Source organism: Geotrypetes seraphini, chromosome 14, assembly GCF_902459505.1.
Source record: "Geotrypetes seraphini chromosome 14, aGeoSer1.1, whole genome shotgun sequence".
Classification (NCBI taxonomy): Eukaryota; Metazoa; Chordata; class Amphibia; order Gymnophiona; family Dermophiidae; genus Geotrypetes; species Geotrypetes seraphini.
Window position 1 is genome coordinate 6,638,774 of NC_047097.1, and position 243,793 is coordinate 6,882,566.

Below are 243,793 nucleotides of genomic sequence, written 5' to 3' on the forward strand. Positions count from 1 at the left end.
GTCTGACTGTTAGAAGAATGTGATGACGTGGATTGTAGAACACTGCTTCACTGGCAATAGCAGGAGGGTTCCTTGAAGACATGCGATCACCTATCAGAAAGTATGTTTTGAGATAATAGAAAGGAAATCTTCCGTTTTAACCAGAAAGAAAAATCGAAAAGCTCTATGCTAATGATTTTCATGAGATTCTTTTATTTCTGCACGTAGAGAGAATATGGCTCACAGAGGGGAGCTGGGTAAAATCTTGTGCTTCTTTTCCCCTTTCTCCTAGTTTTCCCTCTCTCTTCCACCTTTCAGTAGTCCTCCCCTTCCTCTATATTCCCCTGATATTATATGATCATTGTATCATATGATCTGGAGAAATTATTATGTACATATCTGATCCATATACATTGATATTCTGCTTTCTCTGTCCCTACTTTTGGATTTTTGCTTTGATTTTCCTTTTGTATTGTGATAAAAATTTTTAATAAAATTTCATGGGAAATAAATAAAATCTTGGGCTTACGTACAGTCCAACTACACTGTGGGATGTGCAAACCTACTTCTGTTAACGGAGGAAGAAATAGTTCCCAGAGCCAAAACTAATAGGATAAGTTGTATTATAAGAACATAAGAATTGCCACTGCTGGGTCAGACCTGTGGTCCATCGTGCCTAGCAGTTCGCTCACGCAGCGGCCCTCTGGTCAAAGACCAGCACCCTAGCTGAGACTAGCCCTACCTGTGTACGTTCTGGTTCAGCAGGAACTTGTCTAACTTTGTCTTGAATCCCTGGAGGGTGTTTTCCCCTATGACAGACTCCGGAAGAGTGTTCCAGTTTTCTACCACTCTCTGGGTGAAGAAGAACTTCCTTACGTTTGTACAAAATATATCCCCTTTTAACTTTAGAGAGTGCCCTCTCGTTCTTCCTACCTTGGAGAGGGTGGACAACCTGTCCTTATCTACTAAATCTATTCCCTTCAGTACCTTGAATTTTTCGATCATGTCCTCTCTCAATCTCCTCTGTTCGAGGGAGAAGAGGCCCAGTTTCTCTAATCTGTGGCTGAACGGCAACTCCTCCAGCCCCTTAACCATCTTAGTCACTCTTCTCTGGACCCTTTCGAGTAGTACGGTGTCCTTCTTCATGTACAGCGACCAGTGCTGGATGCAGTATTCCAGGTGAGGGCGCACCATGGCCCAGTACAGCGGCATGATAACCCTCTCCGATCTGTTTGTGATCCCCTTCTTAATCATTCCTAGCATTCTGTTCACCCTTTTTGCTGCCGCCGCACATTGCGTGGACGGCTTCATCGACTTGTCGATCATAACTCCCAAGTCTCTTTCCTGGGAGGTCTCTCCAAGTACCGCCCTGGACATCCTGTATTCGTGCGTGAGATTTTTGTTATCTACATGCATCACTTTACACTTATCCACGTTGAACCTCATCTGCCATGTTGATGCCCATTCCTCAAGCCTAATTATGTCACGTTTATAGAAAAGCATTAGTGTCATCTATCCCTCCCTTTTACTAAGCCACTGTAAAAGTTTCTACCATGGCCTGGAGCGCTAAATGCTCTGATACTCATAGAACTCCTCTACCATGGCTCAGTAAAAGAGGGCTGTACATTTGGCATCTAATAGATAGTCCTTCTCAGAAGAGCTTACAATCTAACTTGGACAGACAGACATGACATATAGGGCTGGGGATGCAGAGTCCAAGGTGAGAGGAGTTAGGAGTTAAAAGCAGTCTTGAAGAGGTGGGTTTTTAACTTAGACTTGAACACTGCTAGAGACGGAACCTGCCGTAGGGATTCAGGCACTTTGTTCCAGGCATACGGCACAGCAAGATAGAAGGGATGGAGTCTAGAGCTGGCAGAGGAGGAGAAGGGCACAGATAGGAGGGACGTAACAGTTGAGCGGAGCTCGTGGCGGGGGGACATAGGGGGGAGATAAGTGAAGAGAGGTAGTGAGGGGCAGCCGAGGTCAGTACGAGGAGTTTGAATTGCATCTGGAAATGGATGATAATCCTATGAAGTGACTTTAGCCGAGGGGTGAGTATATTGACTCTCACGGAATATGAGTCAGATTGAAAGGGAGAAAGATGGCTGCGTGGAAGACCTGAGAGTAGCGAGTTATCTAACATAAGAATAACCTTGCTGGTTCAGTCCAGTGGTCCATCTAGTTCAGTATCCCATCTCCACGGCGGCTAATCCAGGTCACAAGCACCCTCTCTTTTAGTATGTATTATATCTCTCTTATTTGAATATCAATGCTGTTAATTATATTTTTGAAAGTGTTTCATGGTAGTCCTATTAAATTTCAATGTACTGATTTTGAGTTTCCCTCATTCATTGTACAGTGGTGCCTCACACAACGAACTTAATTGGTTCCAGGAGCAAGTTTGTTATGCGAAAAGTTCGTTATGTGAAACGCGTTTTCCCATAACAATACATGTTAAAAAAAATAATTCGTTCTGTAGCATAAAATATGCTAAGATGACATAAAAAAGATAAATTTTTTGTTATTATTTTTATTTAGATACATCTAAAAACATAATTGTTTTTTAAAACAACACATCACCTTTCACCTGCCTGTCCTTAATCCAAATTGCTAATAGCCTCTCCATTTCCTCGTGGATTGAAGACCTATGTTTTTCATGAAATAGTTTTGATACTCCTTTGGCTACTTTGGCTGATTTTATTGCATCCTTATTTGTCAAAATGGTGGTTTTGCTGAGGCCAAACTCTTTGACGAGGTCACACTGTTTTACCCCACATTCACTCCTTCTAATTATTTCCCATTTAATTTCAACAGAAATCACCTTCCTGCTTTTTTTAGAAGCCATGATATACTGTATAAACAATAATTTTACAGTGAGAGAGGGCAGAGTCTCAGCAGCAAAAACTGGGACTTAACTGTTCATTTATTTTTTTTTTCTAGCATCGGGGAAGCGGCGAGAGTAGCTCCGCCCCCCCCCAACGCATCAGCAGTAGGCGCCGGGCCCCTGCGAGCCGACGGTCCGCCACTGCACAGGGAGCCAGGCGGAGAGAGGGCAGTTAAGCGCAGTGCCTGCGCGGAAGGATGCAGCTCGGGGCGACTTCGTTGTGTGAAACGAAGTTCGTTGTAGGAAGCAAGACATGAAGTTCGTTGTGCGCAGCGTTCGCTGTGCGAGGCGTTCGTTATGCGAGGCACCACTGTATTTATATTCGGTCTTTCTACTACTGTTATGCTGTTAACAAAATTGTAAGTTTCATGTTGAATTATACCTGCTATACTCCACCTTGGGTGAATCTGTTCATAAAGGCGGTTAATAAATCCCAATCAATAAAATAATGAAACGCTACCATGAAATGATATGAAAATAGATCTTTATGAGTGGGCATCAGAGAATGAGGTTGTGGGTTCAAACCCCGTGCTGCTCCATGTGACCCTGGGCAAGACACTCAGTCCTCCATAGCCCCAGGTACATTAGATAGATTGTGAGCCCACCGGGATAGACAGGGGAAATGCTTGAGTACCTGATTGTAAACCACTTAGATAACCTTGATAGGCGGTATTTATGTTTAAATCTATTTTATTAAGCAACAGTAAGTACAACAGCAATAATAACCATGGAATGCATTTTCATCAAACACCCGCGGGTCGGGAAGAACGAGCCAAACGGGCTTCCCAACCCATAAGTTCATGGAGGCGATTCCTCCAATACCAGAATGAAGGTGGTTCAGAAGACAGCCAGCAACACAAGATACATTTCTTCCCCAAAATAAAACATTTACTAAGAAATAATTTTTCATAAGAATTGTACATATACAAGAAGGAAAATTGGGCAAACAGCATAGACTGCACGGAGACTGGCACAGGGGTCCGCAACAAGCCCTGTAAAAAGGAGGCCATCTCCGTCCAGAATACCTAAATAAAGAAATACACAATTTCCAGTAGATACACCTGCTGCACCATCTCTTTGGTTGGTGGGGCTTCAGCATCCCCACCAGCTATTAAATGGATGCTGCGGTTTTGGGGGGTGCTCAAGCCCTCCTCTCTACGGCTATGACACTGCTGTATACCTGGAGGAATACTGAGAAAGAGCAAGAACCTAGATTGATAGCAGAGATTCATGCATAGCTTTTTGTAAATTATGCTACTACTAGAGTTCACCCAGTTCACCAAAAGATATCAGTTCATTTCTGGTTTTGCCGTACTGCATGCAGATGCAGCCCTTCTATTTGGGGGGGGAAATCAGAGCTCTTTATCTAAATCCATGCAGTACAGCAAAATTAAAACTGGAACAGCATCTTTAGATTGAATGGACTGAGACGGCAACCCAATAATGGGCAAATATTTCTATGTGTTATGTAACAGTCAATCTTTCAATCTCTAGGATGTATTTTCAAGCGTATCTCCAGTAGCATGTTATCATACTTAGGCAAATTTATAAGCCATGGAGCTGCATCCTTTCTGTCTTGTTCCTCATAGCCACGCTATCGGTATGATCTAATAATACCTGATTCTGCACTTGGGATGTGTAGGGGATGTTCCTGACAAGGCTAACACCATCCTAGATTCCCCCAGTATATTATTACAGGTAAAGTTCTGTTCTTGAGGCCACACCTTAGTCCAGTGTCAGAGCTGTGTGTGGGGACTACAGCAGGGATCTCAAAGTCCCTCCTTCAGGGCCGCAATCCAGTCGGGTTTTCAGGATTTCCCTAATGAATATGCATTGAAAGCAGTGCATGCACATAGATCTCATGCATATTCATTGGGGAAATCCTGAAAACCCGATTGGATTCCTGCCCTCGAGGACCGGAGTTGCCCATGTCTGCTCTAGCCCCACATTCTTCAAGGGAAAGGGAAGAGGGATGGGATTTGAGATATCGCCTTTCTGTGGTTATAATCACAGAAGTTTGCATACTATATACCAGGGATCTCAAAGTCTCTCCTTGAGGGCCGCAATCCAGTCGGGTTTTCAGGATTCCCCCAATGAATATGCATTGAAAGCAGTGCATGCACATAGATCTCATGCATATTCATTGGAGAAATCCTGAAAACCCGACTGGATTGCGGCCCTCAAGGAGGGACTTTGAGACCCCTGGACTACAGGCAGTCCTTGGGTTAAGAACGAGTTATGTTTTTAAAGCTGTTCTTAAGTTGAATTTGTATGTAACTCAGAACTTGCTGCTTACTTCTTCTCCCAGCCGACAAAAGGGCCAACTGTCCCTACCAGTGTTCCCTCTAAGGCACAGCACACACAACCACACACTGTTCTTATTGTGGCCATGCATCATTCCTGAATCTGCTGCAGGAGGAGTGTAGGAGTCTATGCCACTGGAAATACTACTCAGTGAAATCAAACGAAGCCACAACTGCGTTCTTAAGTACGAGTCATACTTAAATCGGACATCTGTAACTCGGGGACTGCCTGTATTCCTAAGGAACTACATAAGAACATAAGAATAGTCTTACTGGGTCAGACCAATGGTCTATCAAGCCCAGGGCATATCATTCATCTGCTGCACCCTGAGTTCTTTACACTTTCCCTCCTTTCACACATTCATGCCTTCTTCCCTTTGACACTAACCCAGTTTAATCTCCTCTCTTCTGCCATTTCCTAATGATCTCTTCTGCCCCACTCTGTTCTCTATGCCAGGGGCGGAAGAGCAGTGCTTCATACTTGTGTCATCCTGCCTCAGCCTGAGAGATGCGGGTGAATCTCATGAGACTGAAGCCCTGAGCAGTCTATAGACTTCAGCGTGAAGGTGGCAGAAGCTGAAGGCAGGTCCACGTAAGCTCTGCTCTTGCATGTGGGAGAGACGAAGGGGGAGACAATCATATTGCCAGTGGAGGTGGAAGTGCAATATTTCGGGGGAGAATTGTGACTTAGGAGGGAGGTGGGTCACAGTATGGATTCTCCTAGAATGCCTCAATTCACTTTTTCCTATAGGCGGACCTGGCTTTATGCTTCTATGTGGCAAATCAGGGTTCAGTTCCTCAGTCTGGTTTTGGTTTCTTGATATTCAACACATACAACCTTAGATAGAAAAATTATTCCCATTTAGGACCTCAGCGGTGCAAGCTGTGAGAGCATTTCATTCACAGAATTGTTTGCACTAAAGTCTTCATCGGTCTCGATATTTTTATATATTTTTTATATTTTTCTTATTTAAATACTTCATTTACTAAATAGATTAGAAAGGTACTCATCTCTTTAGAAAAGCATAGCAGGGGCTCTTCACCAACATAGGCTATGTTTCGCCCAGGGGGCTTTATCAAGGTATTTTCCCCTGACAAAAAGAAAAAAGAGAGTCACCATAAAACTCTTCAATCATACCACTTTCTTTTATATTTTTCAACTAACCCATACAGACATATCTTCAAGCCCATATCAGTAGTCAAAACAGTTTTAGTAAAAAAAACTCAAAAATATCTTAACGCATACCTTTATTATGCCGGTTCCATGAATACTGTACTCCATCCGAATCAAACAGGATTCCGTACAAACCATTCCACAGAGTATTCATTACTCGGTCTTACTACATCTATAAATTACTATTTGGATCATCATAAATCTGTTTTACTAATTTCCTTAGATCTTGCTGCTGCGTTTGATACCATAGATCATCATCTCTTATTGCAACGTCTTTCTTCTATAGGAGTAGCTGATCAAGCTCTTGAATGGTTTCGTTCCTACTTTTCTGACAGAACTTCAACAGTACATTTTAATAATTCAGAATCCAAACCCTATCATTCCAAATTCGGCATACCACAAGGTTCTATCTTATCTCCCTTATTATTTAATATCTATTTGGCCCCTCTTTTGACCCTCTGTCAATCAATAGGATTTACGGTTTACGCTTATGCCGATGATCTACAATTACTGCACCCCCTTGATCCAAATAACCAAACTGAGATTCAGGCAATAAATCATAAATTAAGTTCATGACTGGTTAAATATAAACAAGCTTTCTTTAAATATTTTAAAAACAAATACTCTTCTCTTCTCAGGTAAAGAGGGAGCACAATTAAAATCTCCAGTCATTATTGAAAACATTCCACTTCCATTAATTACAACTACTAAAATTTTAGGTGTATTAATTGACAATAAGCTAACATTTCGTCCTCAAATAAGCGCAATAGTAAAAAGTTGTTATTACAAATTAAGAATGATTAGATCATTGGCCCCTCTTCTAGATATTGGTTCCCTTAACATTCTGATCCATTCACTTGTAATTTCAAAAATGGACTACTGTAACTCTTTATTAAATGGTATCTATCACAAAGATTTAAAACGCTTGCAGCTTATTCAAAATACGGCCATTAAGATAATCTCAGGCGCAAAAAAATACGATCATGTTACCCCTTTGCTCCAAGACGCCCATTGGTTGCCAACCTCACACCGAGTAACTTATAAAATTGCCCTTCTGACATTTAAAACAATGCTGAGCAACACACCAGCTTTCATAGATAGACTTTTGATTCCTTACGACCCCCCAAGATCTCTAAGATCTATCTCTCAATATAACCTTAATATTCCCTCTTTAAAAATCATTGGCATGCGTCGCACCTCCACGTTTTCTGTAACAGCCCCTACAATCTGGAACGCTCTCCCTTTATATCTAAAAATGGAAAAAACCTAAAAAATTTTTAAAGCAATTTAAAATGCTTAGTTTAACTATTCATTTTATATTGTTTCCCAGTCCTTAAGTGTTTTTCCTTAAATGTTACTCACTTTTTCTATTACAATTGTATTTCTCCCCCCTTTCCACATGTATCTATGGCCTATGGGTCAATATTTATCTAGTTCTGTACGGTCAGTAGTCCTGTAGATTTTATAGAAAAGTACGTCCAATTGTTTTGTTTGTTTAAATTGTTAATGTTTTTACTTTGTACAACGCTTTGAAGAATCGATAAAGCGTTTAATCAAAAACTGAATAAACTATAAACTATACTGCCGATAGTGTTTAAAGCAGAAACATGGCAGCGGCTTTTTTTTTATCCAAGGGGTAAACGTGATGATCTCATATACACGTACCCAATCAGAGTCACAAGAAAGCATGGAGAAATTCAAACTAATGTCATCCATTCTACTTCAGAATTCAGGCCATTTGGTTTAACAGTATTCAATGAAAAAATCAGTTTTTGTTCTTTAAAGTTTAAACGTTCCACATGGTTACCACCCTCCCACCCTATCTCAATGCAATCGATTATTCTCCATTTTAGATCTACTATTTTATGCCTCATGGCCTGCCAGTGTTGAACAAGAGGCGCTTCTAAGTTTCCAGTGTTAATTTTAGATTTATGCTCCGTCAACCTAACCATAATTTTCCTACTAGTTCTTCCAATATAGACCAGGTCACATGGGCATTGTATCGCATATACAACATGGGTACTATTGCATGAAGTATTTATCCTAGATTTATTTCTTGAGCCAGTTGGGTTTGATATTAGGTAGAATTTGCAGCTTCTGGGGGCAAAGACCTCAGATATTACACAACAATCCCAGACTCTGCAAGCATGCCTACCAGATTGTTGATGGATATCTGCGGCCTCAGGAGGGGGAGTGTACAAAAATGTTAGAAAATGCCCTACATAGATCCAAATGAAGGTTCATGGCTTTTCCTGATTAAATTTGGAAGTCCAGGAGCAGAAGGAAAAGGCTGGGCAAAAAAATAAAAATTCCTGGCATTAATATTGAGCAATGAATTAGACTATGTACCATAGATTCAAATATTAAAAATATTCTATCAGAAAGCCTTTATGACCCAATGTTTATTCTAATCTCCTTCCTTTTGCAGTCTTGCAACACTTGTAAATACTTGTTCACATAGTTGCCTCCCCTCCTGAATGCAGGGAAGGAAGCTGTTTGGAGGCTAAGTAGTAAATGTAGGGCAGGGCAGACAAGACGTGAATCATTTTATGCTTGGGTAGACACAGCATTTTCTATTGTGGGCACAGAGGCCTTGGTCGCACTGAATTCTGGAACTGAGCATATGTGCTCAGAGACATCCACAAATGTGACAAGTAGGATTACTTTATTTTTAGGAAGAAAAGATCAGCTGCGTATTTTGTCTTCCTTGATCGCAATGGCATGTGGTTAGGATTCTCCTACGCAATGAATCTCACGAACGCTCAACTTGCGCAATATGTTCTGAGGGCCATCTTTAGGTCAATGCAATTATACTGGGCACAACGCACAGACCAGAAGATGGACGTGCAGTGGGTGAAAGAACCATGTGTGCAGAAGCTGGCAAAAGCAGTACAGAACTGGCTTGTATAGGGTCGGGGACCAGCGGAAAAGCTGAGAAAGGAAGGGAAGGAGAGAGATTAGGACAGGACCAGCATAGGGGGGTCAGTGTCCTCTCAGAAAAAATGTGATTTGCCCTTTGAAAACTGCTTCCATCTGCCTGCTCGTGGGTGATGTATGTAAGAGCAGTTGGTGCCAGGCAAAATGTCTGGTGTGGAAAAGGGAGAGGAGATGTTTCTATTAGAGAATGACAAATTTTTCCTTGTCCCCGCAGGAACTCATTTTCTTGTCCCACTGAGTTCTTTTCCTGTCCCTGCCCCATTCCTGCAAGCTCCGTCCTCATCTGCACAAGCCTCAAACACTTTAAAATCCTAAGCAGCAACATTCTAGAGCTCAGATTGTGATGTCATAATACCCCATTCCACCAATGCCAAAGCTCCGTCCTCATCTGCACAAGCCTCAAACACTTTAAAATCCTAAGTAGCAACATTCTAGAGCTCAGATTGTGATGTCATAATGCCTCATTCCACCAATGCCTAAGCTCCGTCCTCATCTGCACAAGCCTCAAACACTTTAAAATCCTAAGCAGCAACATTCTAGAGCTCAGATTGTGATGTCATAATACCCCATTCCACCAATGCCAAAGCTCCGTCCTCATCTGCACAAGCCTCAAACACTTTAAAATCCTAAGTAGCAACATTCTAGAGCTCAGATTGTGATGTCATAATGCCTCATTCCACCAATGCCTAAGCTCCGTCCTCATCTGCACAAGCCTCAAACACTTTAAAATCCTAAGCAGCAACATTCTAGAGCTCAGATTGTGATGTCATAATGCCTCATTCCATCAATGCCTAAGCTCCGTCCTCATCTGCACAAGCCTCAAACAATTTAAAATCCTAAGTAGCAACATTCTAGAGCTCAGACTGTGATGTCATAATGCCTCATTCCACCAATGCCAAAGCTCCGTCCTCATCTGCACAAGCCTCAAACACTTTAAAATCCTAAGCAGCAACATTCTAGAGCTCAGATTGTGATGTCATAATACCCCATTCCACCAATGCCAAAGCTCCGTCCTCATCTGCACAAGCCTCAAACACTTTAAAATCCTAAGCAGCAACATTCTAGAGCTCAGATTGTGATGTCTTAATACCCCATTCCACCAATGCCAAAGCTCCGTCCTCATCTGCACAAGCCTCAAACACTTTAAAATCCTAAGCAGCAACATTCTAGAGCTCAGATTGTGATGTCATAATGCCTCATTCCACCAATGCCAAAGCTCCGTCCTCATCTGCACAAGCCTCAAACACTTTAAAATCCTAAGCAGCAACATTCTAGAGCTCAGACTGTGATGTCATAATGCCTCATTCCACCAATGCCAAAGCTCCGTCCTCATCTGCACAAGCCTCAAACACTTTAAAATCCTAAGCAGCAACATTCTAGAGCTCAGATTGTGATGTCATAATACCCCATTCCACCAATGCCAAAGCTCCGTCCTCATCTGCACAAGCCTCAAACACTTTAAAATCCTAAGCAGCAACATTCTAGAGCTCAGATTGTGATGTCATAATACCCCATTCCACCAATGCCAAAGCTCCGTCCTCATCTGCACAAGCCTCAAACACTTTAAAATCCTAAGCAGCAACATTCTAGAGCTCAGACTGTGATGTCATAATGCCTCATTCCTCCAATGCCAAAGCTCCGTCCTCATCTGCACAAGTCTCAAGCACTTTAAAATTATGTGTTCAAAGTTTGTGCGGTTAAGATAGAGCTTACAGGAATGGGGCAGGGACAGCGACAAAACTCATTGGGACGGGGGGGGGGGGGAGGGGGGGAAAACTGAGTTGCTGCGGGGACAAATTTGGCCCCATGTCATTCTCTAGTTTCTACCTGCATTTATTTATTTATTCAATTCTCTAAACCGTTCTCCCAAGGGAGCTCAGAACGGTTTACATTAATTTATTCAGGTACTCAATCATTTTTCCCTCTCTGTCCCGGTGGGCTCACAATCTTTCTAATGTACCTGAGGCAACCGGGGTGGGGGGGGGTGGGGGAGGGATTAAGTGACTTGCCCAGGTTCACAAGGAGCAGCGTGGGTTTGAACCCACAACCTCAGGGTGCTGAGGCAGTGGTTTTAACCACTGCGCCACTCTAGAAATCAAAATGTAGTAAAAATGAGCCAAGTCTAGTACAATCAAGCCATTGTGACATCACTGATAAAGTTGGCTCTTTTAGGATTTGGTGGAATGAGGCATTATGATGTCACAATACAGCTCTGGTTGTTAGAGGCTGAAAATTTCCACACTATATTTATTCATTCAATTTTCTATACCATTCTCCCAGGGGAGCTCAGAATGGTTTACATGAATTTATTCAGGTACGTAAGCATTTTTCCCTGTTTGTCCTGGCAGACTCACAATCTATCTAATGTACCTGAGGCAATGGGGGGATTAAGTGACTTGCCTGGGGTCACAAGGAGCAACATGGGTTTGAACCCACAACCTCAGGGTACTGAGGCTGTAGCTTTTAGTCACTGCACCACACTCTTCTACCTTCTGGGGTTCACTGACTCACTGTTCTAAGGAGTACTATTGAACCATGGCAGGTGGGAGAAGAAACAGCATAGCAAAGGTAAAATTATGTCCTTACCTGATAATTTTCTTTCCTTTAGTCACAGCAGATGAATCCAGAGACAAGTGGGATTATGTCCATCATCCAGTAGGTGGAGATAGAGAGCACCGAGTTGCCCTCAGGTATATCTTGGATGCACAGCCTCCTGGCCAACCAGTATAGGTCTTCTCAAAGCATAAAAGACGTGAAACATATGAGACATATGAAACTTTCCCTCACATGCACTTCCTGAACCATTGATGCATGAGAATGCAATTTTATCTGTAAAAAGCATGCCCAAACCACGCCTGAGAGCGGGTGGGGCTCTGGATTCATCTGCTATCAGGTAAGGACATAATTTTACCTTCTTTGTCATTAACAACAGATGAATCCAGAGACTAGTGGGATGTACCAAAGCAGTCCCAAACATAGGGAGGGAAATAAACAAGTGAACTTGAAATCCGCCGTCCCCAAATCCTGCACTGCAGCACACGTCCAAGGAAATACAAAATTCCAGAGGGTATGTATCCTATGATCATACAGAGGCTAATCCCCATAGCACATATAAGCAGGAGCAATCCTCGCCTGAGAACACCCCGCTGCGGAATTCACAGCTACAGTACCCCTTCACGAATAGAATGCGTGCAATGCAGCCTCCTATCGTGACCACCAGGGCCCCAAATAACCTCCTGTGGAATGAAACCATCATGTCTGGCAATGGTCCTTAGCTGATGGCAAAACCCATGAGCACTGCTGCAGACCAGACCCTCTCTCCTCGCAAGGTTCTAGGGCAGTGGTTCTCAACCCTGTCCTGGGGAACCCCCAGCCAGTTGGGTTTTCAAGATATCCCTAATGAATATGCATAAGACATATTTGCATGCCCGTCTCCTACATTATATGCAAATCTCTCTCATGCATATTCATTAGGGATATCTTGAAAACCCAACTAGCTGGGGGTCCCCTAGGATAGGGGTGAGAACCACTGTTCTAGGGCATCAAACCTGGAAACATGACAAGTGAAGACTCCCCTTCTAACTGCAGCCCTCTCAAAGCACAAAGTCCACAAGGCTCCCATAGGAGGCAAACTACTGACCAAAGTCAAGAAGAATGCCACGAAGTGACAAGTGTTTTCCCCAGAGTTCCAAGGAGATACGGTGGCAACCTCAGGAACTGAGGTAGCTGATCCAACTTCCAATCCACATGTATGAACCAAGAAGGAGTGGAAAGAATAAGAACATAAGAATAGCCTTACTGGGTCAGACCAATGGTCCATCAAGTCCAGTAGCCTGTTCTCACGGTGGCCAATCCAGGTCACTAGTACCTGGCCAAAACCTAAAGAGTAGAAACATTCCATACTACCAATACAGTGCAAACAGTGGCTTCTCCCATGTCTTTCTCAATAACAAAATAAACTCTGATCAAGAGAGAAAGAGCTGTAAACTAACCTGCAACTAGCCTAGCCACAGCTAACTGTCAGCCAGCCATGCTAAGCAAGGTACACTAGGCTGTAAGCGAACTGGCACCTCGCCCAAGGCCAACCCCCCCACCCGTGCAGTGGTGACTGGGGCTGGCCGGTCAGTGGTGGCAAAGGCAGCACTGCCGGAGGCGTCATTCCTCCAAGAGGAGAAAGACTGATGAAGGTGGTGACAGCAGCTGCAGCTGCGGTGATGCCCCTCCCCCAAGCCGCAGTGGGAGGGAAGGGCCTCGGCCGACCGCCCTCAGGGCCTCCTACCACCCGCTGCTGCTCGACCTAGCTGCAACCACTGGACTCAGGCAAAGCACAGCCACCATGACACCACACTCACCCATACCATCACGGCCAACCTGGACCAGCGCTGGAAGCAGGAAGCAGCAAGTCTGGCTTAAAATCCACCACAAAGTCCAGGAGCTGTGAGGAACCCATCCATCAGCCTGCTGGAGATAGAGTATACTGGTTGGCCAGGAGGCTGTGCATCCAAGATATACCTGAGGGCAACTCAGTGCTCGCTATCTCCACCTGCTGGTTGATGGACGTAATTCCACTAGTGTCTGGATTCGTCTGCTGTTGATGACAAGGAAACATAATTCTCACCACTGCAAATTATCCATTTAAATGACTATTCTTAAATATGGATATGCACAGACTTTTTCTTTTCTAAATTTCAGACTTTCATGTCTATTTTGTTGGTTGTCTTTTTCTTTATAATGATAAAAAAGAAAGAAAGACATTAGAACAAAATGAAACAAGACAGGTCTCCACTGTCCCTTCCCACCCCTCACAGGCAGGGCCAGTGAACACACTAAGTAAGCTAGTCAACCAACTAGAGTGCCACAGTTTTGGGGTTGGCATCAGTGGCAGGACCTATTTATGCTCACATCTACTTAGTCCTTAGAGGGAACATTCATTTGTTGGGGAGTAATAAATCTTCAGGGGTAAGAGATGCATTAAGTATGAAGCAGACCTCATTCAGTGAAAGGGGGTAATCTCAAGAAATATTTCTTTATGGAAAGAGTGGTGGATGCATACAACATCCTCCTAGTGGAGTTGGTGAGACGAGGACAGTATTTGAATTCAGGAAAGCAGGATAAAAGCACAAAGGATTTATGAGGGAGAGGAAGAGATTATAGTGTTAAGCGGTTGGTATGGGTGAGCCAACTGGTTATGCCATATGGTCCTTATGTATTATCATTTTCTATGGTTTTATGTTTGTATGTACTCACTTTGTTCTATTCTCACTTAACCCAACCTTCAAGCCTACATAGAGGCAAAACTGGACAAAACAACAAAAAATTAAAATGAAACAGCACAAAATATATATTCATCTTATAGTGAAATCATATCCCCCACCCCAGTCACCTTCTTAACCATAAAACCCCTCTCCCTCATTGAGGAGTCAGAATGGATGAATGAATATTTAGTCTAGATCTGTGTTCTTAAACCTGTCCTGGGGGACCTCCCAGCCAGTGGCGTACCTAGGGTATGTGGCACCCGGGGCCCATCATTTTTTGACACCCCCCATGTAAAAAAATATTTTTTGTAATAACCATGAAACTGAATAAATGGTCATAATAGAAACAGGCAGTGAAAATTGTATTTTATTGAACCTCATATATGTAACCATTATTCCAAACATACCATAACATAGCATAAATTATGTCTGAATTGTCATGACATCAGAAGTACATATGGAGTAGTTGCAGGTGATGCTTGGGACAGTTCTGATTGTGTTAGTTCGGTTTTATGTGTTTTTTGAATAGAAGGGTTTTTATTTCTTTTTTGAAGGTTTTGTATTTTGTGGTCGAGGTCAATAGGTTGTAGAGTTGGGGGTCGAGTGTTGCAGCTCGAATGGCTAGGAGGTTGTCGAACTGTTTTTTTCTTTTGACGTTTTTGGTTGGAGGGTGTGTGAATGTTGCGTGAGTTCTCCTATGTCTGGTTGAGGTGGATTGAATTATTTAGCTGAAGAAATTAGTTATCCCCCCATTCCAAACACATTAATTCTCTTCCATTTTTGTTCCCATTATAAAAAACACTGATAAGTTCTCAGAAAAACAATACATTAAAATAAGAAGTGAAAACAAAGGCTCCTACAGATGAGAACATAACATAAGAATAGCCTAACTGGGTCAGACCAATGGTCCATCATGCCCAGTAACCCATTCTCATGGAAGCCAATCCAGGTCACTAGTACCTGGTCAAAACCCAAAGAGTAGCAACATTCCATGCTACCGATCCAGGGCAAGCAGATGTTTCCCACATGAGCCAGGAGGATGTTCTCAGGCAGATAGACAAGCTAAAGAGTGACAAGTCGCCAGGTCCGGACGGCATTCACCCAAGGGTGCTCAAGGAATTAAGGAATGAAATAGCAGAGACACTTAAGCAAATATGCAACCTATCCCTAAAAACTGGAGAGATCCCGGAGGACTGGAAAATAGCTAATGTCACACCCATCTTCAAGAAGAGTTCAAGGGGCGACCCGGGAAACTATAGGCCGGTAAGCCTCACATCGGTCCCGGGAAAGATGATGGAGGCGCTGATTAAGGACAGCATCTGTGATCATATCGAAAAAAATGGACAGCTAAGGTCAAGCCAGCATGGGTTCTGCAAGGGTAGGTCGTGCCTCACAAACTTGTTGTACTTCTTTGAGGGGGTAAATAACCAGGTGGACAAAGGTGAACCCATAGATATAATTTACCTAGACTTCCAGAAAGCCTTCGATAAGGTACCACATGAGCGGTTGCTCAGGAAGCTATGGAATCACGGGGTGCGAGGGGAGGTCCACCGATGGATCAAAAACTGGCTGGCAGACAGGAAGCAGAGGGTTGGTGTAAAGGGCCACTATTCGGACTGGCAAGGGGTCACAAGCGGGGTTCCTCAAGGGTCAGTGCTGGGACCGCTCCTGTTTGACATATTCATTGACGACCTGGAGGCGGGAACAAAATGTGAGGTCATCAAATTTGCAGATGACACCAAACTATTCAGCAAGGTTGAAACCACGGTAGATTGCGAGGATCTCCAAAGGGATCTTACGACACTGGAAGAATGGGCGAAAAAGTGGCAAATGAGCTTCAATGTAGGGAAATGCAAGGTCATGCATATAGGGAGAAGGAACCCGATGTTCACTTACAAAATGGGGGGATCAATGCTAGGGGTCAGTAAGCTGGAAAGAGACCTGGGAGTGATGGTAGACACGACATTGAAGGCGTCGGCACAGTGCGCCACAGCCTCGAGGAAAGCAAACCAAATGTTAGGTATCATTAAGAAGGGTATCTCGACCAGAACGAAGGAAGTCATCCTGCCACTGTACCGGGCTATGGTGCGCCCGCATCTGGAATACTGTGTACAGTACTGGTCACCGTACCTCAAAAAGGACATGGCAATGCTTGAGGGAGTCCAGAGAAGAGCAACTAAACTGATTAAGGGTATGGAAAACCTTACATACACTGACAGACTGAAGAAGCTGGGGCTGTTCTCCCTGGAAAAGCGGAGACTCAGAGGAGATATGATAGAGACCTTCAAGATCCTGAGGGGCATCGAAAAGGTTGACAAGGACAGATTTTTCAATTTGAAAGAAACCACAAGAACAAGGGGTCACTCGATGAAATTGAAGGGGGACAGGTTTAGAACAAACACAAGGAAATTCTTCTTCACACAGAGGGTGGTGGACACATGGAACACCCTTCCGGAGGCCGTGATAAGAAATAGCACAGTACAGGGTTTCAAGGAAGACCTGGATAGGTTCCTGGAGGACAAAGGGATTGAGGGGTACAGATAAGAGCAGTGGAAGGTTTAGAGATAAGTGTAGAGGTAGGTATAAAATTAGTCAGGGACCGCTGCTCAGGCAATATACCTGATGGGCCGCCGCGTGAGCGGACCGCTGGGCTGGATGGACCTCTGGTCTGCCCCGGCGGAGGCGACTACTTATGTACTTATGTACTTATGTCTTAATAACAGACTATGGACTTTTCCTCCAGGAATTTGTCCAAACCTTTCTTAAAACCAGCTACGCTATCTGCTTTTACCATAACTTCTGGCCACTTCATTTTTAAGCTGAGATCTTTCCTTTCAAACAGAGACTTTGCTAGATGTCAAATACAGCACAAGGTAACTTCACACGGACTTAGCTATGCAGGAAATGTGAATCTCCTCATACACCCACCATATAGTGCAAAAATGTGCAAAGGTCTGGTTTTTTCTTTCGATCACTACATAGACTAATGCCACACAAGCAGCGCTGTTACACACATATTCTGTAGGTCAGTGCTAAGGTTAACAAAAGTTTCCTTCCTTGGACCAGAAGGAGATACTGACAAACCACTGGAAGAGATCCCAAAACAACCACCCAGGAACAACACCCAAAGACCCACTCAGTGTGTGAACCAGTTGAGTGGAGTGGACTAACTGGGGGGTGGAAATGGGCCCGGAGTTTGCTCAGCAGAATTTCCCAGATCACATCTTCCTCTCAACACATTGACACGCTGCCACCACCACCACTAGGAACACCTCACCGGGTAGGCCAGCAATGCTATAAACTTTATAAAACACATTATTATATTTTCTTATAAAGCACATATTTTAACTGAACTCTCTGATATCCTCAGCCTTTCCATTCACAAAAATAGAAGGAAGAAAAGTTTCCATTTCCTGCTGTCTCATGTCCCCGGCCTATACAATATTTTTCTACTGCAGACCCTTCAAAAATCTGACCAAATCCTCGTTTCACTTGCATTATAAAGTACTGAGGATGCCATCTCTCCCCAATCCCAGGTCCTAAAGTCTAAGACAGTAGCACAAACTAGTGCTGCCAGATGCAGGAAAAAAAATTTCGATTCGATTCAGCCTATTGAATTGGTTTATCGATTTGATTTTCCTGCCCAATTGGGTGTTTTTTTCAAACATCCTGGTAGGTTTATTTTATAGCTTTTTCACCCCCCTTTGGCTTCTCCTAACCACACTGGCGCTGTGGTATAAATAAAATAAAGAAACAAAAAGGACTTTTCCTCTCTCTGTTAAATCCTAGCTCACGTTTGTGGTCTAACACCAGCTCTGGCAGGATACACATTTCAAATCTGACATATTGTAATCACAAAACAGAAAATAAAATTAGTTTTTCTACCTTTTGTTGTCTGGTTATTTTTCAAATCTTGTTGGTCCAAGGCTCTGGTTGTCTTCTGATAACTTGCTTGCCAGGGTCTCCTTCTTTCTTCTTTCTCCGTGCTAACCATCCATCTGCCATCTCTGTCCTCCCCTTCCGTTTCCCTTCCCTCCCCCGGATGTCTGGCATCTTTCCTTTTTTTTGTCTCCCTCCACAGATCCACCTTTTCTTAACTACCCTTTCATCCAGCAGCTCTCCCTCCTTCCCCACCACCCCAGGGTCCACCATCTCTCCCTTTCTTTTCTCAACTACTCTCCTAACCAGTATCTCTATCCCCCCTCCACACCATCCCTTGTGTCCAACTTCTCTCCCTTTCTGTTCCTTCCCTCCCTAAAACCCATGTCCATCATCTCTCTCTCTCTCCACTATTTTCAGACCCATTATTTCTTCCCACCCAAAGTCCGGCATATACACGTCTCTTTGAACCCCTCCCCCTTCCCTCCGTGTATTTCTACACCAGGGCCCCCCCTCCCCTGAAGGCCTGTCCCCCCTTAAAGGTCTGCATCCCATTCCTGAAGGTCTGTCCCCCCTTTGAAGGCCTGCCTACCTGCCTGCTCCCCTTGAAGGCCTGCCCCCCTGAAGGCCTGCCCCCCCTTGAAGGCCTGCCCCCCCCTTGAAGGCCTGCACCCCCCCGAAGGCCTACACCCCCCTCGAAAGCCTACACCCCCCTTGAAGGCTTGCCTGCCTGTTCCCCTTGAAGGCCTGTCCCCCCCTTGAAGGCCTGTGCTCTCCCTTGAAGGCCTGTCCCCCCCCGAAGGCCTGCACCCCCCCCCCGACGGCCTGTCACCCCCGTCGAAGGCCTGCCTGTCCCCCTTGAAGGCCTTCCCCCCCGAAGGCTTGTCCCCCCTTTGAAGGCTTGCCTGCCTGTTCTCCATGAAGGCCTGTCCCCCTGAAGGCCTGTCTCCCCCCCTCCACAAGGTCTGCCTGCCCGTCCCAACCTGAAGGACTGCTGCCCCCCCACTACCTCGAAGGACCGCTCGGCCCCACCACCACCATCACCACCACCACGAAGCACTGCTCATTTTCCCGGCCTCCCTGCTTTATTTCCCTGGGCAAACAGCCTGCAGCAAGATCGTGCGATGCCAGCGATCTTTGCCTGCTTCGGCTGTTTCCTCCGTTGCGGTCCCGCCCCTCCTCTGATGTCAGAGGAGGGGTGGGACCGTGGCGGAGGAAACAGCCGAAGCAGGCAAAGATCGCTGGCATCGCGATCTTGCTGCAGGCTGTTTCCAGACGCGACACCCGGCGCAGGGGGGGGGGGAACCAAACTGGACCGGGAGCACCCCCTCAGGGCTTGGCACCCGGGGTGGATCTCCCCCCCCTTGGTAAGCCACTGCTCCCAGCTAGTTGGATTTTCAATATATCCCTAATGAATGAGTGAGATATGCCTATAAAGTAGATAGTAGGCATGGTTTAAGAACCACTGGTCTAATCACTTAAATGGGAATTTTTTTTTTTTTAAATATATCTGTGATCTCAGACACCTTTCTTCAAACCTATATCACAGAGTCTCTTTAAATAAATCAATAAATTAACTTAACTATAGGGTATAGCACGTAGAAATACACTCATTTTAGGCAAGGAATCACAGCAAAGACCGCCTCACAGATTCAGCATACAAAATAAGTAACGCTTTTCAAGTGATAATTAATACAACATAAGATGCAAGATTGAGGCGGCATGACCTGATGGCGCTATGATGGTCCCGTGACAACCCGTGCTGGTGAACTTTATGTTTCACGTTATTTTCGAGGTTTTGGGTCCGAACACGCCATCGCTTTCATGTAATAAGTAATTTATACAAACTATAGTTAAGTTAATTTATTGATTTATTTAAAGAGACTCTGTGATATAGGTTTGAAGATACATAAAACTGTGACCATTTGCACCCGTTGTCTGCATGGCAGATTCTTAATTGTTTAGGCAAGAGAGTGACGTGCTGCCTGTGCCTTCGCTAAGTGTGGCCACCTCTGTGATAAGATATCTTTAGCAGCAGGAAAACAAGAAATGTTCTTTTTGACTGTGATTCAGCTGATAGCTTCTGTCACCGTAGTGCAATGAATCATTGGCACGCATCCATAGAACACACCTGTGTTCCATTGAATAAGTTCTCATTAAAAAAAACTTTGACATTATTGCAGTATTAATACTCACAACAGGAAGGATAGAAACTAATTTCCAGAGCAGGGTTGGATAAACCTTTGTACAGGGTCGCACTAGTGACTCTCATGTACAGCAGAAGCTGGGGGAATCCCCTTGGAGATTCTTAGGGTGATGGGGGAAGGGGGGGTTGGACATACTATTTCTTCCATTCATGACAGGTGATGTGTGTTGTAGGGTGGGACCACAATATGTGTGTATGGCTTGGTATGTGCATGTCTGTGGCAGGGGATTGAAGGATTATAAAGTATGAGGGGGAGGAGAATTGGCCCTTAGTGTAGATATTAATGGTGCCTGAGTTGGGGCACCATTTGCTGAATCTGGCTCTTTGTTGACTCTAACCCCTGTCCCCTCACCCCACTTCTATATCTCTAATAGTCACTACTCTGGGGCCTGACTTTCAGCAACTGCAGCTGTTGGAGAAAGAACACACAATTCAGGGTAGCAATTTCAGAAATGCTCCCCCATTCCAGGCACAGGACCCCAGAGGCAGGCAGAGCTCTGGTAAGAAGGCTTTAGATTTCTTAGGCAATGAGTAACATTTTGGGGAAGGGGGAGACTATTTGGAAAAGATGTGCTCCATCTAACCAAGGTGGAACACCAACTACCGGCACCAAGGCTTATAAAGGAGGTAGAGTCACTCTTAACCTAGAACCTAGAAAATTGATTTCTAAATCATAGCAAGTCAGGTTTTCAGGATATCCACAATGAAATTCATTGATTTGCATACTAAGGAGCCAGTGTACGCAAATCACTCATGCATATTCTTTGTTGATATTCTGAAAACCTGACTTTTGTGCCAGTAGCTACGGTCAGTTCCTCCTTAATAAGATAGACCTCATCTTCTCTGAATTGTCTCCCCCTTCCCCAAAATGTTGTACAGTTCCTAGGAAGCCTAAAGACCTCTTAACATTATTGCATCCATGCACTGAAACTTCAGGTTTAGGAATCACTGACAGAGGAAAGCTAACAGTTGATAGGATTGCACGGTTCAGAGTAGAGAGTTGCATGGGGGCAGAAATCCCACCCATCCCCGCCCGGATCCTCCTCATCCCCACCCATTCCCGCCAGGATCCTCTCCATCCCCACCCATACCCGCATGGAATTACCTCCATCCCTGCTCGTCCCCATAAAAAGCAGCAATTACTTCTGACAGGATCATCAATTCCACAGTTTCTTTTGCTGTTTTCCTTGTGGAATCTCTGTGGTGGAACCCTTTTTTTGTTTTCTGTTCAGGTAATTAACTTATAAACCCCCTCTTTTACTAAGGCTGACATGTCCATTATATTATATGGACGAACTCTGCTTCCAAAGCCTTCCATCCCCGTGGGAATCCCGTTGGCTAGAGGGGGGTCTCTGTGGGAAGTCCCATGGGCCACAGAGGGGTCCCCGTGGGAGTCCCGTGGGTTAGGGGGGATTCCCGCGATCCCCATTCCCATGCAGACCTCTAGTTCAGAGTGAGATGTCTTAAAGGAAACTAACAGAGAGGTTGGAATAAAGACACACACATACACCTTAGCTTTTCTGGGTGCTTCCCCCCCCCCTTCCATCTATTCAAACCCCACAGGGCAGGAATGAGTGAATTTTGAGCAGACACTTTAAAGTTTGTAAATCTTAAGAAGCAGACTAAGCAGAAACATGCTATTAGCTTGTCTCTGCACTGCAGTCCTCCCAAATACACAAGCCTCTAAGCACTGAGATTAAGGTGACTTTGGATAATTATATTGAGGTCATTCTACTGAATAGAAAGATGATGTCATGGAGGATTGTGTAAGTGAATGATGTGGTCTAGACTAGAGCAAGGGTCTAGAAGGGCCATGTGGAACAATTCAAATCACCATAAGGGCTGGATGAAAATATCAGGGATCACCCTCTACCCCCCACCTCCAAGATCCACCAAACCTCTTCTGTCTCTTGTTTTCTAAGGGGAAAACATGGCAAGCCACAGAGCACAAAATAAAAATCTAACTGTAAGCTTAAGCAGGGTGTAAAAAAATAATTTTAGTCAATTAAAAATGCATATAAAATGTGAATTTACACATTCAAATTACTACCCAAAATAAAATTAATGGGTGTAATACTACTGCAGCCTGAATAACTGGCTTATAAACTGCTCAGTCACAGGCTGAACTAACCCCATGCTCTTCTGTGTCTGTATACCATCTTCATATAGCATCTCCTCATTGCGCTGTCTCCACGCCCCCCCTCCCCCCAATGCCAAGTTTATTAAAACTTTTATATACCACCTATCAGCAATACCATCTAGACCAGGGGTGTCCAACCTGCGGCCCCGTGAAGTATTTTGTGCAGCTCCAGTCGAGGGCAATGCAGTGTTTTCCTCTGCTGCCCCCGGGTGTTTACCGTCTTGCCGGCTGCCTCCTCTGTCTTGCTGCAGCGTTTGCGCAGCCCCAGAAACATTTTTTTTTGGTCAGTGCGGCCCAGGTCTAGACCAATGGTCTCTCAAACTCAAACCCTTTGTAGGGCCACATTTTGGATTTGTAGGTACTTGGAGGGCCTCAGAAAAAAATAGTTAGTCTTATTACAGAAATTAGTATTTAAGCCCATTAAATTAACGGGTGCTAGAATAGATGTCTGTCTGACTTTCTTTCTTTCTGTCTTTATCTCCTGCTGTATTTCTCTCTCCCTGGCCCCCTTTCTCTATCTGTCTTTCTGTCCCTCTTCCTGCCCCTGTGTCTTTCTTCCTCCCTCCTGCTGTCTGTCTGTCTGTCTTTCTTTCTATCTGTCTCTCTCCCTGCTCCCTATGTAACATTCCCTCCCCCTCCATTTCCCTGTGCAGCAGCATTTCCCCCACCCCACTTTCCTGTGCAGCAGCAGCACTCCCTCCCTCTACATTTCCCTGTGCAGCAGCATTTCCCTCCCCCACTCCACTTCCCTGTGCAGCTGCAACAGCATTTCCCTCCCCCCACTTACCCTGTGCAGCAGCCGCAGCAGCATTCCCTCCCCCTCCATTTCCCTCCTCCGACCCCACTTCCCTGTGCAGCAATAGCAGCAGTATTTCCCTCCCCGTCCACTTCTCTGAGCATCAGCAGCAGCGGTATTTACCTTCCATTCCTCTAGGTCCCTGTGGATCCCTGGCCTTCTGGACTGATTTACAAATGTAAACATAGAAACAGAGAAATATGATGGTAGATAAAGGCCAAATGGTCCATCCAGTCTGCCCATCCACTATCTCCTCCTCTCCCTAAGAGTTCTCACATGCCTGTTCCACACCTTTCTCATCTAAGGTATTATACCGTATATGCATTTCTATTTCTGCAACTTTTCTTACTAGAAAAGCCAGGGCACCTAATTAAACCCTGCTTAAATGGACAATACACGTTAAGTACCACATTGCCTCAAGGCAGCAGTACTAGTTAAATAACAAAATTCATCAGGTTAACCTTCATGGCTAGCAGAATGAACATTTTGCTGCCAAATAAGCTCATTAAAGAGTCGGTAGGAAAGCTGGTCTAAAGAGTTTGCACTGCAGTCTTGCATGTTAGTCAGAGGAAAGTGTCCAAAACCCCATTTCCACATCTGCACCCTGAGAAGTAAAGTGATCATTAACCCTTTCAGGACCATAAGGATCGTAGGCCAATTTTTGTGGTTTTGACGACATTTTTATGGTAAAAAGGGCTTGCAGATGCCAAAAAATTAATTTTTTTTGTGAAATATCATTATTTTTATTTAAAAAATCAAACTTCTGGCTTATGGACAGTGTGGCAAGTGAATCTTCTCGTCAATCTGGCAACGACGCTAATGAATGAATGTCGGAACCAGTTTGTTTACATAAAGGCAGTATCCTATGGAATCCGTACATATCAAATTTAGAACTGTAGACTATCCCAATCAAAATTTATAGGATTTTAAAGTTATGGGACAAATATGTCCCTTGGTCCTGAAAGGGTTAAAGCTAGAGCCTCAGCACCCTGGAGTTATGGGTTCAAACCCACTGCTGATCCTTGTGACCCTGGGCAAGTCACTTAACCCTTTCAGGACCATAAGGATCGTAGGCCAATTTTTGTGGTTTTGACGACATTTTTATGGTAAAAAGGGCTTGCAGATGCCAAAAAATTGATTTTTTTTTGTGAAATATCATTATTTTTATTTAAAAAATCAAACTTCTGGCTTATGGACAGTGTGGCAAGTGAATCTTCTCGTCAATCTGGCAACGACGCTAATGAATGAATGTCGGAACCAGTTTGTTTACATAAAGGCAGTATCATATGGAATCCGTACATATCAAATTTAGAACTGTAGACTATCCCAATCAAAATTGATAGGATTTTAAAGTTATGGGACAAATATGTCCCTTGGTCCTGAAAGGGTTAAGGGTTAACCTGAATTCGAGGGGGAGGAGCTGTTCATTTTGGTAACGCTAACCTCTGCCCGCTTTCAGGGTAGCGCACGAAAACATGGAGAAATGAAAGTCACTCTAAAGCTGGGAACTGATAATAAGACGGGCCACACGAGCCCCGGTGAAGGCCGCAAAGCGGCGCTTAAAGTCACTTCCTGTAAATTAACCGCTGCCTTTGGGAAAGGCGATCTGGAGCAGAAGGAATCGCTCCCTGCCGCTGAGTGCGCTAGGCTAACAGGATCCAGGATCCGCATTTGACCCTCCTCCTGAGCTTACGCAATCCTCCGTCCCCCCCCCCCCCCTGTCCTGTTGCATGCAAACAGTGTCGCTGTGTCAGGGCCTCCCCTGGTCTCAACTAGGAAGCCCCTTCCCTGCCTCCCTGCTTTCATTAGTGGCTCAGCGGGGAGAGAGGAGGAGGGCTGGTCGCGGCCTTTGAAACCAAATACTAAACCCCCGGACAGGCAGAAAGAGGAGGATGGCCCAGCTGGATAACCTGGCCGTGGTGGTGCACGGCATCAACGACCTCCGCCTGGTAAATCCCCTTCCCCGATAACACGCTTTGTACAAGTTATATGCAAGCACTTTTTGCATCTGGACCAATGGAGGGTTCGATGGGCCACTGCACTGACCATTGGGTGGCTCCTGCAAGCCCTTGGACCATCTGCAGCCTTGTAGCCCCCCATTCCCGAGTTCTCTTCTATAACCTTTCCTGGTACTTTTGTCTTCTCTGTCTCCCCAGTGCAGTCCTTTTCACTTTCTCCTCCAGAAGTCCAGATACCCCCAGCCCCAGTCTCAGACATTCTCCTCCAACTCAGGACAGGTTCAAGGCATGAGCCCAGGTGAGACACCCAAAGCCTACCTCACTGATTCAGCCTTCCTCAGGATTGAGAATATATTTTTTCTCTCACCACTGTGCTGTCTGCATGGCCAGTGGCAATATGGCAGGTTTAAATGCGAGCATAGACATTTCCTTTTCAAGTCAAGTTTCAAGTTTAATTTTATTTGATGTATCGCTTATTACAAACTAAGCGATTAACAAAGTATAACAATCATCGTTAAATTATATAATATTGAACACTAAAGGGGTAAAATGACAGTATTATAATATTTCTTTAACTAAAGGGAATTTGACACACAAAACAGTATTGACAGACTATGACACATATGGAATGAACATAAGGATTTAAAGTTACAAAAATATTTTCCCTAAAAAGGGAGAAAGAGAGGTCTGAAATGGGAGGGAAAAAACAATGGGGAGGGATTGAAAGTTCTCTGATAGAAATTGGCAATGAAGGGAGTTTAGAGATCAAAAGAAATTTTAAAAAGAAATGTTTTTAAATTAGTTTTGAATTGGTTTAAATTCTTATTTTTCCTGATATATAAAGGAAGAGAATTCCAAGTAAGAGGAGCCACTACAGAGAAAATATCGTGGCGTTTTGTCCCTACTATTTTTAGAGAGGGAACCATTAATAATTCTTGGGATTCGGAACGTAAAGAGCGATTTGAAGAATGGGGTATTAATAAACGATCTATGAATTGTGGTTCATTAGTATTTAGTGTTTTGAAAATCAGTAGAGCTATTTTATAAGTTATTCGGTTATTTATGGGCAGCCAATGTGATTTGATTAGCAGAGGTGTTACGTGGTCATATTTTTTACCATTGTGAATTATTTTGATTGCTATGTTCTGTATGATTTGTAAACGTTTTTTTTCTTTTTGAGTAATATTTTCATGTGTTTACAGCTGGGGTGGTGCTGGCACCTGAGCATGGATGAAAGCAAAGTGACACGCTGTCACCATCGGCAAAAATGTGGCACATCAGGGAGGACATAGATGCCAGAAAGGGGGAACGGTGTGGAGAGGCCAGTATAGTGGATGGGGGTTTGCACCAGAATAGCTGTTGGCTCAGGGGTCTAAAGACTCATCACAGCTGGCATGGAACCTTGAGCATCTGCACATCAACTGAAGGCCTGACAGAGTCTGCCTCCTCTGAAACAGGAAATTTGGAGGGGCTGGTACTTTGCAGCCTTAAACATGTACACATGCTCAAGTCCCTAGGCCGGTTGTGAGGAGTCTTCTGTAAGACATTGTGGCTGCCACATCAGTGCCATCCTAGGTGAATGCCTAGTATATCTAGTGGTTGGGCTGTCTGTCCTGAATCCCTACTCTCTCCCTCCTCTTGCAGTACAGTCACATCCCCTTTTCCTCCCTCCCTCCCTCTTCCACCTAGTCTACAAGTCTCCGTATTTTCCTATTCTCCAACTCCTGAGGCTACGGTCACCTTAAACCCCCCCTTCCCATTCCTTTAACATCAGATTGATAAAACTCCGCAGTTTAGCGGTTACAGATGTTCCAGAACTTTCTCGTCTGCTGGAAGAATCCTGTCAGAATAGATTCCTTTCAGAGGGAGACTATGGTCTGACTGGGTGATGAAACTAAACAGATATAGTAAAGTATGTGCAGGATTAGAAAAGTGGATGAGTAACTACAACCAAGTGAGCTGCTGAATGAAATCAGGCGTTGGTGTTGCCGGGTGCCAAAAATGATTTGGCTAGCTCTAGCCATATCTGGAATTTAAATGTGTCTGTAAAGGTTAAGAAGGCATTGCCTGAGAATGTAATCTTGGGATTGTAAAAGTGCAAAATATATCTGTTCAGTTTACTGTTGAAATCATGTTTGTGTTCAGTTTGCTACACTGGTAATGGCAAACGACGCTCAGGATGTCGTCTCTCTGGGGCCAATCCCATATAGCTTTGTCATTTCATTTGATTGATAATTTCAATGATTGAAACAGTGCTCGTTCTGGGGAACATAATCTCTGTTTGATTACTGCTTACAGAGCAAGATTAATGCTTTGGTGAGTTTTAAGCAAACTATTGTATTGCCTTGACCCCTCCTCCACCCCAAAGTGAACTCTTAAGACATTGCTTCAAAAATGACATAAGGAAAAAAAATATCCTGAACAAGATGAATGTTCCCGGAAATGACACAAAATGAACATTTTCTTGCTGCACACTCCTACTATCTGCTGCCCCTCAATATCTCTCCTTGCTTCTCTCTCCTTGCTTCTCTCTCCTTATACACCTCCCAGAGAACTCTGTTCCTCAGATAAGTCACTCTTAACATTACCCTTCTCCTCCATTGCCAATTCCAGACTTTGTACCTTTCACCTAGATGCCCCCTATGCCTGAAATAAGTTACCCGAGTTTGTCCATCAAGCCCCTTCCCTTCCCTTGTTTAAAAGCAGACTGAAAACCCACCTTTTTGATATAGGTTTCAATCCTTAACCCTACTCCTCTGCTATCCAACCCAGCCAGCTGATTAACCGTTCCCCTTAACTGTATCCATGACATCCTCCAAACTTACTATCATACCTCGAAGCCTTAACATACAAGATCTTAGACCCACAATCCACACATGAGAAAAGTCACCAACTTGACATCGCAGCCTTCATGACCCAACAGCCCATTCAACCAGAGATTCAAACCTCAAATGGAAAATGGTCCCGATCCACATACTCCTTCAATATCAACTGGGCCAAAAGCAAACGCTCAAAGAACAACCTACAACTCACGTAACTACATTGACCCTTCCAAATTCTGGAATAAAACACACAATAATCCACGATTGTAACCCCCAAGGACTTCATCTCACAATGGTGCAGTCTTAAGTACAGCTACCCTGGATGAGCTAGACCCAATACAAACCAGAATCAGCAGACGATCAGACAAGTGGTTCGACAACAAACTACTCCTACTCAAAAGACAATGCAGACGACTAGAAAGAAAATGGAGAAAAAGTAATCAAGAGCCCACAAAAACAGCATGGAGAAAACTAAACCAAAAAGGGACTGGATGATTTCCTGGAAGCAAAGGGAATAACAGGGTACAGATAGAGGTTTACCTTACAGGACATTGAGCGAATAGGGTATGGATATTTTAGGTTAGGTAGGGAACACTTTCAGGTCATGGACCTGGGGGGCCGCCGCGGGAGCGGACTGCCGGGCACGATGGACCCCTGGTCTGACCCGGCAGAGGCAACGCTTATGTTCTTATGTTCTTAATACAAACTAAAACTGAAAGAAAAAAGAAAGACACACTACTCTAACCAAATAGGCAGATTCCCAAGACACTAAAAAACTATTCCAATTACTAAAAGAACTCACAGACACCAAACCCTACGTGGCCAATAATGACACCCCTCCACCCTCAGCCACCCTTTTTGCTGAATACTTCAAAAACAAAATCACAACTGCCAGGACTACCTTCACTGGAACCCCTACTCACCTAGAAGAGATCACATTCTCCCTCCCCCCACAGAAAAAGAATCAGTTGCAGCAGACAAAACCTAATCCCACTTCTCCACTATACAATGGTCAGACCTTAACAAACTATAAAAAATACAGCCACGCAGCCTGTGACCTCAACCATGGCCCACCATACCTGTTAAAAACTTTATTCTGCTCCCTCCTCTTAACAATGGATACAAACCTTCCTCAAAGACGGCCTTTTCCTGCAAGACCTCAGTGAAATCATCGTCACCCTGATCCTAAAAGACCCCAAAAGAGCAACAGATCAACTACAGACCCATAGCCTCAATACCACTTTATGTCAAGCTAATGGAAGGCCTTGTAGCTAAACTCCTCACCAACTACCTAGAAAACCACAACTTACTCCACACTACACAGTCTGGTTTCAGAATCAATTACAGCACAGAGACACTACTGGGATCCCTCCTGGACACAGCTAGACAATACCTCAGCACGGGCAGGAAAATGCTGATTATACAACTAGATCTCACCGCTGCTTTTGACCTGGTAGACCATGACATTCTACTACAAATACTAGATTCAGTAGGAATCACAGGTAAGGTACACACATGGCTTCAAAGATTCCTACAATCCAGGACTTACAGAGTAAAGTCAAATAAAGAAAAATCAAAACCATGGTCCAACCCCTTCGGTGTACCCCAAGGATCACCTTTATCTCCCACACTCACCTCCTATAGCTATGCAGACGATATCACCATTCTCTTTCCTTTTGATCAACCAGCGCCCTTCATGACAGACACACTACACAGAACTCTAGAAACAGTAGCAACATGGATGAAAGAGCACAAACTGAAACTGAATCCTGATAAAACAAAATTCCTCCTCCTCGAAAATAACAAAACCCCAACCATAACAAACCTAGTAATAAACTCAATCACATACCCCATTCAACCCACTCTAAAACTTCTGGGCATGCTGATAAACGGAGGCTGTACCATGCAGCCACAAATCAATAAAACAATACAGAAATCATTCGCAGTCGGGAGAAACCTAAGGCATGTTTGAAAATTCTTTGACAGAAAACAATTCCAGCTCATGGTCCAGTCCCTAGTCCTGGGTCTTCTAGACTATTGTAACATCCTTTATCTCCCCTGCCCTGCAACCATGATAAAATAACTACAAACAGTACAAAACACAGCTCACTGAAGAAACACGACAACATCACAGCAGCTTATCTCGATTCATACTGGCTCCCAATACAAGCAAGAATACTATTCAAATTTTACTGTCTACTGTTTAGGACCATAAATAGAGACTGCCCAGCCTACTTGAACAACCGACTAATCCAAACAACCACAACCATACATAGGAGAACCCATTCACGCACCCTCCAATCAGAAACGTCAAACAAAAAAAAATGTACGATGGCCTCCAATGATGACTACTCATTCTCCAATCTACTGATCACGACCCCAGACTACTAAACCTTCAGAAAAGAAATAAAAACCCTGCTATTCAAGAAATCCTTAAAGACAAACTAACACAGCAAGAATCATCTCAATCCCCAATAGCAACCTGCTCCACTCCATAATACCACAGGAAATGTCCAGATAATTACTTATATATTCCTAAATGTCCAAATAACTCCTTATGTAATCTGCCTTGAACCGCAAGGTAATGGCGGAATAGAAATCACTAATGTAATGTAATGTAATCCTGTTTGTCTGTCTTGCCTGTTTAGCTTGTAAGCTCTTTTGAGCAGGGACTGTTTTCTTACTCTTTGTGACTCTACAGCGCTGCATGCGTCTGGTAGTGCTATAGAAATAATTAATAATAGTAGTAGTAGTATTTACAAACTTTCCAGGAGTTTGGGGGTAGGAGTAAGAACAATAAAATACTGAAGCAAACCACTCTCCTCATTTACTAACGCATAGCGCAGGTTTTAGCACTGGCAGCGGTGTTTACTGCTCTGACGCTCATAGGAATTCCAGTGTGTGTCAATGATATCCATCCCACCAACCCAACCTTAACCCTTTCAGGACCAAGGGACATATTTGTCCCATAACTTTAAAATCCTATAAATTTTGATTGGGATAGTCTACAGTTCTAAATTTGATATGTACGGATTCCATATGATACTGCCTTTATGCAAACAAACTGGTTCCGACATTCATTCATTAGTGTCGTTGCCAGATTGACGAGAAGATTCACTTGCCACACTGTCCATAAGCCAGAAGTGTGATTTTTTTTTAAAAAAAATAATGATATTTCACAAAAAAAATCAATTTTTTGGCATCTGCAAGCCCTTTTTACCATAAAAATGTCGTCAAAACCACAAAAATTGGCCTACGATCCTTATGGTCCTGAAAGGGTTAAACTGTCTATTGGAGTATCCTCATGGGGGTGGGCATTTCCACCTAATTGTACATCCTAAATTTTATAGCCACATAGAATTTCACGGTCCTGTCTTCTAAATACCCGGGCAACTAATTTTCAACCTAATTGTACATCCTACTTTTTTGTAAACCGCATAGAACTTCACGGTCCTGCAGTATATAAGTTGATTGTTATGTTCCGTTATGTCATTCTTTTCACCTATTGAAAAATGCCTTGTCCTTTAAGCATGTGGTACGCCCTCCCATCCACTTCTTCTTTTCTGTCATGAACTTAGAGAGGAAAAAAGCCAGAATGATGATGAGGGCCGCCCCAGAAGTCTCCAAGGACCACAATTGACCCCCTGGGCCTTGCATTGAAGAACAAGGGGGCACTCAGAGAAATTGAAAGGGGACAGGTTTAGAACCAATGCTAGGAAATTCTTTTTCACTCAGAGGGTGGTGGACACCTGGAATGCGCTTCCGGAGGTTGTGATAGGACAGAGTAGCCTACTGGGCTTCAAGGAAGGATTGGATAAATTCCTGAAGGACACGGGGATTGAGGGATACAGATAGAGGCAGAGACAGGTTATGAAAGGGCTTAGGAAGAAGGATAAGGGGGATTAAAGGGTTTAGACAATGATCACCTTACAGGTCATGGACCTGATGGGCCGCCGCGGGAGTGGACTGCTGGGCGTGATGGACCTCTGGTCTGACCCAGTGGCCGCAACTTCTTATGTTCTTATGTTAACAATGCTTTATATCGGTGGTCTTCACTAATTTTTAAGTCAGGGCTACTTTGTATCCAAACAAGCTAAAAGAGAGCCACCAAATATGTCTTAATGAGATCCACCCCAGCAGCCCAACTTCAAATTTTTATTTTGTGAATCGTCAAGGATGTGGGCATTTCCAATACGTTCTATTTGCCTATTGAGAAATGCCATGCCCTTCAAGCATGTGGCTCTTCCTCATTTTTGTCATAAGCTTGGGTAAAGAGGCAGATAGTAGAAGGAGAAAAAAAAAAGCCAGAATGATAATGAGGGTCCCCCCCCCGAAGTCTCCAGGGGCCTCAACTGACACCTGGGCTTTGCATTGAAAAACACTGCTTTAGAAGCTTATAGAGTCTGAAATTAACATCTTTTGCAGTGTGTTCCATGCTTTTGTTCAATCACTTGGCCTCATTAAGGATTCTAAATTAATACAAGAAAAGATTGTACAGAATAAAATGTAGCCAAAGATATTGAAGTACTCAGGACTGTGAAATTATCTGAAACCTCACAAAGAACAGAGAAGAGAACATCTGGATTTCTTGGCAAATTTGCTGGGTCTGCTATGAATTACAAGGATCACAGTAAATACAAATTTGTGAGGATTTAAGGAGGATACGTTTTCTTTTTCCATGGAGCTACACTGGGATCTGCAAAAGTACAGCAAAAGTACCAAAATATGTCCATGTTGGGTCTTTTATTGTAGTTATGTTCCTTAATTTGTTTTCTGATCCTGGGCCTTTCGATCTTGGTGATTTGTGGAGATGATCTTTCTCTCTTTATTTATTTTTTAAATTTTATTTTGTTCTTTTGATGATCTTCAAAATTTGTGGTGGTAAAAAGACACAGTGTGGCTCTCCAGGCTCTGTTGTTTGAGCATTTCTGCTGTAGGGCCTTGCAGGATTTGTTATGCTATTGATTATAAATGGGTTTTTTCCCCATTAAACTCAGACTTTGATCAGAAAGTAATATGCAATAGTTGAATTTTGTGAATCATTCACTGTGAACAGACTTTAGCACTTCCCTTTCCTTGTTCAGACTAAACAAATGTGTTCTTGTGCTACAGTTTCCATTCGGTATATTATTTATTTTAATTTTGGTAGTTAATGGTTATAAGACTTTTTCAAACAATTAATGGTTATCTGTGCCAGAATGTTGATAGTGAAACAGCAGAGATTCCAGTTTTTATTTGCGATCCTTCATTTTTTAAGCAAAAAATTAACTTATTTCATAATCTGCATACTTAGGGTACCCTTTTCTATGGGCGCATTAGCTTTTAGCGTGCACTAAATCGTCTATCACACCTTAATAAAAGAGGGGGTTAGTTTGCAAATAGTGCAGCTTCTAGAATTATAAAAATGCACAAACCACTACAATGAATATCTGTTCCTGCAGTACCAGTGCTCTTATACTAAACCTCTCCTTCCCCTCCTGATGTTCCTTTTCTCAGCAGCCAATCCCAGCCTACCAGCATTGACTAAAAAATCAACAGTTTTGCCAGCCAGTTATCCCAAACCCTCCCTATATCCCCCTTCCTCTCCCATTACCCCTGATGCATTCAGGACCAGTACCAGCACCTGGTTAATAATGACTGGGTCCATCTCTTGACTTAAAGTAGCACGTGGAGCCGTCTTTGCAAATCCTGAGTTCTTTTCATACCAATGAGATAAGTACTGAGCGGATTTTTGATTCTTTCTGGCATTTGAGTGACTGTGAAATTTTGCTATGGCGTGGATTACGGATGCTGGTTATGTGTTCTATTATAGAGCAACAGCAATTGAGTCTCACTTTTGATTTTGCACTAAGTTGTGTGCACTGTTGGATTTTTTGATTTCACTACGGGAGTGGCCCGGGGCTGTTTCACAAACTATTACCTTTGTGGGTTCGATAAAATAAAAGCTCTTTTTGATTGGAGGGAAGTTTATCTGGTTCCCCCAACTAAGAGTTGTGAAGACTGAGGACCCTCCCTTTATATACAAAAATTTAATGTTTTTTGGCTTTATTTGGTGTACTACATTGGGCTCTCCTGTTGTTCCTGTATTCTAGAAAGAAGGAATTATTATATTTTTTTGGCTGATTTTTTTTCATCTTTTTCTGTTGGGTTTATTTGATTATAAAATTCTCTTGACACAGGCATCTGGTACCTGGGCTTCATGATCCTCCCCCAAAACTCAAACCCTTTAACTTCACCCCTCCCTCATTACCCTGGTGTGATCTCAAAACTCAATAACCAAGTATAAAGAACACATGAGACCCCAGTCACTCTTGTCTCTGACGGTTCTTTAGCCAAAATGGACTGCCAGGACTTCCTGTAGCAGCCTCATGAGACTGCTATGGGAGGTCCAGGTGACTATCTTGAGAAAGGAAGCAGCATAAGCAGGAACAATCTCCAGTTGCTCCCTATACCAAAATGGCTGAGGAACCTGCAGGGACAAGAATGACTGGGAATTGTAATTGCCCTGAAGAAGCCACTTGACCACCAGGCCATTTATTTATTTATTTATTTAAAACATTTCTAATCCGCCTTTATCCAAGGCGGCTCACAGTATCACTTACACACTTTAGGTTTAAACATCTTTAAAAAATCGCATACCTGTACATCAGTAAAAATAATCAGATTATACCATCTTAACCTATAGATTCTATCTCAGCTATTCATCTACTACCATCACAATAAAGCAGAACAGATCTGATAACCTGCAGAAGGAGATAATAATAATAATTTTATTTATTATATACCGCCAAAGCCATGGTAGTTCGAGGCGGTTTACAATAAGAGGAGCTGGACAGTCAGCGATATAATTACAATATAGAAGCAATGGATTAGTATACAGAAAATGAGAGATAATGAACAGAAGATAAAATATTAACTTAAAAAGGCAGGATATTAGCTTAGAAAAGCCTGAACAAACAGCTTTCTAAATTGCAATAGATTTCTACAAAACCGTAAGGTACCAGACAATGCATTCAACATAAATGGTCCAGCTGTAGAGAAACATGAATTTTTGGTCCGGCCATATTGTAAAATATCCCCTTTTGTTGTGTCTAACAACCAACGATTCTGTGACCTCAGCATCCTTGGCGGCGTATATAGCGTTAGGCATTTTGCCAAATAATTTGGCAGAATGTCATAAACACCTTGTTGGACAAATTTTAAAACTTTGAATTGGATGCGAAACAATATTGGTAACCAATGCAATCTTTTTAAAATAGGTGTAATGTGTTTGTATCGAGATACTCCAACCAATAGCCGGGCAGCTGAATTTTGTACCATTTGTAACGCTTTAATAGGTACTTGAGGCAAACCTAGGTAGATACCATTACAATAATCTATCTGAGATAGTACTAGCGCTTGAAGTACCTGTCTCAAATCCCAATTTGACAAGATATTCTTCAAATGAGACAATTTCCACATGGTGAAGTAAGCAGACTTCACTACTTTTAAGCTTTAAAAGATAGATGAGCATCTACCATCATGCCAAGTACTCTAATTTCTTCACAGATCTTAATCAAGTGCTCACAAACATTCATTTCTTTAGGCCAAAGGTGTTCGTTTACTTCACCAACCATCAGAATCTCTGTTTTTCCAATATTCAGCTCAAAGCCTTTACCGTTCATCCAAAGCAGCGGTCTCAAACATGCGGGCCGCATGCGGCCCCCCAGGGACTATTTTGCGGCCCACGATCTGTCCTCACCTAAAGCAGGGGTACCCAATCTGCTTCCTTTCCCACTGCCCTCCCACAAGCCACCGCAATTGGGGAACAGGCTGCCGCTGCCACAATCAGGCCTGGCTGGTCCTGAAGTTCCTCCCCGACTTTGGAATTAATGTCGGGTGGCGTGAATTGGTTGGCCCCGCGCTGGGGAAGATAAGCAGGGAGAGTTAAGACCTCGGCGCTGGCCTGTTCCCCGATTGTGGCGGTGGCGGCCTGTTCCCTAATGGTGGTGGCTTGGGGGAGGGCAGGGAGAAGTAAAGAAAGAAAGGGGGGACAGGGAGACAGAAAGAAAGAAGGGAAACGGGACACAGACAGAAAGGGGCATGGAGAGAGAAAGACAGAAAGAAAGGGTGGGCATGGAGAAAGAAAAAAAGAAAGAAAGGGGGCACGGAGAGAGAGAGAAAGACAGACATATAGAAAGAATGGGGGCATGGATAGAGAGAGAAAGAAAGAAGGGGGCAGGGTGAAAGAACTAAAAATTGGGGGAGGGAAGGAGACAGATGCCAGACCAGGGGCAAGGAAGGAAGGAGGGAGGGAGAGAAAGGAAAGAAAGAGATGTCAGACCATGGAAATAGGGACAGAAGAAAAGAGAGATAGAAGGGAAGGTAAGACATGGAAATATAGATTTTGAAAAGAAAGCAGAAAAATTGAATATTAAGTTAATGCCAAAGATGGATGCAAGGCAGAAAGTGAAGACGGAGAGAAAACTAGTCAAAGGACAAGAAGACCCTGGAAACATAGTTAAATGCACAGAAAAATAAAGTCACCAGACAACAAAGGTAGGGAAAATGATTTTATTTTCAATATAGTGATTGAAATGTGTCAGTTTTGAGAAAGGAAAGATATTAAACTTTAAATGTGAGGGCTGCAGAAAAAATAGGGTACTTGGAGGGCCGCAGAAAATAGTTAATGACAATTTTGCATAAGGTAAAACTCTTTATAGTTTATAAATCTTTCCTTTAACTGTTAAAGGAAAGATTTATAAACTATATAGAGTTTTACCTCATGCAAAGTTGTCATTTTTTTAATAAGACATTAACTATTTTTTCTGCGGCCCTCCAAGTACCTACAAATCCAAAATGTGGCCCCACTAAGGGTTTGAGTTTGAGACCACTGATCCAAAGGTAGGCCAGAGGAGGGTCTTCGGGTGTTGGGAGGGCAGAAGGCAGAGGGGTTGGGGGTCAGATGGCTGGCTGGTTCAGAAAGACCCACCCTTTTCTAAGCAGGGAGGTTGAAGTGGAGAGTGATCCTGGGAGAAGGAGGGTGGAGAGGTTCGGTTAGAACTGAAAATTCACAAGCAGGTACCCATTCCTCTTCTTTTCTTCTTTTTTTCTACCTCTAATTATCAGCTGGGTGCTCCTGAAATACATGATTTCTTAGTTTAAAAACAGGTGCTTGATCTAATGAGCCCTAAAGTTCTCATCTTTCTTAGTGTACTCAATGATGGAAAATGAATCTTGGGCTTGAGTAGAGTGCATTGCTACATTAATAGAAACTCGGACTATTAAAAAGGAGGAAAACCCCCCACTCCAAGTCATTCTTCTTTATTTTCTTCTACTTTTCCCTCCAAGTTAAAGTAAGTGATTCCTAGAGATATGGGACTACTATGAGTATCAGTTTGGCAATTTCCACATCACAGACTTTGGAAGCTAAATGAAGGTAATGCATACCATTTTTATGCTGTTTAAGACTTGGTTGCAAGGAAGAAACAGTAGCTGTAGGCATAGAATGGAATGCAACTTTAAATACCTAAAATTCAGTTCAAATCCAGATATTATGCCTACTTCCTATGTACCAGTCACACAGCTTCAGTAGTAAAATATTTGATTAGATTGTTCATGCAATAAACCCAAAACACTGTTTTCATAAAAATACGTATATGCATCTGTTTTTTTTTTTATTTTTTTTAGGAAAAGCGCCCTGTACCTGAACCAGGCCCAAATGGTAAGGCTTTATAATGTGTCTGTCTTCTTTTAGCTATCTGTTTGATCTCTAATTCATTCTCCAGGAGGGAAAATTTCAATGGGTAAATTAGCTGGTTGAACATTTGCTCTCCCTCACTCTGGCTAAAAGTATGCTCTGGGTTGCAGTTGAATGAGTTTTGAAAATAATTCATATAAATTTAATCTTGTTTTCCAACCAAATGTCTGCAGGCGCAGGCTACCTGTGGCAATTTTGAAAAGGAAAGTTTGTGCATCCTTGTCTGTTTGAAATTTGGTGCAATATTTCTGAGAGCCACAGGGGAACCTTGGATCATTTTTGCTAGAAGGGTAGATGTGGTTACAGATATTGCCTTCTTAATTATAATCTGTTGGCTTCTTGGGGAATTTTTGGTATAGGGAAGGAACTGGGACTAGTACAGAAGTCTCTTTTAGAGTGTTGAATGATGTATGGGGGGAGGGGAGAGGAAGTGGTAATATGCTTAGGGGCCCAAATGGTACTTCTGCTTGAAAGGTTATATGTCTTTTGGGCATATGGTTGGGTAAAGTGTGGAGAAGGTATTATCACTCCTTTCAGATTGTGAGCAAAAAATGCACATTACCATGGCCAGCTATGCAAGTACATTTCCAGCCATACAATGCAGAATCCCTGCATGAACATAAGTTAGTAAATGTCCCATGAACTGGTTTATGTTAATTGTGAATTAGTATATAAACCTCTTAATTATTTAGAGGGCAGCGCTGGAATTCTATGAGGGAATGGAAGAGTAGTTCTGGAAGATGTACTGAGCCAAATTGACAAGTTAAAAAGTGATAAATCACCTGGACTAGATGGTATGCATCCCAGGGTACTGATAGAACTCATACATGAAATTGCTGACTTGTTGTTAGTGATCTGTAACTTGTTGCTAAAATCGTCTGTAGTACCCAAACATTGGAGGGTGACCATTGTTACATCTATTTTTTAAAAGGATTCCAGGGGAGGTACAGGAAATTACAAACCGGTATGCTTGACTTCAGTGCTGGGCAAAATAGTGGAAACAAGAATAAAAAATAAAATTGTGGAACATGTAGACAAGCATGATTTAAACAAACAAGATGCTAGGAATTATTTTAAAAAAAAAGGATGGTTAACAAGGCTAAGAATGTTATAATGCCTCTGTATTGCTCCATGGTGTGACCTCACCTTGAGTATTGCATTCAGTTCTGGTTGCTTTATCTCAAGAAAGATATAGCAGAACTAAAAAAGGTTCAAAGAAGAGTAACCAAGATGATAAAGGGGTTGAAACTCCTCTCATATGAGAAAAGACTAAGGGGTCCTTTTATCAAGGTGTGGTAGAGGGGTTTAACGCGCGGAATACCGCACGTTAAACCACCTGCCGCGCTAGTTGCTAACGCCTCCATTGACTGGGAATTAGTTTTTTTGCTTGCCGTGGGGGTTAGCGCGTGATTAAATGTCCGATGCGCTAACCCCGCTAGCGCGGCTTGATAAAAGGACCCCTAAAAGGTTAGGGCTCTTCAGCTTGGAAAAGAAACAGCTGAGGGGAGATATGATTGAAGTCTACAAAATCCCGCCCATCTTTAAAAAAGGATCGAGAGGTGACCCGGGGAGCTACAGACCAGTAAGTTTGACTTCGGTTCTGGGGAAGATGGCAGAAGCGCTGATAAAAGACAGCATCGAAGAGCATCTAGAAAGGAATAAACTGATGAAAACAAGCCAACATGGCTTCTGCAAGGGAAGATCGTGCCTAACGAACTTATTGCACTTCTTCGAAGGAATTAACAGACGGATGGACAAAGGGGACCCCATAGACATCGTATACTTAGATTTCCAAAAAGCCTTTGACAAGGTAACCCATGAACGCCTACTACGGAAACTGAAGAACCATGGGGTGGAAGGAGACGTACATAGATAGATCAAGAATTGGTTGGCGGGTAGGAGTGAAGGACCACTACTTGGACTGGAGGAGGGTCACGAGTGGTGTTCCGCAGGGTTCGGTATTCGGACCGCTGCTGTTCAATGTATTTATAAATGATCTAGAAACAGGGACGAAGTGCGAAGTAATAAAAATTTGCAGAAAACACCAAACTATTTAGTGGAGTTGGGACTAAAGAGGACTGTGAAGATTTACAAAGGGACCTGAACAAACTAGAAGAGTGGGTGATGAGATGACAGATGAAGTTTAATGTAGAGAAATGTAAAGTCTTGCATGTAGGAAACAGAAACCCGAAGTACAGCTATACGATGGAAGGGATGGTAATGGGTGAAAGTACCGAAGAAAAGGACTTGGGGCAAATAGAATGCTGGGTACTATCAAGAAAGGTATTACAACCAGAATGAAAGAAGTTATCCTGCCGTTGTATCGGGCGATGGTGCGCCCGCATCTGGAGTACTGCATCCAATATTGGTCACTGTACCTTAAGAAGGATATGGCGATACTCGAGAGGGTTTAGAAAAGAGCAACACGATTGATAAAAGGTATGGAAAACCTTTCATATTCTGAAAGATTAGAGAAACTGGGGCTCTTTTCCCTTGATAAGCGGAGACTTAGAGGGGACATGATAGAGACTTACAAGATCATGAAGAGCATGGAGAAAGTGGAGAGGGACAGATTCTTCAAACGTTCGAAAACTACAAGAAAGATAGGGCATTCAGAAAAATTAAGAGGGGACAGATTCAGAACCAATGCTAGGAAGTTCTTATTCACCCAAAGGGTGGTGGACACCTGGAATGCGCTTCCACAGGGTGTGATAGGACAGAGTACGGTTTTGGGGTTCAAGAAGGGATTAGATAATTTCCTGAAGGAAAAGGGGATAGAAGGGTATAGATCGGGGTGGCCAACCTTTTGGCTTCCCTGGGCCACATTGGCCGAAAAAAAATTTTCTGGGGCCACACAAACGTGCAAACGCTGCAGCAAGACAGAGGAGGGAGCCGGCAAGACGGTAAACACCTGGGGGCAGCAGAGGAAAACACTGCATTGCCCTCAACCGGGGTTGCACAAAATACTTCACGGGGCCGCAAGCGGCCCTCGGGCTGCAGGTTGGACACCCCTGGTATAGATAGAGGATTACTATATAGGTCCTGGACCTGATGGGCCGCCGTGTGAGCGGACTGCTGGGCATGATGGACCTCTGGTCTGACCCAGCAGAGGCACTGCTTATGTTCTTATAGAATGGGTACAAGTGGATTGATTTTTTTTTTTTTTTTCATTTTGTCAAAAATTAGAAAGACTAGGGCAGGGGTGCCTACACTTTTTTGGCTTGCGAGCTACTTTTAAAATGACCAAGTCAAAATGATCTACCAACAATAAAATTTTTAAAAAAACCAAACACAAAGCATACTGTATGCAGAGAACATATTATTATTTGTATTCGGGGTTTTTTCAGAGGTCAAGGCAGATGACTTTAAAATATGCAATGTCACCTCAGTAACATCTTTACAAAAATAGACAAATACACCCCCTCCCCTTTTACTAAATCACAATAGCAGTTTTTAGAGCAGGGAGCTGCATTGAATGCCCCTCGCAGCTCCTGACACTCATAGACTCCCTGCGCTAAAAACCACTATTGCGGTTTAGTAAAAGGGGGCCATAGTGCAAAATTTAGATAGCAGATATAAATTCTCAAAATGGACACATTTTGATCACTAAATTGAAAAAAAATTATTTTCCTACCTTTTTGTCTGGTGATTTCATGAGTCTCTGGTTGCACTTCCTTCTTCTGTAAATCCAATATTTCTTTCTTTCTGCCCCCTCCCCTTTTCTTTCTGTTTCTCTTTCTTTCTCTCTCCCCCTGCCCCCCTCTTTATTTCTGTCTTTCTCTCTCCCCCTGCCTGCCTGTCTTTCTTTCTCTCTCCCCCTGCCCCCCCCAAGCCATTGTGCCAATTCCTCCACTTCCCCGATTCTTTCTCTCTCCCTGCCCCCCCCAAGCCACCATGCTGATTTCTCCCTTCTTCCCCGAGCCAGGCCTAGTGCGTACAAGTGCGAGGCCCACAAGCCTTCCCCCCCAACTTCAAAATTGACGTCATAGAAACATAGAAACATAGAAGATGATGGCAGAAAAGGGCTACAGCTTGTGGGTCCGGCACTTGTAAGTACCTGGCCTGTCTCAGGAAGGCAGGAAGAACAAGATCACAAAGGCAATGCAATTGACTCGCGTTGCCTTTGCAATCTACTGGTCGATCACGATCGACCATTTGGGCACCCCTGGACTAGGGATACTCAATGAAGTCACAGGGAAATACTTTTAAAACCAATAAGAGGAAATATTTTTTTTACTCAGAGAATAGTTAAGCTTTGAAATGTGTTGTCAGAGGTTGTGGTAGAGCAGTTAATATAGCTGGTTTTAAGAAAGGTTTGGACAATTTCCTGGAGGAAAAGTCCATAGTCTGTTATTGAGACAGACATGGGTGAAGCCATTGCTTGCCCTAGATGGACTGTTGCAACTATTTGGATTTTTTCTGGGTACTTGTGAATTGGATTAGTCACCATGAAGATGGGCTACTGGGCTAGATGGACCATTGGTCTGACCCAGTAAGGCTATTCTTATGTTCCTAAGATGGGAAGTAGAGATTGAGACGGTGAGAAAATCCATCACTGTTCTCGTCCCTGTGGATAACTGTGGGAAACAATCCCATGTTATTCTCTAGTGTCTATCTCAACCTCAGTCCTTCTACACCAGCATTCTTCAATGCTTGTGCCCATTGATACTCTGATTCCTCTCTCCTTAAAAAAGGATAATTGGGATGGTTTCCCGCAATCATCTGCGGGGCGGGAACATGAAACATATAAACTAGCCACTCCCAAACATGTGAATGAAACATATAAACTAGCCACACCCACCCACCCAAACGTGTGAATGAAACATATAAACTAGCCACACACAGACCCCCAAACGTGTGAATGAAACATATAAACTAGCCACACACACACCCCCAAACGTGTGAATAAAACATATAAACTAGCAACACACAGACCCCCAAACGTGTGAATGAAACATATAAACTAGCCACACCCACCCACCCAAACGTGTGAATGAAACATATAAACTAGCCACACACAGACCCCCAAACGTGTGAATGAAACATATAAACTAGCCACACACACACCCCCAAACATGTGAATGAAACATATAAACTAGCAACACACAGACCCCCAAACGTGTGAATGAAACATATAAACTAGCCACACACAGACCCCCAAACGTGTGAATGAAACATATAAACTAGCGACACACACACCCCCAAACGTGTGAATGAAACATATAAACTAGCAACACACACACTCCCAAACGTGTGAATGAAACATATAAACTAGCCACACACACACTCCCAAACGTGTGAATGAAACATATAAACTAGCCACACACACATCCCCAAACGTGTGAATGAAACATATAAACTAGCCACACACACATCCCCAAACGTGTGAATGAAACATATAAACTAGCCACACATACACTCCCAAACGTGTGAATGAAACATATAAACTAGCCACACACACACCTCCAAACATGTGAATGAAACATATAAACTAGCCACACACACACCTCCAAACGTGTGAATGAAACATATAAACTAGCCACACACACATCCCCAAACGTGTGAATGAAACATATAAACTAGCCACACACACATCCCCAAACGTGTGAATGAAACATATAAACTAGCCACACACACATCCCCAAACGTGTGAATGAAACATATAAACTAGCCACACACACATCCCCAAACGTGTGAATGAAACATATAAACTAGCCACACATACACTCCCAAACGTGTGAATGAAACATATAAACTAGCCACACACACACCTCCAAACATGTGAATGAAACATATAAACTAGCCACACACACACCTCCAAACGTGTGAATGAAACATATAAACTAGCCACACACACACTCCCAAACGTGTGAATGAAACATATAAACTTGCCACACACACACTCCCAAACGTGTGAATGAAACATATAAACTAGCCATCCCCCCCCAAAAGTGTGAATGAAACATATAAACTAGCCACACACCCCCAAACGTGTGAATGAAACATATAAACTAGCAACACACACACTCCCAAACGTGTGAATGAAACATATAAACTAGCCACACACACACCTCCAAACGTGTGAATGAAACATATAAACTAGCCACACACACACCCCCAAACGTGAATGAAACATATAAACTAGTCTGTATGACAGCCTCAGATGTTAATGGCCAGTCCTATTAGAGCAGCAAATTGCTTATCCAAGTGATATACAAAGTCATTAAAAATAGGGGATAATTAAAATTAGACATACTGACGTACTAAAAAAGAGACTTCCCCTCCCCCCTCCCAATAGATCAAACAAACTTAATGGATAACAAAAGGAAAAATGGGAAGAACTACATCAATTACAGTTGGGTACAGTAGGTTCAGGGTGAGATTTGAAGGACTCACCATACAATGTAAGGGGTTATGGTGAGATGTGTACCTGGAACCTTTTATGCAAAGTTCACTGCATTGCACCCTAGGGTGCCCCATTGCTCTATTGGATTGTCTATGTGACCAATTTGCTAAAAATACTGCCATCTCCTATGTCCCAATGGCTGTTTTTTGCGTATTTTTCATTTGGACTTTTTTTTTTAATGGTTCAAAAAGATAGATGCACTGAGGACAAACACATCTAGGAAATGGCCATTTTTGAAACAAAAAGATAGATGTTTTCTGGTTTGATAATGGCCATTTTGTCTTCTAGATTTTTGGACGTATTTCCCAAAATGTCCAACATCGGATTTAGATGTCATATTGAACATGCCCCCCTCCATGTGCGTTAAACATTTATTTATTGTTTTCTCAGAGGTGCTTCTCAAGATGCACTCTGTTGGAATCTGTGGTTCTGATGTTCATTACTGGCAACATGGACGCATTGGAGATTTTATTGTGAAAAAACCAATGGTGCTTGGTCACGAAGCAGCTGGAACCGTTGTCAAAGTGGGCTCATCTGTCACTCATCTCAAACCAGGTGAGAGCAGCTTCCACAGCTGTATGGTAAGGAATTCATTGGTTCCATTTCCCCAGCATCCATGAGTGTGAAAGGAAAGAGAGAGCTGATTCTTGGGATGCCTGAGGGAGCTTTTTTTTCCCCTGTAGCTCTCAGCTTTCAATAGTGCGAGGAAGTAGCAAATGTGAGGTGAAAAAGTGAGTAAATCAAAATAAAAGAACCTTTCCCCGCTCCCCTTTCTTATCAAGATCCCTAAAACTGCATAGTTTACATGGTAAACTTCAGTCTTATTCTCTTCCATATGTTTGCTATAGAAATGGTATAGCAGAATAATCTGGGTCCTATTTTCTACCCCAGGGCCCAGTTATTGTTCTTAGTACTTTCATGTAGCAGCTGTACAATTGTATAAACATAGAACATGATGGCAAATAAGGGCCATGAGGCCCAATTTTAATCTGCATAATTTACTTCCTTTTTGATTGTTGCACTTATCTGGGTCTTGCTGCATCTTGGTAGGTAGAACTGATATTTCAGCCTCTAGAGCAGTGGTCTCAAACTTGCGGCCTGGGGGCCACATGCGGCCCGCCAGGTACTATTTTGAGGCCCTCGGTATGTTTATCATAATCATAAAAGCAAAATAAAACAGTTTCTTGATTATATGTCTCTTTAGCTATAGATTACAATATTATTATTAAGATTTAGCTAAAAGGAAAGAATTATAAACTATACAGAGTTTTACCTCATGCAAAATTGTCAATTCTTTAATAAGACATTAAATATTTTTTTCTGAGGCCCTCCAAGTACCTACAAATCCAAAATGTGGCCCTGCAAAGGGTTTGAGTTTGAGACCACTGCTCTAGAGCAGTGTTTTTCAACCGCTGTTCTGCGGCACACTAGTGTGCCGCGAGATGTTGCCTGGTGTGCCGTACGGTCAGGGCCACCATCAGAGCAGTACCACCAGTCCTGCATTCAGGGGCCCGGAGCTGACAGGGGGCGCGGGCTCCCCCAGGGTCCTAGGCCACAATCTAGGGAGAGGGGCGGTCCGCCCCACGTGGACAGGAGAGAGCTGGACGGGGGACCCGCGGAGTTCAATACATCTCGAGCCGCGAGGCTCGTTTTCTGTTCCTGCCTGCCCTGCAGCTAACATATAGCCGATCGCAAGCGTTCCCCGATGTCAGCGCTGACGTCGGAGGGAGGGCTTAAGCAAAGCCTGCCCTCCGACGTCAGCGCTGACGTCAGAGAATACTTCCGTTCGGCTATTTGTGCGCGGCAGGGCAGGCAGGAAGCAGAAGACAAGCCTCGCGGCTTGAGCTTCGTTTTGCTGAGAAAGTTGCAAAGATGGGTTGGGAGGCAAACACGGAACACAAAAGGGGGGAGGGAGTGCGTTTTGGACACAAGGCATGAACTTGGGAGAGAGGAAGGGAGGGAAAGAGATGCTGAGGTGGGGGAGGGAATGCGTGTTTGGACACAGAAGAAATGGACTTGGGAGAGAGGAAGGGAGGGAAAGAGATGCTGAGGTGGGGGAGGGAATGAGTGTTTGGACACAGAAGGCATGGACTTTGGAGAGAGGAAGGGAGGGAAAGAGATGGTTGTGTACACGGGGAATAGAAGAAAGGAGAATTTTTGGTCATAGGGAGGGAGTGAGGTACAGATAGTGGCATACCAGGGTGGGGGGGGCGGTCTTCCCCACCCCGGGTTTACGTCCCAAGGGGGTGCACAGCTGGCCACCCTCCAGTGTTGTCCCTAGGCCGGCAAACTGCGGCTCTTTAGCCACTTGAGTGCCACCGCCGCCATCGGGAACAGGCCGGCGCCAAGTTCTCCCTGCTTTTCCCTGTGGGGCCAGCCAACTCTCGCCACTCGCGTCAATTCTGACGTCGGAGAGGACGTTCTGGGCCAGCCAATCGCTGCCTGGCTGGCCTAGAACGTCCTCTCAGACGTTAGAATTGACGACGGGTGGCGAGAGTTGGTCGGCCCCGCGGGGAAGAGAAGCAGGGAGAACTTGGCGCCGGCCTGTTCCCGATGGCGGCGGTGGCACTCAAGTGAATTACTTTATATATAGTCAATATAGGCACAGAGTTAAATTTTTTAACATTTTCTAATGGTGGTGTGCCTCGTGATTTTTTTCATGAAACAAGTGTGCCTTTGCCCAAAAAAGGTTGAAAAACACTGCTCTAGAGGAACCACTATATATAAAAGCAAACTGCAGACCTCATAGAATACCCTGAAGAAAGCCACTGCATGAAGGCTGAAACGTCGGTTCTACCTACCCTGACGTGACGAGACCCAGCCAAATGCAACATTCATGACACCAGCCATGGAAGCCTAAGAGGACTTCCTTTTTTTTAAAATATGTTTTTATTGATAGTGGTAAGGAATATACAAATACATAATAGTCATAAAAAGAATTCAATACAACACCGTAAATCTTTGTGTCGAGCAAAATCGCATTTGATAATCAGGTTATCATACAAAACTTCATTGGTTTCCTCTGAGAATGCTCCACAATGAGGTAATCCACCAAAAAGGGGAGAAGTAAGATGTTATAAACCATCAGATATCCAATCAGTCATTGTAGATTTCACCATTCCTAACTCACTGATTTTTGTAATATAGTCACATTTATTCTCGCTATCTCCACTCTTACATGTTCCAAACTCCCAGGGGTATAGCTAACAACCTTACTAAAGAGACATTCTCACATTTAACCACATACTTATGTATACATTCATAATCAGACTGTCTTCCCCAATTCCCTCCCCCCATCCCCTAGAGCCCATTACAACGTGTGCATGTGTGGTGATGTGGTGTGATATTTCAATGTGTACTACTTGTATGTATCTCAAGAAATTATTTCCATAACATGCGATAACATCTGTCGGGATGATATTGCGATAACATCTTCTGTCGGGATGATATTGCGATAACATCTTCTGTCGGGATGATATTGCGATAACATCTTCTGTCGGGATGATATTGCGATAACATCTTCTGTCGGGATGATATTGCGATAACATCTTCTGTCGGGATGATATTGCGATAACATCTTCTGTCGGGATGTAAGGAAGACCTGCATATCTGGATCTCAAAGTTAGCCAGCTCTTTCAGGAAGACAAGATTATTTTTTAAAGCATTAACAGGGAATTATAAAGATATCTATGGTATGGCATTACGCACCCATCAAAAAAACATATGAACAGTCTGTCATGTGTTGGGGCCAAAGCACACAAGAACCATATTCCAAAGGCTTATTCCCAGCACCTGGTTGGGTGTATGGCAGTTCCTCACCTTCCAAAACATAAGCCCGCAGTGGTACATGTTCCCATCAGCAGGTCCATCAGATAAAACTCCCACCATTTCATAACTCCTCATAAACCCCCCCAATCAACAACAGACCAAAAAAGTCCTTAGATAAGCACTCTGTCCGTATCTGTTAAAATAAACCCCTTAGCGCGCATGCGCACTTCAATCTCTGTGCGCTGTGATCCATGCCGCGCATGCGCAATGCCTGCCTCAGCTGATTTCCTGCCCTGATCTCTGACACCGGCTGACTTTCTGCCTTCTGACTACGCTGCCGGATGCCTCTTCTTCTCACCCCCGGACCAGCAGCGGTAGCAGCCGTGGTTTCATCAAGCAGTCGCGGGGCATTTGCTAGGCCGGCCCACTTCGATAATGCAAGGCGAGCCTAGCAAAAGCCCCGAGGCTGCCCAGGCTAGCGGATGCTGGACAGGGGGAGCAGGGAAGAGAGAAGAGGTACTACTGGACAGGGGGGAGGTAAAAGTAAGGGAGAAGGGCTACTGCTGGATATGGGGAGCAGTGAAGGGGTGCTGCTGGACAGGGGGAAGAGACAAAAAGAAAGACAGACAGCGGGCAGGGAGAGAGACAGAAAAAAAGAAAGACAGACAGGCAGGGAGCAGGGAGAGAGACAGAAAGAAAGACATACAGGGGGCCAGGGACAGAGAAAGAAAGAAAGGGGGCAGGGAGAGAGAAAGAGAAAGAAAGACAGACATTCAGAAAGAAAGAAAGAAATGCTTACGTCTACACATCTATTCTAGCACCCGTTAATGTAAATTCGTGGTTACTCCTATCGTTTGTCTAGTCAATCTGGGCTCATGAAGTTCTCAATTGGTGAGGTAAAAGCCAAAAATAATTGATTTCCTAGGGGTTTTTGGAGCTCCATACTCCCACGTCTTTCTAGTTAAGCCGCATCATGTGAACCCTTCACAATTTACTTTCTGCGTCACTGGAAGGTCATTCTGTGGATCCACCAGCTTTTCCATGACACACTTTTTTTAACGTGGAACCTCATTTCATGTTCTTTGGTTTTCAAATGTCTTTTTACTGAGAAAGGTTTGCTTTTTCTACATTTATATATATCTCTGAGGTCATTGAATGTCTCTATTAGATTTCATTTTATAAAGATTTTGGTATCAACCTATACCACACAGATATCAGAAGCACAGTGAAGCAAATAGTGGAACACAATCCTGACTAGTAGGTGCCAACAATGACAGATTATCAAAAGAACTTTTATTCACAAAAATATAAAATACAACAGGGGTGTAACTGGACACCCTATTTTGGGTGGGCCTGACCCAAAGTGAGTGAGCACAAGAACTCCTTTTCCTGCTCAGGATCTCTCCATCCCACCTCTCAGGTGAGCAGCTGTCTCTGAACTCTGCCTTCCCACCTGCCCTTCTGTACCTTTTAAAGCCTTCAGTTCTTTTTGCCAGAAGTGAGCAGTGACTTATACCCACTGTTCACGCAAGCCCCGAGCCTTCCCTCTGATCTGGTCTGCCTATGTGAAAACAGAAAGTTGCATCAGAGGGAAGGCTCAGGGCTGGAGTGAGCAGTGGGTATAAGTCACTGCCCATCGCTAGCAAAAAGATATGAAGGCTTTCAGAGGTATTGGGAGGAGGGGGCAGTTGGGGGCAACAGATCACCTAGGGGGGGGGGAGGGAGAGATGCCAGGAGTCTTCAGCTGGCAGGACTTGGAGAGCCCTGCTAGGCATATCAGATGCGCCACTGCTGGGTGGCCCTGAGCCCAAAGTGAGTGGGCCTATGGCTACATCACTGAAACCATTTGCAGCTAGATAATGCAAAGGCCACAGTGAAATCACCTTAGTTGTCAGCTCCTCCCAATTCTGTCCTCAGAATGCCTGTCTCCTGCACATTCTGTAAATGGCTGGCTAGTATATTCTGTGGCATTGACAGTTAAGTGCTGCTGAATATCACTGGCCAGTCTTGAGAATATGATATAAGTGGCAGGAGCCTCTTTTGCCCGCTTAAATCACCTCAGATATCAACCCATTATACGAGTATTCAGCTTTACTGTGAAATTCAAGGTGGATTTCAAAAGTGCATAGCAAGAATACAGTACATCCTCATACCAAATAAATACATCCTCAAGTGCACAGCAAGAGTACCTGCAAAAATAAAATGTACTGGAATACACCAAAAGAAAATAACAAATAAGCAGACAGAAATAGCATAGCTAAATAAGCAAATAAGAATGGAGTAGCCACATTTTAAGGTGTTGCTGAAACTGTCCACAAGGTGTCGTACTATGCAGTTTTTCAGGCAAGAAATTCCATAGTTTGGCACCCTTTTCCCCAAACAGTTTTTTTTTCTGGTTTCCTGCAAATAAAATCACTATGCAGATGGCTTTGTCTGCTAAACATAACCTGTGATACATAGAGTAATACAATGCACACAAATAATCTGGTGCCAGGCAGTGCAAGATGTTAAAATACAAATAGCAAAAGTTTAAATAGGACCTGTGCCCGCACACGAAGCTCAAATAGAGTGTAGTCTTGAGTGTAACCCTGTCCTACTTGGACTTCTTCCCGGCCCGCCCCCAACTGGTATCAGCTCAGCCCCAGATATTGTAGTACCTATAGCCTGCATAGTCCAAGTGGGTGAGGGAGAGAGACTGCAGAGTCATCTGTAGATATCCCTCTTCAAGGTATACCCTAGTCTTACATTGTAAAAAAAGTTTCCTCATGAGAGCAGCTACCTGATAACTCCATAGTGAGTCTAAAATCCATAAACATGCCAAGTATTTTTGACTCACAACTTAGAGGATTATTAACTCCTGGGGGAATTTTGTATAGCTGGACTTTCCCATTTCTTTTCCTCCTGCCCCAACATGGCAAGAGGAGGAAGAAGTGCAAAGTACATTGGGCTATGTCCTCCTCCTCCTCTACCATCGTAGGCCCAACTGCTTATCGTGATTTGAATCGTGATTTGTGCCCGATAGTATGACGCAGGACCTACTCCTGCTGGAGCATTGGTCAAAGACTTGGCAACTAAGTTTCAATGCCAAAAAATGCAAGGTCATGTACCTTGGCGGCAAAAATCCATGCAGGACTTACACCCTAAATGGTGAGATCCTAACAAGGACTGTAGCAGAACGTGACTTGGGGGTGATCATTAGCGAAGACATGAAGACTGCCAATCAAGTGAAGAAAGCTTCATCCAAGGCCAGATAAATCATGGGTTGTATCTGTAAAAGCTTAGTCAGCCGTAAGCCCGAGGTCATAATGCCGTTGTACAGATCCATGGTGAGACCCCATCTGGAATATTGTGTACAATTCTGGAGGCCACATTATCAAAAAGACGTGCTGAGAGTTGACTCGGTTCAGCGAATGGTCACCAGGATGGTCTCGGGACTCAAGGATCTCCCGTATGAAGAACGGCTGGGTAAGTTGCAGCTATACTCACTCGAGGAATGCAGAGAGAGGGGAGACATGATAGAGACGTTCAAATATGTCACGGGTCGTATCGAGGTGGAAGAAGATCTCTTTTTTCTTAAAGGACCCACGGCAACAAGAGGGCATCCGTTGAAAATCAGGGGTGGGAAATTTCATGGCGACACCAGAAAATATTTCTTCACTGAAAGGGTGGTTGATCGCTGGAATAATCTTCCACTACAGGTAATTGAGGCCAGCAGCGTGCCAGATTTTAAGAAAAGATGGGATTGGCATGCGGGATCTCTTCATCGAGGAAGTTACGGGGTTGGTCATTAGTGTGGGCAGACTAGATGGGCCGTGGCAGTTTTATGCCGTCATTTTCTATATTTCTATGTAATAGTGTGCTAGAAGCAACTGAAAAATAACTTACAGGTTGGGTTTTTTTTTTTAGGAATTAAAGGCTCAAAAGACTGCTGCCACAATGAGTCATTTGAGTCTTTATGTTTTAAGCTTTATTCTTGATATGCTGCCTTTCTATGGTACAACTATAGTGGTTTACATATTAGATACAGACTGTTTTTCTGTCCCTGAAAGGATTCGGTACTGAATTAGAAGGAATCTTCTCAAAAATGTACCTCACACCTCCCAGTCAAGGATTATCCTTTAAATACTGTGGTCTATATGTTGATGGTTGTGTTCTTGGGGAAGAATGCAAGTAAATCCCATTGTCATATCTCGCCTAAAGTAAGGCTGACAAGTGGATCCAGATTCACAGGGCAGAGTTGATCCAGTCCTGGGCTTTACCTTGTTGCATGCAGGGACTTGTAGTTCTGGTTTCCCCATTGCATTCCCTAAGAAAAGCAAGGCACCGCTGGCGTTATTCCTGGATATTCAATGCCAGGTTTTAGCATTGAATGTCCATTTTTTAAAAATTTGAGCTGGCTAACACAATATTCAGTCCTTGACTGTATTCTTAAAATATAGGACTGTTCTTTTTGTGGCTCAATTTTAAGCAATTTACTTATGTGATGAGGGGCTGAATATTGGCACTTAACCCAGCTCCACCCCTGGAATGTGCACGTTAGATGCTTTTGAATTCGGTGCTAACCAGCTGTTTTCAGCAAAGATAACACATGCCAACACTCATTTGGTGCCTCTGGGTGTATTCTGGATATATTTGGTGTTTCTGGGTATATTTGACCTTCTGATTTCAAAAATGGCATCAGTTTTCTCCTATCAGCTCTAGGTTTTGAGATTCAGAACATGTGCCATATACCACTCCTCACTCAGCTCGTCCTTTTAAAAAAATCAGGATTTTTTTTTTTGTTCAATAAATTTTTATTGTTTTTTTCTTAAGAAATAGAACAACCATAATACATTGTGAGTATAAGTGAACATAATGCAGAATAAAGGAGAATGATAACACCAAATGTATTTTAAACGTAAGTATGGATGTGCTACCTGGATGGTAAATTATGAGAAGACAGTTATTATTTCACCAAATGTTAGTAGGGTATGATAGACTCCTCCAGTAATAAATTCCAATAATTTTGAAAAATATCAGGATATTTTAATGTAGTGTTTAAATTAATATCTTTTTTGCATGAAGGAACCATATAAAAAATTAAAAGAAAAGTGTATAACATGAAAATCTACTTATTTCATACCAAAAGCACAAGTTTATAATACAAACTTTCCAGTCATTCGACACACAAGAAACTTCTTTTGTAAGACTTCCAAGAGTGGGATTCTATCTTGTGCTACCAAAGGTTCGTTGATTACATTTTGTCCTCCAATCACCATATATTCCCTCGGAGGCCAATCTTTTTTTACTCAGTGTTCATGTTTGGCTCTACTATCCCATAACCATATCTAAGAAACTAGAGCTGATATGGTCTATCCAATGCAATTTTCTGAATCAGCACCCCAAATAACACCAGGAACAGGTCAAAAACCTAAGGCACCAAGAAAAAAATTCTTTTTTGATGGCCTGTGTAATTAATAACTGCGAACAAGTGATATGACCGGTGAGTGGCCTTTTCCGGCCATTTAAATTGTTTTAAATATCTGTTGGATGATTTAAGATTTAACTCGCTCCTTTTCAGTGGTAGTTCAGGGCAAGTTCCATTCAAGGTTTAATTTATCTTAATAACAGCCAGGAGATATTTGGCCCTAAAAATACAACCTCAGCTTTCTAGTCTGATCCTTTCTTAGGTAGGGGAGAGGAGAGAAAGGGAAAAGGGTTGCTCGAAGTAAAAGAATGGCTTTGTTAGGTTGCATGCTTTCCCATTTCAGGTGACAGAGTTGCTGTTGAGCCTGGTGTCCCTCGAGAAATTGATGAATTCTGCAAAATCGGTCGCTACAACTTGTCCCCTACCATTTTCTTCTGTGCCACTCCACCTGATGATGGCAACCTGTGCAGATACTACACACATAATGCCAACTTTTGCTATAAGTATGTTGTGGTAATTACTTAGTTTTGAAAAAAAAAATAGTTCTTTTGGTGGTTAGAACTTCAGCTCAATAGCATATTAAAGAAGAAATTCCCAGTTTTGATCATAGCCATCAGCTGATCATGGCAAGGGCATCTCCTTGTGATCAGCAGAGTGGTGTGGCAGGGGATCCCCCTCAAGTCCCATCAAAATTGGCAGGAGGGATGCATACTCCCTTCTGCCACCGAACCTCTGGGCCCCCCCCCCTCCGAAGCAGTTGGGCAGGAGGGATGCCCACTCCCTCCTGCCCATGAACCACCCCCCATTGAAGCAACCGAGCAGGAGGGATGGCCACTCCCTCCTGCTGCCTCCTGAACCCCCTCGTGGCACATCCAATACCCTGTGAATCAGATCCTCCCCAACACCCCCACTCCCTTACCTTGTAGTTGAAAGTCCAGCTGGAGGGATGCTTATACCCTAAGGCAGGCCTGCCACTCCAAAATGGTGGGCCCTCCCCTTCCTGGTGCATTCTGGAATGCACTGGGGAGGGGCCTAAGGTTCTGATTGGCTCAGATGCCTAAGGCCCCTCCCTGGTACATCCTAGAATGCACTGGGAAGGTGAAGGCCTATCATTTTGGAGTGGTGGGCCTGCCGGCCAGAGGGTGTAAGCATCCCTCAGGCTGAACTTCTGCAAAGATATGGGGAGTGTGTGGTGGGGCATCTACAGGTGTTGTGGGGGTGTCTGGAAGGGGGTGTTGCTGGTTGGGGAGGTTGGGAAGTTCCGGGGAGGGGGTGGTGGCAGGAGGGAGTGGGCATCCCTCCTGCCAGGATACTTTGGAGGGGGGAGGCAGGATTTTGGGAGAAGGAAGGAATGGGCATTCCTTCTGCCAAGGTGCCTCGTGTTTTGTTGGGTTTTTTTTAAACGTGCATCCCGATAGGCTGCTAGAAAGAGGTAGGACGCCTACCGCTGCCTACAATTGGGACGCCCGTTTATAGAATAATTAATGCTAATTATTGTCGATACCAATTATAATTGGTTGTTAATGCCAATTAGCATCTAATATTAAATTAAGTTACCTGCATAACTGACCCTGTTCTATAATTTCCATGTACAACTTTTCATTCTAAGTAAAAAATTGTATGCACAAGTTTATAGATTTAGGGGGATGGAGCCTTATTGTATAGATTTGTGAGGAAGTTTAATTTTATATTACTGTTTAATTTGGTTAGATAGCCTATTGCCATTCCTTAGTGAGAGTAGGGGAGGGTCAGATTATATTCAGAGTTTTTATGTTGATGCATTATGTATTTATATTGTTTATGGTGTATTTGATTTCTTATTGTTAAACATAATCAGAATATCTCAGTTTTTTCTTTCTCATCTGCCATTTAGTTGAAATGAGATATGTATAATCTTAGCCCTGTTGTGACACTTATGGGCATTATGCACTGGAAGGTATGTACAAACTGATATTACATACATATATTTTTATCCAGGCTTCCTGACAATGTAAGTTTTGAAGAAGGTGCGTTAGTGGAACCACTCTCTGTTGGAATCCATGCTTGTGGAAGAGCAGGCGTTACTCTGGGTAGCAAGGTTTTCATTTGTGGCGCAGGTATGAGCAAGTTTGTGAGCACCGTGTAAAATGTTAAGTAACACTAAGTTTGTGTCTGGTTAAATGACTCTTGTATGTACAAAATGTGACAGCATACAGTTTGTCAGCGTTTTGAGTGGCAGAAAGGAACACAATTGGGAAAACATATGCATTTCTGAAGTACATTTTCTGCTTTATTATTGATTTTGGTTAACATGAGGTATCCTTGCACAAATCTAGATGTTGAAACTTGGGTCAGGAAGAGCCCTTTACTTTGTTGCAGTAGTGCATTACCATTAAAATGTTTTATGTAGCCTTTTTGGAACATAGCAATTTTTTTTATTTCTCTCGCTGCTGGACTCTCACATACACATTCATGGTGGATATTATATCTTGCACTGCGCACAGCATTCAAATGTTGTACATTTTGCAATGATAAGTTATGAACATGCTGGGACAGACCGAAGGTCCTTCAAGCCCATGACCCTGTATCCAGCAGTGGCCAACCCAGGTCCCAAGTACCTGGCAGAGACCAAGAGAATAGCAGCATTCCAGAGCTGAGATTGTGATGTCATAACGCCTCATTCCACCAATGCCTAAGAGCCAAACTCATCGGTGATGTCACAATGGCTTGATTGTCCTATACTTGGCTCACATAAGAACTGCCATACTGGAACAGACCGAAGGTCCTTCAAGCCCAATATCCTGTTTCTAACAGTGGCCAACCCAGGTCCCAAGTAGCAAAGATCTCAAGTAGCAAAACAGATTTTATGCTCATTGTCCTCTCTCTTTTCTAGGGCCTATTGGCTTGGTTTCTTTGTTGGTGGCTAAGATGATGGGTGCTTCACAGGTAGTAATAAGTGGTAAGACTGTTAAATCTGTTTGAATTAAAATTAGTTTGATCCTGAAGAAAACTGGTTTCCTATGAGACCAAAATGAGAAACCAAAAGATGATGTATGCTGTCTGAGCTTTTTAATCTTCACACATCATTACATTACATTACAGATTTCTATTCCGCCATTACCTTTCGGTTCAAAGCGGATTACAAAAAGAGTTATGGAAGAAGGGTTACAACGTTAGATCAGAGAAGGTTTCCAAGAGAGGTAAAAGTAGGGTCTGGGGTTAGGGAGGGGATGGTAAAAGTGGGGTTAAGCTTTATCATGGTATTAAGCTTTATTAAGGGATTTCTTGAAGAGTATAGTTTTTATTTCCTTTCTGAAAAAGAATCTAGAAAAATCATGGGCAGAAGTATTTTGGGGTCATTCTTGTGTTGATCTAATAAAAGATTTCACCAACCTCAGTATATTCTCCTTTGAGAATACGCTCTGTTGTCACTAGCTTCTGTCATTTTTCTCAAGACTTGTCCACTTCCCGTTTGGAGAAGGCCAAAGAACTGGGGGCAGACTTCACTCTCCAGACCAGCAAGGTGCGCCCTGAGGAGATTGCTCAGAAAGTGGAAGGATTGCTTGGTTGCATGCCAGAAATTAGCATCGAGTGCACTGGTGTGGAGTCATGTATCCAGGCTGGCATATATGTGAGTATTATTGTTACACATTATCAGAACATCTCAGTAATTTTTCTCTCTCATCTGCCATTTAGTTGAAATGAGATATGTTTTCCTGTGAAATTATAGGAGTAATATAAACATTCTTAAGGCACTGTTTATTCTAAAGAAAAGCTTTTGCACTTAATATATTTACCTGTTTTGTTTTCAACGTGTTGCACTAAGAGCTCCTTTTACTAAGGTACGCTAGCGGTTTTAGCGCGCGCTACAGTACCGCATGTGCTAAACGCTAACACCTCCATAGAGTTTGCGTTAGTTTTTTTTTGTTTAGCTTGTGGTTAGTGCGCACCTTAGTAAAAGGAGCCCTAAGTTTTCTCCTAAGTGCAAAGTTGCTCTAAATTCAGTGGTTGCAAAACTAAGCCTCATTTAGCCAAGTTGGAACGTTCAGAATTTCCTAGGTATAATTCAAAAAGCTTACTGAACATGGTACTTTCTGTAAAGTACTTATAAGGACATGCAAGAGTACATATACAGTATATTTATCGGCAGAGATAATCCATATTACAAAAAGCACACTCAGCTAAAAAAGAGCAGCTTTACTTGAGATATTCCATGTGCAAGCACCAATTTTTTTTTTTTATAACTTACTGGCAAAGCACTGACAAATATAGGCGATAAGTGCTGGAATATGTAAAATTATAGACATAAGAGGAACCAGTTAAAGATCTGAATTCCAAACTGCAACGGTTTGGCTTTTTGGGGTGATTTGGCAGGCAACTTGTTAAAGCAATACAGAGTCATAATCTATCATGTTAAAAAAAGAAAATCACATTCCTATCAGAAGCAAAACAAATTCTTAATGGATATAACTCCTTCCTAGACCTTAATTTAGAGGAACGATCTGAATTACAGGGAGATAATGAAAGTAAAATTGCAAAATATATGAAAAAGCAAAGGTTTAATATGTCTACCCCCCGGATTTTAATTTTTAGAGCTAGACTCTCCACCTCTGATTAACCCCTTACGGTCCAAAAAGGATTTTAGATGATCAGGTGCATAAAAAAACATATTTTAAGCCCATATACTTAATTATGCACTTACAAGGATAAGATAAAGTAAAAGTAGCTCCCAACTTCTTTGTATCTTCTCGCATTGTTAGAAGTAGCTTACGTCTGTCAGCCTAGAGGCCTCTGGGAGATTATATCGATCTAACTCTGGCATGGGAATGCAGATAGACTCTGTGTGCAGGGAAACTGTTTTAAGTAGCCCTGATTGCCCTGATTGAATCATGGCTAGCTAAAAGGTGTTAATGCCTGATTAAGAGGGTGCTTAGGATAATGGTGCACAGATCAAGCCAGAGACTTAATCCCATCAGGTTTCGCACCCTCCTTTGTCTATTAAATTGACCATTGTCTCAAACTGTTTGAGACAATGGTCAATTTAATAGACAAAGGAGGGTGCGAAACCTGATGGGATTAAGTCTCTGGCTTGATCTGTGCACCATTATCCTAAGCACCCTCTTAATCAGGCATTAACACCTTTTAGCTAGCCATGATTCAATCAGGGCAATCAGGGCTACTTAAAACAGTTTCCCTGCACACAGAGTCTATCTGCATTCCCATGCCAGAGTTAGATCGATATAATCTCCCAGAGGCCTCTAGGCTGACAACGTCTTTCTTGTGTTGGTTTTGTAACATCATGGTGTAGGCCATATACGTTGACCACAGAAAGTCATATATATTTTCTTAAAAGAATAACCTCATAATTGAATTGAGATCTTGCTCAAATATAAAATTTACAATTAACGTAGCTCTATCCTTTAATTCCGTTAAAGAATTTTCCAAAACTGTCGTTACATTTTGAAAGTCAATATCAACTGGTAGATTTTCAGAAACAGGTAAATTTTCAGTAACAAGTAATTCTTCTGAGCCACTATTTCTTTTTGATGTTGGTAGGTAATAAGCCTTATTTATAGGTGGTAATTGATCTGGTGAAAAAGACAAATTCTCCACCAGAATTTTTTTTGAAGACCTCAATTGGCGATATAGAAAAAATTTTAGGACAGCTCAGTACTCTCAAGTTGAGACAACGATTATAATTTTCAATCATTTCTATCTTGCGTGAAATAATTGTTTGGTCTCTAATTATAGTAGTAATGGAGTTTTTCAAAGGAATAGTCTCAGAGTCTAACTTCTCTAAACATTCCTGTTTCACTTTTTCAGTGCTTGAAGTAAAGGAGTCTACTTTAGTTATCAATACTTGAACATCTGAAGCGGTTTTCCCCACCTTCTCTTCCATTCTCCTCATGGCCTCCAGAAGGATATCCAGGGTGTTAGCAGGGGTTTTTGCTGAGGCTTCAGCTCCCTCAGAGTTCTTCCTTCCCTGCTCTCCAGCTGAGAGTGTAGCTCCACCTGCTACCTGCTCCTGGACAACTCCCTCCTCCCCTCTGAAGAATGAGTCATTGCTCTGCCCGCCCGCTGGACAGAGCGGTGCAGAGATCGTAAGCGGTGACAAAGATGTCTCCAGTTCCAATGGCTCGAGTGCTCCCTCACTCAGAGCCGACACGGAAGTCAGCCATCACTGGGAAGTTTGAGGGTCAGATGTGTTCCATGGCTCAAAGAAATGCTGAAGCGTCTCTTGCGTCGGTGAGGAGGTGAGGGCCGCGGGTTGAGATACACTCATGGCCCCTTTCCTCATAGTATGAGGCATGTTAGTAACGTCTTTAGGAAGCAAAAGGCAATATATTTTTTGAAGTAAAAAGAACAGCTGGGACGCCATCGCTACCCATCCGCCATCTTGGATCGCTCAGTCCACTGACATTCTTGGCCCCATCTTTTCTTTTCCCTCTCTTTTATATTTTACGCAGTTATCGGGCACTAATAAGATGCGCCTTCAACATATGTGCTCACAATGTGCATATAGCACACGTACACGTCCCTGCTATCGTAAAAACTGTATTTATGGTATAAATGTTATAAATATTATATTAATTTCAGGGCTGAACTATCAGTAAAACACGTAAGCGACTGGTCTTGACCAGTTGCTTTTTATGGATCGCTAAAAGTGATCGCTTTTTTTTGTGCATTACAACATGATGTTAGAGCATCAATTGCTCGGTTAGTTTACATGGCATTTAAATATTAAAGACCTTATTTGCATACCGGATCGGAGCATGAGCGATTGTGCAGAAAACCATGCGGTGAGCTGTTTTCTGCATCGGGTCGGTAAATGCGATCGTTGCTAAACCAGTCAAAAACCGGTTTAGCAACGACCATTAGACGATCGCTGACTTTAGTGCTTCTAGCTCAGTGAGCCATCATCATACCCACCGTGCACACTTTGAAATTGGTACATGCTGTAACTTTTCTTGCCCATGTATGCTCATTTACATATTTAATGCCTTCTGACTCTTCTAAAATGATAACCTGTACTGATATTTTTAATTCTTCAATTTCATTATTTTGTGATTTAAGCCTTTAAGGAGGGAATTCATCAAGCAGTGTGGCTTCTTAGCATTTAGCAGGCTTTAAATCCCTTATATCCATACAAAAGACCTAATGCCGCTTGATGAACCCCTCCCCCGCAACTCTCCTGTTGTATTATCCTGTGATTTACTTTGGGCTCCTTTTACAAAGGTGCGTTAGGGCCTTAATGCGCGGAATAGCGCATGCTAAAATGCCGCTACTGCCTCCTCTTGAGCAGGCAGTTTTTCGGCTAGTGCACGCTAATCCGGTGCGTATGCTAAAAATGCTAGCACACCTTTGTAAAAGGAGCTCTTTGTCTTACAGTATGTTACTATTTTCATTGGTTCTGTGGTCCCCATTTTATTTATTGTTAAGTACTTTGATATGGATTAAGAAAGGTGATATAAGTTCTACAGTAACCATAAGCATTTCGTATGCAATGAAATAAGTAGATGTTTCGAGGCATTCTTAAACCGTCTGATTAGCCTAGCCTTATTAGACATGTTTAAGTTTTGATTATGAGCTCCATGGTGGGGTTTTTTTTTTAATTTTAATCATTCTGCTAAAATAGATGTTGAGTTAAATGGAGACGAGGGGAGGGGGAGGATCTTTTGTGACCTGCAGGGATTCACTCTTGTGCATAATTTTTTTGCCCACCAAAATGCTGCTATTCTGTGAAATTCTAACTTTTATATTTGGACCTTTCATAGAGTGTAGGATATATATTTTGTGAATGAACTATCAGATTTTTGAGACTTTGGGCTCCTTTTACTAAGGCGCGTTACGGCCTTAACGTGCGGAATAGCGCACGTTAAATTGCCCCGCGCGCTAGACCTTAACGCCAGCATTGATCTGGCGTTATTCTAGAAGCGTAACGCGCTGTGTAGCGCGCGGTAATTTTGTGCTTGCGCTAAAAACGCTAGCGCGCCTTAGTAAGAGGAGCCCTTTGTGAACAATGATTTTCAGTGCAGGTTTTAGGCTATCAGCTTTAAACAATACATTTGGAACTAATCCCCTCTTTTACTAAGGTGCGCTAACCGATTAGCGTGCACTAATTGAATTAGTACAGTCTAACGCATCCATAGACTAACATGCATGTATTAGCGTTTAGCGTGCGCCAAATCGATTAGCGCACCTTAGTAAAAGAGGGCCTAAGTTTTTTGGATAGTAACATTCAATAACTTGCAAAGATTTGAGATAAATTTCAGCAAGGTTTCTCACTAATCCTGTCACACATTGGTACAAACCATTTTAGACGGAACCAATCGGGTGAAAAAGAGCTCAAAAATAATCGATAAGCCATCGGAAGGAGTAGGTGAGACAGGCCCTGAATGTAACCACATCTGTATTTTGTATTCTGGGAAAGCTTGCAATGTCTAGGTTCTTTGATTAATGCCAACACTGTTAATGCTTTGGCAGCTCTTGACTGGCTTTTCAGCAATATTTTGAGTTGATTGCCTAAAGAATCAGAGCAGAAGGATGATTTCTTAGCTCAGATTTCAGTTTCAGAAGCATGTGTATATTGTCCAAATCTTGCACTGATATTGAAAGAAACGAACTTCTGATAACCAGCCAACATGGTTTCTGCAAGGGGAGATCGTGCCTAACTAATTTATTGCACTTCTTCAAAGGAATTAACAAATGGATGGACAGAGGAGACCCCATAGGCATCATATACTTAGATTTCCAAAAAGCCTTTGACAAGGTGCCTCATGAACGTCTACTCCGGAAACTGAAAAACCATGGGGTGGAAGGAGACATACATAGATGGATCAGAAACAGGTTGGCGGGTAGGAAACAGAGGGTAGGGGTGAAGGGCCACTACTCGGACTGGAGGAGGGTCATGAGTGGTGTTCCGCAGGGCTCGGTGCTCGGGCCACTGCTATTTAATACAGTCATAAATGACCTAGAAACAGGGATGAAGTGTGAGATAATAAAATTTGCAGACGACACCAAACTATTTAGTGAAGCTCGGACTAAAGAGGACTGCAAAGAATTGCAAAGAAACTTGAACAAACTAGGGGAATGGGCGACGAGATGGCAGATGAAGTTCAACATTGAGAAATGTAAAGTACTACATGTGGGAAGCAAAAACCCGAGGTACAGCTATACGATGGGAGGGATGTTATTGAAGGAGAGTACCCAAGAAAGGGACTTGGGAGTAATGGTGGACATGACAATGAAAACGATGGCACAGTGCGCTAAGAGAGCGAATAGAATGCTAGGTATAATCAAGAAGAGTATTACAACCAGAATGAAAGAAGTTATCCTGCCGTTGTATCGGGCGATGGTGCGTCCGCATCTGGAGTACTGCATCCAATATTGGTCGCCATACCTTAAGAAGGATATGTCGTTATTCGAGAGGGTTCAGAGGAGAGCGACATGTCTAATAAAAGGGATGGAAAACCTTTCATACGCTGAGAGATTGGAGAAACTGGGTCTCTTTTCCCTGGAGAAGAGGAGACTTAGAGGGGATATGATAGAGACTTACAAGATCATGAAGGGCATAGAGAGGGACAGATTCTTCAAACTTTCAAAAAATAAAAGAACAAGAGAGCATTCGGAAAAGTTGAAAGGGGACAGATTCAAAACGAATGCTAGGAAGTTCTTCTTTACCCAACCTGTGGTGGACACCTGGAATGCGCTTCCAGAGGACATAATAGGGCAGAGTATGGTACTGGGGTTTAAGAAAGGATTGGACAATTTCCTGCTGGAAAAGGGGATAGAGGGGTATACACAGAGGATTACTGCACAGGTCCTGGACCTGTTGGGCCGCCATGTGAGCGGACAGCTGGGCACGATGGACCTCAGGTCTGACCCAGTGGAGGCATTGCTTATGTTCTTATGACACGGGGACAAATTTCCCTGTCTCCATTCCCGTGAGTTCTGTCCCGGCCCCATCCCTGCAAGCTCTGTTCTCATCTGCTCAAGCCTTGAACAAGCCTTGAGGCTTGTTCAGATGAAGACGGAGCTTGCAGGGACGGGGATGGAGATAGATCCTGTGAGGACTGGGACAAATTTGTCCCTGTGTCATTTTCTACCCGCTAGATGTGCTTGGCCTTTCAGATGGTAAAGAAAAAGTTGTGAAAATATTACAACAGTTGTTGCACTTAGTAGTGTAACTTTTGTACCTGATTGTAACTTGCTGCCACAAGCTCTGATTTGGGTAAGAGCCAGTAAATAAATTGAAGAAAAAAAAAAAAATCTAATCTTTCTACACTATATGCAGTAATCCAGTGCAGGAAATAACAGTGTGCAATTAAGGAGGATATACTGGTCGTCTGTGAAAAATTTCAAAACATGTACCCTGGAATTTTTATAACTACAGCCATGCTCTCCTTTTATGCTCTCGGTACTGTCAACAACCTTGTAACCCACGTATAATACAGAATTTCCTATTAACAAACTGGAAAAATTACTTAAACTGTGTGCAGTGACGCACTTCTTTGGTGCCCCAGTTTTAAGAGATTATATTGGTAATTCTCTATAATTGACATAAGGGTTAGAACGGTTTAGTCAATACTGCTGCAGCTTGATAACAGCTATTTAAAAAACCAAATACAAACAAATTGCCTTTTAACAAATAATTAGCCAGGAGCTAGGTATAGTATGTTTTTTTCTAACGACTTGTTTATCATAGAGGAATTTTTCTCATGCTAACGCTGCCAAGTGAAGTGCAGTTCATTATGTTGGCTGCTATAAAAGGTGTTACAATATAGCGTGTAATTCTGGCTGCACCGTTTAAGTCTCTTATCAGTTGCTATATTTTAAAAAAATATTCCGTGTTTATGTTGGAGCACTTGAGATTTTCTTTTGGCTTTCTGAAAGTATCACCATTTACAAAGATGCCTATGACGAAAGGAGGGCTGATATGCCGCATGGAATTCTGAGAACTGTATCTTCCCCCCAAAAGAGTCGCTCTGTCCTTGAAAATTCCAAGTGTTTGTTGTCTTGGTTTGCCCAGGATTCTGCAGGGTTACATAGCAGCAAAGCAGATGATGGCAGATTAAGAATTAAAAGGCTGAGCAAAGAAATCAGGGTTATATCTTCCAGTCAATGAAGGTTACTCTCATATTTTCATTTAGGGTTATATCACTCTAATCTAATCTAATCCTTAGGTTTGTATACCGCATCACCTCCACGTTCGTAGAGCTCGACGCGGTTTACAGTAGGAGAAATAGGAAGGAACTACAACAGAGGGTTAGAGGTAGAAGTGGGAAGAAAATTTACAGGACTTGGGATGGCAAGATATAAGAGTTTCCTTGATTCCTAAGTCGGAGGGAGACTCTGTGGGCCCAGTGCAGTAAGCCCGTGATAGTTATGTGCTAAAATTCAGTATAGAGCTTTTAATGTAAGCATTAAAGAAATGTTGCTTCCCAATGCAGTAAGCAAATACTATGCAAATAGGCCAAGTGTAAAAAAATAATGTGCACTAACATGGGAGAGCACTCCAGACCCAGGTATGCATGAGCCAGTGTTAGTAGCAGCTATATCTGGTGAACAAAAAACTGGAGTTACGTGCTCATAAATCCGATGTTTAAACCCTGACTGCCGAGATCTGAATATGACCTTCATCAGTTTCTGGACTTTAATTTGGTCTCCTTTTGCCTTTAAAATAAAAACTACACAGGGTCTCGAGAAAAGCCCAGCAAATTTCAAGAATAAATCCTTGGCAATTTGTAAATATTCCTAGACCACAGGGACCAAGAACCAATCATTTATTTGCAACCCTACTGTAGGGAAACTGCGTGATGGCCAAAATCAACTAAATGCCAAGTTTGGTTTTCATTTTCTTACTATTCCATTTTCTTTTCCTAAATTGTGTCTTTTGTGTTTTAGAAAGCCAAAAAAAAAAGGGGGGGGGAGAGGCAATAGGGGACAGACACTTTAAGCTCACCTTGACATGTGTTAGAGAGAGGGGAATTTTGCTGGGTGTAGAAGGAAATAAGATAGTATTTAACTATGACACGAGGAAGTCATTCTCCAAAAAGTTTTTAAAGTAGTAGCAGTTGGCAAATCAGTATGTATTTACTCACAGTTAAAGAATTACCAGCATTACCCCATATCAGAATGTGGCAAGAACAAGAATCGTGTTGATTACCGTCAGAAATAGAATTAATAGCTTCAGTAAGTGAAGGAGGGTCAGGTTTCAAAAGGTTTGATAACACTGGACAACAAAACTTTTGCTGCTTCAACACTTTTGGATGTATCTTACAGATTTTTGGCTGCTTATCATGAAAATTAAATCTAATATTATGTATCACGACCCTTTTTAACAAAAAAATACATTTTTACACTTTCAGGCTAATGCAATTAATTCTTAGCCTAATTCGTAATATATGTTATACCTTGCAAGATATAGTGTGGCCATGTCCAGGCGTACTTGTACGTGCATGATGGATGCTGCCTGAAAAGGCTATATAAAAGCATATGAAAACATGGAACTTCTGTTAAAGCATATCCAGTACACAAAGTACAACTGGAACATCTATGGTGATCTTAAAGTAGTAGCTCTATTACTTGGAATGCAACTTGGATATACCAAGTACTGTTGTTTTATTTGTGAATGGGACAGCCATGCTAAGGAGTTGCATTACATTCAAAAGAAATGGCCGCTCCATAAGAATTTGTTTCTAGGACAGAAAAATGTGGTATATGAACCACTTGTTGACTCGACAAATATATTTTTGCCTCTTCTTCACATAAAACTTGGACTGATTGAAAAAATTCATAAAAGCGATGAACAAGGAAAGCAAAGGTTTTCTTTAAAGACAGGTGTTTACAAGAATAACTGATGCCAAGATTACAGAAGGCATTTTTGTTGGTCCACAGATTAGACACATCTAAATGACAAGAGATTTGAAGGTCTGTTAGGCCAGAGAAACATGGTTATACCACTATGATCCTGAGACAAAACAACAATCCTTGCAATGGTAGCACTCAGGATCTGTAAGGTTAAGGAAATTAAAGACCCATCTTTTCAGTTACTGCCCCCTCTCTGTGGAATGCCCTTCCACTAGATGTTCGATTAGAGAACTCACTCGGAAAATTTAAAGCCAAACTTAAAACTTTCCTCTTTAAAGATGCTTTTACTCTTTAGTATTAGCCTCCGCCTCTTAATTCCCTGATTCATGTGAAGCTTTGAAACATCTAATACTTCTTTTGAAGTGATTCCCATCCTAAAGTTTTTCCCACTCCCCATTTACTATCGTTTTTTAAAATTAATTTTACTTCGATGTATTTTAAACAACCTTTCCCCCTCCCTACTTTCCTTTCATTTCATGTATGTTAATCTGAATTTGTCCAGTATTTTAAATATTTGATAAATTATTGTTTTTATTTACCTATTTTAATTGTTTCCTATAATCTTTTTTATAATGTACACCGTCTAGACATGTGTTTTGATAGACGGTATATCAAAAATAAAGAAACTTGAAACTAGGCAGGAAAGATCATGGCTACAGTGGTTTGGGATCAGGAAAGTGTTGTAATGACTATCTTACTTGCTGTGCTGATTAAAAGAGGCATTGGGTATGCTGCCTCATATGATATTCCAGTGTCCACACCTTAAATTGTATTGGGATAGAGTTTGGAACACCATTTCTTCTATATTGAACATTCATGAACCTTTACACCTCAAAATTATTATTCTAAGACTAAAGAGCCTTAAGTATTCCCTATCTGAACATAATGCATGCTTACTCAACATCTTACTATTTTTGGCCATTAAAAACATTTTGCACTGTTGAAAGGACTTATCAAAAATGGAATATATGGTATGGTGGAACACAGTTTGTATAACCAACAAATTTGAAAGCACCATAACGGAAAAACATAATTCTACTAATTCATTTCTCAAAATATGGAGGCCTGTTCAAACTTACTGTACTTTAGACTGTAGACATACAGTGGAACCTCGGTTTGCGAGTAATCCGTTTTGCGAGTGTTTTGCAAGATGAGCATAACTCAGCAAACTTTTGCCTCACAAACCGAGCATGTTCTGGTGTACGAGCACCTCCCCCCCCCTCCGCTCTAACCGGCATCGCACCCCCCGGAACCGGCATCGCAACCACCACTCCCCTGCACGAACGCTCCCCCGCGAGAACCGCAAAGCACCCCCGTGCTAAAAGCGGCATCCGCCCGCCCTTCCTCCCAAGCATGGTCCTTACCCCTTCTGCTCGTTGTAAGGGTGAATGCGAGCTCCCGCCTCTTGCCTGGGCTGGGCCTTGAACATCTGCGCATGCTCAAGGCCTTCTGGCTCTCGTTCTCTCGGAGATCTCGTTCTCTCCGAGAGAACGAGAGCCAGAAGGCCTTGAGCATGCGCAGATGCTCAAGGCCCAGCCCAGGCAAGAGGCGGGAGCTCGCATTCACCCTTACAACGAGCAGAAGGGGTAAGGACCGTGCTTGGGAGGAAGGGCGGGCGGATGCCGCTTTCAGCACGGGGGTGCTGTACGGTTCTCGCGGGGGTGGGGGGGTGGTTGTGATGCCAGTTCGGGGGGGTGCGATGCCGGTTAGAGCGGGGGAGGGGGTGATGGAGCAGCGCCGGTAGCCTCGGGGGGGGGGGTGGGGGTTGGTGGAACGAATTGTTCCAAGTTTCCATTATCTTCTATGGGGAAAGTTGCTTTGATATACGAGTGTTTTGGTTTAAGAGCATGCTTCTGGAACGAATTATGCTCTTAAACAAGGTACCACTGTATTGTATATTAGATCGTTTAATCTATGCTATGCTGTGATGCTCATTGAGAACTTCTTCCATGCTTCGCATGTGCATCGTCAAATGAAATATGTGTACTGAACTGTTATAATTGTTTGACATGGAGTACATAGTTATATTGTATTACCTTGTTCACGTTATTCTTCTCATATATTCCGTATGGCTTGTACAACTGGAATGTATCATGTCCTAATTAATACTTGTATACTTGGGGTTCCAAACCTTAAAAAGAGTTTGAAAGGGCAACAGAGCAGTATTTCAGTGACCAGAGTATTTTTTTTGGAAGGGTTATAGAAACTTCAGACACGATGTGCCAAGTGTGTTGAATTTAGGGGTGAATATGTGGAATAATTTGTAAATTTCACGGCTCCACATCACAACTTCCTTCTTGATTGGGCTGAGAACTTTTCAGCACCCCCTCGTACTAAACGTTTTCTGAAATGTATCCCCAGCTGCTGTTGTGACCCACTTTTTAGTATTATTGTATTTTTTGTTTTTATTTCTTGTATCATTGCCAAGGCCACTCGCTCTGGTGGGACCCTGGTTCTGGTTGGATTGGGTCCTGCATTGGTGAACGTTCCCATTGTGAATGCTGCAGTTCGAGAGGTGGATATCCGAGGAATATTTAGATATTGCAACACGTAAGTACTATGCCTTTCAGTGTTTTTTGAGGCAGGAGCAGCAGAGCTTTGTCTATTGTATTACATAATTTAACGTAATAGTTTTCTTTATCACAGTGTTCAAGGTACCGGGTGGGGGGAGGGGGGAAGGGAGCAATGGCGGCCCCTGGAGAACTGTGGGGTAGCGCCCAGCATCATTCTGGAATTTTCTGTTACTTTTTCCCTCTCTATCCAAGCTCATGACTGAAAGGGAGACGTCGATGAAAGGAAAAGCTGCATGTTTGAAGGAGAAAGCATTTCTCAATAGATGAAGAGAAAGCGTTTGGAAATGCCTACCTTCTTGAGGATACTCTAAATAAAGTCTGAAGGTGGGCTGGTTGGGCAGATATCATCGATACACACTGATCAGTAGTGTCATGGTTTCACATGGGAAGATATTTTATGGTTGTCCTTCAGCTTATTTGGATCCAAGTTTGCTTCAACTTAAAAATTAGTGAAGACCACTGCTTTAGCATATTATGTCTTTTTATACATGTGCACAAAGCGCATTACAATCGTTAAAACACTAGTTTGAAGCTGTGAACATTTACACCTGCAAGGAAGTCAGGGAATATATCCATGCATAAAATACATGCATGTGGGATTTGGAGTCTTTATGATTTCACACACCAATTGATATAATTTATTTCTGTAGAAACAACTAGAGACCCACCCCTCTCTCTTCCCTCTATCCATCCAACACCGCCTCCCCCCACTCCCCTTACACACACTTTTCAATCCACCTATGGGAAGCTGTAATATTAATGTAGTAGATGTATTCTGTCCCAATCTGTCTTATACAAAACTTTATGTTCTTGGGGAAAGAGCTTGTAAATAATTGTCTCAAACCATTAAGAACTAACACCAATAAACCATGAAACTTTTTCCTCCAGTGATTAAGAATGCACATAAATTAACCTTGTCCCCCTTTCAGGGATACCTCCATCACCTTTTCAATCTGGTGACAGAATCCCTCCAAAATCTATCTCTAGCAAGGTCCAATATTAATAGGGCTTAGAAGCTGTCTGCATACATATTTGATGTTCTTTTAGATATTTCTATTTGAGATTCTACATTGCCTGCTCTGCAAGCCCTGTTAGAAAAGTTTAAGATCAAAAAGTGTACAACTGAAACATTCCCTCTAAATGTGCATGTGAATATAGACCAGGTCCAATCATACAACTTAGTTTGTGCTCCATAGATGTAAAATACCTCAGGATTACCTTCTGCACTAATGTAAACTTCACTTTGGCCCAAAATGTGGAAAAGAGTTTTCTAATGTTTAAGGATACGCTCTCTGGTTGTTGTGGTGGGAAAGGCTGGAATCAATTAAAAAAAAAAAAAAAGGTATTAACCTCAAAGATTACGATAATTACATTCTTAGCATGATTCTTGTACTCATCAGACCTGAACTCTGTAAGTCCTCTGACTCCTTGCTATCTAAATTCTTATAGACAAGGAAAAACTCTGAAAATAGCACTTAGGAAATTGAAACACCCCAAAAAACCTGGCAGGAGTAGCAATCCCTAGTTTTGATATCTCTGGAATGACCTTACTATCCCGCTGCGGAACCTGAGCTCCCTCCATTTATTCCGCAAGCAACTAAAAACCTGGCTCTTCTCTAACATGTAATTTCTTTTTTCCCTTACTTTTCCACTCTATTTATAAACTTATGTAAACCTTTTCCTATCCTTTCTCATTTTTAAGTTCTTGTAAACCGTGCCGAGCTCTACTTCCGTGGAGATGATGCGGTATATAAACTTAAGGTTTAGTTTAGTTTAGTTTAAAGTCTTTATTTTATGTCAAAGATTTATGCGAGTTTGCCCACACAGGTTACAAACTGGGTTGGTTGGAAATTGAAGAGAAAATGAAAGGACTTAAATGTCTGCAGTCTATAGTCTTCCCAGTATGTTAAAGGGCAATCCACACTCTTCACTACATATAAATATTTAATTGACTTTGATCAAAGTCTTGATATCCCTTGGCAAGTAATGGCACAAAGTCCACTATAGCTTCTGTTTTCTATGATCAGTTGAAATTTGAAAAATATTTGCCCAGTACACCACCTGATGAAGGATAATAACTTTTTTTCATTTCATCCATGCTTATGCTCACTTACATGCTATGTAAGTTACATGCAGCCTTACAGAATAGCATTTAGGCGCCATGTTGGTATTTTTGTGGGCAAGTACACACTTAACACACTAACCAATACATTTACAGATGGGGGTACTTAGATTATGGGTTCATAGACAAAACCGCCGAAGACAAAGGCGCGCGCCGACAACTGAGCGCAAGACGGAAGCGTGCGCCGAAGTAAAAGAGTGTTTTAGGGGCTCCGACGGGGGGTTTTGTTGGGGAACCCCCCACTTTACTTAATACAGATCGCGGCGGCATTGTGGGGGCTTTGGGAGGTTGTAACCCCCCTCATTATACTGGAAACTTAACTGTTTCCCTGTTTTTTAGGGAAAAAGTGAAGTTTTCAGTAAAATGTGTGTGTGGGGGGGGTTACAACCCCCCAAACCCCCACAACGCCCCCACAACGCGGCACGATGTGTATAAAGTAAAGTGGGGGGGTTCCCCCCCCACACCCCCGTCGGAGCCCTTTAAAACAGTCATTTTCTTCGGTGTGCGGCTCCGCGTTGCGCTCAGTTGTCTGTGCGCGCCTTTGTCCCAGCGCGCTTTTGACCTGACACCAGATTATGTACTTGTAACAGGCTCAGAATCTCTTCATTTGGGAGGGGAACAGTCGCCCTGGTGAGATCCCTCCTGTCCCTTTCTTGAGGTGAGTAGTCCCCTCACCAATTAAGAACATAAGAACATAAGCAGTGCCTCCGCCGGGTCAGACCATAGGTCCATCCTGCCCAGCAGTCCGCTCCCGCGGCGGCCCAAACAGGTCACGACCTGTCTGAATCACCAGAAGGGGCTCCCTTGCCACCTTGGTTTCTCATTGAAGTCCTATCTTCCCATCGAAGTCCTAACCCTCCGGTCTTGCACATGCACGACCTGGTTGGGTTTCTATACTTATTACCTGGTTAGCTTTCTATACTTGTATTACATCCCAGCACCTCTCTCAGTATCCCACGATCCCTTTATCCCTCAGAAATCCGTCCAATCCCTGTTTGAATCCCTGTACCGTACTCTGCCTGATCACTTCCTCCGGTAGCGCATTCCAAGTGTCCACGACCCTTTGGGTGAAAAAAAACTTATAGAATTATCCTTCACATTCTTTTCATAGTTGATGTAGTCTTCTGTGAATTTTTTTTTTTTTTAAGATACATGGCCTACAAAACAAAATGAAATGGCAATTCCTCTTAGTTTTGCACAGGTTTTTCTGATCACTCATTTAGGCCTCTTTGTATTCTCTAAAGTTAAACAGTTTTACTATTTCCATGGAGGGAAAGGGATTGAGACTTGTATACCGCCTTTTTGTAGTTTTCCAACCACACTCAAAGCAGTTTACATACAGGTACTTCAAGCATTTTCCCTATCTGTCCTGGTGGGCTCACAATCTATCTAATGTACCTGGAGGTCAGATAAAAACTTACAATGTAAGAGCTGAACATTCATATCCTGTCATGCAGTAATAGGGCTTAGCACACAGACACCTGCCAGTGTTCCACAGCTATAAAGACTGCTGACTACAAAGATGACATGAGAGAATAGTGATCTGTGTGGAATCTCCTGCATGACAACATATCCCACTCACTGCGGAAACATCAGATTAACGTGCATTAGCAGGATAATTATAATAACCTACCCGGCATGGGGCATTAGCCCGCTTATCTCTAGTATTGGCAGAATGCCAGTGTTAAGTCTAATGTCTACAAAGCCATTCCACAATATAACTTAGAAATCTATCAGCCGACCTGAAGAGATAAACAGGTATATATTAAGGAGTGAATTTTAGAAGCCTGGCCTTAAGCACCATTTCAACATCTCAAAATCAGATTTATATGTGTAAATCAGTATGTTTTAGAAAGGCACTCCTCATCCCTATGTTGATGCAGTGTTATAAAGATTTTTATTATGCATTTTACAATTAGACAAGGCCTTTTTATGATTATCCCTTTTTTAAGCACATATATTGTAAGAATGTGCAGTGACATGTCTGTATCAGGACCAGTACAATGTTAATTTTTTTTTTTTTTTTAATTTAGGGAACTTTTATCACATACATTTAGAGAAATGCATGAACAGTAAATTGAAATAAGATCAAATTTATTAAAGATGAAAAGGACATGTTATACATTATACTTTAGCCCACAATTGCAAGTCAAGATTATACAAGAATAAAGGAACAAGATTGATTTTCAGTTAACTTCAGGCTTCTTGGTGCTCTTCCCCCAGCACTGATAATTAAAATCAGGATCACCCCAAAAATATCCCTTCCAGAACAGTCCTATAAAAATGCATCATTGGACCTCACACTTTTAAATTTTCCAAAACGCCATTTATCAATGTAAATTTATATGTGGTTGGTTGGCTCCATTTCTCAAAAATAGGCAATAAATAGGAATAAAGCAGAGCATAGAAAAGAAAATAAGATGATACCTTTTTATTGGACTTACCCTGTCTTTTAGAAAGCCCAATAATGCTAGCTGCTGTGGTAACTTCCCCGAAGCCCATAGGGATTTAAAGGGCTTCTTGGCTTTTGCTGCATGGTTATGTAAAAAGGGAGTTAATATTTTGTTGATCAGCTTTTAAAGGCAATACCTTCTTCAGATCTGATGGTGCTTTTCATTTTTGTGGAGGGTGGGGAGAGATGAATGGAGGCTAAAAAAAATGTCACTGCCTCTAAGGGAGTAATTTTATTTAGCTTTTTCCACAAGTAAAGCCAGTTTTACACAGAGAATGACTTTTCTAAAATTGTGTGCTGCACAGTTTTAGTTAAAATTGCTACAATGTCTGAGGATTTGCAGAAGGACCTTGGGAGGAGACTGGGCATCTGAGTGGCAGGTGAATTTTAATGTGGGAAAGGGCAAAGGGATGCACACAGGGGAAAAATAGTTCCAGCTACTAGTGCAAAATTCTGGCTTCTGAGTTTTGAGTCTCCACCCGTGAAAAAAGATCTTGAAGTCATTGTGAATAATACACACATTTTCAGCCCAGTGAGCTGCGACTGACAAAAAAGCAACTAGTTTCAAGTTATTATTAAAATCTGTAATAATAAAACCCTAGAGCGCACATGCGCTCTTGAAAATTCGTGATTCCTGGCGCCGTGAGGTGTGCTTCTGTGGCAGTATTCTATTTGACACTTCACGGCGCTTGCAGGGGCTGGAGGTGCGCGACTGTGCTTTCTCCAAACCTCCCGGCTCTAGCGGCGTAGGCAGCACCAGTGGCAGCAACTGAGTGGTGGACAGCAGCTCCGCTCCAGCCGTTGACACTCCGCAAACTTCCCGGCTCCAGCGGCATAGGCAGCACTATAAACACGCTGCTTCACACCCTTCTACTGCCAATTTCCTCTGCCGCGTCTCTGATGACATCATCGGAGACAGACGCGGCAGAGGAAATCGGTAGTAGAAGGCCGCGAAGCAGCGTGTTTAAAGTGCTGCCTACGCGGCTGGAGCCCGGAGGTTTGTCGGCGGTAGGAGGGTCAGGAGCAGGCCAGATTGAGCAGGACAACGGCAGTAAAAGAAGGGGGAGGGGCTGAACAGAGCAGGGAAGGGTAAGGGAAGAGAAGGGAAAAGGGGGTGGGGGAAAATGCTGCTACTGCTACACAGGGACTTGGAGAGGAAGGGAAATACCGCTACTGCTTCTGCACAGGAAAGGGGGGGGATAGGAGGGAAATGCTGCTGCACAGGGAAATGGGGAAAAATGACAGACAGACAGCGGGAGGGAGGGAGGGAGACAGAAAGAAAGACACAGGGGCAGAGAGAGGGACAGAAAGACAGACAGAGAAAGAGGGCCAGGGAGAGAGAGAGAGTCAGCGGGAGAGGGAAAGGGGGCTGCTTTGGGGGGGAGGTGTGCTGGGGACAGACAGCTTTGTTCTGGGGGGAAGACAGAAAGGGGCCATGGAGAGACAGGAAGAGGGAAAGGGGGCTGCTTTGGGGGGAGGGGTGTGCTTGGGGCAAACAGCTTTGCTCTGGAGGGAAGACAGAAGGGGCCATGGAGAGACAGGGAGAGGGAAAGGGGGTTGCTTTGGGGGGAGGGGTGTGCTGGGGGGAGACAGAAGGGGCCATGGAGAGATAGGGAGAGGAAAAGGGGGCTGCTTTGGTGGGAGGTGTGCTGGGGACAGACAGCTTTGCTCTAGGGGGGAAGACAGAAGAGGGCCATGGAGAAACATTTGGGGGGGAGGTGTGTGCTGGGGGCAGACAGCTTTGCTCGGAGGGGAGGGGGAGACAGAAGGATACAGACAGCGGCCAAGGAGAGAGAGATAAAGAAACACAGACAGACAGACACATCTATTCTAGCACCCGTTAATGTAACGGGCTTAAAGACTTGTTTGATATAATCGCTTATTTTGTTTTGCTAAGCGAAATACAGTAATAAAAGTCATTAAAACGTACACATATACTATTACAGTTTATGGACTAACTATAAAATGGGGTAAACAACTTGACATACAGACCAACTGATACAGAAGGGTAGGGGGGTAGAACTACAGTTTGATTTTTAAAGTTCAAAGGAGACACATGTATGGAAATAACGATAGGGCAGGGATTCAAAAAGAAGGAAAGAAAAAAAAAAAGGTACAGCAGAAGAGAGATGAAAGATGATGTGATCGCGTGAGGGTAAAAAGATATTTTGGGCTCCTTTTATTAAGGTGCGCTAGCGTTTTTAGCGCACACAGGAAATTACCGCACGCTACACTGTGCGCTACATGGAAAAACTAACGCCAGCTCAATGCTGGCATTAAGGTCTAGTGTGCGTGGCAATGTAGCATGCGCTATTCTGTGTGTTAAAGCCCTAACGCAGCTTAGTTAAAGGAGCCCTTTGTGTACGGACAGAAAAGAGGTTAAAGGTTGAAAGCATCTTTGAATAAGAAGCTTTTCAGATTACTTTTAAAGCGGGTCAGATTAACTTCGATAAATTGTGGTTCATTTGAATGATAAAAGTAGAATTTTGAAGGTGATTCGATGGGTGATCGGAAGCCAGTGAGATTTAAGAAATAGGGGCATTGCATGATCATATTTTTTGGCATTATGGATCAGTTTGACAGCTGGGGTGGAGACTTAGAGGAGACATGATAGAAACTTTTAAGATCCTGAAAGGTATAGATAAGATAGACAGGGATAGATTCTTCAGACTGTGGGGAACAACAAGTACAAGGGGGCACTCGGAGAAACTGAAAGGGGACAGGTTCAGATCCAATGCCAGGAAGTTCTTCTTCACCCAGAGAGTGGTAGACACATGGAACGCACTCCCGGAGGTTGTGATTGGTCAGAACACAATACAGGGATTCAAAGCGGGTTTGGATAAATTCCTGAAGGATAAAGGGATTGAGGGGTACAGATAGAAGTAGTAATGGGTTATAGGATGAGTTCAGGGACCACTTGACAGGTCATGGACCTGATGGGCCGCCGTGGGTGCGGACTGCTGGGCGTGATGGACCTCTGGTCTGATCCAGCGGAGGCAACTTCTTATGTTCTTATTTGTAGACTTTTTTTTTTTTTCTTTTTTTGTAATTAGCAAGGAATTACAGTAGTCAAGTTTTGCAATGATTAAAGAATGGATTAGTATATTTAGTGATTTTGGCTCAAGAAATTTAAGAATAGAACAGATCATACGTAGCCTACAGAAACAAGATTTTACTATACTGCTTATATACCAGTGATAAGAAAGCTTATCATCGATGATGACTCCGCAAATTTTTAGTGAAGTTACTATTTCCAATTGTATGTTGTTAAGGATAAAAGGGACACTTAGGTTTATTCCACTGTTCCATGGGAGAACTAGAATTTTATCCAAAAAGGGATGGAGAATAGAGAATGATACGGTGACAAAATTCATCACCGTCCCCGTCCCCGCGGATAACCGCGGGAAATAATCTCATGTCATTTTCTAGTGTCTATTTCAACCTCGGTCCTTCTACACCAGCATTCTTCAAAGCAAAGCTTGCGGGTCAGTGGTTGTGGCCAATTATACTCTGAATCTTCCCTCTCTCCTTAAAGATTGACATGAAGATGGTTTCCCGCGGTTATCCGCGGGGACGGGAACGGTGATGAATTTTGTCACCGTGTCATTCTCTAATGGAGAACAAAACTGAGCATATGATTATGCCTCTGCATAGGTCCCCGATGCTTCAGTACTCTGAGTACAATCCTGGTCTCCCCATTTCAAAAAGGACATAGCAGAATTAGAAAAAGTTTGGAGAAGGGCAGCAAAAATGATAAAGAGGGTGGAGCGCCTCTTATAAAGGGATGTTAATTGGTTAGGGCTTTGCAGCTTGAAGAAAAAAATTGCCAAGAAGTTTTTGCAGAACTGGCATTCAAAATGTTGAGCGTCCAAAGTACCCTCTGTATATCGCATATCTAGAAGTGAACTTATGTGATGTGTGCTATTACTGAAGGGTTTGAAGTGGCTGAAATATTTATCTACTGTATATCTATCTGCCTGTCTACTTGTATATTTTTTTCTCACCATTTTAGTAGTAGTTTGAGGCATTTTACGAAAGCAGAACATTTTATCTAATCTGGTATTTATGAGTCGTGCTATGCCTAAACAGGTTCAAGGCGACTTACAGTATTTTGAAATACCGAATTAAAAAGCTACTTTATCGTAGCTTGAGGAGGTCAGAATTATGGGCTCCTTCTACAGAGGTGCGTTAGGGCCTTAACGTGCGGAATAGCGTGCGCTAAATTGCCGCTCGCGCTAGCCGCTACCGCCTCCTTTTAAGCAGGCGGTAATTTTTCAGCTAGCACGCGCTATAGCGCGCACTAATCTTGTGCGTGCGCTAAAAACGCTAGCACACCTTAGTAAAAGGAGCCCTATGGTTTGGATAATAGAGAATAGAATGGAGATTCTTACATTATATTGGCATAGTGTTTGAGTAAAGTGAGCGATTGAGTTAGTTGTCTACGGTGTGTACACTTTCAAAGAAGAGAGTTTGAAATTGTTTTTGGAATCTGTTATGGAATGTTTCCATCCTGATGTTTGTTGGGGAGGGGTTATTGCTCCAGAACATATCCAGATCTACATACCTGTCATAGTAATACTAGCAGAGGGAAGAAGATCTTTGCATCTTTGTAAAAATGTTGAATCTTTCTTTCAGATGGCCCATGGCAATTGCAATGCTTGCTTCAAAGAGGCTCAATGTGGCACCATTGGTTACACACCGCTTCCCACTGGAGCAGGCTCTCGAGGCCTTTGAGACAACCAAGAAAGGGCTGGGGGTGAAAGTGATGCTGAAGTGCGATGAGAATGACCAGAACCCATGAAATAAGACATAATGGCTGAGATATGTCACATCGCTGATAGATTTGGTCCCTAGCAATCATTACTGATTCTCATAATTACTCTCTCTACTGTAAAGATGTTATCAAATAGAGCAATAAACAAAATAGAGAAGCTAATATTGGTCAAGACTGAATTAATTTGCAAAGCTGTGGTCTGGAAGAACCCTGTAGAACGTAGGTTCTCAAACCTGTCCTGAGAAACAAGTCGGGTTTTCAGGATATTCTTAATGAATAGACATGAGAGAGATTTGTTTATTTCGGCGGTAGTAGGCACACAAATGTCTCTCATGCATATTCATTGGGGCTCTCCCAAAAACCCAACTGGCTGGTCATCCCCCAGGATAAGTTTGAGAATCACTGGCTCAATGCCTCCAAGCTTTTGTGCCAGCCTTTCAGTAGCAACTTGAAAATCCAGTGTGGGGTTGACCAGCCCTTCTACGCTTATGTTCTCTCTGGCATCCCTCTCTTTCCTGCATTGGTTTCAGGTTACCATGGAAACCATGCAAAAGGCAAGGTACCTGTGGGGCCTGTCTGCACATGGGAGTTAGTAGGTCCAGTCCTGAATCAAAATGTTGTACATGTTTAACCACGCACTTCTATCCACAATGGGCCCCTATTGCTCTCTGACACACCAATCGACTTAAAGAGGGCAATTTTATAATAATAATACAAAGTCATTGAATACAAGCTTACAGAATGGAAGAAGTGAAAAACTATAAAATTCTTAGGTTACAAATCGATTAAACAAATTCGTTTTTACTGATTTTCTAAATGAAGTAGGATGAGGAATGTATGATAATGTTACCCAGCCAATCGTTCCATTTACCTGCCTGGAAGGCAAGAGTTCTGTCCAGGAATCTTTTGTAGCAGCAGGCCTTTATTGTCGGATAGGTGAATATATGAATTCTAAGTGTGGGCCTAATAGAAATATCCAGATTAAATTGAGAAACCAAGTACATTAGGGGCCAGACCAAATATTGATTTATAAGTCATTTGAGTGTGTATGTGACTTTTTATGAAATTTCTACTCACACAGAAGTATCCTTATTGACATGGTGATGCATATTTTACCAGTAGGTAGACATGATTTCTGCCACTTAAACTAGTATTTTATAAAGCCATCTAGGAGCCTATTTCTCATTATAGATAGTATCTAAGAAGGCACTTACTTTCCCTCTTAATCGAGGTATTCCCTTATAAAATTACCCTCTACATGACTAGGCACCTCTGGCTTCAGTCAACCATATTCGTTCCAGACTCCCAAATCTGTGATTTCTAATAATTATTTGTGCTTTTATTACATTTCTGCTTTGAGCATTTTGGGGAATATTCTTCAGATGGTGCTGAAACTTAGCACCAGCAGGCACCCTACTGGTGCCTAAGTTAACTGAGAAACATTGTTTAAAATGGCACCCCCCCCCCCAGTAAAAATAAAGTGCCTCCCGCCTTAAATAAAAGGTGCCAAAATTTTTCCTACATAGGTGCTTTACTGTGTTTAATGCCACTATGGGCATGGCTTTGGCGCTTTAAAGCGCCTATGTAGGAATGATTCATGACATAGGTACTGGAAATGGAGGCCTGGAAAACCCTGGTCTATGTTTCCGGTGCCTATCTGTCCCAGATGCATGATTTTCTCTATGGCACTGTCGGGTGACTGATATGCAATCGGTGGCTGCTTTTTAGGCATTGTACAGAGAATTCGGGCCTCTTTTTGCAATTTGTGCATGGTAGATTGGATAGATATGGAGGTTATCACATGAACATTTGTTGCAGGACTTCCCCAACCTGTTTGGAGACCCCCATGGCCATTCAAGTTTTCGGGATATTCACCATGAATATCCACAAAGCAATTTTGCATCCACTGGGTCTCCTGTGATATACATTTATCTCATGTATATTTGTTGTGGATATTCTGGAAGCCCAGCTGACCATGAGATCGCCAGAACTGGTTGGGAAGTTTTGATTCATAGCAGTGCAATTTCTACCCTTTGTTTTTCCTTGTATCATACCATATTTCTATATCCTTGATGACTATCTATGGTGCTCTCTTATCAGTTCAAATTGCCAGTAGAATGAAAGGGGATAAGCATGTAAGCTAATGCCTGAATGTCTTTGTTTATTTGTTTTGTCTTTGTTATTACTTCTATTCAAAATTGCATTCCTGAAGATTTATGATTTTAAACTCGCTATTACAATGTTTGACTTGCCATAATGTATGTGTGTGTAAATGGCATTCCCCATGAGTATGCTGTGGTGTACTACAGACCATTGGTATTGTCACTACAAATTGGAAGGAAATTGATATGATTTAGGCAGGTTCTGTGGTCAATGCTGCATCCTTTCTGGCCAGATTTATGCACAACAGTTCAGCACGTTTGCAACTTCTGTCTGTGGAAAGAAGTAGGGGTGCATTGACATTTTGGCAACAGGGAAAGACATATCCCAGCAACCAGTTTTTATCTGCTTAAAGTGACTGGTTAAGCTTCATGGTCTCAGCTGGAATAATAAGTGTTGTTCCATCAAGTAATTTAGCAGAATTATTAAAAGCTCTCCTAGAACATCAATAAATCCACTCCCTCCATTGCACTTAAGTCTCCGATGCGCCGGAGAGGCTGTAAAGTGCAAAGAGTGAGCTATGCAATGAGCTTACAGTTTAAAGTGTGATCCCTCCACCAAGATTATCTTTAATCATCCTTCCGATTTCTGTCAGCACTGTCTTAGGTGTTCCTCACATACCCTCTTTAAGAATCATTTCTTAGATGACAATAGAGAATGACATGGGGACAATTTTTTCCCCCGTCTCCATAAGAACTACAATTTCCCATCCCATCCCTGCAAGTTTTGTCGCTGTCTCTGTCCCTGCCCCATGCCTGTATGCTTTGCCTTAACCACACAAACCTCAAACACTTATGATTTTATGTTCAAATCTTTTTTTTTATTGTGAAGGCCAATCAACAGACACCAAGGAATAGAACAAAATCAAAAGAACCAGCATCAAACGATACAACCTTTGTGGTTAGGTGATAAAACAAAAGCAGCAATCCCCCCCACCCCCCCATCTCCCCAACCCTACCCAACCTACAAAGACCCCAAACACAAACTCCTCTCCCCCCTCCCAGATAAACACACAGAAGATGACCAAGAGGTCACTAAGATCCCAAAGGTCCATACTCTTGTGGCCCTTGGTAGCTGCTGTAAGAAGTCCCCCCCCCCAAAAAAAAAAAAGGGTGCCTGCAGTGACCGATCCCGGTAGCTACTATGCTGCACAGCAACAAAGCTAAGAAAGAGGGTTCAAAAGGAGACTACGTCCTCTAGGAGATAGGGAAGCCAAATAGACCCCCCAGACCAGCAAAAAACTACATCTGCGGCAAGGGCGACCAACCGCCTTTTGAGCCTCCCAGGTTGCCAAATTATGTACCAAAGATCTCCAGGTCCAGAAAGAGGGAGGCTCAGAAGCAGTCCAGCTTTGCAAAATGCATTTGCGAGCAAGAAGACACACCTTATGACACCAGAGGGTTACCCCCCTTAGGAAGGCCCCGGAAGGCCCCCGGCAGGTCTAAAACCAATTGCGCTACAATCCGCAATGGGACTCAGAAATAAGCCCTGTAAGTACTGGACTATAGACTGCCAATAAACTTGGACCGTCCAACAATCCCAAAAGGAATGAACAAAGGTATTGGGATCCCGGCCACATTTCAGACAGAGAGGTGAGTCAATACCCCCAATTTTGTGCAATTGCACCTGAGTATAATAGGCCCTATATATCACTCGCACATAACGCTCTCGAAACAGCGCTCCTGTGATCAAGCGAGGAATTCCCCACAGGGCACGTAAAATACCCCAACGGCTAAGATCCATATGAAGGTCCCAACCCCAGTTCTCTTGTATTCGTGATACATCTTTGGGCCCAGTAAATTCCAAAAGAGCCCTATATAATGCCAACACGGAAGTGGATTGGATCGCTACCCCTTCAAAGAAAACCCTAAGGCGCTCCCCCATCGGCTGCACAATCCGGTCCTGAGGGAGTGAGAGAACATAGTGTTTAACCTGACAATAGGCGAAAGTATCACCCCAGCTCCCACCCAAGCGATCCCCAAAAGCTGTTAGGGGTAAAAGACCTCCCTCCTCAGTCAACAAGTGTTCCAGAAGACTAATTCCATGATCAGCCCAACTAAGAAAAGCAGGGTTATCACGTCCTAGTGGAAAGGCCACGTTCCCACAAAGGGGCAACTGATTCGTCACTGGGGGGTCCCCTCCCAATTCGCCTATCAAGCTCCCCCATACAGCCCGCAAAGATTTCAAAAGAACGCAGGCGCAAACCGCACTGGGAATCTCCCTAGCAGGCAAGTGCAAGAGACTTGCCAAAGAATGAGGTGTATAAATAGCCCGTTCAAAATCCAAAGGAGTAAATTGGTGTTCATCTTGCAACCAATCTTTCAAATGCCGGAGTAAACAGGCTTCATTGTAAATGCTGTGATCGGGGAGACTGAGGCCCCCCCCCCCAAGTCCAGCCACCCACCAAATAATGAAAGCGAATGCGCGGCTTACGAGAGTTCTAACAGAAACGCGATAGTAGGCAGTTCAAACGCACAAGGTCTTTCCTCAACAACCGAAGGGGCAGAGTTTGCAGCACATAGAGTCAGCGTGGGAAAATCACCATACGTATCAGGGCTGTACGGCCCATCAGTGTCAAAGGGAGGTCAGCCCAGGCTTCAAGTGGGACCCTGGTATCAGCTAGCAGCTTAGTAACATTGAGCGAATAAAGTGGTGCTGTAGAGGTCGCAAGATACACCCCAAGATACCGGAAGTGGCCCGTAGCCCAACGTAAAGGGAAGAAGGCACCCCATTGAGCCTGCAAGGCCAAGGAAGATGGCAGAGCCTCAGATTTGGCTAAGTTTAAACGGAAGCCAACGTAATCACCATATTCTCTAATAGTCTCCAAAAGGGCCTGCAAAGAAGGAAGGGTCCGTGAGAAGAGCCAAGAGATCATCTGCAAAGGCAGCGACTTTAAAACTGTGATTTCCCAGAAGAACTCCCTTGATGTCCAAATTCGAGTGAATATCACGGAGGAGCAGGCGAAGGGCCAATGCAAATAATAAAGGGGACAAGAGGACACCCTTAAAGTGTGCATCAATGTATCTCAAATAAAGACAATCTACAACCATTAACCCACATGTGGCCTGGGGAGTAGAATAGAATGTACGTATCACTGAAACAAAGTGGCCCTGAAAGCCATATATAGTCAAAGTAGCATATAGATAATCCCAACGAACACGGTCAAAAGCCTTCTCAGCATCAAAGCTGATAAGCCAAACACTTATGATTTTAAAGTGTTTGTGCAGATGAAGACAAGCTTGCAGGAATGGGACAGGACAAGAAAAGAACTTACTGGGATGGGGTGGGAAAATGAGTTGCCGCGGGGACGAAGAAAAATTTATCTCCGTGTCATTCTCTAAATGGCAACTCTTGTAATACATTTTCTGAGGGTCCAAATTTCTCACAGCTATTTTGCTTTCAGCTATAGGAGTACTTATGAAGAGTTTCTGACCTTTCACCTTAAAACTGGTTTCTTATATAATCTAAAATCCTATGGCACGTTTTAAGTATATTTTATTGGACCTAGTCAATTCCAAAGCACAAACACCAGATTTTGTAAAGGTTTTCTTATTCTGTTCTTTTGCTAAAAATCTTTTGAAAATATAGCAGTAAAAGTGGAACAGGCTGTATGTAGCAAAGTTTATGGAAATAATAATTATGCAGCCCTGAACATACTATTCTTACATAGTTTTACAAGAAGGAATCTCTAATATAGCAGAGAGAAAGCATACTGGAATACATGTCAGGCCTATGATGAGTCCACAGACTGAAAAAGCATATTGAAGAGGAAGAAGAAAGGCTTGATTTTATTTTTCACAGATAAATGGCTTTTCTGTTTCAGTCACTAGTCAAGTATCTAGCTTTTGTATGGGTTGGCATGTTAGAATCGACAGTATACTGAACATTATATCTTCAGTATTAACATATGATAGAGGATACTTACTAGAAATACTGAAGTGATACTGCTAAGGTCCGTTACTTCCAGAAGCACAATGTCATAAGAACATAAGAAGTGCCTCTGCTGGGTCAGACCAGAGGTCCATCATGCCCAGCAGTCCGCTCATGCGGGGGCCCACCAGGTCCAGGACCTGTATAGTAACCCTCTATCTATACCCCTCTATCCCCTTTTCCTTCAGAAAATTGTCCAAATCCTTCTTGAACTCCAATACTCCTCTTACTCCCATTGCATGTATGTTGTTGTAAACCTCTCTTATTCTCATTGCATATAGCTTCTTGTAAACTGCTCTGAACTCATGTATCTTGTTGTAAACCGCTCTGAACTTATGTATCATGTTGTAAACATATATTTCTTGTTGCAAACATCTCTTACTCTCATTGCATGTATCTTCTTGCAAACCGCTCTGAACTTATGTATCTTGTTGTAAACATATGTTTCTTGTTGTAAACATCGCATACTCTCATTGCATGTATCTTGTTGTAAACCGCTTTGAACTTATGGTATAGCGGTATATAAGAAATAAAATTATTATTATTATTATTATTAATACTGTACCTTGTCCTATCACGCCCTCTGGAAGCGCATTCCAGGTGTCCACCACCCGTTGGATGAAGAAGAACTTCCTAGCATTGGTTCTGAATCTGTCCCCTCTTAATTTTTCCGAATGGCCTCTCATTCTTGTAGTTTTCGAAAGTTTGAAGAATCTGTCCCTCTCCATTTTCTCTATGCCCTTCATGATCTTGTAAGTCTCTATCATGTCCCCTCTAAGTCTTCGCTTCTCCAGGGAAAAGAGCCCCCGTTTCTATAATCTTTCAGCATATGAAAAGCTTTCCATACCTTTTATCAAACGTGTCGCTCTCTTCTGAATCCTCTCGAGTATCGCCATATCCTTCTTTAGGTATGGCGACCAATATTGGACTCAGTACTCCAGATGCGGGCGCACCATCGCCCGATACAACGGCAGGATAACTTCTTTCGTTCTGGTTGTAATACCCTTCTTGATTATACCTAACATTCTATTTGCTTTCTTAGTGGCCGCTGCGCACTGCGCCAACGGCTTCATTGTCTTGTCCACTATTACCCCCAAGTCCTTTTCTTGGGTACTCTCACTCAATAACAGCCCTCCTATCGTGTAGCTGTATCTCGGGTTTCTGTTCTCTACGTGCAAGACTTTACATTTCTCTACATTGAACTTCATCTGCCATCTCATCACCCACTCCCCTAGTTTGTTCAGGTCCCTTTGTAAGCCTTCGCAGTCCTCTATAGTCCTAGCCCCACTAAATAGTTTGGTGTTGTCTGCACTTCACCCTGTTTCTAGATAATTTATGAATACCTTGAATAGCAGTGGTCCGAGCTCCGACCCCTGCGGAATACCACTCGTGACCTTCCTCCAGTCTGAATAGTGGCCCTTCACTCCTACCCTCTGTTTCCTACCTGCCAACCAATTCTTGATCCACCTATGTATGTCTCCTTCTACCCCATGGTTCTTCAGTTTCCGAAGTAGGCGTTGATTGAGTACCTTGTCAAAGGCTTTTTGGAAGTCTAAGTATACGAAGTCAATGGGGTCCCCTTTGTCCATCCGTTTGTTAATTCCTTCGAAGAAGTGCAATAAATTCGTCAGGCATGACCTTCCCTTGCAGAAGCCTTGTTTTCATAAGTTTATTCCTTTCTAGATGCTCCTCGTTAGTATCTTTTTTCAGTGCTTCTGCCATTTTCCCCGGAACTGAGGTCAGACTTACCGGTCTTTAGTTCCCCGGGTCACCTCTTGATCCCTTTTTAAAGATGGGTGTAACGTTGGCTATCTTCCAATCCTCCGGGATTACGCCTGTTTTCAGGGATAGATTACAAACTTGCTGTAGTAGTTCTGCTATTTCCTCCTTAAGCTCTTTCAGCACCCTAGGGTGGATTCCGTCTGAGCCTGGTGATTTCTCAGTTTTTAATTTTTCTAACTGCCTGTGTACGTCTTCAAGGTTTACTTCCATGGATGTTAATTTTTCTTCTTGTTCTCCTTTGAAGAATTGTTCAGGTTCCAGTATGTTGGATGTGTCCTCATTTGTAAATACTGATGAAAAGAACGTGTTTAGTCTTTCTGCCACTTCTTTCTCCTCCTTCACCACACCCTTCATATCTCCATCATCCAACGGTCCCACCTCATTCCTAGCCGGCTGCTTCCCTTTAACGTACCTAAAGAACGGTTTGAAATTTTGTGCTTCCCTGGTTAGCCTCTCTTCATATTCTCTTTTTGCTTTTCTAACCACGAGGTGGTATAAAGTATGAAAACTAGTGCAACGCCAGCAGAATATTTGTTAATAGAATATCTTAGATAAAGAGGTCAACTGGGATTGAGCAGTTCTTTATATCACTTCCTGACACTGTATTCCTACCATTAGCCTTTGATAACAATCATATTGCTCTCTTATCCTACCATCACCTCATTTCCTTTGTTTCATAACCATTAATGCTGTTAAGACTTTAATGTATTTCCTGAGGAAATCCATGGTCAGATAACCCTGAGCAAGGAAAATCCATCCAATGTTGAAGACAAGAAATGTTGCAACTACTCAAAAACAAAAAAGAGAGAGAGTTAAAGAATTTGTATGGAATACTAAATGTTGCTTCTCAACCCAGGATATCCATAATGAATATGCATGATAGATTTGCATGCACTGCTCTTTGCGTCCAAATGGCTGTTGCAAGTTCCTGTGGCAACATTGCAAGACTGCTGCAAGTTCCTGTGGCAATTGCGTGGGACTGCTGTTGAAACTTGGGGCAGCCATTTTCAGGAGCATAGGACGATTGCTATTGCTCCATCTCACTACTGGATCACCAGGGCTGTAAGGTAGGCCCAGGGAAGGCATAGACATAGTAAAAGGGAGGGGGGGGGGGCAGTCTGCCCTAGGCACTGTCTTGGTGGGGGTGCTGGCATTCATCCTCTCTGCTCCCCGCTTCTCCCCCCTCCTCTGCACACGCGCCCCTTTCCTTCCTTCGTACTTCTTTAATGTTCACAGTGCGAGCAGCAACCCCAACCTGCTCTCAAGCATGTGTAGAACGTTGCCTTCAACCTAGGCGCTATTGCTGCTGGATTTGTGCTAGTATTTTATAAAATTGCATAGTCACCCCTATGTTTTTATATTGGATTCTGCAGAGACAGAGAAAGAGGGAAAAACAGCTTGAAGTTGAGTGAGTTGGGCTAGGCAAAGATATAAGTTATACCTTTCCTGAAGTTTAGAAGGCCCTAAAGGGATCTGATGTGTGAAGGTAGCTATTCCAAAGGTTTGGTGGGACATGGGAATAGGATCGTTTTCGGGCAGTTTGGAGCTGGAGGGCATGGCCAGGGGGTATGTGAAGGTATATTTCTTCTTGGGAATGTGGTCTTTTAGGGGTATAGGGTGGAAGTTTGTGTGAGAAGAAGCTGAGTACCATGTTGTGGAAGGATTTGTATGCTAGCAATAGTTCTTTGAAGATATGGAGGGGCATAATCGAAAGGGACGTCTAAGTCCATTGTCGTCTAAGTCGCAAGTCGTCCAAAGTAAAAAAACAGCCTAGGACACGTTTTTGAAAAATACGTCAAAAATTTTTTTTGTTTCGAAAATCGTCTAACTATACGTCCTGCCGATCTGATCGTCCAAGTCGCTAAATTGTCCATCTTTATACCACATTTTTGTCCAACTTTTCGTCCAAGTCAAAAATGCCTAGAACAAGCCCTGTTGGATGTGGGAGGGGTCTGCAAAGTGATGGACTGAACACCCAGACATGGCACCTAAATAGTGGGGCACTGCTGTGAACTTCACAAAAAGGGTGCCATGTCTTCTGCTCACTACAGCTCCCTTATAGGTCATGATGAGCTCCCAAACCACCTCCAGAATCCCCTAGACCCACTTATTTACCACCCTAATAGCCCTTATGGCTGCAGGAGCCACTTATATGCCAGTAAAAAAGGGGATTGCACATGTTTCAGTATCAATGCAGTGATTACAGGGGCTTATGGGCATGGGTCCTCCTCTCCATGAGTTCCTAACCCACCCTCAAGATGGCTTAAGCTGCCTCTGTGCTGGACGACTAGGCTTTCCTATGCCAGGCTGCCAGGTGATGATGGTCTGGAGGTTGAATTTTAAAGGTGTGATTAATATTTTTATGGGGGGGGGTCGGTGATCACTGGGGTAGTGTGTGGGGGTCTGTTTTATGTGTTTGCAGTGCATATCTGGTGACTTTAGGTGGGTTTTTGTGACTTAGACCATGTTTTACATGGTCTAAGTCACAACGTCCAAGTTCCGTCGATCCTGGGCTGTATAACGTTATACATGCTGTACGACTTAAGTCTAAACCTGCCCATGTCCCGTCCAGCTCCCGCCCTCGACACTCCTCCTGAAACGCCCCGTTTAGCTTTGGACGTTCAGCGGCACTATGAAGGCCTAGGTCGTTTAGAAATACATCCAAAACCCGTTTTTATTATTGGCACTTGGACGTATTTGGTTATGAGTGGCCAGTGAGCCATGGTCAGTGCTGGGGAGACAGGGTCAAGGACTTGAAGGTTTTTCAGTAGATGGATTGCTGCATTTTGAATTCGCTGGAGTCGATGAACGTTTTTCACCATTAGACCATTGAATAATGCATTGCAGTAATCCAAGCAAGTGAGGACGATGGCATAGAACAGTTGGAAGAAGTCTTTTTCAGTGAAGTACGAGTCATTTCATAAATAATGCACACTATTTTTTTAAATTTACATGTTTTTTTTCAAGTATTTGTTTACAATCCTCCAATACAGTCTCCCTGCTTTGTAATGACCAAGTCCCAACGTCCAGGAAGCTTTAATTTTCTATACCACCAACACCCAAAAGGTTCTAGGCGGTTCACAGAATAAAGAGGACTGGACATTCCAGTGATGATACAAAGCACACAGAAAAGCAGTACAATATTTCAATAGTGAAAAATACAATAAGAAACTATGACATAGTCATCAATCAAGTAACAAATTTTTTGAACAAATAGGTCTTAACCAATTTTCTAAAGGTGCAATAAAATGTAGATTGTTGAATCAGGTCATCTAACCATACTTGAACTTTACCTGCTTGATAAACCAAAGATCAATCAAAATATTTTTTATAAAGGCAATTTTTGGGATTAGGAAAAGTAAATAAACCAGTACGCCGAGTAGGCCTAGTTGAACAGTACCATTCAAAATGAGAGAGGAGATATAGCGGAGTTAATCCAAATAACATAGCAAATACAAGCAAATTGAAAAGTACTCTTGCTTCTATTGGCAACCAGTGCAGCTGATGGGCTGACATGTTCCTGTTTTTATAATCCGAAAATTAAATGGACCGCTGTATTTTGGATTAGCCTTAATCTTCCTAAAATGGTTTTATAAGCTCCCAAATAGATTATATTGCAATAGTCAAGAATAGATAAAATTAATGCTTGAACTAGTAATCTGAAAGAAGTAGGGTCAAAGTATATTTTGATGGAATGCAACTTCCATAACGCAAAGAAATATTTCTTTACAAGCATATCAGTATGCTCCCCAGGTTTAAATGGCGGTCGAGTATGACTCCTAAAAGAGATGAGGCTATTGGATATTCTTGTCCTCATAAACAAAGAGTTTTATCCATAATTTTATCGTTGGGACTAGCCAAAAATTATCTGTTTTTTTCAGTGTTTAATTTCAATTGAAATTCAATGGTCCATTGTTCAATCTGATTTAGGATAAAAGTAATCTGATTTTTTATTTCAGTGGTAAAAGAAATGATTGGCATCAGTATTGTGATGTCATCAGCATAAATGTAAAAGATTACATTTAAGCTTTGTAAAAAATTGGCCAAGGAAGCAATATAGATGTTGAACAACAACAAGGTGATAATGGTGAACCTTGAGGTACCCGTCAAGGGTTACTCCAAGAATTGGAGTACTCACCATTGCTAAAGACTTGATACGATCTTTTTTCCAAGAAACGCTGAAACCAGTCTCAAACTTTCCAGAAATTCCCATAGCATCCAAACAACCCAATAGACCCTCGTGGTTTCTTATCTTCTGGAGCTGGTAGAGATAGTAGAATAAGGAGGAGATCATGTGTGAGATGTGGTTGGAGAGTGATAGATTTGAGTCAAGTAAGCTCCATACTTGGTCCTTTGCAGACAGAGTGATTGATTCCCAGTTTAAAGAGCGGTGGTTGTAGGTCCATTTTTCTTTCCTGATCCAAAGTAGTTCTGTTTTTGAGGCATTTAGTTGGAGTTTAATACTCATCCAGTTTTTTGGTTTCAGATAGGCAGTTATTTACTTATTTTAAACATTTCTATACCGTTTTATTCCAAAACAGTTTACGATAAAATTACATACATAAAATATTGAAAGAGATCAGAGCAGATAAAACCAAAAGCAGAAAGATTCAATCCTTGCAATAGGTCAAATGCTCAAAGAAATGAAGAGTTATTATCTGAGTGTCGTGATTTATGCCTAGTGGTAGGTTTAGTTGAATGACATCAGTGAAGGAGTGGATTTTTATTTGGTATTTTGGGGCTATGTCTAGGACCAGTCTGATTTAAAGAATGAAGAGTAAAGGGGATAGTAAGGCCCCCTGTGGTACTCCATATTAGGTTGGTGCCAAGTAATATGATTTGGGATATTTGATTCAGGAAGGAACGGAACCTGCATAATGCTGTTTCGCAGATACTACTAATCTGTGAGTCTAGGCAGGAGGAGAGAATGGTCAGTGGTATCAAAGGCTGCACTGAAGTCAAGCAGAACAAGCAGGATGTCCTTGTCTTAAGAGAGTTCACTAAGAGCTTTCCAGCTTGTATTTATAAAACATAGTGACATAAAAAATGAAATCAGATGAAGACCACTTCCATAAATAGACTCAGGAGTATTCTAAGGAAACAGTTATCTCATTTCAACTTTATGCTCACTCATTCTAGAGCTTCCTTTCAATGAAAAGAGGCATTCCTAATATTGAGTAACTGTATTTTGTACTTGGCCCCATTTTTAAGACCAGTTTGTTAGCTTCTACTGACTTAGGCAAATGAGGCCCCCCACAATGCATCTCTATACATGGCCCTACGTCCCTCTGCATTCTATGCATTTATGCCACAGATATTCGTATTTGAACATCTCATTCATAGCTCCCTTCTCTTGTGTTTCTTCCACAGTAGACATATTGAGATCTTTAAGTCTGTCCCAATATGCTTTATGAGGAAGACCAATGACAAGTCTAGTAGCCTCCTTCTGGACTGACTCTACCCTGTTGATATTTTTGAATGTGCATGCTCTAGAATTATACACAGTACAATACTCTAAATGAGGTCTCACCAGAGACTTCTAAAGCGACATTATCACCTCCTGGTTTTTCTCCTGGCCATTCCTTCTGGCTTTTGCCATTACCTTTTTTGCCTGTTTGGACACCTTAAGATAATCAGATATGGCTATTCCCAAGTCCTGCACTTATTTTGTTTATAGAAATCTTTCCTCCCCCTCCCCCATTCACAGTACTGCTCTCTTGAGTTTTATTTGCAACACAAATGCATTGCCCTGCATTTTTTAGCATTAAATCTTAGCTGCCAAATTCTACATCATTTTATTTTCAAATTTTGCTTAAATCCCTTCTCATCTTATCCACACCTTCAGAAGTGTCTACCATTTTGAAGACTTTATTATCGTCTACAGAGAGGCAAGCCTTGGCTTACAATACTTCTGCAATATCACAAAAATGTTAAAATAAATCAGAGCAAGGACTGATCCATAACCCCCTGCTACCTGGATAAGCGCCAGTGAAGGATATTTAGTGACACTAAATGGATAGTGTTGTTGAAATATCCTCTGATCACTTTGGCACTATCCAGGCAATGCCAGGGTGGTCCACGAATAGAGCTGGAGGTTATCCAATTATTAGCTGTATTCAGGCTGTTAACCCAATAACAATCTGGATGAAATCAAGACAGCAAAATGCCGCCTATCTCCACTAACCAGATAGCACTTCAGCGCTTTATCTAGATATTAGCACCAAATGGTATCTGGGTATCAGTGCCGAATATCTGGTTTCATTTTAGCCATGGTGGCTGGTGGTGAAATATTGCACTCCTAGATTACAGCTGCTCATTTAACATTTCAATTACCTTTGTCCTCGTATTTTTTCCCAGCAGCGGCATTTCTTATGTTCTTATTATGTGCATCTGCCCACATCTTGGCACCTCTGACTCTAAAAGATCTTTGTCTCTTCTATTTTTCCTGTGAACAGCAGCAGAGATTACTTAACTATATAATATCGACTTGGCTGCCTCCCCAAATACCATGGTATCTACTTCATTGTTATCATTTATTGTTTTGTAGTCGTGCCATGCCTTCCTCAGAAACATAATAAACTCCTTATAAAACCACGTTGGATGCAATTTCTATATACATTCTTTGCCTTCATGAAGCAATTTCAGATTTATGCTAGTGAGAGAGGGATCATACATCACGAACATTTCTATTTTTGACTCTTGTAAGTTAGTAAACAACATTTCAGGGAGCACTTATTGTATGGACATTGGCATAGAATATGTTGTCTCTCTTTACAGGATTTTGCTTTCTCCATACAGCTAGTAGCTCTAATTCTTTCATTAGAAAGTTTATCCCTTTTACCCTATAGACCTTTAGGGGCTCTCCTTGGAGGTTTGCAATCTATTTCTGGGTTTCCTTTTACATTACATTTGTCACCCATGATTTCACTATATGAGCTCACTCCTGCTCACCAATGATAGAAGATGAGAGAACTTGTGGTTATAGATACTGGGTGTACATACATTGCAAAGCAATTACTCATAAGTGTTCATGAGGCCCATTATAATGCTATACCTCCCTTCTGCTCCTGTATGAATCTCAAAGGAGGTTCTTCTTAGGCAGTGTCTCTTAAACTGTGTGCCCTAAAGAGATTCCAGGTGTGCCATGAGAGATACCAGAATTTTATTTTTTAAAATTCTCTTCATAAGTATACACTGGAATAGATGACTTTACCTTCTAATCCTTTGACATTGCTTTAGAAATGCTCTGATTTTGATTTTTGTTTTAGAAAAACACCCTCCAGCCTGAACCATTGACTTATAATTTGGCTTTGTGTATGTAGTGCAGTTTAGCTGAACCTGGGAGGTGAACACTAAACCAATTTTCTGTGGATTTATGCAAAACACTGTACCATGCTTGCTGCTTCTTCTTTAGAATACAATCAGGAAGAGACGATATAAGGAATCGATGCATAAAACTTAGACTATGCCCTAGATATTTGATTTATAATGTGATAATTTGTATTTGATCAAACACAAGCTAGGCAGTAAGAGAGACGTTCTCTAAGTTTTAGAAAAACACCCTCCAGCCTGAATCATTGACTTAACCCTGATAAGACAAAGTTTTTTGTTGTGACTCCACATGAGATTATTCACGAGCCATCGATTAGCATATATTCTACCTTACATAAAATTCAACCAACAATTAAAATATTGGGAGTTATTTTGGACCAGCATCTAACCATGAAAAAACAAATAGATGCTGTGGTATGTAAGGTTTATTACACACTATGGAAGCTGTGTACCATTAAACCTTTTTTTGAGTTTTCTGCTTTTAAACTTCTGGTACAATCTTTATTATTAAGTCTTTTGGATTATTGTAATATTGTGTATTTAACAATTCTCAAGAAAGACATGGTCTGACTCATACTGATTCAGAATTCAGCGGTTAGAATGATCTACGGTCTTTAAAAATATGATCATGTGACTCCATTTCATTGTGCATTGCATTGGCTGCCAATGGAGGCACATGTTTTGTTTAAGTTGGGTTGCTTTTGCTATAAGGTTATGTATGGTACCGCTCTGTCTTATATGGTTAATAGATTCTCTCTAGCATCGTATAAAAATAGAAGAAAGTCTCATGCCTTATTCACCTTCCCATCAGTACAGGGCTGTAAAAGTAAGAAATTTCTGGACCATTCTTTAGCATTCCAAGCAGCTTCACACGACAGAATTTCAATTTTTATTGCTTGGAGCATGCTCTTATAAATATTTCAGAACTCAACTGAAAACTTATCTCTTTTCAAAATACTTGGTCAAATAATTTCTATATATAATTCTTAAATTGTTTTTAGTTTATAATCTTTTGTAAACCGCGTAGAACTCATGGTTATGCGGTTAAGAAGTATGATGTTATGTTATGTTAGTTGCAGGTTAGCTGAAGCTGGGAGGTGAATACTATACCAGTTTTCTGTGGATTTATGTAAAACACTGTACCATGCTTCTGCCTCCTCTATGAAATCAAGAGGGACCTTGGTGGTTTGCCTGTCATGCAGTTTGACACAATTTGACCCCCCTCCCCATTGGCTAAGAGATTTTTTTTTTATTAAATGTTTGCACTAAACTGAAAAAATTAATGATTTCATTTTGTGAACGAACAGCTTATGGGCCTCATTTAAGAGCTGTTCCTCTTCAAAACAGCTTGCAAATTAGTTTGGTGAATTTGTAAAAAAAAGATTGTGGTTTAAATTTAGTAACATAGTAAATGACAGCAGATAAAGACCATCCAGTCTTCCCAACGGTCACTTTCATTATTAAGGCAATGTTGAACGAACAATTCTGTATATTATTACATTTTACTGGCTGGAAAATTTTTCACCAAAAAATACAATGGGGAGTCCTTGAATTCTCTAATCAGTGCCACATTTGAGCAGGATTCATCTGATTTGCGGTTTCCACAGCGATTAGGTTCATTGTGAATTTCTGGCGCTTAACTTAATCCGGCTGGTGGCTTCACAATTAGTCTTTCATCCCCTAGTGGCATAGCCAGATGGAAAATTTTAAATGGTCTATTCTAATAGATAGAATGTATGGGCAAGGAAAAAAAATGGTAACTTCTATGAGAAGCAAACAGAATTGCTGACATTGACAGAAATAAAATATATAAAAGGAGAAGGAACAAGCCAATTTAACATAAATAATCCTTCAATATAACCACCCCAAAGGCCAGATCTCTAACACAACTGACAGTCAGACACAAAAATTAGTTCTATAGTCCAGAGACATAGCCAGACATCCAGTTTTGAGTGGGCATGAAACCCCACTCCATGCCCAGCATCAACTTATGTCCCATCCATTGGTTTCCCTTGCTGGCAGGAGTGCACTGGGGCACTCCGCATGGGGTGCATTTTTTTGGCTTGTGACATTCCTTATGTGCCACAGATTAGTGATTGCTGTGGTAGATTTAGTTATAGCAAAATGTGCTAATTTGCTGAAGCGTAGTGATTACTCTTCATAATGAGAAAGTCAAGGGGATACACTAGCCAGGTGGGTTCTTTCAAGTTATTTTTTAAGGAGCTGTCACCAGCTGCATTCCATTTGGACTCCTTGTTTTCACAAACAACTTAACCCTCCACAGATTTTCTCCATACAACAAAAATATAATAATACGTACAATATAGGGAATATACAATAATTTAGAATTGAAAATCATATAATGACAGGAGTTTTAGAAGAAGACAAACTTTTATTAGATCAGCTTAAGACCTATTTAAAAATATTGTGCACACATCTTTAAACCCAAATAGTTGCTGAGCGTGCAGTTAAAAATCCTCAGGAGATACACAAAGCCGCTATAATTTGAGAAATTGTCCAGCCGGAATATCATACTTTATAGAATATGAACTATGAAGGTGTGCATGTAATGCAAATTGTTGTCAATTAATGATAGTAATTGGTTGTTAGTAGCTAATTATTGATGCTAATTGGCTCATTCATTTACCTCCCTTTTATCAAGCTGCGCTGTTGAGCAGTGTGAGCTAAATGCCAACCACAAAAATCCCACTATAGGGAATTCTCAAGAGAATGGAGGATAATGGGTCTCGGAAACCAACCTGGCTAAGAAATTACATCCAACACCAAGTTTCAATGGTTCAAAGTTTCCATCACTGACCCTCTGGCCTCCTCCTCCTATTTTTATATGTTTTTTCAATCAATACTATTGTATTTTTGTATTATCAGTCAAAAATTACTTATCTTATAAAAGCAGAGTTGCTGACAAGCCCGATGGGGACCTGTTTCGCCATTTACGTGGCTTTTTCAAGGGTTCTTATGCATCCCGCCTTTCTTAGGGCCAGTATTCTGCTAAATGCCAACTACCCATTCTAATCCTTGGCATTTAGCTCGCACTACTCAATAGCATGGCTTGCTAAAAAAAAAAAAGGAGGGGGTAAATTGCACACACAATTTGGGCACGTCTCCTGATTGCATGTGCAATTTAGAGCCCTATGTATAGACTTTGGGGGAAAGTGTATGTAAATGTAAGTGCCCACTATACAATTACCTCCCACACTTATATTCATGCTGAAAATATATATATTAAGCACCTAAATTAATACAATTGGCACAAATGCTGAATGTTGACTCTGGTGATTGTAGGTATAGCGATGAAAACCCAGACTTTGGTAAATAGCACTGATTAAGGTTTGGACACTATAGCTTTATTTATATACTAGTTTTTTAGCCTGTTACATTAACAGGTACTAGAATAGATGTGTAGACTTAGGCATTTCTTTCTTTCTCTTTCTTTCTGTTTGTCTGTCTTTCTTTCTCTCTGCCTGGCCCCCTCTCTGTCTGCCTTTCTTTCTGTCTCTCTCCCTAACCGCTATCTGTCTGTCTTTTTTTCTTTCTCTCCCCCCGGTCCAGCAGCACCCCTTCCCTGCGCCCCCTGTCCAGCAGTAGCCCTTCTCCCTTCCTTTTACCTCCCCCCCTGTCCAGCAGCGCCCCCTTCCCTGCTCCCCCTCTCCAGCAATAGCCCTTCTCCCTTATTTTTACCTCCCCCTGTCCAGTAGTACCCCTTCTCCCTTCCCTGCTCCCTGTCCAGCATCTGCTAGGCCGGATAGCCTCGGGGCTTTCTGTCTCTCTCAGGCAAGATGTCCGATTGCAGCTCTCTTCCCTTTTACCTCTGGCTCCTTGTGTGTGTGCCTGGCAGTGGTGCTTTGACCCCTAGATGCCTGGACATTTGCCGTTCGTCGAGGCGCAGGCTGGCTGGGGTGTGGGAGGGGGGAAATCATTGCCGTGCATGCGCATGAGGCCGGAGGCCGATGGAGAAACCGCCACAGGCTCCTACTGCGCATGTGGCGACACGGATCATGAAGCACGGCCGCACGGAGTTTCAACTGCGCATGTGCGCTAAGAGTTTTATTATAGCGGATGACTGGATTAATTTAGCTTTATAAACATATTAATTTCCAGTTCCACATCTCGATAGGACTAAGGTCTTAAAATAACGTAGAGTTTGCTTTACTAGAAACCTGCCTGCTTTCAGGTTGTTCACTTAAAAAATCCTGTAAACTCTGTAGATTTCTCTATTGCTACACTGACAAATCTTGCTGATACCTTGAGCTGTTCTAGGCTCTAATATTAAACTAGCCACTGACCTGCAGTATTACTATAGTCTACCCTTTATAAAGCTACCTAAAATCAGCAACAAAAAAAAAAACTTGTTATAACAGGTCTAGACAATAATTATAGGTCTATTCACCAAGCATCCTCTAGGACTAGATGGTTTTTCCTCATTTCATAATCAAGTTTATCTAATCATTTTTATAATAACTTAAACCCATGTTGGATCAGGCCCTCCTTAGTCAGCAATTCTAATCAGCTGGAATCAACTAACATAGCAAAACACAGTAGAGGTGAGCAATCTGTGATCAATGATATGAGGGTTTGCTAATATGGATGGGAGGATTAGTCTTACTGCAGATCACTTTTCAGGATGTGAGGCTGAAGCCTCCCACATTTCTAAAGTTGTGGACTCATTCTAAAACTTCCAGAAGGAAGGTTTTGGTGGGCTCATATTTTCCACCATAAATGTTCTTAGAGTGGCTTATGGGTGTAGCTCCTCCTCTCTATAGTTTACTAGCTTCTCCTCTTTATGGTGTACTGGCTGCAGTTTATAGGCTATACTACAGGGGTGTCCAACCTGCGGCCCCGTGAAGCATTTTGTGCGGTCCCGGTCGAGGGCGATGCAGTCTTTTCCTCTGCTGCCTCCGGGTGATTACCATCTTACCAGCTCCCTCCTATGTCTTGCTCCACCATTTGAGTGTTTGGGCAGCCCCAGAAAAAATGTTTTGGGCCAATGCGGCCCAGGGAAGCCAAAAGGTTGGACACCCCTGCTATACTACATATTTCTAATGAACCCCTTGAATTGATCAGATATTCAACATTTCTTTACTCAGGAACATACAAGTACAACCCCCTTTCAACTGTATTAAATAATCTATTGTAGAGAGCATTTATATCAGAATTATATTCTTTCCTCTGAGTTATATGATATACAAATACAGTATAATCTCGTTATAACGGAATATCGTTTATAGCGGACGAGGACCGCTCAATGGCGTACCAAGGGGGGGGCGTGGGGGGCGGTCCGCCCCGGGTGCCAAGCCCTGAGAGGGTGCTCCCGGTCCGGTCCGGTTCCCCCCCCCTGCGCCGGGTGTCGCGTCTGGAAACAGCCTGCAGCAAGATCGCGATGCCAGTGATCTTTGTCTGCTTCGGCTGTTTCCTCCGTCACGGTCCCGCCCCTCCTCTGACGTCAGAGGAGGGGCGGGACCGCGGCGGAGGAAACAGCCGAAGCAAGCAAAGATAGCTAACATCGCGCGATCTTGCTACAGGCTGTTTCCCCAGGGAAATGAAGCGGGGAGGCCGGGGGAATGAGCAGTGCTTCGTGGTGGTGGTGGTGGGACCGAGCAATCCTTCGAGGTAGTGGGGGGGGGGCAGCAGGCCTTCAGGGTGGGGCGGGCAGGCAGACCTTGTGGAGGGGGGGGAGACAAGCCTTCAGGGGGACAGGCAGACCTTCGTGGGGGGGTGACAGGCCGTCGGGGGGGGTTCAGGCCTTCGGGGGGGGACAGGCCTTCAAGGGAGGACACAGGCCTTCAAGGGAGGACACAGGCCTTCAAGGGGGGGGACAGGCCTTCGAGGGGGGTGTAGGTCTTCAAGGGGGTGCAGGCCTTCGGGGGGGCAGGCCTTCGAGGGGGGTGTAGGACTTTGGTGGGGTGCAGGCCTTCTGGGGGGGAAAGGCCTTCAGGGGGGGCAGGCCTTCAAGGGGAACAGGCAGGCCTTCAAGGGGGGCAGGCCTTCAGGGGGGGCAGGCCTTCGAGTGGGGTGTAGGCCTTTGGGAGGGTGCAGGCCTTCGGGGGGTGCAGGCCTTCAAGGGGGGACAGGCCTTCGAGGGGGGTGTAGGTCTTCGGGGGGTGCAGGCCTTTGGGGGGGTGCAGGCCTTCAATGGGAGGGTGGGCCTTCAGGGGGGGGCAGGCCAACGAGAGGGGTGTAGGCCTTCGGGGGGATGCAAGCCTTCGGGGGGGTGCAGGCCTTCAAGGGGGGGACAGGCCTTCAGGGGGGCAGGCCTTCAAGGGGAACAGGCAGGCAGGCCTTCAAGGGGGGGACAGGCCTTCGGGGGGGGTGCAGGCCTTCAGGGTGGGTGCAGGCCTTCAAGGGGAGCAGGCAGGCAGGCCTTCAAGGGGGGGACAGGCCTTCAGGGGTGGGATGCAGACCTTTAAGGGGGGGACAGGCCTTCAGGAGAGGGGGGGCCCTTGTGTAGAAGTACACGGAGGGAAGGGGGAAGGGTTCAAAGAGACGTGCATATGCCGGACTTTGGGTGGTAAGAAATAATGGGTCTGAAAATAGAGGAGAGAGAGAGAGGTGATGGACATGAGTTTTAGGGAGGGAAGGAATAGAAAGGGAGAGAAGTTGGACACAAGGGATGGTGTGGAGGGGGGGATAGAGATACTGGTTAGGAGGGTAGTTGGGAAAAGAAAGGGAGAGATGGTGGATCCTGGGGTTGTCGGGAAGGAGGGAGAGCTGCTGGATGAAAGGGTAGTTAAGAAAAGATGGATCTGTGGAGGGAGACAAAAAAAGGAAAGATGCCAGACATCCGGGGGAGGGAAGGGAAATGGAAGGGGAGGACAGAGATGGCAGATGGATGTTTAGCACGGACTAAGAAGAAAGAAGGAGACCCTGGCAAGCAAGTTATCAGAAGACAACCAGAGCCTTGGACCAACAAGATTTGAAAAATAACCAGACAACAAAAAGGTAGAAAAACTAATTTTATTTTCTGTTTTGTGATTACAATATGTCAGATTTGAAATGTGTATCCTGCCAGAGTTGGTGTTAGACCGCAAACGTGAGCTAGGATTTAACAGAGAGAGGAAAAGTCCTTTTTGTTTCTTTATTTTATTTACACCACAGCGCCAGTGTGGTTAGGAGAAGCCAAAGGGGGGTGAAAAAGCTATAAAATAAACACACCAGGATGTTTGAAAAAAAAAAAAACCCAATAGGGCAGGAAAATCGAATCGATAAACCAATTCAAAGGCTGAATCGAATCGAAATTTTTTTTTCCTGAATCTGGCAGCACTAGTTTGCGCTACTGTCTTAGACTTTAGGACCTGGGATTGGGGAGAGATGGCATCCTCAGTACTTTATAATGCAAGTGAAATGAGGATTTGGTCAGATTTTTGAAGGGTCTGCACTCTGCAGAAGAAAAATATTGTATAGGCCGGAGACATGAGACAGCAGGAAATGGGAACTTTTCTTCCTTCTATTTTTGTGAATGGCAAGGCTGAGGATGTCAGAGAGTTCAGTTAAAATATGTGCTTTATAAGAAAATATAATAATGTGTTTTATAAAGTTTATAACATTGCTGGCCTACCAGGTGAGGTGTTCCTAGTGGTGGTGGTGGCAGCGTGTCAATGTGTTGAGAGGAAGAGGTGATCTGGGAAATTCTGCTGAGCAAACTCCGGGCCCATTTCCACCCCCCAGTTAGTCCACTCCACTCAACTGGTTCACACACTGAGTGGGTCTTTGGGTGTTGTTCCTGGGTAGTTGTTTTGGGATCTCTTCCAGTGGTTTGTCAGAATCTCCTTCTGGTTCAAGGAAGGAAACTTTGTTAACCTTAGCACTGACCTACAGAATATGTTTGTAACAGCGCTGCTTGTGTGGCATTAGTCTATGTAGTGATCAAAAGAAAAAACCAGACCTTTGCACATTTTTGCACTATATGGTGGGTGTATGAGGAGATTCACATTTCCTGCACAGCTAAGTCCATGTGAAGTTACCTTGTGCTGTATTTGACATCTAGCAAGGTCTCTGTTTGAAAGGAAAGATCTAAACTTAAAAATGAAGTGGCCAGAAGTTATGGTAAAAGCAGATAGTGTAGCTGGTTTTAAGAAAGATTTGGACAAATTCCTGGAGGAAAAGTCCATAATCTGTTATTAAGACATGGGGGAAGTGTCTGCTTGCCCTGGATCGGTAGCATGGAATGTTGCTACTCTTTGGGTTTTGACCAGGTATTAGTGTCCTGGATTGGCTACCATGAGAATGGGCTACTGGGCATGATGGACCATTGGTCTGACCCAGTTAGGCTATTCTTATGTTATGTTCTCATCTGTAGGTCCTTTGTTTTCACTTCTTATTTTAATGTATTTTTTTTCTGAGAACTTATCAGTGTTTTTTATAATGGGAACAAAAATGGAAGAGAATTAATGTGTGTGGAATGGGGGTAACTAATTTCTTCAGCTAAATAATTCAATCCACCTCAACCAGACATAGGAGAACTCACGCACCATTCACACACCCTCCAACCAAAAACGTCAAAAGAATAAAACAGTTCGACATTCGAACCATTCTAGCCATTCGAGCTGCAACACTCGACCCCCAACTCTACAACCTATTGACCTCGACCACAAACTACAAAATCTTCAAAAAAGAAATAAAAACCCTTCTATTCAAAAACACATAAAACCGAAATAACACAATCAGAACTGTCCCAAGCATCACCTGCAACTACTCCATATGTACTTCTGATGTCATGACAATTCAGACATAATTTATGTTATGTTATGGTATGTTTGGAATAATGGTTACATATGAGGTTCAATAAAAGAAAATTTTCACTGCCTGTTTCTATTATGACCATTTATTCAGTTTCATGGTTATTACAAAAAATATTTTTTTACATGGGGGGGGGGTGTCAAAAAATGATGGGCCCCGGGTGCCACATACCCTAGGTACGCCACTGGGTCCGCTGATCCCGGCCGTACGCCTTTATGAACATGCAGAAAATCACTGCATATAGCGGACTCGCATATAATGGACTTTCGCATATAATGGTCAAACAATTTGGTCCCCAGAGTCACTTTTAGTTTTGTTCAGCTATATTGGATATGCAGGCTCTGCCTACAAGGTGCATGGCGTGCCGGTGATATAGTATCAAAATGCAGCCCAGAAGAAAATTACATTATTTTTCTTTCCAGTACAGTATGACATAATGCTTTAGAACATCTTTTAATGTTCTGGTTTTGCAATCATTTCGTGCCATACCAATGTTTTGCTGAGTTTTGTTATTGATGTTGCTGATTTGCTTGTGCAGCAACTGTTGTTCATTGATTGCACGTTGTTTCAAATTGACCTAAATAAAGTTTTTAAAAAATGCAACTCTGGATATAACGGACGCTGGATATAAAGGATTGTTTTTCTAGGTCCCTTGAAGTCCGTTTGTACTGTATTTTAAAACACCTGCTCCCTGCTAAACAGCACAGCTTTATAAATGTATGTTGAATTATTACAGCATTGCTGTCTATTTCACAATCCTTTCAAGAGCCCCTTTTTTCCCCCCATGCATTGCATTTATTCACAATCAACCCGACATGTGGCTTATTAAATAAATTACAAGGGTTAAGTAATACTTTCTATTCTTAATCCTAAGAACATAAGAAGTTGCCCCCGCTGAGTCAGACCAGAGGTCCATCCTGCTCAGCGGTCCGCTCCCGCGGTGGCCCATCAGGCCTAGTGCCTGAACAGTGGTCCCTGATTAATTTTGTAATTTACCTCTAATCCCATCCCTATAATCTACCTCTACTCTTATCTGTACCCCTCAATCCCTTTGTCTTCGAAGTACCTATCCAAAGCTTCTTTGAACCCATGTAGCGTGCTCCTGTTTATCACATCCTCTGGTAGCGCGTTCCATGTATCCACCACCCTCTGTGTGAAAAAGAACTTCCTGGCGTTTGTTCTAAACCTCTCCCCTTTCAGTTTCTCTGAGTACCGCCTTGTACTTGTTGATCCCCTTAATTTGAAAAATCTGTCCCTGTCTATTTTTTCTATGCCCTTCATGATCTTGAAGGTTTCTATCATGTCTCCTCTAAGTCTCCGCTTTTCCAGGGAGAAAAGCCCTAGCTTTTTCAGTCTGTCAGTATATGAGAGGTCCTCCATGCCCTTTATTAGCTTAGTTGCTCTTCTCTGGACCCTCTCAAGTACCTCCATGTCCTTCTTGAGGCAATGATTGCCCTTGTTTATCCTTCAGATTCTTGGTTCATGGATGGAAATATATTTCTGCTGTCTGTCTCCACAGATTTTACTATGAGAGGTGTTTCAGATATGAAGGTTATTCAAATTAACCCCATCCCCCCCCCTTTTACTAAACCGTGGTAGAGGTTTTTACCACAGCCCGGAGCACAAAATGCTCTGGCGCTGCTCTGACGCTCATAGAATTCTCACGAGTGTCGAAGCAGCGCCGAGCATTCAGTGCACCAGCGGCTGCTAAAAAAACCTCTTGTGCGGTTTTGTAAACGGGGGGTCTCATACCTGGATACCTCGTGGATTCCTTTACTTTTGTTAATGTAAAAACATTCAAGATGATTAGATACTCTTAAGAAATATCACCAATGCCTTTTAGCTTACCAAGCAGCCTCCTTGGACAAAGACTTGAATTCCCTGATTTTGAATGCTAGTACGTATCAAGTTTAGGGCACATCAAAAAAAAATATCTGTTTGCTAGATTTCTGGTATCAAACAATACAAAGGCAAAAAACAACCCCACGGGCAAACTATAGAAACAAGAAAAGGAAATGGGGAAGGGAGAATTTGAGCTACAAAGAGCGCCTTAGGAAATTGGGATTGTTTACCCTCGAGCAGAGAAGACTGAGAGGGGATTTAATAGAGACTTTTAAAATAATAAAGGGATTTGATAAAATCGACCAAGAAGAAGCATTGCTAACTTTTTTGGATGTGACACGGACAAGAGGTCACAGACTGAAACTGAGCGGCAGCAGGTTCAGGACGAATGTCAGGAAGTTCTTTTTTACGCAGCGCGTGCTGGAAATTTTGAATGCTCTCCCGGAGGATGTTGTGACAGAGATTACTGTTCTGGGATTCAAGCGCAAGTTGGATGCACACCTTCTTGCAAATTGTATTGAGGGCTATGGTATATCTGGGTCTCCAATCAGGAGTACCTAAATGGGCCGCCGCGTGTGCGGATCACCGGACTGGATGGACCTCGGTCTGATCCGATGAGGGCTTTTCTTATGATCTTATGACATTGGTCAGCCCACTGTGTGAACAAATACGTTTATTTTTCCGTTAAAATTTGCACAAGCATACATATAAATAAAAAAACATAGCAGGAATGTAAAAGTCCAGTATATACTCTATTACAAAGGACTTTGGGGCCCAGTTTATGCTCTATTAAGAACATAAGAACATAAGAAATGCCTCCGCTGGGTCAGACCCGAGGTCCATCGCGCCCAGCAGTCCGCTCACGCGGCGGCCCAACAGGTCCAGGACCTGTGCAGTAAATTTCTATCTATACCCCTCTATCCCCTTTTCCAGCAGGAATTTGTCCAAACCTTTCTTAAACCCCAGTACTGTACTCTGCCCTATAACTTCCTCTGGAATTGTATTCCAGGTGTCCACCACACGTTGTGTAAAGAAGAACTTCCTAACATTAGTTTTGAATTTGCCTCCTTTCAACTTTTCCGAATGCCCTCTTGTTTTTTTATTTTCTGAAAGTTTGAAGAATCTGTCCCTCTCTACTCTCTCTATGCCCTTCATGATCTTGTAAGTCTCTATCATATCCCCTCTTAATCTTCTCTTTTCTAGGGAAAAGAGTCCCAGTTTTTCCAATCTCTCAGCGTATGAAAGACTTTCCATCCTCTTAATCAGTCGTGTCGCTCTCCTCTGAACTCTCTCGAGCAATGCCATATCCTTCTTAAGGTACGGTGACCAATACTGGACGCAGTACTCAAGATGTGGACGCACCATTGCCCGATACAGCGGCAGGATAACTTCTTTTGTTCTGGTTGTAATACCTTTCTTGATTATACCTAGCATTCTATTCGCTCTCTTAGCGGCAGCTGCGCACTGTGCTGTCGGCTTCATTGTCATGTCCACCATCACCCCCAAGTCCCTTTCTTGGGTACTCTCATTCAAAAACATCCCTCCCATCGCATAATTATACCTCAAGTTTTTGCTTCCCACATGCAATACTTTACACTTCCCAACATTGAATTTCATCTGCCATCTCTCTGCCCATTCCCCTAGTTTGTCCAAGTCTCTTTGCAATTCTTCGCAGTCCTCCTTTGTCCGAGCTCTACTAAATAGTTTGGTGTCGTCCGCAAATTTTATTATCTCACACTTCGTCCCTGTTTCTAGATCATTTATGAATATGTTAAAAAGCAGTGGCCCGAGCACCGAGCCCTGCGGAACACCACTCGTGACCTTTCTCCAGTCCGAGTAGTGGCCCATCACCCCTACCCTCTGTTTCCTACCTTCTAACCAGTTTCTGATCCATCTATGCACGTCTCCGTCCACCCCATGGTTCTTCAGTTTCCGGAGTAGACGTTCATGAGGCACCTTGTCAAAGGCTTTCTGGAAATCTAGGTATATGATGTCTATGGGGTCTCCTCTGTCCATTTGTTTGTTAATTCCTTCGAAGAAGTGCAGTAAGTTAGTCAGGCACGATCTTCCCCTGCAGAAACCATGTTGGCTGGTTTTCAGAAGTTCGTTTCTTTCAAAATGTTCATCGATGTTTTTTTTTATCAGTGCTTCCGCCATTTTCCCCGGAACCGAGGTCAGACTCACCGGTCTGTAGTTTCCCGGGTCCCCTCTTGATCCCTTTTTAAAGATGGGCGTAACGTTGGCTATCTTCCAATCCTCCGGAATCACACCTGTTTTCAGAGATAGGTTGCAAATTTGCTGCAGTAGTTCCGCTATTTCCTCCTTTAGTTCCTTCAGAACCCTTGGATGGATTCCATCCGGACCCGGCGATTTGTCAGTTTTTAGTTTTTCTATCTGCCTGCGCACCTCATCAAGGCTCACTTCCATGGATGTTAACTTTTGTGCTTGATTTCCCTTGAAGATTTGTTCAGGTTCCGGTATGTTGGTTGTGTCTTCGCTTGTAAATACCGATGAAAAGAACATGTTAAGTCTTTCTGCGACCTCTTTCTCTTCCTTCACCGCTCCCTTCCGGTCTCCGTCGTCCAGTGGTCCCACCTCCTCCCTAGCTGGCTGTTTCCCTTTAATATATCTAAAGAACTCATCAAGTTTGTAAAATACATCAAGCTGTTAGCTGTGAGCGCTTGAGTTCCCTATAGTTCCCTGTATAAATTCCATTTTGGGATTACTTTGTTGTCTTGTGACTTGCCTTTGTAAGGGATTTAGTTTATTTATATGTATGCCTGTGCAAATTTTATCAGAAAATTATATCTTTTACATATACGTATTACATATAAATAAAACAAAATGTGGCGGGCATGTAAAAGTCCTTTGTAATAGAGCACTTTTACATGCCCGCCACGTTTTGTTTTATTTATATGTATGCCTGTGCAAATTTTAATGGAAAATTTTATATCTTTTAAATAAACGTATTTGTTCACACAGTGGTCTGACCAATGTCCCTTCTCCACTTCCTTTTCTTGTTTCTACTAGATTTCTGGGTAATTTATATGTTCCTCTTGATTGTCTCATTCTTTTGTAAACTGCATGGATCCTCATGTGTCAGGAAATAACAATAAAGTCTGCTTTTAATCTCATACTTGAAAGAAATTCCAAATTTAAGTACTTTCCCCTTGAAGTACAGGTTTATCTAGAAGAAACATTTCTAACAGAAAAAGATCAACAAAGTTGAATGTAGTGTTCCCATAGGTCAGGGGTAGGCAATTCTGGTTCTCGAGAACCACAGGCAGGTCAGGTTTTAGAATATCCACAATGAATACTGTATATATGAGATGGATTTGCATGCACTGCCCCTTTGAGATGCAAATCTATCTCATGCATATTTTAAGTGGATATCCTGAAAACCTGACCTGCCTGTTGCTCTTGAGGACTGGAATTGCCTATCCCTGCCATAGGTGACCTGACATATGCAAGGAAACTTAAGGAAGAATGTAACTCCAATAACTAAAGTTTTAAGCTTCAGCTTAAGGAACTGCCTCCTCCGAAACTGGATCTGTATAGCTACATCTGGGAATATATAAATCTGTTGTCCGCAAAAAGGAATATGTCTTAGCAAAATATAATTTCAAAATTGCATTTTTATCCAGTTCAGAAAAAATTTAACCAGTAGGGTATTTCTTTTAGAAATGATGTCTAAAAACTGAGACAGCTAGACTGTCTACTGATGCAATCTGATCCACTTCTCCCTCCTCTTTAGTCTGCTTTGAGCTTCTTAAAACATAAAATATATTCTCAACCAACAAGAAGTCAGCTTGAGAATATTGTAATATAGTTTTAAATACTTTTTCAAAAGCTCCAAATGAGACAAATAACGAGTCACTGGAAAATGGAAAAATGAACTTGCAGAGCTATTGTTAGCAATTAGTAATTTTTCTTTAAAATCCAGCATGGTACACGAAAACTGGAGGGTAGCCAATGTAATGCCAATTTTTAAAAAGAGTTCCAGAGGTGATCCAGGAAATTATAGACCAATGAGTCTTACATCATGGCTGGGCAGATTGGTGGAGATAGAACATATACATAAGCATGGATTAATGAGACAAAGTCAACATGGATTTAGTCAAGGCACTCTTGCCTCACCAAACTACTACATTTCTTCAAAGGGGTGAATAAACATGTGGATGAAGGTGAACCGGTCAATATTGTGCATTTGGATTTTCAAAAGGCATTTGACAAAGTACCTCATGAAAGACTTCTGAGGAAATTAGAAAGTCATGGGATAGGAGGTAATATCCTATTATGGATTAAGAACTGGTTAAAAGAAAAAGGAAAGTAGACTGATATGGTCAATATTCTCAATGGAGAAGGGTGAATAGTGGAGTTCCCCAAGAGTCTATGCTGAGACCGCTAATTTTTAACATATTTGTCAATGATCTAGAGATGGGAATAACTAGTGAGTTAATTAAATTTGCTGATGACGTAAAGTTCTTAAATTGCAAGAGGATTGTGAAAAATTACAAGAGGATCTTGCGAGACTGGGATACTGGACATTAAAATGGCAGATGACATTTAATGTGAGCAAGTACAAAGTGATGCATGTGGGAAAGAGGACCCTGAACTATAGCTATGTGATGCAGGGTTCTATGTTATGAGTCATCACCCAGGAAAAAGATTTGGGTGTTATCGTTGAGGATACGTCGAAACCTTCGGTTCAGTGTGGAGCGGCAGCTAAGAAAGCAAATAGAATGTTAGGAATTATCAGGAAAGGAATGGGAAATAAAGATGAGAATGTTATAATGTTCTTGTATTGCTCCTGGTGTGACTACCTTGAATATTGTGTGCAATTCTGGTTGCTGTATCTCAAAAAAGGATGTACTGAAATTAGAAAAGTTACAGAGAAGGGTGATGAAAATGATAAAAGGGATAGGATGACTTCCCTATGAGGAAAGGCTAAAGCAGCTAGAGTTCACCATATTGGAGAAGAGATAGCTCAGGGGAGATATGATAAAGTTTTACAAAATACTTAGTAGAGTGGAACAGGTAGAAGTGAGTCGCTTGATTGCTCTTTCCAAAAACACTAGGACTAGGGGGCATGCAATTAAGCTACTAAGTAGTAAATTTAAAACAAAACCACAGAAAATATTTCTTCACTCAACTCAACTGGAATTTGTTGCTGGAGAATATGGTGAAAGCATTTAGCTTTAGAGGGTTTAAAAAAGATTTGGATAACTTCCTAAAAAAGAAGTCTAAAAGCAATTATTGAGATGGTTTAAGGAAATCCACTGTTTATTCCTAGGATAAGAGCACAAAATCTGTTTTACTACTTGGACTCCTGCCAGGCATTTGTGACCTGGATTAATCAGTGTTGGAAACAGGACATTGTACCTGATGAAGCTTTGGTCTGTTCCAATATGGCAAAAGATTATCAATCCATTGTCTATTCCCCCATCAATTCCAGCTGGGAGTTAATTAAAGTACTGTAGTGATCAGAGGATTGCAAAGTAGCAAGAGAGGACTGAATTTTCTGCAAATGGTTCTCAACTTCCTGTAGTTTCTTATCTTGTTCAGAAAATTTAGCTGAACCTTCTTGCAAAAATTTACATCATAAAGTAATTGTTCCCTGCCAAGACTGTTCAATCTTTGTGATTACTCACCAAATATCTTGATTCAATGTTCCTTCCTGAGCAAAATTAGAGGGAACTTGAACAGTCTTTGAGTTAGGGACACTAGAAACTTCCTGCCAATCAAAGGGGAATCAGCAACTTCTGTTGGAGTGATAGTTCTCAATAGCATAGTTAAAGCAGGTTGAGGAAGCAGAGTTTGCTCAGGGGAGGAGAGGGAAACGCCAGTTGAGAAAAGAGCACTCATTGTTACCGTTGACCCAGGAGAGTTGAAATGGGTCTTTCATGTTGATCCATAGAGCCACAAAGTGATGGAAATCCAGTCTTACTTGTACTCATGCTTTGTCCTTTTCTCTTTCTAACCATAGTGCTGATGATAATTCCTAGATCTTGCTCCTCTGGTCTTCAAATGGGGCCTACCCCTTTAGAACAAATTAATCAATATGGGAGATCAAACCTAAGATTTCCTTGGAAGCTCAAATGATAAGACTTTGCATGATATGTCTAAAATATGAAAACCAGAGAAAGATCATGAGAAAAAGACATCATGCATGGTAAGGTTGAAAGTCAACACAAAAGAAAAAGATTCACAATGCAATAAATCAATACAATAACAATAGCTAAAAATGCCACTCTGACAAACAACAGAGGGTACTGGTAAATGGAAATTGCTTTCAGGAAAATGATATTACTTGTGGTGTGCCTCAAGGTTCTGTTCTTAGGCCTGTTCTTTTTACCATTTTTGTAAGCAATATCGCAGAAAGGCGGTTGGGCAAGATTTACTTCTTTGCAGATGATACCAAAACCTGCAATAGAGTAGACACCCTCTGATGATGTCAACCTAGCAAAGCTTGAAGAATAGTCTGAAATTTGGCAGCTAAGATTTAATGCTAAGAAATGCAAGGTCACACATTTGGGCTGCAAGAATCCAAGGGAACGGTGCAGTTTAGGGGGTGAAGAACCTTTCTGCATGAACGAGGAACAGGACTTGGATGTGATAGTATGTGATGATCTTAAGGTGGTCATACAGGTTGAAAAGGCGATGGCAAAAGCTAGAAGGATGCTAGGGTGCATAGGGAGTTGTAAGGCCACTAGGATAAAGGTGATATTGATGCCCCTGTATAAAACTCTGGTGAGACCTTATTTAGAATATTGTGTACAATTCTGAAGATTGCACCTTCAAAAAGATAGAAACAGGATGGAGTCTGTTCAAAGGAAAGCTACTAAAATGACTAGTGATCTTCATCATAAGGCATATGGGGACAAACTTAAGATCTCAATATATACACTTTGGAGGAAAGGTGGGAGAAGGGAGATATGATAGAGATGTTTAAATACCTATATGGCATAAATGTGCATGAGGCATCTCTTTCATTTGAAAGAAAGCTCTGGAATGAGAAAGCATAGGATGAAGTTAGGAGGTGATAGGCTCAAGAGTAATCTAAGGAAATACGTTTTTTACAGAAAGGGTGGTAGATGCATGGAATAGTCTCTCGTTAGAGGTGGTAGAGACAAAGATTGTGTCTGAATTCAAGAAAGCGTGGGACATACACGTGGGATCTCATAGGGAGAGGAGGAGATAATTAGATTGTAAGCTCTTTTGAGCAGGGACCTTCTCTTGCATGTTTAATGTTCAGCGCTACATACATCTGGTAGCACTATAGAAATAATAAATAGTAGTAGTAATAGTAGTATTATAGTGGATGCTACGGATGCCATCATGTTTCTATGAAACTAGCAACCTGACCGAAGATCGAACTCAGCTCAGGGCAACTATCCAGCGGGTTGCCATGAGTCAACACCAACTTGATACTTAAACAACAGCCTCCTTATCTTGTAAGAGCACAAAAGAAATCAAAACTGTATTTCTAATATAGACCTCCCAATCTGATTTCTCCAAGACATCATTGTAGCAGAAGCTTCCAATTCTGACTTCATTATTTGAGGCAAGTAATAAATCCAATGTAATGGAGGAAAAATAGTTTCTGCATCTTTAAGATGCTTCTTTAGAAATCTATGGAATAAATCCTTGGCTGAAATAATTTTAGGCTGAGGAAAATAGTATCACTCTATGTATGATTTGTTTTAGCTATCAGTGACTATTATTTGTATATGTCTTATGATTTTATGGTTTTGTTTTTAATATTTATGCATTTTATTATGTATGATTTTATTATTATCTGCCTAGAATGGCAGACAGCCTGCACAATACATTTTTAAATAAGTAAACGGAAATAAATGAGGAGCAGGTCTCATGCATGGATTCCAGCACTGATCACATTAACTCTATCATGACCATCATTGGTCTATCGCTAGCCAGTGGCTGCAGGGGAACTAGCCCTGGCAATTAAGTCTTCAAACAATGATCCCCTTTCTCCATCAGTTGCATTGTCTCAAATGGTGGAACCCACACTGACAGCCTCTAAGTTCTGCTCTGAACTTCTGATGTCACTGCTTGCATCATCTCGGCAATCAGCAGCTGTGAAACATGCATTGCAGACTTGAAGGCACTCTTGGCTCCATCTCCCTGTTGCAGAGCCACATCTGCCTAGCTACCCAGGTCTTAGAAACACATCTAGCCCAATTGGGCCACCCTCCACCTCAGGACTCTTTCCAGACCCTACAAAGGAGATGTCCAAGAGTGAAGGTATTGTATAGTTAGTAATTATTGTCTGGCATGGCCCACCGGAGGCTAGGCCTATAGCTGAGGGAAGGGACCCGTAAGCCTATCCTTCCACTTAAGCATAAGAAAGAAGGAATAAAATCTATTAAATAAATTGGTTGTTATATGTAGAAAGCTGCACAACTGTTTCCTACTCCGAAGCCAGCTTTGACATTTGCCTTCTTAATGCATATACTGCATTAAACAAAATGCACCACCTCAGCTATAGGCCTAGGCCAGTCCAAGAAGTAAGAGTGTGGGCCATAGTAGCATAGTACATGACAACAGATAAAGACCAATATGACCCATCCAGTTTGTCCAGTTAAGCGGTTATGGTTGTAGCTGCTACTTAGTGCAGGTCACCTCTCACCTTCCCCCATGCCTTTTATGAAGTGTAAAAATGCCATTTAACTTTTGAGTTGATTGATTTCCATTCGTCTGCCATAGAGGGATCCTTTGTCCCAGTCTTCCCATTTGACAGTGAAGATTGCTAACCACTGAACCACCATCCAAGGTTTAGTTTATGGATTTATAGCCTGCCCTTATCCAGGAAATACATTGGGGTTTCCTGTTTGAAAACATCCAAAGTAAAAATAATTACATTACATTACATTAGAGATTTCTATTCCATAATTAATAGTAGTACTGAGTTTCCCCGAAAATAAGACACTGTCTTATATTATTTTTGGGCCCCAAAAATGCACTAGGTCTTATTTTCGGGGAAACTGCCCAATCACAAACCCACAGCATCTTTCTATCCCCCCCTGCCACGCAGTCGAACCCTCACCGACCCTTCCATCCCTCCCTCCCCACGCCGACAGCAAGATTGCCATAGCATTACCTATTTCCAAAAGGCAGCATCGCGGCAGCAATCTAAATGTGCTGCTTCGGGTCTTCTCACATCGGGACATTCCTCTGCAGTGATGCAGCAGAGGAACGCCATGACGTGAGAAGGCCCAAAGCAGCCCGTTTAGATTGCTGCTGTGACTCTGCCTTTTGGAAGTAGGTAATGATGTAATGTAATTTATTTCTTATATACCGCTAAACTCCGTTAGGATTCTAAGCGGTTTACAGAAAAATAGACAATAGGGTGCATTAAAATTATAAGTAAAATAGGTACTTAGAAATTCCCTTACTGTCCCGAAGGCTCACAATCTAACTAATGATATGTCAGTCTCACGGTCAGCATGGGGAGGGAGAGATGGAAGGGTCTGCTGCAGCATTTAGGAAGATCCCGGTACCAGCAGTGGACTTTTATTTTGCTTTCCCCTACCTCAAAAATAAGCACTTCAGCTAGGGCTTATTTTCGGTTTAGGACTTATTTTCGGGGAAACAAAAATAAACAGCCATTTTACAAACTGAAATGTTCAAATTATAAATGCCAAATATCCAGGGACAAAGACAGCATTTGTACAGAAGTGGCCATACAGACATCCTTGCAAAAACATAAGGGCTGCCTAATGTAAACCGCCTAGGTGGTAGGTGGATAATAAATATCTGAAAGAAAGAAATAATGGTCGGTGCAGGTTCATCTTTCTCTCCAGCTCTTATTTTAAATACTGAGCCCTTCAGAAACAGGGAAATACTGTACTTGACTGAACACCACCTCAGTAGCCTTCAGGCTTGCAGATGGCATCAATATTTAGGTAGAGTAGGTATATTGCCGTTTCTGGAGGACTCATAAGAACTGCCATACTGGAACAGACCAAAGGTCCATCAAACCCAGTATCCTGTTTCCAACAGTGGCCAAACCAGGTCCCAAATACCTAGCTAAATCCCAAGTAGTAAAACAGATTTTATGCTGCTTATCCTAGGAATAAGCAGTGGGTTTCCCCAAGCCATCTCAATAATGGCCTATGGACTTCTTTTTTAGGAAATTATCCAAACCTTTTTAAAACCCCGCTATGCTAACTGGTTTCACTACATTCTCCAGCAACAAATTCCAGAGTGAAGAAATATTTTCTCCAGTGTGCTCCCCTAAGGAACAGGGGAGAGCCGACAGTCGACAACCAGTCGATGGCCCGGACCAGTGCGGGAGATCCCAAAGAAGGAACTACAAATAACTGCTTAGATATAGGGCAAGAGCATGTCGAAAGAGACAGAGGAGTACAAATAGATACAACGAGGGCTGCACGAACCAAAAAGTCCAAGAAGATACCACACAAGGAGCTCAAATATATGTATGCGAATGCCAGAAGCTTGAGAAACAAAATGGGGGAACTGGAAGCACTAGCGAGACGAGAAAAACTTGATATCATTGGAATAACAGAAACATGGTGGAATGATGAAAATGAATGGGACACAGTACTGCAAGGATACAAATTATACAGAAGAGATAGAATAGGGCAAAAAGGGGGAGGTATTGCCCTGTATGTCCAAGAAGGAATAGAGTCTATCGGAGAAGGGAAGACGGAAGGAAAAGAAAAACTGGAGTCCCTCTGGATAAAGATCCCTAGACGTAACGAAGCAGACACAAAAATTGGCCTCTATTATCGACCCCCAGCACAGACGGAGGAAGCAGATGCAGAAATGATAAAGGAAATCACCCATGAAATAAGAACAGGTAATGTAACAATCATGGGAGACTTCAACTTTCCGGGGATAAACTGGAACCTAGGAACCTCAAACTGTGGAAGGGAAGCAAAGTTTCTGAAAATAATAGGAGACTGCTTCCTAGAGCAAATGGTGGAAGAACCGACAAGAGGGACCGCAACCTTGGACTTAGTCCTTAATGGCATAACTGGAAGAACAACAGGCGTGGAAGTCACGGTCCCCCTGGGAATGAGCGATCATAACATGATCAAATTTAAAATTGGCATCGGGAAGGAAAAAAGAACCAAGACCCAAACCAAAACCTTTAACTTCAAAAAAGGAAATTACGACAGCATGAGAGTCATGGTTAAAAAACGGCTCAGGAAAAGGACAGCCGAAATAAAAATGGTTGATCAAGCATGGTCTCTACTAAGAAATACCATCACCGAAGCGCAGAATCTCTACATTCCGCGGATATCCAAAGGAAGGCAAAATAAGTACAAAGGAGAACCAGCTTGGTTAACTAAAGGGGTGAAGGATGCGGTAAGGGAAAAGAGGAACTCGTTCAAAAAATGGAAACGCGAACAAACAACGGAGGCCTGGAACAGTCATAAGGTCAACCAAAAGAATTGTCACAAGGCGGTAAGAGACGCCAAAAAGGTTTATGAGAAAAAGTTAGCACAAGAAGCCAAAAATTTCAAACCCTTCTTTAGATACATAAAAGGGAAAAAACCAGCTAAGGAGGCAGTGGGCCCTCTAGATGACCAAGGAAGAAAAGGGTGCATTAAGGAAGATAAACAGATTGCTGATAGGCTAAATTCATTCTTCGCGTCTGTCTTTACCAAGGAGGACACTTCATTACTGCCCGAAGCAGAGAAAGTATTTAAGGGAGAAGATGAGGATAGCCTTACCACAGTGAATGTGGACTTGGACATGATATACAATCAGATCGACAAACTAAAAAGTGACAAATCCCCTGGACCGGATGGAATTCACCCAAGAGTCCTAAAAGAACTTAAGGTAGAAATAGGAGAGTTATTACAATCCCTTGCAAATTTGACAATCAGAACAGGTCAAATACCAGACGACTGGAGGATAGCAAATGTCATCCCAATCTTCAAAAAAGGATCGAGAGGTGAACCAGGCAACTATAGACCTGTGAGTCTTACGTCGGTTCCTGGGAAGATTGTAGAAGCACTAATCAAGGATAGTATAGTGCAACATTTGGATAATCATGATCTGATGAGAACCAGTCAACACGGCTTCAGAAAGGGAAAGTCATGTCTGACGAACTTGCTACAATTTTTTGAGAAGGTGAACAAACACATCGATAGAGGAGACCCGGTGGACATAATATACTTGGACTTTCAGAAAGCATTCGACAAGGTCCCACATGCGAGGCTTATGAGAAAACTAGAATGTCATGGAATAAAGGGGTTGGAAGATTGGCTTAAGTTCTTCAACTTTGTATAAGGTGAAATCACAGAACTTTTGTTAACTTAAGGTGGTGTTGTAAATCACCTTAATTACCTTATACCGACACTGCTTTCACTCTCTCAGCCCTCAGAGATGCCACCAGGGGATCAAATGATCATATCCTCTGGCTTTATGCACCTAATCTTCATAGGGTTGATACTATATTTTTAGGTATGTTTTTAATTTTATGATTTTATTATTTTTTACTATTATTAACTCTTATTGATAATTTTTAAAACAATAAATATACTAAAGAGTATTGATACTTAGCTTTGTACGGAGTGGTTGTTGGAAAGGGATAGACAAGCCAACATGTTTCACCCGTAAAGGGGGTTTCCTCAGGGCTATTACCCCTTGTTTATTCGTTGTTCACGACGTGACCACCCGATCTAAGTTTTGAAGATCTTCAAAACTTAGATCGGGTGGTCACGTCGTGAACAACGAATAAACAAGGGGTAATAGCCCTGAGGAAACCCCCTTTACGGGTGAAACATGTTGGCTTGTCTATCCCTTTCCAACAACCACTCCGTACAAAGCTAAGTATCAATACTCTTTAGTATATTTATTGTTTTAAAAATTATCAATAAGAGTTAATAATAGTAAAAAATAATAAAATCATAAAATTAAAAACATACCTAAAAATATAGTATCAACCCTATGAAGATTAGGTGCATAAAGCCAGAGGATATGATCATTTGATCCCCTGGTGGCATCTCTGAGGGCTGAGAGAGTGAAAGCAGTGTCGGTATAAGGTAATTAAGGTGATTTACAACACCACATGGAATAAAGGGGGACATCCTAAGATGGATAGGTAGATGGCTGGAAAACAGATTGCAGAGGGTAAGCATAAATGGGAAGTTCTCGGACTGGGAAAAAGTGACAAGCGGTGTGCCCCAGGGCTCGGTTCTTGGGCCCATTTTGTTCAATATCTTCATAAATGACCTGGAAGAGAAAACAACGAGTAATATAATCAAGTTTGCAGATGACACGAAACTATGCCGGACAGTAGGGTCACTAATGGACATTGAAGAACTCCAAAGAGATTTGAACCAGCTAGGGAAATGGGCGGAAAAGTGGCAGATGAAGTTTAATGTAGAGAAATGCAAAGTGATGCACCTGGGAAGAAAAAAGAAGGAACATGAATATAAAATGTTAGGTGTGACATTGGGCAAGAGCGAACAAGAAAGGGATCTGGGGATACTGATTGACAAGACCCTGAAGCCGTCGGCGCAGTGCGCATCGGCGGCGAAGAAGGCAAACAGGATGTTGGGCATGATAAAGAAGGGAATCACGAGTAGATCGGCGGACGTCATAATGCCGCTTTACAGAGCAATGGTCAGACCACACCTGGAGTACTGTGTCCAGCACTGATCTCCCTACCTAAAGAAGGATATGACCCTGCTGGAGAGGGTGCAGAGGCGAGCTACGAAGCTAGTATTAGGTATGGAAAATTTGAGCTACAAAGAACGCCTCGGGAAACTGGGCTTATTTACCCTTGAGAAGAGAAGACTGCGAGGGGATATGATAGAGAATTATAAGATAATAAAAGGATTCGACAAAATAAAGCAAGAAGCATCGTTATTCACATTGTCAAATGTGAATCAGACAAGAGGTCATGGATTGAAGTTGAGAGGCGACAGGTTCAGGACAAATACCAGGAAGTTCTGTTTCACGCAGCGAGTGGTGGACGCTTGGAATGCTCTCCCGGAGGAGGTTGTGACGGAGACCACCATTCTGGGTTTCAAGGGCAAGTTAGATGCACACCTTCTTGCAAATCACATCGATGGATACGGGTAAACAGGTTTCATCGGGGAACACCTGGCTTGGCCTCCGCGTGTGCGGGTCACCGGACTGGATGGACCAAAAAGGTCCGATTCGGTGAAGGCGTTTCTTATGTTCTTAAATCTACGACTTAGCAGTTTCATCGCACGCCCCCTAGTCCTAGTGTTTATGGAAAGAGTAAACAAATGATTCACATCTACCGGACTGCTGGGCACAATGGACCACTGGTCTGACCTCTATTATATTCCCCCCTGAGCCATCTCTTCTTCAAGCTGAAGAGCCCTAGCCGCTTTAGCCTTTCAAGTTTCAAGTTTATTTGATGGCTTGATTAACCGCTTAAACCAAGTTTCTAAGCGGTGTACATTTTAAAAACTACATATGTTGGGTAACAAAACAGTCAATACAATTAATAAATAAGCTTAATGTGCTAAAAATTAACATTGTTAAACACAAGGTAAGAAGGGATGAAATACAATTTGTAAAGAAAAGAGGAGACATCAAAGGAAAATACAAAAGGATAATAAGACAATTGGGGGAAATAAAATAAACAAAGCAATAAGATAAAAGATTAACTTGCAAATGCATCTCTAAAAAGGAAAGTTTTTAATTCATTTTTAAATTTAGCAAATTCTTTCTCCTCCCGTAAAAACATAGGGAGGGCGTTCCATGTCTGCGGTGCTGTACAAGAGAAGATAAATTGTCTCCTTGTATTAATAATTTTAAGAGAGGGAATAGATAAAAGACTTTGTTCTCTAGATCGTAAAGTTCTCTTTGCAGAATAAGGGATAAGTAATCTGAATAAAAATGCTGGGGTTTTATTATATAAAGTTTTAAAAATAACTGTACATAATTTATGAGTAATTCTATGTATAACAGGAAGCCAATGAGCCTTTTTAAGGAGTGGTGTTACATGATCAAACTTTTTGGATTTAGTTATTAATTTAATTGATGCATTCTGAATAATTTGGAGTCGTTTTATTTCTTGTAATGCAATTCCTCATAGGGAAGTCATCCCATCCCTTATATCATTTTTGTCGCCCTTCTCTGTACCTTTTCTAATTCTGCTATATTTTTTTTGAGATATGGTGAGCAGAACTGCACACAGTATTTGAGGAAAAAAAAAGAGCTGACCACTAGGCTACTCCTCAGAACTGCTGTCTGCTTTGTTCAGAATGCCTATAATTCCTGATGCTGTCATATAGCCTGGTATTCCTTTCTGGTTTTCCTTTCAGGGGGAGAGGAATAGGCACAGCAACCACTGGGGGATTCATGAAGGGCCATGTCTTAATCCCTGCAGTAGTCAGCTGCTCAATCAGAGAACCTTTTTGTACCCTAGGCATGACTGAAACAGATCTAAATAAAAACATCCTTAATTTAAGGCTTGGACATAAGAACATAACAATAGCCATACTGGGACAAACCAAAGGTCCATCAAGCCCAGTATTCTGTTTCCAGCTGTGGCCAATCCAGGTCACAAGTACCTGGCAAGATTGTTGTTAGATGTCCAGGTTTCAGGCCCTCCCCAGTTCCACCAAAAACACACCCAGTTGCTATTTGGACAAACTGCAGTGTATGACGTCCAAATTCTGCCATGCCAAATCTGCAATTTGGACATTTTGGGCAGATAAACTTCCCCCCCTCCCACTGAGACGTCTTATGTTCTTTACAAAAGAGTACTGTATATAACAATAGACAATCAAACAGTATTAAATGCTCATGTACACATGCATTGGGTTAACTAACTCAATTAAAATTAATAACAGGTATCTCAAGGGAAGCATTCATGGGATTCTGGATTGGTTTTTTTTTTCATGTATTTGAAGGTTCACAGAGATATTATTTACTTTTATAACATATATACCCTAAACTGTTTACATTGAATGGTGATCGGGTACTTCTAAGTGTTTTTCCCTATCTGTCCTGGTAGACTCACAATGGTATGTGGAGCAACGAAGGGTTAAGTGACTTGCTCAGGATCACAAGGAATGGCACTGGGATTGAGCCTGCAAGCTCAGGCTGCGGAGGGAGCAGCTCTAACCACTAGGCCACTCCTCCATAACATTACATGTAGGAACTAACTCAGAAAAATGGTCAATGCTTTATGAATACACCTGTGGTGAAAGTAGTTTTTTTTTTTACTCAATTGCATTTTATTTAGCTTGGCTTCCCTAAATATTTGTATGATAAGCAAGAACGGGAACCTAAAGTGCAAATACAACTGCTGTCCTGAGAAAAGGAGGGCCTACGCCTTGCTTGAAAAGATAAAAGATAATAGTATATAGATGAACTAGTATTTTAGCCCGTTACATTAACGGGTGCTAGAATATATGTATGTCTGTCTTTCTTTCTGTCTGTGCTTCTCCCTGCCCCTGTCTCTTTCTTTTTTTTATTTCTGTCTCTCTCCTTCCCGCTATCTTTCTTTATTTCTATCTCTCTCCCTCCCACTGTTTGTCTTTCTTTCTTTCTGTCTCTCTTCCTGTCTGCTGTCTTTCTATCTTTCTGTGGCCCCTTGCCTGCCTGCCTTTCTTTGTCTTTTTCTATGGCCCCCTTCTTTATCCTCCCCAAAGCAATCCACGATTGCTCCCTGGCCCCCCCCCCAGCACAACCCTCTCCCCAAAGCAAAACACGTTTTCTCCCTGGCCCCCTTTGTCTCCCCCCCCCCCCGTGCAGCAGCATGTCCTCCAACTTCACTTCCTTGTGAAGCAACATTTATCTACCCCCCACCCCACTTCCCTGTGCAGCAGCATTCCCTCCCCCTTTATTAAAGGCATAGTCGGCCTGGAGGAGCCGGTCGGGGCAGTGCTCCCGTGCGCAGTGGGTGATCGGCCGTTTTTGCAGTGTCGGATCCTTTAGTTTGGGTGGCTGACTTAGGCCCGAGCGCAGCGTCGGCCTGGAGGAGGCGGGCGGGGCGGGGCTCCCGTGCGCAATTCCATGGTTAGCTGCATGGGAGTTTAGAGCAATGCCGACAGCCGTGGTGGCGCCTCAAGCCGCCTTAGCGCTGTCACGGCAACCCGCCGCCGAGTTGTCTTTCCTTCTCTGCCGACATGGACCGCCGGGGGCTGGGTGTGGCAGGGAAGGAGGGTCTTGCCTGGCCGTGTCCAGTCAAATCCTGGGCCTGCTCTCCTTCCCTTAAGTTCCGGCCCCTCACTCTGGTGGGGGGGTGGGGGGGAGGAAGAAGACCGTAAGCTGCGCATGCGCACTTCCTAGCTACAGCTCACGGAAAACGGACGCACGCATAGGAACTGCGCATGCGCAGCTTACCGTTTATTATATTAGATACGTCTTTTTCTTCCGTTATCTTACCCTGTGAAGATACTGAACCTCAGAGGTTGTCGGCATCCTTGGTAAAAGTTCCAAAAGTAGAGGACCAAAAACTTGGATGACGGACTTTAAACATATTTTAGAATATTTTATTGAAACAATAATGATGAAACAGCCTACAAACAGATAACTGAAAATCTATTGTTAGACTCCCACTATACAATAAGCCTACATCACTGCATTAGCAGTGGTTCCAAAACAGGCTTGTCTTTATTTACAACATGTACGTACATTTACAAGTTCTGTCCACATGAAATATTCACAGTAAATGCATCAGATATTCCTGCTTTGAGCCAGTTGTATAAGCAATATTCAGACTCTCCACTCTACATAGGCATGTAACCACTGTCATATAAAATGGTAGACTCATGAGTGTCTCAGAAGTAACCATAGCACTGGATGAGTCCTTGCTTCCATGAGCTGATTAAATTAGTCGCAAATTAGTAAGGCATCCCAGCAAAGTTACAAATCACAACTAACGGGTCCTCCTGATTCCTGCTTAGTCCCCAGTATGAGAAAAGATTACAAGATGCAGTCTATGAAAGTTGGTAACAGAAGTGGTTCCTAGAAGGAGGAGGATGCACTGGCTCTACTGTAGTAATTTCCAGAAGCATCAAGCAAACCAGTAAGGTATATGGATGAAATTCTCCATAATTGTTCTGAAGCTGGCTTGGTGAGATGCATACTCATTTTGTGGCTTCCTTGAATTGCCTGATCTCTCTGTTTGAATGTCACTATTTTTCATATATGGGCTACATTGGCAAACAAAAATAAAATCTTCAATGTGGCAGCTAAAATGATATCTGCTTCATCACACTCTCTTCCTCCTCCCTTCAGCCATGTTTTCTCAATATATTCTCTATCCCCAATCCTTCGTTTGCCCATACACTCTCCCAAACCAATACCAGCCAGTCTCACATCTTTCCTATCAGCCAGCCTCCTCCATCTTGTTTCTATCCCCAACAACCTTTTCTGGAAGGTTGCTGCTGGCATGCCTCTGTAATAGAGAATGACATGGGGGACAAATTTTCCCCATCCACTCGGGAACTCCTTTTCCCGTCCCGGTGAGTTCTTTTCCTGTCCCTGCCCCATTCCTGCAAGTTCTGTCCTCATCTGCACAAGCCTCAAACACTTTAAAATCCTAAGTTTGCGGTGCAGTGGTTAAAGCTACAGCCTCAGCACCCTGGGGTTGTAGGTTCAAACCCAACCTGCTCCTTATGACCCTGGGCAAGTCACTTAATCCCCCCCATTGTCCCAGGTACATTAGATAAATTGTGAGCTCATTGGGACAGGGAAAACTGCTTGAGTGCCAGAATAAATTCATGTAAACCATTCTGAGCTCCCTTGGGAGAACGGTATAGAAAATTGAATAAATAAATAAATATATAAGTGTTCGAGGCTTGTGCAGTTAAGGCAGGGCTTACAGGAATGGGGCAGGGCCAGGGACAGTGACAAAACTTGCGGAGATGGCAAGGGGAAATTGAGTTCCTGCGAGGACAGGGACATATTTGTCCCCGTGTCAGTCTCTACTCTGTAACAGCTATTCTGAGTCTGAGGTGCATGGTGTCCAAACACAGCCTCCTAAGTATAGTGCAGCAGTTCATGACTCAAACTCACTAAGAACTGTGTGGCACAGGAAGAAAACAGAAGTTCCAGAGGCAGTACTTACTGTAAACCTTCAGACAAGAAGGGGGAGAGGGGGTACTGGGAATCCCTCAGGAAACTGGACTTAAGGCAAATAGGAGCTGTCACTGACTTCTGTACCTTACAGGGAATAATACAGCTGTATATATTCTTGAACCCATTTGGAGAGATTGATACAGACCCAGGAAGTTAAATCATCTGAGTGACATTAGAGATATAATTTTATTTTGTTAAGACGATGATTAAGTAAATTAGTATAAAGCAGGGTTAGTATAGCATAGAAGAGGGGCTAATTTTGCACTTCTTTCTTTTATTTCCTCCTTTGCTTCTTTTCAAATTTAGGTTTCTTGTAGTTAATGTAAAAGAGATCTCTCCACCCACAAGGCAAATAAATGTTTGATCTCGGTGAGCTATTACAATACTCCCCTAAAATTTGCGGGGGTTCCGTTCTAGGAACCCCCGCGAATTTTAAAAAACCACGAATGTGGTTTTCCGCCTGTCAAAAGGCAGGGGAGGCAGGAGAGGGCAGCTGGAGAGGCAGGAGAGGGCAGCTGGAGCGCTGGCGGGTGAAAAAAAATCACTCGCGGTCTGCTCTGACCACCTCTTCCTGTATAAAGTCGGGCTACACCAATCAGGAACTCCTTTGACACACAGCTCCTGAATGGTGTAGCCCCGACTTTACTACACTGCATTTTTATAGTATTTTCTATTTTGAACTGTATTTCAAAATTAAAAAAAAAAAATCAACACTGCTTTATACAGTTCCTACACATACATATATGCCTTGGGCTTCTGGGCCTGGTGTACAGAGGCCTCCACATAGAAAGGGTTCTCCAAACTATAATGCCAGTCATTTAAGTGCTGAATTACACAGGATTCCTTTTACAGCAAACAAGGGTCTTCTAGAATATTATGAAGCACTTGGAGCTACATATAGGATGGTTAAGATTTTCTAGTATTGGAATGGGGGTGATTGTTCCTTAATAAAGTTGATTTGGCAGTTTTAAGATGCATGAAATGGTTATTTCCTATATAATCTGCATTGTCTGCATCTTCCCTGTCCACAGGGTATATACCCTGACATTTGCAGTATAGTGTGAGTATCGGCCTTCATACTGCTCAGCTCTGCAGCTCTAAAACATTCTGGAATCTTTTCCATTCTCTGATGCTGTTCATGTTTCTCTCTGGCACACATTTTCTACAACATATTGCCGTCATAGAATGGGAAAATCAGTGAGAAGTACTGTCCTAAATTTCTTGCGGGATGAAGCAAGATCTTTGGCCGTAGGTTAGAAGTTCTCGTAGTGATGCATAAAGTGTGCCTGATCCCGCTTGTTGAGCTGTTGACAAGCTTTCTCTACATTCTTTGTCATCCCGGGGGGTCCACAGCTGAACACTCCAATTTTCCGCACCTTGAAAAAAGCAATTAAACATATCAGATAACACCCAGACCCATAAGCCACTCTAACCACTACATTCATGGTGGAAAATGTGAGCCCACCAAAAACCCTATTGCACTGCCATATAGGTGCTACCTGCAGCCATAAGGGTTATTGGGGTTGTAGACAGGTGGGCATGGTGTGTTTGGGGTGGGGGGTTGGAGGGCTCACCATAACCTATAAGGGAGTTTTGGTAAGATGTTTATGTGGTACACGTTTTGTGAAGTTCACAGCAGTGCCCTGTAAGGTGCCCCTCTGTTCTGTTGCTATGTCTGGGTGGCCAGTCGATCACAATGCTGTCGTCCCCCCCCCCCCCTGTCCAAAAGGTCTTGTTCTGGGCGTTTGAGACTTGGATGAATTTTTGGTCGAGAATGTGGTATAAAGATATACGTAGTGGCGGTCTGGACGATCAAACGTTTGGACATACATATATTTTAGATGTACTTTTCGAGAATGGACATTTTGCTGCTGCCGACTTTGGGTGACTAGCGTCCTACGTCCAAATCGGTCTTAGACTTTTTTTTTAATTGTGCCCCTCCACAAGGTCAGTTTTGAAAATGCCCACTTGGACATTTTGACTAGTAAGATGTCCAAGTTCCGATTTATGCCAACTTTTGGATGTCTATCTTTTTTGAAAATGAGCCCCATAGTGCATTGGTGCAGAACTCCCCCAGGAGTAATATTTCCCAGAGGGTGATTTGTTGAATAGTCTCTCTGAAGAAGTACTTGAAAAGAACATGATAGTTTGCTGGACGTGACTTGGATTTGACACCAATACAGAACTGACCTCAGGGTGAACCTCCTGCAGCGAGTTGAAAAATGGAACAAAGGGTGGCCTCCCAAAATGTGTGATGGAGCGCAGTCCTGTGAATAGGCTCCGGTTCAGCACCTTCTGGAAATGGCGCTCACAGATGTACTGAAACAATCAAAGGTAAATGAGTCAGAAGCGGTTCAGGCATGGAGAGAAGACAACTGGCAGGAACTCCTCTTCCAACTTTTTCCTTTGATCTAGAAAATACTGTCCAACACACCCTAAAGAAGCCCATTGTGGTGAGGAAGTCATGTGATTCAGACTCTGCCAGAAATCGCCACGCACTTTGACCCTAATAGTGAGTCAGAATGGATTGAGCATTCAAGCACTACCATTCAACTCAAGGCAAAAAAGGCATTTATCTTGGTGCTCTAATGCTGTTTCCTCCATGGATTTACAATGCTTGTACATTTTGGCCCTGATTCTCCAAAGTGCATCCCGATTTTAGGCAGCTGTAGGCGTCCTACAGCTGTCTAATCAGCCAATCGGGATGCACGTTTTTTAAAATCAAAATGCCCCCCAGGCAGGCCTGAAGGCGCCTCCGGGAGCCTAGGGAGACCCGCAAGATGCCTAAGCTCGTCTAAGGGCCTTAGGCGGGCCTTAGGCTGAACCTAGGCGGCCCTACGCGTCTCCCTAGTAGAGGAGAAGCTTAAAATGTAGGCCAGCAAAATGCTGGTCTACATTGTAAGTAGACGCGGCTGCTATACTTATCGCGGCAAGGGATCTCTCTGCCGCTATAAGTATAGCGGGCCGCGGCCTGTCCGATCGCTGGCAGGAGGGTGCCCAGTCCCTCCTGCCCGAAGACACACCCTCCCGACACTACCCGACCGCCCCCCCCCCCCCCCCGACACTACCGACCGCCCCCCCCCGACATTACCGATCTCCCCTTCCCCCGACAATATCGATCGCTGGCAGGAGGGTGCCCAATCCCTCCTGCCCGAAGACGCACCCCCCCCGGCGCTAACAACCCCCAAACCTCCACTCCACCAAACCTGTTCTTACGGCGAGATGGGTCTTGCACGTCCAGCCGGCAGGCACGCCTGGTCGAAATGAAGCGGGCCGCCCCTTCCTGGCCCATCCCGCCGAATCCTAAGGCCTGATTGGCCCAGGCTCTAGAAGCCTGGACCAATCAGGCCTTAGGCATAGCGGGTCTGCCCATCCCCACTAAGTCTAAGGTCTGATTGGCCAATAAGTATAGCGGGCCGTGTCTAATCTAACCCGATTCTCTAACCCGCATCTGTAACATGGATGCCGGTTACAGAATCGGGGTTTAGTTTAGGCCGATTCTGAATAGGACGCCTCTCTTGGGCGTCCTATACAGAATCAGGGCTTAGGTGTCTTGCGGGCCTCGCCTTCAATATAGGCGGCCTACCTGGGGAGCATTTTTTTAAAAAAACGTGCACCCCGATTGGCTGATTAGACAGCTGTAGGACGCCTACAGCTGCCTAAAATCGGGACAGCACTTTTTAGAATCAGGGCCTTTATGTGTACCAATGCCTAAACCAGTGTCTTGCCAATTTTTTCAAGCCATGGAACACTAAACTTGGAGCTGCAGCTGGAGGGCCTCTGGGCATGCACAGATTTTGACAGCCATACATGCTCGGAGGCCCTCCAGATGGGACCCTGAGCTTGCTAAACCTGAAAATGGTACTCCAGTGGGGGTGGGGGTGCAGAGAAGAGGAGAGGAGAGGGCGCTGGCGAGGAAGAGATGTGCCAGCGCTGGCTGACTGCATACAGGACACGCCTCTCGCCATGACAGGCATGTCCTGTAGGTAGTCAGCCAGTGCCAATGCTTCTCCTCCACACCCGGAACCTTGCCTTGGCATTTTTAGCGCATGCAGCATTTTAGCGCACGCTAAACCCGCTCTATGCGGCTAGAGCTAACGCCAGCTCAATGCTGACGTTAGCGTCTAGCGTGCGGGGCAATTTTTTTGCGCATTAATGCCCTAACGTGGCTTAGTAAAAGGAGCCCATAGTTTGCAATACACGGGTGTAAACAAAGTTCAGATGACTGCAAAAAAAATTTTTTTTTTAAAAACTAGGATAAACTGCTACAAGAGGAGAGGAAACATTGTTCGGGGAAAGCTGAACTAAACATTCCAGTTTTGGCACATACTTTCCTCGAGCAACATCTAATTACTGCATTATGCACAAGTTAATATATCCATCTTCAGCACTTCTTTGGTAAATCCCCTCTCATCTGATATGTTTTCTGAAAAATCACTGCACAATCACACCACACCAGGATAATGTCAGAAGCTATAGACTGACGTGTAATAAGCATGGTTGATAACCAATTACGAGTATATTTCACTTCAGTTTTGTTTACCTTTTTGCCCCTGTTTTCTTGTCCCCTCTCTCTTGGCCCTTTAATGCATGCTCAATTTTGCAACATTTCAGTTACCATGAAGAAGACTTAGGGGGGATTTATCAAAGATTTGATCTAGTGCAAGGAGTCTTTCCTGATGTATTGGGGAAGATATCCTAATCTTTTAAATGAGAAAAACACTGAAGCATGAATAAATTTGATAAATTTCTCTCTATGGGTCTGAATAAATAGTAGATCAATAGATCGTAGATATCTTCTTTAGAATTACAATAACATATCTCTAGTCAAAGGATTTTTCTGAGCCCTCCACAAAAGTATGCTTATAATCTTTTTTAATATTTATAGACCACACCCACTGACCAATTTTATTGATTCTAATTGAATGGTTTTTTTCCTTTACTTATGGTTATATTTTACATATCCAGGGAAGGGGGATGGGTAGGAGGGAGAAGATTAGTGTATAGGTACTGGTTTATTAATGTTTTGTAAGTATTAATGTATGATTATTTTGAATATATTGAAATCAGGGGGGAGGGGGTGAAAATGATTCTTAAGTATTTTATTGTTGGATGTAAGTGCTGTTTTTCAAATAATTTGAAAATGAATTATTGTATGCACTATTTTTGGTTTGACAATGAATAAAGATATATTAAAAATATATATATAGACCACTATTTGATACATCATCATAGTGGTTTGCATAGTACTAAACAAAAAAAGAAAATAACTCCATAAAGAATAGAAAAGTAAAATACAAATAAAATAATAAACTACAAAGTAAATTCAAATTAAAATAGAAAATTAAAAAAAAAAGATGATAGAACATGAAAAGCAGCAAGTTGAGTGAATATCCCAAGAGGGGTAAATTGAACTTGGATTATATGTCTCATGGTCTGCAGCACTACTTTTGGGGGTCTCAGGCTGTCTCTCCCATCCTTCTGTGTCTTACAGACTATTGCAAGGGTCTCAGCTCTGTTCTCGAGGGCCATTGGCCAATTGATATTTTCAAGATATCACCTATGAATATGCAAAGGATCTGCATACAGTGGACGAAGTGGGAATGCAGATCCATCTCATACATATTAATAAGGAATATCGTGATAACTCATGTGGTTTATGGCCCTGGAGGACTGGAGTGTGAGTCCCCTGAACTAATGCCTTCAAGTTCGTACTTTCAGCTCTTTATAGAAAACATTAACCCCCCCCCTTTTTACAAAACCACACAAGAGGTTTTTAGCGCTGGCCGGTGCGCTGAATGAGCATTGGAGCAGCACAGAGAATTCGGTGTGCCGGACAGTGCTAAAAACCTCTTGTGCGGTTTTGTAAAATTGGGAGGGGTGTGTGTGTGTGTGTGTGGGAGGGGGTGGGGGGTAAGAACTGAGTAATCCACAATGGAGAAACAGATAAATTCCAAGTTCTTTCTCTTGTAAATTCTGTTACATTTAACAGTCAATCGTGACAACCATTTTTCCAAAGCAGTTTCTTAATTTGACATAAAGAAATTTGGCCTCAATCAGCTTACCAACATTGTTGTGCGGAGGTCAAACTTCTCTGCCAGCTGGGTAATGTAGATATGAACGGACACCAGGTTGTTCTTGTCGTTCTCCTCCACTTCTCGGATGATATCTGCCAGCCACTCAAACTGCCGCTGCGTCCGAGTCACCCAGATAAAATAAATCTGGCAAAGCAGAGCATTTGGTTATTACTTTTTTTTTTCTTTACCGTCTGATTTTCAAAGATCACCGGGTGAGGACTAATACCTTAGGCCAGTGTCTCTCGAACTTTTTAAGCAACGACACACTAAGCAGAGCAAGGAGTCCTTTTACAAAGGCGCGGTAGCGGTTTAACGCACGGAATACCGCGCGTTAAACCGCCTGCCGCGCTAGTACCTAACGCCTCCATTGACGGGGCATTAGGATTTTAGGCTGCCGCGGGGGTTAGCGCGTGATGAAATGTCCGACGCGCTAACCCCCGTAGCGCGCCTTGATAAAAGGAGCCCCAAATGTTTTTCACAGCACATTAAAACTGAAATTATAAAATTGCAAAACCACACAAAAAATTACCCCTTCCCCCTTTTACTAAGCTGCGGTAAAGGTTTCTATCGTGGCCCGGAGTGCTAAATGCTCTGACGCTCATAAATTCCTCTACCATGGCTTAGTAAAAGAGGGCCTAAAATTGAGAGTTATTTATTTAAAGTTCTATAAGCTATGTATGGGGAAATTGTAACAATGATGGATGTGATATTTCTGAGTACAAATTAAATCAAAATGCGGCTCAGTCTCTTTTTTTTTTTCCAATTTAATTTCTGTCAGAGCTGAAAATCTAAGGCAGGGCCGCCCTCGAGATCGACTGGCAGGCCAGGTTTTCAGGATACCCACAATGAATACGCACGAGAGAGATTTGCCTGCACTGCCTTCTTGGTATGCAAATCCCTCTCATGCATGTTCGTTGTGGGTCTCCTGAAAACCTGGCCTGCCAGTCGATCTCGAGGACCCGGACTTGGGCAGCCCTGATCTAAATGCCCCGCGCGCTAGCCGCTACCGCCTCCTCTTGAGCAGGCGGTAGTTTTTCGGCTAGCTAATCCGCTAGCGCACCTTTGCAAAAGGAACCCTAAGTTTGCAAAGAAAAGAAGATCCAAACGGTACCAAAAAGCCTTGATTGCTTTGTTGCTCACGTTAGGATAACTAATGTAATGTAATGTAATTTATTTCTTATATACCGCTACATCCGTTAGGTTCTAAGCGGTTTACAGAAAATATACATTAAGATTAGAAATAAGAAAGGTACTTGAAAAATTCCCTTACTGTCCCGAAGGCTCACAATCTAACTAAAGTACCTGGAGGGTAATAGAGAAGTGAAAAGTAGAGTTAGAGGAAAAATAAAAATAAAATAAACATTTTAACAAGACAGCATTGATCTAAATATTTTGGAAGGTAGAAGAGAGGAGAGAAAGGAATAGAAGCAGAAGGGGGAGCCGTTGAACAGTAGAATTCTGGAGAAATTTAAATGATAGAAATAGAACAAAACAAAGACAAAAGGCAAAACAATAGATAAGATTAAAGATAAATCATAAGCTGGAAAGAAAAATGCATAAAAAATAAAATTAAAATTACTTGCCGTTATTTTTCAAGAGCAATCGCGTCAATTTCAAGATGTGTGGGAGCCAATAACAAAATATTGCAATGATTAAATGATTCTTTTCCCTTGATTTACAGGTTCAATTACGAGGAGGGAGGGGGGATAATTTTATTATTTTATTAGTGTATATTGTACATTGTATTTGATTATATAATAGGAAGGGCTGGGGAGGGTGGGGGTTAATAGCATTGTATGTGTACTCTTGACTATTAAGTGATATATTTATGATCTATTTGTTATATTATATTGATGCACTTATTGTATGTTTAAAAATGAATAAAGAATTTTTTTTTTTTTTTTAAAAGAGCAATCACGTCAAAGAATGATGCTTGTCTGGGCAGTTGTATCCTTACACACACAGTCGCTCATAACATTGACAGACTCTTGGGTATGCAACATATATGTCATCTATTCTAGTGTATACTTATGAAGGCCATTAAAAAAAAAAAAAAAAGTAAATTTCTGGAATCTCTCGCTGCACACCCGGAATCTCTTTGGGGTACACCACTGTGCCTTGGCACACAGTTTGAGAGACACTTTCTTAGGCAATGCATGACAGAATGGTAATCTCACCTTCTTACACAGTATTTTGGAATTGACAGATGATTTGAAGACAAGATCTTTGAGAATGGATGCAAAGGGTGTTACCCCTATACCTCCTCCCACCAGCACAGATACTTCAAATTTGTTCCATTCTTGATGGCCCTCACCGAAAGGTCCATCCAGATATATCTAAAAGTAAACAGCAAGTCATTTGCAAACTGAGTTCCCTTCTCAACAGATACAAGCAAAAGCCGGTACGAGCTGTAGAGTAACATGATACACTTCTCCCTCCGTATTCGCGGTTTCAGCATTCGCAGTTTCGATTATTCACGGTTTTTAACTTGCTGGCTCCTCCCCCCCCAAATTACATCAGCTTGCATAGAGAAATCACCGATTCCAAGCGTTTAACAGAGAAAAATGCTGATTCCCAGCACTTTGTTCACCGTGTTTTGCCTCTCCTTCAGAAACAGGCCATGTTATTCGCGGTTTCACCATATTCAAAATGATTTTTAATAGAAAACAGCAAATAACATAAAAAAGTTACTCGCGGTTTTTCAGTATTTGCGGTTCTGTTTACCCCCCTATCACAGCGAATACAGAGGGAGAAGTGTCGATTCTTTTTATAATACAATTGCCATCATTAGCCACTCACTAGTGTGTTTTATGGAGGTGTCTGTTAAACTCCTTGACAGAGTCAGAGCCTGAAGGTCATACAGCTGTGCCAGATGGGCAGTTTTCAGATGAGGATATGAAAATTATGGCATCTAATCTTTCAAATTCCAGAGTACAATTATTATATGCAATTTTTAAGAGATGTGAGCAAACATGAAAAAAAGAATGTGAGTTACAGATAATTTTGTAAAGTGGTAATACGCTGGCCATTAGGAGAAGAATGTCACTGCCATTTAAAATAGCTTTAAAAAAAATATTTAGGCTCTCCCTCCTCTCCAAATTTTAGTAGGAAAAGACTTTTCCAAGTACGATACAATAAGAATAATACCGTGGTAAAATGTTTTAATGATTTAGCTACGAGGGGGTGCTTAAAAGTTGCCATCCCAACCAACCAACTTCCTAAATTCTGAGCGTTATTTTACCACTGTAGCTGAATAAAAAAAAGTGCTACCTTATTTCACTAACTCCCTCTTTTACCAAGGTGCGCTAACCAATTTTAGCGCACGCAAACTGATGTAGCGCGTGCTAGATGCTAACGCATCCATAGACTATAATGAGCACGTTATTATTTAGTGCGCGCTAAATCAGTTTGTAGTAAAAGGACCCTTAAGCGCCAACGTGCAGAAACAAAATTCTATGTTTTGACATTGTTTCAGATCACTGATTGAACCATATCCACGTCATTCTTTTTTTTTGTGGGACTGAGAACTTTTCGGTACCTTCTCAAATTGCTATAGGCCATGGATTCTTACTGCAGTATTCTGGACATAAGAACATAAGAACTGCCATCTCCGGATCAGACCTACGGTCCATCGAGTCCGGTGATCCGCACACGCAGAGGCCCAGTCAGGTGTTCTTCCATCAGCTGCCTCCCGACTCGGGCTCTTTATCCAGCTTTCTTTTCTTGTCAATAATGTATCTTATCTTCCAATCTTGTCCCTTTCTCCCTATTTATTTTAAGTTTTGGGTTTTGTTTTTTTTTTTTTAATTAAAGAAATGTATTGTATTGTAAACTGCTGAGATGGTATTCCAGTTGGTGGTATATCAAATTTTAATATGCCTGAAATGCAATGATTTCTGTTGATTGTATCTTACTTTTCAAGGAACGAGAAAGGCACTTCTTTGTTTTACTACTGTCCACATGTCAAGTAGTAGGAACCTGATCTATTAAAGGAAAGTTCGCACCTGCTGTCCCTTATAGAATACAAGCATAACAAGAGATATACAGATATGGCATTTAGGCATAACCACTCAGAGCGGCCATAGAGCTGGTGTGAGAGTACCTATGTGTGGAAGATACCTGTCTGTTAGTTACACATGTAAGTGGGAGCCCCGCCCTTGCTCCACCCCTATGTAAGCTCCCCTTGCAAATATGTGCTATGCAAATGAGTATTTGCAGAACAGCACTTAGGCAGCATGCTGGCACTTGCACCCATAAACGCATATACGCACGCTTATCTGCCATTGCTCTAAACATGTATATGTGGAATGCACACATAAAAAGGAGTACCTAGTTACAGAATTACTCCCATAATGTTGAAACTAAAAATAAATAAGTCATACTATACATGCTCAGGGAACTGATGGAGATTTCGTCTTCTCAAAGTTTTGTATGAAATTCTTAGTAGCTTGGAAATGAGCGTGGAAACCAAAAGCCGCACTGTTAGTATGTTCAAGCTGGAGCTCTAGCTAACAAGAAGCTACTGGACAGAATAAAATGGACAAAGATACTCCTTAGCAGTACTATTTTCAAAATGCCCACATTGGGACAAAGGCCATGTGTACTGTTTGGTCATAGGTTTTGCATCAGTTTTCAGAGGACACTTTCCTTTTGAATGTTACCATGAGTACCGTCCAGGGACCACGTGCAACCATTTCTGTTTTTGTATGTCCGATGATTTGAAAATGACATCTAGGCCTCTAACATATATAAGCATATCTCCAGGAAATTCTCCTGTTAATATAGCTAAAAGTCTAGGCTTATTCAACAATATGTGCACTTTTTGCCCCCTTGAGGGAGGGCAATTTTCAGAGAACTAATTAACACAGGCAATTTGTTCTCCCCCCCTGCTCTCCCATCACTTTGAAAATTGACTCCATTACCTTAGGATATCCATTAAGCTCACCCACGCATTCTGGTGAGTACAATTCTCGAAGCCGGGTTGTCCATGGACCTGCCGCTCTGATATGAAGACTCAGTGTTTCCTCGTGAGGGGCTGAGGTCAGTGTGAAAGGATGGTATTCATTCGTCCCCAGAGACAGGCAGGCAATTCGTACCCACTGTCCAGACTTGTAATCAAAATCCTGGGGCCGCTGAAATTTCAGATGAGTAACACCTAAGAAAGGAAAGAAATATTCCGTTAGTACCGTCTGTGAGGACAGCCAATTTGTTTTGTGTGAGTGTATTATAATAAAGAATAGAGTAGTTTAGTTTATTCAGATTCTTTCTATATCACTTTCATAATGGTACAACAAAGCGGTTCTCTCTCTTGAAATGACTCTGGCTTAGCTATCATCATTAATTGTGTGCACGTGTGAATGTCACTTATAGAAAACTGTATCTCCACTTCCATTTTATACTTACTGTACATTCACTCGTCTCAATGACTTTGGGAAGCTGACAGTACATTTACTGAATTTTAGGAACACAATGAAATAAAATTAACCCCATTTTAACAGACAATTCAATCCATATTGAACTGAAGTGATCAACATTTAAGTAAACTGTCAGTGGTTTTGGTTAAGATGAAGCTGGATATTCAGTGCTAGCACCTGGATATTGGTCGGTGCTGAATATCTGGTTTCAACATCATTCTGGAAATTCTATGCCTTTTTACTGTCCTAACTCCCTCTCCCTCCCCCCCCCCCCACCACACCACTTTTACGCTCCAACGCTTATAGAATTCCTTTGAGCATTGGAGCATTTAGCGCTTCAGGCCACAACAGAAAGCTCTACTGCGGCTTAGTAACAGAGGGTCTTTATCCTGTTTGTTATATGGTCTGAATATGGCTGCTAACTGGATAACCTCTGGCTCCACCTAAGCTCCACCCATAGACTACCAGGGTTAGAGGGAAAATCCAATCCTGGTAGAGTCACTGATTATCCTTCTTTGTTGCCACTTATCTGGTTAGCGGCATCTGGTAACTGGATAAGTGACTTTTAGGTAATGGCCCCAATATTACTTCCTCTAAATACCCTGTATTATATGTGGTCCTCTGCTGCAAAGCTGCGGTGCTGAAATGCAATACCTCAACCTGTGTACCGCTTTCAAGTTCTATTTTCGCACTGCACTTTACAGACTGGCCGTAGAACAGTGTGAAAATCCATTCACCAAACCCGAGATTGAACAATGAGTTAAAAATGTTTATTTAAACTCTATGAGAACATTTTTTTCTTCTCTTCCTGTTGAATTTTACACGGTTTCTATTCAGCAAACAATCTCAGCATTATCTAACCAACGGATTCAAAATATGAAAAGAGGCCTTTGGAAGAGTCTGGCGAAAGCACGGAAACTGGAGCTGAGCAGTGAGCAGTCCTTGGCTGACTAAAAAGTTATTTCAATCAGACATACCTGAGGGGAGCAGCTCAGCTTTAACGACACTTAGCTCTGTCTTCTTTCTGCTCAAACTCATCAGCTTGTCTCCCAGATAGAAGATCGCAGGCACTATCAAATATATATAAAACCGAGGCTGCTGGATTAATGCAAAGCTGCCGTGGATGATGGTCTGTGAAACGCAGGAGAGTTATCATTAGGCAGATAATTTTATAACAGGGCATCTAGGCTGTGAAGACACGTCTGGGATGGAAAGAGGGTTTGAATTTAGCTCACACCTTGCTTATGTTATAGGTCAAGGTGAGTTACATTCAGCTACAGCAAGTATTTCCCTGTCCTTGGAGAATTTACAGTCTAAAAAATTCTTTTACGAGGGTGCACTAAGCAATTTAGAACGCACTAGCAATTAGCATGTGCTAAATGCTAAGATGCCCATAGGAATATAATGGTTATCTTAGCATTCCCCCACCCCCTTTTAGAAAGCCGTGTCAGCAGTTGCCACTGCTGAAACTGCCTCCAAACCCATAGAGATTTAAAGGGTTTCGAGGCTTTTGCTACACGGCAGCTGCTAGCACGGCTTAGTAAAAGGACTCCTAAGTTTGTATTGGAGGTTATAGGTGCTTATTTATCCTTTTGAATCAATTTGTTAATTGCTTCCAGAAAAACCTCGAACTGATTTGCAAAACAGCTTCAAAGCACATACAATCAAAAAAGCCACACACAACATGCAAATAAAATAAACAAAAAAAAAATGTATAATAACCCCAATGTATAAATACCCCACTGTATCTATTTTAGAAAGCAACAAATGTGCCATATGACTTTATAAATCAGGCTCCCAAACGTTCCTGTAAAAGCTACTTGATCCAAGCCAGGAGCAGCTTTTCCTCCTAAGTTTGCACAGATGCAAGCATACTTTATATCATATCCCATATTATGGAATTCCATCTCAACCTTCATTCCTGGGAGTATAGCACATAACAGTATGTGCCATGTGTATTTTTAAGTATCTGTAACGTTACACCCAAAATGACAAAGGGTGTTCTTAAACACACCTGCCACAACAAGATTAAACCCCCCCCAAACTCTGGAATGAGATCCCAAAAGACTTTCTAACAGCATGCAAGTCTTGATTCTCTTAAACATTTCTCATACAACAAAATTATGATGGTTTAGAAAGAAGCTAATTTTCTCCTTGTCTTTTGGTAGGCAGCTTGTGCTTGATTCTGCACCAGACATCCTACTGCTATCTCTCAGCCAATCGGGATGCATGTAAACAAAAAAAGTGTGTGTGTGTGTGTGTGGGGAAAGGATGCCTACATTGTAGGCATGTGTCACACGTGTACAGAGACATGTAGACACACGTGTACAGAGACACGCCTAAGGCGAGACATGGACATGGCTTTGCCCAGCAGTGGCCTTGGGCGTGCTTAAGCGTCCCAACACATCAACACATCTCCACAGACATGCGACAGACGCCTTAAAGGTAGGCCTGAAAAATACTGACCTACATTTAAACCTAAACCATACGCTCTATTGTGTTACTCATTCCAACTGTAAATGCAACTGCTGATATACCTTCCTGCTGGATCTTCAGAATGCCAGTGAAGTAGCTTAACTTCTGCTAGCTGGAGTTGTCATTGATCTGTGCAGTGAAGTGAACCAACTTTTACCCCTATTTTTCTTCTTTGTTTGCTGTAAACTTTTTTCTTAGATTTCTTAAATTTTCTACATAATAAACTAATTAATAGGGAAATAAATTTCAGTATCCTGTGATGAAGATCTTCTACAATTATAATTATCACAGCTCTACTTGAATTCTAAACTTTATGATAAAATACTTTTCAAATTAAAGTGAAGTGCTCAGACCTTATAACCAGTGCTTTAGTGAACCAGTGTCCTGAATTCGGAGGTTCAGTTCTCCCAACACTTTGGATCAGTCCTGTCCTAGAGAGCCAACAATAGATATGAGAATGTATTGATTTAATTTGGTATAAGAATTACGTTTAAATGGAATTAGATACACTATATGACATCCAGGCTTTTAATGTCATTTGAGTTAATAAACATTTGTTTTTATTTATTTTTAGTATTAATGTCCCTCCCTGATGAAGAGATGAAACTCGGGTCGGGGGGACAGGGACTATAGAAAGAATGGCTTACAACGGCTTATTTTAACTCACCAGCGCAAGTTTTAGGCACTCTATCATCATTGAGGAATAACATTATACAATCAACCACCCGACAAAGATAAGTACAACACAGGATATAACAACGCACGTGGAGTGCCTTGTGTATATATTAAGGGTGGTTAGGGGACAGTGAAAGCGATGATGGTCCCCTTGTTAACCTCAATTTAGTGACATCACTAAAGCACTGGTTATAAGGTCTGAGCACTTCACTTTAATTAGAAAAATATTTTATCATAAAGTTTAGAATTCAAGTAGAGCTGTGATAATTATAATTGTGTGTTAAATTTTCTACACCCATGTGTTACATTTTTTTCATTAATTTAAATCTTCTTATACTTGTTCGACTGATTTTTGGCTTAAAAAAATGGAAGCATATTACTCCATATTATCAGAAACTTCATTGGTTGCCAAATGAGGCCAGAGTTTTGTTTAAGTTTGCTTTCAATCTTTGGCTTGTCACCCGGCTACCTTGTTTCCCATTTTTCTTTGAACCACTCAAATAAGTTTCCACGTAGAGTTTGTTGGTCTACATTCCCTTCTGTTAAATTATGTTGCTATAAAAGGTTTCTTGAGAGAACTCTTTCTTTTCAGGCTTCTAAATTAAATGTCTGGTTTGGAAAAATCATGCTAGGAGCTTCCTCCTATCTTGATTTTAGAAAATTATTGAAGGCCCAATTATTTGATAAAGTTGTATCCTAATGCATTCTGTTGTCTTTTAAAATTTTATGCATTTCTTATATTTTTACTACTTGATGTATTTCCATTTTTAAATTGTATTTTGCTGTATGTTCAGTTTTTACTTAATGTGAACTGCCTAGAACCATTCCTGGTTAGGCGGTATATAAAATATAAAATTATTATTATTATTGTTTTGCAACATTTAATTAATGTAATGCCGATATTTAAGACATTTGTTCAGCGATGCAGATGCGATTCTCTGAAGGACGCCGATGCGTTGTAAAGAGAATCAGGCCCATGATCGTTGTCCTAAAGTAATCAGGCCCTTTGAGTCCTTCATAGCTGCAAACAAGTCTAACTTTCTAGATGGTTCCATTGAATATTCATGATTTGGCAACTTGTACAAACATATCTGATGAATATTCAGTATAGATGCCCTTAAAACTGAGTTTGTTTGTAGCTGGAATTCTCTCCCATTGTTCTGGAATATGTGTAAGTTGCCGAGTTTCAAGTTGATTAAAATTTGATATTCCGCCTTATCAGTATTCAAAGCGGTTTCACAAAAATTATAAAAAATTACATGAAAGCATCAAATGGGGGAAAGAGCACAACCAAGAACGAAAAACATAAAATCGAGACATACAAAAAGGACCTTGACTAACTGGCACAGGAGGAAGCGGGAAGAAGTACAAAAATTGTATAGGAAAGGAAAAAAAAAAAAAAAAAGGAAAACAACGGAAGGAAGGGAAAACACAGAGGTCAGCCAGAATGGCTGGACCAGTGTAGGCTTAAAACATCCTTAAAAGGACGATCCTGCAGCAAAAGCGTCTTTAAAAAGAAATGTATGTTTTTAGGACTGTATTTTCTTCGATAGCTCAGCTGGTAGAGTGGAGGGGAGGATTATAGAGAAGATGAAGAAATCCTTAGGTCTTAGGTCACTAATTCAATTCCAGCTCAAAGGATGCTGCAGATAGGCAGACTTGATGGGCTATTTGGCCTTTATCTGAAATTATGTTTCTATGTTATTTTTGCCTCTGAAGTTACTTTTTTTTTTTCCAATTGTGATTTTTCAACATATTTTTAAAGGTCGCCCTCCAATCAGTTCATTGATACAGACATGCAGTAGTTAGGTCTTGATGATGACTTTTCCCTGTATAGAAACATAGAAACATAGAAATTGACGGCAGAAAAGGGCCATAGCCCATCGAGTCTGCCCATACCAATGACCCACTCTCTGACTTTTACTCCCCTATAGATCCCACGTGAATATCCCATTTTCTCTTAAAATCTGACACGCTGTTGGCCTCAATCACCTGCTGAGGCAGCTCGTTCCAATGATCGACCACCCTTTTGGTGAAGAAGTACTTCCTAGCATCACCTTGAAATTTCCCTCCCCTGATTTTCAGCGAATGTCCTCTGGTTACCGAGGGCCCTGTAAGACTGAAGATATCATCTTTCACCTCTATACGCCCCGTGATATACTTAAAGGTCTCAATCATGTCCCCCCTCTCTCTTCGCTCCTCCAGTGAGTACATACGGGTATCTGTGTGTCTGTCTGTCTCTTCCCCTTTACATAGATGTAATCTGGTTTTCCTGCATTCCTTGGTCATATATCATTGACTGTTGCAGAACACCATGACTTGTAAAACACTTTCAGATGTAGAGGATGAGAAAGACAGGCTAATTGCTTTGTTTTCCTCTCCTCTTGGTGTTCTTCAAACTCTTTCACCTGACTATGTGAAAGCTCTCCCTTTCAGACTTGTCCTTGCTTTTCCAGTTTAGTCTCTCTTTAGCAGGTCCTAAGGACACTTTCCAAGCCAAAGGGTTTTTTCTCATTTGTGTCTATGGCAAAAATGTTTAGTACATAGGCTCCTAATAGTATGTATGGAGGCCGTTTGATATTCACAGATTTGGGAACAGCAAACTTAACCATGACTGAGGGCATAGTCAATCTATCTTAATTATTTGCTAGAAGCTTGAGAAACAAAATCCAAATACTATATATTTGTGAGGGCTTCCAAGCCACCTGGCTCACAATGACAACAGTCTGGCAAAGGTTGAAATTATACTCTACTGACTCTGATAACAATGATTTATCATGACTATGCATGAAAGGAAAGTAGGGCGGGAAGGGGTAAAACGCGGAGCTGACGGACATCGCGGATCTAAACCCGTATGGCCTTAAAAATCTGAGGTCCGTGTCCGTGGCGCTTGTAGTTTCTGTCGCTGACAGACTTCGATGAGATTTTAGCACTGACGGATCCTAACACTTTTCCCTCCCTATGCTGAGACGGATCCGTCAGTGCTAAAATCTCATTAAGGTCTGTCAGCGACAGAAACTACAAGCGCCATGGACACGGACCTCAGATTTTTAAGGCCATACGGGTTTAGATCTGCGAGGTCTGTCAGGTCCTTGAGGTCCGCGTTTTACCCCTTCCCAAGTAGGGCTGCTCAAAGCCATTTCTGTGTTTACGGAAGTAGCACAAACGACATAAAAGTGTAGGCTGCCTTACCAAAACGTACAGCAACACATAGAGGTGATGAGTTATCCAGAATCCGCGGAAACTGATGCGCCGGAAATGGCGGGAAGCAAAAATGTACATAATGGCCAAAACCACAAGAAGCAGAACGCCGGTCATCCCTAGAACATAGATATGAGATGAGAGGAAGAGAGCTGAACCGGGTGCTTGCCCCTTTGCATTCCTAGTGACACTGAAATGATAAAAGAAATATCCCCCAGAATTGTACAGATTCTCTGCTTTTTTCATCAAACCATATGGACTGATGTCTAAAGATAAAGGGGTGGATGAGGCCTGTTAAGATCTGTTCCAAGCGCCCAGTGGCATAGTAAGGGGGCTGTGGTGGGTGCAAGGGGTATGGTCTTCCTAAGGGTAGCACCACTCTTCCTCTCCGACCCCCTTTCGCGCACCCGCCCAGCTGTCTGCTTGCTCCCTGCTCCTCTCTGTGCTGTGTGCACCCCTTGCCTTCCCCCACGCCTTTTTGGTGCTCTCTCTGACGTCACTTCCGGGACCCCTGCCTAGGAAATGACATCAAAGGGAAGGGGGTGCGCACATGGCGAGAGGCAGGGAAGAGGGCGGGAAGGGGCACCACCACCCTGGGTGCCGCTCACCCTTACTATGCCAATGCAAGCGTCAATTCTTTAAAGGTCACTTAGCGCTAAGCAACCTTTATAGAACAGAGTTTAATGCTGGTTCCTATACCCAACTTTGGGCCTGAGGACATACGCTTGCTGAATCTGGTGTAAATGCTGATGCAACCAATTACAATTGAGTGCGTAAAGGGTCTTATTCTATAACACTGTGTCTAAATTTTGGGATTGTCCCTAATCCACCTTGGCCATGCCCCGTTTGAATTCCACACAAGATAATTTACTTGCGCAATAGATTCAGAACAAACCGGAGAAAATATTTCTTCTCACGACGTGTAATTAAACTCTATTTGTTGCTGGAGAATGTGGTGAAATCAGTTAGCTTAGCAGGTTTAAAAAAGGTTTGGATAATTTTCTAAAAGAGAAGTCCATAGGCCGTTATTGAGATGGCTTGGAGAAATCCACTGCTTATTCCTAGGATAAGCAGCATAAAATCTGTTTTACTTCATGGGATCTAGCTAGGTACTTGCACATGCATTTTGATTACATATCTAAAGGTTTATTACCTATATGCTTTAACAGGAGAGTGTGGCGTAGTGATTAGAGCTACAGCCTCAGCACTCTGTGGATGTGGGTTCAAATCCTGTGCTGCTCCTTATGACCCTGGGCAAGTCACAATCCTCCACTGCCCTAGGTACATTAGATACATTGTGAGCCCACCGGGACAGAGAAGAAAAATGCTTGAACTACTTGTATGTAAACTGCTTTGAGTGTGGTTGCAAAACCACACAAAAGGCAATACACAAGTCCCAATCCGTTTCCTTATTTGGATCTAATAGAAATTCATGAATAAAAATCCCAAATTTACTGTGCTAAAGGGTTTCTCGTCTGAATTTCATTATTGTCTTGACATGCAGGTGGACTCTATTAGACTCAAGCAAGTAACTGAAATGAATCATTTGCTCAGAAAAATTGGTCAATGAGGAAAATTGTTCTTACCTGGCACCGTCTCAAAAAACCACCAATAGTATTTCTGAGGTATATCTGACCTAAAATGTTTAAAAAATATATCAGATAAAGAAATTTGTTCTAAAGGGTTACACAATATTTACATGTATAAATCAAAGTTTACATGTGTAAATGGCCCTACCTTTCTCAAATAGCAATTTTAGAACATCATTACTGATGTGTACATCTGAGCATGTGCAGTTTTGAAGAGGGTGGGGTCTGGGGGATGTTATGGACAGGCCTGAAAAGTGTGCATTTCAGTGGTGAAGCCAGTCAATTTTGTGCGGGCCTCTCTTTCCCTCCCTTGCCACTCCCAGCCTGTGCAGCCTCTCCTTTCTCTCCCTTGCCAACCCCCCCCCCCCTCCCAGCCCATGTAGCCTCACTTTCCCAAACCCCACAACCCATGCCGTCTCTCTCTTTCCTCTTCAGGTCACTGGCAATGGGTCCTATATGCTGCTGGCAGCTGACCTGGAAACCTTCCCTCTGATGCAATGCAAACGTATCAGAGGAAAGGCTTCCAGGTCATCCGCCAGCAGCATGCAGGCCAACAGGTTTCACCTTTACGGTTTCCTCAAGGCAATAATCCCTTACTGCTTACAGCCATTAATTTTTTGACCACAACTTGGATGGTAAAGGAACATAGATGTTCCTTTACAGAGTAGGCTCTTATCATTTGCCCTATTACAGAATTGCCCTCCACATGTATAACTTGTAAAATCAGTGGCTTGCACATATAAGGGTCTAGGATTATACATTGTGGCCATTTAAGAGCCGCCGTCATTGCAGGACTGTTCAGTGCTGCGCTTTCATCATGGGACTGTTCAGTGCGACCCAACAATACCCCCCCGTCAGCACCCCCCGATGCAGCATGTTGTGAATGTGGTGGGAAGGCGATGCCCCCCACACCACCCGATCCAGCATATCTCATGGTGCATGTGGGGGAAGGGGGAAATGCCCTTAACAGCCCTCCATTAGCACTCATCTGTGATACATGTGGCGGTGAGGCAATGCCCCTCCCCACCCCACCCCCATCCAGCATTCCACCTTGATCTAGCAATACCCCCACCCACACCTCATGATCCAACAATGCCTCCCCACCCCCCACCCCCGATCCAGCACTTCACCTCGATCCAACAATGCCCCTGCACATATCAGCACTCCAAACCTCGATCCAGCATGAAGGGTGGTGCTGAGCAGTCCCGTGCTCTTAAAGGGCCACACTGAATGGTCCCATTCTGCACATATAAGACATTGAAATCCTTGAGAGCTACTGTTCTTTATTTTTTTAAGAGTTCTTTGTAAAATGGCTGTTCCCACTGTGTATGCCACCAACTACATGTGGATTTCTAGAGGACCTATCTAAGAAGCCTTTTGTAAAATAGTCATCAAATTGTGAATGTCCTGATTGGGACATTCCTTTCCCTACCTAGATGCAAAATTAGTAGGTGATTAGAGTGAACTTAGAGATCTCAAATCAGTAGCTTTATGAAGTATTTAGTGTTTCTCCCATGAAGCATGTAGCGTATACCCTGGCATCACAAAGCAGGCATATAGGATTATTTTTATTGGAGAAGAGACATTTTATTTTTTGAACTTACCCATCATCGATGAACACTGTGGAGAACACGCAGGACAAGATGCTGAGCGGACTGACTGAGAATATGTAAACATTGACCACATGACCAGCTGTGTGTAGAACTACAATATTCAGGAGAAGAAACACACAAAAACAATGAATATTTGCAGTGCTTTCATACAAGAAAAGGACATAGTCTAAGAACAAATGCAAACTCTGTATGCACAGAATGTCGAATCACTCCAATTTATTGGTGAATGAGCCTTCTACGGTTTGTCTGTGGTATTTAATCTAGACCAATGATTCTTAAACCTTTCCTGGGGGACCTCCAGCCAGTCAGGTTTTCAAGCTAATCCTAATGAATATGCATGAGGCAGATTTGCATGCCTGCCACATCTATTATATGCAAATCTGTCTCATACATATTCATTAGGAATATCATGAAAACCTGACTGGCTGGGGGTCGCCCAGGACAGGTTTAAGAACCACTGGTCTAAAGGGAAAATCTCATAAAGAAAATACAGGGAGGGAGGTCATTTACTAACATGTGAGCTAATGTCATTAATGCATATTATTTGCCACAGGGCCTATTTTATGCAACGGGCCCTGTGGAAACTAGTGTGCATTTTTGGAGATAACAACCATTGTGCTTGTAAATGACCTTAAGAGGTAGTCATTGCATCATGCCAACTAGGCCTAGAACATGGTAAAGAGATGGGGAGGAAAGAAGATGGATAATATGGTAGAGAGCTTGTCAATATTATAAAAGAAGGATAGCTCATACCACTGAGTTGGCCATTGACTCATGGCAACATACACAGTGAGGAATCCACCCTGTGATGCTTCATGGCAGAGGACAGGAGTAGTTTGCCATTGCCTTCTCCTGCACAGTGTGTGGCTCCACTGTATCACTGTTGCCCAGCATAGGGCACCTCAAGTGGTCTCCCATCCAGGTACTAGCCAGGCCTGACCCTGCTTAGCTTCCAACAGTAAGAGTGGGCCTATTCAAGGAAGCCAAGCTTATCCAAATAAAGCCAATTCTGACATTAAGCATGAAGAAGTGTTAATCCTAAATACATGACTGAATTGCACAGAGAGGCTAATAGTCAAATGGAAAGAAACCAGCAACTCACTTGAAAAGACAACAGCAGCCATTGCAATCCAGCGGTGGAAATCCACAGCAGCGTCAAAGGGGATGTAACGATTCAGGAAAGTTTCTCGCAAAAATGTGATGAGATTGCGGCACATTGTGAGCAAGATGTAAGAGTACATTAAGGAGATGGTAGCTGCTGCACCCCGGGAGATGATGATACCAACAAAGGTGATTTGTGCAATTCCAGACTTCGGTGATGCATAAGCGTAATCTGCTCAAAGCCAAAAGGTAAGACTGTAAAATCTGTTTCCCGTACTGGCAAATTCTGCTTCGGGACAATGAGCAAAAATAGTTTTTGTATCCTTTTTAACGCATGCATGTTTTCCTCTCCTTAAACACCAGCTGTATTTCCTTTAATGTCACCTACAACAGATTCTAGAGTAACATCAATACCTTTTTGATGGGCATTTTCATAGTTTGATGATACATATTACATACATATACAGGAATGCAATTTTCAAAGGGAAGGACATACAGTAAAACCTCAGATTGCAAGTAACTTGGTTTGCAAGTGTTTTGCAAGACTAGCAAAACATTTGATTAAATTTTAACTTGATATACAAGCAAAGTCTTGCAATACAAGTACATACAGTATACACGCATCACATCATCACAGCTGAGCCAGTGGTTCTCTCTCTGACACTGCAGGAGTGTAGTGATTGTTCTAAACAAGCAAAGTCTTGCAATACGAGTACATACAGCATACACGCGTCACATCATCACAACTGAGCCAATGGTTATCTCTCTGACACTGCAGGAGTTTAGTGATTGTTCTAAATGAGCGAGGTCTTTTAATACAAGTACGTGTAATATTTTGTATTAAAGTTTTGGGGATGTGGAACGAATCATCTGAGTTTCCAAGCATGCTTCTGGAACGAATTATGCTCGCAAACCAAGGTTTTACTGTATTTACTTTGAAAATTGCTGTGACAATAAAGTACCTGCAAACTTCACATCTTTCCAAGTCATTGCCAAGTCTAATGTGGAGAACGCACACAAAAAAAATAAAAACACAAACATAATCATATAGTACAACAATAATCAATACAAAGGAATAATGAAAATAAAATACATGTTAAAGATGTCTTAGGGGTTGTTTTACTTAAAGGCACACAGGGTTAACACTCAAGAACAAGCTATCGCAAAATATATTAGATCAGTGGTTCTTAATCCTGTCCTGGGGGACTCCCAGTCAGTTAGGTTTTCAAGATATCTCTAATGAATATGCATGAGGCAGATTTGCATGCCTGTCACCTTTGTTATATGCAAATCTGACTTATGCATATTCATTAGGGATGTCTTGAAACCCGACTGGCTGGGGGGACCCCAGGACAGGTTTAAGAACCACTGCATTAGAGCAGTGGCGTCCAATCTCAGCCTTTGCCAGGTCAGGTTTTTAGGATTTCCCCAATGAATATGCATGAGATCTGTTTGCATACAGTGAGAGCAGTGCATGCAAAGAGATCTCATGCAAATTCGTTGGTGAAATCCTGAAAACCCGACTGGATTGCAGTTCTCGAGGACTGACGATAGACAATCCTGCATTAGCATGCAGGATAGTTGCCTATTAGCATGCAATTTACCCCCTCTTTTACTAAGGTGCGCTATACTTTTTAGAGCGTGATAAATATTATCATGCGCTAAATGCTAACGCATGCATGTTATCCTATGGACGCGTAAGAAGTTAGCGCATGCGTTGATTTAACGCCCGCTAAACACATGCTAAAACGCTTAGCGCACCTTGGGAAAAGAAGGCCTAAGTTTTAAAAATTATTTTTTGGCAGAAGGGGTATCATGGGTGGAGAGTGGATCTTCCCATGTTATCCAGTTAGCATGTGATGATTGTCGTGCTCTAACTGGATAACGTAGAATTAACATGGAAACACCTAGGCCAGGATTCTGTAAATGGCGCCTAAATCGTCCGGCACCTAGACAAACGGCGCTGGTCTCATGTCAATCACACTTAGGCACTATCTATTATTCCATTGAGAGAATACTATCATAGACCATTGGATATGCTAATTTTACTATTTCAGTTTCTTCTATTCGGTGGTGGAAGAACCTCAGACTCAAAGCGAGTCCAACATCAGGTGTTAGTATCCAGCTGTTTGGATGCTCTTATTTGTAATCAATGGCTTCCAACCACGAGCCTCCCTTCTTATTTCTATTTCTATTCTATTTTTTTTTTATATTTTAGTTTTTTATTCTTTTTCCTTTTTTTCATTTATTAATAATATTTTCTTCACACCTTCTTACTAACTTATAAAACCATAAATATTTTAAATACTTGAAATCTTTCAACTTTTCTCCTTTGTTTCTTTAGAGGCCACACTGTTTCTTAACTAGTAAAGTGTGCTTCTCTATCTCAGGTGCTAGCATGCATACAGTTCATTTTCGGGTCTTATGAAAGTAGGTCCGTAAAACACTCGCTGTGGAAAACTCTTGTTGTAAAGAATGCAGTTCTAGTTTTCATGCGCTCATCTTATTTCAAACATTCAGTACTTATCGTGTGCTAATCAACTTTTAAGACGCGACAATTTCAGCCGCTTCTTTTTTTAATATTCTTCATTCATTTTGAAAACTTATAATAAGTGTGTCAGCAAATAACAACATTTTTAACTTAAATACAACACTTAATATTCAGCCGCTTCTAATCACAAGATATCTTTCACGCTGTGGATAGCCACCTCACTGAACACCAACGCGGCCAGTGTTTCGCAGTTAACCTTTTCATTAGAACCACTGCTTCAGGGTTTTTCACTTAGAACAGATATCTTTCTCCAATGCAGACTAACAGTCCTTTCTGCCATTAGGCGCCATTAACAGAATCGTGGCTACCGGTGCCTAAAAATAACTTAGGCGCCAGTCATGTAGGCCAGGATTTTAAAAGCCTACATTTCTAGTGCTTAAGGTTTTGGGAGAATCGCGCCTGGTGGCGTCTAGTGATACCTAAGGTCATCTTCGCCTCTATCCATGCCTGCTTTGGCCTTAGGCACCATGCTTTATGTGAGATTCCAGTACTTACCTAATTTTTTGTATAATGTATTTTTAATCGGTTTTAAATGGTGCGTTCAATTGCCATGCCAATTAAAGCCAATTAAGTTAAGCATTGGTAGGCACAATCTAGGCGCCTATTGGCGCTTAACATTTTGCGCCATTTGCAAAATAAGGCCCCTAGAGCTTCATAATTAGAAGCTCCCTAGTTAACTGTATACAGTAGCCATGCCCAAATGACAATATTAGTGCACAACCTGCATTAAAAAAAATTTTAAAAATCCACCCATAAGTGCCATGTTAAATCTGGGCTTAGCTTGCTGGAAAGTCCCAAATTAAGATCTGTTAAGCTCCGATTTCAAAACATCCAAATGGCACAAAAAGGTTCCACAAAGGAAATGAAGCAGCAAAACAACACAGAGACTGTGGAACAAAAGATTGGATGTACCAGTTTGTAGTTTAATAAGTGTCCAAATAACTTAAAAACAATAATCTTAAAAACAATCCACAGAAGATGTATATAGTCGCAAGTGAACCCACAGTATAGAAACCAAATCATGTATACAATAAAAATGACCCAACACGGGCCATGTTTCGGCAAAATAAAAATGCCTTCCTCAGGGGTCTTACAACTTGAGACCCTGGCCATCATTGAAAAAATAGTTAGGGGCAGGTCCTCAAATCTAATCTATTCTCGCTAGACAGAGAACTATTTTTGCTGTGAGGGACAATTTTTCAACAAATAAAGGGCACAGCCAAGCTCACATATGTGCATAACTTTAAGTGCCATCGGTGGCGTAGTAAGGGTAGGAGGCACCTGGGGCGGTGGTGCCCTCCCCACTCCTTCCCGCCCCCATTCCACACTCGTGCTCTCCCTCCCCCGCTTACCTCTTAATCTTCGTCAGCGCGACTGGCTTCTGCATGTATGCTCCTCGTGCAGTGTTGGATTCCCTCTGATGTCACTTCCTGGCCCTGTGAACCAGAAGTGATTCAGAGGGGGAACCAGGCTGACATGAGCAACAGGTAAAAGTTGCTCATGCTAGCAAAGATAATACGGAGGTACTGGGTGGGGGAGAGGGATGGCGCGAGGGTGGCAGGGTCGAGCGGATATCTTCCAGCGCCCCCACTGACTTGGCGCCTGGGGAGGTTCGCACCCCCCACCCCCCCTTACTACGCCACTAGGTGTCATATATAGAATATGGACCTAACTGCATATCCTGTTATGGGAAAGGAATTGGGTAGGTTATGGGCATGGACCATGCAGGGCAGATAGTACATGGTAACATTCTATATATCCACACTGACAATATAACTTGCTGTGCAGTAGAATTTTATTTTCTCTGTGAAGCAATTTATCTTCTTAAGATAACATTCTTTAACATTCTTAAGAGCTACCAAACAGGTTTGGCACTTAGGCCCCGATTGTATAAACGAGGCCTAAAACGTAGGCACGAAGGAATGTGGCGCACAGTACCTGTTAATCTTCAGTTAGGTACCATTTATAGAATCGTACCTAGTGGCGTCTAAAGTGGACTTAGGCACCCTATATTTATGCCAGGGTTTTCTTGGCCTAAATACCGGTGCCTAAGTCCACTTTAGGCGCTTACATGTGAAACACACCCAAGATCCACCCTTAACCATGCCTACTTTCTGGTAGGTGCTTTTGACTAAGCACTTATCTGAAAGTCGTAGACGCCTACCAAGTTAGATGCCTTCCATCCAATTAATTTTAATTTTTTCCAATTAAGAACTGCTAATTGCTTATTATCAGCATTAATTAAGCTTATTAAATAATTAAGCTAGGCATCTAGATGAGCTATATGCGCCAATCTAGGTGCCTAATTTTATGAGTCTTTTATAGAATCAGGGCTTCGCTTTAGTAAAAAGAGCCCCGAAAAGTTGCATTTCTTAGTCAATGCGGAGCCAGGAGCAGGGTACTCACAGAATGCTCTCTCTGCGAACACGCCGGCAGAGATGGCAGAAAAGATGACCACGCACACAATGTGGCGCCGATAGTTTTCAATGAAGCGCTTGAACTGCTGAACCTTTTGTTGAACTTTGCTCTTATGATATTTCTCTCTCCTCGCTTCCGTATACAAATGTGGCTGATAACTGGCTTTCCTAAAAAATTAAAAAAAAGAAAAATTAAAAAATGCATTTTAAAGAAGACGCATGCATACATAACTCCAGCATCTTCATAGTAAAGACAGAGCTAATAAAGTTCATGTTTTAGTACAATTCTAGTTGAAACACTTGAGTCTTATATACAGTAAATGAGGTTAATTAATGTCCTTCCAAGATTGCAATTGCCACATATATTTAATAACTAGTATATGCATTAGCTAATTTATAACATGCTTCCTAACTTGTGCAGCAAGTATACACACAAAATCCACAACATTTCTAAGAAAAACTCTGTGCATTCTGGTTAATAGACAGTAACGCGGAAGACAAAGGCGCGCGCCGACAACTGAGCGCAAGACGGAGGCGCGCGCCGAAGAAAAAGACTGTTTTTAGGGGCTGCGACGGGGGGTTTGTTGGGGAGCCCCCCCCCCCCACTTTACTTAATACAGATCACGGCGGCATTGTGGGGGGTTTGGGGGGTTGTAACCCCCCACATTTTAGTGAAAACATAACTTTTTCCCTGAAAACAGGGAAAAAGTTAAGTTTTCAGTAAAATGTGGGAGATTACAACCCCCCCAAACCCTCCACAACGCCCCCACAACGCGGCACGATCTGTATAAAGTAAAGTGGGGGGGCTCCCCAACAAACCCCCCGTCGCAGCCCCTAAAAACAGTCTTTTTCTTTGGCGCGCACCTCCGTCTTGCGCTCAGTTGTCGGCGCGCGCGCCTTTGTCTCGGCACGCCTTTGACCTGACACCATGCATTCTTTCCCTTTAAAAATTACCAATTTATTTTATGTGTAAACATGAATATTTTAAGATTACAATGCCTCCACTCAAGTCACATATAATCTGGGCATCTTTTAAATAAAAAAAAGCCTAGTTCTGCACTTAAAAATTAGTTCTATCCTGTGGAAATGTCTTTTAACATTTCCAAATCTTGTATTCTGGCTTCTCTTTTTCTTTGCAGCTGTAATAGGGGATTTCCCTGTAACCTAGCAACTTTCTGATTGACAGCTCCCTCTACGAATGAAAAGGCTGTACTTTTAAGCTGCCTCCTTTTCTGGAGGTAAAATCCCTGATGACAAGTTTGAAAGCTACTTAAGTCCCTACATAGATAACAATATCAAAGATACATACTTTTTGCCAATCCTCTTTCTCACTTCCTGTCCTTCTTGTTCCACATTGTACACCATGTGCTGTGGTACAGGACTGTCGCTGTATGTGTATTCACTGTTGAAAAAATGTATTTTCATAATAAAATTTAAGAGACATCACTTTTCATTTGATATACCACCTTTCAAAATACACACATGCATTTCACAACAAACTGGCCTCCATAACTGGAATAACCACTACTAACACAGTATATAAAATGAATCAAAATCCATGTAAAATATAATATACTGAAATAATCTTCTACATATATTCAAAAGAAATGTAAGCTAAAGGGTAGAAGGCGACAAAGTCCCTAATGGAATAAAGCCATCAACAGGTCAGGACAATTGCTTTGTTCAAATATGATTATAGGTAATGCTAGTAAGGTTTCACAATCACTATCGCTTAATTTTTTATTTATTTAAAAATTCCTATACCGTTTATTTAAGTTTCAAGTTTCAAGTTTATTAGTGTTTTTGATTAATCGCTTAATCACAATTCAAAGCGATGAACATAAATGATAAACAATAAAATTACAGTAATAAGGAATAATACAATACTTAACATAAACTTAAAAGCAAACAGGACTATTAACAAATTATACAGACAAGAACAAGGGGAAAAAAAGGGGATTGAACTACAAAATATTAAAAATAGAATAGTCAGGGAAAAAACACAAGGTAGGGGATGTAAAATTCAATAATCATAATCAACTCAATAACTAAATCCAAGAGGGAAAACTATCAATCAAAACTAAACAATTCAGAGTTACATACATAATTTAAAAACAAAATCATCATTACATACAAATAATCCTAAAAAATCATGTTAAAAACATTATTAAAAACTAAAACCATAATAAGAATGATCGTGACCAGTTCATCAGCTTTACCAAAAAAGGCAATTATTAACTAGAAGAAAGCATCTACAAATAGCTGTGTCTTGAGTAATTTCCTGAACATGCCCTTTACAAGGCAGTTTCGTATTTGGCCTACAAGGGAGTTCCATTTTTTTAACTCCTGCACAGCAAAAAGTCTCAACAAGCCTTGGGTTTACATTCGTCTTCAGTAAAGCTAAATTTTCAGAACTTAATGATCTGTTTGGTGTGTAGCTGGACATATTAGTTTTAAACAATTCTGGGATGTCTCCATACAAGAACTGATGGCAGATCATTACTGTTTTATATAGTATTCTGATGACAAAAGGATGGAAATTAAGTATTATGGAGTGGTGGGTTCCGTTCCAGCAAGAGTAGTAACCTGCATAGAGCAGCAACTGCAACCCAAATGGAATGCATGGGGTAATCTGGGTACATCACTGGACAGATGGAAGGGTCTTTATCTGCCATTGTGGCAGTGTGTGGTGCAGTGGTTAGAGCTATAGCCTTGGTACCCTGAGGTCATGGGTTCGTATCCCCCACTCCTCCTTGTGATCCTAGACAAGTCACTTATTCCCCATTGCCCCAAGTACATTAGATAGAGTGGGAGCCTGCTGGGACAGTTAGAGAAAAATGCTTGAGTACCTGAATAATTTGTAAAATGCATAGAATTGTAGGATATGTGGAATATATATACAGTGGAACCTCGGTTTGCGAGTAACGCGCTTTGTGAGTGTTTTGCAAAACTAGAAAAACACTCCCGCAAACCTTAACTCGCAAAACGAGCATGTCCCGATAAATGAGCACCCCCCCCCCTGCTCTAACCGGCATCGCACCCCCGTGCTGGAAGCTGCATCCGCCCTCCCTCCCAAACAAGCTACATACCCCATCTGCTGCTTGCCGGTGCCAGTTAAGGAAAGATCCCCTCTCTTGCCTGGGCTGGGCCTTGAGCATGCTCAAGGCCTTCTGGCTCTCGTTCTCTCCGAGATCTCGGAGATCTCCAGTAAGCAGCAGATGGGGTAAGGAGCTTGTTGGGGAGGGCGGGCAGGCGGATGCCGCTTCCAGCAAGGGGGTACGATGCGGTTCTCGGGGGGGGGGGGCGCGTTTGCGGGCAGGGGATGCGATGCTAGTTTGAGCGGGGGGGGGGGGGTGAGGAAGCAGTGCTGGTAGCCTCGGGGGTGGGGGGGGAGGAGGAGGTGGAACGTATCAAGCAAGTTTCCCTTACTTCCTGTGGGGAAACTCACTTTGATATACGAGCAATTTGGTTTACGAGCATGCTTCTGGAACCAATTATGCTCGTAAACCAAGGTTCCACTGTATGTATATATATATTTCCATTGTATATAAGCAGGACATGTCCGTGGAAATCCGGACGTCTGGTAAACCTATGCCCGAGTGCATTTGTATACTGTATTTAGTCACAGAAGAGAGTTTATTCCTTACCCGTTGGTGAGCTTTTGGTGGTTCTTGCATATGAAAGAGACTCTGTTGTTTAAGTTTTGCTTGAAAGGCCCAGGGACATCAACCCCTTTAATAAAAAAAATAAGAGGGAAAAGATACAGAATTTTCTTTCTAATACAAGTATGTTAACCGTTCTACAGTAACATTGCAGATATTCGGGCAAGACCATGTGCAGAGCATTTAGATCTGAAAAACTAGCTTTTCAAAATGAATTAGGGTGGAGCCTAAGCCTAATGGAATTGACTTCTTGCTGGACACAGTCAAGGAGTTTGCTCAATATTGGAGGTGCAACATAAATGGCACCTATGATTTAATTAGTGGTTCCCAACCCTGTCCTGGAGGACTCCCAGGTCAGTCAGATTTTCAGGATAGTCCTAATGAATATGCATGGAGCAGATTTGCATGCCTGGTACCTCCATTATATGCAGATCTCTCTCTTGCATATTCATTAGGGCTATCTTGAAAACCCAACTGGCCTGTGGGTCCAATCCAAATGTGCCTAAGTCTCTTGCAATCGACAATCCTATGTACTGTATATCATGCTGGGCCGACTGCAGAACTGGAAACATAAGTGAATATTTGACTCAAGTAGATACCTAAAAATGTAAAGTGCACACGAAATGCTTGTGTACACCTTGCCTATAAATTAAGCAGTGCGTTGCAAACTGTGTGCCGCAGCGAGATTCCAAGTGAGCTGTGAAGGAAACGCACGGCCCCTCTCCTCTCTGCCCCCACAGCGATGAAGGGATTTCCAAAACCTGGCAGTTTGTCCAGCTTTTGGAAGGCTCCCTGAGCTCAGGGCCTCATCTGCACAGTATAGACTGACCTTTAATGCAAAGTGTAGTTGATTGCAGGACGTTGTCATGATCCTTTAGTAAAAAGTGGAAGTCCTCCCAGGTGAGCTCTTCTTTATCCTGAAATCCCGCCTCCTGGAACATGGACTCAATGACTTGCTGAGTCAGATCTTTCGAGAGGCAGTTATTGGAGATTTCAATGAAAGACCTTAAAAAGAGCAAATCCAGAAACCAAGAGAAGCCAGTGAAAATGGTAATGTGCCACATTTGCCACTCATCTCCCATTGCATATATTGAATATATAGAGAGCTCATTTAAAATGTACCAAGTCAAAGCAGAAGCAGGCATACCTCAGCATTCTGAAGAACTCATCCTTTGACAGATAACCATTTGCATCAATATCATACATTGTAAACATGAGCTTAGATTTCTCTTCCGGGGAACCTATTAAATTACAGGGTAGAAGATGCTTAGTAGAATAACCGAAGCAATAAATAATTTATTTTTGAATATAGTCCATCCGTTTTCATTGGTAAATCAAGGCAAATTCAAGGGCCCCTTAGCTTAATAAGCTCTCCAGGGACAATAGTATTTTCTTGTCCTTGGAGGGCTTAGAAGCTAAGGGGCCCTTTTACTCATACTATACTGCAGTAGAAAGTAGCCTTACTTGGGGGGGGTGGGGGGGGGTTTCTGTAAGCTACGGCTGGATTTTACCACAGGGGTAAAATGGCTTCATTTCAGATTTTTCCTTTAATAGCCAGAACATGCTAATTTTTCCAGTAGTGCATGGCCATTAGCAAATGAACCTATATTGTCACATATTTTGTAGATGGTAGAGACTCATGTGCTGCTCCCTGTGACTCTGGGCAAGGCCCTTAATCCTCCACTGCCCCGGGTACATTAGATAGTGAACCCACCGGGCCAGATAGGGAAAATGCTTGAAGTACCTGAGTATGGTTGTAATACTACAAAAAGGTGGTATGGAAGACCCAATCCCTTTCCCTGATCTCAAAATGCCTCATTCCACCAATAAGAGCCAACCTCATCGGTGATGTCACAATGGCTTGGTTGTCCTATACTTGGCTCACTTTTACTACATTTTGATTTCTAGAGTGGCGCAGTGGTTAAAGGTACAGCCTCAGCACCCTGAAGTAGTGGGTTCAAACCCACACTGCTCCCTGTGATTCTGGGCAAGTCCCTTAATCCTCCACTGCCCCCGGGTACATTAGATAGTGAACCCACCGGGCCAGATAGGGAAAATGCTTGAAGTACCTGCATGTAAACTGCTTTGAGTGTACTTGTATAACTACAAAAAGGTTCTATACAAGTCCTAATCCCTTTCCCTAATCAGTTAGCATGCAATAATGCCAATGTGCAAACCAGTTTACATAAAAGTGCTTACTTTCCGCCCCCAGACATGCCCCCTCCAAGTAAAAATATTTTAGCATGTGTTTTGCCCATGCCCATGCACAAATTACCAGGGGACATCTCAACACACTCTGTGGTATGATGTTTTAAGCTGTGGCAAGCATGCACTTGTTCTAACCACAGCTTTGTATAAGAGCCGCAGTGTTATAGGGTGAGGTATTTTGCCTAAGGTCACCAAAAGACATCACTGAAATTTGAACCCTGTAATCCTGGGATATCAGCCCACTGCCCTAATCACCTTCTCCACTCTTCCAGATAGCCTCTTATAACAGAAAGTCAAAAATACATCTTTTTTTGGGTGGTCAAAGCTTCCATATCGCTCAGGGTCAGTGCTTATCAAATCTTTTTATGGCTGTGACTCCGTGATCATGGTCAAAACATTTCTGTGGCCCCATTTCCCTTGAGCTGCAGAATAATGATGCACCTATGGAAAGCCCACCCAGGATGTGACCCCCAAATGCGAGGAGTTGTGACCCCATTTGGGGTTCCAACCCATACTTTGGGAAACTGCTCAAAAGATTTGTACTGTATATTGCTGTATTGAAGTGAGTTGGCCACGTCTCCTAGATAACATATTGTTCTCACCTTTCATGAAGATCACCATGATATCCAGGAACTCCCTGAAGGACAGGTATCCATTGCCATCTTTGTCGGCCAGAGAGAACATTGATTCCACGAAGAGAGCCTGAGGTTTCAATCCCAGAGATTCAGCAAACTCGGCTCGGCTTAGCTCACATTTAAGAGCTTCTCTGACTTTTTGAGATGCCTCGTAGGTAAAATCTCCAGCATCCGATTTGTCAATTTCAAGCACCTGTGGTTACAGAAACATGTATTAGGATAGGATCCGGAAATGATCAGTGTGCTTCAACCATGCAAAGTTACACTGAGAAAATCCGTCTGATCTTTTTCAGCCATATCTCCTGTTTCCTACCTGCGCCAGGGTATGTCTGAAGAAAGTCTCCAGGATTTGGCTTCTTTGCTGCTTTGTGACAGCTTTTTTAAGCAGTTGCTGCTCCTTCATCTCAGACAGGTTGAGGGCAAGATCATTCCTCTCAAAGAACACCTTCAGATTTCGGATGAAACTGCTCCTGTCTTCTTCCCCGTTAAAGAAAAGCACCTGGTAGCACCGAAAGTCAAAGAGCAGCGGGAAGCAATTTGACCCCAGAAAAGATGGGAGAACTCAGTTACTGGGTTTTTATTTTTTAAATCAAGGAAAAACGCCTTCATTCATCGATAAACTATCTCATACCATATTCACCACACCGCCCACTTAGGGCTCCTTTTACTAAGGTGCGCTAGGGTTTTCAGCGCACGCTAACCACGCGCTAAATGAAAAATACTAATGCAAGCTCTATGGAGGCGTTAGCGTTTAGCACGCACGGTATTGTAGCGTGCGCTAAAACCGCTAGCGCACCTTATTAAAAGGAGCCCTTAGATCCTCTGGCCAAAACCTATGAACATCATTGAAAACAATCAGCACAAGGCGTAACAACATTTTTTTCAGTCTGTGCCCCTCAAATTTGGAATGCTTCTAATTTAAGAATGCCTTCACATTATAATAAGTTATTTTTCAACTGATCTTTTTTCTCTACGAACCTTTTTTATTTATCCCCTAATTTGTTTTGTTCCTTAATTGTTTTCTATCCTATGACGGCGCCTTCAATTTGGAACTCACTTCCTTTATACATAAGAGCAGAACAGAGTTTGGATAAATTTAAGAGTAGTTTAAAATGCTTTCTTTTTAAAGATGCATACAATTGATTTATCCTATGCCTTTTAATTTATTTTATTCCTAAAACTAAATTTTTTCCCATCTTATCCTTTTGGTTTTATGCTTATGTTTTATTATTTTAAGAATTGTAATTTTTCCCTTCTATCCTTTTGTTGTTACCCTCTTCCTCTCCACCCCCACATGTTAGTCTGTCCTGTATGGTATATGTTTATTTTTCGTTGTTTGTTTCAATTTTAGATTTTATTGTACAACGCTTTGAAATTTTATATTTAGCGTTTAATCAAATTTTAATAAACTATAAACTATGTTTCTGTCTCTCCTTTACTTTTGTACCAGTTAGTCTGTACAATGTCAATTGTGATGGTTTTTTTAACCTCAAGTTGTATTTTTATGTACCCAGTTTTTTATTTTCTGTATTTCACTTAGAAATCTTGATAAGCGTCTAGCTCAAATTTTTAATAAACTTGAACTTGAAACTTGAACTTATATTCTGTCTTTATATAAAGCAGATTACAACAATACATTCATAATTAAAACAACAACTTAACACTCATAATACCACATACATCACAATAAAACATCATCATTGCATAACATAACAAAAGTTTTCTTTATAATTGCCTGAGAGGATCATCAAATCCAGTCTTTCTGACAAGTAAGTACTTCGGTACGCATATTTCATCTGGCAAAATAAATGATGTTTTAAAAGTTCCTTAAATTGAAACAAATCATGTGACTGTCAGAAATATGCCGGAAGCTTCTTCCATTCTGTTGGTCCTGCGTGTGAAAATGTGCTTTTCCTTGAAGTTGAAAAACTTTGGGAATGATCTAATTCAAGGGACTGATTGAGAAGCTTTAACAACAACAACAAAAAACACCAACTGCAAGTAATACAAGAAGAATTTTGAGCAATCTTTTTAAAACACTGCTCTGTGAAAGTGTTATTTGTGTGGCTTTTGAAAGAAAAATGCTGTGAGCATTGTTTGAGCATTATTTTTTATTCTTGTTCAAGCACCAGAAGGGAGGTTTTTATGCCAGTGAATGAGATAGGGAGTTTGGAGGGATCTTTGTGTTTCTCTGTATTACTCCCATGTACAATCTGAGGCTTTTCTTACCCTCTGGTTTGCTTTAATGAAATGGTATAGTTCATAATATATGTTTATAGAAGTAGTTAAATGTGTGATATGTATATATGCCTTTTTTTTGGGGGGGGGGGGCTTCCTTTGGTAGGCAAAATCTATTTTGGCTATTCTGGCCAAAAATAGACCAGACATTCAATGCTGGTGGCCAAATACAACACCGGCATTGAATTTCTGGTACCTCCACAGACCGCGGGAGATCGCCAGTGATCTCCCATGTGCTGAATATAAACCTTCCTATTTGCCACCTAACTATCCTTGATGAAGGGTTAGAAAGACAGGCATCCTGGGTTAACTGACGTCTTTAGCTGGCGGGTAATATTGCAATCAATCCCTAAAATATTCTAGAATTTTGGACTGGAAGATTTTTCAGCCTTCAAGGAGCAGGGATTGTCTACTACATGTCTGTAAAGCACTCCATATATCTGGTAGCACTACACAAATAACAATGGTAACATCCCACCTGGATTATTGTAACATGTTTAGCTATTTTACCCTAGAAAACTAACTGCGTAGGCTATACCAAATGTAAGAGCCAAGTACCAAATGTAGGAGTCAAGTTGGTATTTGGGGGGAGGGGGAGGGGGAGGCACAGGGAGTAGGGCTAAAACAACTTGATAAAAAATTACATTAGCTTCCAGTTAGGAGGAGAATTATTTTACATTGCTATTTATGATGGTTGAGATTAGGTTTAACCCAGGAATATTTAAATCACTTGGCCCATTGGTATAAAATAAGATGTCCAACAATTAGCATGTGCTATGCTTTCATAAAAGGGTCCCTTTGTAAGCTGTTATGTGTCATTTGTCAATTACAATCAGAAAATGAGATTCGACTAGCACCGCTTAGGGTACTATACATATCTTAAATTGCAGAGTAGAAAAAATAGAACCGTGGTAGGCAGTAGACCAATACTGTGAAATTCCCTATAGGACACAGTCAGGGAGATAAATTCTTATAGGGAATTCAGACATGCTTGAAAAACTTGACTCTTTTGTCAACATTGTTTTGGGTTGATTTGTGTTTTCATTCATATTTTAATTCAGTAATTGGAATAACTGATGAACATAAGAACATAAGAAGTTGCCTCCGCTGAGGCAGACCAGAGGTCCATCTCGCCCAGCGGTCCGCTCCCGCGGCGGCCCATCAGGTCTCTGACTAATTTTATAATTTACCTCTAATCCTGTCCCTATAACCTTACCTCTACTCCTATCTGTTCCCCTCAATCCCTTTGTCCTCCAGGTACCTGTCCAGACCTTCTTTGAAGCCCTGTAGCGTACTTCTGCCTATCACATCCTCCGGCAGCGCGTTCCATGTATCCACCACCCTCTGGGTGAAAAAGAACTTCCTGGCGTTTGTTTTAAACCTTTCCCCCTTCAATTTCTCTGAGTGCCCCCTTGTACTTGTGGTTCCCCTTAGTTTGAAAAATCTGTCCCTGTCCACTTTTTCTATGCCCTTCATGATCTTGAAGGTTTCTATCATGTCTCCCCTGAGTCGTCGCTTTTCCAGGGAGAAAAGCCCCAGCTTTTTCAGTCTGTCAACTACCCTTTATTAGCTTAGTTGCTCTTCTCTGGACTCTCTCAAGTACCGCCATGTCTTTCTTGAGGTACGGCGACCAGTACTGAATGATGAGTGTAACAATTTAAAAACTGTTGTTTGATAGATGATAATTCAGACTACTTGTTATGTACAAAGAAGTGCTGAAAAGCTCTCAGCCCGACCAAGAAGAGAATGATGTGGATATGGTTCAGTCAATGATCTGAAACAATGACAAAACATAGAATTTCATTTCTGCAAATTGGCACTTAATAAAATAAGATGATGCTCTTTTCAGCTACAGTGGCAAAATAACACTCAGAATTTAGGAAGTTGGTTGGTTGGGCTGAGACCTTTTCAGCACCCCTTGAATGTAATAAAAGTGAGCAAAGTGTAGGACATTCAAGCCATTGTGACATCACTGATGAGGTTGGCTCTTATTGGTGGAATGAGACATTATGACATCACAATCTCTGCTCTGGTTACCTAAGACTGAAACTCTTCACACTACCAGGGGATGCTGAAAAGTTCCCAGCCCAGCCAAGAAGAGAATGACGTGGATATGGTTCAATCAATGATCTGAAACAATCTCAAAACATAGAATTCCTTTTCTGTAAATTGACACTTAACGAAATAAGATAACACTCTTGTCAGCTACAATGGCAATTTAACGCTCAGAATTTAGGAAGTTGGTTGGTTGGCTGAGAACCTTTCAGTACCCCCTCGTAATCCACCTTGAATTAAACCGTTAAAATGAACTATATATTAGAGAATGACACGGAGACATAATTCATCACCGTCCCCGTCCCCGCGGATAACCACGGGAAACCATCTTCATGTCATTCTTTAAGGAGAGAGGGAAGAATCAGAGTATGAATGGCCACAACCACTGACCCGCAAGCTTTGCTTTGAAGAATGCTGGTGTAGAAGGACTGAGGTTGAAACAGACACTACAGAATGACAGTCTCTGGTATCCAGAGCAGATATTGTGATGTCATAATGCCTCATTCCACCAGTGCCTAAGAGCCAATCACATCGGTGATGTCACAATGGCTTCATTATCCTTGGCTCACATAAGAATCAGAGTATGAATGGCCACAACCACTGACCCACAAGCTTTGCTTTGAAGAATGCTGGTGTAGAAGGACTGAGGTTGAAATAGACACTAGAAAATGACATGGGATTATTTCCCGCGGTTATCCGCGGGGATGGGAACGGTGATGAATTTTGTCACCATGTCATTCTCTACTATATATATCCAAGTTAAATTAAATTATATTAAGTTACATACATAAAGAATGCATAATGGATATTGATCAGTTATTGTTTTAATTTCATACCAGATCGTACTCCTTGGGGATCTTCAGAAGCAAAGCTTTGTGACCTTTATTATTGGACTGAATCAGATCCACCTCATTCTGGTGTTGTAGATTGATACTTCGGATGGCGGTGCATCTGCTGTCCAGTACTTTGATCGAGTGATTGGCCTGGAACTGAAGATAAACCTGGTGACTGGTTTCCTTTGAGCCGCACCATTCAGTAGCTAAGAGGGTGAACAGAAAGACAGCCATTTGGTGTCATTAAAGGGACTCACTACTTACAAGTCACTCCATAATATAGTACAGCAATCAGGTGCTCAATTTTGTCACCTGCAACAGTGCTTCTAAACCCGGTCAAGATCCCATGTGCCTGTCCCACTATGCTTTCTTGAATTCAGACACAGTCCTTGCCTCCACCACCTCCACTGGTTTGCCCTTTGAATGTTTCCTATTCTGGATATTATCTTTTCTAAGGCAGATTGATGAGATGGTTTTCCAACACACTTCAAGGATATTTATAAAAGTCATTACTTTATCATTCAGAAAAATAATGTCAGAAGTACTGTACCTTCCATGCCTTCGGAAAATGTCTGCTTCTCTGTGCAGGGGTTTTTCCTTTTCTGTAGTCTTTTGAAGTCTCTCTTCCGAGTATGAGCCACTATCCAGGCAATTAGTAAACTCGCTGAACAACATAGAGCAAGAATGAAATCAAGAGAATGATCTCACCTCAGTCTTTCCTATTAGTACACTGATCACTCTGTTTATGTTTAAATAATTTTTATTAGAGCCAACAATAAATCACAGGTACAGTGGTTCAGCCAGAAAAACAGGGCTCCAGAAAACAAGTTTTACAAAAACACCCCCCCCCCCCCTGCGAACCCACTCCTCACCCACCCCCCTCCCACAGTCCGGAATCACTCTGTTTATAAATGGCTTTCCCTAATTTGCTTTTGTAGGAAATATCCTGAGGCAACCTGGCAAAATAGCCAAACCTAAAATAACTAAAAAGCTGGAGAATTAATTTACCAGCCAGCAATAATTGCACAGACTACCAGATTATCTTTGTAAAAATCTGCAGTTGACAGATCTGATATGAAATGCTTTACTATCCAACACAATGGAAGGCTTCAGAGCTAAACTCTAACAGAAGTTATAAATGATATATGAATCAGGTATAAACATTATCATGATCTCGTTTTGAAAGAAAGGCAAATTGACAAGATTCCACTAATAATCTCATTACAACTTTTGGCTTGTTTATGCTTTATTATCCCTATGTAAAGCAAAGGTGGTGTTTCTTGTCATCTCATTCCATACCACCATACCCTTTGTAGGACTACTGATGAGTATTGAAATAAACTTGCAGATAAACAAGAAGTGCATTGAAACAAAATATGCCTTAGGTTTTCAGCTTCCCAAACTGTGGGTGGTGACCCCCAAAAGATAGCATAACCTACTTTTGGGGTCATGACCTGAGCTGGTTAAGTGCTGAAGCTGGCACTTAACCGGCCATGTGCTAAATCTGCCCAGGAACGCCATCACAAAATCTGGCTTTCACTTAGGTGCTAACTGCTCATTTTCAGCATCAATAACCAGTTAAAGGCCACTGCAAATTAGCGGATAGCCCCAAACAAGTATCAGTAGCCATTTCTGACCAGTTAAATCATATTGAATATCATCCAGTATGTTTTTACCTGTAAACTGCTTAGATATCTTTTTTGATGATTGGTACATCAATTAAAACTGAATTATGAACTGTGAACAAAGTAGGGTATTCACAATTGTTCCTATCATAGGGAGCTATTTCTTTCTCAAATGATGGGAGCCTGTTATTTGATCTGTCACACAAAATGCAATTGCCAACCTTTTATTTTCAGGAACCAGCTACTAACTCAACGTGAAGTAGAAAGATCAAGAATTACAAGAGTTGTATATTGAACAAGTAGGAAAGACAGCAGAACTGAAACTTCTCAGACCTAGTGGAAAACAGCAGATTGCAACGATCAGAATCCCAAATCCAGCCGCACTGCCCTGGAAGTAGTCCGTTACAACAAGGGGTGTGCAGTTAGCTAGAACCTCCTCTGTAATTTGCTGGGGTTGAGAACATGGATCCCCTGTGGGAAAAAGAGCCAAGATGCAGACATGTGAGACTGAATAATTAAAAAAAAAAAAGAAACTTTTTTCATTCCTTCAGAGGCAATAGGTAACATATGAGGCCCACAAAAAATAATTGCAGATACTATGCAAACTTCTTTCAAACCAGAGTATATGATTCTCCACACATCTCTTCCGATTCATGTCATTCTTCTTATTCTCTAAGAATCCCTACTATACTGATTCCACTTCTGGGCCACTATAAACCAACAGATATACGTCATTCCTACTTTATAGAAACTAGACTTTTCAAGTACTATACCTCCACAGGCCAATGCACATGCATCTAATCTATATAAGAAACCTGAATTTTATTTTCCTTAATGCAGAAAATACCACTACAGTGTAAGAATAAGATTGTGTACCTAAATGCTCATCTGCTTCTCCTCTGAGAGAAAGTGACCGAATTTGCAAATCCCTTTCCTTTTCCATCTTTTAAAACCTTAATCAATCAAATCCAGCCTGAAATCAAGCTTAGCACACACTGGATTGTAGGACCATTTAGGAGACAACCCAGACTTCTCCAGCTATTTTCCATGCTCACTTATTGATTCCTAAGCTAACACGTTGTTACAAGATGTGCAATACACTGACATAAATAATCATCTCAGCAAATGTAAATGCTGACAGGAGCCAAACCAATAGTGCGTGATTTATAAGTCATTATAGAATTGCTAATGTTAGGGAAAATTACTAATGACAATAAATCATATGACCGTTGAACCAAATATGGACCTAGTGGCAAAATGCAGTCATATGCAATTGGATCTTAATGAAATACTTATAATGTAACTGGAAGATGTACAAACTTACGTATGAATAATAATAAATGAAATGCCATGAAGCTAATAAAATGGGCTCAGGGAGACTCTTAGTTCAGATTCTGCCAGATAGCAGATCACTAAGAGGTCCATACAGTCTTATTTTTTAATGTGAATTTGTCTGGTTGTTATTCTAAAAGAAAACAATGCAAAATGCAGGATTAAGAAGATGGGACCGAGAGGTCATTTATATATAAAGCAAATAGCCACCTAGAATTCCATGCACTGGTCCTGAAAAGCTTAAAACAGAAGTTCAAACAACTCAATTGGCTTTCAGCAGTACACACAATGTTTGGTTAAGTGCCATAGGACATTTTTTGACAAGATCTTCTGCTCGACTTACACATTTCTGCTTTGCTTATGGAAAGGTTTGGCTATGAATGGATATGAAAACATAACACAATGAATCTCGAAACAGGAAATGCTCTCACCGGCAGTCCACGTGAAGACATTCAGCTGGAGATCTATGGGATTTGCAGAGGTAACAGCAACCAGGACATCACGAAGTGTGGTGTGTCTAATCTGTTCTATTTCTTCTTTAGTGAACAAGCTACAAGAAGAAATAATAGAGCTTTTCAGCCCAGTAAGGAAAATGCAGCATGTGACAGTTCACCACACTAGGATCACTACTTCCCCTATCTTCTTTCTTACTTATTGATAATAAATTAGCAGTGTCTGTTCTCTACCATCTTACTGTAGCATCCACATAGCTCAAGTATGCTGAATTCCAATCCACAGAGTTTTGTATTTAAATTGTATCTCATATACCATATAATGGATGCCATGTCATTCTTCTAATTCAATCCAATGCAATTTACATCCAGGGTTTGTACTCTGCTTTCAGTTTTAATGGCGTTCAGGCCGCCGCTAGACTGTTAGAACCACTTTGCTTTAGAACTGGGTGATTTGTTCTCTTCAACTTTAACTCAATGATCTTCTGGTATGTTGACCATATGTGTGCAATTCTGGAGGCCGCATTATCGTAAGGATGTGCTGAGACTGGAGTCGGTCCAGAGAATGGCCACCCGGATGGTCTCGGGACTCAAGGATCTCCCGTACGAGGAACGGCTGGATAAGTTGCAGCTGTACTCACTCGAGGAACGCAGAGAGAGGGGTGACATGATCGAGACATTCAAGTATCTCACGGGCCGCATCGAGGTGGAAGAAGATATCTTCTTTTTCAAGGGTCCCGCGGCAACAAGGGGGCATCCGTGGAAAAGGCGGGAAACTGCACGGGGACACCAGGAAATTCTTTTTCACTGAAAGGGTGGTTGATCGCTGGAATAATCTTCCACTTCAGGTTACTGAGGCCAGCAGCGTGCCTGATTTTAAGGCCAAATGGGATAGACACGTGGGATCTATTCACAGAGAAAGGTAGGGGAGGGTCATTGGGGTGGGCAGACTAGATGGGCCGTGGCCCTTATCTGCCGTCTATTTCTACGTTTCTATGTTTCTATGACCCCTGATGAAGGCTCTATGTAGCTGAAACACGACCCATGTCAGTTCACATTTATTAAAGAGTTATTGTAATCAAGTTTTAAAACAAGAAGAACAAAACTTTGGAAAACACTGTATCAATCGGCTTTGTATAGACTCTTAGTACTCTGGACTACCACGATTGGAACACCTTTGAGACTCCGCTTTGTGTTTGTTTCTATTTGTAGTCTATGTGGACATCCTTGTTTTTTGCTTGGATTCATTACTTATTGGTAATAAATTAGCAGGGTCTGTTCTCTACCATCTTATTGTAGTATTCACATGTCCTGTTGCATCCTTTTGATATTATATTCTGCTATCCTTCAAACCTGTCTAAATACAGACAGTTTGGTGGATTCTTACTATACAAGTTACTAACACTAGAACCAGGGAGCCTTGATTTTTAAACACAACATCTCTTCTAATGACACCAGAAAACAGGCGTTTTCTCCTGGCCCACTTATGAGTAATTTTTAGCAATGCACATGGAAAGCAGTTTTTATTCATTTTTGGATTTTTATTCAATTTGTATCAGACATTTGTGTTAATTACAATGTGTTAAAATGGTTTGGCATCCACGTATTTAAGGTGTCCAAAGATACCAAATGGGCCAATGAGAGCATGTCACAAGTAATTTTATATCTTCTTAGCTGCATTTCCTAGCCTCTAGGGCACTCAAATTTGCTCATCTTGGTCATTCTATACAGAGTCATCTAGATTTAGGTGGCATGTCTACAAGTAAATGTCAGTATTCTAGTCATTTCTGCATGTATTTGAACATACACAAGCATAACTAAGCTCTGCATGCTACTCTGTATGTCTTAGATAGTGAGTACTCTGCAGGCTGGTGTTCACGTGGGCAGAATGTGGGTGGGGCACATACATATATGCATAAATTATGTATACATCTCCCCCAATCCAGACAGGCATTTATATCAGATCTATGGCTGGCATAAGCAACCATCCCTCAGGTACCCAGTTATACTAGTATCCTATAATGGAAAGCAGGTGCCTGTTAGATGAATCTACTGTATGAAATGCCATAACACCACGCGTGGCTGATCACCAAGCCCTTTAGAAAGAAAAGATGCCCTGGATATCTTTCATACAAGTATTCTTTCATTTCAAAACCACAAAATTCTAAGGATAAGAATTAATCCTTTCATGCCCCTTATCAGGGGAATTCTATAAATGACATGCACAAAATTGCACACTATTCTGAAATGCACGTGTTACTAAATTGGCTAACAGGTCACTTAGTACTAATAATTGGGCACTAATAATCAAAAGTCCATAGTCTTCCTATTGAGACAGACAACTTGGGGAAAGCCACTGCTTGCCCTGGGATCAGTATCATGGAATGTTGCTACAATTTGGGATTCTGCCACTTGTAGCCTGGATTGACCACTGTGGAAACAAGATACTGGACTAGCTGGGCCATTGGTCTGTCCCAGAATAGTTATTCTTAGCTCTTATTGGCATGAATTGGCAACAACTTGGATTTGTCCGTACATCTTGCCATGTGCTATTCTATAAAGATCCATGTGCAAATCTTAGAGCACACAACTCAATAAGGGCATGGAAGTAGGAGGGGCATGGGTGGGTCAGAGGTATTCACTAAAGATGCACACAGTATTACTATAATTCAGGGGATCGGTACCTACATACCATGATTTATACCAGGTTTCAGTTGGTGTAAATCCTTGTGTTCATCTTTGGGCATGGACCCTGGCATTACATGCTATCTCATAGAGGTGCCCAACTTGGACCATCATTTGTAGAATTGTGCTCAGTGCACATTTGTCTCAGCATATAAATTTGGTTTACTGAATCTAGTCCTATATGTGTAAGTCCTATAGGGCAACAAGGACGTGAAAGGGTTATACACAAAACCGCCCGGAATGTTAATACAAATGATTAGAACCAATATTACTTCCCATTTTAGTAAAAGAATAGGCAAAATTCCCTGATCACATCAAAGCAGGCTGGTTAAGTACAAAATGTAACATATTTACCCATTCTTTTCATTTTCAAACCAAAACCTGTCCCCGTCTCGCAGACGTTCAAACTGGTTTAGGAAGATTGTCCTTAAGAGTTCCCCAGAGCCACCATTCAACATTATTCCGGGTATGAATTCCAGCTTTGAAATGTCATTACCATACAGTGCTGCTAGACCCTTGATGACCTGTATGACAGTCGGAAACAGAATGGAGAAAATGTCTACTGTGATTCATCATAACTGTGCTATAGCATTAACCAATTCACGATCAAAGAGCTAGCCTTGGATGGATGTCATAACACGCCTCTAAAAAGAAGGCGGTGAGCATTGTTCCTATTAAACTAATCAAATGAGGTTTCATCAAGGTCAGTAAGCTGCTTGTAGAAAAAGAATTCAAGCCTGGGAGTTCTTGATGCTTACTCCTCAATAGAGCTGGCAAGATGAAGAAATGACTGAATACCAAAGCCCACACCCAGGTATACATCCAGTTATTAGTAAGGCTGCATATTGGATACACATTTTTAATTGAGATTTATTGCATGATTAAAGGCAGAGGTGTAGCCAGCAGTACTTTTTTTTGGGGGGGGGATCCAGGGATGGACTGGGGGGGTGGGTCCACATTTCCTTTCCCTCCTCCTCCCTTGCCACATTAGATATCATACTTTTGCTGGCAGGGATGTCTTAGTCCCGCAAGTCATAGAAACCCAATGCCTGAGCCAAGACCCCCCCCCCCCCTCATGCTGCCTCTGGAGTGAAGAAGTCAGCAGTGTGCCTCCAGCCACTGATATGTCGGCACTCACTGAGCATGCTCAGTTCCAGACTGAATGGCATTTAAGGAATTACTGATTGCAAAATGTGTTCAGCTCTGTATAACTTATACAGTTAAGTGGTGGCAGCCAAGTAAAAAGTATAACTTTGCATGGAGAATAGTGGCCCTTGTAAATTTACTGCCATTGAATAATCCTTTAAGTCTGTAATTCCACTATATATCTCTCACAATGTGGATATAGTACAAAAGTTGCCTGCTCACAGAATCATCTTGTGTTTTGGATAACCAGTAGGGATTTTTTGAGATGGCATTAAGGGGTACTGAGTTCCGGCACCTTTTCCCTTGCTTGATAAAAATGAACCATGGTCCCCAAGTATTAATAAAAGAGCTCTGGTTCTGCATACTCAGTGCTGCCTTTTCATTAATTCTATGAATGGTTGCAGGGAGCCTGGCTACTGTGGGAGGAGCCCCTCAGTGATCACCCCACTCCTAAAGAATGACTTGGTATTTGAGTAATTGCGCCTTTTTTGCTAGAAAAAAAATGCATGCATAATCAACATTCAAAGACAGGTTAAGTAAGAAATGAAACATGGGGACATGTCATTTAACCCTTTATGTCTGTTTGGATACAAGTAAACATGAAGTGAAAGGATCAGTGTTATGGGCTGAGAACCAGGGAAGCTAGGGTTCAAATCCCGCTGATGCTTTGCTTAATTATGGACAAGTTACTTACTCAACTCTCAATTGCTTCAGGTAAACCATCTGGGGATGGGGAAATGCCTACTGTCCCTAAATTCAATGTGTCTTGAGCTACTATTGAAAAGGAGTGAGTTCAATCCCCCCAAAACTCCCTTTGCTACTTTAAAAAGGCTAAAATCATCTCACATAGATCACCCTAAAAACACTTAGTCAAAGGCTGGAAGGGCTATAAGCTGTGCTCCTCTGACCTCCGTATTATTCCATGGACTGAGTTTTTCCCAGGTCTGAATAGGTTCCAGGCCGAAGAATTCCCGTACGTTGTTATAGGTGGAGAGCCCCATATCACGTCCTCGCTGGATAGTCAGAGCCATGAAGTCTGTCCGAGAATACTTCATAGACCCAAACCAATAATCTGTTAAGAACAAATTAGAAAAGCAACAATCAGATTTAGAATTGACCCAGACGTCTTTAATAGGATTTCATTGTTAAGATTCAGGGGAACAATATCTCATATATGAGTTTTGTTATGTTTTAACTGTAATTCTGTTGATTTTAATTATGTATGGTTACTTTGCAAGCTGCCTAGGATTCTGGCGGAGATAAATGTGTATATAAATAAATAAACAAAATAAAAACCACCCCAGGACTTTATTTCTGGGGGCACTGTCTGCCATGCAGTTCTGCCATTTCTTTCCAGATTCCAGATCAACATGCTTATGCTATTCTTGCCCCTCTCTTCCAGGATGGTCATAGAGGCTAAACCTGCTCCTAATTCAGCCCTGCACGCTTCTCCTGCACCTGGTCCACTCACCCCCTTCCCTGGCTCCACAGTTCCACATCCCTTTTTTCTAAAAAATATATATCTCTAGCATTTACGGCAAACTTCCTTGTAGGCCGATTCTCAAAACTCCCGTGGCAAAGCCAATAAGGCACACCCCATACTACCAGAATAGCACAGAAAAATAGCTCTCCGATGCTCAAAGGAAATGATATTCAAATTATATGCTGGCTGTAAAAGTGAAAGGAAGGGGGGAGGAACGTGTTGATGCATGCGTAGAAGAGTTTCGCAGTAAGTGCATCTCTTGTGTGCATGTACTAGGAAAACCCGACAGTGAAGCACATCGGTGCTAACCTTCTGCGCCTTTAAATATAACTTTTTCAATTTGTGTTTTACTTGGAAGACTTACATTTAAGCACAGAAAACTCATTTCACATAAAGCATTTCACTCCATGGCTCACTGATCTCATCATCAGTCTTAGTATTCTTTTGTTATTACATATAATAAAAAGCTAGCCGCGCATGCGCACTCAGACCTGCGTGACCTGTCATCCCTGATCCGTAGGTCCGTGGCCAGAGTGCGTATGCGGCGGACAGATCGGGAAAGCACAGCACAGCCGGCAACTTCCCCCCTCCCGCCCTCACTCACTGCCAAAACCACCACCTCCTCCTTCTCGCCGGCTCACCCGCTTTTAAAAATAAAGAGAAAAGCGCTGCACTGCGCTAACGCTGGCTTTGCTGTCTTCTGTCCACTGCGGCCTGCCCTCTCTGACTACTTCCTGTTTCCGCTAGGGTTGGCCGCAGTGGATAGAAGACGCCGAAGCCAGCGGCTGTAGCCGCAGATCTCCGTTCCTCCGGGAGGGGGGGGGGTGTCTGGGAGGAGAGGGTTCGCGGCCACTCAGCGCCCCCACCGAGGAACCCTGCAACTTTCCGCTGCCCAGGACCAGAGTCATTTGCCGCCCCCCCCCTCTTCCCTTACCGCAGGCCCGACTGGCGATTTAAGCAGCGTGTCAGCAGTCTTCACACGCTGCTTCGGGCCCTTCTACTGCCCTGATTTGCTCAGGACGTGCCAGCGTAAATCAGGGCAGTAGAAGGACCCGAAGCAGTGTGTGAAGACTGCTGACACGCTGCTTAAATTGCCAGTTGGGCCCGTGGTAAGGGAAGGGAAGGGGGGGCCGCAAAGGACTCGGGCCGCATTTGTAGTCGCGACTGTGGGAAGGGAAAGGGGGGTAGAGGAAACGCTACAAGAAGAAAGACACAGGGGAAGGTGCACAGGGAACTGGTGTGGGGGGAGGGAAATGGAGGGGGAGGGAATGCTGCTTCGGACAGACAGAGGGAGGAAGGGACACAGAAAGAAAAGAAGAAAGACACAGGGGAAGGTGCACAGGGAACTGGTGTGGGGGGAGGGAAATGGAGGGGGAAGGAATGCTGCTTTGGACAGACAGACAGAGGGAGGAAGGGAGACAGAAAGACAAGAAGAAAGACACAGGGGCAGGTGTACAGGGAACTGGTGTGGGGGGAGGGAACTGGTGTGGGGGGAGGGAAATGGAGGGGGAGGGAATGCTGCTTCGGACAGACAGAGGGAGGAAGGGACACAGAAAGAAAAGAAGAAAGACACAGTGGCAGGAAGATACACAGAAAGACAAACAGACAAAGGGGGCCAGGGACAGAGACAGACAGAAAGAAAGACAGCGGGAGTCGCGTCAGGAGGGGTGCGGGATGCCGCAGAGGGAACTTTTCCAATGGGTGCAACTGGGTGGCTGTCGGGAACCTCTGATCAGGGGAAGAGCAAGGTAAGTGTATCATAGGGATAAGAAGGAGGAGGGGGGGAGAAAAAGGAAGGGACGCCTACTGCTGGACAGGGGGAGAAGGAAAGAGGTGCTGATGGACAGGGGGTGGGGTGAAGAAAAAGGAACAGAGGCCTAATGTTGGACAGGGGGAGAAGGAAGGTGCTGCTGGACAGGGGGGAGGTAAAACAAAGGGAGAAGGGCTGCTGCTGCATAAGGAGAGCTGTGAAGGGGTGGTGGTGGACACAGGGGAGGTAAAAGGAAGGGAGAATGGACAGGGGGAGCAGGCAAGGGGTGGTGATGGACAGCCAAGGTTAAAGAAAGACAGAAAGAAAGAAAGCGGCTAAGGAGAGAGAGAGAAAGAAATAGAGAGACACACACACATATATTCTAGCACCCGTTAATGTAACGGGCTATAAGACTAGTATGTGATATAATTGGAAAACTTGGGATAGGCTAAACTATAATTTTTGGTGGGAGTCTTTATGCCATATTTTTAAAATGGAACGGATGTTGGCTGTACAGCAGGGAAATTATATGACATTTTCAAAGGTTTGGGAACCATTGATGACTTATTGTAAATATTGATCTTATTAATGTTCATTTTATTATACACATCCAGGGCGGGAGGGTGGGGTGGGGAAGTCATAACACTATTGATAGTCTTTGAAGAATTAAGTTTAATTAAAGTATTAATTAAAGGGGTGGGAAGGTTAAAATGTTTATTTAGGTATACTTGTTAGTGTAAAGTGCTTTTATTGTATTATTTTATATATGTTTATTTGTTAATGCACTATGATTGTTTTTAAAATGAATAAAGTTTTGTTTTTTAAAAAAAAAATTGCTTTAACTTTTTAATATGAAAATTAGTACTCAAAAGTCCAAATGGCTATTTCATAGAATTGAAAACAATTTAACTTAGCTTTCAAACAATTCAAGCACCATAAGAAAACTTCATTTGGTCCCAATGCCAACAATGACCATGTTTCGTGTCGTTCCGATGCTGCAACAGGGCTAGGACCTAGGTTCTCAACACTATCAATTCATTTTCTCAAATCAAAGATGGCCCAGGTCCTGGCCCTGATGCAGCGTAGGAATGATGATGAGATCAGTGAGCCATGGAGTGAGACACTTCATGTGAAACGAGTCACTGCTGAGGTCTTGAGCTTGAATAGAATCAGAGTTGATATTTGATATAGCACTGGGTGTTTTTGAGCTAGTATAATTTTTTCCCCGCTACCGACCCTGTTTATTTCTTATTGGAAGCACTCAAATATACACATTTTACTGTACAAAATCTTTGAATCCTCCCTGGGAACAGAACATCCCTTTTCCAAGATTCTCCTGTGAAGAACAATGCTGAAATAAAGGAGAAATGTGGTGTAGGAGTAACAGCGTGTGAATGAGTTTACCTCTTACATCTTCAACTACAATGTTATCCTCCTTTTCTGCTATTTGGGAAGACATCCCCAGTAACAGGTCATCTATGTCCGTGGAATGCCTTAGGTTTGGGTTCTGAAATGAAACATCGCAATTGTAATCAAATGACAGGAGCACTCTCAAAAATGTTAGTGAACACATTCTGAATCAGTGATCTGTCTGTAGAATCTGCCATTTGCTAAAGTTGGTAAACCTCCATAAGATATTTGTAATCTCTTATCACAAATTCCTCCCAGTAACAGGGCAAAGACCATCTTCAGAAGCAGGAACGCAGGAAAACTCTTGATACAACCCTGGAATGAGGATTCTGCATGGTGGGGAGAGTATGATGCTCCTAGATCCAAGGAGATCATGCAGAAATCACCTTGCCATTATTCTTTTTCCAAAACCAAACATTTAGTGAAAAAAACAAACATGAAAGTATGGGACCAACAATTTGAAAATCCTTTTCCAGAACTTGAGTCTTTCCACAGCATAAACAAAACAAGGGGGAAAGTACAGAGTAAGAAAAAGAGGAATGCATTGATACAGGGCAACACATTAAGGCAAAGGTCTTCACACTCAATCATTGAGGACCATCAACGGATCAGGTTTCAGGATATCCTCAATAAAAATGCATGAGAAACATTTGCATACAACCTGGGTGGTAGGTATATTGGGAATATCCTTAAAACCTGAGCTCCTGGTGACCCTCCAGGACGGAGAGTGAAGGCCATTGCATGAAGACGCTGAAATAACACAAGTATGAAACTTGGGAGCATGAATGCCAATTATCAGGGCTTCAACAGAACAGTAATTTAAGTCCTGGGTGCCGTTTCTGGCCTTCAAGACCTTCCCAGCATTAGTTGGGATTCCTTCTCATCCCTCTGAAATAGTTCTGCTTTCCTTTTGTTCAGCTAGATGCTCTCTAAAAGGTCACACCCACAGAGAGTTTATCTACTTCCCTCTTACAAAAACTAGATACAGTTCAAAGCTGAGGATCTCTAGCACTTGTTGATAATCAGTGGTCATCAACAAGTTATGCAAAGAGTTGAGCTTTCCTTCTTTTGTGAGGAAAAGCTTCCCCATTTCCACAAAACAGAAGACATGGGAAATAGGGTCGCCATGTCAATGTGAAAAGACAAATAGTCCTCTCACTATTTAAAAGTGTGACAAGTAGGAGAAGACTATACCAGGAACAGGCCAGCAGCCCTGCTGCCCCTAACAACTCTCCTGGATGTCAACTTCCTCTAGTGCAGGGGTTTTTAACCTGGGGTCCGTAGATGGGTTTCAGGGGGTCCGTGAGGGCAAGATAAAAATTAACAATTATATTCACTATACAGTCTGGTACTGTTGATTTTTCTTGCAGATAACGAGAGAGTAGATGTAGTTGTAGTAGAAAACGTAGTAGCAGTAAATCTGTTTTAATTTGCACAAGAGGATTGTATTTCATAATTATAATGAGTGGCCAATTACTTTTTGCATAATAAAGGACTGGTTGTTTGTTTTTTTAGATCGTTTACTTTGAAGTTTAATACTTTGTGTATGGCATATATGCATGAGAATCAAATCTCGATAAGTAAAGTACATTATATTCATTACATGCAAAGTTGTGTTTATGTGAAACTTTCTGGGGAAGGAGGTCCGTAGCTTTCATCAGATTCTTAAAGGGGCCCATGACTCAAAAAAGAATCAGTGCTCTACTGGAGACACCTATAAAGAGTAACAGGAAAAGGACCCTTCCTGGAGGAATGGTCAGGTCAATCATTTTGTTATATTAACTCTACCCTCACCACTGGAAATGTCTACATTATATCCTTTGGTGGAGTCCTAGTATATCTTACAAACAAAATTGGGCCTATATTGCAGATTCTTGTATACAATCTGTGGGTATTAATGCTGCCTTTTCCTATGTACATGCTTGGGTGACGTGTGGAAAAATCATGTTTTTCATACAGATGGGGGGGATGGTGTCAAAAAATGATGGGTCCTGGGTATCACATATATGTGAAGAAGTCATTTAAAATTGTTTTATACTTATATAAACCGGCCCTGCCTACCTACTGTACCTGAATGCAACTTATCTCAAACTACTACTGAAAAGACATTAGCTGAATAGAATTTTGTAATCATACAAATTCACACCTGCAATAGCAAACACCAGGCTATTTCATTACCTCACGGTTCCAGTAACTATTGCACAAGCGTAATGCTGGATAAAGGTTATTATTGTTAATGTCCGTCACGTTCCGATAGATACAGTTCTTATTCCTGAAAGAGAAAGGAAAAAAAAAAAAAAATATTACACCTGTTGTACATATATTTCTACCAAAAGTTTACACATGGCAGGAAAAAAACACTGTGGCCATTTTAGAGTTGGTGCAATACATCTGAGGAGGGAGAAACACAGAATTTGCCTCACCAACATTCCTTTTAAAGGGGCTGAATTTTTGGTACTGAAAGCAGCAGGCAATATGGTCTTCTTAAAACAGGGCTTGTTTTTAAACTCAGAGCCGTGACTTGTATAAATGTGTCCCTCAAGTTACAGGTCACAGCCACAGTTTTTAAGCAGAAGCCACCAGGGGCAGGAGTGAGTGGGGTTCGCTCCTGCCCTTTTTAGCCACTGGACCACCACAAAGTTAAGTTAGGCCACAGCAGGGGGGGGGGGGGGTCCAATGGGATTTGAAGGGACTCGGAGAGAGGTCAGGAGTCTGGGATGGGGGCTTTTTGATGTTTGGGGAGGGGCCATAGGGGGGATTAGATTCAGGGGAGGGATCCTGCCCCTCACTAACCACATAGTGACACACCAGTCAGAGGAGATTTTCGGTTGCACTGTACAGTTATCAAAGGGACAGCCCACAGATTGGGGATTAAGCAGTCAGGTCTCTTGCTCACTGAAACCCCTTAACAAATCTATGCCAATAACTTTTTTTTTTGCAGGCGGGAAAAGGTTTTCTATGTACCTCATGTAAACTCCTGGAGGCAGCATGCTGGCGATTAACTGTATTGCTGTTGCTTGAAATTCGGGTGAAATTCCAGGATCTACATATTGCTTGTAGCCTGAGAAAAGAAAGGTACGTTTAATCTCTTGTAGCCTTCATTCGTCAGTTACCTTCCTGGCAATTCATCTTGCATCTTAACCAGGAATATCACAACGCAAAAAGGCATTCCATCTCGATTTGTCAGCGCAGAATGTAAAATGCAACGCACCATTTTCTTGTCAATGCTTAGAAACTACATTGCGCAGGCGCAAATTCGGGAGATATTATTGGAATTCGTTATGCAGATAAACATGGGACACTGCATACCACATTTAGGTCCCACCACCATCTTAATTAACAATAACAATGCGGTAATTGACCGCTTCGTTTAAAACCAATTAAAAACGAATTTTTTTTTATATATAAATCTTTATTCATATTTTTAAAACTCACAATAAGTATAACACAACATACAATCATTTTATACTTTAACATTACTTATATCATCAAATTATAGCTTTCATCAAATATCCCTCCTCCCTTATATACAACAATTAATCATAAACAAAAGAAATCATAAAATATTTCCACTCCACCCCCACCCCACCTTGGACGTGTATGAACAAAAGGGAATTAATATTTAATCTATACAATAATTTCAATCTTTACAGTATCTTGTTAATGGCTCCCAAATAACCTTAATTTTTTTTAAATTTCCCTGCTGTATAGCAATTATCCTTTCCATTTTGAATATGTGGCATAAAGAGTTCTACCAAAAGCTGTAATTCAGCCTCTTCCAATTTTTCCAATTATTCGTAATCTGTCATATGGCAACCCCTGTCATAATGAGCAGAAGCCTGTTGTTATTAGAGGATATTTGGCTTTTAGCCCTCATTGACATGCCACACAATACGGTGTCATAGGATAATGCCACTGGATTTTCTAACAAATTATTTATTTAACCCCATATTGATTTCCAAAAAGCAAGAATGAATGGATGATAGAATAACAAAAGATCTAATGTCCCAGCTTCAAGATTAAAAACTAATTATAAAAAATGTAGGCGCCTACAGAACAGGCCGCCGATGTCCCATCCACAGAGGTGCCTACAGGTGACTAGCCTACAGTCAAAGTGGGCATAGATTGCACCGGAAGAGACTTTAGGCACCAACAGGAGTCCCTGCGGACGTGATTCTTGTGCTAAGTAGGCACCGGAAATGTAGGTCAGTCAAATCCTGGCCTACATTTCTGGTGTCTATTTTACATGTGGCCATGATTCTGCAAACGGTGCCAGTATATGATTGGCATGCGACCAGTGCCGGTTTTGGAGGTGCCGGCCGATACTGGCTTTGTAATTTTTCCGGCATGTAGACTGATTTTTTAAAAAAAATATGTTTATTTAAAACAAAAATTATTTGTTGTATACACTATTTAAACATCTTTTGATTTTAGTTTGAATGGTATGAAGAACTAGATCAGTGGTCTCGAACTCGCAGCCCGCCAGGTACTATTTTGAAGCCCTCGGTATGTTTATCATAATCACAAAAGTAAAATAAAACCGTTTCTTGATCATATGTCTCTTTAGCTATAAATTACAATATTATGATTAAGACTTAGCCAAAAGGAAAGATTTATAATCTATAGAGTTTTACCTCATGCAAAATTGTCATTTCTTTAATAACACATTAACTATTTTTTTCTGAGGCCCTCCAAGTATCTACAAATCCCAAATGTGGCCCTGCAAAGGGTTGGAGTTTGAGACCACTGAACTAGATGATACTTAAATCTGAAACGTAGTCCTCCCTGATGCAGCCTAGAGTACGTGAAACATAGGCTATAGCATGGTTCAGAGATACAAGATTTTCTGGTGTGCAGTGCTTATATTGAAGCTCATTTGATATGTGGGGGGGGGGACTTAGGGCCATATTCTATATAAGGTGCTTGAAAAATCAACACTGACTAGAACGATACTTGACGTGATTGTACAAGTACAAATACCTTTTATGGAATCGTGCTTAGCACCTGTGTGTTTTCCATAGCTTAGGCACCCCATTTAGGCCAACTAAAACGAGGCCTAAATTTTTGCGCCCAAGTTGTGTGCGAATTGGACGTGTTCTATAACAACGCGCATAACTTTTAGGAACACCCACGATCCGCTCCTGGCCACACCCCCTTTTCAAATTCATTGGCTGCAACTGGTGCATACTCTTTATAACATTGCAGTTTACAAGTTGAGCGTGTAACTTTTAAATAAGCCAGCATCAATTATGCAGTGCTAACTCCCAATTTTTTTTACTCGCTGCATCCTGCAATTCTGAGCGAGTTACAAAAAAAAACAAAACCCCATTCATAATTTAAAACATATAGATCACAGTAGCATCTTAATAAACAATCAAAACACTATCTAATAACAGATAGACTTAAGATCAGTTTCATGCAGTGAAACTATAATTATATGCACTGCGTCAAGCTCACCCTTCCCATTTGCATAAGTAATATCGCTCAAACAATACTGTTTTAATCAATTTCCTTAAGTTTAATCAATTTGGAGCCCCTTTGATTTCAAGCTCCAACCTGCTGCTCGCACCAGCCCCACCTTCCCCTCTGATTTTACTTCCGGGTCCCTCGACTAGGAAATGACATCAAGGGAGAGCCAACTCTGGTGCCGGCAGTAAGTTGGAGATTCTGCTCATGCTGCGGAAGCTAAACATTGGAATGGAAGGGAGGTGCGTGTGTGGCGGGGGGGGGGGGGAAGGGTGGAGAAGAGGGTTGAGCGGGTGCCTCCCATCCTCACTATGCCAATGATTTATCTTCATTTACTATGTAAATGAAACAGCAATTCTTATAAGTGGCATGGGAAATGACACAAAATGAATTTTTTTTCTAGCTGCCCATTCCTCATCTGAAATTTGCACTAAAATGTATTTATTTGTAAGATATGGCATTCATTGTAAAAATTCTTATGTTGGCTAGAATTCTTGAAATTAATAACTTTTGGAACTCACCTCATCAGTTATCCTGGAATTTACAATCTATTCAAGACAGAACATACTAGGAAAACCAACTATATTTGCTTACCAGTGTACACAGAGGCGTTTCCTTGGGCGAAAACAGGCAGCCACTCATAGAATGCAATATTCTAACAAGAAAAAGAAAACAAGACTAAAATGATAAGTTTTCTCACATCAGAATCTAGACAGTAACTAGACAGAATCTAGACAATAATTTTCAAGTAATCTAATGGATCTATAAGTAGGGTTACCAGACATCCAGAAAAATCCGAACATGTCCTCTTTTTAGAGGACTGTCTAGGCTCCTGGACTGACTTTTGTCTGGGTTTTGGAAAGCCCTGACAAGCTCTGACTGCATCTAGAGGGCATAGGTGTCGGAATGGGGGGAGGGCCACAGGGGCCATAGCCTCCCCCAAAACTGCCCATCCTGTAGGTCAGGGGGTACGTGGGCTGACCGCCGCCCACAGCCGCTGCTGCTCCCTGCTCACCGCCATAACTACAAGAAGGGAAGGACCAGGAGTGTGCAGCAAATGCACACCACTGGCCCACAAGCCTCCCCCCGATGTCAATTCTGGCCCAGACCTTCTCGCTGACATCAGAATTGATGCCGGGTGAAGGCTTGTGGACCGGTGCTGCTGCACGTGCCTGGCTCTTCACTTCTTGGATTTTCTGCAGCAGCGGGCAGCAAGTGGTGGTGGACCATGGAGAGGGGGGAGGAAGAATCGGCGGCGGATAGGCCAGGCTTTAGTGCAGCAGGGAGGGAGGGAGGCAGACTGGCTTCAGAAGCGGACTGGGGGGAAGGAAGAATCAGTGGCGGGTAGACCAGGCTTTGGTGCAGGAGGGAGGCAGGCAGACTGGCTTCGGGGGAGGGGGTGGGACAAAGGCTGGAAGGCAGTGAGGGGGACATAGGAAGGAGGGCGGGAGGAAGGAAGGAGAGAGAGAGAGAGGCAGAGAAAGACTGGGGGGGGGTTGTAAGCAGAAGAAAGACAGAGAGAGAGAAAGGCCTGGATCAAAGGGGGAAGACAGGAGGTAGATGCTGGACTATGGGAGGTGCAGACAGAGGGGGAGAGACCCTGAGGAAGAAGAGAGAGATGGAAGATCATAACAGAGGAGGGAGAGAGAGGGAGACCTGGAACAAAGGTGGTGGTAGGTAGTTTTCTGACACTGGATCTGGGGAAGGTAAGCAGAGGAAAAAGAGATAGAGGCCTGGACCCAAAGGGGATGGGGCTGGATTGTGAAAGAAATGTTGGATGCAAAAGAAAGAAAGAAAGAAATATTGGATGCACAGTCAGAAGGAAGTGAAACCAGAGACTCATGAAATCACCAGACAACAAAGGTAGGAAAAATGGTTTTATTTTCAATTTAGTGATCAAAATGTGTCTGCTTTGAGAATTTATATCTGCTGTCTATATTTTGAACTATATTTGCCTATTTTTCTATAGTTGTTACTGAGGTGACATTACATATTTTAAAGTCTTGACCTCTTTGAAAAACCCCCGAATATAAATGATAATTAACATTTTCTCTGCATATAGTGTGCTTTTGTTTTTTTTAATTTTGTGGTTACCATTATGTATTAATAAGATTATATTGTGTGTATATAAAAAATGGATAGAAGAAATTGCATTACAATTAGTATTATTATTATGGGGGTGGAGTCAGGAGCGGAGTTTGGGTGGGTCTGAGAGCTTTTGGGCCCCTCCAAACAAAAAAGCATTCCGCTGCCTATGTGCAGGGCCCCTGAGCATGCGCGGATGATATCATACAGTTGGTCAGAAATTTGAGTTCCGTCATGAAAGTCCATAGAATGGGAAAAGTCTCCTACCAAAATTCAAATTGGTGGACTGCCCTGTTCCCAATTAGTTCAGTGAACCCACTATTTACAAAGTCACACTGCAGAGTTCAGAGCATACCCTGAAGAAAACTACAGCACGGTGGCTGAAATGTCGATTTCTATCTGTCAAAGTCGCAGCAAGTCCCGGAAACCTGCAATAAGCAAAATGCCAGCTGTGGAAACCCTGAGAGAACATCTAACCCAGCTCCACAGGGATCCTGCTTTTGCAGAAACAGGAAGTAGGCAGGACCGGCAGAGAGGAAGGCCCAATGCCAGCAAGAGGAGCCAGTGGTGAAGGCTGTGCTACCAATGGGGTGGGGTGTGACAAAGAAAGAGAGAGGGTACCCATCGGGGGAGAGGGGAGGAGGAGAGAAATGCTGCACTCAATTGGGAGAGAGAGGCCAGAAAGATGCCAGACCATGGAAAAAGGGAAGGGGAAAGGAAGAAGAGGTGATGCCATAGCATGGGAGGGAAGGGAAGGAGACAAGAGATGCCAGACCATGGAGTGGGAAGGAAGGAAAGGAGAAGAGAGAAATGCCAGAGCATGGGGAAGGGGGTGGACAGAGAGAGAGAGAAAAATGGAGAAGAGTGAAGCTGTAATAAATCATATAAGGAGAGAAGGGGTAGAGGATAGACAGTTTATGGAAGGGGCATAGAAAGAGGGAAAGTACCATATGGGAGGGGGAGAGGGCAGCCACCAGATGGAAGTGAGAAAGTGGACAGTGGATGGAAGGGGCAGAGGGAGAGAAGGTAGATGCTGCATGGAAGGGAGAGAAGGGACAGGTGCTGGATGGAAAGAAGAGAGTGAAGATGATTAAAGCAGAAACAACAAAAGGTAGAGAAAAGATTAATACAGATTGATCCTACAGTCAATGATAACAGAAAACCATGTCCTTTTCATACACAAAGAACACAGATACACCCTCGCCCAGTATGGAATAAATAATCATAAACTAAAATAAAAATATGTATACAAAAGTTAAACTGAACTGCCAGAAAGCCAGATTTTGCATGCAATGCAACACTACACTACAGAAACAGTGACACATCCCCTAATACTGTGCAAAATATGAAGCTAGCAGATGTAAATTTGAAAAAAAGCAAAACCTGACAAATAGCAATCAATGCTACAAATTAACAAATAGAAATAAAACAAAAATATGGAAAATAAGAAAATACCATTTTATTGGACATTTTAAAATTAGTATTCAGAGGCTAAAATCTCCTTCTTCAGATCAGTACAGTAGACTGCTGTTACAGTATTCTGTCCTGACCTGAGGAAGGGGGTTTTGGTCTCCGTAAGATAGTAGCCCGATAAAAAAAATGACCTTATTTTCATTTTCTTTTTATAAACATTAATCAACACAGCTACAATGCCATTATACTTTTACTTAGCAAGTTCCAATTATCCAAATGCATGCATTCATATTTTATTGTTACCTGGTAGGTAGCGATGACCCATTTCCGGCTATGCTGAAACAGGTCTTCATCAGACCAGAGGGGATGTTCTGCTGCAAACTTAGTTGCCAAATAATTGTGGTAGCGAAACCAAATAATACTCTCAGCCTGGAGGAAAGGGTTCTCATTAGCTCGGGAACTTCCAAAGCCTGCAAAGAGAGTACTGACGTGTAAAAGTCTCTTGGATCTCCGCCAAACCATTAACCATTCACCACACTCTTTATTGCTCATCAACTAAAACCTCAGGGATGCTTCCACTTTGTTTGTTTTTTTAAACTCAGTCTTTCTGCTAAAGTATAAAATGTAGAATAAATGTTTCTGGCATTGTCTACACAACTTTAGGACCAAGATAGGTTGTAGCATTGCAGTTCTGACCATGCTCATTAATTAAAGGAATGGAATGGAGAACAAAGTAGAGAATATTATAATGCCTTTGTATCACTCCATTTGGTGCAATTGCACCTCAAACATTGTGGCGTGTCAAAGCTGCTCCTGATTGGTAAGGCCCGACTTTAGTACAGGAAGAGGCTGTCGGAGCATACAGCGAGTGATTTGTTTTTGTTTCACTTGCCGGCGCTCCAACTGCCCTCTCCTGCCTCTCCAGCTGCCCTCTCATGCCCAGTCATTCATGGTCAGAAAATACCGCGAATGACCGGGGCCGCAAATCGCTGACCGCAAATTTGCGGGGGAGCACTGTAATGGAATTTGAAAAAGATATAGAGAAGGGTGATGAAAATGATAAATGGGATGGGATGACTTCCCTATGAGAAAGGCTAAAGAGGCTAAGGCTCTTCAGTTAGGAGAGAAGGCTGAGGAGAGATATGATAGAGGTCTATAAAATACTGAATGGAGTGGAACGGTAAGTGTGAAACACTTGTTTACTGAGTCCAGAAATACAAGGACTAGGGGGCATGCAATGAAGTATATCTAAAACAAATCAAAAGAAAATATTTCTTCACTCAACATATAACTGGGCTCTGGAATTTGTTGCTAGCGAATGTGGTAAAAGCAGTTAGTGTAGCAGGATTTAAAAAAGGTTTGGACAAGTTTCTAGAAGAACGCATAAGCCATTGACAAGCTGATTTGGGAAAAATCCACTGCTTATTTGTAGGATAAGCAGCATAAAATCTCTTTAAAATTTTTGGGATATACCAGGTACTTGTGACCTGGATTGGCTACTGTTAGAAATAGGATACTGGGCTTGATAGACTTTCAGTCTGTCTTTTGTTAATCTAATTGTAACAAAATTATAATAGAGCATGCTGTAAAAAAACTGAGCTCAGCAGACTTGTGTAAAAACAAACAAAAAGGCAATCAGATTTTCAATGTCAGGGAGAAGTTCTTTGAAGATTATCTGGGAAAGCATTTGAGGCCTACAGGAATAGTGAGGAGCATGTTCTTTGCACCCTAGTATTACCATAAATCCCTTTGGAGCCATGCTGTTGAGTTGAGACATCTTTTGCTTTCCACATAAAAAGCTTCCCTTCCGCAGTCTTAGGAAAGAGTCTGTTAGGTCCAGCAGCCAGCTTCCCTCCAGAGAAACTCCTCAAAGCATCACTCCAAGAGTTAGAGCAACCATAAATGGAGCTTCCATCGATCCAGGCTGTCACTGAGTTTACCTGTTAGAAGAACCACAGGCACAGTGCTGAATCTGACATTAGGTGACATTGTCCAAAGCAGAAACGTTCATTTGGTTCCAGAAAAGAAAGATGAGCTAGAAAAGACTTACTGTTGGAACTGCTTTTCTCAAAACTCAATACGCATATACTGTATCTAGATTTGCTTGGTCTGAAGGGGAGAAGAAGCTTGCCCTGTGGCGGAGGCTTTTTTTTTTTTTTTTTTAAGGCTGATTCTTTAGTGAGGATTTCACCCCCTGCCAGAAAAACTGCAGATTCAGATTTGATCCAGCTCCATCTACATTAAACTTTAGAATTTGGACAGTATCTGGGGCGGAATATAATTTAGACTGGTTTCTGAACCCAAGCTCTGGCGCTTGCTTACTTCTTATCCTAGGTGCCTGGTTCTAGAATTGCCCACCATACGTTTTGCAGTCAAACAATATGGAAAGGCAACTCCGTGCTAGAAATGGGAAAATATCTTCCTCTCAGAGGACTTTTGGTCTGTTGTACAAGTGATTGGAATCTGTTGTCTACACCATACCAGAACAATTCTAGATCATTTTAGAAGGAATCATAAAGGGCTCCTTTTACAAAGCCGCGCTAGGGCCTTATCGCACAGAATAGCGCGTGCTAAATTTCCCCGCGCGCTAGCCGCTACCGCCTCCTTTTGAGCAGGTGGTAGATTTTCGGCTAGCGCACACTATAGCACGCGCTAATCCAATGCGTGCATTAAAAACGCTAGCACATCTTTGTAAAAGAAACCCAAAATATTGGAGCCTGATAGGATCAGATCTTCCAAAACTGAAATCTTCCATTATTTACACAAGTCTTCAAAAATGGCCCAAGATACATCAGAACCAGCTCATGGAAACTGAAGACATGATTCCAACTGCTCAAAGTGTGGAGGTGTATTACTTTTAACATTCTTAAGTAAAACCTCCAAAGTGGGAGAGTGGAGAAAGGGCTAAGGAACAAGGGGGAAAGACTTCCAGGATGTGGTAGCTTTTTTAACAGAACTAGGTTTTGTTGCTTCTTATAAATGAGATAGCTCCAAATCTGGGAAAATAAAATGGGTTGAAAATTAACTCAAACCTCGGTAGCCTCTAATGAGGTCTGAGAACTGGCTCGGCTTTGACATATGGATCAAAGTCTGGACACAAACATGAATGCAGGTCCCATACAGTGCCAACAACCTATGACTTACCTCCCTCCCCCATGTAAAATCAGAAAGAACCTAGAAGAGGTCACGAGAAGGCGTTATAAGAAAACAAAGACAAAAGAAGTAAGGGATAGCATTTACCTGTTGTCTTGGATTACTGGGACTCTGTCCTGTTTCTGGAGAGCACTGAGTTCTGTGGTATAGAAGAACCGCATTCCCGGAATCTGTGGGATCAAACATAGGATCTCCAGCAGGAACTGGAATGTTCAGGAACTCTGCAGGGCAGCCATACTTATCGGGCCCTATAATCTCTGAGAGCACATGGAAACCTAAAACAAGCCAATAACAAGACTGAGAAAACAAGGACAACTGTGTGTGCATACCTGCATCTGGAGCGGGGTTGCTCTGAGTTTCGGTTCATAGACAACCCCGCGAAATACAAAGGCGCGCGCCGACAACTGAGCGCAAGACGGAGGTGCGCGCTGAAGAAAATTACAGTTTTTAGGGGCTCCAACGGGGGGTTTTGTTGGGGAGCCCCCCCAGTTTACTTAATAGAGATCGCGCCGGCATTGTGGGGGGTTTGGGGGGTTGTAACACTCGATACAAAATTACTCCCTGATAGTTTTGCAACAAACTTAGCCGTGCCTCAGAGACCGTATCATCCAGCAAAATAATACTGATAATTTATTGCAAGTCAACGGTCTGGATCTCAATCATTGGCAACAGGCTGTATAAATTATAAAGTGTTTTTTAACTTTTTTTTTAATCTTTTATAGGCATTAATGAGATAGTGCATAACTTCAAAAGCACTTATCTGTTAGGAGCACTGTGAATCCCAACGGGGCCACCGTTTCACCCGCTGTGGCTTCGTCAGGGGATCAACGACAGTGCCTGAAACATAATATATTAGTTAGCTTTAAAGTATTATAACATTCTGTAATATACAGCGATTTGTAAAGCAAAATCAATTTAGCAACTTACGATACACTTTTAACTTGGCTCCTCACATTTGTTCTGCTGATTGCATATGGCGGCGACCCGTGGGAACGCCAAGAATTTAAACTCGTTTGAGTAGCCTATCGGAAATCACGTGTTTTGCGTGAACCACGCAAAAAACGTGCTGAATATACACCTTTAAAGGGGACCAGGTGATACAATGAAAAACAACAAAAAAAAATTTTTGTCTTCAGCCAGAAAAGGCCGAATTACAAGAAAGGACATTAAAGTATGCTCAATAGAATAACCGAAAATATGTTCTAAGCAAAATAGCAAAATAATAAAATAAAATAATAGAATAATGTAATAAATCTTCACCAAGGATCAATAATAGCTTGACCACTCAATTTTGTCGTTTAACCCATTGGGTTGTACAGTTTGTAAAGTGAAAATCCAGAATGTTTCGCGTCTTTTCAAAATCAAGTTTCTGTCACCTCCTCTGCTGTTTTTCTTAATGACATCAATGACAAGTCGTTTTAATTGATCAAAAGTATGCTTGAATTCTAAGCAATGTTGTACCATCGGTTCTTTTATTTGGCTTCTTTTAATGTTGGATTTATGTTCAATAGTAATTGTACTCAGGATACCTCATACACTCCAATGGGAATTCAGATTCCACTGTTCTCAGAACAAGTCAGTGGTGTTGGAATTCTTCACCATTCCCCTTACATGGAGAGTATTAAATATCTTTTATGGAGATGTATATTTTTTTTTGTTCTTTTTGCATCCTTATATGTTATATATTCTACACCCAAATAACTTAATAATGCTTAAATAGCTTATAAATCGAAAAGGAATTAAAAGTGTATCACTTAGCTTAAGTTCCTTATCGGTTCCCCGTCCCGACGCGTTTCGGAGTTCTTTTTCAAGGTCGGGGGAACAAAAGATAAGGGTAGTCCTCAACCGTACATTTTCTGCCACTGGCTATCCGACCAATGTACGGTTGAGGACTACCCTTATCTTTTGTTCCCCCGACCTTGAAAAAGAACTCCGAAACGCGTCGGGACGGGGAACCGATAAGGAGCTTAAGCTAAGTGATACACTTTTAATTCCTTTTCGATTTATAAGCTATTTAAGCATTATTAAGTTATTTGGGTGTAGAATATATAACATATAAGGATGCAAAAAGAACAAAAAGAAAAAAATATACATCTCCATAAAAGATATTTAATACTCTCCATGTAAGGGGAATGGTGAAGAATTCCAACACCACTGACTTGTTCTGAGAACAGTGGAATCTGAATTCCCATTGGAGTGTATGAGGTATCCTGAGTACAATTACTATTGAGGCTACTATTGTTTTACATTTTGAAGTGAGTCATAACAGTTTGGTGGATTTATGTTCAGCCAGACGGGTTTTGAATGGTCTGGTAGTCATTCCGACATATAACTTTTTGCAAGGACACATTATGATGTACACTGCATGATCTGTTGTGCATGTACTGAAATGATTAATTTTGTATGTAATAGAGCTATTCGGATTAAAGAAGGACTTAGTTTGAATGGATGTGTTACAAAAACTACAATGACCACATTTAAAATGGCCTATGCAGGGTGGAAAAGTACCTCTATCTTGCTCTTGGTTTGAGCTGAAAAATTCTTTTAAGTTTTTTCCCCTTGCAAAAGCAAACCATAATTTCTGGTTTTCAAATTCCGGTAATGCTTGAATGATGGGCCAATGTTTTCTGATATTCTTTTTTACCTGTGTACTGGAAATGGAGTGTTTAAGAACACATGTCGAAACCACTTCCATAGATGAGTCAGATTGAGATTTCAACTTGGATTCATCTAATAATAAATTTCTGTTATTGTACTTAGCTCTTCTGTATGCATTTTTTATAACATGAAGTGGATAACCTCTGGCCTGAAGTTTTTTACTCAGAGATTTGGCTTGAATTTTAAATTCATTTAGCTGTGAACAGTTCCTTCTTAATCGAAGCATCTGGGAAAAAGGCAGACTGTTTTTTAGAAGTCTTGGATGGCAACTGCCATATTCCAGAAAGGTGTTTTTTGCAGTCGGTTTCTCATAGGTGCGTGTTTGGAATTGTTGTTGATAAACTGAGATTTCAATGTCCAGATAATGTATGCGCACAGTAGAAAAAACAAAAGTAAATTGTATATGTGCGCTACAGGTGTTTAACCAAGTCACAAACATTTGTAATTGATGTTCAGATCCTCTCCACAACATAAATACATCGTCAATATAACGCCACCATGAAATTATAAGATGTTCAAGCGGTGAGGATTCTATCCATGTGTTCTCAAATGTAATCATAAAAAGGTTGGCGACCGAGGGGGCAAATGTGGCCCCCATCGCCACACCTTGTGTTTGTTTGTAAAGTGTGCCATCAAACGTAAAGTAATTTTCACATATGGCTAAAGTAGCAAGAGACAGTATGAATTCAGTAGGTATCAGTTGAGGCTTTGGTTGATTTTCAAGTGTATTTTTTATAACTTCTAAAGCAACTGGAATACTACTTTTGGATTCAATAGTGAACAAGCAGAATCCATTTTGAACATCCCTTCTCAATTTGAAATTAATCCTATTGGAAATGAAAATTCAACCACTGACTGGAATCTCTTCTTTAATCAAAATAAAAAAATCATCAAAACCGAGCTAAATAGTGGCATTCTTGTAGAATATTGTAGGAATGAAAGAATTCCCAGAGGTCTAAGAATGAATAAAGAACCACAAAATTTTAAGGATGATAAAGAATTCTTGAACAAATGGAACATGATTTTAAATAAATGTTCCTTTGATCTTATGTTGTTAATAATAGAAAGAAGCAGACAACAGGTAGAAGAATTCAAACAAGATGTAGATAAAACTTTAACAACGCTTAAAGCCACACTTTCTCCAGAACTTTTTCAAAACCAACTAACAACAACCAATGACAACTTACAGAAGTTTAAAGAAAATATTAAAAAATTTAAATTAAAAAAGTTCTATAGGGACGAGAAAGACTACCAAAACAATAAAGTCTACCATTGGATGCAAACTAAGGATAATCAGAATGTAGTGGCGACAACCAACAACGTTGATTCTTCCACGTCCTCAGGCAGCTTGAGCTCTTCAGGAAGTTCTTCCTCAGGTAAACCTTTTTTAGGATCACGAGAAGGATTTCAAGCCCGAAAAAACAGACGAGGCCGCAACAGCAGCCGAAGCAGACCGTGGACCAGATCACAACAAAAGAATCAATAACTACTGTCAATCTTTCACAATATGAACTTAATTCAGGAGACATCGATTTATTAAATCATGGACTATCATTCGTCCCGACGGTGCCAAGCAATGAATTCCAGTTCCATATAGATTTTGAAAGATTTATCAGATTGTTGGAAATTAAGCTTTTCTTTGCCACAAAAAAAGATTTAGCTGATAGAACAACGATTGCTCCAAAATCTACTTGGAAACCTTCTGGTCCCATGAATGTCAATGTAAAAGTTTTCAAAGACTTGGTCTATAAAGACTGTAAAAACATCTTCAGTCAAACTCGTAAACAAAAATTTAAATCGAATTTGACATATCAAGAGCATTCCGCCTTAATGGATCTCCAACACAACAAAAACATCATCATTAAATCAGCCGACAAGGGTGGAGGAATTGTAATACAAGATACTGAAACCTATACAAGAAAAGCAATTCAACATTTACAAGATCCAATAGCTTACCAGGTATTAAAACTTGATCCAACAAAAAAGTTGCAAAATAGAATACGCAAATTAACAGACATAACTTTAAAAACAGGTTTTATTACCAACAGAGACTATCGGTTTTTGAATGTTAATCATCCAATTATTGCCAACATATACTTCCTACCAAAGATACACAAAAATTCAGATGATCCTCCATTCAGACCAATTACATCCACCAAGGGTTCAGTACTTGAACCATTATCTAGATTTGTTGATCAATTTATCAAACATGAAGTTTTCAAATGTAAATCATTTGTTAGAGACTCTAAGCATTTTTTAAATAAATTGCATGCAGTAGATGTGAAAGGAGATCCTTTTATTATGGTCACACTCGATGTAAAAGCTTTATATACATCTATTCCACAATTGGATGCTTTAGAAGTTATAAAAAATACACTTGAAAATCAACCAAAGCCTCAACTGATACCTACTGAATTCATACTGTCTCTTGCTACTTTAGCCATATGTGAAAATTACTTTACGTTTGATGGCACACTTTACAAACAAACACAAGGTGTGGCGATGGGGGCCACATTTGCCCCCTCGGTCGCCAACCTTTTTATGATTACATTTGAGAACACATGGATAGAATCCTCACCGTTTGAACATCTTATAATTTCATGGTGGCGTTATATTGACGACGTATTTATGTTGTGGAGAGGATCTGAACATCAATTACAAATGTTTGTGACTTGGTTAAACACCTGTAGCGCACATATACAATTTACTTTTGTTTTTTCTACTGTGCGCATACATTATCTGGACATTGAAATCTCAGTTTATCAACAACAATTCCAAACACGCACCTATGAGAAACCGACTGCAAAAAACACCTTTCTGGAATATGGCAGTTGCCATCCAAGGCTTCTAAAAAACAGTCTGCCTTTTTCCCAGATGCTTCGATTAAGAAGGAACTGTTCACAGCTAAATGAATTTAAAATTCAAGCCAAATCTCTGAGTAAAAAACTTCAGGCCAGAGGTTATCCACTTCATGTTATAAAAAATGCATACAGAAGAGCTAAGTACAATAACAGAAATTTATTATTAGATGAATCCAAGTTGAAATCTCAATCTGACTCATCTACGGAAGTGGTTTCGACATGTGTTCTTAAACACTCCATTTCCAGTACACAGGTAAAAAAGAATATCAGAAAACATTGGCCCATCATTCAAGCATTACCGGAATTTGAAAACCAGAAATTATGGTTTGCTTTTGCAAGGGGAAAAAACTTAAAAGAATTTTTCAGCTCAAACCAAGAGCAAGATAGAGGTACTTTTCCACCCTGCATAGGCCATTTTAAATGTGGTCATTGTAGTTTTTGTAACACATCCATTCAAACTAAGTCCTTCTTTAATCCGAATAGCTCTATTACATACAAAATTAATCATTTCAGTACATGCACAACAGATCATGCAGTGTACATCATAATGTGTCCTTGCAAAAAGTTATATGTCGGAATGACTACCAGACCATTCAAAACCCGTCTGGCTGAACATAAATCCAACATTAAAAGAAGCCAAATAAAAGAACCGATGGTACAACATTGCTTAGAATTCAAGCATACTTTTGATCAATTAAAAGGACTTGTCATTGATGTCATTAAGAAAAACAGCAGAGGAGGTGACAGAAACTTGATTTTGAAAAGACGCGAAACATTCTGGATTTTCACTTTACAAACTGTACAACCCAATGGGTTAAACGACAAAATTGAGTGGTCAAGCTATTATTGATCCTTGGTGAAGATTTATTACATTATTCTATTATTTTATTTTATTATTTTGCTATTTTGCTTAGAACATATTTTCGGTTATTCTATTGAGCATACTTTAATGTCCTTTCTTGTAATTCGGCCTTTTCTGGCTGAAGACAAAAAATTTTTTTTGTTGTTTTTCATTGTATCACCTGGTCCCCTTTAAAGGTGTATATTCAGCACGTGTTTTGCGTGGTTCACGCAAAACACGTGATTTCCGATAGGCTACTCAAACGAGTTTAAATTCTTGGCGTTTCCACGGGTCGCCGCCATATGCAATCAGCAGAACAAATGTGAGGAGCCAAGTTAAAAGTGTATCGTAAGTTGCTAAATTGATTTTGCTTTACAAATCGCTGTATATTACAGAATGTTATAATACTTTAAAGCTAACTAATATATTATGTTTCAGGCACTGTCGTTGATCCCCTGACGAAGCCACAGCGGGTGAAACGGTGGCCCCGTTGGGATTCACAGTGCTCCTAACAGATAAGTGCTTTTGAAGTTATGCACTATCTCATTAATGCCTATTTGTATAAAAACATTAGATAAAAAGATAAAAGATTTAAAAAAAAGTTAAAAAACACAAAAAACACTTTATAATTTATACAGCCTGTTGCCAATGATTGAGATCCAGACCGTTGACTTGCAATAAATTATCAGTATTATTTTGCTGGATGATACGGTCTCTGAGGCACGGCTAAGTTTGTTGCAAAACTATCAGGGAGTAATTTTGTATCTAGTGAATTTATTTGATACTTCCAGCAGTACTTGTTTGTGGGTTGTAACCCTCCACATTTTACTGTAAACTTAACTTTTTCCCTAAAAACAGGGAAAAAGTGAAGTTTTCAGTAAAATGTGGGGGGTTACAACCCCCCACACCCCCAACACCCCCACAACGTGGCGCGATCTCTATTAAGTATAGTGGGGGGTTCCCCACCCCACCCCCGTCATAAAAACTGTAATTTTCTGCGGCGCGCACCTCCGCGCTGTGCTCAATTGTCTGCACGCGCCTTTGTCCCGGCGCGCTTTTGACCTGACACCCTGAGTTTCAGCCACACACGTCTGTTTGGTTTCTAAGCTAACAATAGTCTCATCGTAATAGATTAATGCACTTTGAAAGAGAAATGTGCAATGCATTGGCCAAGGTCTTGATTGCTGTGAAAATGTCACCATTGCGACAGTTGTGTTTGGGAACTGCTCCCTGACTGGCCAAACCGTGGCAGATGTTAGGACGAGGAGAAGGCAGAAATAAAATAAATTGGGAAAAATCTTTCTTAATTATGCTCCGGTGTATTGCTTTTTTTCACTATGCACAAGTCTTAGTAATATTAATAACCTGGCCGACATTCAAAGGGCTCCTTTTACAAAGGTGCGCTAGCGGGTTTAGCGTGCGCTAGCCGCTACCACCTCCTTTTAAGCAGGCGGTAGTTTTTCGGCTAGCGCGTGCGCTTAAAACGTTAGCGCACCTTCGTAAAAGGAGCCCAAAATGATTTAACCAGCCAGAAATGGCCACTGACCAGTCAAATTGCTTGTTCAGGGTTATTTGCTAAATTTTCAGCAGCAATTAACTTGGTAATGCCGCTGAAAATGAGCGGTTAGCACCTAAGTGAAAGTCGGCCATTTGGGGAGCATTCCAAGGGCAGAGTTGGCACTTTGGCCAGATCCAATATTCAGCACTTAGCCAGCCAGCATTAATGGGACCAAATAAAGCACAGTCCTATCTTTATGTGGCAACACATGACCGGTTAAGTTCTGAATATTGACTTAACTGGCCATGTGTTAGCCAGCACCGCATAAACCAGATAGCCAATAGCAAAGCACAGACGTGGCCTGGCATTGAATATCTGGGAATAACGCCGGCGGCAGTCAGCAAAACGCTCACTGCTGCTGGCTGAACATTGACCTCAGCATAAATGACTGCTGACTCATCTTTAATCCTTTAAAAGCGGCAGCCTTGAAATGGCCAAGCTCATGTATGCAGGAAGAAACAAACACTTTAATCGCCAGCTCCATGAAGAAGACAAGGCTTGGGTTACCTGGTTGAAGATGCCAGAAACACAATTGCTGATCTTACCAAAGAAAACTCCCAGCACCGTTCTGTTCTTGGCAGAAGGAAGGCCAGATTTGCCCTGCATGGCCACGTTACTGATGCTGCGGGCGCTGGGGACATACGGTTCCAAAAAAGCTTGGTACACTCCATCGGCATAATGAGCTGGGAGAAACCGTGGATGGCTGGAGCCTAGTGACATAGAATGAGTGTATCACCTACAGTGCTTAAAGCAGACTGGAGATAAGTCAGAATGGACTGGGGCACAGGTTACATAAGAATAACCATACTGGGTCAGACCGATGGTCCTTCTAGTCCAGTAACTTGTTTCCAACAGTGGCCAATCCAGGTCATAAGTGCCTGGCAGAAACCCAAATAGTAGCAACCTTCCATGCTACCAATCCCATGCAATAAGTAGTTTCCCCCATGTCTGTCTCAATAGCAGAGTATGAACTTTTCCTCCAGGAACTTGTCCAAACCTTTTATAAACTCAGATATGCTAACTGCTGTTCTCTGGCAATGAGGTCCAGAACCTACTACTCCAGAGCCGAGTGAATTAAATATTTCTTCCTATTTGTTTTAAAGGTACTTCCATTTAACTTCATTGAGAGTCCCCTAGTCCTTGTAATTTTTGAAAGAGTAAAAAATTCATTCATTTTTGCCCATTCTACACCACTCAGGATTTTGTAGATCTCAATCATATCCCCGCTCAGCTGTTTCTTTTCCAAGCTGTAGAGCCCTAACCTCTCTAGCCTTTCCCCTTATGAGTTCTATTCCCTTTATCATTTTGGCCTCTTTTCTATGAACCTTAATTTTATCAACTAGTGAAGACTCTATTGGGCCAATATCCAAACCCTGAGGTCAACAAGTTGTTTTGTGTGTGTGTGTGTGTGTGTGTGTGTGGAGGGGGGGGAGGAGGGGGGTTACTGTCGGCCACAGCTTTAAATACAGTAGTTTACTTTTATTCAATGCCACTAGCCACAGCTTTATTTTTTGCCAATAGAATTATGAATCAGATATAAATATCTTTTTAATTCATTTTTTTAAATCCAACCTGTTGACGGCAACAGGCGACTTCAAAACTTTTCGAAAAGAAATCAAAACCCTACTTTTCAAAAAATTTATCCAGATATCTTAACCCAACCCTTCCCCCTCCTCCTAGATAAATTCTCCCCCAAAACCTCCACTTAAATAATCTCTTCCTCCCCAAAACACCAACCAAGTATTCAGATCCCTGAAATGTAACGTAATCTTATTTGAACTCTAACTGTAATCTATTTGTTATATCACACAGTAACATACAGTCAATTTAATATCCAATTTGCAAGTTCTTCCAGAATTAATCCAGGTACCTCTCCTCCCTTGTAACAAAAAAAACAACAAGAAAACCCCCAAACTGTTGTAACTTCACTGGTAATGTCCAGTTAGCTCTTTTGTAATCCGCCTTGAACTGCAAGGTATAGGCGGAATAGAAGTCCCTAATGTACTACTCGGGCTGGAGGAAAGTCACGAGCGGAGTTCCGCAGGGGTCTGTACTTGGACCGCTGCTGTTCAATATATTTATAAATGACCTGGAAACGGGGACGAAATGTGAAGTTATAAAATTTGCGGACGACACTAAACTCTGTAGAAGGGTTAGAACTACGGAAGAGTGTGAGGACCTACAAAGGGACCTAAACAAACGGGAGGAGTGGGCGAATAAATGGCAGATGAAATTCAATGTAGGGAAATGCAAAGTCATGCATATAGGGAGAAAAAACCCGATGTTCAGCTACCAAATGGGGGGATTAGTATTAGAGGGAAGTAACCTTGAAAGAGATTTGGGTGTATTGGTGGATACAACAATGAAGTCAACGGCGCAATGCGCAGCAGCCGCGAAGAAGGCAAACAGAATGTTGGGTATTATTAAAAATGGTATTATGACCAGAACAAAAGAAGTCATCCTGCCGTTGTATCGGGCAATGGTGCGCCCGCACCTGGAGTACTGTGTTCAGTATTGGTCACCGTACCTCAAGAAGGATATGGCAATACTTGAGAGGGTCCAGAGAAGAGCGACACGAATGATTAAGGGCATGGAAAACCTTTCATACACTGAAAGACTGGAGAGGCTAGAGCTCTTCTCCTTGGAAAAGCGGAGACTCAGAGGAGACATGATAGAAACCTACAAGATCATGAAGGGCATAGAGAAAGTAGAGAGAGATAGATTCTTCAAATTTTCAAAACATAAAAGAACAAGAGGGCACTCGGAAAAATTAGAAGGGGATAGATTCAAGACAAATGCTAGGAAGTTTTTCTTTACTCAGCGGGTGGTGGATACCTGGAATGCGCTTCCAGAGGACGTAATAGGGCAGAGTATGGTAATGGGGTTTAAGAAAGGATTGGACAATTTTCTGTTGAAAAAGGGGATAGAGGGGTATAGATAGAGGATTGCTGCACAGGTCCTGGACCTGTTGGGCCGCCGCGTGAGCGGACTGCTGGGCGCGATGGACCTCGGGTCTGACCCGGCAGAGGCATTGCTTATGTTCTTATGTTCTTAATAATATTAATATTATTAATAATAATAAGTTATAGTTTACTGATGCGTGATATACCACCATTCAGAAAGCAATCAAGGCAGTGTGCAAATCAATAACAGTCAAAACAGAAAGAAACTCCATCAGTCAAGAAGGAAAGTAAAGAAAACAGGACGCAGGAATGAGACACAAATTTAAAAGTTGTCCTGCAGTCCATGGCAGGTACCCATTAGCCAAGGGACATTGGTGGTAAAGGAGTTTTGCAGCGAGCTGTAATGATATTTAATAATGGGGTAGTTGGTTTTGTGGTGTTTGTTTTCTTTAAATTTTACTGTGCATGATTTTTTTGCCTAAACGTTTAGATAGTCCAAAATTAAATTAAGCGGAGGAGTCGGCCTAATGGTTAGTCCAGTGGTCTGAGAACCAGGGAAACTGGGTTCAGTTCCCACTGCAGCTCCTTGAGATTACGGGCAGGTCGCTTAACCCTTCTTTGTCCTAGGCACAAAAAAAACTTAGAATGTGAGCCCACTAGGGACAGAGAAAGGCCTGCATATAATGTGGACAGTGCTGCGTACCTCTAGTAGCACTATAGAAATGATTATTATTAGTAGTAAATTAAATATATGTGAACAGCAGGGACCACTGTCAGTTCTACAGGCAGCAGTGATATTCTGCTGCTGTCCATATAGCTCTGTGGCGTAAGTTAGGACAGCCTTCTTGCTCACCTAAATTGAACCACATACATTTCAGGATCGTGGCTGAATGTTGCTTGTTATTCACAGATTTGGTGAAATGCCTATTCCTGACCTTTACTCTGCCTCAGCACTGCCTGGATGGTGTGTAAGGATTTTTGGCAACTCTGCTGAAAATTTGCAAATAGGGGGTTCATACATTTAACCCCCCCCCCCTCCCTCCTTTTATGAAGCCGCATTAGGCTTTTTTTTTAATCGCTGGCCGCGGTGGTATTAGCTCTGACGCTAATCGGAGTGAATATTGCAACAGCCTGCGATAAAAAAAGCCTAACGTGGCTTCATAAAAGAGGGGGGGGGGGGTAGGGGCTACCATTAAACGCAAAAACCCTTTGGAATATGTGGCCCAGTTTTTATCATCACAGTCAAACCTGGACTAGACCTAAACATGTTTGGGTGAGTGAGAACAGAATGAAAGTGCCGGCCGCCATGTAAAGCGTTCCACCAAAAGTCTTCCTCCCCTGCATCCTTCAAAAGCCTAGAACACAGGTGTCAAACTCAAGGCCCGTGGGGGCGAATCTGGCCCACTTGGCCGTTTTATGCGGCCCGCAGTCCAATGCCCGGATGTTATCTTGTGGCTGGCTCCCTCCTCCTCACAGCGGCAGTGTGCACGAAGCCGTGTGCAGCGGCTCCTCGCGCGTCCCGCGCCTCATCCAGAAGCCTTCCCTCTGACGTTGCGACGTCAGTGAGAAGGCTTCTGGTTCAGGCACAGAACGCGCGAGGAGCCGCTTCGTGCACACTGCTACTGTGAGGAGGAGGGAGCCGGCTACAAGATAGCACCAGGGGCATTGGACCGCGGGCCGCATAAAACGGCCAGAAGGTAAGACACCCACTGGAGGGAGGCACAGCATGGAGGGAGGGAAACAACAAAGGTAGGGGGAATGATTTTATTTTCAATTTAGTGTTTGAATTTTAATCTGCTGTCTATCTTTTGCACTGCTCAGGAAGAAATATATTTGTTTCTTTTTTCTCTGGGGGTTGTACTGCATGCAGAGTCTTGAATCTTAGGGTTTCTTTTTTGTATATTAGTACTTTTAGTTTTTGGTTAGTATTTGCATAGGGGTTATCTGTATTCTGGTAAGAATGAATGTTGCAAAGCATACAGTGAGCTTTGTGTAGTTTAATTTTGTGGTTAACCATTATGTGTTAAGATTATATTGTGTGTGTATATATGAAAAATGAATGAAAAAATGGTGTCATAATTAGTACTATTATGGGGGCGGGGTCTGGCCCACGACTTAGCCTGTCGATTTTGGCCCCTTAATGTGATTGAGTTTGACAACCCTGGCCTAGAAGGTAAAACAAAAAGTGGTTTCTCCCCTCACACCCCACAGACACCCAAAACACTCCATCTCACAAAAGTGCCCAAAGGGTTGGAATTCATGTATATATAATGTGCTTTCCTTTTGATGTACTTGGGCCACATATATTTTTAATGATATTCTAATCATGGAGAAATGCAGATGATTACATTTTCAGGCTTAATCCAAATAAGATGAAATTTACGCAGACAGAAAAACACTTTTCCCCGAAAGCCTTCTTTCAGGTTATTTATTTAACACCCCCCCCCCCTTTTTTTTACAAAACCGTAGTGTGGTTTGTAGCGCTGGCCGTGGCGGTAACAGCTCCAATGCTCAAAGGAATTCTATGAGCGCTGGAGCTGTTACCGCCATGGCCAGCGCTAAAAATTGTGTTATGGCTTTCTAAAAGGGGGAGGTTATTTATTTAAAATATTTATAACTCAGCTATTAATAGCATTTCTAAGTAGGGGCGCAAGATTACAATTAAGAACATAAGAGTTGTCATACTGGGACAGACCGAAGGTCCATCAAGCCCATTACCCTGTTTCCAACAGCGGCCAACCCAGGTCCCAAGCAGTAAAACAGATCCCAAGGAGTAAAACAGATCCCAAGGAGTAAAACAGATTTCAGGCTGCTTATCTTACTTTAAAAAGTAACATTGTTTAGTTCACAATAATATCTCATATTTTTAAAAGCATGGGATTGATTGAGTTTTGCCAAAGCACTGAAACCCAGGTTAACATACTGTGTGCCCTTGCAAAGACTCCTAGACATACCCACAGATCCTCGGCTGTGGTCTGCTAGATTATTATACCAGCCATCATAGCGCTGAACCTCCCAAGAGATGGCACTCTGTGCACCTGTTGAAAAAACAAGCACAGAAAGTAAACATTTACCAGAGTAGTAAAATCCATATAGCACAAGCACATTGCTTCAGGAAGTTAGGGTGCGGCCATATTACCTCAGGGCATACATATAGGCCTCTATTTTTTAAAAACATTTTCATGCGTAAATAGTGGAATTTTCTCATGTAGATGCCACACACATAGAGATCGATAGGATGCAAAATTTCAAGGGGGTGTAACTTCGGTGTGGTTTGGACATGGCCAAAATTCTCCCACATATTCCCCATTTTATATAGGGCATAGATATTTTTCCGACAGAATGAAAAAAGTGGAAAATCGCTGGACTAAGCGTACGGCCCTCAGTGGAGACTCGGTTGGTTGGGCTGAGAACTTTTCAGTGGCCCCTCGTGACTGGCACTATTCTATTACTTGCATGCACAACTTTGGGCACTATGGAGCAAATTCTATATATGTCACCCCCCAAAAAAATCAGTGACGATAAATAGCTTAGTGCCTCTGCAATGTTGTTACTCTTTGGGTTTCTGCCAGGTACTTGTGACTTGGATTGGCCACTGTGGAAACAGGACATGGGGCTAGATCAGTGGTCTCAAACTCGAACCCTTTGCAGGGCCACATTTTGGATTTGTAGGTACTTGGAGGGCCTCAGAAAAAAGAGTTAATGTCTTATTAAAGAAATGACAATTTTGCATGAGGTAAAACTCTTTATAGTTTATAAATCTTTCCTTTTGGCTAAGTTTAATAATAATATTGTAATTTATAGCTAAAGAGACATGTGATCAAGAAACTGTTTTATTTTACTTCTGTGATTATGATAAACATACCAAGGGCCTCAAAATAGTACCTGGCCCACATGTGGCCCCCCAGGCCGCGAGTTTGAGGCCACTGGGCTAGACGGACCGTTGGTCTGACCCAGTACGGCTATTCTTCTGTGTTTATGAGTTAGACATTTATAGAATACGTGTAGCGCTGCTCCGTGTGACTAACATTTAGGCATGGCCATTCATGCTAATGAAAACCAGGAAATGATTATTGCACAGAATGAGTTAATTCTATGACAGTGTACCTAACTTTTAAGAATGCCCATGACCCGTCCGTGCCTCTGCCCTGGCCATGCCCCCTTTTTGAGATCCACACAGAAGCATTTATGCACACCACTTCATAAAATACTCTTAGAAAGTTATGTGTGTAAATTCTAATTAGCGCCAATTGGCCATCGTCAACAACGATTGCTGTATTAACCAATTAAGTTGTGCACGCAAATCAGCAAGGTGCACAGATTTGCGCACACAGCTTTGGTCGCAGTATATAGAATCTGGGGGTAAGTGTGAAATTATGTATTTACGTTTATAGAATTAGGAGAGTAGGACCGGCTATACATGCACATGTCAGCAGTTACGTGTGGAAGTTGCCAGATATTGTAGGTGCCAATAGGCACCCAAGCTCAGTAGAAAAAAACACCATTTAAATGACGCTTTTAACTGAGTTTCTTTTATGCATATTTGTTGTAGATATCCTGAAAACCTGACTGGCAAGGGGGTACTCCAGGACTGAGTTGAGAAACACTGCTTTAGGCCGCCTAACACCACTGTAGGCGTGGCTAATGCCAAAGGTGGCGTTAGGTGGCCTAAAGAGCCTACAGAAGTGCAATTCACATCAAATGTAGGCCTGGAAAACCCTGGCCTACGTTTCCAGTGCCTACCTTTGCTGGAGGCGTGATTCTTTACCCTGCACCATTGTGTGATTGACGTACGATCAGGGGCCGCTTTTAAGGCAGCCACCGACAATGGCAACAGTTACAGGATCTGGGCCAAAATTCACATTTGCACGTGTCAGCCCTTACAGGTGAATTTAAATCTCAAAAACCATTGATAGAAGTCAAAATGAGCTGCAGAAATTTTTTTTTATTAATATTCTTAATTGTTACTGAAAAACCAGGAACAAGCCTCAGACTATAGAGTAATTTTCCCATTCGGGGATTTCTTCCAAGAGAAAGAAGACTTCTTTTCTCTTACTCCTGATTACATCACTGGCTTGAACCCATTCCCCCTACCAAAACTAAAAGTTCATTATTAATTATTTATTGTTTATTAATTTAGTATTTATTCCTTAAGTTAATACATCTCATTACCTAATCTTAATTAATTCATTTAAATAAATTTAATATAGAAATCTAAAAATTCATTACTCTTTCATGGTTAGGGATTTTTCATTAAAGAACTACAATTCATTTTTGAGATTTTATATTTAATGAATAGATAACCATTTAGCTTTCTTTAGCCCTTACAGGTGAAAATTACTACGTTGATGCTGCTCTATTTTTTTTTCCTTTTAATTCTTTATTTCTAATTCTGTTTCAACAAAGTAAAAGCAGAGCAATTTTCTTATTATAATAATCACATCACAATAAGTAAATCATACACTATTTCAAGTCCACATCAATGAGAGCACATGGAGTAACAAAACAAAGAAAGAACCCCCCCCCCCAATAAGAAAACAGTAAATACATGAAGTATTTCACTTATTGCTGCAATAAATCAATTTATCATACACTGATGCTCTTATTATGCACATACGTATTTGTAAACTGGTTTTCTCCAGCACATGCAAGTGAACTTCTGCATTTTCCTGTACAAATTTTGCAAACGGCTTCACTTTTGGCAGAGCCTTTTGTAAAACACTGCCAGAACTGAAAAGGTTCCAACCCGAGTGTCTCAATTCCAGTCTCAATGTTCTATATAAAATGGCTCTTATAGTTTCAGGGAGTTGCAGCATTGTGTGTGCACGAGGACTATCGTATTTTCATGTAGATAACGTGCACCCGTGTAAAACGCGCACACGGGTATAGCGCGCGGAAAACACAAATTTATGTACAGAAATTTTTATATACCGTGCACACCCGTATACCGCGCATGCTGCCCGACTCTCCTTTCGCCCGCCCCGACTCTCCTTTCCCCCTTGAAGTCCTGTCCCTACCCTGAAAGCCTGATGCCCCCCCCCCCCGACGTCCAATTTACCCTCCCGCAGGACCGCTCGCACCCCCACCCCGAAGGAGCGCTCGCAGTCCCACCCCGAAGGACCGCTCGCACCCCACCCCGAAGGACCGCTCGCACCCCCACAGCCTCCCCCCCTCCCCCATGGAGAAGCTGTCTACCTTGTTTCCGGATGCCAGCGAGCCCAGCTGTTTCCTCTGCCGGCAGTCCCGCCCCTTCTCTGAGCCCTGCTGCGCTGCTTCCTCTTCCGGCGGTCCCGCCCTTTCTCTGATGTCAGAGAAAGGGCGGCACCGCCTGAAGAGGAAGCAGCGCAGCACAGGGCTCTGAGAAGGGGCAGGACCGCCGGCAGAGGAAGCAGCTGGGCTGGCATCCGGAAACAAGGTAGACAGCTTCTCCATGGGGGAGGGGGGAGGCTGTGGGGGTGCGAGCGGTCCTTTGGGTGGGGGTGCGAGCGGTCCTTCGGGGTGGGAGTGCGAGCGCTCCTTCCGGGTGATGAATCGGGTGTCGGGGGGGGAACTATGTAAAAAAAATTTTGTACAACGTGCTTATGCGTATAACGCACAAGGTTATGCGCGGTTTGTAAAAACCACGTATAACGCGCGTGTTATATGCGTGAAATATGCGTGAATATCCCTTTAATATGCCACACATTATGGAGTTGGACGCCTACACGATATTTCACCACCTGTAATGGACGCTGTGAGAATTCCATATGTGCCAGAGAGACTGAGATACGGACTATTTTTCATACAATATATTAGTGAGCATGGGATATCTGTGATGGCAGTAAGTCAGTTGTCCATGGTGCTGGAAATGGGAAGGAACTTGTTTTCTCTGTGGAGAGCTGGCATGATGGCATGTGGTGAGTTGTGGTGTGCAGTACCGTAGATAAGGTTGGCCTTTGTGACCTGATGACCTAAGTGGATGATGGAAGGAGTAACCTAGTGGTTAGAACTGCTGTCTCAGCAACCTGAGGGTTTTGAGTTTGAGCCCAGCCTACTCCTTGTGACTCTGGGCAAGTCACTTCATCTTCCATTACCCCAGTTATCACAATTCAATTGTGAGCCTGCCGGGACAGATAGGGAAAATGCTTGAGAACCCGACTACTACTCAATATATTGTAAACCGCTTTGGGTGAATTTATAGGGAATGACACGGGGACAAATTTTCCCCCGTCCCCACAGGAACTCAATTTCCCCGTCCCGTCCCCGCGACTTTTGTTGCTTTCCCTGCCCCATTCCTATAAGCTCTGCCTTAACCACACAAGCCTCGGACACTTAGGATTTTAAAATGTTTGAGGCTTATGCAGATGAGGACGGAGTTTAGGCATTGGTGGAATGAGGCATTATGACATCACAATCTGAGCTCTAGAATGTTGCTACTTATGATTTTAATGTGTTTGAGGCTTGTGCAGATGAGGACGGAGTTTAGGCATTGGTGGAATGAGGCTTTATGACATCACAGTCTGAGCTCTAGAATGATTTTAAAGTGTTTGAGGCTTGTACAGATGAGGACAGAGCTTGCAGGAACGGAGCAGGGACAGGAAAAGAACTCACGGGGACGGGACGGGAAAATGAGTTCCCGCGGGGACAGGGAAAAATTTGTGCCCGTGTCATTCTCTAGGGTGAATCTCTTCATGAAATAGGTGGTTAATAAATCCCAATAAATTTAAGAAAAAAAAATAAAAAAGGAGAGGGTTGAGGGGGAGTGCATTTATGCAATGCAGCAGGATCACTTAGACATCTGGCACAGCCCATTCTGGGCTCTTTGGGGAGGACAGGATATAAATCGAATTAATTAAATAAATAAATAAATATATAAGCAGACATGGGAGTCAGGCCCATGTAGTCTGCCCAACTGGTGTAATGTCTCAGGTCATCTTTTGCTTTCCCATCACAAGAAATCTTGAAAAAGCCGCAGAGACCCAGTATTCTGATTTATAGACAGGGGTCTTTTTATGCGGAAACCGTGCTTGAGTGCTGATTGAATCTCTAATCTGATATGATAGGCAGCAGCCTTGAAAACCACTCTTCATCAAGTCACAAGGACTCGAACGCAAGTCGATGGCACCTAACCAACTAATGTTCTATAAGAGCTGAGTCAATTTGCGGTCACAGCAGCAGCCCTACTGTGTAGCACAACCCATCAGTCAGCAGTGGGCTAGCGTCACACGTCCTGCAGGGATATCAACCTCTGGTTCAGCGCCAGGGGGAGGCGTGGAGAGCTAATGAGGAATTTCTGAAGTACGGCACAAAACACTTACAGATGGAGCTCCAGGTCCCTGCCAAAACCAACCCCAAAACTGCCAGCATGCCAGGCTTATTGCAGGTCATTGTGAGCTCGCTTCCCAGGAGATCATACAGTGAGTCACTAAAGAGACATAAACAGAGGAAGATCAGTGTCAAAGCCACAAGAGGCCTTTTCAAGCTTCAAGGATTAAAATCAGTGGGAGTCGCAGCTTACCCACATTAATAATACAAGTTACTATATCAGTTTAAGAAGCGAGAGAAACCTGTGCCAGTCTTTGGCGTATGTTAATGCTGAGCACTTGAAAGGGACTAATTCCAGCAGTCACTCAGCTCTGCACACTGAAGAGCTCCTTCCAACCCTCTGGCACTTAACTTATTAAGGGGCTCATTTTCAAAGCAGAAAAACATCTAAGGAAACGTCATAAAGCGGAAGAAAGATGTGTATCCTGCAAAAATTGTCTAAGTTGCAATTTTTTTAACTTGGATTTAAGACCTTCCCCCCCCCCCCCTGTATTTCCAAATTTCAAGAGGCCATGTTGGGGGGCAGGGTTACCATATGGCTCCAGAAGACGGATTGAGATAACCGGGTTTCACTTCCAATGAAAGAAATGGAAGTAAAACCCGAATGTCTCAATCTGTCCTCTCTTTTTCTGGAGCCATATGGTAACCCTATGTTGGGGGTATGTTTTGGGTAGGACTTGGGTGATGTTTATCATTAGAAAAATTTAAAAGCACATTAAAATGCTACCTGTACAAAGACGCATTTGAGCATAGATAGGATAATTTATCTATCATAAATCCCAGGCTCAAATACCTAATTTTAACCAGACCTTATGTATAAGTCACAACCTCCCCCATCCTCTTTTTTGGCTTAGCCATATTTGTAAAACATTCTTTATTACCCTCCTGATGTTGTTTTTTCCTTAAATATATTTTTAATTTCCTTAAAGATTGTAGTTTACATCTCTTCCCTTATGTATCGCTAATTACTTGTGTACATACAGGCCCTGATTCTCCAAAGTGCCGTCCCAATTTTAGGCAGCTGTAGGCGTCCTACAGCTGTCTAATCAGCCAATCGGGATGCACGTTTTTTTAAAAAAATGCTCCCCAGGCAGGCCTGAAGGCGCCTCCGGGAGCCTAGGGAGACCCGCAAGATGCCTAAGCTCGCCTAAGGGCCTTAGGTGGGCCTTAGGCGAACCTAGGCAGCCCTACGCGTCTCCCTAGTAGAGGAGAAGCTTAAAATGTAGGCCAGCAAAATGCTGGTCTACATTGTAAGTAGACGCGGCCGCTATACTTATCGTGGCAAGGGATCTCTCTGCCGCGATAAGTATAGCGGGCCGCGGCCTGTCCGATCGCTGGCAGGAAGGGTGCCCAATTCCTCCTGCCCGAAGATGCACCCCTCCCCCCCCCCCGACAATATCGATCGCTGGCAGGAAGGGTGCCCCAATCCCTCCTGCCCGAAGACACACCCTCCCCCCCGGCGCTAACAACCCCCAAACCTCCACCCCACCAAACTAACCTGTTCTTACGGCTAGATGGGTCTTGCCCGTCCAGCCGGTAGGCACGCCTGGTCCTAGGCATCGTCATAGACTCCTCTCTCTCCTTCAATGATCACCTCAACTCTTTGATTAAAAAAATGCTTCTTTTGCCTTCATATGTTGAGGAAGGTGAGATCCTGCTTTCATCATTCTCACTTTACTGTCCTCGTTCAATCTACTATCCTCTCTAGACTGGATTACTGCAATTCCATCTATATAAGCCTAACTAAGAAAACCTCCATAGACTTCAGCTAATTCAGAACGCCGCGGCTAAGCTTATTTTCGCAAAAGGCAAGTTCGATCATGTCTCCCCACTCCTCTCCAAGCTTCACTGGCTCCCAGTATACTCCAGAGTCCTCTTTAAATGTACCTGCTTAGCCTTCAAGATCCTACATGGCGTCCTTCCTCACGTTATCCCACTCTTTTGGAATTCCTCAAAACCACACTCCACCAGACCCTCCCAAAAACTGAAACTATCATTCCCCTCTATAAAAGGTATATCTCGCGCAGGAAAACTTGGAACATCTCTCCCCTTTAGAACCACAGAACTCTGGAACAACCTCTCATCCCCACTCAGAAACTCAAGCTCCTTCCAATCCTTCCGCAAACACTTGAAAACTTGGCTCTTTGCAAAAATCTAATCACCTCCCATTCTCCAGTATTCTGTCCCTCTCTTTCCTCTTAGTCCCTCTCCTTTATCCCTTATTGTAGTTCCTTTCCTCTTAACTCTGTAAACCGTGCCGAGCTCTGCGCTTGCGGAGATGGCGCGGTATACAAACTTAAGGTTTAGTTTAGTTTAGTTTAGAAATGAGGCGGGCCCGTCCCTTCCCGGCCCATCCCGCCGAAGTCTAAGGCCTGATTGGCCCAGGCTCTAGAAGCCTGGACCAATCAGGCCTTAGGCATAGCGGGTCCGCCCATCCCCACTTAATCTAAGGCCTGATTAAGAGAGATCCCTTGCCGCGATAAGTGTAGTGGGCCGTGTCTAATCTAACCCGATTCCCTAACCAGCGTCTGTAACATGGACGCCGGTTACAGAATCGGGGTTTAGTGTAGGCCGATTCTGAATAGGACGCCTCTCCCGGGCGTCCTATACAGAATCAGGGCCTAGGTGTCTTGCGGGCCTCGCCTTCAATATAGGCGGCCTGCCTGGGGAGCATTTTTTTTAAAAAACGTGCATCCTGATTGGCTGATTAGACAGCTGTAGGACGCCTACAGCTGCCTAAAATCGGGACGCACTTTTGGAGAATCAGGGCCACATTGTATGTTTACTTGTACAAATTGTTTTATTTTGTCTCCCAATTTTTTATTGTCATACTCATTGAAGTATTTGATATTGCGTGTAAAACAAACTTTTAATAAACTTGAAACTTGATCTGCCATAATGGAACAAAACCAAAATGTCTTGGACAAAAATTGAACGCTACACTACTCCAAATGACCTGCCACTGAAACTTAAAAAGATACTGACAAAAAGGAAGAAATAGTCAAAAGGTAACTTGATGACAAAAAACCTCTGTGAATACCGGCTCATAGTCAATTGCGCTCAAAGTTTTATTATTATACCCTCGTATTGTCTTGCGCTGAGTTATTGTTGTGTAGCACGCATCTTATATAGCTTGCAAAAGCAGCGACATAAAAATATACAGTCTGCGTGCGCGTGAACCGAAAATATAAACATACTGAAAACTATAAACATACCTGTAAATGAAGAAATCTGAAATGTGGAAGTACGTTCGCTCTCACCAGAGGCGAGAAAAATCTGCGCAAGACAAATATTCGTTATAGATGAAGTACTAGCAAAACCAGATCTTTACCTATAACGGACACGGTCAGGCAGCGAAAGGAAGGCAGCCTGTTCGGAGCACATATATAAAGAGGAAACGTAACCATAGTAACGAAAATGCATTCATGTGACTTATATTCAAAATGCAAAGAGGCAAAGGAACCATACTGATAACTGGTGACGTGATGACGTGTTAACGTGCGCGTGCCCTTCGTTCGCCAGGCGCCATCTTGAGGCACGCTGAATTGTCATTGCGCTGAGTTATCGTTGCGCTCAATTGCCTTGCGCTGAGTTATGGTTGCGCGCTACTGTCTTTGCGCTGAGTTGTCTTCGTGTTTTTGTCGGCGCGCTATTGTCTTGCGCGCATTTGTCACCGTGAATATCAACACAACTTCAAAATAAGATAATCTAATAAATATTAGTGAAATTGGGTCACCTCAGTGTCAGGGGTCAGCGAAAGGAGAAATTCTCCGGCGCTTCACACAACAAGGCAGAGGCGACCATACCCCTGCCTACACACCAGCATCATCAGTGATGGTGTGTAGGCAGGGATATGGTCGCCTCTGCCTTGTTGTGTGAAGCGCCGGAGAATTTCTCCTTTCGCTGACCCCTGACACTGAGGTTACCCAATTTCACTAATATTTATTATATTATCTTATTTTGAAGTTGTGTTGGTATTCACAGAGGTTTTTTGTCACCAAGTTACCACTCTCAGAACCTTTTGACGATTTCTGCCTTTTTGTCGGTATCTTTTTGGACAAAAATTGAGACATTTTGGTCTAGACCTGATTCAAATCACAACTCAAGTACAAAAAGGGGCCCTAAATGGAGGGGTTAAGGCATGACCACTGGAGGGTTTAAGGCATGACCATTTTCCCAGTGTTCACTGACTCCACCCCCCCTCCCCCACATAAACACCTCCTTAAGATGTGAAAATGACAGTACATTCCGGACTCTATTACAGCTTCAGATATGATGTCCATTTCTATTACTACAGCAATCAGGCCCTAGGAGTAGGCTAATGATCAGTGCACTGGACTGTAGAAGAAGGGGACCTAGGGCCATATCCCATTCTAAGTACAGTTGTGGTAGAAAGTGTGAGCCCTCCAAAAACCTCTAAATACTTGCTGTGCCTACATATAGGTGACAGCTGCAGGCATGAGGAGTATTGTAGATGTGCACAGTGAGGTATATTTTTTTTCCTAGAGGGCTCACAATACAATATAAGGGGATTTTAGTGAGAGTTGTATCTGGGACCATTTATCTGAAGTGTACTGCAGTGCCCCCTAGGCTCTCCCACTGCTTTGCTGAGATCTCTGTTTGGCCACTCTACTGAGAATGCTGACCGCAAGATGTCCCAATGACTTGTTTTTATGCATTTTTCCCTAGAATATTTTTTTCCCCCAAAAAATAGTACCTAAAGAAAGATGCATTGAGCACAAAGATATTTAGAAAATGGTGATTTTTGAAACACAAAGATAGTCATTTCCTGGTTCAAAAATTACCAGGTTTGCCACTCGATTTTTGGGATGTTTCTCAGAAAATATCCTAAATCGAAAATGCCAACACCCCCCAACGTGTCGTCATCCTCTTTAACCAAAGACATGTGATGATCAATCTCAGAATTTTGTAATATGAAAAGTGGTTGCCACACTGCTGCCAGCTGCTGTTCTCAAAATGAAATCTCCTGCTTTTTGGAATATACGACAGGAAGGTCCATGCACAAATTTACACATATGCACATACTTTTGAAGCTTGGAAAATATTCATTTTTGCCGCTAGTCCTATATGGAACAGTTTGACCATCCTATTGATACAGTAGGGCAAATGAGGATTAACAGCTTGCCCCATGACAGAAACACTTTGCAATAAAACAGAAGCTGACAAAATTCATTCAGTACTAGTCGTTAAAAGTTAGAATTAGTGTAACAAAGCAGCATTAGCCAACTGCCACCATCAAAGCTCACATTACAGCTACCAGACTGTTTTATTTTTATCCTGTTACTCAATAAGATTCCGTGGAGGAAATTGGCATTTCAATAATGTGCTGCATTCATTCCTGGAGTCTAATTCCTCCTCAAAGTTGAACACTGCAATTGAAACATACTTTAGAAAGAAAGGAGGAAAGCAACTATGAAATTAATCCCTGCAAGCAGGTCTGGTCGCTGAATGGGGCAAAGGCGGAAGCTGAAACGATCACAATCCAACACTTCCAGTAGAGGGAATTAAGTCAGCCCCAACCTCGTTTACGCCTGAGTCCCGGTGTTTCCTTTCTAGCATAGGAAGTAATAAGAAAAAAAAAAAAAAAAAAAAATCTCCGGTTTGTTCTTTCAATCTTTTCCTCATTGCAAGTCGACGCACTTTTCTTTTACCGCCATTTTTCTCAAAGAGCTTCTGCGTCTTAGTTATCTCGGGTTACACCATAATCACCTTATAAAAATCTTATAAAGACCTTATCTGCGATCAGAATGATTCCAAGATAAATAATTGCACAATTACCTAAGTGGAATTTGACCTGCTCACCCAATGAGTTTTTTAATTTATATTAAGAGGTTGGTTTTTTTAAAACAATCTTTATTAAATTTTCAAACTACAATTATGCATGTAAATAATTCATGCACATATAATATTACAAGAAAAGCACAATAAACTTACAGATATTAATAAGCAATTATTTCCCCCCACCCTCCCACGTAATAATCAAGAAAATAAATACCCACAAGAAACTACCTAAAAAATCCCCGAATCAATTCCAAACCCTCATCTTAATATTGTATGGGTGGGGAGTGGTATACCACAGCCTGGTATTTCATGGATTGAAATTGAGCTCATAATAGGTCATAACTGAACATGTAATCAGGTGTCTCACTTGTCCCTTTGCACATCTGTGCTACTATTTCAGGCTTTGGAAGATGATTACACTTCTCCCTCGTTATTCGCGGGGGATAGGGACAGAGCCGGACCGCGAATGGTGAAAAACCGAGAATATCGGGCTCTGACCCACCCCCGCCTCCCTTCTGCCTTCCCCTGGCATCCCGGCCTTACCTGGTGGTCTAGCTGGTTTTTGGGGCAGGAGCGATCTTCCTACGCTCCTGCCCCATGAAGATAGCCATTAAGAAATGGCTGTGGGGAGTTCCCGTAGTCTCTTGAGACCCCGAAAACCAGCTAGACCACCAAGTAAGGCCAGGATGCCGGGGGGAAGACAAAAATATGGGGGGGGGGGTCCCTCCTCCTCCCCCCCCAAAAAAAATAACGATTATGTGAAATTGCGAGTAGGGAAACCGCGAATGGGGAGGGGAAAGTTGTATTCGATGATTTTTATATTCAGCAGTGCTGATATTAGTCCATATGTTGTAATAGCCGCAGTAATAGTTACTCTGAAATAATCCACCTTGCCGGGACTTGCTCAGGTCCCTTCCAGGCGCTAACCCTGTGTTACTGCCCTATGATGCGTAGCTGGAGCAGAACTTTTTACCCTAACCCAGGGGTAGGCAATTCCGGTCCTCGAGAGCAGGATCCAGGTCAGGTTTTCAGGATATCCACAATAAATATGCCTGAATAGATTTGCCTCTCAAGGAGGCAGTGCATGCAAATCCATCTCATGCATATTCATTGTGGATATCCTGAAAACCTGACTTGGTTCCAGCTCTCCAAGACCGGGATTGCCTACCCCTGCCCTAACCAGTCCGAAAGGTCAGGACTTTTCTCTGCAGAAAATGAAAAGACATCTCCCCCCCCCCCCCCCCCGTTTCGCATTTGTAACAAGGGGTTCATTTCTGACCTCAGCTACAGTGATCAGCAGTTTTGCCCCACAATCGGACTCCCTGTAGCTCTTTCCAGGTTTTAGATCCGCGGGGTCCGGGTTTTACCCCTACTCACACTTGCCTATTCGCCCTGAGCAAGGAATCACTTTCTCTGAAGGCAGTCGAGCTGAGCGGGGCTTAGCCTTGGCTGAATGCTCAGTCGGTTGGCGAAGGATGGAGAATCGCAGTCGGGGAACCGAACCGAACCGGTCAGCCCAAGCCATGCTTCTCTTATACAGTCGTTGGATCCGGTCAAGATGGATCATCTTTTCTCGGCTGCCTTTCGAGCAACCCTATCACACTAGGCGCCCATCCATCCCGCAAAATGCTGGAAAGCCCCGGGGAGCGCGGCGAATGCCCAGCCGGACGGGCCCCTCCATTCGGTCCCCCCCCAAAAAAGCCGCGTTTTACCCCAACTAGCTAAAGGGCCTTTTTGAGCTGAAATTGCTTTCAATTTATTCTATATGTAGGATCAGCTCTCGAACCCGATCCGATGGCGTTGCTAGTGCGTTTAGGACGATTTCCTTCATTAGAAACTTAGAAGAAGCTGCTGTGTTAAATCGGAGCTTGCTTTACAAGAGAATCCCACCAGACCCCGGGGTGCTCCTCTGACAGTTGCGGCAAGGGTTGACCCTGAGCCCGAGAGCTGCAAGAAACGACGAGCAAGCCTTTCTTACTCCTAGACTACCATGGACCGAAACAGCGCTTCCTTTGAGCGTAACCTAATACGCTACTTTTTGTAGCAGTTAGTACTTGGCAGGAAACCTGAATTTTATATCAGTAAAGCCACTGATTTGATGCGATCTCTAGTGACTTCCGCCATCAGAAGTCTTACACCGCCCTCTATCGGCCGCACACTACTTTGCAAACCGGTTCACGAACTCATTCAAACTCATTCATCCTGCTAGAAATCCGAAGATGCTCATGACTTAGCTGTACTTTTGGCAGTCTTTTGGCACTCTCTCTACTCTCCTTCCCCCACCTAGACCCAGAAAAAAAAAGAGGATCATTTTTGAAAAATGAATAGGAATAAAAGTTTCCTGGGTGCTCATCTAGATTTCTACCTGTAAGTTATTTCCAAGCACACTTTGAAGGGAATCTCTAATAGCTTTCCAATCCACTCACCGGGCAGCTAAGAGGAGTTAGGACTGACCTTGACAGTTTGTTCCATGCGTCTTAGGTCTGGCTTTGTAAGTGCTGTCCTGCTCCCTGCCTTCCAAGTGCAGTAGGTGAGCCCAGAACCTGAAATCAGAGGAGGAAAGAGCTGCACAGGTATAAGAAGCTGGGCAGGGCAGGACTTATTTACATACCTATCTTTGCAATCTCAACCATTTTGGGGAGGCGTGCTTCTTATCAGTAGACGATTCAAATTATATTAGGTGACGTCTGGGGCTTGGCCAAGCTCCCATTTAGCAGATATGTATAAAAGGGAAAGAGAGGGGGAAACCACTTAAAAACGCCATCAAATCCTACTGAACTCATTGGACCTTGAAAGAAGTCTTTGCCAGCTCCACAAGCCTTCCTGAAGCCACAGGGTAAGTTTAGCTTTTCTCTTTGCTAAAAAAAAAATTCAAAAAGCAGAACTTTTGGGGTTCATCATTCTTTTCTCCCTATTTTGCCCAGGTGCAAAATAAAATCTCCCATGCCCATTCAAGCAAGTGGGTGCACTTTGCCATGCAATTTCATAAGTATTGAACGACAGATTACACAAATGGCTTCTCCCTGTGTAACGCTATAGGTGCAGATCGGTTCCTCTTTGAAACCGAATAAAGGCAGCTGTAAAGACTATTTAATAGAAGCTGCATTTTGTAACTTTTTGATGGCTATATTTCCACAATATTTTTTTTTTTTTACACTGAAACAATTTAACAAGGGATTTAATTGCATTTCTATTCTTTGTCTTTTGTATACACTGCTTTGATTTCTGATGTGGATGAAAGTAAAAGCACTTATTACAATACGCTTGAATCCAATTATCTAAAAGAAAGAATAAAAAGAGACTCAAGTGGCTTCCTTTGTTTGCCCACCAGTTGTGTTTGACAGAGATTATGATTTTATATGAATATGTACACATTGGCTTGTATTATTATAATTCTTAAGTATGCTATTTCTTTGTAAGCAGTTTAATTATAAGCAGGTTATAAATTTATAAAATAAATAGACCTAGGAATAAGACGACTACGCTTGCAGATACCCCCCTCCATCCAAAAATGCGCACTTTCATAGTTTTCTGAAAACGTTCAGCTTAAATTTTGCGAAAATTTCCCCCGACATCTCTTTAAAGCTAAGTAAACAATGGAGAAAGACTGAACCGTGATAAAATGCGAACTGGCAGAACAGAAGGTGCGAACATATGGAGAAGGAAGATGCACGACAGCTATTTGGCAATCCAGCTTCAAACTAGAGAATGACACGGTGACAAAATTCATCACCTTTCCCGTCCCCACGGATAACCACGGGAAATAATCCCATGTCATTTTCTAGTGTCTATCTCAACCTCAGTCCTTCTTCAGAGCAAAGCTTGCGGGTCAGTGGTTGTGGCCATTCATACTCTGATTCTTATGTGAGCCAAGGATAATGAAGCCATTGTGACATCACTGATGTGATTGGCTCTTAGGCACTGGTGGAATAAGGCATTATGACATCACAATATCTGCTCTGGATACCAGAGACTGTCATTCTGTAGTGTCTGTTTCAACCTCAGTCCTTCTACACCAGTATTCTTCAAAGCAAAGCTTGCGGGTCAGTGGTTGTGGCCATTCATACTCTGATTCTTCCCTCTCTCCTTAAAGAATGACATGAAGATGGTTTCCCGCGGTTATCCGCGGGGACGGGGACGGTGATGAATTTTGTCACCGTGTTATTCTCTACTTCAAACTTGACGCCAATCCTTTTCAAAGATTCCCCCTTTCTAGAGCTGCATTCTAGAGTCAGGGATGCTGGAACTGATTGTTTATACACAATCGCATCCAAGTTTAGTAAATTTGGAAAGTGAAGCTACATTTGGATAGTATCCCCTCTTCGTTGGCCACACTGTGCCCGCGATGCTGAGGGTTAGGCTCGTGCGTGGATGTCATCATTGAAGGATTTGGGGTGGTGGGTGTGAGGTCACTGTGGATGAGGCATTATGTGATGTCATTGGTGGCTTTGTGAGGGCTGAGTTTCCTCAGCGAGTCGAGTCCTATTGCATGAGAACCAGAACATCACAGCAGTGGCAAAAATGTACCCATAGCCGGGCAGCAGTTTTCTGCAATTTTAAAGAAAATGATTTTGCAGACTTCCTATTTTCCGGGAGGAGTCATGGTTTCCAATTACATGCGTTTTCTTTCTGTCCACATTATGTTTGCCTAAAAGCTCAAAATAGAGTATATAGCAAAGAAAACTATAAGCAACACAATGGCGCAGTGTAGATAATTGATATCTTTAGCATTAGAAGAGCCGGGAGCCTGTCCCGCCTCATCCCAAGGCATGCTGCCGGCACAAAAGACTTTGCAGAGCTGCGCTGCAGGAGGGGAAGGGTTAAGGACGAGCACCAATAGATTAGTGGCTGAGATGCTTCAGGTTCCGGGACCTGGCCACAGCGGCTGATAATGGTTTGTGATCTGTGACAGCATTGCCTTTCATGCATGTCTTCTTTTGCCATGGGAATATCTCAGTTATTTGTCCCTATGACAATGGGGCCTTTAAAGATACGGGGAAATGTTCTGCACCCCCCTCCCCCCCCCCCAACATAACAGAGTACCCCTTCTTGGGCACAGTGAAGGAGCTTGCTCAATATTGGAAGGGCTGCGCACTGCATCCACAGAGCCTTTTACATTTATTAAATGTAGGTACTTTGGGTTAGATTCACCAAGCAAATCAATTGTGTACCAGTCGGTTTGCGACCTCTTTGCAACCCAATTTTCCTCCGACCTGATTCCCTAACCTCTGTCCCGATCATCCTCCGATTTGCATATGCAAATGACGGGGAATGGCATTCAAATGTAGGCAGGCAGCAATTCACTAAAAAAAAAAAAATGAGGGACACCGACTTGGCTGACCGATCCAAAAATAAGCGACTGCTGAGGACCTGTCGCTCGGGTCCTTTCTGACTGCCCTGCCTTCTGCTGTCCTGCTCGGTGTCAGGTCAAAAGCGTGCCGGGACAAAGGCGCGCCCAGACAATTGAGCGCAGCGTGAAGGCGTGCGCCGCTCAAACTTACTGTTTTTAGGGCTCCGACGGGGGGGGCGTGGGGGTGGAACCCCCCCACTTTACTTAATAGACATCGCGCCACGTTGTGGGGGCGTTGTGGGGGGTTTGGGGGGTTGTAACCCCCCACATTTTACTGAAAACTTCACTTTTTCCCTGTTTTTAGGGAAAAAGTTAAGTTTACAGTAAAATGTGGAGGGTTACAACCCCCCAAACCCCCCATAACGCTGGCGCAATGTCTATTAAGTAAAGTGGGGGGGTTCCCCAACAAAACCCCCCGTCGGAGCCCCTAAAAACAGTAAGTTTGAGCAGTGCGCGCCTCCGCACTGCGCTCAATTGTCTGGGCGCGCCTTTGTCTTTCGCGCCGTTGTCTATGAACCGTCCTGCTCTCTGCCCCGACTCCCCTGCCTTTCCCTGCAGTGCATGGTTTTAACCTGCGGGTTTAAAGCGGGTTAAAACCACGGGCTCGAAAGTGAAATTAAAAGAAAAATAAAACTGCTGCTTTTGTAAGCATGCTCAGACCATCTACAGGCAAAGAAGATGATCTGCGCATGCTTCAGGATCGCTCACTAGCGATCTGTGTGGTCGGAGGGGGGCGTTCCTTCGATCGCCCCCATTTAAATACTGACCCGTTGTGGATCAGTTGGTCTGCCGCGGATCGGCCATGGATCGGGCATGATCGGCAGGTTAGTGAATCTAGCCCTCTGTCCCCGGTGTTTCTGGGTCATGTGCTTTTGCTAAAGGAAACCGCAATAAAAGCAAGGATCGTTGAGATTAGATAAAAGAGGTTTTTCAAAGCTAGAGATTTCATTTATTTATTTATTTTGATTTCTAGCCCGTCCTCCCATAAGCTCAGGACGGGCTACATAAGGACATTCACAATGCAGAGATTTCACAAAAACTAAGGACATGACTGGTCATAAGGTAATGGGGTACAAAGGGGGAGATAATTGCCAAAATTTCACAAAGGCTAAGGTCCAGATAGGTCATAAAATAATGGGGTACATACGAGGGTTACAGAAAAGGAGGAGTCTGTTTAGCTGTTGTCCAAACTCCGGGGCCGGATGCTCTAAAATCGCCATTAAAATCCCGTGGGTCGCTGCGCTGCTGGTAAATTGTCCAATTTGAAAACAGCGATCGATGTTCAAACAATTTTGCATGCAAATGAGTTTTGCGGAGGTCCACCGTAATCCCATCCGATCAGTCTGAGAAGAAAGTATCTGATACATGCGCAGAATAGCTATGTCGCAGTAATGCACAAGTGTGAATCGTAGGTGTGCCTTTTTGTAGTGCCTCATTGGTGCATGTCTTAAGAGGGGGAGGTGCAGAGAGCTAACAACAAACCGTGCAAATGCGAAAATGCAAGATATATCTGCTTTTTAACTACACTGCTTCAGTGGGGCAGATGCAATCGGCAGCTCCAGACCTGTCAGTATATGCTTTTAATACAAGCGCATGAGACATGCCTTTAACATAGGTACATGAGATGTGCCTTTAACACACGCAAATATTTTATGGTCCCCAGTCCCGTAAAAAGTATTTTTTATGAACTTTCACATGCAATCAGCGGCCAAGGCCTGCTGGAATACGCTTCTAATACAGTGCTACCAGTACAACAAAGAAAAATGGGGAGACCCAATGATCCACAGTGAAAACAATCCACCGATGAAAACAAAAACAAAAAACTGTGGATACAGATGTTCTGGAGATAATTTATTATACACTGACATATAAAAACATGAAAATTCAATTTAAAAAGTACAATGATAAAAAATATAGTGGTAAAAATCCAACCGGACCCTACACGGTCCGTGTTTCAGCGAAAACGCCTTCCTCAGGGGTCCAATGGTTTGCAAACTCACATATAAGAATTGGACTGAAAACATTCTATTGTCTTGAAACCTGTGAGCAGACATAGTGTTTTTTTTGCTACATCAGCTTGTCTGCGGTGTTCTTTGCTCATCGATGCTAAACAGGTTAAAACTGGTTTAGTGTTGATCCTTAAAGGCACGGTGACTTTTGAGCATATGGGCATGGATCGCTAAGGATACAAAATTATATTAAGAGAGGAAAAAAGAATCTCAGCAACCTGCTCCGAGTCTGACTGGTTCCAGATCTCAATCATGGATACAAAAAAAAAGTGTCAAACTTAAATTCTACTTGTGATAATATTTCACATATCACCATAACAATGACTACTGTGTAACTTATATGCAACAGTGTCAAACTCAAGCGTGTTGATTATACAGGAATAGCTAGCCTATATCTTAAAAAGATAATAGTTCTCAACAATGTAACAGGAGAATGAAAAAAAATATGATGTTGAGAAACTCTTGAAATAAAGACTTTTGAAAAATAGAGAATTTAAGTTTGACACTACTATGTTACTATCTTATCAGAGATTTTGGCAGTTGGAACCCAAGCACAGTACCGGATTCTTGCTCAGAAATAGCTAAGAAGAAAAATTAAAAAAAATAAAATAAAATAAAAATAAATAAAAAATAAAAAATAAAAATTTAAATTGAATCAGGTTGGGCAGACTGGATGGACCATTCGGGTCTTTATCTGCCGTCATCTACTATGTTACTATGACACTTTATTTTGTGTTTGGTTCACACACATATTTACAAGAGAAGTGTTTTTTTTTTTAAGAATCCATGATTCAGATCTTGAACCAGTCGGACTCGGAGCAGGTTGCTGAGATTCTTTATACCTCTCTTTTAATATAATTTTTAATCGCATTATTTACCAAAATTGAAACCGTACGTACTTGAGCTTGTAGCTATCATTTGGGTTTCATTCCATCATTCGTTAATGCGTTCTCTATAGATACAAACCAGTCTGGTAGCCAGAATCTCCGAAATACTTGCGAGGGAGCTTTTCTTTATCAGTTCTGCTCAGATCTCCAGAGGTCACAAGAGGCAGGTCAAGCTGCCAGTGGTGAAAGCAGTGGGGCATGACGGCACTGGGCAGCGTGCCTCCGCAAATGAAGGCAATCTACAGAATAATTTCACAACAATCTCTATGCTGTTTGTAGAAGTAAAAGTCAATAGATAAAAGAAATTATTTTATTTACAAGTCGCTTTTGCCTCATAGATATGATCTAAGCCAGTGGTTCCCAACCCTGTCCTGGAGGAACACCAGGCCAATTGGGTTTTCAGGCTAGCCCTAATGAATATGCATGAAGCAAATTTGCATGCCTATCACTTCCATCATATGCAAATCTCTCTCATGCATATTCATTAGGGCTAGCCTGAAAACCCGATTGGCCTGGTGTTCCTCCAGGACAGGGTTGGGAATCACTGATCTAAGCAACCTAGAAAGTCTCCTGCATACAGAAAAAAAAAAAAAAAAAGTACAGTTCTACGGTTAGGTGAACCTTTCTGTACTGGACTAACATTTGTTGACTGGGGCCCCTTTTTAGAAACTGCGGTAGCGATTCTTGTGCAACAGATGTGAGGCAGCCTATTTGATTTCTACGAACTGCGTGGCATTTGCCGTGCCAGGACACGCTACCGCAGCTTTGTGAGAGGGGCCCTAGGTTTCGGAGTTAACGTGTCCTTCCTCAGGTCAGACAGAAGGAGCAAGTCACAGCAGGTGAAGTGAATTAACACAGCAAATAAACTACCATATGGTAGTGTCACCGAGTAGGCTTTTTTTTTTTTTTTTGCTTCCTCTTAGGTTGAATAGCAGGCTAACATCAAATATAAATCACAGATTACAGCTAAACATGGAATGATGCTACGCAACTAAGATGGCTAAACACAAGTATTACGCTGACATTATTGGCCTCTTCCTACAGACTGTGCTAGCACTGAATGGCCCGCGCTGCTCCCGACACTCATAGAGCTCCTGTGAGCGGCAGGAGCAGCGCTGGCCATTCAGCGCGGCTCTCTGCGCTAAAAACTGCTAGCGGTTGGATATGCTGTTAAAATATTGTAAGTTTTATGTTGAACTGTACTTGCTGTACACCGCTTTGGGTGAATCTCCTCCTACAGGCGGTTACTAAATCCCTATATCTAAATATTCAAACTGGGAGGGCAAGTTGCGTTTTCTTACCTCTGGCAATAAAATAACTTACCACGTGCAAGTTAGGGCTCCTTTTATCAAGGCGCGCTACGGGGGTTAGCGCGTTGGACATTTCATCACGCGCTAACCCCCGCGGCAAGCCTAAAAACTAACGCCTCGTCAATGGAGGCGTTAGCGACTAGCGCGGCAGGCGGTTGAACACGCGGTATTCTGCGTGTTAACCGCCTACCGCACCTTGATAAAAGGAGCCCTTAGTTAATTAGGGTGACAGGTTTGTCTGAGTCCATCATTAATTAGGGGGGGGAGGGGTGTGTGAGCTGCACACCCAATGCACATGGCCTTGGATATGTCAGACTGGGATAGGTCTTTCTCAGGGGGGGGATAGGGCTTTGAGTTGGTCAGTGTCTGAGTTAGAAACATAGAAACATATAGAAACATAGAAGATGACGGCAGATAAGGGCCATAGCCCATCAGGTCTGCCCACTCTACTGACCCACCCCCAAGTCTACTATTCTAGGGATCCCACTCCTGGTGACAGGTTCCCTTGGCTTAACCCTCTAAGGCAGGGGTGTCCAATGTCGGTCCTCGAGGGCCGCAGTCCAGTCGGGTTTTCAGGATTTCCCCAATGAATATGCATTGAAAGCAGTGCATGCAAATAGATCTCATGCATATTCATTGGGGAAATCCTGAAAACCCGAGTGGACTGCGGCCCTCGAGGACCGACATTGGACACCCCTGCTCTAAGGGATCCCACATGGGCATCCCATTTGCTCTTAAATTCTTCCAAGCTGTTTGCCTCAATCACCTGCACCGGGAGCTCGTTCCAAGGATCAACCACTCTCTCGGTGAAGAAATATTTCCTGGTGTCGCCATGAAATTTCCCGCCCCTGAGTTTGAGCGGATGCCCTCTTGTGGCTGAGGGTCCTTTGAGAAAGAGAATCTCTTCTTCCATCTCGATACGGCTGGTAATATACTTAAATGTCTCGATCATGTCTCCTCTCTCCCTACATTCCTCGAGTGAGTACAGCCGCACATTTTTCAGCCTTTCCTCGTATGATAGATCCTTGAGCCCCGAGACCATCCTGGTGGCCATCCGTTGCACCGACTCTACTCTCAGCACATCTTTTCGGTAGTGTGGCCTCCAGAATTGCACACAGTATTCCAAGTGAGGCCTCACCATGGTTCTGTATAATGGCATTATGACTTCAGGCTTCCGGCTGATGAAACTCCTGCAGATGCAACCTAACAACTGTCTTGCCTTAGATGAAGCCTTCTCCACATGATCAGCAGTTTTCATGTCTGCGCTGATGATCACTCCCAAGTCTCGCTCTGTTGAAGTTCTAGCTAAGGTCTCACTATTCAAGGTGTAAGTTCTGCACGGATTTCTGCTGCCAAGGTGCATGATCTTGCATTTCTTAGCGTTGAAGCCCAGCTGCCAGGTCAAGGACCAAAGCTCCAACAAATGTAGGTCCTGTAGAGCAGGGCTAGCCTGACTCAGGATTGGTTAAGAAAAATTGTTCAATGTGGCGGGAGGGGTCTTCCAATTGGAGCCTTCTTTTAGAGTGTTTGAGGTGGGGTCAAGGCAGAGTTTTTACACAGGACCCCTCCGAGGTCATGAAATTTCTTTTCTGCTCCTCGAAGATGTCCAAATTTTCCCCACTCACCCACAGTTCTAGTTTGGATGTGGTATGGTTAATTTATTTCTGTTGTCACAGCTTGGGGGGGGAGGAGGGTACTGAAGCATGGAGGTCCTTTGACAGGCCTTAATTTTCACCTGGCGGTGGAGGTTGGGGCATTATAGCACATAAACTCAGTCCAGGAGGTCCTGGGACTGTACTTGCTCTTGCTGTTAATGGCAGTGCATATTACCTGTTTGGTTCACATTATGGGACTACTTGCTGATATGGCGGTGGTTGAGTTGGAGTTAGTTCATTTATTAAATCTTTAATTTGTTTGGGTGTATTGATTTATGTTTGTCAACAAAAAATGAAGCTGCGGCCTGTTTTTATACCAAATAACTCTCTGGCTGGCTGGCTGAGGGGAGATATGATTGAAGTCTACAAAATCCCAAGTGGAGTAGAACGGGGTACAAGTGGATCGATTTTTTTCACTCCGTCAAAAATTACAAAGACTAGGGAACACTCGATGATGTTACAGGGAAATACTTTTAAAACCAATTATTTCACTCAGAGAATAGTTAAGCTCTGGAACGCTTTGCCAGAGGATGTGGTAAGAGCAGATAGCGTAGCTGGTTTTAAGAAAAGTTTGGAGAAAAGTTTCTGGAGGAAAAGTCCACAGTCTGTTATTGAGAAAGACGGGGGAAGCCACTGCTTGCCCTGGATCGGTAGCATGGAATATTGCTACACCTTGGGTTTTGGCCAGGTACTGGTGACCTGGATTGGCCATCATGGGAACGGACTACTGGGCTTGACCCAGTGAGGCTATTCTTTTGTTCTTATGTTAGGTATAATTCTGTAATCTAATATAGGGTATATGGCCGGAGGGGTGGTGGTCTCACATCCCCCATTATTTCATTGTTAGAAACATAGAAAAATGACGGCAGAAAAGGGCCAAAGCCCATCAAGTCTGCCCACTCCATTGACCCTTCTCTTTGATTTTGCTCACCACCCCCTGCCCTCACCTCATTAGAGATCCCACATGAATATCCCATTTATTTTTGAAATCTAATACGCTGTTGGCCTCAATCACCTGCCGTGGGAGTTCATTCCAATGATCGACCACCCTCTCAGTGAAGAAATACTTTCTGGAGTCTCCATGAAATTTCCCTCCCCTGATTTCCCTCCCCTGTTAGAGGTAAGAAAGCACAGACTGCAGTAACCCAGGGTCAGATCTAGTAAGCTTGTGTTGGAGTCACACATGGATAGCCTAGTCAAGTGCATGGCTTCCTAATGCAAGCCTATGCCAAAGCTGTGCTCACGAGTGCAGCAAAGCACGCACAAATAATGCCTGTGCAAAACTTGAATGCTAACCTGGTAGACTAGAGCACAGCAGGCATATGCGCAAAGTGGCGTAGCGAGGATGACTGGTGCCTGGGGCAGTGATGTCCCTCTCCCACCCTCTTTCCCGCCCCTCCCAGAAAGTAACATCAGAGAGAGCTCCGAAACCGACGCGAGCAGCAAGTTCTTCGCTGCTCGCGCTAAAGTTTAAAAGGTATGGGGAAGGGGCGCAGATGTGCGTGCAGTGTGGGGGGGGGGGAGTGGGAAGGGGGTGGAAAGGAGGAAGACTGCGCCCAGGGCGGACTGTCCTCCTTCAAACGCCTACCCTCTACCTACGCCATTGAATGTGCAAATGATTGAGCAGAAAAACCCTGTATCCTCACAGATCAATCCATGTGCTGGAATGCGATTCTGAAACCTCATTCTTCAGGAACGACATTCTGTGCATACATTTTTGCAATGCTGACACTTATGGCAAGAACTGCATTCCAGCATGTGTGCATACGTGGCTCGCACTGGCTCCCAGTACAAGCATGCAAACGATACAAATCCTACTGCACCCTATTCAAAGCCCTAAATGGAAATGGACCAAATGATCGGAACAACCGCCTAATTAGGAAAAACACATCCAGACCAAGGAGAACTCAAGCACACTTTACCCACCTCCCATGCAAAGGCATGCAAAGCAAAAAAAAAAAAAAAAAAATGACGGATTACTAGTACCGTAGCAGCGAGACTAGACCGCCACCTCTCCAATCTGCTGACCACGACGCCCAACTGCAAAACATTCAGGAAAGAACTGAAAACCATACTAGTCAAGAAATTTGTCAAGTGATCTAACCAAACCGTATCGACCCTTCCCAGATCCTGACGCATGCTATAGCTATCAACCTACCCCGGGTGCCTCTCACCCTTACTTTCCCACTGGTTATGGTCAACCTTTGGGGGAAGAGATATGTTTGGGGGAAGAGAGATGTTTTTAGTCTCTTCATGAACTGGCAATGTGTAGGTAGTTGTCGCAGATAAGCAGGTAGGCTGTTCCAGAAATGGGGGTCCTAGGAACCCGTAGGTGGAGTAGAACATCCTCTTCCTATGTACTCCATGGGAGGATGGAAACAGTAATCTAAAGTGCTGTGTGGTCCTTAAGTGGAGAAAGGTGTATGAGATCAGTATGCTGGCTACTAGTCGGCTGGAGATTTCCCCGAACATGGACTAATAGAGAGATCTCGCGTGGATGGGGAAAATTTGTCCCCGTGTCATTCTCTAATCTGGATGTCTACTGTGGCAGCAGCCACTATAACTCGGCCATTTCACACAAGCAGGTGCACTGCAATCTCGGTTTATTACTGCCCTCAGACAGGAAGTGCTAATTGTTCTGAAGAAGTTGTAAACATTGTGTAAGAAATGTTAGTGTTGTCTTTGCTGCAGCAAGAAATGGCTCAGTGATGGCATCTTATCTCCTCTGTCCTCTGGCACCACACTAAGAGAAATAGTAACATAACATAGTAGATGACGGCAGATAAAGACCCGAATGGTCCATCTAGTCTGCCCAACCTGATTCAATTAAAATTTTTTTAATTTTTTTTTCTTCTTAGCTATTTCTGGGCGAGAATCCAAAGCTTTACCCGGTACTGTGCTTGGGTTCCAACTGCCGAAATCTCTGTTAAGACTTACTCCAGCCCATCTACACCCTCCCAGCCATTGAAGCCCTCCCCTGCCCATCCTCCACCAAACGGCCATACACAGACACAGACCGTGCAAGTCTGCCCAGTAACTGGCCTTGTTCAATCTTTAATATTATTTTCTGATTTTAAATCTTCTGTGTTCATCCCACACTTCTTTGAACTTAGTCACAGTTTTACTCTCCACCACCTCTCTCGGGAGCGCATTCCAGGCATCCACCACCCTCTCGAACAGGAGGGATAATTCATGGAGAAATGAGGCATCTCAGTAGCATGAATCAAAACAAAAAATACAATTGTGGAAAAGGTGTTCCCAATGTATATGCTTATTTGGTTTAGCATATAAAAAAAACACACGATTATCCTCATTGTTAGCTTTCCATGGACTACTATGAAAGGTTCTTAAGTGTTTTAATCTGTCTGCAATATTTGTAATCTGCTTTGGATGAAAGCAGAATTGAAATAATACACTTTAAACTATATAAACTGTAAACTATGTGTGAGTTTCCAAATCTCTATAAATATCTGTACGGAATTCAATGGAATGTTTCTAACCTGGAGGTGGTTCATCCTGAATTACACTACAGACAAGCAGAAATAATGTTGAGGTTTTCAATTTCATGCTCCCAAGCTGGAGACAGCAAATAGGCCCCTAGCAAATCTCTGTACAGTTGCCTCAAAGTAAGTGTACTCTCTTTGTGTTTGCTTTCAGGCATTTCCCACAGCTGCACCGCCAAGATGACTCTCTTTGATGGAATTTACCCATTTTACCCTCAACAAAGAAGAGTCAGTTTTTTCGACGTGGATCTGATGATTGTAATCATCGTCTTCCTGACGTTTGCTTGCTCTTTTCTTCTCATACTTCCTGGGATCAGAGGGAAAGCGGTATGTGGCCTTTTTTTCCCTGCGCTTGGCAATATGTCCCTGATGTTTATTTGGAAGGATGTGTCCAACCTTTTGGCTTCCCTGGGCTGTAGTGGCCGAAAAAAATTTTTTCTGGGGCCGCGCAAACGCTGCAGCAAGACAGAGGAGGGAACCGGCAAGACGGCAAACACCCGGGGGCAGCAGAGGAAAACACTGCATCGCTCTCGACCGGGGCCGCACAAAATACTTCACGGGACCGCAGGTTGGACACCCCTGCCCTACAGGTTCTGATAGGCAGGGTGGTGCCAGCATCTGCCCAACTTGTGTTAGGAAGTCAGAATTTAGAAAGATTTTTCTTAAATTAACTTAGACGCCTAAATTCAGGTGCCGGTTTCAGAATTTCCCCCATAGTGAAAAATGTACTGGGTGAGGAAGATCTGTTTCCAGCCTTGACCGAAAGACCTTTTTTCTGATACCGTGTTTCCCCGAAAATAAGCCCTAGCATGATTTTCCGGGTAGGTCCTACCCCCAAAATAAGCCCTAGTTAAGCTACCTCCCCATCCCTTTGTGCACCAGAACACCATCGGCTGCCTTACATACCTTCGAAGCCTCAAAACTGGTGGCAGCGCTCTGAACGGCCTGCTTTGCAGCTTTCCCCGCCGGGGCCTTCCCTCTGCCGCGTCAGTGATGCATGGTAGGTGTCAAGGGTAGATACCGTGTTTCCCCCAAAATAAGACATTTCCCGAAAATAAGCCCTAGTGTGTTTTTTGGAGCACAGATTAATATAAGACCCTATCTTATTTTCAGGGAAACACGGAGATTGTAAGCCGCTTAGGAGGTAATTACCCTAATGCAGGATATCAATTATATAGTAAACTTGGATAAATGAGGGAAGGAATGACTAGTTAACATGAGGTCTCTTTTTTCCCCCCACAGAGGCTCTACTGGTTTGTCAGGGTTATAACCAGCCTCTTCATCGGCGCAGTCATTGTTGGTAAGTTCTCTATGTAACAAACGCACTGGAACGCTGAATTTGAGCATGATTTAAACATTGCAAACAAGGAACAACGTTGTCTCTGAATTTCTTGACATTAGAAGAACAAAAACTGAAGAAAAAGAATTCCAGACAATACCAAAATAAGAAAAGATTCATGTCTGATACTAAAAGCAAATATGGTCATTAGGTCTTCTTAGAAGACCTAACTTCGAAATTAACCAGTGATGTTCTTAGACTGGTTAACTTCGAAGTTTAACTTAATATGCTCCAACATGCCCTGAATTACTGTTTGCAGCTTGCATAGCTGGGATGCAATGAAGCAGCAATACAGGCAAGCGGTGGTGGCCATGAGTTTCCATGTGCACCAATAACACTGAAAAGACACTCGGAGTTCAAATACTTTGTCGCGTCTGGGAAGCATGGATGATCTCCACTGGTGGTCATTCCGACTAAATTATTTTCACCATAACTCGCTCTATGGCTGAGTGGAAATATTTTGCGACGTGCAATTGAAAATAAAAATGAATCGCCAGGCTACATGCATTTCTAAACATTCCATGATAAAATTCCATTCCGTGGGATACCATGCCTGATTAACCATGAGGTAGATTGGGTAACCATCTAAGGCAGCATGTCAAAGCACAACAGATCTGGACAGTCAACAGAAACTCAAAGAACCTGCAGTGCATGAATCTACCTGCGGGGAGAGCAGTCATTTTTCAAATAGCTCATTTAGGGGGGTCTTTTAATAAAGATTAATGCATGTTATCTGTCACAAAACCCATTTTATTCCTATAGACCCTGTTTCCGATAATATGTGCTAATAGCTAGTAAAAGACTCCCTTACTTGGATAAACAGCTCTTTATCTGTGTAAATGGCTTTGGGAGCAATTTTATGAGATGTGAAGACCTGGGTTTTTTTTTTATAGGTTGTTGAGATCAGAATTAAAATATCCAGGTCGGGGCGTGATCAGTTTCCCCTGTATTTTACAAAAGGCTCTGCTGATACAGAGCCCCCTCTTTTACGAAACTGCGACAGCAGTTTCTAGCGCGGGGAGCCGCGCTAAATGGCCCGCGCGGCTCCCGACGCTCATAGGAACTCTCTGAGCGACAGGAGCAGTGTGGGCCATTCAGCGCGGCTCCCCGCGCTAGAAACTGCAACCGCAGTTTCGTAAAAGGAGGCCAGAGTCTTTTGTAAGATATGCATTAGGACATGTGAGATTTCACCTGTATTTTTCAGTATGTACATCGGCAACAGAAATTTTGCAAATTGATACGTACACAAAAAGAGCAACGTCAACTTGAGAGCGCATGTGCTAATCACCAGGACATCCCAGTGCTGATTTTTGAAACCTTCTTTTTGGATGTCTTGCAAGTCGTTCTACCCGCTGTGCATCCAGAACTACAGGGGAGGTGTTGGAGACCTGTTATGGGCGGGCTTTGGGTGGGCATAGACTTGGACAACTTGCCGTATAATCAAACCTTTTCTATGTTGTCCTGGATGGAACTTAGACACTTTTAAAACAGGTCTAGTTGAAAATGTCTAAGTGCCAAAAAGGTACCCAAGCTGACCAGATGATCGCTGGAGAGATTAAGTTATGACCCCCAACACTCCCCCAGTGGTCACTGACCCCCCCACCCCCCAAAAAAAATAAAATCTGAATGAAACAGTACACACTTGTCTCCAGTATGGAAAAGCCTAGTAGAGTAGCACACAGGTGTCTTAAGTAGCCTGGTGAGTGGGCTAGTGAGCCATAGAGAGGAGAGCCCAGGCCCATAATCCCCTCTAACCACTCCATTTATGGTGGAAAGTGTGAGCCCCCCCAAATACTACTACATTGCTATATAGGTACCACCTGAAGCCATAAGGGCTATTGGAGTGGTAGACAGGTGAGTATAGTGGGTTTGGCGGAAGAGCTATTGTATTGATGCTGGTTATTACTTTTTTGTGTTACTTATTTGTTTTAAATTATGAGTGTTTTCTTGTACCTCGTTCAGGATTGTAGATGCAGTGAGTAAGAAATTTTTTAAATAAATAAATGCTCCAGCGCCCATAGAATTCCTATGAGCATCAGAGTGTTTACCTTGTTGGCCTGCGGTAGAAACTCTTACCATGGCTTTGTAAAAGGAGTCCAATAGTATATCGGGGTATAAACTTCAAAACTGACTTCTGCTAATTGGTGCATCGTAGTGTGAAATGAAGTCTGGTGAACAAGATGTTGTCTGCCAGAAGGGTTGTGGCTGGAATTTATTTTGGCTATCTCAAAGCATTTGTTACGGGGATTTCATATGTGTCTTACGGTACCAAACTTTGTTTCGAGTGAATGTGAACGTTTGCAATTCATCTCTGAAAATATGTTAGGTTGCGGAGAAGCTGGTTATAACTGCTCCTAATTGTTTTGGCAGCTGTAAACTTCACCAGCGACTGGGAAGTTGGCTACGTCTCAACCAACACCACTTACAAAGCCTTCAGCAGCGTTGTCGTGGATGCAGATGTTGGTCTGCGAGTTGGACTATTGGGGGTCAACATCACATTGACAGGTGAGAATGTCATCCTGAAGCATGCAAAGTGCCAGTTGGGTTCAATGGATGTTCATTATACAATGCAATATAATACAGTTTCTTTTCTGCAAGGAATCTACTGTATATACCTTAAAACTCTCCCAGTTATACAAAAAACTCAGTTAAATATAATAATCTTGTGTATTCAGAAATACATATGTTATACACAAAATTCAATTAGTTATCAGCCTTTGAGTATTCAGAAATATGCATATCTTTGTCTGATAGTCAGTGGAAGCTGCTTGCTGTTTTCCAGGAAATCCTGTGAATCAGATCAATGAAACCATTGATTACAATGAGCAGTTCTCCTGGGACTTCGGAACAGACTATGATGAGGAGTACAACGAAGGGCTGAGGAAGGGCCTTCCAAACCCTATCTTATACATTGCGGAAAAGTTCACACAGGACAGCCCGTGCGGCTTGCACATGCAGTACAGAATCTCAGGCCATTATGCATCGGCTACCATGTGGTAAGAAGCACTTTTTAATGTGGTGTATGCTGTGTCCATCTCCGATGGGATTGTTACATCTCCCCTCTTTGCCTGAGGTTATTTTAACATCCACTGGGCAGCCTCCCCTCGATATTCAGCGGGACTTAGCTGGACGGGAATGGCTCATGGCCAGCTAAGTACTGTGGCCGACTAAACTCTGATATTCAGTGGGAGCTAGACGGCTATCTCTCACTGAATATAGTAGAATCTCAGTTAACCAACTTTTGGTTAATTGACACTCTCACCCAACTAACAAAAAGATCACCAGGGAAAAAAGGTCCCTGAAGCACCAGCAGCAGCGGTCCTGAGCCGCAATCCCCACTCCCTCCCTCTAGCCCTGAAGCACTAGAAGCGGCAGCAGTCCTGAGCCGCAAATCTCACCTCCCTCCTGATTCAAAGCAGTCCTGAGCCTCAAATCCCCCCCTCCCTCCCTCCCTTACCTGAAGCAGCAGCTGGTCAGCAGGAGGCAGCGCTCAAAATAGGCTGCTCGCGGCCAGCCCCAGCAGGACCTTTCCTCTGATGCATCATTCCGATGCATCAGAGGAAAGGCTCTGCCGGGGCTGTTTTGAGCACTGCCTCCTGCTGACCGGCTGCCACTTCAGGGAAGGAAGGGAGGGAGGGACGGAGCGAGCGAGGGAGTTCGTGGCTAAGGACCTCCGCCTGCTTCTGCCGCTTCGGGGCTTGAGGGCTTTATGGCTCAGGACTGCTGCCGCACTAGTGCTTTGGGGTGGGAGTATTGGGAGGGGGGAATTGCGATCTGTGTTAGACAATGTTTCTAATATCTCAATCAACCAGAAAAACAGTTATCCGGCATCCACCAATCCCCATGGGCACTGGATACCTGAGATTCTACTGTATCCTGCTTGCCAGATTGGCTGATGACCAGCTATGTTGCGTGCCATAGCTCGTCACCACTAATATTCATCAGCTGATTGGCTAAGACTATCAGCTAGATCAGGGGTAAGGAACTCCGGTCCTCGAGAGCCGTATTCCAGTCGGGTTTTCAGGATTTCCCCAATGAACATGCATTGAAGGCAGTGCCTGCAAATAGATCTCATGCATATTCATTGGGGAAATCCTGAAAACCCGACTGGAATACGGCTCTCGAGGACCGGAGTTCCCTACCCCCGAGCTAGATAGACCCACCTAAGAAGCAGGTATGTCTTTTGCCTCTTTGTCATAGTCCCTTGTACACCACTCAGGATTTTGTAGATCTCAATCGTCCCCCCCCCCCCTTAACTATCTCTCTTCCAAGTTGTAGAGCCCAAGCCTCTCTAGTCTTTCCTCCTAAAGACACGTTCTGTCCTCTTTATCATTTTGGTCTCTCTTCTTTGAACATTTTCTAATTCCACCAGCAACAAAACTGTGTGCAATGCTGAAATTAAGGACACACCATGGAGCAATACAGAGGCATTATAATATTCTCTCTTTATCATCCCTTTCCTAATAATTCCTAACATCCTGCTTGCTTTTTTTTTTTTTGTGAAATTATTACATCAGTAAAAGTAACCAATGTGATCCTCTACTTCTTTACAAGTAAAAGTAGCAGCATTTTACTTATGTACCGTAATTAATTACTTTTACTTAGTTATTATACAACACTGAACATAACAATAGCCAAACTGGGTCAGACTAACAGTCCATCTAGCCCTGTATCCTGTCTCCAGCAGTGGCTAATCCAGGTCACAATTGTCTGACAGAAACCCAAACAGTAGCAACATTCCATGCTACCAATCCCAAGGCAAGCAATGGCCTCCCCATGTCTCTCAGTAGCAGCCTATGGACTTTTCCTCCAGGAACCTGTCCAAACTGTTTTTAAACCCAGCTATGCTAGTCACTTTTTTTTAAATTCTTTATTCAAACTACAAAAGTGCACACAAATAATACACTTTCATAGAATATTAAAATAAAGCACATTAAACTTACAAAAATATATAAAAAGGAAAATTATTTCCCCCCACCCTTCCACCTATTAATCAACAAATAGAGATACCTTCAAGAACACTCAATATATACCCCCACTTTAAGTCATTCTCTGTGGCTCAGAGGGAACGGTGGCCCTGGCTGATGGCACCTCCAGTGACCCTCCTGTTTGCCCTATCTTAAAGCCAGCACTGTCTACCATAAACCAGTGAAGTAGGAAGACGTGGGGCTGTGAGGATTTATTTCAAGGGTTGGCTGCACCCTGATGTAGCTGTTTTAGTGAAACGCTAATCAACGTCGGTGCTTTATGATGCCCCGAAATAAGATAAGTATTTTTTTGTTCCTCTAGTGCCTGATTAGCACGTCATAAAATATTTCAGTTGTATTTCTTGCATTGCACAAGGCTAAAATATATTTCATTACTTTAAAAAAGGAGTTTTTTTTTTTTTTTAAATACCAATGACGTGACGTTCTTTTGACCCAGATTGCACACTACCCAATCTCTGGAGGGGAGTGGTGGGGCTCTGAGGCTCCCCCCCTATCTTATCTTGTGTGGACTATATGAGCCATGCAATTGTTAGAATGATTCACTTTATTTATGAATAGCTATTGACATTCTCTGCTTGAACACTCCTTATTCTATGTTTGAATATTCCTTTTTTGTGAGATCTAAGGTGTGTTACATGGCCTCCCATTTATTGCTTTGTAGCAGTATTTTCTGCTTTGCATAAATAAACCAGTGTCATGAATGCTTCCTGACAGGAACTGTTCTATTCTCCACTGTGTGCCATTGCATGTTTTCCCTCCAATACAGACCATGACTCATTTCTACATGATAAACTGTGATGATGGAAACATGAGGACTATAAAAAAAAAAAAAAAAATGAGGTAGATAAAGGGGAGGAAAGAACAGTATAAAAAAAGTTCTGGAAATACTAATCTTCCTTCCGCTTGTTCCTCACTAGTCGGGGAAGACGGCAGCCTGTTAAGCGTAGCACAGCGATTAACTCCAAGCTTGCTGTAATACGCCACACCTTTATCTCATCAGGAACTATAGAAGCTTCATTTCCTGTATAACATCATCCAACTGCCAGTAACGTTACAGGCAAAATCATGCTAGTGCCTATGGGATTTCAGACCCCTTCCCCCCCCCCCCCCCCCGAGTATCATAACTCGCTGGGGTTCAGTTCCTCATTTTTCCCAAGGTGGCAAGAGCTTACTCATATTGTAATTTAGTTTTCTTTATTTCATAAAATCTATAGTTTAAATCGTTTATATATAATTTTAAATAAAGAACTTAGCTTTTCAGCATTTCAGCAAAATCCTCCCCTCTACCAACGCGTTTCGCTTTGTCTTTATCAAGGTTGGGGAAACCCAGTATAACTTTATCTTATTTACTGTGCTGCCGGCACTAGCATGATTTTGCCTGCAACGTTACTGAAAATTGTTACTGTGTTATACTGACCAGAACATGAACTAATAAAGAGTTATGATAAGCCATAATAATTTATGGCTCCTTTTATCAATCTGCGCTAGAGGATTTTAGCGCAGGCCAGTTCAGTAAATGCTCCGATGCTCATAGAATTCTTATGAGCATCTGAGCATTTACCTCACTGGCCTATGCTAAAATCCTCTAGCGCAGCTTGATAAAAGCGCGTGTGTGGTGGGGGGAGGGGGGAGCTAGTCAATACAATTAAGAGAATTCCTAGTCGCGTATTCTCGCCTTTGTGAAAAGTAGTGAGCTGGCAGGGAACAGCTGGCCCAGAACTTCCTCTCCGAGGTCAGAATTGACATCGAGGGGGGGGGGGAGGCAGGCTGTGGGCCCGGCGTTTGTACGCACCTGGCCTGTTGTCGGGGAAGCAGGGAGAACAGAACACAAAGGCATCGCGAGTCTGGGCTCCGCGATCGACTTGCGTTGCCTTTGCGATCAAAAGGTCGATCGCGATCGATCTTATTGTTTATTGTTTATTTATTTATTTGATTAAACGCCTTATCGATTCTACAAAGCGTTGTACATAAAAAAAATTTTTTTCCTTTTGACAAACAATATTACAGTTAAAACATACTACAAATGAACTATAATACACTCAAAGTTATTATGGGCAAACGAACAAAAGACACACAAGGTAAAGAGGGGAGAAATACAATAGTTATAGTAAATGGAAGAGACATTAATGGAAAAAAACAAAAGGGTAGGGAGATTAAAAAAAAAAAAAAAACAAATTAAAAAGAAAAATTAAAATTAAGACGTCAGTTAAAATTAAATTTAAGATAGAGTAAAACTTCAGTTAAAAGCATCTTTAAATAGAAAGCATTTTAATTTGCTTTTGAATGATGTTAGATTATTTTCTATTTTTAAATACAACGGAAGAGAATTCCAGATTGTTGGGGCTGTTACTGAAAAAATGGTAGTACGACGTGTACCAATCATCTTCAATGATGGTATATTAAGGTTAGATTGGGTTATGGATCTCAAAGATCTTAGTGAGTCATAGGGGATCAATAATCGATCAATGAAAGCTGGAGAATTAGTTTGCCTGGACACCCCTGTAGTATCTCGTAAAGTAAAGGTGCAACAAAGATTGAAATACCTACAACAGCCTGGAGAGGAAGGAGTGACACAATGGTTGGTGCTGCAGCCTCAGCACCCTGAGGTTGTGGGTTCAAATCCCATGCTGCTCCTTGTGACCCTGGGCAAGTCACTTAATCCTTCATTGCCCAAGGTCTGTTAGATAGATTGTGAGCCCACCGGGACAGATAGGGAAAATGTTTGAGTGCCTGATTGTAAACCACCTAGATAACCTTTGATAGGCGATTTATGAGCGTGTCATTGATATTTCCGTGTTCTGTGTGTTACAGGGTGGCTTTCTGCACGTGGCTCATTTCCAACGTGCTCTTCTCCATGCCGATGTTTGTGTACGGTGCCTACATGACCCTTGTTACAGCTGCATTTATGATATTCTCGCTTGTTTCATTCTCCACCGTGAAGAACGCTCCAATGTGTGTCATTCAGTTTGGCACGACAGCCTTGTATACAGCCTTTGGAGGATCCTTCTGGCTAACTTTGGCTACAGGTTAGTAATGGACTCGGGTCTCATCTGATCTGTTCCGGAAACTCTGTGGCATATCATACCGTATTTAGGTGGGAAGCAGAAAATGATGGTTTGGGTAGGCACAGGAGTACATACTGCAGGGTGGCTATGGTGCAGTGATGAAGCTACAGCCTCAGTACCCTGAGGTTGTGGGTTCAAACCCACGCTGCTCCTTGTCACCCTGAGCAACTCACATAATCCCCCTCCCCCATTGCCCCAGGTACATTAGATAGATTGTGAGCCAACCAGCACAGACAGGGGAAAATGCTGTAGTACAGAGATTTGAATAGGAGAAGTAAGGTGAGGTTTATATCTCTTCTAATTGAACACATAACTACGTTATAATTTGATACTTAATTTGCCTTTACTATAATAAAATCTCGAAGATTTTGTTTAAAACATAGAAACATAGAAGATGACGGCAGATAAGGGCCATAGCCCATCAGGTCTGCCCACTCTACTGACCCACCCCCAAGTCTACTATCCTAGGGATCCCACTCCTGGTGACAGGTTCCCTTGGCTTAACCCTCTAGGGATCCCACATGTTTTGTGTCCAATTTTTACACATCAGGACGAGAAACTCTTCTCTTACAGCTTAAGAGAGGAATTTTCATCCTGTAGAACTTCTCCTGAACCTGTATCCAGGTAAAGTAGCAGCCTCCTGGATAACCTGAATAAAATTCATGTGAACCATTCTGAGCTCCCCTGGGAGAGCAATATAGAAAATTAAATAAATGTTCAATTTGCAGGTGCTGCTGGTGAGAGGGCTATTCTTCGAATATTTCTTCTTACTACCTCTGCACTGTGCAGATAGTGCAAGGGTGGACCATGAGTGGTGTTTGGGCAGGGCTGGAGGTTATCAAGATAGCATCAATATTCAGATTAAAGCCACCTAAAATTAAGGGTGTGATTACTTTATACCACCAAAAAGGGAGCCTAAGGAAGCCTCGATCAAGGCATCTTAAAGGAGTCGTGAGGTGTAAAGTTCAAAGTTCACTTTATTGATAGTAGCACTGTGAGGACTCGAAGACTCGACACTGACAATGTTTCGGCATCTATGCCGTTGTCAAGAGTCTCAATGGCTGGTAGTTCGATCACATAAATAGAGCATTCAAAGCAGGTCAAATTTAGAAGGAACAGGAAAATATCTGGTGTCCAAAGCGAAGTTGAGGGTCACGAGTGAAATTATACCTAAACTGCAAAAGAACACAATGTAGATTATGGTCCTTCAGCCAAACTGCAGTACACAGTGGCCATTTTTACTGTGTAAAATGGCTAGATTTCCTTCTTTTTTTTTTTTTTTTTTTTTTTAATTAATGGCCACATGTTAATTTTACAAGGGATTCAACAGATCCAATTGTCAATGCTTTCAAAAACACTTGAAATAAGATACTAGCATATCTGTTGTCTAAGTTAGATTGTAAGCTCTTCTGAGCAGGGACCGCCTATTAAATATCAAAATGTACAACGCTTCGTACGCCTTTCAGCGCTATATAAGTGATAAAAAGTAATAGTAGTAGTACCAGAGTGAGCTAGCACTAATCTTCACTGTAAAAAAAAAAAAAGTGCAAAAAGTAGGGTGGAGAAAAAAATCCTTGGAATAACGTGCCAATAATAGACCATGGTGTTAGTTTGCAAGAGTCACTTTGGTTTGGCTTTTGCAGAAATATATCTTTATGAAGCCTTCATTAACAGTAACACACCAGGTTTCAGGTTTATTCAAATTTTGATGTACCCTCTTATCAAATATCAAAGTGGTTTTACAGAGTAGTAAAAAAACAATCATCAGTGCAGCCACAAAAATACCAACTGACATACAATGACTTACTGGTTCAGAATTTAAATAGAAAGGAACGGGAAGGGAAACAAACAAATAAAAAGAACAAAAGGGTTCTTGCATTAGCAGGTACATCAGCCAAAGGGGCATAAAAACAACCTTAATACTTCCTTAAAAGGACGATCATAAATCGTACGCATCTTTAAAAAGGAATGCTTTTAAACTAGCTTTGAATTTATCAAGGGATGTAAGCTCTCTTAAATGGTTAGGGGCCGCATTCCAGAGTATAGGAGCTGTAACTGGAGAAAAAATGCTAGTTCTCGTAGTGTTAATGGATCTTAATGAGGGGATTGTCAACAGATTTTTTAAAATTGATTTTATGAACAAATTACAAGTGTCACAGGAACTTAATACAGCAAAATTCTTGAAAAGCACTCAAGTACTATTAAACGTATATCCATAACCTATACCCGTCCCCATCCCCCCACCTAATGCATTTTTATATCATAAATATAAAATGAAATCCCCTCACCCAAACATATAAATCTCATTGACCTTACTTTTCACTACCCTCCACCCCTCCAACTCAACCCCAGATGTGCATAAAACAAAGAAATTATCTAGGAATTTAAAATTTCTTTAATTCAATGACTAATTGAGACTTAAATATTTTTAATGAACGACTCCATTGGACTCCAAATTTGTTTAAATTTCTGGGAATCACTTTTTTGATCTGCAAGAATTCTTTCATATCTATAATAAAGGCAAAGAGTTTCCCACCAAAAAGGGAAATTCAAACGGTCACAATTCTTCCAATTCCTCATAATAAGTTGCAATCCCACCGCTGACATGATAAGGAAAAGCCTCTCCTTATATTCATCAAGCAGACTTCTAGGCAAAAAAGAAGTGCCAAATAAAACTCTCCCATATGATAAAGGCACATTGACACTAAGAATTAACCTAATTTTACTCCATATACTTTGCCAAAAAAAACTTGAATCAACAGACAATGATACAACATATGATCTAAAGTATAACCTACAACATATAACCTACAATGCCAACATTTATTAGATTTAGCACTGTCCAATTTTTGCAACCTTACCAGGGTCCACAAAGTCCTTACCGGGGTCCAGAAATACAAAATCTGCCTCATAGAACCAGACCCCATTCAATTTAGACGACGAGACCAAATTTTAGGCCAACGTACTACAGAGATCGCATGTTGTATTTCAGCATTCCAAATATCATAAAGACTTGTTTTGTGTATGTAATCCGTAATTATTTTATACCATCTAGAAGCTTAATTCCCCTGAAATTCAACAGATTTTGATTCGAAGAATGAAGGGAGCGTTGAGTAGCGTGAGAGATCAATAACCTGCTAATAAACTCTCTTAAGTTAAGTAATACCTTTGGGCACCTTTGCTGCAGCTAGTGTGGGTTCCTGTCTTCACTGCAAGTTTAAAGGTTGCCGTAGGTTGGAGTTTTTTTGATGCCTAGGGCTGTGTGTATGGCAGCTTTGCAGTCGACAGGTTCATTACTGCCACTTTATTCTACGGCACTTTATTTATTTTATTTTCTCTCCACCCTACTTTTTGCACATTTTTTTTAACGGGTGAAGATTGGCACTAGCTTGCTTTTGAAAGCATTGGCACGTTTGTTTTGCCATTAGCTTGTGGACATCCCTTATCGTCACTCACTATGCAGACTGTCAAGGCTCATGTGCTAAGCATGCGCTAATCCCCTAGGGCCAGATTCTGCAGCCGGCGCCGGTATTGGCTGGCACATCCAAAACTGGCACCCGTCGCATGTCAATCAATTGCCGGTTGCAGAATCGAACCCGAGTCAAACATAGGCACTGGAATTGTAAACCAGGGTTTGATATAAATCACATCTATGAAGGCAGTGGCGTGGCGAGGGTGAGCGGCGCCCGGGGTGTGGTGGCAACTCTCCCTTGCCTCCTTCCCCACCCCTGCCACACACGCATGTACCTTCCCTGTATCTTTTTAACTTCAGCGTGAGCAGCCACTAACTTACTGCCCACGTCGGCTTCGGCACTTTCTCTGAAATCACTTCCTAGGTGCCGGACCCGGAAGTGATGTCAGAGAAAGCGCCAAAACCGACGCGGGCAGCACGTTAGTGACTGTTTGCCCTGAAGTAAAAAAGGTACTGGGGAATAGAAGGAGCGTGCGTGCGGCAGAAGGAGGAGTGGGAAGGGGGGCAAGAGGAGGAGGGATGCCGGCGCCCCGAGCAAGATGGCGCCTAGGGTGGACCGCCCCCCCCCCCCTCATCCTCCCTTATTACGCCTACCAGCACCTAAGGTCATTTCCAGTGTTAACCATTCTGTCAACTGTAGGCACCTCCGTAGATGAGATTCTGGTACCAGAAATGTAGGCGCTGGTGGGTGCAGTGGCGTACCAAGGGCGGAGCGGGGGTAGCGGACCACCCCTGATGCACGCCCTAGGGGGCTGCACAGCCAGCTGGGTCTGGAACCTCCTGGGACCTGCACTTCAGCGCAGCTGCCGGTCCACCCCCACGGCCAAGAAAAAGGCTATGAAGCCGGTGGGAGCGGCGATAGCGTCCTTTAAGGAACACTCTCCCGATCTGGCCCTATTCCACCCCCTTCGTGACGCCACTGGACAGCATTCTCAGCCATTGGTCGACCCAAGCAAGGTCCACCAATTGGTGAGAATGCTGTCCGGTGGTGTCACGAAGGGGACGGGATAGAGCCAGATCAGGAGGGTGTTCCTTAACAGGACACTTTCGTCGCTCCCGCTGGCTTCATAGCCTTTTTCGAAACGTAGCAGTGGCATATCAAGGGTGTGTGTGTGTGTGTGTGAAAAAAATTATGGGCCGGGGGGGGGTATCAAAAAATGATGGGCCGGGGAGGGTGGGTGGTGTAAATAATGATGGGCCCCGGGTGTCACATATCCTAGGTATGCCACTGGGTGGGTGCCTATCTTTTTTTAAAATGCAATTTTAACTGCTTTTATATGACACGGTCAATTACCGCATCTCTTAAAGGCAATTAAACCAATGAAGTTAGATGACAATAAAGCACCTATCTTCTGGCACTGCTTCCAGAATCGGGACCTTAGTGTAGAGCAATGGAGCTACACTAACACATTAGCACAAAACAAACCCACTCTCCGCCCCCAAACATGCCCCCTGTGTCAAAAAAAGTTATTTTTCGATGTATGGGTAGCACATGACAAAATTACCACAGGATGCCTCAGTGTGCCTCGCAGTACGCTATTATTTTGCTGCAGTAAGCAGGCCCAAATGTGTAACTGTGCCCCACCACTCAGATTCCACCTATATTAATGCCCACTCTCAAACTACACCCTCATCACATTTAGGCTGCATTTTATAGACTGACATGTGCACAGAATATTGGCTTTTATGTTGACGTGCACAGAAACGCACGTAGGTGGCAGTATTCTGGCCATCTATGCACTTTCTTGACATCTTTCGTATAGAATTTTCTCCAATATGTTTTAGTTTTCAAATATAACATAAGAAAATAAAATATTAAGGTATAAAGTGGAGTGGAAGAGTAGCGTATTGATTAGAGCTTATTATTTTATTATTATTTTGCAGGACTTCTCTGTGTATTGATTGGAGTGGTGGTGATTATGATGGACATCATTGTGCCTGAAAAACTGAAGGCATTTTTTAACCTAGATGAAGAGGAGGAAGACATTCTGGTAGAAGAATACATTAACCCACACTTTCTCAAAATTGACACACTCCACCCACCTCCAGATTTCAAGCTGACCATAAAAAACATCTAGAGAAGAATGGTTGGATTTTGATTCTGTGAAGTCAAGCAGTACGGACTTGTTGACTTTTTCCTAGCATATGGGCTGCTGGTAGGCCTCATTTGCTCAAGGAAGTGTAGGGGACTGTGGCCTCGGTCATCGAAAGCCTCTGGAGGCCCCCAGACGGCAAGTTCAACTTTCTAGAGACGAAGGCAAATTTCGTCATTTAACAATGTAGCAGCAAGAACTGAAGAGGAAGATGGCGGCTTCTGATTTTAAGCAGATGCTAGGGTATTTACTTCTAAACATATCATGCACATGGCTGGAGTTTCATGTAACCTATTTAGAATCATCTCCAGTAGGACTTCAGAGGCTCCACTTGGAACACAGAGAGGACTTTTCAGAATTCCTAGGAAACTGTACATGACTGAAATCTGAATGTATGTACCCCCTTTCCCTCTCCCTTTCATCTAACACTAACAAATATTCTTATATCAGAAGGTCAGACTGATACCTAATGGTTAGATCCCAAAACAAGGGCACAGGAAGAAAATTCCATCACTGCCAGTCTCCTAGCTTAATCTCCAATCTTTCTCTTTACTTTTTTTTTTCCTTTTTCTCCATCACTCTTGCCTGAATCAGTGGGCCTTTTCTCCCTTGAACAGAAGAGATTGAGAGGGGACATGATTGAAACATTCAAGGTACTGAAGGGAATAGACTTAGTAGATAAGGACAGGTTGTTCACCCTCTCCAAGGTAGGGAGAACGAGAGGACACTCTCTAAAATTGAAAGGGTGTAGATTCCGTACAAACGTAAGGAAGTTCTTCTTCACCCAGAGAGTGGTAGAAAACTGGAACGCTCTTCTGGAGTCTGTCATAGGAGAAAACACCCTCCAGGGATTCAAGACAAAGTTAGACAAGTTCCTGCTGAACTAGAACGTACGCAGGTAGGGCTAGTCTCAGTTTGGGCGCTGGTCTTTGACCAGAGGGCCGCCATGTGAGCAGACTGCTGGGTACGATGGACCACTGGTCTGACCCAACAGCGGCAATTCTTATGTTCTTTCCATGATGGGGCGAACCTGAATCCTGAGAGTAGTGATACACCTTCCTCTCATCCTGTTGATTGCTAGCACTTTAACACATCTGCATTTGCAGTGGGTCAGTCCGTCCATCAGGAGACATTTTAACTTTTATCAGAATGTAAAGTGCAGGTTCTGATTTCACTTAATGGTCAATTGTGGCCCTTTTGGAATCTGGCATGTGAAATATTGAAAAGTGCTTCAGAAATCTCTGTAGATTCATGGTTTTGGTTTTTGGGTTGTGATGTTCAGCTACTTTCAATGTGTACCTTCAAGGTTTATTATTGCTGGAAGTGAATGATGTCAACAGGGCAATGCTCTACTTATAACGCTGTCTCTCTTGTGCTAATGGTACACTGAGAAGAGATTTTATTTCATGTCCTAAAATTTCTTACTCATCCATTCATCTACTTGCAGTAGTTAAGCTCTGAAACGCGTTGCCAGAGGTTGCGGTAAGAGTGGATCGCATAGCTGGTTTTAAGAAAGGTTTGGACAAATTCACGGAGGTAAAGTCTGTTATTGAGAATTACAGAATCGCACCTAACTTATAATTTAGGCACCTGTAATGTAAGCCAAGGTTTTAAAGGCCTATATTATACGTGCCTAAGTTCTTTATAGAATCATGCCTAGTGGCACCTAAGTCTTTGTCCACCCCTAAACACACCTACTTTGGTGTTAGGTGCCATGCAATAGAATCATGCCTGTCTCCCAATTAAATGTTCTTTTTTCCGATCATGAGCTTGTTAAAGCTCATTGTTGAAGCCAATTTACTAATTAAGTTAGGCATCTAACTTTAGGTGCTTTTTATAGAATTACCCCCTTATTCCCTCCTCAATTTAAACTTAAGAACAGACTGTGTCTGAATTCAAAAGGGCCTGGGATAGGAACCTGGGTTAGGCTCGTAGGATCTCTCAGAAAGAGATAATGGTTATTGCGGATGGGCAGACTAGATGGGCCATTTATCTGCCATCATGTTTCTATGTAACACATAACTGACTTACAACATAAAAATGCCATACTGGGATAGACCAAAGGTCTATCAAGCCCAGCATCCTGGTTCCAAAAGTGGCCAACCCAGGTCCCAAGTACCTAGCTCGATCTCTGAAGAGGTGCTGAGTGAGGATCTGCTAAGGGGAAGAAAAACTCAATTAGACTATTATCTGCTGGCATTCAAACTTGGGGAAAGAAACACAGCTAATAAACTTCAGCTGTTCATTGCCCCCCCAAGAGGGCCGTGCCCGCCCTCTGCAGGTACTGAGGGGGAGGCTGGGGCTGGGGTATCTGTGTCTCTTACTCGATGGCTCTTCCCCGAGTGTCGCCTTCTTCCAGCCGCCAGGGAGGGAAATTGGACTGATGAAGCCTAGCCTCCATGTAACGGGACGATCATTGCAAACATTTCATCGCAGTCACACTGAAACATCCTGCAATGAAATGGCTGCAATAAAATAATCCCATTCCATACTATACAGTATATTCAGCACTTTTCAACACACAGAAAAAAAAAAAAAAAAAAGCTTTATGCAATGATCTAGTATGTCTAGGCTTTCCTCCAAGTGAACCACTTAAGGTCAGATTTCGTAGAAAAGCCAAACATGGGCCTCCAGTGTAACCTCAGCATGAAGGGGTTTAGATCATGTTCGAAAAGGTCACATGGAAAAGTGCAATTTTCACTTTTACTGGTTTTTACATGAGAAACTATGAAAAACTGACCATGGTGGTAAACCATATAATAGTGATTTGTCTCTCTTCAGCGTGATAAATTCCTAGAAGGATTAAAACCTGGACATGGTTGAGATTGTTCTAGGATATCTTCTGTGTGCCAGTCCTGGAATTTTACATAATAGGACCATGAGGGGGTGCTGAAAAGTTCTCAGCCCAAGCATTGTTTTGCCACTGTAGCTGAGGAGTGCTATCTTATTTCATTAAGTGCTAATTTGCAGAAACAAAATTATATCGTTTCAGATCATTGATATCCATGTCATTCTCGTCTTGGTTGGGCTGAGAACTTTTCAGCACCCCCTCGTAATTCTGAGTATTAGAATGATACTAATCTGTGGGCCCATTCTTTGGCCTTCTTCCACATCACCAATACATTCTGTAGGGACATCATTTAGGACCTGTTTTTCA

General features: G+C 42.5%; 3 protein-coding genes across 7 annotated transcripts; 2 read left to right on the top strand and 1 right to left on the bottom strand.

Moving 5' to 3' along the window:
* The first annotated feature begins 25,078 nt into the window (after positions 1–25,078).
* SORD (sorbitol dehydrogenase) lies at positions 25,079–78,585 on the top strand. Of its 5 annotated transcripts, none has more exons than XR_004536940.1 (10): positions 25,079–25,502; positions 38,003–38,036; positions 44,869–45,033; positions 53,997–54,156; positions 55,631–55,749; positions 56,526–56,591; positions 56,735–56,832; positions 57,088–57,263; positions 68,931–69,052; positions 78,285–78,420. XR_004536940.1 is itself a non-coding variant. In XM_033920151.1 (10 exons), the coding sequence occupies exons 4-10, from the start codon at positions 44,883–44,885 to the stop codon at positions 78,448–78,450; spliced, it is 960 nt and encodes a 319-aa protein (XP_033776042.1). In that variant the 5' UTR covers positions 25,093–25,502; positions 25,710–25,809; positions 38,003–38,036; positions 44,869–44,882; the 3' UTR covers positions 78,451–78,585. The 5 variants fall into 5 exon arrangements, 4 of the variants coding, with proteins under 4 accessions (XP_033776044.1, XP_033776043.1, XP_033776042.1 ...); XM_033920151.1 differs by lacking the exon at positions 56,735–56,832 and adding an exon at positions 25,710–25,809 and having other exon boundaries at positions 25,093–25,502; positions 78,285–78,585; XM_033920150.1 differs by lacking the exon at positions 56,735–56,832 and having other exon boundaries at positions 25,093–25,502; positions 78,285–78,585.
* Positions 78,586–123,010: 44,425 nt separating this feature from the next.
* Positions 123,011–212,965, bottom strand: LOC117348540 (dual oxidase 2-like). Its single transcript, XM_033920783.1, has 34 exons — positions 212,349–212,965; positions 205,157–205,263; positions 199,814–199,897; positions 194,502–194,666; positions 186,126–186,313; positions 184,624–184,825; positions 183,189–183,355; positions 179,982–180,042; positions 176,886–176,982; positions 176,100–176,193; positions 173,916–174,018; positions 170,187–170,350; positions 168,487–168,656; positions 165,427–165,545; positions 163,997–164,134; positions 162,589–162,702; positions 162,042–162,244; positions 157,226–157,411; positions 156,880–157,105; positions 155,217–155,310; positions 154,899–155,074; positions 154,055–154,139; positions 151,717–151,809; positions 150,397–150,575; positions 145,441–145,671; positions 144,330–144,429; positions 142,723–142,772; positions 141,128–141,255; positions 135,763–135,916; positions 134,294–134,526; positions 131,549–131,707; positions 129,360–129,515; positions 125,485–125,613; positions 123,011–124,670 (listed from the first exon to the last, which is right to left on the bottom strand). The coding sequence occupies exons 2-34, from the start codon at positions 205,224–205,226 to the stop codon at positions 124,548–124,550; spliced, it is 4,641 nt and encodes a 1,546-aa protein (XP_033776674.1). The 5' UTR covers positions 205,227–205,263; positions 212,349–212,965; the 3' UTR covers positions 123,011–124,547.
* Positions 212,966–213,728: 763 nt separating this feature from the next.
* On the top strand, positions 213,729–241,349 carry LOC117348566 (dual oxidase maturation factor 2-like). Its single transcript, XM_033920834.1, has 7 exons — positions 213,729–213,801; positions 225,834–226,006; positions 226,922–226,979; positions 229,389–229,523; positions 229,801–230,014; positions 234,818–235,032; positions 240,428–241,349. The coding sequence occupies exons 2-7, from the start codon at positions 225,860–225,862 to the stop codon at positions 240,619–240,621; spliced, it is 963 nt and encodes a 320-aa protein (XP_033776725.1). The 5' UTR covers positions 213,729–213,801; positions 225,834–225,859; the 3' UTR covers positions 240,622–241,349.
* Positions 241,350–243,793: the final 2,444 nt, after the last annotated feature.

Excerpts from the sequence above, each read along its gene's own strand:
- SORD (XM_033920150.1), top strand. The coding sequence starts at position 25,446 with ATGGCCCAGCTGGATAACCTGGCCGTGGTGGTGCACGGCATCAACGAC. Across the intron at positions 45,034-53,996 it reads TGTCACTCATCTCAAACCAG|GTGACAGAGTTGCTGTTGAG; the intron begins GTGAGAGCAGCT and ends TTCCCATTTCAG. Across the intron at positions 69,053-78,284 it reads ATATTTAGATATTGCAACAC|ATGGCCCATGGCAATTGCAA; the intron begins GTAAGTACTATG and ends TCTTTCTTTCAG.
- LOC117348566 (XM_033920834.1), top strand. The coding sequence starts at position 225,860 with ATGACTCTCTTTGATGGAATTTACCCATTTTACCCTCAACAAAGAAGA. Across the intron at positions 229,524-229,800 it reads GGTCAACATCACATTGACAG|GAAATCCTGTGAATCAGATC; the intron begins GTGAGAATGTCA and ends GCTGTTTTCCAG. Across the intron at positions 235,033-240,427 it reads CTGGCTAACTTTGGCTACAG|GACTTCTCTGTGTATTGATT; the intron begins GTTAGTAATGGA and ends ATTATTTTGCAG.
- LOC117348540 (XM_033920783.1), bottom strand. The coding sequence starts at position 205,226 with ATGACCTGCAATAAGCCTGGCATGCTGGCAGTTTTGGGGTTGGTTTTG. Across the intron at positions 170,351-173,915 it reads TGTAGTTGAAGATGTAAGAG|ATTATTGGTTTGGGTCTATG; the intron begins GTAAACTCATTC and ends TGTTCTTAACAG. Across the intron at positions 155,311-156,879 it reads CATGGTGATCTTCATGAAAG|GTTCCCCGGAAGAGAAATCT; the intron begins GTGAGAACAATA and ends GTAATTTAATAG.